This window comes from Lissotriton helveticus, chromosome 5_1, assembly GCF_964261635.1.
Source record: "Lissotriton helveticus chromosome 5_1, aLisHel1.1, whole genome shotgun sequence".
NCBI lineage: Eukaryota > Metazoa > Chordata > Amphibia > Caudata > Salamandridae > Lissotriton > Lissotriton helveticus.
Window position 1 is genome coordinate 1,894,050,180 of NC_136065.1, and position 288,358 is coordinate 1,894,338,537.

General features: G+C 44.8%; 1 long non-coding RNA gene across 1 annotated transcript; it reads right to left on the reverse strand.

Annotated features, from left to right (window-relative positions):
- Positions 1-7,537: 7,537 nt before the first annotated feature.
- On the reverse strand, positions 7,538-208,190 carry LOC144753866 (uncharacterized). Its single transcript, XR_013594574.1, has 3 exons — positions 207,993-208,190; positions 9,866-10,153; positions 7,538-8,437 (listed from the first exon to the last, which is right to left on the reverse strand). It is a non-coding gene; the product is annotated as an uncharacterized LOC144753866 (long non-coding RNA).
- Between the last annotated feature and the right edge of the window lie 80,168 nt (positions 208,191-288,358).

The window sequence follows — 288,358 nt, forward strand, 5'->3', positions numbered from 1 at the left end:
AAACCGGATTCTCTTTTGGACAGGCAGCCAGTGTAAGGCTTTCATGTGAGCGGTAACCCACACTCTAGGGCCTAACAAGATAATCACTCTGGCTGCCGCATTCTGAGCCATTTGCAGCTGGTTCAATTGATATTCTGGGAGGCCCAGGTACAGAACGATGATGTAGTCCAGCCTTGAGAAAATAAGAGCCTGGACTTCAGTTTTTCTGTGAGTGACTGGTAGTAAGGGGAGAAAGTTTTAAAGCATTTTTAATAGGCTAAAACACGCCCCCACTACTGTTTGGATCTGGCCTTTCATAGATAAATTGTCATCTAGCCTGATACCCGAGTTCTTGACTGTGCTAACTGAGGTAGCAGGGGGAGACATGTCTGAAGGCCACCATTGATGCCAGATGTCGCTGGCAAAGGACCCAAAGAAGATGATCTCCAATTTCACCGGATTGCACTTTAGTTGGTTCCTTCTTAGCCAGGCAAACACTTCTGTCAGACATTTATTGATCTCAGCAACGCTGAAGTCAGTACCCTTGTTGCACGTAAACAGCAGTTGGGTATCATCTGCATATGAAATTATTGTTGCGCCATGTATTTCAGCTAGGTGGGCCAGGGGGGCCATGTACAGGTTAAAAAGTGTTGGGCTCAAAATCGAGCCCTGTGGCACTCCGACCTTCATGGGGGAATGGTAGCATCAAAAGGAGGAGACCAAATTATTTGCTGTCGGTCCTCCAGAAAGGAGGCAAACCACTTAAGTACCATACCACAAAGGTCGCTCTCACAGAGTCTTTGCAGGAGGCTGTCATGGGGCACGGTATCAAAGGCCACGGAAAGGTCCAGTAGTATCAACACAGCTTTTCCACCTTTATCTAGTGTCTCTTTTATTACCTCAGAGACCTCCAACAGAGCAGTCTCTGTGCTGAAGGTTGCTCTAAACGCATACTGGCTATAATGGAGGACTTAATTAGCTTTCATAAATTCTGTTGTCACTAAGTTCACATATTTCTCCAGAACCTTTGAGAAAAAAGGGAGTAATGAAATTGGCCTATAATTTGAAGCCACCAAGGGGTCGGCCAGGCTTCTGCCCCTTTTCCAGCGAGACATTGAGGATACAATTAGCCGCAGGCTTTCATTATCTCCAAGGATTTCTCCAGGGGAATTGGAGGAAACTGTGTTAGAGATGGCCCAGTCACAGGAGGGGCAGGGGAGGAAGGCCCTGTGTTCATCTCCTTAACCAGGGAGGGAGTCTCAAAAGAGTCTTGGAAAGTCTTGATTTTATCGTAGAAAAAAGAGGCGAGGTGGCTAGTCCATTCCACAGTGGGAGTGAAAGGGCTGTCCATAGCACTCAAAGATGAGAACTCTCTTACTGTGTTAAAGATTTCCTTGCTTTTGTTCCCTGCAGAATCAATCTTAGTGCAGAAAAAAAACATTTCTTCAGGGATTTATTGTAATATTGCCCTGCCAGGTCAGCGCCATCAGTAATGGCCCCAAATTGAGAGCCCACCGCGCTGCCCAGTATCCCGGTGTCCGCTAGCTACACAATTCCTGCGGTTTCCGGAGGACTCAGCTACATACGATAGGGGGGGGCGGGGGAAAGTGCAGGGGGGCTCAAGAAACCGGCAGAGGCCCACCGCAGCTATCGAGTCTAGCACTGAGGGAAACAAGCGGTGTCTGGGCCTAGCTCGCCACTTCCCCTCTCCCTCACTCACCCGTCCCCCGGTGCAGGCAGCTTCCCTCAGGCCGGTCGCTACTTCAAGTGGGGCTCATTCCGCTTCCGCAGCAGTCGTGACTCCTCGGGGAGGCGGTGGGACCCGCGGAGCTCCACCGCTCCGGCCTAAGGCTCACCCATAGACCCTGTCTCCCCGGGGTCTCCGATGCAGGCCGGGCCTCCACTCCGCTCCCCTCGATGATGCAGCTCATGTTTCTGGCCAGATAGACCCTTCGTATAGCGTCCTTCAGCCTCAGAAGGGCCTCGACACATTCCAAAGGGCTTCTGCGGCGATTCCAGCATATGGCGGTGTGTGATTAGCGCTGTTTCGATAATCTTTCTAACCTTCTGCACATCCAGCCACGTTTTAAGTATAGCCCTACTTTTATCTTCTCTCGATGCACTCGTTTTAGTACTTTTCATTTCATTTTCACTTTTTTCTCCGTTTAGTTTTCACTCACCCCATGTTTAGCACCCACCTTCCAGCATGCTGCAATATTTTTCTTTCACACCGTTACAGACTCGACTCACCACATGCGAACCTTTTTAACTTCCTGCACATTTTGCCTTGCTTCTAATACAGTCCCGCGTTTGTTTTTCTCCTTGTCATACTTGTACCTCGGAGGCGTTTCCTCTCCCTGAACCTTTGCACTCTTCTTTTCAGATTGTGAACTGTCCCCTGATGAAGGGCCACAGTCCCGAAATGCATAGGAACACTATTAATGCAATCGGATATTTCTGAATTCAAATCGACTACATGTTTCTTGTATGAAGTTGCTATGATTAAAATATGTGACTTTCCAAATAAATATACCAGAAATTGATTACCGACCATCAACATATTTTCATTTTCTACTCTGGTTACATTTATTAAACTGTTCTTGAAGGAGAACTCTTCTCCATCTGGAGTGCCATTGGAAGTAGTGCAGGAGGCTCCTGCACTCCCCCAGTTCTTTTGTATAAACTTGGAGCCCCCACCGGCCAGGAGGAACTCTTTCCTCGGCACCCAAAGACACGACTACAATCGTATTTCAGTAGATTCTTGTTGAACTTTTACATAAGGTGTGCCGCCATCCCATTCACATTGTTTATTCGATAAGGATTTGGGCATCGGTTGGCAGAGCTTCAACGCCATACGGTCATTGCAGTTGACGGCTAGACCACACCCCCTTTTCTCATAATTTAATTATGTCTGCCCTGGCATTGAAAGGGAGGTAAAACCTGTCTAAAAAATGTATCCATACAGCAAGTACAAAGTGGAGAACCTGTGGAGAAATGCCGGTTATTTCCCTACACATTTTAGGCCTTCCGCCAGTTTATCGCTGCAGGTAACTCTTCATTTTTCTTGTAGTAATCCATGAATTTACCACTTCACCGACATGGTGGATTTTGTCAAAGGAAGTGTTTTCTGTGTATTTTGATGGGGCTTATCACTTTTAATATTTTTAAAATGATGGGTAATATTACAAACAGCAGTTGGCCTCATGAATAAAATATTGTAATCCCATTGATATTATGGAAATTTTCTGCCTAAATTCTTCCTATAAATGCAGTTTCCTAGTCGTTGCAAATAGAATGGTGTCTTGCGGACTGTAAAACTGCAGTAGCAGGTATGTTCTGAAGGCACAAACTTCCTCCTCGACGAGCACTCGCCAATCAGTAAGTTGTTAGGAATCTAAAACAGCAACAGTGATATGGAAATCACCCCATAGTGCTTTGTACTGCATCAAAGCCCTATACACAATTTCTATGCTCTGTAAATAACAGTCATGACTACTCTTCTCTGTGACCTGTTCTATCCCTTGCAAGGTTAGGCCTTTTGTTTTATCTTAATAAATTCAGCAACTTACAAAATGCACTCATAGACAGAGTGGGGCTGGGATAATTGTAGCAGTCCCAGTGTAAACCTTGCTTTTTCCGCAGCATTTGTAATATCAGACCCACAAAGCACAATGGTTTTGATTCATCTGTTGTACAGACCTTTTGTGACTTCAGACCACATGCTCAAACTCTAGTAAGACTAAGTCAACCTTACTTCCTTCCAAGAAGTCTGCCATTTATATGAAATATGTTTCGGTTATGGCTTCTGATTTGGTGAGGACTACTGCAGAAACTTGCTACCAGTGGATGTTCCTTTAGATTCAGGCTAGACAATAGAGGTGTGTAGTAGAGGTGTGCGAAATCGCTTAATTTTCAGATAAGTATGTGTACTTTCAGGAAAACTATGCAGAATTATGCTTAGTTACGAGAAATGCGATGCTGTCATTTAGTGCTATATTTTAGAGCTAAATGTGTCCTCGCATCAATTTTTTACGCAAAAGAAAATAGTTGTATGATGTTACAACGAATTCCGTTGCAATGCATGCCTTTACCACCCATGCGTTACAACGCAAATTCCTTCCCCACGCATATCCTTTACCACAAAAATTCCTTTAACACGCACACTTTTACAACAATTTTCATTGTGAAACTATGCATGTTAATGGCATTGTTATGTTAAAGGATATCTCCTATCACTAATTATTAACCCTTATATTTTTCCCCCGCGAAACCACCCCTCATTCCTCCTTACCTCTCCACGTCCTCTCCACTCCAAGCCCTTCCGAGGTGACGTTTCACGTCGTTAAGAGGAAACGGAAGTGTCTTTCCGTTTCCTCTAACGATTGCCTCCACATTTTTTCTCTTCAGTTTCTTCATCTTACGGAATCAGGTGAGTTTCTTTTTTTGGGGGGGGAGACCCCCCAAACCCCCTTTATTAAACCCATGTTGTTTTTTTGGGGGGGGGAGACTCCCCAAAGCCCCCACTAAACCCCCCTAACCCCCCCTTTTCTTGTAACCTTTTTCACACATGCCTTTACTACGTATCTGGTAGTAAAGGTATGCGTGGTTAAGGCTTTTCATTGTAACCACGCATGCGTTGTAATGCATGCGTGGTTATGGTTACTCGTGGAAACGGCCGCGTTGTAGTGGCCGTTTCCCAAGAAAATAGCACGAAAAACACGTTGTCATGAACAATATCCACTAATGTTATGACTGTTCACTTTCCTACACAGAAAAAACAAAGGAAATGATTGTCGGAGCGTTGACAATACAAGCACTCACCCCCAGTCAACTGATCTGGGTTTAATCCATCACCATTCTTTAGCCCACTCTGCCACCCCAGTTCAGACATGGCCATATGCAAATCAGTCTGACCCTGTGCCTCATGGGAACAGTCCAACCCGATCTGCCAAGCCATGCCTTCCCTGGACCGGAAACAAGCTACCGAGGACCGTTTTCTGGCATTTCAGCCTTCTTCAGCCCGGCTTTCCTACACAGCCAGGCTGTAATTTTGTTACAAAGTCTGTCGTAATTATGTGACGTGGGGTAATGGTGCATTTCAGGAATTTGAATTTCATCCAGGCCTAGTCAGTAGCACCTCCCTCTTGCTGCATTAGTGGCAGCTGGTCAAGACATAATATCCCAACTTTTTGCTTTAATGCACTACTGCTCCCCAACTTAACGGACTCTCAAAGGTTCTGACTGCGTTCCTCCAAGCAACAATTTCTTAATTCCTGATGTATTTTAGACAGCTATGAGCAGCTGCGGCCCATGCAGGTGAGACCGGTGGGGCTGGGTGGGGGAGGATTTTGACAGACGACGAGAGAAAATGAGTTATTAATTTAATTTTCCCTTGTGGTCATCTGTCGAATCCCCCCCCAACCCGGCCTCACCACTCTTACCAGCCCATGCCGCTGCTGTCTATGAGCATGAATGCCGAAGGCCTTAATAGAAGCAAGGAACATGGGCTTCCTTAGTCCATTTTCGAACAGTAAAATGCAGCCATAGTTGCTATCCAGGGGCATCAGACGGGTGTTAGTTACCCTTACGCCAACAAGAAAAAATGCATTTGTGGCAGAAACACCCATAATTGACATGCAGTGGGCCCATTGCAATTCTGGGCCCGGTGCCACTGCACCTGCTGAACTATAAATACTTGTTAAAGAAAACTTTCTTTGGTTTGCCTTTCAGCACCTTTTAACATCACGGGCCGACGAAAAGCATCTGCTTATTGTGCATGTCTAAGCACAGCAATGAAAACTGCAAACTGAGCTAAAAAGGAGGATTTGATGAATATGTTTTCATATTATCCGTTCATGCAGAATATGAAACATCAAAGGAGCAGAGACATGAGGTTAACTGGTGATACCAAGAAGCAAATTGAAATGAGGGGGGCCAGTGCATTATTTCTGTTTCTTGAGCAGCACTTAAACCCCCTAAAATGGCTTAAAGGCGCTACCATTGACCAGAAAGGGAAGTAATGGATATTTGAAGGATGAAAGGTCTTTGAAAAATACCACATAACTTTTTTTTAATGAAAGAAGACAATAATAAAAAAATGGGTGCAAACTGCAACAAAGGGAAAACCAGCAAATCAGTTACATATATGTACCTTTCATACATTACACTTTGCGTTTTTACCATTTTTACCATTTTCAAAATCACACACCAGCCTCGCTTAAAGCATGCTTGAGGTTTTAAAATGTTTCTGTGACTCTTACTTTGGGAGAGAATATAGCGTAACGCACAGAGCTGCCGGATTTGATGTTGGGGAACCAGTAATTTCAACCCTCTGATATACCGCCATTAAGAAAAGGTTGCTGACCAGAACTTTACATTTTTGATTTGTGTTTTTGGATCATTATAGATGTAATTTAGCTTGGGTAGACATTGCTGAACCATGACCAATTTTTCTGGACGACATTTTAAAAACTGGCGGATGTGTGGCAGTGATGATGCAATATTTCAGGAAGCATGAGACCAATATACTTCATTTCAGTGTCAAAACATAGGTTTTGGGGGTCAAGTAGTCTTAAAGAGACAGAAAATAATCTCCTCAGAACAAGCCTTCTGCCAAAATGGCGCTATAAGAGAGGAAGAAGAAAAGACATATATAGAAATGAAACAAATAATAATGGTTTTTAATCCTTTTGTGTATACAGCAAACACTGTTATGCTCTGAATATGATATGGAAAAAAATTATGTTTAGCACTCCTGTTTTAAACACATTTTCATAGTTCACTGTATTTATTTGTTTCGGAAATCATTCAAGATACATTTGCAGAATGTTTAACATTTAAGAAGAGCATATCGGCAGGGACATATTTTTGTAGCACAGGGTTTGCAAGTACATGTATGTGTAAGTTGTGTGGGTAGAGGCTTTAGAAATTTCATAAGTTTTAGCCCCCCATCAATATCTTCCCAATCAAATTCACACGGATCATTCTCTACATATGCATGATCCAAAACATTTACCCATCTTCTGATCAAGTAGAACGCTCTTTTAATGTGTCCATGCACAGAATATGACGTCAGTGGAAGATAACTTAGCTGGACTGATCATTTTCTACACACACACAAGGTATGTGTCTACTTCTTTAAAGTCATATTCTTCTTTGGTCTCAATAAATCCATTTAGAAACTTTCCAGGATCAGCAGTTAAAGCTCCAAGCTATGACCAATTTTGATCGTAGTGTCATTACTCAAAAGAATATGTGCCTTAATAAGAACACTGGGCATCTCTGGGTCAAGTTTCTTGTACAGAATAGGAAGTGGGATTAAGGGTCTTATTTACGAGCCCTGGCGCCACTGGTATGTCACTTATTCCCATATAAATAGTGAGGCACCAGCGACGCAAAGGGCTTGTAAATACCCCCCTAAGTGTCTTTTCTCGCCTGTTCCATAAGGTATCCATAACTCTGACAATTCTTGACTTATGCACATTGGAACAAGTAGCATAATAATAACATCTGTGTCATTTGACAGTACAACTACTTTATTTATTTATTGGAACCATTTCGAGCAACCCACTCTACATGTGGCACAACACAAAGGTCAGCTTCCTCCAATTAGCTGTTAAGTACTCAAACAATGTGGCACACAATTATAACCCTGTACCTATTTTGAATTTCACACAGATAAAACAGAGAGACAGAAAAATAGACACTTCACTTTGTCATGAACTGACATATCCCGGTCAAGATCTTTTTTTAAACCAATCCTAGTAGCACATTTCCTTAGCTTATCTTTAACGAATTGGTTATTGTCCCAAAGATTGTGTCAAAAAGTGGCGTCACAATCTTTGGGACAATAACCAATTTGTTGAAGATAAGCTACAGGGTTATAATTGTGTGCGTATAAATTTCACATTTGACTAAATGAGTTTAGCTTACTATGGGGTTATGCAACATTTATTTTTATGTACTTTTTGCTTAAAGAAAATGTTTTAGATGGATATATATAGGTTTTTATGAATTGTATTATGAACTGTGCACTGTATGGCAATATATGTTTTTAACTGGCAACATTATAATACTATCCTGTTTTTAAAATAAAAATATTTTTGTGATATTCTAGTTCTAGACATTGGATTGATTATGTTTTGAATTAGGCAAGTTTTCACTGTATGGGTTCATATTGTGTGACATTCAATATTGCAGTCAATTCTCATGATTTAAATTAACTGTCCACCAAGGGATAATCTCATATCTACTTATGACTTGTTGTTACATTGATAAAATATTTGATCCTCTCTTTTCTGTCCAGCTGCTTTTCTTTCAGACTAGTTTGGCATATGACACATTTGTTCTTTGTTGAAGGAGTCCTCAGATTTTGTAATTAGCAACACTCCATCGGGAGGTAAAACCCTCTGCCACTACCTGCTTCACTCATGTTTACGAATTTGAAACAAAGGAACACCTGAAACAAAAACAATATTAAAATAAATTACCAATATGATGCCTAAACACATCATTAAAGAGATGCCTTTTTGAAAAGTGGTGAAATAGTTGCTCTGAGGAGTAGTTTTCTGCCTCTATAAGACTACTTGATTCCCAGAACCTATGTTTTAACACCAAAATTAAGTATAAAGGCCTTGTGGTTCCTGAAATTGTACATCATCACTGTAACACAACCTCCATTTTTAAAAATGGCATCCAGAAAAATCGGGGCGGATAAGCAATGTCTACCCAAGCTAAATTACTTCTTTAATGTTACAAAATTCACAAATCAAAAATGAAAATCTCTGGACAACAGTTTTTTGATGTAGGTATAAGAAGGGGCCAGGACTAGCAGGCACATGCATCAAGTGGTTTTGGAGTCGCAAACGGTGCGAATCGGAAAAATCGGCCGTTTGCGATTCCAAAATCCCTTTTTGGGATGCATGAAATAATTTTAGAAAACTCGCTATTTTTAGCAATTCTTAAAAATGCGAATGCATTTAGGAATCGCATTTGTGCGATTCCTTAAATGCAATGCATGAATTTTTAAAAAAATGCGAATTAGGAAATAGGAAGTGCAAATTAACACGAGGTTGACCCTCGTGTTAATTTGCGAAATTGTGCAAAAAAGCTCAAAAATGCATTTTTGAAAGTGACATGTTACACACACACATGTGCTTTGGACATGTGTGTGTGAAACTTGCACTAAAAAAACATTTCAAGGGTGCAGGGGGGGGGTCCAAAGCACCCTTTCAATGCATCAACAAATTGTCATTCGCAAAATCAAATTCGCAAAAAGCTAATGCCTTTCCATTGATTCCTATGGGCCTCTATGCCCATAGGAATCAATGTAATGCCATTCCTTAATTGCGATTCGCAATTAAGGAATCGCAAGTACCGAAAATTAAGAAATCCTAAAAACCTTTAAGATTTCTTGATGCATAGGATTTTGCAATTCCTAAATTGCGATTCCTTAATTTTTGCAATTTAGGAATTGCAAAATCCTACAATGATGCATGTGGCCGTAAATGTTTGAGTCTCTGCCTTGGCTCAACATCCTGTGATTCTGGGCAAATTACTTAACCCCTTCGTTGCTGCCGTCGGCCAACGGTCGTCGCAAGCACTACCTTGGTAGTGCTGTGCACGTCCGTTGTCAGACGCGGCCCCGCCCACACAATAGGACCCCCACACTGCGGCGAAATTATCGCCGCGGTAAAGGGGTTAATATCCCCGTGCTTTAAAAAATGAATGTGTAATGTAACTGGTGCTCATGTAAAGCTCTCTAATATCTTCAGGAGTTTCTACTATATATTGAAAATCATTGCATGCTTTAATTCCAAGTGATTGATTCATTTATATTTAATAGTAGGTCACTTAACTCCCCCATCCCTCCCCCTCAATCACTCACAATGGCTATGGCCCGACTTGTTCTTCTTTTCGAGACTGATTAGAAAAGCTTGCAAGTTTTGTGGTGACATCGCCGTTTCCATTCAGTGACACGAAAACCCTCTGGAGCGAGCCTGGTCGGCCCCCATTGCTGAATGCTTGTCCTTGAAAGCCCCCGAGCGGTCGAGCTGAGGACAAAATCCACTTCTCTATGTGACGCTGAAAGTAGGCCGGTCTCCCCATCACCAGTCGCTTGAAAGTAATCAGCGCTTCCAAGATTCTGCTTCAGCTGCCAGGAAAATGTGAATACCTGCGTTAGAAGCACAGGACAAGGAGCTCAGGCGGCGGTCCGCTAGTAAAAAGTATTTTAGATTCAAAACATGACTGAACAACAAACATGCTGCGATTAAAGAGAGCAGAATGTCCTCAAGGACTGCGATTGCGAAAATACTCTTTAGTGAAATATACTCTGGGTTTATCCTGTCTGCAGCTGTTACAATCCCAAATAAAGTCACTCTTTATTGAGGTTTATTGCAATTTATTATTTGTTGGTGTTTTAATCTGAAACATCCGTGATCAGTTGATATATTGAATCACACTATCTTTATGGTTCCTTATTGAAATTATATGAAAGTATGTAAGTAGCCTCTCATTATCAATATTATACCCCAGGGTCTTTTATTTTTGTTTTATGCAATCTTTACGTTAAATCTGTAAAGGTTGTTGCCTTAGTTCATATTTATATAATTCGACTTTGAATGTTTGAAGGCTTCCTGGTGCAGAAACTGCCTTTGATGACTCTACTGCTGGGCTCTCTGTACTTGGTATATAGGTAAAAAAGCATCTTCCCGTTGTTGGACATTTTAATGCTTGTATCAATGACCTATACCTGATTTCCTCTCAAAAGTGAATTTCAATAGTCAGACGGTGGAATTTGTTCCACCCCCTGCTCAAGATATTTATTTCTTTTGTTTTTATATTACATTAACAGCTGCATCTCCTTCCACCAACCACCCAGACACCACCGCTCTGCAGGACTCCTACTCGCACACATGCCACACATACACAGAACCAATTCAGGAACACGGGCGCTCTCTTACGTTATGTTATGTTAATATGAATTTATAAAGCGCATTATCACCAAGGGGTCTCTAAGCGCTATCAACGGACGTCCAATACTAGTCGAGAACAAAGTGACCTGCTCATAGTGATCCCCATGCCTCTAAAAAGTGATCCCCATGCCTCTAAAAACAGTACCGTTTTCAAACTCTTCCTGAATTGAAGGAGATTTGTTTCTTTACGTAGTTTGACAGGGAGACGGTTCCATGCTTGAGGGCCTATGGTCGAGAAGGCTCTACCACCCAGGGACGAGCGATTAAACCGGGGGCAGGCCAGGTAGCTGGCATCAGCCGACAGGAGAGCCCTACTCAGGATGTAGTTGGTCAGTCGGTCCTTAATGTAGCTGGGGGCTAAGCCATGAACAGCCTTATGCACAATACAGAGACTTTTGAATTTCATTCTCTGTATGATCGAGTGGAGAAGTGTGGCTCACTGGTTAGAGGAGGCAGACCTGGAAGCAGAGGTCAGCCCGGGACCAGGGTTCAATTCCCGGCTCAGCGGGGTCTTGAGTCCTAAATTGTCCATGGACTCGACAATTCTCGCTCCGGTGCCTACTCGATTCACGGGTTCACACTCTGCGACTCTGGGCAATAGCTTGCTTAATCTCCACAACGGCCCCTCGCGGCGGGATGCCTGGCTTTCACCTTGCGGATACCCTGCCGGGGTTATCTCACAGGGGAATACCAGGACGGGTTCCCTAAGCAAGCGCTTAGAAACCGCTTGGTGATTTGCGCTATATAAATTCCTGTACATTTACATTTACATTTACATTTATGATCGGGAGCCAATGTAGGTCCTGCAGTAAGGGCGTAACATGTGCATGTCTAGGTTTTTTAAAGATTAATCTCGCCGCGTCGTTCATTACCACCTGGAGCCTGGCCAGAAGATCCTTTGGTAGGCCATGATACAAGAAGTTACCATAATCGAGACGTGACAGAATCAGGGCTGAAACTGCCAGTCTAAGGGTGGCAAAGGACAACAGTGGAGCCAGTTTCCGAAGCTGACGCATTAGGCCCACAGTGGTTCCGACCACCGCCGACACTTGCTGTGACATGGATAGCAAGGCATCGATCTTGATACCAAGGCTTTTTACGGCCACGGCAGATTCGGGAAAGGGCCCCAGTTCTGAAGGCCAGAATGTAGTGTGTTTATATAGGGACCTGTATCGATACTCCTATTTCTGACCCTTGTCCGGTTATAATTCACTAATATCCATACAACGGCACAGAAACCCGTTTTCAGATTAAGTCATAGCGCATGCTATCACATTAAGCAAGCACTATTCCTCCAGCCCCCTAGAAAGCACACCGAGTTCTCAAAACAAACCAAACCACCAGCAGACCTGGGAAATCCCCCGCAGCTATTGTTTTGATTTCGTTCGAGAACTCCTGTAAAGAATGTAAGAACGACCAGTTCTTATGAGATCCTTACTGACGTTTTATGTCCATCCTTACGTCAAACTCTGCACCTTTCAGGCATAAATATACCGACGCTGCCCTAAGCAAAGACACGGTGGTGATGAGCTTGGAGCAGCGCTACTTGCCGGAGAGCCCAGCTGATGCAAGAGCCCACGGACGCTGCCCCTCCCTTTTGACGCGCTGAGGAAGACGCTGTCTTTTCTCCTGCCGAGAAATCCAGCCTCCGGCGTTTCCAGCTTGCCCTCGCGGGTAACTGGGATACCGAGTCCTGAGACAGAGATACCAGCCCTCCTGCCTTCTAAATCCCAGGTATTGAACTGACTAACCCCTTACAGAGAATTCTTGAGTCAGATTCTTGGCAAAACAAACTTAACTTAAACTGCTACTTACTTACTCCTTCCCACGTATTAGGCTTAGGTCAGGTACACCGGGGTAGGCATAGTTAGAAGCACCAGTTGAGTACGATTAGTCAATGTATATATGTATGTATATCTTTTATTCGTTTTAAAGTATCATATGGCTAAGAAACCATATCAATGCTTTTACAGTATTATTTTATAATCCTGCTTTTATTATATGCATTCTACTTAACCTTAAGTATTGCAATTGTAGCGATTCATTTCTCTTGTATGAGAAAAGAGACTGATCAATAAATAACACCTTTTATTGAACACGCCTGTCTCTTCTTTTCTCTACAATCTGGTGAAACTAAGTATGCACGTATTGACTGAGTAAAATAGCTGTCTTTTGTTTTCACACGACTCTAGAGATATACTCTTGATCAGGGAGAGCAAAGTTGTCATGTTCTATGGTTGTCAGAAACTAAATCCCTTCTTGTCTATCCAGGGAGGTTAAACTCCTCCTCGGCTATTCAAGAAAGTTTCTAGTGAACTCTGAGCTAGCTGGCACACAAAACTTAAGTCTAATATCGTCAGTAGAAGACCTAGTTAACCTCTGTCCTACGTCTATACTATTGAAGATATTATTCCAATGCGCAGAGCCTATTGGGATAATAGGAACTACACTACATGGCGCCCAACGGTTTGAATAGGCGATAAATCTAACGCAAGGCATTAGAGTAACTCAGTCGTGCTTTTTCACACAGACCCTTTCTCCCATAAATACTCCAAAGACGTCTGGAGTGGGTCAAAGGTTACATCCGCCAAACTTAGTAGGAGGAGACTCCTATGTATGGTTTTTTGGTTTATTCAACGTTGAAGGATACAGTGTTCCACAATATTGTGCACCTAATCTTTGTTTCCTTGAAAACCTGATCTGCAACAAAAACAAAAAAACCTTCCTGTCAGTAAAATCTCAGACAGCGAAGGAGAAAGGGAGGCGGCTAGAATAGCAGCTCAACTCCTAAAGGATGACAATAGTCTCCTGCAGACTGACCCGGATGCAATACTCATCCCGGTCAGCATAAGAAAAACTATAACTTTAAAACTTATAGAAAATGGACTGACATCGAGAGGTGGTACGGTCATATTCGTAATTGAGGCACACGAATATCGGCAGACAGAGGTATTCTATTCATGGATAAACTTTCCAGCAGCAAACGCTGTAACAAAGGAATTCCACTATTTCAAGATAGAGGAACCTCCAGATGAGTACACTCCTTTCGAGGAGGTGGAAATACCACTAAAATACCAAGAGCACCTGCTCTGGTTTAAAGGTGCCCTAAAACATAATGATCACATCACCAGGCTCGGTCCACTAGGTAGACCAGGAGCAACGTGGCCGGTTCTAGCCGGATACACACCACATCCAGACATTGAAAAAATTTCAATACCAGAACTTTTAGCACAGCTAAAACAACTGATTAAAATACACAGACAATTAGTCCAATATGTAATGCGGACTTCAACAGTCCAAACAGCTATTAAAATTCCACAGCTGACCCCTCATCAGGGGAACACAAATAAAATCACACCACAGAACATACAGTCCTGTCTAGGTAAAATACCCATTAAAAGGGAACAAATTCCATTCTGGTTAGCACAAAAAATCACTCAAATAGAGGCAGTATTTCCGGATACTACCCCTGTTGAGAAACACAGAATTCTGACTATCTGTCTCCCAATGGGGATCGCACCACATGTGGAGGACTGTGACACTTGGGGCACAGTCTTTGCTTCCATTTACACAAAAACACATGGTGTTCCGTCCATGGCGGTAATACCATATGTGCTAAAACAGATTCAAAATGAATACGGTCCAGAACCTGCCTTAACTCTGGGTATGAAATTACTGAAAGACTTCAAGCAGGTCTCGGCAATATTACTAGCAAACATAAAGGGGGAAGCAGCATCTGTGGCGATCCGCCAAAGGTTGAAAGAAACAGATATAGCAGACCAACCATTTGAACTTGCCAGAATCATAGAAAAATCCTATGAAGAACTAGGAAGAGATAGTTTGGGTGGGAAACCAGTGAAACCCCAACTAACTGAAAATCCTGAAAAGGTATTTATTAAAAATAATCTAAACACTCCAAAAAAGAGCTGGGATGGAAATAAACAATCCACTCCCAAAGAAAAAAGATTCCAGTCCAGAGGAAGGTCTCCTCGGCGGAGAGAAATATCTCCGGACCAAGGACACAAGTCTCCCCAGAGGGAGCCCTCTGAGAAAAAATACAACCTTAGAAATAGGGATAATTTAAAGAAACCTGATAGATATCAAGATATTGATACACGTCCCTCTCGATCTTTTCAGACTTCCTCGCAGAAATCGGAAAGAAGAGGACGGTCAGAACACAGGGAAGAGCACGCCAAGTCCAAAGACAGGGAACCTGCTCATCAAAGTAAAAAGTTACAATTTCCAAAGAAGAAGGTAGCCAGTATTAAAGTAATCAAACATGCCGATGATACTGAGGACACAGCTGAAAAACAGAGAGTGGGCTCAGACAATGCTAGACAGCGCAGCAGAAGTGAGCATAGCTCGCAAGATCCTGATGAATCATCTGGAGACAGTGGACACGAATGAATACATTCAAGTGGAAACTGCAGATACCAGAGTTAGCAAACCTCATAAAATATATGAAATAACATTACGTATAGAGGGAGATAAGACTAGGAAAATAAGGGGTCTATTTTGGGATAATCGCTCCAAAGGCTATGACATCCTTCTAGCTGAAAAAGACTGGCCACCGGAGTTTGTCGGGGAGTGCCCTCATGGCGAAGAAATGATTATGCCTGCCTTCTCAAATCATATTCCAATTCATAAAAAACATACACTTGCAAGAAAATGGGCAGTAGCCCAAGCTCCTGCATTGTATAAAAACCATGTGGGATGGGATGAAGACTCTCCTCCTCACAAAATCCAGTTAAAATCTCAACCAACTGCACAGAGGCAGTACCCAATTAAGCAAGAAGCTAAGAAACAGGTCAGGGAGATCTTAGATCAACTTGAATACCAGGGGGTGATTGAAACTTGCACCTCACAAATGAACAATCCTTTGTTTCCTGTCTCCAAACCAGATGATTCATATCGTCTAGTTTTGGACTACAGACACCTAAACTCATGTTGCAAAACTTTTGCAGTACAAAACTCAAACAGTGCAGCACTAATGAATAGCATAGTGCGCAAAAAATACAAAACAACATTAGACATCTCTAATGGATTCTTTTGTCAAAATATAGCACCAGAAAGCAGATATTTGACCGCTTTCTCAATAAACGGCTCGCAGAAAAATTTCTGTCGTTTGCCACAGGGGTTCAAGAACAGCCCAGGATTATTCTCAGCGAGAGTAACAGAGTTACTACAAATATATGATGATGAGGCATTATCTTATGTCGATGACATCTATCTAACAGATGATGACTTGGATACTCACTTGAAGAGAGTGAACACCATAATACTTGGGTTCGCAGCAGAGGGTTACAAATTCAACTTCAAAAAGTCAAGAATTGCCCATCTAACTGTCCTGTTTTTAGGATATGAACTATCAAGTGAAGGCAAAAGCCTGGCTGATAATTTCCTAGAGAAATGTGCTGTAATCCAAGCACCAAGAACGCTGAAAAACTTACAATCAATTCTAGGTTTCCTGAATTTCTGAAGAACTTACATTCTTAATTATGCAGAGAGGGTTAAACCTCTCTACGACCTAATAAAACCAGATTTTAAAAGAATCAATTGGACTCAAAAACACACAGAAATTTTGAGATCTTTACAAACAGACATGTTAGTTAAAACAAAACTACAAACACGCGATAACACACGCAACCTTGTGATCCGAGTCATCCCAGGAAGATGCGGATTCACATACCTAACCTCTAATGAGGGAGAAACGGTACCAATAGCATACAAATCACATTTGTACACAGAAGCTGAAAAAACACTCAGTATAAAGGAAAACATTGTTCATGCGGTTCAAACAGCTGTAGCAAGAGAAAAAGACCAAGCTGACGGCAGACGTATTACAGTCAGAACAGCAGAATCAGCTTTTGAGGCATTAACAAGCCCATGTAATTTACCTACTATGGCACTAAATCCTAAATGGATGCAATGGGAAAATTCTCTTGCTACAGACAAAGTAAAATACTATTTTGATCCGGAAATGAAAAAATTAAAAAATCTAGAATATGAAAGAGAATATCCTCTGCCAATCGACATTCTGTCCATACGACAGTACGCCTGTGTTATATATACAGACGGACATGCTCAACCCGCTGTATGGGAAAGCAAGCATATACCGCCACATGCGAAATTGTAAAGAACGTGTGGCGCGGAGGTAAACTGAGACCTCTGTTTACAAAAACACACTCAGTGGAAAATAATTCAGAACAACGAACTGAAATAATAGCGTTAAAAATGGCGCTAGATAATGTCGATCGCGAATTCCCAACACTAATAGTGTGCGATTCGTATTACTGCGTCAAATCATACAATAACGATTTACAGAAATGGATTCAAAACGGTTACAAAGATGACACAGGTGCAACAATAAAGAAAAAATCACTTTGGGAACAAGTAGTTCTTTTACAGAAAGAACTACCAAAGACTCATGTGATACGCTCACTGAGTCATCAGCGTGATGGCGTTCACGCTGCAGGGAATTCATTGGCTGAGACAGCCACAGCGGAAACAACTAAATCGGCTTCTGTAGCTACAAAAAAGCATTCAGAAAAATACATTGACGGGGAAACAATGCTGGCGGTGAAAACGTCATCAAAGGCGACTGCTCAGCATTACCCATCAACTATCCACTCAATTATACATACATAATCGATGCAAACTCCGTTCCTTTTGCTCTAATCCCTGGAGTGGGGGATAGGGTAATTCCAAACACGAACAGGAGAGTCTTGTTAATAGCAGACGCACATATGGGTGAGGGTCTTAGACACCTTAAGCTTAAGGATTCTCTGGAAGAATTACAATCAGTATACTGGTGGCCAGGAATGAGCCTGCAACATCACATATTTGTAAAAAACTGCCCAGACTGCAACAGAAATCGCAGTGGCGACCGAGACGGTATATTACCATGGCGTTTCGCTCCAGATTGGATTAAACAATAATAAAAAAAAACAGTATAAATAATGCGTCAAATTAACATGTAGAGACTATTTTCACTTATAAATGTAGACCCCAGCACTCGGCTGACGTCTGAACTGTTATAAAAAGATTTGCGAGTCTATAATGGCATATACGCTAGGAGCATGCTACGTTCTGACCAATGTCTTGCCTTTAGCTCTCGAGCTTATAGGGGGGGCATGGCCAGCATGAGCATTACATTGCGGGACTCTTCTCACTTCCTTCCTGAGGGAAACGGGATGGTGTAAAGAAAAAACCAAGGCATAGAGCAATCTATAACAGCAAAGGTATTAGGTTCGGGAGCTGGGTGGGTCAAACATTTAATAAGTGTCCAACGTAGTCTTAATAATCTGCCAAGAAATTCTCTGAGAGGTCTCAGTCCGTACGAACTATTGTTTGGGACTAGAATGTTAATCCAGGACCTCGATAGTCAAACTTCAGTGGTGAAAGAAAAATGCTTTGATATCAAAGATCGTTTGGCTATTTTACAGGACTTAAATGAAACGAGAAAAGACCTGAGCAACATAAAGTTGAAACAGCAGCCAACAACCACTGAAGAGAAACCACCTGTCCCAGCAAGGCCTGTCTGGATTCCAAAAATCGGGGATCTGGTCAGAGAGAAGATCGCGGTAAAGAAGGAATTTGGGCCTTCTTACAGAAAAGCAGTACCTGTCTTGTCTGTCAACGGGACAAGATCAGTAGTATTACCGCCCCTTGCTGGTAAAAAGGAGAACCGAGTTGTATCCATCGACCTGGTTAAACCACAATCATGTGGCCGATAACAAGTAGTAGGCCAAGTGGACTCCCAAGAAGTAGTAGAACACCAAAGTTTGCTACAATTACAGAGGTTCAAACTGAGAGGCTAATCACATTTGATAAACCTACAGTGAATCAACAAGGACTATGCAACAAAGCAATGGAACTTAAACCTCTTGAAACCCAAATCAAAATTTTACATCAAGAAACACCAATCTACAATGATGTAACAACTGACTATGCTAATGAAACAAAGCAAATTCCTAAAGCAAAAAGGAATCCAGAAGCAATTGAAACAATTGACAGAACAGCATCTGGCTACTTCATCAACTTTGATGATTTTTCTGAGGATCCAAGCGAACCTGGGGAACAGCCAACAACAAAAACTTTTAAAGACAAAGCACAGGAACTATTTCATCAACTACAAGAAACCTATCTGATTTCTCCATGGATTGAATTCTGGGTGGCACAAGGTGTATTTGTCCTCATACTTTGGCTCATCATGGTACTATGCTTGGGACAGTTCATTGAGGGAAAATATGTTACAATGGACACAGCAAGTCAGAAAATCACCTTGGTCCTGAAACCACACAAGTCTTCACACATCGAGAAAAGAGAACTTTCTTCAGTAAACTTCACAGCCAATCCTATACCCGGTGGGGTAGCATGGGACAAAACTGATTACGAAATCTATGGCCCGGTTGAGCTCCTGAAGTATCCTCATCAATTCAAGATTTCATTAAGTGACTTTGTAAAACCAAGCACATTCGCTGATGATTGGGACTTTGAAAGTATTAATGATATGATGTCTGATCTAGTGATGTCAGCTAAATTTACAGAACATGATTATTTGCAAGGTTCATCTAATTATGACCAGATGTATTGTTACAACCACTATGGTAACCATTTTCTGCATAAATCTGCTCAACCTAGAAATGTTTTTAATTATAACCAATGGGAACATTGTGCAACTCCACCAAAAGGCAGTTCAAAAACATTTTATGAAAAATTCTCATACTTCTCAGGGTTTAACACAAGTAATGCAGAAACATTTTATTTCAAATTGTCAAATAAGAAAGGAATGAAAACCATGCTTACGAATCTATTCTGAGAAATGTTTTGAAAAAATGAAAACATTCGGTTTTGATTTCTGGAACAATAATATTGAAACGAAAACAATCTGGGGCACAAAAGATTGGCAAGTGCAAGGGATAGAATCATTATTTAGAGCCTGCATGATCCCAGAACAAATTATATTTTTGAATGATACAATTCAACAGACAACCTGTCTTGGCCTAGCCAAAATTAAAGACTTAAACAAACCGTCTATTCCTAAACCAACACCTGACAGTAATAGCACCACAGATGTTGAAATAGACGTATCCCATATTTTAAACCAAAACAGAACACATCCTGATTGGAAAAAATGGTTGATCTGGCCCACAGACACAAATAACTGTCAAGATAGATTCCTGAACAAAACACAGGGGTTCACATTGACCAGGCCAGACCCTAGATACTCCCAGAGACAGCATCCAGGGATAGTAACTACTTACAGTGTAGGGAAACTCTGCCTCGAATGGCTACAAACATCCACACTGGTTGAAATTAAGCAACACTTGACTTTACTTAAAGAAGGTGCTGACTTGCGTGATTTCATTATGGGACCACGCAAACAGCGTCAAAAACGTTTCATAGCGGCCTCTATATATGCAGCTTACAACGAAGCTTGGAAAGAAACTCAAATTGAGACAGCAGAGAAAATACGGGAAATTGACCGTGTTAATTTGGAAAAATCACTTTCTGTTGTAGACAATGGGTTAATGACTCTGTCTTCCATAATATATTCACTGGACAGTATTGTATCATCTGCAATCGATATAATAGAGCAAGACTTACTGATGTTGCAACAAGGTTAGTCCCAATTAAGTTCTATTGTACAGCTTGGCTGGATGTTACAAAATCTGCGTTCAGGCTACGTGCCTTGGCGTTTATTCAACACAACGTCATTATTCAGTATCTTTAATCTTACTGATACACAAATCAGCTTGGCACAAAAGGGTGCTGATTATACAATTCTGAGCATTGAAAAACTTGAGAGATTGCCATTGACAATGTCAGAACGACCTGTCATTGAATGGATAATACATGGGATAATAACTATTCCAATAACAACTTTCCGGTTTCGATACTGCCAAAAATATATACAGGCAGGCCAGTATGAAAGGTTGGGTAAAGGATACATTAAGTCAACATGGAACTTACCTTATACACACACATGTTACAGTAATAATGGACAGAGTGTATTTCTTAGTGGTAATAATTGTGAAAAATCGCTAAGTGGTATACTTCTGTGTCAGGGTATAAGTTTGCATGGGGCCTGGGAAGGGACTTCAAATAACCTTTCATGTCACCAGCTCGGCACACCTGCAACACAAATAGAACCATTCTTTAAAAGACTTTCTAACGGGAGTTACATTCTAATTGTAGATCACAGATGTTGTGGCTTGCTGCCAGGAAAACCTTATCTAGTAAGTGTGAGCTCCATGGTCACTTGCTGTGAAAGTGTATTGTTTCCGAATGACACTCCAGACAGGGAGGGAAAAATTTGGCCCAGTTTGAAAATCTCTTCTATTCGAATTGATACTTTAAGCAGAATGAAGACTGTGCTCCTACAGACGCCAACCCATTTGACGTCATCAAAAGAAACGTATGATCTCCAAGTTGCAAGGACAACGGGTGAGATACATGCATTGTTATCAACAAATTGCCCCCTACACTTCACAGAAATGCTAAACGAAATCTTAAATATTTCTGATACAAGTGGTATCGCAAGTGTATTTAAGACAGTTTTTTCGGGACTGTTAACACCATTCAAAGCAGTCCTGGGTATTTTTCCTAATTTCGTCCATTCCATCTTTGGCGGACTTCCACTCCTGTTGGGACTCGTAGCAGGCAGTTTTCTTTTGCTATTCCTGCTTCGTTATGGCAAGCCATGTCACAGACAAGACTCCAGCAACAATGGAAGAAACGATCCTAGCTATACGCTACCAGGACCGCATAACTAAAGTCCTTGGACTAGCCCGGCTAAGAGATCTGAATATGACCTGGTTTCTTTCGTTCAGACCCATGTGGCAGAATTGTGTTATGCCTGTATTGAGGTGCATGCTATGCGGCGAAGAATGCGTGTTGGACACCTGTCTTACACTACAATCAGAAGTACCATTGGATGCAGATACTTTGTTGGGTCCAGTAAAGGCTCATGCATTGTGCTGTCCCCAGCGGCTACCCATCCTGATGACGGCATTCGTGGAGACTTCACCACTACGATTGAAGGGTAGTGAAGTACAAGATGAGAGCAGCATCAACCAGGTACGACCTTCTGTGCGCAATGCTGATCGAAACATCACTGAAAGCGAACATGCGCATGACTGCATGGTAGCGACATTTTCCAACCTAGTCGAACTTTCACCAGAAGCGGTAGACTGTTTTTTCGAGAGTCTGTCTGAAATGATGTTTTCACCAGAACAGAGAGAGTGACTTTAAGCAAACGTGCACACAGTGTTCCCTGAACTCTGAATTTGGCCTTCAGTTTTATAAAACAAAGCTACTGAGAACTTTTTCCCTTCTTCCTCTGATAACGAAAACTTTTTTACCAAATCCAAAATATTTACCTTTTTGCACTTATCTTCTGCTTAAAGTAAAACTATTCTTAGAGAACAGAGCTTCTATTTTTAGGACCTCTAGAGAAATTACCTCAACCTCTAGCTTCTTTACAAATGATTGTATTTATATGTGATGAAGTGGCCTCGCACTTTTTTTTCTGTATTAAGAGCCATTTCATGTGTAATTTTCGTGAATGATTCATGCTGATTTAAAATATGCATCCTTTCTTGAATGATTACACTGCTTGAATGCATACAGTACCTATACTCATTTTCGTGTATTTCGCATATGCCATTTTTAAATGCAAAAAAATGTATTTTGGGGTGGTTCGGTATACACATGCACTATTAGTTATGTTTACTATTGCTTAGGTTAGTAAATATGTACATAAATGCGTGGAGTGGGTGTAGTGTGTTTATATAGGGACCTGTATCGATACTCCTATTTCTGACCCTTGTCCGGTTATAATTCACTAATATCCATACAACGGCACAGAAACCCGTTTTCAGATTAAGTCATAGCGCATGCTATCACATTAAGCAAGCACTATTCCTCCAGCCCCCTAGAAAGCACACCGAGTTCTCAAAACAAACCAAACCACCAGCAGACCTGGGAAATCCCCCGCAGCTATTGTTTTGATTTCGTTCGAGAACTCCTGTAAAGAATGTAAGAACGACCAGTACTTATGACATCCTTACTGACGTTTTATGTCCATCCTTACGTCAAACTCGGCACCTTTCAGGTATAAATATACCGACGCTGCCCTAAGCAAAGACACGGTGGTGATGAGCTTGGAGCAGCGCTACTTGCCGGAGAGCCCAGCTGATGCGAGAGCCCACGGACGCTGCCCCTCCCTTTTGACGCGCTGAGGAAGACGCTGTCTTTTCTCCTGCCGAGAAATCCAGCCTCCAGCGTTTCCAGCTTGCCCTCGCGGGTAACTGGGATACCGAGTCCTGAGACAGAGATACCAGCCCTCCTGCCTTCTAAATCCCAGGTACTGAACTGACTAACCCCTTACAGAGAATTCTTGAGTCAGATTCTTGGCAAAACAAACTTAACTTAAACTGCTACTTACTTACTCCTTCCCACGTATTAGGCTTAGGTCAGGTACACCGGGGTAGGCATAGTTAGAAGCACCAGTTGAGTACGATTAGTCAATGTATATATGTATGTATATCTTTTATTCATTTTAAAGTATCATATGGCTAAGAAACCATATCAATGATTTTACAGTATTATTTTATAATCCTGCTTTTATTATATGCATTCTACTTAACCTTAAGTATTGCAATTGTAGCGATTCATTTCTCTTGTATGAGAAAAGAGACTGATCAATAAATAACACCTTTTATTGAACACGCCCGTCTCTTCTTTTCTCTACAATCTCCTGAAAATAAGTATGCACGTATTGACTGAGTAAAATAGCTGTCTTTTGTTTTCACACGACTCTAGAGATATACTCTTGATCAGGGAGAGCAAAGTTGTCATGTTCTATGGTTGTCAGAAACTAAATCCCTTCTTGTCTATCCAGGGAGGTTAAACTCCTCCTCGGCTATTCGAAAAAGTTTCTAGCGAACTCTGAGCTAGCTGGCACACAAAACTTAAGTCTAATATCGTCAGTAGAAGACCTAGTTAACCTCTGTCCTACGTCTATACTATTGAAGATATTATTCCAATGCGCAGAGCCTATTGGGATAATAGGAACTACACTACAAGAACAGATCATTCCAGGGGTTTGAGACTGTGGTGACCGCTAAAACTTCCATTTTATCAGGGTTTATTTTTAGCGAATTGGCCGACATCCAGTTGATGGTGAACTTGAGAATATCTTGCATTCTCAGGTGAGCCCTAGGTGTATGGTCAATCTGGATTCAAATTTGAGTGTCGTCGGCATAGTTATAAACCCTGCAATCCAACTGGTTCAGTGCTGCAATCAATGGCTGTAGATAGGCATTGAAAAGCAGAAGAGATAAAGCTGAACCCTGAGGCACTCCGCATACCAGAATGGCTGGATGGGACACCAAATCTGCTAGTTGGACTCGCTGGGAGCGGTCCCCAAGGAATGAGGTAAGCCAGGCCAGAGCCGTGCCCTGGATCCCTAGATCCCTGATCCGCGATAGTAATTGCCAATGATCAACAGTATCAAACGCCGCGGATAGGTCCAGTAGTACCAGAGCACACAGCACTTTTTTTGTCAGCCTTAAGTCTCAAATCGTCCAGTACGGAGAGCATGACCAATTCCGTACTGTGATGGGCTCTGAACCCAGCCGGATTAGACTCAAGAAGCAGGTTAGATTCCAGGTGACGAGTGAGAGAGTGTAGTACATGTTGTTCAAGGATTTTAGCCAAAAAAGGCAACAGGGAGATTGGCCTGAAATTCTTAAAAGTTTTAGGATCGGCACCTGGTTTCGTTAAGAGTGGAATCACCCGTGCTTCCTTAAAATCAGAAGGAACAAGCCCTGTTACCAAGGATCAATTACATTGATCCTAAAGCATTGAACAGCCTCCCGCTCCACATCAGAGCCTCCTCCGCTCCTCTTAAATACCTCAAGAAGCTGGACACCTGGTTTTTCAATGAACCAACCTACCATAGGCAGAACTAGGCATGCACACCTGCTGAGCGCAACAATACCCTTACAGGTGTTGATGCACTTTACAAATACACAAAACATAAATTCACAGATGCCAAACTGTATAAAGTAAGTTTTAACAAAGTAACAATTACCTAAGATCATTCTTCAGACGTGATCAAATTAGCTGGTATCTTGAATATCCACTTGAATTGATGTGCACATTGAGACGTCAACCACATATTCCCCATTAATCTGATCTGACCACAGACCATATATCTTCATATTTCATATCCATTCCTAATCAGATTTGTCTGGCCGGTCTATGCTATTGATGTCCGAGTCTAGTAGGAACCTCTTTGGCAAACCTGAACTCATATGCGATCCTTCAAGAATCTTATACCTCTATTACAGAGATTTTAGATTGTGGATTGTCAATTTTACTTTTGAGGCCTCCATTTTAGAAGCTAATATGTGGGTAATGACACAGTTCACCATTCCAAAACAAATAACTCATCAGGCAGGTGCTAATGGTGTTGTAACAACTGCTCTGAAATGAGGCGGCTTATAAACTGAAACTTATTAAATACCACTAGGACATCTCAATATTAAGCCAACCACATTCCCCTGACTCTTTACACCTCTGGGGAATTATTGAGTGTTTTAAGAAACCAGTAGGTCAGTAGCTATTGTCCACCCAATGCCATCTTCAACTGAGGTATGGGCCAAAGCAGCAGCACCCTCCAATCAATCAGATTGCATTCTTCACTGTTCACATTAAAAAAAATATTTGCTGATGTTCTGTGTGTTTTAGCTGTTGAGGGTAATGGACAAACTCTTTTGTAAGACAAAGTTCACATGTTAACTCTGTTTTTTGTCTTTGCTGCACAGGTCTCAGGAGCTCTGATTTCTTTGAAATGTTCCAGGGGAATTTCTTCATGGGGGCGTTGGGAGGGAGTGGGTTTGTAAAAAGTTCAATCGGGTCGGGGACAATCGATATTTGCCCGGCGGTATTGCCTCTGTGACCCCCTAGTTATTTAAATCAATGAAGAGGCAGGCGCTGGAGACTGGAAAGCAGGAAACAAGGTTTTTTTATTCTCTCCGGAGGAGAACACAACGAAACGGACAGAAGGTATCGTTCTGAGGTGCTCTAACTGTATTTCTGAGGCCTGGCCTCTTATACCCACATTTATGACTTTATTGTAGATTACACATACATGTTTAAAGCTTTGATGTACGGAAAAGACATTCTCGGAACTCCCCTTTGGGCCCGTTCCCACACACATTTACAGTTGAAGTCCCCACCCTAGTCACAACGGGTGATGAGCATCGCGCAGCTGGATAATCCGCCGATTCACGGAATGTGGGGAGGTTGATCGGATCTCATGGGGTGGGGGCTTTGATCAACCCGGGGATTCTTTGATGGGGGAAGCTTTCTATTGTACGGGGAGGGGCAAGGATGGTATCGGCAGAGCTGGGTGTCGGCTTGGGAACGGGGAGGACAAAACGGGCACACGGGGAAAAGGGGGTTTGCATCTAAGGGCCGAGGATCATGAAAGGAAAGCAGGGAGGTGTCGCGCTGGGAACAGGATGAGGGCCTGGGGCAGAGCAGCGCCGAAGAGGGGTTTATGACTCAAGGCAGGTGCAAGCAGGGGGTGGTCAGCGTGCAGGCTTAGTGAAGGCAAAGGGCTATGTCAGGGGCCAGCGGCATGCAAAAGGGTTTGTTCTGATCGGGGCATCTTAAAATGGCGGGCGCGCACGACAAAAGTGTGGCATCAGGGGAAGAGGCAAGATGGCGCAGATAATGTTCACCAAAACGCACTAATTTTCCACAGTCCTCCCTTTAACATATTCAAGACATCTTGCTGGTTCATTTTCTATTCAGTTCTACTGTGGTGAGCATGAGAAAGAAAACGGTAGGAACCCTAGATGAAAAAGAGTTGTAAACAATACATTTTGAGGTTTCTAGTTTTTAGGAGGTGCACCTATTTGATAAACTTTGATAAATTTGTTCAGCAGGAAAGTCATAGGAATGAAATACAAAAACGGCGAGCAGCAAGTACATATCATAACGTGAACTGGCAGGTTAATACATATTTCAGATTCGGATTGGAGCAGGATCAATACAATGGCGGCTGGGAGAGAAATGAGGCGTAGCAAAACGGTGGTTGAGGATGTCAAATGTTCGAAGTTTTATGAGTTCTCATTGTTCTTTGTGGTCTTTCGTTGGCGCTGTTGAGCACCGGCGGTGGAGCTACAAGTCCAGCTCTGTTCTAAGTTCTGCGTTGCAGGGCACGACCCTTTCCTCGCGTTTCTGGTCGGAAAGGTCCTTTTCGCCCTGTGTCCTTTGAGGTGATTGTCAGAAAGTTCCGATGGAAGAAGAGCGTTCAAAACAGTCCATAGGGTAGGTCAGAGGAAAAAGGGGGATGGAGCAAGGCCAAATTGGGAACAAACTAGGGGAACGAGTGACTTCAAATAGGCGGGCGTGTGACGGAATTCAGAGAGCGGGGACTTGTCGACAGGCACTGGACGTCGAGCAGGGGCATCAGGTCGACCCTTTCTTTTCATGCTGTCGAAAACAGTGCCTCGTCCTGCAGCTCTTTTCAGTCGTGGTCTCGCCTTGGCTAATGTCGCAGGTGTTCCTTAGTCTGCAGTCGGGCCTCGTGCTCCCACATCCGGTCCTTCTCTCCTCCAACAGCAGTACCCTTAAACAAGTTTGAAAAGGCAGTCTTTAGAAAATTTGCAGATGAAGATAATCAAAAGTCTATTTCTCTCCCAGCTCCAGGCAAAGAATGAAAATGTCCGTTATATTTAATGTTCACAACTGGCATATGAATGACCGGTGACGGACCTGTTGGATTTATTATGACTTTCCTTCATAATTATTTATTACAGGCATGACAGTCCATCTGATGGTAACCCACCTTCGGGAGACAAATCTGGCAAAGATATGCCGTTCTCTAGAGTTTCACATTTACAAAAGGGTACAGTGAGTCGTCAACATGGTACTACACAGGTATTTTGCTGAGAGAAGAACATGGCTAAACATTTCCTTTCTATCGGTGCATCCTGCTTTTCAACTACTGCGGGGTTCATTTTGATGATTTCTTTACCTTGGTCTAGTCTGTTAACCTTGTAAAACATCATTCTGGGTCCTACGTAACCTTTTACAGCCCGGTTACTTAACTAGGAAGGACAGGGGTTTTATGGGAAACAACCAGGGACATAGACAGGGGAGGTAACGGGGGTGGTCACTTTTCCGGTTTGGGTATTGCGACAATTCGGGGAGGGGAGGGTCGCGTATTCGGAGGTCCTTGCTTTATACTATAGGAGCCGTTTGACATGTAGTTCCCTTATTTCGGGTCAGATTAGGGAACCTCTGTCGTCTTACCTGTCCTTTCCCTTACGGCCCAACCTGGGTTCATTGACTTCTAGCGGAAAAGGAGAGGTAATGACGCGGCTTCAGGGTGATTGTATTAGAGACAAGTTTTTGTGCAAATACTGACGGTATTTGAAGCCAATTAGGTGGTGTGCTAGGGGTGGCAATCTGCCAATTTCGGGGCTAACCACTCGGAAGAGTGGTAGTGAAAAAAATAGAGAGAGAGAGAGAGAGAGAGAGAGAGAGAGAGTGTGAGAGAGAGAGAGAGAGAGAGAGAGAGAGAGAGAGAGAGAGAGTGCAACGGCAGGCTAAATAGTACACGTGCAACAGAGAGGGTGGCAGTGTATTCAAGAAAGGCTATTTAGTGCATTACACAGTAAAGGGCATTCACGAGTCTGCGTTAGAATCTTGTAATCATGCAGTTTGAGCATTAGACAGGGTAGAGGGGACGTGCCTCGAGAAAAAGGAAAGGAAAAGGAGGTACCATGTTGTCGCACTTTCTCGCATTCTCGGTCCTTCGACCAGTTGGGCCAACGCCTCAGTCACACACACACACATTCCCTCATAGTTTCACATCATACGTGACATGGGTTCATTCGTCCGGTCTGGTTTAAGGGTGATCACTTTTTATCAGGTTGTGCTAATTTTTCGGGTTTGTTCGATACGTGAGTAGTTTGCCGGCGTGCTTAGACACCACCCTGCGGCGCTAGTCCGTTTCGTGTATTTAGACATGGCAAGGTCTCAGATCTTCGCCACACCTCAGCTGTAATCTCTGATGTAACCTGCAGAAGGAGGAAAAAAGGGGGGGGGGGTGGGGGAGACAGCATTCGCGCGCATTCAAATACATGGATTCATAAGTCCTTTACTTACCTCTTACTCGTCTTTCCTCCTTGGGGCAGGGTCCCCGGGGATATGGTTTCCGGAGTCGAGGGGGGGGTAGTGTGTTCATGTAGGGCGTGTGCGGGGAAACATAAAAAGGAAACCAGAGGTGCCTAGTGCGAGGTATCTAGTCAAAGGATATATCTCACTATCGGGATCCTTAAACCTCTTTCAACGCCGTGGCGTTCTAAAGTTCTTCGGTTCTTGGGTCCCTGCTACTTTGGAACGTTGTACTTTATAATATTTACATTATTTCATTTCACCCTCCTTTTACATTCCCTCATTTACACCATTCGTTTTACCCATCCTTGGAAGTCAAGGTCTTCCTTTACGCGAGAGTTCATGAGTCAGTCGCGTACTTTGAAGGCGGAGTGTCGTGTTGTCGATCCGATCCGTCCTCCAGGGCTGGGCAACCATCTTCTTTTAACCTTAAAGAGAGAGCAGAGTAGGGTGCACAGAAAAAGAACTTTCCCACCCATCCCATATTGTTTTAAAATAAAGCATGCAATACCCGTCCATAGTTTCAAAGACTTTATTTTGCAAAATCATTTCAGCATATGGATTATGAGGGTGCGGTCGTATTTGGTCGGTCGTGGCAATGGCTAAAGTGCGTACAGTGGGGGGTGTCGTTTGCAACAATAAAAACATCGGAAAGTTTTACTCATTCATTTGTAAGAGACTAAAACGTCTATTAATTGGCTGGGGGTTCGGGGGCATATATTTTCATAATTTAGAAGCATAATCATAACAGTTGTAATCAGATTTCCTATATGCATACCGTACGTGTGCGTCGTAAATGGGGTTTACACCAGTTATAAAAATATAATACATTGTACATTCGTAATCAACATTTGTAACGGGGATCTTTTCACACTATTCGTCGAGTGAGTTCTCTTCGTCTTTTCTAGCCAAGTGTACAAAGGATCATATAAAATCTCAGAACATCAAGTTTATATTAGTGCGAAGGAACACCACGAGGTGTTCGTAAGTTCCGATTGATACCAGCGCCATTTTGGGCGGGGCCGGCACAGTCCGGAAGCAGCATCAGGGGAAAATGTTTCCATTACTGGCAGTTTGGACCAGAGTCCTTTTCGGCAGTTCTAGAATTCACGCTAACAGAAGGTGTGGCAATGTCATGTTTGTTTCGTTGGCGATCGAGGCAGCCGTCCCTTACCGGAAACCTGCAAAGGCCGAAGGTTCCGCCGGGGACCTTTGTATGATCTTCAAGGCTGCGGAGATGCTGTCGGAGATGGGGGCTCGTGCTCCATGGGACAAATGTTCGAGTTATACGGCTGGCCAAAGTTACTCTAGTGGCCGGGGCCCGCCTTCCAGCGGATCCAGACGCCATTTTGAGGCCCTACAGGGGTCACTCTCGTCGAGTTTGCAAGAATGGAAGAGACCCTTCGGAGTGAAAGGAAGAGGTCTCTGTTTTGTGAGAGCGGGACGTTCTGCTGGGGTGCAGCTGTGATGCCCCCACCTGGGGGGGGCGAGGGAGACTCGTTCACATCGTCTCCTTCTCCCGGTGCACTCCATGCCGCTCCTTTTCATCGCCCCGCATGAAGGCCTCTCCACATCCGGTGTTCCCCAAGCGCCACCATTGTACGTTCGGTGCTGCGCAAATACTGGGGTGCCACCATTGTACGTTCGGTGCTGCGCAAGTACTGGGGTGCCACCATGGTGTGTTCGGTGCTGTGGAAGTATGGGCACCATCGCCTGACTGGGGATGTTCGGCGTCGGGCTGGGGGCTGGGAAACCTCCTACCGGTGGAGGTGGGAGAGGCTCGTCCGCGTCGCCTCTCCCTCCCAGCCCAACTTGGACAAATTGTTGTGGAGGTACGTGCAGGACATCCCGCCGTCCAGGACTGCTGCGGCTGTGACGGAAGAGAAAAGGAAGAGGTGCCTCGTTCTCCTCTGGACATGTGGCGGGACTACCTTAGTCTTTCCAGGCCCGTTGCGGCCGGCCAAGGAGACATGTGGCGGGACTACCTGCAAATGCCCAGGCTGCGGGCTCCTGCCTCTCCTCCGGCTCCCCCATACGTTAAGATTTCCTGACCAAGAGTTGGCGGCGGGGCTCGCCTTATATGGGTTGCCGTTGGTTGGGCGTAGCCGTAACCCTGCCCTACTTTGGAAGGTTCCAGAATGGGGGGGGGGCGAATGTTCTGTTTGACTTTCATTTTCTACAGTTTATCGTTATTATTCCTTGTTTGTTGTGTTAAATTAAAAGTTCAAGTTTATTAATGGTCTACGGATTTTGTTTTACCATTTCTTTCTTTCCAGGTTGCTTTTATGCTAAGTTTCTGCTAACAGAGGTCGAGTAACACGGAAACACGTGTAGAGGGATGACGCAGATTTGTACATTACATACACACAAACTCAGACGGGGGACAGTACAAGTACGACATACAAAGACCCAAGACAAATATAAAAACAGTTATTGGTCATAATTATCTCTTTCCGTCTGTGAATTTTAAACGAGGCTGGGTTCCCGTCTTGACATTGCCCGACCTAGGAGAACTTGAGCATGCCGCTGAGATTTTCCTGGCGAAATCTGTGCCATCGGGCATAATCAAACGTGGTGGTTCTGTCTGGTCTGTCTATGTAAGTCGGGTTCTTCTCTGTCTCGCGCCTTTTCTCGTACTGTCGGTCTGTCGTTCTTGTCGGCCCTTTGCCTTTACTCACGCTCAGTAGAGTCGGGCATTGGGCTTTCCAGTGTCCGACATACCTACAAAAAGCGCATTGGTCTGACCCTAAGTCTGGTCGTCCTTTGCATAGTGTCGGGGGATAAGTTGTGGGTAGCGGTGTCCTGGGGTTGTCCTGTCGGTATATTTCCCTACTTGGTTTATCCTCGTCTTTTCTCTGTCGTTTCGTAGCCTCTCTGCGCCACATACCGAGACTGTCGAGCATAATTGGCGTCGTCTTATTATTTCGAAGGGCTATTTCTAATGTTTCTATTTTATCAAGGTCAAAGGATCCTGCCAGTGGCCACTGTTTGTCTTGGCTATCTTCGGTATACCTGTGCCATAATTTATTATAAGCTATGGTGACTAACCCATAGTTTATGAACATGTCCTTATTAGGGGTGCCTTCTAGTGGAGCTATATGGTCCACCTCTAACACCCGGTCCGGGCTAAACAGGCTATTTATCAGTGGGGAGAAGACAGACATGACGGCTCGTAACGAGGGACTAAAAAGTCAGCACTGCCTATCTTATCACTAGGTGCAAAGACTAGACAGAATATTTCTATTCTACGTTGTTTGCAGGTAGTGAATACCTCATGGATCAAAAAAAAATATAAAACCAAACGACCAATAAATAACAATGGGGAGAATGAGTAGGTCCGCAAAGATCTGCGTTACCTACCCTTTTCACTATCTGCAAAAAGGGTGGTCTCTTCCCTGCTTGCAGACAGGGAATCTCCAGGAAACAATAGTTTTGTGAACAACAGTTCAGTTTCAAGCAATTATTGAGTGGGGGAGAAAAAGAACAAGCACGGCTGCTACCCTACCTATCCTCCACTGCTTGCAAAGGGAGAGAGAGCCTGTTGTTTCTCCGTTTGCAGACAGTGAATCTCCAAATAAAAATAAACAGAGCAATACTAGTATTTTGAACAATCAAGCAATCAAAACAAATTTTTTTTTCAACTTGTCGTGGCAACACGACCTTACCCGGACCATGTGGACAGTTTCTTGTCTTCCGAATCCAGCGCCCGATCGTCCTCTTTTTCTCGTATTTCTCACGGCACTCCTGATGGTTCCCAGTCAGGACCGTAGATCACTCGAGAGAGGTCTGTTCGGAACTAGTGAAGTTCGGATGATCGGCTGCCAGACGAGGGTCTATTGGGCAAGAGCTCTCCCGATCGTTGCAGTCGTTCACTCTGTCGTCGGGACCTCTCCCACTGGATCCACGAGTCGCTGATGGGCCCCACGCTTGGGACGCCAATTGTAAAAAGTTCAATCGGGTCGGGGACAATCGATATTTGCCCGGCGGTATTGCCTCTGTGACCCCCTAGTTATTTAAATCAATGAAGAGGCAGGCGCTGGAGACTGGAAAGCAGGAAACAAGGTTTTTTTATTCTCTCCGGAGGAGAACACAACGAAACGGACAGAAGGTATCGTTCTGAGGTGCTCTAACTGTATTTCTGAGGCCTGGCCTCTTATACCCACATTTATGACTTTATTGTAGATTACACATACATGTTTAAAGCTTTGATGTACGGAAAAGACATTCTCGGAACTCCCCTTTGGGCCCGTTCCCACACACATTTACAGTTGAAGTCCCCACCCTAGTCACAACGGGTGATGAGCATCGCGCAGCTGGATAATCCGCCGATTCACGGAATGTGGGGAGGTTGATCGGATCTCATGGGGTGGGGGCTTTGATCAACCCGGGGATTCTTTGATGGGGGAAGCTTTCTATTGTACGGGGAGGGGCAAGGATGGTATCGGCAGAGCTGGGTGTCGGCTTGGGAACGGGGAGGACAAAACGGGCACACGGGGAAAAGGGGGTTTGCATCTAAGGGCCGGAGATCATGAAAGGAAAGCAGGGAGGTGTCGCGCTGGGAACAGGATGAGGGCCTGGGGCAGAGCAGCGCCGAAGAGGGGTTTATGACTCAAGGCAGGTGCAAGCAGGGGGTGGTCAGCGTGCAGGCTTAGTGAAGGCAAAGGGCTATGTCAGGGGCCAGCGGCATGCAAAAGGGTTTGTTCTGATCGGGGCATCTTAAAATGGCGGGCGCGCACGACAAAAGTGTGGCATCAGGGGAAGAGGCAAGATGGCGCAGATAATGTTCACCAAAACGCACTAATTTTCCACAGGTTGTGGTGTGACACTCTCATCAATTTATTTCTGGTATTGGTAGTCAGGTTCAAGGACTCCCGGTCTAGTGTTATGTTTGCATTGGCAACAGCTGTCCTTGTGGCACAAAATAGATGTTCCGCCAAACCTGTCACTAACTTGTTTCAACCAACCCTCCTTCTTCCTGCCACTTGTCGCGGGGAGGAGTAAACAGAGGGCAGTGAGACTAGGAAGCTCTTAAATGATCCAATTTCGAAGGGATTTTCACACGTAAACATATTTTCCTCACCATTTCTGCCCTCAAGGCAATGACCTTCACTCAATTCTTTTTTGACCAGGTGCTTGGGGGCCGATAGACAATATTAACATACCTTTCGTGAGATGGTGGCGGGACAGCGTGGTATCACCATTCGGCAGATGATCTGGCTTTCGGAAAGAAGTGGAGTGAAAGAGTAGGTCAAAAGCAGACAACACCCCCCTGTATATTGCTGCTTTGTAAGATGAAAGAGGGCATGTATTTAGACTCGGAGACCTCCGTGTATGTATGTTCATGTTCCACAGCGCTCCCTTTTTAGTAAACTATCCTTTACTTTCTGGCCTATATCTGGAGTGTGTGTGTGGAATGGTGGGAGTACAGACCTCACTTCCTTTTTTGTTCATAAAAGCTCATTGAGCCAAATGTTGGAAGGTAAATCTTAGTAATGTTGACGAGCAAAGTGGGGCAACGGATAGCCTTTTTACTGCACATATGCTCCCAGTGGCATTAAAATGTTCTTTGTACAGTGACCAGCAGCTCTATTGCAAATAACTAATATAAAATACAAATACCTATGAAGGCACACACCCAGCAAGTGCATTACAATATATGTCTTACTGGTTACGCACAGACCACTACAACAGAAACTCAACCTCTTGAGTTATCTCACCAGGATTGGAGCTTGTAAACAGCATGTGATTAAGTTTCTGGACCTCATGCTCAAATTGCCAGTCCATTGCCCGCTTTTCCTAAGTTTATTTTTTACAACACACAGAGTCCTCCGTGCTTTGCTAGTTTTGAAGTGCTTCAATAATGTTGTTTACTTTTCACAATATCAGTTGCCCCTGCTCCTCTGAATCCAGCCCATGCCCAACAATGCTCAACACTAAATCTTTTTTTTAGTCGTGTACACCATAGTCATGTCTGAGAAATCTCAGACCCAGCTACTAACCTACTAAGCTAAATAACCCTGAGATCAGCCACGTTTGTAGCTGTTGTCGTGACATCGCCATTCATATTCGTAAGAGTAAAAAAACTTCTGAAATAGCCATATTCGAGCCCTATTGTTGAATGTTGCTCCAGACAGGTCTCCGTCCATTAGTGACAGGCGAGGTTCAGCTGAGGACACCAGACACTTCACTTTGTGATGCAAAAGGCCTGTCTCGCCATCGCGAGCCTCTTGAAAGTCATCAGTGCTTCCAAGATACCGCTTGCAGTGGTGAGTTACCATGAAAACGACAGTGCATAGCTTGCAAAAACAAGGCACTGAGCCTGGCCAGGACCTACTAATGAGATGTCTTTTATACTCAAGAGTTCAATTAAGGGTGATGACTAGCTTCCAACCAGTGGAAGGGGAGTTCTTCGTGTACCCTGTTTGTTGAACACTCTTTATTGCAGGACTTTCTAGATGTATGTGTTCTGCACCTGCCAGAATCCTACATATTGTGGCTTTAAATTCTGCAAAGTTTTAATTAGTGCAGATTTTAGATTACATAATTTCTATCAAAATATTAAGATTTTTACTCTGAAATAAGTGTATTTCTTTCTTTAATGCTATTGTAGTTTCCTTACGGTTGTGACTTGGTGAAACTAGAGGGACGGACGATGGTCGCGCTTTCGGTATCTGAGACCATCCACCAGGCTCATTGCTTTCATCCTGTAAAGTGTCTAAGTTCTCTTTAAGTCTTTAAAATCCCTATTGGTTTTTGATGCAAGTGCAGCCCGGCTTGATCCGAGGGACCTGTCCAATCTCTTCCTACAGCAAGAGGGAAGCAGGTAATGCTCCCCTTGGCAGGCCACAAACTTCCAAACTCTCCTATCCCAAGCACCACCCGCCCCCTCTCTGCCCTCCGGTTTATCCACCTGGTCAACGAAGATAGTAAATGGAGTGCATTAATAATACGCGTAATACGTAGGGAAACAGGTATATCATGTAGAATTTCCCATTCTGTGGAGATGAACTCGTAATAGGTGTTTTAGGTGTTGAAAAGCCAGCCTCTTCACCCCCAAAACCACCTAATTTGTAATAGGTGCCTGAGAGTCATCATCTTATCTAGTGTTGGTGTCCTGCAGATAGTGCACCAAGCAAGGAAGCATGTAACTCGCGGCATGATAAATTAGATGGCCCACAGTCACAATAGTAAATGACTATATCAAGCCAATCAGCTTTTGCTTGCTCCAAAAATTCCTGGTAAATGGTCAGATTTTTTTTCCTCCAGAATTTAGTGTTAGTAGTTATTTCCTACCCAGTGAAAAATTCTGAGCTGTGACAAGCTGGCCATTATTTTTGCTTAAAAGGTAAAATGTGTTTGACTTTAAATTCCAATTTAAAATAATGTATCACACCCTCTACTGCTCCTCTCTCTGTATATAACTCCTTTATATGTAAGCCCCCACTATCTCAATGTCTATTTCTGTCTCCCATCATACAACACAAATGCTAAACCTCCAGTATTGATTCTTACATGACGCAACCCTAGATGGAGAGCAGCAACGGGTTATAAGTTATTTTTTGAATTACACAATTACATTTTACGTTTTTTTAAATGTATTCCATATATTTTAACTTTAAGGATTAAAAACTTTAGGGCTTTCATTATGAGATCCCTAGTAATTAGAGGGAAAGATACCTTGGTCGACGTTAACAATGCTGCCCCCCCAGTAACCAGGGCAGTGGAGCTGGAACACATTTCAGAGTTGTGGTGCTACCCTCTGGCATCAGTTCACTAAAATCATAGGGCTTTTGTAAATTACCTTTGTTCATGGGCACCTGTGTGAATGAAGCAAATGAGGCAAACTCCTGCCCTCGAGAGTTGAGGGCGGCTCCCCAAGACATTCTTGAACCAGGAGATCCGATGGTGCATTCAAAAGCATATATAAGTAAAGTGTGCCTGGGCCTTTAATGGTGGACACATTCTCCACTAAATGGCGCATGCCAAAGACGACCAATGGACAGTCAGGTCTTAACTGCTCTCCTCACGTCATGATTATCTTTTTTTTAAATTCGATCTGATAGGAACTTTGGAAATTTTATAGAAAATTAGGATTTTTCAAAAGTTCACCGATAATGCACTGTGGGGCATATTATCAAGCCTCAGCGATAATTATCACTGAGCACGCTTAGCGCGCTTTTAATTATCGCTGGCTATCACTGGAATATATCGCCAAGCTAGCACTGTATTATCAATGCTTAGCGCTATGGCGATAAATATTCCAGCGATAGCGGAGTTTTCCATGGAACATCGCTGGTTTTCCAGCGATGTTCGATGGAAAACGGCGATTACTTGATGGTAAGGCCCTGTGGCCTTAGCCACACAATCCACCTCCCACGTTAGGTATGACTTAGTCAGGAATTTAGCAGACTTTAAATTCCTGCATTAATGCATAGCTTATGCGATTTCAAATATCGCTACCCCTGGTTGATCATATCGCGAAGCTGCCTTCGCAATATTTTCCCTGGTTGTTTTCACAGCCACGCCTAATTTGCATCTCATTAGCGATGCAAATTTAGGTGTGCTGGAAACGGGCCCTAAGTCAGCAGAACACGCGCTAGCGTGTCCCTGTTGATAAAGTGATAAAGTTATAGCCGCATTTCACCTGAAAACGGACGCTAAAGCAGCGATAAGTTTATCGCCAGCCCTTGATAATATGCCCCTGTATACGCTAAAGGTTATTCCCTTCAGATATATGGCGTGATCAGTTGAAATCCTGGATTCGCTTCAGAATGTGTTTCACCACCAGGCGGTCCACTTGAAACAGCCGAAGCAATGGCCAACACAAAGAGAATGTTAGATAGAAAATAAGAACAGAAAAAAACTTTATATGGTTAAAAAAAACACAGAGGAAATCCATCAGTATAAATATTGCCCTGTGACATATTGTGCATCCAGTGCACGCAATGAACCAAACTAGTGCTTCACCACAGAATGAGAGAATAATCCTTGGAATATGGGACCCCACCATTTCCACAGATTACTGGGCCACTGGATTCTGTGCAGTGCAACAAAGTCTTCATCTGGGCTATGCTGTGAAATGAAGACTGTTGTACAACTGTACATGGAACCCAGCCAGTCCCTCATACATGAAAACATTTGTTGTAGCACCGAAGGATAGAATATTATGGGAAGGTTGTGACTTTTTGTTTCATTTATATAGATTAAAATAAAGTGCCAGTGTCTATATGGTAAAAAGCGGCACGGTGCATCAGGTAGGGAAAACCACCACATCCCCAAATGCATGGTCAACCGACCACTTAGGCTACAAAAACAGATCCTTTGCACACTTTTAACATTTAAGCATGAAATAGCATCACTTGCAAAGCCTGATTGAGAAGGCAAGATGGCCGCGGGTGGGTTGTGGTGAGCAGTCGCACCAAAACCTCTCTCCCACCTGGACGCTACTACATGGAATAGCTGGGCACTACGAGGATAGTGCCAGACCCTCCGGATAGCCGCTGACCTTGTCCATATGAGAGGCGGATTCAGTACTCAGAAGTGCATGGTACTCAATCCTGACTATGGTTTGGTTCCTGGCCAGCCGACTACTAGCCAGCTCAGAAGTGATGTGCTGACTGAATTTGGCAGGCTTACACGGAATCTGAGAGCTCTCGCAGGTAGCCTGCTGCGGCAAATCAAGTACATTTCAGTATTTGATCTTAAGGATCTCAGCGACTCGTGGCGCGCAAAAATGTCACTAAGATCCGTGAAAATGAAGCCTAAAGAAGGTGTGGAGACCGGTAAACCAACCCTTGCTGAACCGGTGACACCCATTGCACCGAAGGTACAAATGCCGGCGAAGAACCCGGGTGCTATCAAGAAAACGACAGCGCCTCCTATAAGAAAGAAACTGGACCCAAAGGGAAAACCACTGGGCGGAGAGGAGTGCGCTACAGTGAAAGGGCGCACCAAAGTTGTGGAAAAGCCTGCGATCCTTAGGAAAGACAAAGGAACCCCCCTTAGGCAGCCCACCTTACCGGAATCATTTACCCGCCCGGTCAGCGCGGAGACGGCGGCCTTGGCAGCAGGGGCCCCTGGTGTGGCAGAACCGGGCCCTGGAGCTAGTCAGAGGTGCGTCCTCGAGGACGCAGCGGCAGTAGCAGCGACGGGAGCTGGAGACGTGGCAGACGCTGTGTCAGACGCCGAGCCGGTTGTTGCTAAGCAACCGCTTTCTGTGAGCCTCGAGCAGGTCGCTGTCAGGAACTCAGAGGAGAAGGCTCATGAGAATGCGGGACAGAGGGTTGTGAGTGCTGCCGAGCAGAGAGGGGTGGAGGAAACTCTGCATAGGACGATTACTCTGGATAAGGAAAGCGGTAAGGGGGAGCCAAGGGGGCAAGCAAATGCAGATATGCTGCAGGCAATCATGCAGGTGGAAGCAGAACTTTTGACTAATTCCCCTAATCCTACATGGGGAAGCTCGGTAAGCCTAGTATCGGGAAATGTAGAAGCTGGACACCCCAGGGAGAAAGAAGATGTAGGCTCACTGGAGGGGGAGCATTTCTACTCAGTAAATGAGGATTCCGATGGGATACAACAAGAGGGGGAGACAACAGATGAAGAGGTGGAAGAAGAGGCAGAGAAGGAGGAGGATGAAGACGAAGAAGGTTCATTGTCAGCATCTACCTCCTCAGGAACTGACAGAGGCAAAGACACTACACAAAGAAGGAAACAGACAAGGCGCTGCAGGTATGAAAAATCACCCACAAAAGGTGCTGAGAGGAAATTGGTTTGGGACTATTCGGCAACATCACAGACTTATCAGGAAGAGTATGAAACCGGTGCAAGACAAGATGATGCACGAGGAATGGTATTCAACATGTTGAAACAAATACAATCTGAAGCGAGATCTACAAGTCGCAAAACAAGACAAGACTTTAAGAAGATTCAAACAACGCTCCGGAAAACAAACAAGCTATACGAAGGCCTCTCGGGGAGAGTTGCTGAGGTGGAGGAAAGAACAGGCAAGATAGAGGATGATTTTCGGAGCTTTAGTGAATTTAAAACACAACAGGAAAGGAGGGCAGACGATTTTCTTTGGAAGATGGAAGATTTTGAAAATCGTCAGAGACGTAATAATGTTCGCATTTTGGGGGTCGAAGAAGGGCTCGAAGGGCAGGACCCTCGGGGGTTCATTGTCAAATTACTGAAGGGTGCTTTTCCTGAGTCCCAGTGGCAGTGGGAGGCAGAGATCCAGAGGGCGCATAGATTCCCCTTTGTCCAGCGTAAGACATACGGAGCCGAAGGAGGCTCTAAAGCGCCACTCCCTAGAGCAATATTAGTGTACGTTGGCAATTTTCTGCTCCGAGAAGAAATCATTCAGAAAATCAGACCTGACAGCAAAAGAACTGTGGAGGGGGTTACCTTCTTTTCGAGACCAGACTTTTGTCATGTGACAGTTGAAAGGAGATGGCGGCTTAGAAGTATGATCCCGCAGTTTCAGGCTCTAGGTTCAGAGGCGTACTTGTTATTCCCAGCTAGGCTGAAAGTGATTACCAAAGGTAGAGTCAGGATGCTGATGTCGGAAGTGAAAGCACAGGAGTTTATACAAGAACTGGGAAGGGAGAAGAAATAAGAAATAAGCGATTGATCTCTGCTAAACGGGCTGAAGGCTTTTCAAAGTAAATCTATGGTCCCCTGAGGAGAAATGTATCTGGTAGAATGGGGGGGGGCACTGGAGATGGTGGGAGAGGGGTGCGACTAACACAACCAGGAAGCGTCCACACATAGGTCATTGCTGACCTATTTGCCTGTAGGGAGGGGGATGGGGAGGGAAGGGGTGGGGAGGGGGAAGGGAGGGAAAAAATCAGTGGAAGGGTATAGTTTGGTTAGGCTTTGTAGCACACATTGATTGCATATATACTTTGGTGTTTATTTTGTTGAGTAGAGAAGGGAACGAAGAATTGTTTTTTTTTTGCTTTAATATACAATGTCATGTAAGCTAGTTTCTATAAATGTATGTGGGTTAAACGATCCAAGGAAAAGGGCGAATGTAGCAGCTTACATCAGAACTCTACAAGTAGACTTAGTATGCTTACAGGAAACGCATATAGAGGAAAAGCATATATTTTTAATGAACCAACTGGGCTTTGATGTATTGGCAGCTAGTAGGCAAGGAACTAGGACAAGAGGGGTTGCAATCCTGGGGAGAAGAAGAGATGTGGTAATTAAAAGAAAAAAAGAAGATCAATGGGGGAGATGGGCCATTGCGGAGTTATGTTTTAAAGGATTCAGGTTAACATTAGTAACAGTATATGGATCTACTGAGGATGATCCGGAGATTTGGCAATTTATAGATACAGAATTAGCACAGTGGCCTGAACCAGTGATATGCTGTGGCGACTTTAATTTAAATGACCCCACAAGCTCTTTCATGAATACAGGAGCGGTGTACAGTGGTAGAAAGAGAAAGGTAAATAGGGCTATTGCTAACATGGTCAACAATAATCTTCTGGTAGATCCCTGGGCAACGCAACATCCACTGTTAGATAGTAGTACTTTTTTTCTGCACCACATCATGTGTTGGTAAGATTAGATTACTTTCTAGTTTCAAGGTCTTTGGTTTCGGAGACACAAATTGAAAAACTACCAAGGATTATCTCCGATCATAGTCCATTAGTACTGACAGTGAAGGTTCCGCAGCCACAGAATAAGAGGTCAATATGGACCTTCGAGAGGAGTCTTCTCCAAGATGTCGAATATAGCAAACACATGGAAGGATGGATTAGGTTGTTTTGGGAGATTAACCATGGTACGGCCTCTATTGGGCAAACTTGGGATTGTTTTAAAGCTGGGTTTAGAGGGGAAACATTGTGCTATGTATTGACAAGACGCAAGAAGGAAAGGGTAAAGACTAAAACCATCCGGCAAAAGTTGAATATAGAGGAAGGAAAATTAGCTGCTGCAGTAGAATCCAAATCCAGTTTGGAACATATACTATTAAACTTGGTAGAATTGAAGGCAGAAGCTGTAGAGAGCTTTTCTAGAAAGCTTGCTGAAAAATATTTAGCTAAAAAAGAAGAAGCCTATGAGTGTAGCGAGAAAGTGGGACATATCCTTGCGGTCAAAGTTAGACAGCAGAGGGCAGCTGCAGAAATAAAAGAGATACTGGATCCACTGGGTGTCACGGTTACAGACCCGGATAAGATAAGAGATGTTTTTAGAATATTCTATGAAAAATTGTATGCACGGGAAGACACAGGGGGAATAGTGGAGATTAGCAACTATCTTAAGGATATAGTCCCAGCATCTATCTCAAGGGAGGAAGGAGAAATGTTAGAATCTAACCTAGGCTTGGAGGAATTTATTGAGGCATTAAGTAGTTTACCATCAGGAAAGGCATCAGGGCCTGACCAAATTCCGGCCGAGTTTTATAAAATATTTCGCGATTGTTTGTTGATTTATATGTTTGAAGTTATGTTATATGTACAACAAGGGGGGCAGCCACCGGATTCATGGGGGGGGGCCGATATAATTGTCATAGCTAAAAAAGGGAAGCCCTTAACTCTCCCGGGATCATACAGGCCAATTACACTGATGAATTCAGATGTTAAGGTATATTCAAAGATGCTGGCAAGGAGATTAGCAGGTTGTATTGAACATTTGGTAAGCCCAACACAACATGGCTTTATACCCGGGAAGGGTACTACACAGCATATTAGGACAGTGATTACTATGCTGGATGCTGCGGAGGTCACAGGCGACCCTATCTCAGCACTCTTTTTAGATGCCGAGAAGGCTTTTTATTATTATAGAGGCTTTTGTAGCGCGCTCTATTACTAAAAAGTATAGTATCCTGGCGCGAGAGAAAAGGGAGACAGATCATATTACATGCGGAGTTAGAGAGACATCCATTAGGCAGTGATGGTAAAAAGGTGGGTTTTAAGGCCTTTCCTGAACGCCATGATGGATGGGGATGTTCTCAAAAGAAGCGGAAGAGTATTCCAAGCTCTCGCTGCTCTGACGGAGATGGATTGGCCGCCGAGCCTGCTATATTTAAACTTTGGCACAGTCATTTGGTGGAGGTTGCTTGATCTAAGAGGGCGATTGGGAACATAAAGGGAAAATCTTTTTCTCAGATAAGCTGGACCCGTTTGATGAAGTGCTCGGTATGCTAGCACGAGGATCTTAAATAAGATCCTTTGAGCAACTGGGAGCCAGTGAAGATCTCTGAGGGGTTGACGGACACTAGATCTTCTGGGTATGTTGAACAGCAGCCTAACCGCGGCATTTTGAATTACCTGGAGGCGGTGGATCAAATAGGCTGGGAGTCCGCAGTAGAGGGCATTCGCATAATCCAATCTGGATAGTATGAGAGCGCGAATGACCGTCTCCTTGGCCTCTCTCGGGAGCAGAGGGAGAAATCTGCGCAGGGTTTTGAGGGTGGAAAAGCAGATTCCAGTGAGTTTTTTCAGGTGGTCCTCAAATCTGAGATTGTTATTAAACCAGACTCCTAAATTTTTTGCAGGTCCACCAATGGATTTGGGACATGGGAGATCGGTGGGCCAAAGGGAGTCACTAAAGTTATCTGGGAAGGAGCCATACAGCAAGATTTCCGATTTACTCTCGTTGCATTTGAGCTGGGCACACGCCAGCCAGCAGAAAACCGATGATAAACAGAATTGGACCCTCGACGTGTCCGAGTTGTTTTTGGGCCAGGTAAACAGAAGCTGAGTATCATCGGCATAAGCCATAATTTTGGCTCCTAGCTGTTCCGCAAGATAAATGAGGGGAGTCATATATATATTAAAAAGCAGGGGGCTTAGAGTAGACCCCTGTGGGACACCAGTAGAGAGTTTTTTGGGAGAGGAGGAGAAAGGAGGCATCCACACTTGCTGGGACCTGTTATCCAAGAAAGATGATAGCCAGCCAAGAGCGGAGCCCGTTATGCCTATGGCTGCTAGTCTGGTGAGTAAGAGGGAGTGAGGGACCGTATCGAAGGCGGCAGAGAGGTCCAATAAAATCAGAGCCGCTCTGCCACCTCCGTCCAGGCATTCCCGAATGGCCTCAGAAACCTCGACTAGAGCCGTCTCTGTGCTGAAAGCAGCTCTGAAGCCTGATTGCACAGGGTGAAGAGCTTGAGAGCTTTCCACAAATTTGTTTAGCTGTGTGAATGCAACTTTTTCACATATCTTTGCCAGGGCCGGCAGTAATGATATGGGCCGGAAATTGGCAGGGGCCTTCGGGTCTAGGCCATTTTTTTTAAGAAGTGGAAGCAGTTTGGCCTGCTTCCAGCATGCCGGAACAGTGGCGGTGGAGAGAGAGAGGTTGACAATATGTGTCACCTCTTGGCCGACAGTATTAGCCAGGCCCGCAAGGACTCTGGCCGGGCAGGGGTCAGCGGGGGATCCTGATTGTAGAGTAGCGAGAATTTTAACAACCTCTGTTGTATCCACTGGAGTGAAGAGAGTAAACTGGTCCGTAGAGATGGGCATAATGGGGGAAGGAATAGTCATTGAAGCTGGAAAGTTGTTACATACAGTAAGCAAGTCATCTTGGATTTTTGCAATTTTGTCCACAAAAAACACAGAGAGTTCTTCACACCATTTTTCCGAAGAGGCTAGAAGAGGTTGAGTGGCACAAGGGGAAACAAAGCTTTTAACAATGGCAAAGATTTCCCTGCTACTGTTGTTGGCCTTGGTTATGCGTCCGTTGTAATATAAACTTTTTGCTGATTTAATTGCTGCATAGTACCTCTTTTGAGCCGTTCTTAGTTCTTTCTTGGCCTCAGGGAGATAGGCTTGTCTCCAACGTCTTTCAAGTTTTTTACAACCTGATTTAAGATCGCGGAGAGTATTGGAGAACCACGGCTTAGAAGGGGTGGAGCGCACTCTACAGACACGACCTATTTTAGTTGAAGAAGCAACGCCGCCTTCAATCCATGAGTTGAATGAGCTAACGGCTGACTCAATTTCGGAGGGAAGTGTGGGGTGAGAGGTGTCAAGCTGATCGCAGAGCATAGCTATGTTAATTTTCTGTGTGTGAGCAGCAGAGTGATTGGACTCAGCGGGGCGGGACAGGGGCCAGGTGAACCTTATCAGCATATGGTCAGACCAATTTACTATCTCAGGGTCAGACATATTTATGTCGAAGTTGGTACATAATAGGTCAAGAACGTGACCCCCAGAATGGGTGGGAGCTTTAATCCACTGTTTTAGCTGGGCCATCGCCAGAGCATCGTTTAGCCGAACTGTGTCGGGTAGATCTAGCTGATCCACGTGAATATTAAAATCTCCCAGAAGGAGATATGTGGGGTATTTCAGGGCACGTGGGACTATCATGTCCTCTAGTGCCTCTAGATATTTTCCTGCGTGGCCAGGTGGCCGGTACACCAGAGATCCACCTAAGGTGAAATGTGCCCCCAGAGTGAGAGAGAAGTGGAGCACCTCTGCATCAACTGAGGGGCCCATAGGATCCAGAGACAGAGTCCACTTATCTCTAAAAATGGCTGCTATACCACCTCCTCTGCCTAAGGGGCGATCTTGTCTAATGATTTTAAAGCCAGGTGGAATAGCCAATTCAATCACTGGATTGCATGACTCATTAAGCCACGTTTCTGTGACAAAAAGGAGATCAAACTCATTGTCACTTAGCAATTCAGATATGTCATTGAAATGTTTGACCAGTGATCTAGCATTGATCAAACCAGCCCGAAGACATGTCGAATCGGTGGGAAGCTGGATATGAGCAGTTAAGGTAGGTTGAAAGCGAAATTTGCATGCCTGGCAAATACGCTGAGATAAATCAGCCAGGTCCCAACAATGCAAGCAGGGGCAAGAGTTAGCACTACATGTTAATAGATACTCACGAGTGTAGGTGACACGCGACCGATCAGCGACTGGGGGAGCAGCAACAGGGGGGCTGGCGCTGGCCACGTCCGGGACACGGACGGGCGCAGACGGGCTTGCCTTAGGCGCGCCTTCAGCGCGCAAACGGTGCTCCCGCTGCGCTTGCGTGGGACACACATTTATGGAGAAAGAGAGTGGGCGTGGCCTATCGTGTGGGCGTGGCCCCGCGTTTCCCAGCGATGGCGTCCGTGTGCCGATTCCCTTCCCAACAGCGCTAAAATCCGCTGAATGTGGGTGTCTGCTTGGCAGGGGAAATAGTTGGAGTGGCTGGGGGTAAGTGCACAAGTTTAAAACATACAAGTTATTCACAGTTTTCAATTTTAAAAAAAGCGAGCGTGAGGACACCTCCGGCTTTCCGCCTCAGAGGTCAATCAATTCTATGGCCGGCGCTTTTACTCAGCGTTTACATAGAATGGGCGGTGGGCGTGGCCTATCGTGTGGGCGTGGCCTCGCGTTTCCCAGCGATGGCGTCCGTGTGCCGATTCCCTTCCCAACAGCGCTAAAATCCGCTGAATGTGGGTGTCTGCTTGGCAGGGGAAATAGTTGGAGTGGCTGGGGGTAAGTGCACAAGTTTAAAACATACAAGTTATTCACAGTTTTCAATTTAAAAAAAAAAAGCGAGCGTGAGGACACCTCCGGCTTTCCGCCTCAGAGGTCAATCAATTCTCTTTTGATAGGGTCGCCTAGGGATATCTGTGGGAAGTTATGAAGTGGTGTGGTATCGGGCCAGGATATATACTTGCCATAAAAGGCCAATATAGAGACCCGGTTGCAAAAATCAGGGTGAATGGAGGGCATTCGGATTTAGTGCATATTCAAAGAGGGACTCGGCAGGGATGTCCGTCTTCTCCACTGCTTTTCGCCCTATACATAGAGCCACTACTTCGCAAATTAGAGGCAAACCCTGTAATTCGGCCTATGTCATTAAATGGGTGCACTATGAAAACTCTCGCCTACGCCGATGACGTGGCTATACTGACTCCGAATCCGGATACAGCCATAGGGGGAGTGGAAGTAGAGGCGCATGGCTTTGGGCGGGTCTCAGGATATAGCCTGAGCAAAACCAAAACTCAGATTATCATGAATAGGTTTGCAAGTAGTCACGATAGCAGAGTGGTAAACAGTGCAATATATTTAGGGATTGATATTTCTGCAAAATTGGATGAATTAGTCGAGCGTAATATGGAGCCACTGATAGTAAAGGTAAAAAGCGACTTGGAGAGGATAAATAACTTGCACCTTTCTTTGGTCGGATGCACGAATGTGTTGAAAATGATGGTCCTACCTAAATTTTTGTACCTATTTAGGTCAATACCCCTAACCTTTGAGAATAAATGGTTTAATACGTTGGAAAGTATAGCTAATAGATTTATCTGGGCCCAAGGAAAAACCCGTAGAGCTTATAAATTCATTACTTTGACAAGGGATAGAGGGGGTTGGGGTGCACCTGATTTTAGACTGTATTACTTGGCTGCTGCTCTCCAATATATGCAGGGACTAATAGGAGGAGGCGGGGGGCTATCAAAGACTAATAATATGTCAATTGAAGCTTATACACTAGTATTAGGGCAAAATACAGAAAATTGTTTTCTGTACTTTACGGATTTGGGCTTTCTTAGAAGACAGGCATATAAGACTCTTAGGGCGGCACTAAAAATCTGGAGCTCCTTTCTTAAAAAGACGGGTATGGGTAGGTTCAATAGGTACACCAAAATCTTTAAAAATAAATCATTCCCTGAAGAAATCTTTGCTGATTCCGTAATGGCGGGCTGGGAAGTCAAAGGGATACATCAAATTGGGGACTTAATGAACTCAGAGACGATTGTACAATTTGAGGATCTGGTAAATGTATATAAAATAAATAGAAGGGACTTTTTTAAGTACCTTCAGATCAGGAGTTTTTTAAGAAATAAACAAGGAGGGCCGTTGGGTTTTCAACCTAATGAATTGATGGAAGGGATAACTACGGGGCAGGAATATTCCATTAGGTCGATATATGCTGCGTTGGCAAAAAATAAAACGGATGACTTGAATAAGCATAGGGATAAATGGGGGGAGAGAATAGAGGCTACTCCCGAATCCTTTAATGAATCACTGGAACTAGGTCGGACAATGCTCTGCTCTGCCCCCTTGCAATCCCAACATTACAAAACGCTATTCTCGCTGTACCACACTCCAGCTAGGATTGCAAAATGGGGGGGTACCGAGGGTATCACCTGCCCCAGATGTAATTCCTCTGAGGCAGATATTTTCCATATGTTTGCTACATGTCCCCAGTTATATACTGTAGTTAAGGATATTGAGCATTTCTTAGGCAACTCATTAAGGATAAAGATAACTCTTACAGTAAGCTTAATTATGCTGGGAGTCGATGCGGGAAATGCCCAACTGGATACCAACGATGCAATGTTTCTCTTTATGGTTGCTGCTGTCTTTAGATTAATGTTAGCCAGAGTATGGCTGGATAAGAATCCCCCATCCATGCAAGTATGGTTATCAAATCTTATTGCTATACATAATCTAGAAAAGCACGTATATGCAAGAAAAGGTAGGGTGGGGAGAGCGCGAGGTATTAAAATCTGGGGACCCTTGGAGAAGTGGAGAACAGGGATAGGCTGATAGGCTGATAGGTTGTGCTGATGATCTACTAGTTTGTTTTCATAAATGCGGCAATGTGTTATTTTGGTACCTTGATGTATTGGTTGTTTTTCTCTTGAGCTTATTTTGATTTAATTTAAGTTTCCCTTTTACTATTGTGAGATGAACAAATGTAAGAAGAAAATGTTGTATTCTTTTAAGATGTGTGCTTCGGTTTTGAAGTTCAAAATAAAAATATTTAAAAAAAATAAATAAATAAGCATGAAATAGCATCTATAAATCACAATACGGCTAGAATATTATGGGAGGGTGGTGACTTTTTGTTTCATTTATATAGATTAAAATAAAGTGCCAGTGTCTATATGGTAAAAAGCGGCACGGTGCATCAGGTAGGGAAAACCACCACATCCCCAAATGCATGGTCAACAGACCACTTAGGCTACAAAAACAGATCCTCTGCACACTTTTAACATTTAAGCATGAAATGGCATCTATAAATCACAATCCGGCATGTCTTGTATTTATCGTGGTCATTTATTCTGGTTCGTCTGTAAGCGAAGTAGTTTCTGTACTTCACTCAGTTTGTTTCTTAGCCAACACGTGTTTTGTCGCTGTTACATGGGATTACCCTGCGACTTCTTCAGGGCTAATGTCCGTGTCCTGAGTTCTTTTATTTTCACTGATACTTCCAACCTGAAAAGGGTGTCTGTAAGTGGAGTACCAATGATGGAGAAGTCGTTTCCATGGTTAAACTGTTTTCTTTTTCTTTATGTCTTTATTTTCAGTAAGCGCGTAAGGTTGCAAAATGACAACCAGATGCCGAGTCCTGCAAAGTTGTGGAGGTTGGATATCACAGCTCCGGCGTGACACCGTTCGTGTTCGTTCTGGTTAGCAAAGTGAACAAATATGCTTTTTTCCAAATACTCCCCAATATTTACAACAGACCCAACTAACATTTTATTGAGTAGCACAGTTTCTCAATGTGATTGATTGTGTTGATTGCACAGATATTGCCATATGACCCCCCTCTGCAAATAAATGTATTTATAGAAACAGGAAAAACACACATTCACTCAATGTACAGGTAGTGTGGGATGTCTCATGCATCATAACTAACCTTATAGCTAGATTCTCAGGCAGCACACATGACTCCTTAATGTTCCACCACAGTGGAATAAATAACCGTCTGTCTCAGGGTGATTGGGCGATGGCTTTCTATTTGGTAAGAGGATGGCAAACTCAATTCATACAGTGTCCAATAGTATGTTTCTAAACTGACTTAATAGTTTTTCCCTTTGAGACAGTGCATATGCCTTGCGCTCTTGGGCACTGAAACAATACTTGCATCCAAGAACGAGAAGTGGAAGGCAATAAAACAGGGCACATAAGACAACGCGCTCAATAATTGAACATACGTTTGGAATACTCAAGTCTCGTTTCTGATGTCTCCACAAAACTGGTGAAGCTGACCAAAAACCTGTTGTAAAATAATTGCCACATGTGCCATCCTCCACAACATGGTCATGAGGAAGAGTCTTCACAGCATCAACATAGAGCCAGATACAGACTCAGATGATGAACTACCACCACTACACATTCAGCAGGACAGGACACATGCAGCAGAAGGTCGAGCTTGATGCACAGAGATCCCAGACAACTATTTTTCAGGTAAGAATGATGACCATTTCTAACAAATAGACAACACATATGAAGTTAATGTTTTTGCATGACTGAAAGATAACCTTTTATTCAGGTTGTAACAATGTACTTCTTTATCATCAACTTTATCCTTATAGGATTCTTTTTTTAAAACAAAGCAACTCAGTATGTGAATGCAAACATAAAGTAGTCACATAAATCAGTGTCTACAAAAGCAACTTTTTACAGCCACTGGTGTTGGTCGCCTTCTCAGAAGGACTTGGCTGTGAAGGTGGGGATATATCGGTGTGTCAACATGTTCGCCTTGTACAGCATCCATTGTAGCACCAAGGCTAGAGCCGTATTCACTTTCATTTGGTGGCAAAATGTTAGGGACAGACAGGTTATAGACACATAACATATAGATGTTTTTCAGAGCTGTGGTTACTTGGACCAGCCTACGTGCAACATATTGGCAGCAGTGCCCCTTGTCATTTTTAGATATTGATTGTTCTCCTGAAAAGAGAGGTGTGGCTACTGCCAATCGATTGATAGTTTTAATGAATGCATCATAGGGTGCTATGTGCTGCATGTGCCTGCGTCTTTGCATACTTTACTCCTTCTTAATGGCAGCAATCTAACTGCCTTGTCCTTTCTGAAATTGCAGCATTGACTGTAACATGCTTTGCAGATGCATAATAACAGTTTTTATATTTTTTGTTTACAGGCGCCGTACTGTGAGGATGGATTTCTCTCGCCAAACAATTGAGAACTGTCTGCCATGTCATCCAGGACATTATCATTGTGGACTGTTTGTGGACTCTATGTTGTCTGTGTGCACAGACGAAGTTGTGTTCCTGCCTTGTGTTAGCTCCTCATCACCTTCCTGGAAGTTTGGTAGTGGTGACACATTTGACCACCTACTAGTTGGAGTAGGAGTAATGGGCGTATGTGTAGCAATTGTGCTGTATTCCATTTCCACGTGTGTCAATTGTTTCATCAAAATCAATGATTTCAGACACGTCTTGGGAATGATCTGTGGAAATGTATGTTTATAGTTATTGTAACTGAATGGTTAATAAGTTTGTGTAATATATTGTTGAAAATGTGATTTATGTGTTTGTGACGAGGAGAGCATACATAGATATGTGTAGTTTTATTATCAACACATAGTACACCATATAACTAAGTTGTACGACAACTCCCATAATGCAGTGCCAAAGTACAGCAAACATCTCAATGGAGTTTTGTTAGTTAAGATGTTGTGCTTGAGGACTTACAAACACTATTTTACAATAAGAAATTAAAAGGAAAATGACTTAACATGGCTGCAGTCTGCAGGATTGGAGGTTTAAATGTCTGACACTCCAACTAAACTTTCAGGTTCAAATGTCCCCTCAATCAGTGACTCCATTAGAGTGGGAGGAGGATGTTTGGAGGGTCCACCACCTGTGCCACAAGCTTCAGCCATCCTGCTGTCCATCTTCTCTTTGGTGCGGGATTGTAGGTCTTACCAGTGTTTCCTGTATGGTTCTCTGCTTGACACCATGAGAGTAGACTTTCTCCAGGATGGTGTTCCATATTGTTATTTTCTGGGCCTCTGGAACAGAAAATGATGCTTTCCCTCACGTTCCCCTGTTATCAACTCCACCTCCTTCTCAGAATATTTGACATTGTGCTCATTTATGCTGCCTTGTACCCTCATTGTGTGTATTTTCTGCCCGCTTTCCCACCACATACTGCCCCTGAGGCCCCCCCCTGACCCAGAGGCTCCCGCCTCCCTGCCTCCGCTCCCATCCCCCTCCCCTTCTTATGGAGACCGCTGCTCAGTCGAGCAGCGGACATGCGCGGAGACGTGCCTAAGGCAAGCCCGTCTGCGCCCGTCCACACCTGGACCGCGTCCAGCCCCAGATGCCCTGGCCCCTGCAAGCACCACGGCGCCAAATGACGCTACAACGCCAACAACCTCCACGCGCTCAATGCCGGCCAATCCTCCACCTGCTTCCAGGCCACCCCGAAACTCACCCATGGACCCTTCACCTGCCGCAACTGCAGCTACACCAGCCAGCGAACACCTGCACGACCTGCTCTTCCTACCAAATCAGGCCACACCCACCTCAGTTGCATACTCCTCAACACTCGCTCAGTCCACAAGCACGCCGTCGAACTTTGGGACCTCCTTGATTCATCCTCCCCGGACGTCGCCTTTCTGACAGAGACCTGCATGAACGCCGCATCAGCGCCCGACATAGCCATAGCCATCCCGGACGGCTACAAGATCACTCGCAGGGACCGCACCAACAAACCAGGAGGGGGAATCGCCATCGTCCACAGGAACACCATCAACATTTCAACCAAGACCTGAGACTCCCTCAGCATGGCCGAACACCTACACTTCCAGATCCACGCCAATCACAACACCACCCTCAGAGAAACCCTTGTTTACAGACCCCAGGGACCCGACCACAGTTCAGCGACTCCATCGCCGACCTCATCAGACTACATCCTCCAGGGGATGTATGTCAGTACAACGCGATCTTTTAGATCACGGTACTTGACATCGCAGGTTTTACAACGCAAGTCGTTACAACGACTTGCGTTGGAGGGCGCGGATTTAGGAATTTTTTAATTTTATATTCCAACACCAGTCCCCGTAACAGTAGGGAAGGTGTTGGACTATAAAATTAAAACATTCCTTATCCCACAGCGCCATCCAGCGCAAGTCGTAGTAACGACTTGCGTTGTAATAGCTGCGGGGAAACGGTCGTGCAGTGTAAACACCGCGTTGTAAACGACGTTTCCCCCTCCAGAACGCCAACGACAGCAACTCCACAACCCTGATCGATAACCTCACCAACCTCGGACTCAAACAGCTCGTCTCAACACCCACCCACTCCGCAGGACACACACTCCACCCCATCTTCTTCGCCAGCAACCACGTCACCTCCAGCCACACAACCAAACTCTACTGGACTGACCACCACTGCATCCATTTCTCCTTAGAGAAACACACCGCGCACAACCAACCGCAATGACTCCCACACCGCAGTTGGAATAAAGTCACCAAAGACCAGCTCCTCACCACCCTCGCTTGAGACCCTCTGTCCGAACCCCCGGACACCAACGAAGCAGCCCACAACTTCAGACAGTGGATCGACGACTGCGCCAACACCCTCGCCACATTAAGAAACCCTCAAACAGGCACACTGACACAAGAGCCATTTGGTTCAACGCCGACAACTCAAAAAGCAGTGGCGTCAAGGCCAGACACCAGACAACCATCCAGCCCTCGTGAACGTCAGACGCAAGCACCACCAACTCATCTGAACCGCCAAAAGAACCTCCTTCAAGGAAGGCATCGACAACAACGCACACAACAGCAAAGAGCTCTTCAACATCGTGAAAGAACTCGCCTCCCACAGCTTTAGCTCCAACGACATCCCGCCATCACAAGAACGCTGCAACTCCCTGGCCACCCTCTTCCACTGCAAGATCGCAGACATCCACGGCAGGTGCGACACCCAGACACGGACCACAGACACCGACACCACTGACTCACCGCCTACCATACACACCAACCTCCTGCTCTCCTGGAACAACATCAACGATGAAGACACCAACAAAATCATGAACTCCATCCACTCCGGCTCACCTTCCGACCCCTGCCCCCACCACATCTTCAACAAAGCAAGCTCCATCATCGCTCCCCAACTCCAAAAGATCATCACCAGCTCATTCGAGACCGCCACCTTTCCGGAGAGCTGGAAACACACCGAGATCAATGCCCTACTTAAATAGCCCAAGGCGAACCCAAAGGACCTCAAGAACTTTCAGCCCATCTCCCTGCTCCCATTCCCAGCGAAAGTCATTGAGAAGACCACCAACAGACAACTGACCCACTCCCTAGAGGAGAACAACATCCTGGACTCCTCCCAACCCAGATTCTGCAACAATCACAGCACCGAAACTGCCCTCATCGCTGCCACCGACGACATCAGGACCCTACTGGACAATGGCGAAACCGCGGCCCTATCCCTCCTGGACAACTCGGCCACCTTCGACACCATCTACCATCACACCCTGCGCACACGCCTCCACGACGCAGGAATCCATGACAAAACCCTGAACTGGATCTCCTCCTTCCTCACCGGCAGAACCCAGAGAGTCCGACTCCCGCCATTCTGATCCAAGCCACCACAATCACCTGCAGCGTACCCCAAGGATCATCCCTCAGCCGGACCCTTTTCAACATCTACATGGCACCTCTGGCCAACATCGTGCGTGCACACCACATCAGCATCATCTTGTACACCGAGGACACCTAGCTGATCCTCTCCCTCACCAAGGACTCGGCCATCGCCAAATCCAACCTCCAAGAGGAAATGAAGGCCGTCGCAAACTGGATGAAGTCCAGCCATCTGAAACTGAATTCCGACAAGACGGAGGTTCTCATCCTTGGCCCCACCCCCTCCGCATGGGTCGAGTTCTGGTGGCAGGCCACGTTGGGAGCCGGCCCGACACCCACCAACCATGCACGCAACCTGGGGTTCATCCTGGACTCAACGCTCTCCATGACCCAACAAGTCAACGGCGTCTCCTCCTCCTGCTTCAACACCCTCCTCATGCTCTGCAAGATCATCAGATGGATCCTCACCGAAACCAAAAGAACAGTCACCCAAGCCCTTGTCAGCAGCAGGCTGGACTACGGCAACGCCCTCTAAGCTGGAAACTCCAGAAAAGACTCCAACTCCAGAAACTCCAGAAATGACTCCAACGCATACAAAACACCTCTGCATGCCTCATCCTCAAAATCCCTCATCACAGCCACATCACCACCCACCTAAGAGACCTGCACTGGCTCCCGGTATTTTTATTTTTAATTTTTTTATTATTTACTTGAATTTTATATAGCGCAGGCTAGACCCAGAGGTATCAGAGTGCTTTACATGAGGACAAATGAGTTACAAGTTACAAATAACATCAGTTTTAGGGTTACAAAATACAATTACATATTAAAAACAATGTTACATGGTAGGAGGGGGGGGACAGAGGAGAGACGAGGAAAACAATGTCCAATGTCCGGCTGGGTAGGTGACGGCCGAAAGGGTGAACCAAAGCCGATCTCCTCAATAGCTGTCTAGGCAGCTCCACCGGGTATCAGTCATATTGCTCGGTCTCTGCGGTCAGGTTCATAATCACAGTTACTTAGAAGGTCTGGAGTTTAAACCCGGGAGGATGGAGAGAAGTGAACTGCAGACGGATCAAAATTCCTGGTTATCCCCCAGGGACGACCAGGGCTGGCTTGTTCAGCAACCTCCCCTCCCCACCGGTGTACCTGGAGAGTTATTGTGTGATTGTGAGAGGAGTAGCAGTGCACTGCAGCAAGTGTGACCCCAAATCATTTGCATCAGCCACACTGTGGCCAATTTCCACGCAGTGCATCTGCCATTTTATAGACCGGCATCGTGGACTCAGACCTCCCACGGCGCTATTTGTCCATCACCCAGCATTGTGCAGTGCTTCCACCGAAGTAACCCCCAGTGTCCAGGCAGCTCCGGCACATAATGAAGGGTGATTAGAGTTTACTGGCCATGGTGCTGTTCTTAACAATATCTCATCACGGTCCAATGATGTCACGCTATCATTATGGGTGAGGGGATCTCGTGGAGGAAGGATCGTGCAGGGGCTCTCTAAGGCATCGCCCGATACTGCCCGCGGCAGTTTTGCGGCCCCCTGTTTGGAACCGACAATCTGCTGGTGGTGTCTGCACAATTTTCGCGCCCCCGGCTGCCTATTCCTGCTCCCGTCAGTGCTTCCCAGTGCCGTCCCGGCTCACGAGTCACCAGCAATGCGAGCGGGGGGGTGACGGCTTGAAATACAAGTTCAGGCATGTGTGTTCCATTTGTGGGGGGGACCCCCAGCAACAGACTGCAAGAAAGGAAGGGGATCCAGCCACACCCACCACAAGACGGAAAAGAGAAAAAGTAGCCCAACTAGACACAAGGCCTGGGAGTTGGTGAGGGATGTGGAGTTGGCTAGGTCCCCCATACATATTCACAGGTTCAGACAGCAAGACAATGAGTATGACACAAGGAGGATGCAAGGATACTGAGCGAATGTTTCAAAAAAGGTTTTAGAATCCCATTTAAAGACGCTATTGCACCCAAAGAAGCTAAGAACCTTCGCTCAGCACTCGAGCACCCGAAGGTAGTAAGAAAGAAAATCAAGAAAAAGAGGGAGCTGGGGAGAATGTTAGGCCCCTTAGAGAGTGGTGGAGCACCGGGCCTGGTCATATTGATGCTTGGCATAGTGTCCAAGAAACAGCTTAGGCAATTCAGGCTAATTCACACCTCTAGTTCCCGGGGGGGGCTCAGTGAATGATGGGATCAACCCAGAGGACTGCGCAATGGGGTACGCTTCCATAGAGCATGTGTAGGAAGCTGGCTCTGTATATACTATACCAAAGTAAGTATAGTGTGCACAGAGTCCAGTGGAACCCCAAAGGTAGTCAGAGGTCAAAGTAGATAATACCTTACTCTTTATCTGAAGTAGTGTGGGCGAGCAGTAAGGCTTTATCAGAGGGAAGTGTTAAGCATTTATTGTACACACTCAGGCAAGAAATGAGGTAACTCACTCAAAGACTGAACCCAGACCAATTTGTTTGTATAAAAATATTATCTAGTTGTATTTTATTTTCTAGTACCAAGCCAGGCCTGGTACTGGTAAGTATAATAATACTTTGCAAGAACAATGCAGTTTAAATACAGTTTGAATGCAGTTGAATGCTATTGGATTGGTTAATGTTAAGGCATTTGTTTATAAAACAGTTTGAATAACTTTTCAGTTACTTTTCAGATTACTTTTTGAGTTACTTTCTCTACTCAGTGTGATATACCTAGCCATCACACTGGGACATTTCCTAGAGGAAAGGTAAGTAAATCAGTTTTTGTACTTTTGCAGTTTCTTAAGGTTTCATACAAACCAACTCCACACACAACAATTTTCACAAGAAAGCAGTCAATGCAGTCCTATGGGAGAAAACAATGTGATTGACTTAACGGTAAGCACTTAGGTTTGGGAGTGGGTTTCGGAGGTTAGAACCAGGATCTCCCCGGGGTCAAGGATGCACTCTCAAAGCACCTGAGCGGCACTAGGGCGGCCAGGTGCAGAGTGCTGAGGCCCAATGTTATCCAATGGGGGATAGGGTGCCTCCGGTTGGTGGATGCTCATGAGCAAGCCAAAGGTTGGGGGATCCAATTTAGCACCTACAGCGGCGCTGGGGCAGTCGGGTGAAGGGTGCTGTTTTGGCGTTGGGTGCCCTGTTGTTTTCAAAGGGGATACTCCGGTTGCAACATACACTGCAGGCTCGGGGAGGAAGATCTTCTGGAGGCGACCACCAGTTGGAGAGGTAGGCTGGGATGTCTTGGGATGCCAGGACACCATTGGTTGGGCCACCCAAGGCCGTGGGACGTTGGGTACAGGGGAGTCTTTTAGCATCTGGTTTTTCTTACCGGCTCTGGTCGGGGAGATCTTCCAGAAAGGGGCTGCAAGCGTCAGTTGGAGACTTGAGGTAGGTCAGGGATCACCCGATCCAGGTCAGGATCACCGAGGAGACCTTCTCGGGGTGTTGGGCCACTCGAACTCGGGCTGCGGGCGTCGGGTGCAGACTCCCAGATTTGGCCAGAGTCTGTGGGTGAGCAAATATGGTGCTCACGGGAGACAAAGTCTGGTTTGGAAAGGCAGGGCAGGTCCTCCGGGTTCTTGGGGCTGCTGGCTGCAGGACACATCGGGATTTCACTGTAGTCAGTCGAGGTTGGGACAGGCCGGGAGGGCTGGGGCAAAATCATTTGGTGTCCTCCTCTTCTTCCTAAGCATAGCTCTTCGGTCTTTTATCTTCTTATTTCTTCTTATCTGAGGAGGAAAGGTTCAGGGTTGCCCCATAATACACATTTTAAGGACATTATAGGTAGATACAGGTTGGGACCAATGGGTCCATTTGTTGGGGTGGGTACACCCCCTATTATACCACCCTCCAGTGGGAGGGGGTATAAGCCTCACTCTGGTTGGCTGAGTCCCCCAATCTTCAAGATGGCGGGGACTAAGAGTTGTGCTTCACCTAGCCTCCCTCACCTGAGGAGTGGGGTTGGCAAAGGTGGGCGCACCTCTCCTCAAAAGTTGGTTTTCCTGTCGGTTCTCCTGCCCAAAGTGGGGGTCAGAACCGGTGGAAACCGGTTTCTGGGAGCAGTAAATGCCTGGGGTAGCTCACAAAGGCGGCATTGCTTTGAAGCTTCCCCTTCACGGACCCTGCCAATCCTGGGGGAGAAGGCTTGGCACCTCGTCCCAGGATGTGCTTTGTTTCATGACCCCGAGAGCAGCAGGCTCTTGACCCACGGGTCCAGAAACATGTCTGGTGGTGGAAGCTGGTGAGCAGCCACTCAGCCAGGACACTAGAGTTATGTCATTTTTCAGAGGACATCTCTAGGATGCCCTCTGAGTGCATTTTTCATTAAATCCCACACTGGCATCAGTTTGATACCAAGCTTCCCAGTTTTCAGGAAAGCCATTATGGTGCTGTGGAGTTCGTAATGACAAACTCCCAGATCATATACTATTTATGGCATTACTGCCTTTACAGTGTCTAAGAACTGACTTAGACACTGTAGGGGTACAGGGCTCATGCAGCTGTACCCTCACCACTGATATGTGCACCCAGCTAGAGGGGTGGCTTACCTATGCCATGGCAGTAGATTGTAGGCCTGGCACACAGGGGTGTCGGCCATGTCGACTCTTCACTTTGTTCCGCACCAAAGCATGCCGCCTGCAATGGCAGTGTGAGTGTGTAAAGGTACAGGGCCTCAAAGGGTGGCACAATAAGTGCTGCAGCCCTTGGAGGCCTTCCCTGATCACAGTGCCCTTGGTACATAGGATCATTTTACAAGCGGCTTACATGTGGCCAAAGAGTTGCCTATTGGGTTTTGCAGCAGTACAGTTTGGGGAAAGAACATAGGCCCTGGTTGGCAGGAACCCAGGGCACACAAAAGTGGGGGGCAACCATGCAAAAAGGGTCACTTTCCTACAGGACATGATAGAAATTGTACACACAACAGGATGGGTGGCCCTGATGACAAAAGCGCACATTGAGTCGGCATTCACATTGCTCCCGGTAACCCAGAAATCTACCATCTCCTGGGATTCAAGTTTGAGGGGAACATGTATTTTGACAAAGTGTTACCCATGGGGTGGTCAATATCATGTGCCTATTTTGAGCGTTTCAGCATCTTCCTTTAATGACCCCACATAAGTGACACCCAACAAGAGGCTGGGCAGGAAGGAGCTCCTGACTCGCATTCGGAGAGATTTAATAGAGGTATCAAAATTGTCTGGTCAGAGATTATACCAATGCAGAAATGGAGGGGCACTTGTTCGACAGGGCTTCAGGATAAGTCACGAAAGAAATTGAATGTGGCAGTGAAAAAGTTCTGCATTGCAAATGGGTGGGAGAGCATCATACATAGCCTCATCAATCACCAGAAGCCAGAATACTTCCACAGAGAAGGGGGACACCTGTCCCCAGTGGGGTCAGAGGTTTTCTGGGCCAATCTATGGGCAGCCATGAAACTAGAAGGCTGCAAATGAAGGGACAGGAATTTTGAGGGAGCCGCCCTCAGGCAATGAATCGCAGATGGTGTGGCAGAGATGAGCACAAGGATGATAGGTAAGCCACACCTGACATGGCAGGTGGCAGGACACGCTACTTACCTTAGAATGCCTTACGAGAAGGTAAGACAGTCAGAGGAGGGGGTACATGATGCAAGGCACTCGCAGCCTAGGTCTGCCAAAGGGCAGGATGCAATGAATTATCAAAGGTAGCGAGTTAAGCCTACAAAGTTTAAAAGGAGTGCTCCCCCACACAAAAGAATAAACAACAGCTCGGACTCAATTTCTCACAAACCATTGGATTGATTTATGGATAGTTGATGTATGATTGCCAAGTAGTGACAGGTGATGATGCATAAAGTGAATTATGATTTTACAGATTTTTCTTGCATCATAAATATGTCAGAAGTGATTTATGATACACCTAATAAAGTACACGGAAGGGGCACATGCTGTACATCAAAGTTGAATAAACTGTGGCTAATACTTCCAACCTTCCAAGAGAATTACGAGTATCATTAATAGGGAGTGGGCCGAGTGCTGCGATTTCTGCTCTGGCCCCTCCATCTACCTGCGGGTGCAGGGCTTCTCCCCATCATTTGAATTGCCTATGAGCCAGTGTCATCCCTCTTATGCCTTCTCTTCAATGTCTACATACTAGCTTAGCTGCACAGGTGATGTTAGGTGACCTTCCACATGTCCACTGACAACATACAAATTTATTTTCAATTGTAGAATGGGGCTGTGACTCCCACCAAGATCACTTCACGACTGGGCCACATGTTCCTTGGATGAGGTAGCTCGTTCTCTGCATGAATGGAGAGGTTTTTTCAAAGCCGACCAATTGCTCTCTAGGTAATTTTGTTGGTAAGTGCTAAGAGTGTAATTATGCATTTTCCTTTGTCCATCACACCAACCACAAAGTCACATTGAAGTGATCCCTCATTCTGGCATGACTTGATTATTGTAACATCATCTATTATGACAGGTGACATGGAGCAAGTCTTTGCAAAGTTGATAAGTTTTCAGAACCAGAGTAGCAGATTTTGCCTTAAGCTTGATAAGCTGCACCTGATCAAATCCATCCTGACATCAACCCATTGGATCCACACCACGATGAATTTTAAGGTCCTATGTCCTGCCTTTAAAAACTTTTAGGATACTGGGGCAGACAGAGGCAGTTATATGTACAAAAAGTGGCACCACACGACTTTGTCCCAACTAGAGCCTTCACTCTAGGTTTGCCCATCTGATGAATCAATGATCATTCTAGAGGAATGTTTTGGGCAGTTAAAGACCCAGTCTCTGAAATCCTCTTGGGTGAATTTAAACTCGATTTTTAAATATGATTTTTTGCATGTTGCCATTCAATTACCAGAAACATTCATTGATAAGTATACTTTACCACATGTTACATGTAAATACAGAATTATAATTATTATGAGACTTTGCAGCTCAATAAACATGTTGACATGGAGTATCAGACAATTCCTACACTTAGAAAAAAACATTAATCACCACTTAACAAAACAATGAAACAGTTGTGTGTCTATATCAATAATTTCATCACAGAGAGTGCGTGCATACATTTTAATAAGCCTCCCCTCCTCTGGTGCGAGCTAGAGGATAGCCATCTACATTTGGGAATGAAATAAAATGTACTTTATTTTTCTGCAAATTACCTTGTGTCACAAAATGTACAGGTTCTAAGACTGACAGAAAAAGCTAAACTGTAACTGTGTTTAAATACATTTGTTTAATAATGGGTGCACCTAATTGCCTTTGTGCCTTGTTCAGAAAGTGTTTATACACAGGTATATATCACCCATTGTTTTTTAAGTTTGAACAAGCTTTGTTGAATTGTTATGGCAATAATGGTAGATACTAAGGGGCTTATGACGTACCGGTGGCCCAAGGTGCGTGTATATAAGCCCCTAAATATATATATCTATTTAAACAAAAGTTAACAAAACCAATGTAATATTGGGTATGTACTTGGAGATAAAAAGGAAAATAAAACAATAGAATTATAGAACAAGTATATAAATCTAAGTTGTAGTAGCTTACATCTGTAGCAAGTTAAAGTTTGTATTTTGTGGGTTATGGGGAGAGGAGAAGAAGAGAAGAAAAAGAAATAAGAGGACGAGAATAGAGTAACATTCGGTTGTTTCCAAAGTTAAATATCACCCAGATGAACCTGTAACTTTTAATGCGAAACATGCAGAATTCTAATACATGTGTCTAGACAGGGTGCAGCGAGAAAGCAGGAATCAGTGCCTAATTTGAGCAAGTGGTTGCCAGTGGGGCCACGGTAAATATTTTTGGAGACTGTCACTTATTTCCTGCATCAGATGTTTACTAAGTGCAAGAGAGGGAAAAACACACAGATCAGAAAGACGGAGGAAGGGAAAGACAGCAAAACTATCACAAGCCTGCAAGAGCGAGAAAGAGGTGTAAAGAGTGTCTGGTAGTGGACTAAAGACTACCAGCCTTGGTGTTCGGTGTGCCAACATTTGATTGCACCGGTCACCGGCTTCTGAGCAGATCTTCAAACACCAGCACTCCTTAACAAATTAACCACTGGCAGGAATGCAAACAATGGAGAGACACACATGCATATGCTTCTCAGATAATGATACCTTTAAAGTTGTATCATGATTACTATTTCCTCAGTTTCACTTAATTGCTCCTTACCTAAATGTCATTATAAAGAAGACAGCATACAAAACGATGCCGGACCAGCATACTTCAACGAACGGCTCACCTTCTTTACCCAGAACCGCCAACTGCGATCCGCTAACCTTGCCCTCGCCACCGTCCCACGCATCTGCCGCACAAACACCAGCGGCAGATCATTATCCCACCTCGCCACCAAGACATGGAACACCCTCCCCATCCACCTGCGTCACACCCATGACCTGCTGACCTTCAGGAGACTCCTCAAGACCTGGTTGTTCGATCAATAGCTGTGACATCCCCCACCCCCGGGTCTTGAGACCTTCGCGGATGAGTAGCACGCTATACAAATGGTTGATTGATTGATTGTGCTTTCAACTGACAGGATATTTCTTCTCTTCTTCCTTGGACATGGTGCACTTCGGAAATTGAATTTCCACTGCCAGTAGAGAGCACACCTACCTTCCAGCACCTTCTGAGGCTTCTGGGTTGTGGCCACATCCTGTTTTTCTAACCTTCCTGGTTTTTACATCATCATTTTGCATCCAGTATGCAACTTTTCCAAATTACGATTTCTTATTTGGAAATCGCAACTGTGCGATTTCCAAATAGGAATTTTCTTATTTGTGGATGCAAATTTGTAGAAATCGCTATTAGTGGAATATGCTCTTACGTACACCTCATTTTGCGATTTCTAAATACCGATTTCTATGGATTTGCTATTTGGAAATCACAAACAGTAACTTTCATACATATGGTCCAATGTTTTGGGACCAAAATGCGGTCATAAAATATTGATATTTTACCACCAACTCAAAGTTGGTGGTAATGCAGTCGCAAATTGAAATAGGACCCCATGGGGCCCCTTCCCCTTTGTGAATGTGTGAAAAACATTCCACTGCCTGTTCTTAAAAAATTAAAACAAAATGTTTTAGTTTTTTTATTGTTGATACGCATCTTGTTTTTCTTTAATGAATATGGGTTGAATGTCAATTAAAAAAAAGCCTTTATTCAAAGGCAATAACAGACATGGTGGTCTGCTGACCTCAGCAGGCTATAATCCCTGTAATTGCAGATATTCCTAATGGGACGCAAAGTGCAACCTACCTCATTAATATTCATGCAGTAGGTCGATTTGCGATCCACTAACAATCACAAGTATGAAATAAAAAGTTTCATACATAAAGAATAGCGATTTCTAAATAGTGAGTTGAAAAAAGGGCCATATGTACGATCTGCCCATTTTGCGATTCGCAAATTGCGCCACTTTGCGACTCGTAAAATGCAATTTACAACAGTGTCTCAGACACTGTTAGCGATTCCTAATGTGGTCGCAAATTGCCTGCCTCATTAATATTCATGTGGCAGGTGCTATTTGCGACCCCATTAGGAATGGCCAGCACTCACAGGGATGGTGACCTGCTGGGGTCAGCAGACCACCATGTCGTGTATGATTCTTAAATTGAGCAGTTTTTTTTAAGGAAAATGGGATGCATTTAAAAAAAGAAAAATTAAACATTTCTGTTTCTTTTTTTAGGAGCAGGCAGTGGTCCCTCGGACCACTGTATGCTCTTAAAAAATATCTTTGCACACACTCACAAATGGGAAGGGTCCCCCTGGAGATCCCTTCCCGTTCACAAGTGGTTTACCACCTACTTGAAGTAGGTGGTAAACTGCAAGTGTTTTGCAGCCGCAAAACAATGTTACATTGCATTGTGACTCTCTATTAGGGATGGCCCTTCCTAATAGCGAGAGTCACAAACCCTATTTTGCGAGTCGCCGACTCGCAAGATAGCGTTTGTACATGCCTGGACCCTTTTTGGGGGTCGCAAAAGGGCCGAAGTCCTGTTTGCTACCGCAAAAAAAGGGTTGTATATCTGGACCAAAATCCCTATTCCTACTCTTTGTACATCTGGCCCACAATAAGTTCAGCATGTGTTTTTGATATTCGCCAGTTTTTGTTCTAATAACACTCCAGCTGTGAGAAGCACTTTACATCATTTCTAGTTCCATTAGTGAGTGATAATATAGTTTAAAATATTTTTGAAATTCAGAAAATAAGCTTTTCAGCTGTGTCGGTTAGTAGTCCTTTGACAGCCTTCCCACTTCATGTTTTCCATGTCCACAGCATGTGTGACAAAAGTTTCTAAACCACCATTATTAAATCATCACACAATAATTCTTCTGTTTTTTATTTTCTTGCTTGCTGTTCGGTTAGGCATATCTTAATAAGGGTATTTGAATGAATACAATGTACTCATCTTGAAGGCAGTTAGTTGCAGAGGTAGATTTGAATGACAATGAAATTATAAGTAGTAAGTAAAAAAACTATGAGCCCGATTCACAGAACTAACTTAAGACAAAATCCTAAACTTACTAACATTTTGGTATTCACAGAAGGCACTTACTCATTTTGTTATTCACAGAAGGCACTTACTCATTTCGGTATTCACAGAAGTTAGGAGTCCTAATGTTAGGATCCTAACTTTACTACTCCTAAATTGAGAAAAATCCTAACTTTAAGACTTTCGGTATTCACAGAAGGCATTTAGGAGTCCTCAAGTTAGGACTCCTAACTTCTGTGAATACCGAAATGAGTAACCCCCAGATGCATCAAGCATCCATTTTGCGATTCCTTATTAGCGAAAAATAAGGAATCGCTAATAAGGAATAGCAAAATGGTATGCAAGAAGAAATCACTTTAAAAATAGTGATTTCTTAAAATTACTTAATTTGCGATTCGCAAATTGCGAGTCGCAATTAAGGAATACATCCACATTCATTCCTATGGGCCTAGAGGCCCATAGGAATGAATGGGAAGAATTTTCAATTTGCGGTTCGCAATTAGCAAATCGCAAAATGAGATTGCGATTTCAAGGGTGCAGGGGTGTCCAAAGGACACCCTGTTGCATCCCTGAAATTGATCTGTGCACATATGTTGCGCACACACATGCCCTTAGGGCATGTGTGTGCACAACATGAAACTTTGAAAAATGCACTTCAGTGCATTTTTCAAAGTTTTTGCAAATTACCATGAAGTTGTACTTCATGGCAATTTGCGAGCCCTATTAGCAAAATCGCTATTTTTTAAACTTTAATGCATTGGATTTAAGGAATCTCGATTTGAGATTCCTTAAATGCAAGTAATCGCAATTTAGCGAATTCTCAATTTATGATTTTTGCATTTGGGATGATGCACCCAAATGCAAAAATACCGGTCGCAAACTTTGCGACCTGTTTTTTGCTTGATGCATCTGGGCCTAAGTGCCTTCCGTGAATACCAAAATGGTAGTAAGTTTAGGATTTTATCTTAAGTTAGTTCTGTGAATCGGGCCCAGAAAGTTAATGACTGGCTTAATTATGCCTAACTTCGCTATTAAACATGCACCGCAAACGGCAAGAAAAGGATAGCTTAAAGGTGTCTTTGCTGCCCATTTCTACGACAAACTCCCTGTGTTTTATTACCTGTTGCACTCCTATGGTCAGCCCGAATGAACTTCAGGGGCCTGAATTTACTGGGACCAGCAGGACACGCAGTTCCCAATTCTGGGGCATTTCTGCATACACAAGGAGACAAATGTGCACAAAACATGCACAGGTGCATGGTCACACTCAGGAAAATGTAGAAGTTGGGGGGGCAGACTGGGAATGAGCCCCTTAGTGATCTGCCCAGGTGCCACGGCTGGTACTCGAGCACAGGTCCACAGGTTCAACGTCAGCTACTGGCAACTAGACCACACCTCTTGGGTGAATGACCTTGTCTGCCAGCCACTTAACAAGTCATCCTTCACCGTCCGGCTCCAATTTATTTAGAGCGGCATCAAACCACCGTCCCATATGTTTCTAGTATTACTGATACAGGTGAAAGAGCTGTCAGTGTTGCTTCTCCAGATGTATGTTACTGTTTAATGCAATTCACGCCACAGAAAATCTCTTTGCCTGGCTTGGTCAAGGCCTGGCAGTTTCCTGAACAGATATCTGATGCGAACATTACTCCATCCTATCTGTTTCAAGTAGACGGCTCTCAAAACTAGCACAGCAAAGACACACCGAAGGAATATGTCGCTCTTAACAAGGACATACAATGATATTAGCAATTGTGTACACAAATGTGGAACAAAAGTTGTCACTACGAGCAGGTTAACTTAATTAGCCTAATGCAAGCATTCGTGACCAATAGATACATTTACCAGATTGTGAATAAATCTAGGAAAAAAACACGTAGAAGCTGATACGTGGAAATGTTTTATCCCTGCTCCTCTTTTGAAATTTAAACTCTTTTAACAAGATCAATAGTGTTAACATTAAAATGTAAGGCCAGACTTTTTCTTTATATCTAGATCCCATTTTCAAATACTCTATGAATGAAGTGAAGCTCTAAAGAACTATTTTAAATCATGAAACGTAATTCAAAGCAGTGCTTAATTTGAGCAGGTGCTTTCACTTTATCAGCTCCGGCACTTCTTTCACAGGGCCGGGGCTACAATTTCTGACCCTGCAGGTGGTGGTCTCAATATTAATTGCTCAAATTCAAAATAAAAAGAATTACATACATTGTATGGTGACTGGCTTGTAAATGTTCATAGACAGGCCAGCATAGGCCTGTCCAGGCAGGCATGAATGTGTATCACCACGTTAGTGATGATGTCATCATGCCGATCCCTCCAAGAAGTCATCGACAAACTATGTCTTGCATTCTGTTCCCTGAGTCTGCTGCACCCTGCCACTGCCTGAGCCTAAGCCTCCCATTGGATAATTGTAGCTGGGAGCTGGCTCATGATGGAGTTGAGGCAAGGAAGCTGCAAGAGCACAGTTGGAACTTGAGAGTGAGGGCTCTTGAGGAAGAATAAACGAAAGCAAGGGTGGTCTTTCCACCTGCTGTGTAGCCAGAGTAGCATATCCTGCAGCCCTGCATTGCAGGTATCTTCAACGTGCTCGATGAGGCAGTGGCCCAACACAACTTTTGTGTGCCATGGCGTCACCTGTAGAATCTGTGCACTGCACCTCAGCATGGTAATTGCTGAGCGTGCATGAGTCCAATAGGCACCACAGCCATACTTACCGGCATTGGCAGCATTACGGCTGGGGACAATGCCTGTGCTGTAGCAGGCAGGGTCACAGCAAGCTAAGCAGTGGATGCCGATGTCATCGCCATCCCTGGACCTACTCATTACAGGCAGTGACATCATTTGCTGTGCTCGAGCAGCTACCTTTCCTGTAAAAAACACAGTTATACTGCACTGATTAATATATGCAAAAAAGCATTTTCATTTGGTGTACATTTTGTTTTGGCACTCGGTGTAGGTAAGAAAGTAAAACACATGTCATCTTCTTCTTTAGGAAAGACAACAGGGAAACACAGAGTTCAAAATAGCAGGGACATGTACAGGCTGAGGACATGGGTCACAGGCAGCAGCAGTGTTATAGATGAGAGAGAGAGCAGGAGTAAAGAGGAGAAAGAAACAACAGGAGAGGAAAGAGATAAGACGGAGCTAAGTAGAAGAAAAGGAGAGCAAATCAGATACAAAGAGAAAGCAGCCATGATGTGAAGAAGAGAGCACTAAGAAGAGAGAAGATAGAATGAAAGGATGTAGAGGACAGGGCAGAGGAAAAATGATAAAATGGAGACGCAGCTAATCACTGCTAGAAGAGTGATAGTAAAGAGCCAAAATCGAGGAGAGATAGAGCAGAGCATGGATAAAAGTGAAGAGGAAAAAGGGCAGGGCTAGAATGAATAGAGGGCAAATCAGAAATACAGGGAATAAGGTAACACACCAGGTGTGACAAAGATGATAGAAAACAATTACAGAGGTGAGAGGATAGACTCTGAGAGCAAAGACTTAGGGGACAGACAACAGATCAATGCTAGAAGATAGAGACTGAGGCAGTGAGAGTGTTGAATGGGGGGCTCACCGGAGGAAGAAGTGAGCTGTGGCCTCCTTGGCAAAATGTTCTGCACCTGCACTTCTATTTTTTTTACAAATTAAGCACTGATTCAAAGACTCCACTAAACTTCCAAATGCCTTTCACGTCACTTCCGCATCTCAGAGACGACACTCGGGATGCAAGCTAACTCTTCCATACAGGCATGGTTTACGTGCAGAATTTAAATTATGCAGATGTAAGACCCAACCTTGTGGTACGTAAGAAGAGCAGGCAATGGCAGCAAATATTCTTCCCACAGAACCTTTTTAACTAACAAACATGAAAGAGATTTTCAGAATTCATACAGAAATGCAGTTACATGAACAGGCACGCTGGTAGGATGGTGCAGTGGCTTCCTCATTCCCAAAAATAGGAAAGCAGGCAGTTGTAACACAAAGGGAGGGGAGGGAGTGCCTATTTCAACCGAGACAGAGTGTACCTACTAATGACACTATATTAATATGTACCTCACATAATTTTAATTTGTATATTGTTCATGCATGTTCCACTAATTTCAGATGTGTGCAGTATCGGCTCACATTACGTATTTGCAAACCCTTCTTCAGGGCCACGTGGGGGCATGAGTTTATGCGTGTGTGTACAAGTATATGCAAATGTGTGCTGTTGTGTGAATGTGCACGTTTCTGCAGATATTCTTGGCCAGTACTGAACGATATTTCTGATTATATGAAAAAATGCTGCCTTTACTCTGTACAAACAGGCAAGAAATGCAAGCACTGCTTGCTACCAATGCCACCCATCACCCTAACACCTCCAATAAGCATTGAAAAGACCAAACTTCCAAACTATCCACTGCATGCTGTCCTCTTACTAACCAATGTGCACCTTGCCAGATAATCCCCAAACCATGCTCTCCATGTTTAGAAAGTCTGGTGCATATTTTTGTTAAATGCACAAGAGGATGTACAAAATCTGGGTATCATTTGAGAGCTAAATCAAGATATCTGGTGTTCTACCTGAATATTACGTTTGATTTCCATGTTTGTGCTTGAGATGTTATACAGAAAATACTCTTATGTAGATATGAATTACTGAACAGCAAACGATCAAATAAAGAGCAGAACAATTATTGTGTGGTGATTTAATAATGGTGGTTTAGAAAACGTTTGTGACGCATGCTGGAGACATCGAAAAACATATTTCATGTACTACTCCCACAGCCATATGCCATGTCACAGAAAGGAGAACTTTGAAACACATTAGGGGAAGGGCTACTGTCCTACAAGCTCCCCACTCACAGGACCTTCACCTTGTGGGATGAACTTCAGGATCATTTGGGTAAGGGAAACCCCCTTCATGTGCTCGACGTTTATACCATTAGAATATTTGCTATTTTAGTAGTTGTATCCTATTGCAATCAAACAATTAATAGTGTAGTATTGTTGTATTGATCCTTCTCAGCTCTTGAGCTACTGGCTCCCTACGAGATCTAAAATGAATTTTCTGATTCTTCTACATTGATCCCAGCCTTCTCCCTAAGACTCATGTGTCATCTCTGTATGATCTTTAATATGCCTAATTTGTATTTATTTAATATGATCTGAACTATCCTAGTCAAGGCCTGTATAACCTTTTGAAGATGACATTTTTTTTTTAGGTATAGATTTCTATAAACACATTGGCGTAAGAGGCTCCGACCAATTTTATTGGTCTTCAAGCCAAAACTGAAAGAGGCCAACAGATGAATGACCTCAAAACCCCAGCAGAGATCTTCAAACAAAGCACCGCTCTAGAATGCCTATTGTTGATTGTGACAGATGCAGAACTGGAAGAAAGACTGTGTTTTCTCTCCACGGGAGGGCCCCTTTGAAAGGTATGTAAGAGGGAGCAAGAATAGCTCCATATAGGAAGAGGTTTCACAAATGGTATCCAAGGCCGAATACACTTGACGTTCTAGGTGGAAAGCTAAACATAGACAGAAAGTCTGTGTCATGTAGTGTTTATTGGGAAGACATATAGGGGCTGATTTGAAGTTCGGCAGTGAAGTTACTCAGTTGCAATGATGCACCATCTCTGCTAAACTGTCGATCTACCTGCCTCATTTAGAGGCAGGCAAAACTGAAAGTATGTCGGCAATGAAGACTACTTAATAAAAAAGACTCCTCCAATGGCCCAACAGAGAATGGGGCGATCGGAGGTTGGCCATTGACTGACTGACCTATGTAGAGTGAGTATTTAGATGGCTTTTTCTTTTCTTTGAGAAAAAAAAATATTGACTGCCCCCAACTATGGAAGAAAACTCCCGAACTGTGGTAAACATTAGTTTTATTTTTTTCCAAAGTCTAACTCCTGCTTTGTAAAAGTTTGACAGTCATCCTGTTTGACCGAGCCATTCGTCAAACGTTTACAACATTAGCAGGAAGCACCAGGAATGGATATAATTATGTACAAACTAAGGATTCTACTGGTGCAAGCATGACTTCCCATCCCCTGACTGGTGGGCCAGTAGAACAATCTCAATATGAAATTTGTCAGATTTCTAGTATTGTTTTCAAACATGTTAATTGCCACCAGCCTCCTGCAGAAGGTATCGGTTCTTGAACCCACCATCTTTGTTCCTCTGAGTTTCCTTAGCATTGGGCTACCGGACATTTATGGATTTCCTATGGGTTCAGGGAGCCCCAGACAAAATATTGGGTGTAATGCATTTTGGAAATTTGGGAAAGCAGCTGCATGCAAAATCCAGGTTTAGAGAACCTTTCATTTGGCCACAGATATCACTCCTGAGCTACATGGAAGCATACACTATATGTTTTTTAATATATACACACAGTGAGGGTTCTATTGCCTGGAGCCATACCTCCCTCAACCTTATTGGCTGAGAGGTGTTGCTGACCATGATGTATATGTCAGATTTTTAGTTTCTTTCCCAAAACATGGTGTTTCCCTTCAGTCTCCCTTCCACAGGAACATACATCTGCCAAGGCTTGACTACTCAACCTGTTCCTCGGTCTCCTGAGCATGGGAGTGCCAGACATGAATGCATTTTCTATGGGTGCAGGGTAACCACAGGCGAACTGGTTGCAGTGCATTTTGAAAATGTAGAAAGCAGCTGCAAGCGAAATGATGGTGAAAAGATGGCACAGGGTATCTGTGTTTTGGTCACAGTTATCACCCCTACACGGTATGGAATATGCCACAACCACGTGTTTTTAATGTCACTGCAGCATAACATTTCTAGCTCTTGGTGCCAGACTGCCTTACCCTAATTGGCTGGCTGCAACATAGCACTGAACAAGACATTTGGCAGATTTTCAATGTTTTTTCACAGAACATGGTAGTTTTCTTAGTCTTTGTCACACAGAAACATATCATCCCAAAGCTTGACCCAAACTTGTATTCCACTATGTCTTCTGGGTGCGGCATCAAAAGACATAGGTGGCTTTCTATGGGTTTGAGCAGAGATCCACACACCTGAAACAGAGGAATGTTTCGGCTGAGGGGGGATGTCTGTAGCATTTGGTGGCACAGTTGGCACCCACAGGAGCTATCAAACTCAGACATTTCTGCAAACTAGAGACTCAGGGGAATCCACAGGGATGTGGCTTGCATGAATCCCAACTCATTTTATTAACCATCCTCCGAAGCAAATGTCAAAGTATGGGCAAAGGTTCTACGATCTAATCTTCTCACACTTCTTCAAATCAAACCAGTATCTACATGTGTGAAGTAGGCCTATTGCACCTCTCAGGAATAGGCCAAAATTGTGACCATTTGAAAATTACATTGATACAAAATTGACTTCACTTGCTCACATATTTGTCCTGTTTCTGGCACTTACCATAGGCCTGCCTGCATCTGTGAGGTACTGTTTTTATTGGTAGCGCATATTTCCACCACATGGGGGAGTGTGTGTGTGTCTGTGTGTTAGTGCGTGTGTGTGCATGTGCGTGTGTGTGTTGGATATTTTATTCTCATCTGGCCCCTTCCTGGAGGGAAGAAATGTGTGTCTATGCTCCAGAAAGAAGTCAGACCTTTTTTATTGTTGCAAGTTTTCTTAGGCTAAAGAAAGCCGCATAACTCTTTCCTTTACTAATACTTCTTCTAGAAAGAGAAGCATCAGTTGCTGGCTTAAATTGAATCAGATAGTGGGGATTCAAAAGGGGAGGGACAAAGAGCAATGATAATCCTTCCCTTTCGAGTCCCCAACTCCTGGTTCTTTTCTTCTTTTAGCAGGGTGGGAGAGTTGATAGCAAAGAGGGTTGCAGAAGCTTGGCAGCTCCTCCCACTCCTCCACTTCCCGCCAATCAGAAGAATAAAGTGACTTGAACTGATGGGCATGACTAGAAAGGAGCAAACAGAAGTAATGGCTGGGGGAATTCACCCCAGACCCATTGATATTTGTGTGATATTGCTAATGATGGTAAAAGATAGCCTGTATGTTCCTTGGAAATTGATCTCTCTGTGAGGTGAAAAGTTCTCACAAGAAGGCAAGGAGCAGATTTATCTTACACAGGGCTTTTCACAAAGGTAACTTACACTTGTGAATACATTTATATATGTAATGTACTCTTACATGTTTGAGAAAAATTACTCACTTTTGGCTATTCACAAAACCTGAATGTAAATTAACGTAAAAGTGAAGACTTACATGTCTCCACACCCTTCAGCTTAGGGGGTGAAGCTAGAATAATCTCAATGTACAACTGTATAGTTACTACATGCAACTTAGAACCGTATTTTATGTCTAGCAGAACCCTCAGACTTACAGGGAGACTCCGAAATCAGAGCAGAAACTCCACATGGTACTGAATACACCGGGAGGAATCTTCACTCACAAGGCGGAGACCCTTGGATGGTAGTGAACTGCAGAACTGTGCATAGCAGTGAACAAGAAAATGATACGCGCCAGAAAGTAATCAGACATACCTTACACACATTCCCTTACAACCACATAAATATTATCCACATCATAGGATCTGTTTCTTTCCCGTTCAACTTTTGAACCGTGCAGTCAGTACTGCATCTTTTCTACCCCAGAATACTACATGTGTTAAAGAGGAAAAAATCTCTGAGGTGAGAGAGCCCTTGTAGGTAAATTTGTAGGTAACTACTACAAGCAACGACATTGGCTGCCTCCCTGCTCCCTCAGTGTAACCGAGAAGGCAGTCTTACGGCAGGAGGTCGCAAACTCAGTCAATATATAGGGGAAGAAGGTCTCGACAGTGAGGAACAGTAAGAAAAAATGGCGAGATGAGAGGAGGCGGGTGAAAGTTCTCTCGGATTCAGCCATCTCAAGGTCTTCCTGGAGGATCACCTGGTATATGAGCCGCCACTTCAGCACAACAATAAATATGGTACCAGGTAAGATCTTCACCACCCACATGCTCTCCATAGCTGGCAGTTTTCCCAGGTCCCAGTGTGTCTATGTAAACCAGTCCAGATTTTTTTTTTTTTTTTTTGGGGTTCAACTCTGCTTTATTGTGTATTTGGAGATATGTCACACAGCTTGTCGTGCCCACAACCCGGAGGCCGGCAGCAATAAAAAAACGGAAGCGTACACAGCCTTGTTGCCGGCATCCCGGAGGCCCGGCGGCATTGCGTAGAAGGAGGAAGTGGGGGTGCTTCTCCGATGTGGCACAGTAAAAGAGGATGAACAGCAGCAGAACAGTGTTTTCTAATGGAGACAAAAAGAACGTCCTTCCTTCTCCGTTTTTTGGGGTGTAATAAAACAACGTAACAACATTACCCAACAGTGCAATGACCATGAGGCAAGTCATGCATCTTGGTCAGTTAAGGATCAGTGTATAGGTGTGGCATGCTATGTGAGTGGAGGTGCGTTTAGGAGTGTGTGCAGGGCACAATCAATCCAGCGAGAGGGTCTCTAGTAGCCAGAGGTTAGGTCGGGCGTGGGGCCCCAGAGAGTCAACCAGCAGTGGGTGTCACGACATATTGCCAGCAGGGCATGAAGGAGTCTGCGTGAGAGTATGGGGGAGTGGTGGTAAGACAAGGGAGCAAGGCCACGGTGCAGGCGGAGCATGGAGTCAGGAGGCGGGGAAGGCTGACAAGTGTGCAGTGGCCGAGTCCAGGGGGGGGGGCCCTACTTGGATAATGCAAGGAGGGGGGGCACGCGCATAGAAGCAGGGTTCCCAGCCAGGGTCAAGAATGGAGTAGTGCGCTAATCTATTGTGGGTTGATCGCCTGCTACGGTCGCATCGTCTGAGCGTGTGAGGAGATATCGCAGCAATGGGTCCCAAATGTCGCCGGGGCGACTCGAGGTGGGCAGCAGTTCAGCAAATGTCGTATGCTGATCTTGGCAGTATGTTAGGTCGCCCAGCCAATCCTTAAATTTGGGCGCCCTGCCCCGTCCCCACTGGCACGCCACGCGCCTCTTGGCCAGCAGGAGCGCAGTGTCAACAAATTTCCGGCAGGATCTAGGAAAACGGACAGTGTCCCCGAGTAGGGCCACCAATGGGTCGGAAGGCATTGGTTCTTCAACCATCTCCGCAAGAGCATCCAGCACTTGGCGCCAGAAGTCCGCCACCTGAGGGCACGTCCACGCCAAATGGAGAAAGTCGGCACCAGGGACATGGCAACGTTCACAGCGGTCATCATCCGCCAGGCCAAAGCGCCGTTTCCTCACCGGCGTGTAGTATACACGCTGCAGGTATTTATAATGAATGATCTTTAATCTGCTGCTGGCAGAAATGCGAGAGGTGAGCGCGCAGCAGCGACCCCACTGCTCATCTGATATGTCGAGACCGAGTTCAGCAGACCAGCGCAACCGCGCATTGGACTCTGACACCGGGACAGCTCCCCTGATCTGGCGATAAAGGCCGGAAACCAGGTGGGCCCCCTCTTGTGAGCTTAATAAAAAGTGCAGCGGAGGTGTGGTGTCGGGCTCGCTGGGAAAGTCTGGTAGGATGTCTCTCATCCCCGCCCGTAGTCGCACATAGTAGAAGAGGTCGAGGGGAGTGTGGTCGTGTGCAGCAAAGAACAGGTCTGCCGACTTGAAGGTGCCATTGGAGAAGAGGTCCCCCCAGCAAGAGACTCGCAGCTTTGCACAGAGGTTGCGAAAGCCCACTTCCCCCAAAAGGGTAAGATCAGGGTGATGCGTGAGCGGTAGCTTGGGCGAGTAGAGAAAGTCACATACCAAGCTCTTGGTGATGCGGCGCCATGCGTCTAATGTGCAGGAGACCGACGTATTCGGTGTAGTAATGGCAGATTCAGGACAGTGAAGCAAACCATTAAGCGGGAGGGGATGTACGATCCAGTCCTCCACTGCTACATGCGGCATAAAGGGAGTAGGGGCCATCCAGTGGTAAGCGAAATGCGCTTGCGCACACTGATAGTAGGCCTCGAAATCAGGGACATCGAAACCACCCTTCTCATAGGGGAGGGTAATGGTAGACCACTTAAGTCGGGGATTCTTGCCTCCCCAAAAGAGCCGTCGCGACTCCGACCGCAAGGTTCGGAAAAAATGAGCGCCAGGGAAGTACGGTACATTGACAAAGAGATAAAGGAAGCGGGGGAGTATCACCATTTTTATGAGCGACGCTCTCCCGGCCATGGATAGCGGCAGGGTGATCCAGCGGTCCACTGAAGCAATCAGTTTGGTTATCGCTACACCGTAGTTGGATCGCAGCGTCTCGTCTCTGTCTCTTGAAACGCAGATCCCAAGATAGCGGATATCAGACCGACACCACTCTAGTGGGTAATCGAGGGGGAAGTCAGTCACCGCATCAGTCAGGGGGAGCAGTTGCGACTTGGACCAGTTGATATGGACTCCGGATATCCCTCCATACAGAACAAACTCCCGAAGCAACGGATTGAGATATGTTTCAGGATGCTTGACATATAGCGTTATGTCATCCGCATAGAGTGACACATCAATCTGGCGCTGCAGGCATTGCACCGCGCCTCCGCGATGCAACTGACGCAGCCTACAGGCGAGAGGTTCAACCGCGATGGCGAACAATAGGGGAGAGAGAGGGCACCCTTGTCTCGTACCCCTGGTAAGTGCGACGGGCTGTGACAGATGACCGTTGATCAGTACTCTTGCCATAGGGCGAGTATACAGCAGGCGGACCCAGGATATAAATAATGTAGGAAATCCCATACGAGCTAGCACAGAGAACAGGTATGGCCATTCGACAGAATCGAACGCCTTGGTTGCGTCCAGAAATATGGCCGCCACGGGTGTGTCGGGGTGTACCGTGCGGAGCAGGGAAAAAAGCGTGCGGAGGTTATGGGAGGTAGACCTGCCCGCCACAAATCCCGATTGGTCGGGCAGCACGAGTCTGGTCATTAACAGCGACAGCCGGGTGGCCAAGACCTTAGCAAGTACTTTGACGTCGCAATTTAGAAGGGAGAGCGGACGATAAGAGTTACAGGAGTTGGGGTCCATATTGGGTTTAAGAAGGGAGGTAATCACTACCTCGCGCATTGAACAAGGGAGTACTCCATCATCTAAGGATTCAGAGAAGACCTCGCTGAGTACTGGGGCCATGATGTCGATGTAAGCCTTGTAGAATTCGGCTGGTATGCCATCAAGCCCAGGGGCTTTGCCATTCTTGAGGGACATAATGGCCTCGCGTATTTCGTCTTGCTCGAACGGAGCCGCAAGGAACTCTCTATCGCCGTCGCTAAGCCAACACAGCGCAACGTCACTGAGGTAGTCAGCATAGGAGACGTCGGGCCCTACAGTGGAGGTGTAGAGTGAGCGATAGTGCGCCACGAAGGTAGCAAGGATCGCATCCGAGTCCCTAATAGCAGTGCCAGAGGTGTCGGTGAGTTCTAATATGGTGTTACGAGCTCGGGGTGGTTGTGTAATCGCAGCTAGCGCCTTTCCGGGCCTGTCCCCCTCGCAATATTTACGGGCCTGCCAGTGTTTGCCCCTAAACTTTGCCTCCCGCGCAGCCTCCTCCTCATATCGTGACAGTGTCTCCCTAAAATCGGCCTGTAGGTCGGGGCTGGGGTCGGAAACCATTCGCAGTTCTAGATCGCGCAGCTCCTTCTCCAGTGTGTTAAGTGATGTGAGGATGGAGCGTAGTACGCCATGGCCTTTGGAAATGCAGTGCCCCCTGATCGTGACCTTGAATGCCTCCCATATGTGCTCAACTGAGTCTACCGATCCCTTGTTCCTAGTGAAGAAATCTTCGATCTCCTCACCTAGTTCAGTACGAAACAGGTTATCAAGGAGGATATCAGGGCGAAGTCTCCATTGCGGTCGAGGACTGTCCCAACCAGTCCAGATTTTTCTTTGAATTATTGGACTTGTAATCCAGGTTTTATATTTGATTATATAAGACTACAACTCTCAGAATTTACAAGAACAAACTGTCTCTGGCCTACCTAGTCACACATGGTCCTGGAAACCTAGCAGCTATTATTCTCACTGGCTCTATAAAAACAAACTTACAAGCATTCTTCTGTATCTGTCCTTCACTCGAACCTGCATTGTTAGTTGCACATCACATGTATACCCCGTACAAATGCTATGTTACATAAGGCCTAATATATGCTGTGTAAATGTTTATTTTGCTACTTATCATACAGCTAAATTGATTGCTTCATCTTGAGAAAAAATCAGTAGCAGGGCAACGTATAGGGCAGGTCTTACAACACAAGCCGCCTTTACATTTGTAATTTGTATTTGTAATTACATTTATAAGGCGCACAGCTACCCACATGGGGTCTCCCGGCGCCAAATAGATGACATCAAGTTTCTTGTCATACAGGTATGACTCCTCTGCAAACAAGTTTACACACTAAAACACTTTGGAGGATTGTTCTCACTTTTCTTTTTATCCAAAACAGAAATGACAATATGTTTGCCATGTCTTTTAATAACAGACTACAGAGGATTGTTGTCACTTGTTTTTTCATACCAAAACATAAATGTCTATATGTGTTTACCATGTCTTTTAATACCAGCCTACAGAGATTGTTTTCACTTGTATTTTTATGCAAAACAAAACTGTCAATATGTGTCTTGCCATGACTTTTAATTGTACTCAAATCTCACCTTCTCATTTATGCTGGTACGCTAATATATAGTTATGCTTTTATGTTTCATTTTAAGGGCCTATGTTGTTGTCTATTCACCACCTGCCACAACATCAACTTCCGCATCTAGCAGTGCTACAACACTGGGACTTGCACCACACAGCAGACAAAATGGTACAGACTGGTAAGCTCGATCTCTGCTCTTTTTACAAGGGAGCTAATACATGTATGTATTGCTGACAGGGTAAATGTCTGTCGTTTCCTCACATATCCCTATTGGTACCATGCTCAATATGTCAGCCTACTTACATATTTTTAATAACATTCAAATTGGCCCTATCATTTGGCAATGTAAAGGTAGAACTATGATACGTTATCATTATTTTGGGAGAATCTTTTAAATTAAAAATCACAGCAGTTTTGTAGAGCATTTTTTGATTTGCAGACAGGTTATGCCATAGGTTGGTGAGAGAACTGATTAAAATGTATTAGAGTAAATGTGGGGCTTAATGGGGCAAGCATATGGTCGTAGACTATTGCATAAATTCACCAATGGGTTGAGAATAGCTTTGTTGGTAGATTATTGTCACGCCCTTAGAGTACAGCTACCTTTACATGGCATGCATAGGTAGGATTAGGCTATTTGGAAGATGCTGTCGCTGTTGCCCCTTTGATGTCATGGATAAGTATTTGATGCAAACCTAGAGGCGGGCTTTGTGAGGCTGATTCTAAAGGACTGCCTTGCATTAGACAATACTGAGCAGATTCCCTAGCTTGTATATGTGAAAAAAGTATTCGCAAAGTTGGGCACCCCTGAGTTATTTTCTAATCCACGGAGTATTGTGGCCAGTTCCAGAGAGCATGGTAAACTTTTGGATTACAACCATCGTTGGGAGGTGCGCTCGGAGAAGGCCCAATCTAGGGAGACTGTGGTTAAAAATTCTGATGTGTCTACTACCTTCATGATGGAATCCTATATGGTTTAATTTTTCAATTCCAAATATAGGTTTTACCTTACCCGCTTTCGACTCAGCACACTACACGTTTTTGTAGCTTTCCCATCACCGAGAGTAGGATTTTCAAACCTTCCCAAATGCCCTTGTGATGACTTGTCAATTCAATGTGAGGTACTGGGTTTTTAAGAACCGGCACAGAACCGGCAACCCAGCGGTGTCAGGGTACACCCAGATACCTCGGGTTCGTCCTGATTCAGACCACAGAAACTCAGAGTCTTCTAGGTGAAGTCAAGGATCGATTTTATTGGCTGCAACCAAAGTAACAAGTGTCCTAGAAGTACAACACACGGGAAGTATATTCTCAGGAGACTGCTCGAATTTACAAAGTCAGGCTTCTCTTTTTATACAGAATATTCAGCTTCAGGCAAACATTCTTCGAATTTACAGTATATCATTTACAGTTCTTTGTTACAAAGGAAAAGCAGAGTCATGATGACATGTACATATTTCACTTCGTGCTGCCCACAACAAATCACCCGGCAAGGCCCAACATTTCATCAGATATCGGTGGACCCCCAATAAAACAGGCACCTCCCCACCATAAAGTAAGTGAAGCAAAAAGAGTAGAGACAGATGTGAGCGAGATACGGCAGGTGTGCGCGCTGAAATGGTTTTATGGCTTGTTGAGCCTTGATGCTATCTTGTTCGGCCACTGGGAGGGGAACTGACCTAACGAGTTCGGCCTGGGGCAATGGTTCCAACTTGCACAGGTCATAGGAAAGTCGATTAAGGAGTATGTGTCCTTGTGGAATTGAATTCAGCTGGATTAAGGCATATGTAAAGGGCAACACATAAAATAGCTGCCGTATATATAAAATGGAAGCCAAGGGTTCAGAACGCAAATGACGATTTCGAGGTGAAATCGTCACTCGAATATGCTGAAAATATTTGTACATGGTGTGCTCGTCATTCTCGGTCTTTTGATACCAAATTCGTCATGTTTCGACGAAGTTTTAATTCTCGAGTCCAGAATGATTACACGAGTCCAGAATTTTCAGAACCACAAACCCTCCTATTGCCCTTACATAGGCAATTAATCTGTCCTCATGCTAATCTGAGTCCAGATATATATTCCTAAAGTCATTGAGATGTTGCTGTAACATCATTCTAGTACTTAGTTCGTCTCTTGATACAGGTTTCCTTACACATGATGGGACACAGAGGCCACATATTGCAGGAGCACACTGCACGCATAGACAGAACAGGAAAAGAATGGCTAAGACCATTCCAATGACCATCAGAATTTTCCATCCCCAGGCGGATATCAGTTCCCAGAACCACCCCATTAACGACCAATCTCCTTTATCCACATGAATAGATTCGGAAATCTTATGTAGTTTGGAGATGGCCTGGTACACCGTTGGAGCGTTATCTGGGATGAAAACACAGCAACTCGATTGGATCAATCTGCATACCCCACCTCGGTCTGCAAGTATGACATCTAACGCGACCCGGTTCTGAAGGGTCATGAGTCGATCCGACTGGAGCTCAGCAGTCAAGTTACTAAGGGCACCGGCAGTTTCAATCACGGTGGACTCAACTACCCTTGTCAATTGCCTTATGTTCCTGCTGTTGGCCATGGATCCCCAGAATGGCAGAAAACCCTTTGCAAAGTCCCCAAATTCTTGACCTGCAGTGTCTTCTGTACTCAATACACCTCTAACTATCCTTGTCCTGTGGTAATCTGCCGCTGCTGTGTAGGTGGGGGGCAACAGAAATGAAACAAAACATGAGCCCGAAAAGTCAGGGGGCAACCATGTATAGGCTCTATCATGGCAGATTAAATAAGTACCCTTAGCTGCTAAGAACGCGGGGGAAGTCTGGGCTGCAAAAACATATGTTTTAGTGCAGATACTCTTCCCTAACTGAGCCCTGGGATTCGTGCCATTACCTTGCAGACACAGATGACCCTGATGGGGTACAATCCAAATCGGGGACGATCTCTTAGCTTGCTGTTTCTCACTCAGAGTAGCTCCATATCCAGTCATGTTCCATCCTATGTATACTAGTGTCTCATCTCTCAGGATAGTCTCATAAGAAATACCTTCTTTAATCATGTCTACTATACCCTTGACTAGAGCACTTTTTCTAGGATTGTCTGTTACAGAACGTAGGGGGTAGATTTCGTGGGCATATATGAACATTGTCCTAAATGCCCATACAGAACCATTGTGACTAAATGGCAGGACCAGATAAGGGATACCTTTATCCGTTGTGTGAGGCATAAGACCGCACACCCAACAGTTAGTTGTGTTCATTACAAGTTGGTGTTGGTGCAAGAGCTGAACAAAGGAGTTATTAATGAACTCCAATCTCCTATTGGATTCATGGTCAGGAAGAGGGTGGAAAGAATGAGAGGAAACAGTAGGAGGAGGTATGGGTGATGCAGTGGGTGCAAATGTTACACGAAAAGAGAATAAAACATAACTTATTAAAAATAAACTTTTCTTTGTCATCACGTTACATAATTTGCGTTTAAAGTTCATTGGTTTGGCAGATCTCTCCATCTCGGAAAACTCCATCCTTTCTAAAGTGCTGCCCGCGGTGGGAGGTTGACTCTGCTAAGGGATGCTTCTGTCAGTCTAGAGCAACTCCCTTGGACCAACCAGAACTACCGACCTAACGTCGTTAGCTGCACCCCAAAGACTTTAAGCAACCGCGGCCCTAGCAGCGGAACCCGGATGGCGGTTCGAAAAACAAAAATAAGCACGTTTTCTTCAGATGGGAGAGCTGCACTTTAAAAAAAAATGGTGTTTGGAAGGGAAAAGAATTTTATTAGTCCATGGATCTTGGTCTCGAATTGCAAAAGAAATCGCTTTTATTAGTTCGTTTTTCTTGGTCTCAAATTATACCGTTGTCTTCCAGGTACTGTTTGATCCTGGAACAAGAGTTCAGGCTCTGTAGAGTTCAATCGCTTGGATGGTGGCACGGCTTCGTGCGAAATGTTCTCATTTTCTCGTTCAGAGTCAGTTCTTTTTACCCGTGCATCACTGAAAGGTATGACATGTGGCACGGTATCAGGTTCTGGGTCAGCGACACCCTTCTGGACCCACTGGTCATAAGGCAGAGGAAAAGGGATTTTCTTACAATGGATCCCGTGGACCCAGTTGGCCTTCCCCTCCACCCGAACGGCTGATCTTGTGGAAAGAAGGACGAGGTGTGGTCCGGTCCACCTGGGCTGGTCGTTTTTAGTTCTCTGAAAATTCTTGACCAAGACCCAGGATCCAGGGTCTATCTGATGTCCCGGAGTCTCAGAGACCGGAGGCAGGGTGTCGTGAACCTGTTGATGCAAAACACGCAATTTAGCCGTCAATTCATACAGATAATCAAGCAAAACAGGGTGTTCAAGCTCACTGAATTTTGTGGGTCTAGGCACTCCCCATATGTTGGCTGGCCGGCCAAAGACGATCTCATACGGGCTAAGTTTCACTCGTGAATGCACAGTCATTCTGGTGGACAGGAGTGCTAAGGGTAGAGCGTCAGGCCATTTAAGACCTGTGCTCGCTTGGATTTTGGACAGTTTAAGTTTTAAAGTGCCATTGTAGCATTCTACTAATCCAGCTGATTGGGGGTGATTTGCAGCGTGGAACTTCTGCCGAATACCTAGCCCCTCGCACACTCTCTTCATCACACGACCCACAAATTCACTTCCATTATCAGACCAGACCATTCTAGGCATTCCAAACCTGGGGAAGTACTCTTTCACAAGGGCTTTTGCTGTGGACAAGGCAGTGTTGTCTTTTAGGGGATAGGCTTCTACCCATCTTGAGAAGGCACAAACAACAACGAGTACGTATTTTAAATTGTTGCACCTCTCCATGTGAATGAAATCTAGCTGCAAAACCTCGAACGGATACGTAGGAGGTGCAAAATGACCAGCTGGAGTTGGGGTTCCCCTACCAGGATTGTGTTTCAGACACACCATGCAGTTCTTGACAACATTCTCTGCACACTTGGGAATCCCTGGATTCTGCCATACTGGAGCCAACAACTCGCAAATCCCTTTTACGCTGATATGAGCCATTCCATGAGCCATTGTAACCACTGCAAGCACATATGCATCGGGTAACAACCATCTCTGATGCTCTGATAATTCAATCCAACAACCATTTGCATCCATTCTACCCGTACTTTCTCTCCACGTGCTCAACTCTTTCTCGGTGGCCTCAGCTTGGATGGACTTCACACTCTCTATCGTGTCTTCACACATTCCAACATCACCAGTCCATCTTGCAGGGCCTGCAACATACATTCGGCTCATTACATTCTTTGCCGTTTCTTTCGCGATCTCATCAGCAAATGCATTTCCAAGACCAACATCATCAGTCACCTTCTTGTGAGCACTACATTTCACAATCGCCATTTGCAGAGGCAAGGTCAGTGATTCAAGAAGCTCATTCACCAACTGACCATGCTGAATCTTAGCTCCATGCAAAGTCAGGAACCCACGTTCTCTCCACAATCGTCCAAAACTGTGAGCCACTCCAAATGCATACTGACTATCAGTGTAGATGGTCACTTTCATTCCTTTCGACAACACACATGCTCTTGTGAGTGCAATTAATTCTGCTGCTTGAGCTGAATTATGTGGCACACGTGCAGCCTCAACAATTGTATGCAAAGTCGTGACAGCATATGCTGCAGTCGTGCCACCATTCGGGAGATTGAAGCATGAACCATCCACCCACAATGTACCATCACATTCAGCAAGAGGAGTATCGGATAGATCTACTCTCCCTTTCGTCTCTTCCTCTGTTCTAAGAAAACAGTCGTGCTGTTCTGAAACACCTGATTCCTCTGTAATTGGCAACAATGTGGCTAGGTTTAAAGTACTGCACCTTTTTATGTGCACATGACTCGCTAACAATGTTAATTCGTAACTGGACAATCGAGCACTAGTTAAGTGCTGTGTCTTGGTTCTATTTAACAACGTGTCTACTGCATGTGGGACCATCACGACTAGTGTATTATTCATTACTAGACCAGCAGACTGTCGAATAGAAACAGCTGCTGCTGCTGTGGCTCTTAAACAACTTGGCAATGCTCTAGCTACCAGATCCAAAGTCGACGAAAAATAGGCACATGGACGCTGCCTACCTCCAAACAACTGAGTCAACACTGACAATGCACAGCCCTCTTTCTCGTGGACATACAATGTGAAAGGCTTACTGTAGTTGGGGGTACCTAACACAGGAGCCGAACATAATGCTGTGCGCAATTTGAGAAAACTTTTCTGACACTCTTCAGACCAAAGAATGGGATTGGGTGTATTTTTACACGTTAATGCCACCAAGGGTTTGACCAATAACGAAAAATTTGGAATCCACTGTCTACAGTACGATGTAATGCCCAGGAAAGCACGCACTTCTCTCTGTGTTCTTGGCACACTCAATTTCGCTATTGCCTGAATTCTTTCTGGGGTCAGTTTCCTTCCCTCCTTCGATAAGAGGTGACCTAAGTAGGTCACCTCTTGTCGGCAATATTGCAGTTTGGAAAGTGACACCTTGTGATGTAAATCACACAGATGACGCAATAATGACAGCGTGGCCTTTTTACAAATTACCTCAGTGTCTGCAGCAATGAGCAAATCATCCACATACTGTACCAGAGTAGCACCTTTAGGTAAAACAATCGTATCAAGCTGTGTTTTTAGAGCTTGACTGTATATTGATGGACTTTCACAGTAGCCCTGAGGAGCACGTTTAAAGCGGAAGCTGCGACCTCCTAAACTGAAGGAAAAAATATCCCTGCTCTCCTCAGCAAACGGGATGCTGAAGAAAGCATTCTTCAGGTCAATCATCGAAAACCAAGAGGCAGAAGCTGGAATCATAGTCAATAATGTGGTAATGTCGGGGACAACTGGGAATTGTGGCACAACTATTTTATTCACCTCTCTAAGATCAATCACGAATCTGTACACAGGTGGCTGAGAGGGATCAGTTTGTTTTAAAACAGGCAGAACAGGACTATTGCAAACGTTGCCTTGTGTTTCTTCAATGACATCCTTTTCAATCAATTCGTAAACGATCGCTAGCAAAGCTTTTTCACCTTCACTAGATATTTTGTATTGGGGAATTCGTGGCATTTTAACATTGGCTTTCAATGTTACAACATATGGTGGTATTTCTAAAAGACCCACATCATTTGGACCAGCGGCCCAAAGAATATCTGGAAGAAACGACAATTCTGCTGGAAGTTTATCCCTCGACAAATACATTGGAGAAACCACTTTCTTGCCTAAAGTAAGCTGTACTCCTGAAGGAGAACAGTACAAAGACGCATACAATCTTTTTAACAAATCCAATCCTAGCAAGTTTTCGCCACAACCTGTTGTCAGAATGAGGGGTGCTTCGAATTCGCAAGGACCAACAGAAAGAGACAAAGGGTCAGAAATCGGATTTCTAATAGGGGCGCCAGAAAAACCTATAGAAACGTTCATTTCGCCAGACAAAGGTGCGCCAGGGAGTTTGGAGTGCATAATAGAACTCTTTGTAGCACCAGTATCCAACAGAAAAGGCTCTGACACACCTGATGTAATCACCTCAACGTAAGGTCCACTCTGATCTACTGGAACTGAAACAACTCCCTCTCTTTGTCTTTGGCTGTCCTAGCAATCATTACCCTCCAAATACTCATCTTCTGTATAGTAATCATCAACATAGTATTGAGCTGTCCTGTCAGATGCGTTGTTCTGCTGATCGAACCTATTCATAGAATTTTGGGGTGGAAGAGGACGTGCGTTCTGGGGGACGTTTCCACGTCCTCAACCTCTATGCGCTTGCTGAACACCACGACCTCTTGCACTAGAAGCACCATTTGCACGTTGTAACAAAATAGGACAACTATACTTGAAATGACCCTCTTCCTTGCAATACGAACACTGGTTGGGGCCTACAGGGACACGTGGCTGAGTGTACTCGACTCTTTGCAAGTTCCTCTGATACTGTTGAGGCTGCTGGAAATTATTCTGATAGTTATTCTGACCATTATTGTTTTGACCACCACGTGGCAGATATGCTTGCTGTAGCAAAACCTTCGTTTTCAACTCCTTGGTTTTCTTTACTGCTCTATCTTTCTCGTCCTTGTCTCTATTCTCGTAATATTGTGCAGTAGCCAATATCTGGGCTGAAGATGAGACTGCCCAAGAACTTTCTGAATCCTTTAACTTTTTACACAATTCTGGAAGCAGATTGTGCACGAATTTATCGACAAACAATCTCTGACCACATTCTGTGGTCATATCTTGACCGCTGTGGTCGACAAATGTTTCTTCAAACCTGGTGAAGAAATCTGAGACAGTTTCTTCTTTCTTCTGCTTGCATGCAGACAGCTTATCCCAATTTACACGTATTGCAGGCATTATCGTTTTCATGTAATCAACTATTTTACCAGGGAGTTCTGCTATCAAAGGCTCAGGCTTAGCACCACCAACTTGTCGGGCATCTGCAGCAGCAATATTAGCCCATGAGTCACCTAACTCCTGATCATGATCTGTATGACGAATTTTACCCCATAAAGGCTGTGGAACAACATTCCCAAATAGCATATCGATATCGGCTAAATTCATTATACATGATCCAGCAGTCTGTGACAACTCTTTGTAATACCCTGCAGGATTTTTACGCGGATCAGGTAATGTCTTTTTAAGGGCTAAAACTTCAGCTCGCTTCCATGGGACATGTACCCATACACGCTGAAAGTGTGGCAGAATAGGTGGGTTAACAGTTGTGTCGCCCTCTCTCCATTGTGGGGGAACTTCTCTCATCGGGTATTGTCGCGCCTTTTTCCTACTAGATGCACCAGGCTCATATTGTGACCCAGAACTGCTCCCCTTACTCCGATATGATAACAATATTTCCACCTCTTTCTCCACATCGGGACCTACAATCATGCCCTCTCCAAACTTGAACCGTACACAACACAACTCTTGCGGGTTGCATTCCAGATCATTGTCTTCCAAATCCTCACAAAGGAAAACACACATCTGTTCAAAAACATATCTCTGCGTCGGTGCTTCCCATTGATGGAAGACTTCCATGACAGACTCTACATCATACTTTACAGTGTCCATAACCCATTTCCGTGCTAAACGATTCAGTGAGTCTCTCTCTTGATAGTCAGGCAGTCGACTTTGCAACTGTCTGCGTCCCATGTTAGGGGTCGTAGTAGGCGACCCGAAAAGAGGTGAGAAAAGGTTAGTGACAGTGCTGGCCATTTTCTGCCGAATGGAAGGTGAAACTGAAGGAAGAACGGGTGGAACAACGGGGTGAGATAAGGCAGGGGGAGAGACGATAGCAGAGGAGGCATCAGGAGAAACAGAAGGAGCACTAGGCAAAATGGTAGAGGGAGCATTAGGAGAAGTAGAAAGTACAGTAGGCAAAATCGTAGAAAGCACAGGTGAAGCAGATGTGATCGGTGGGCCTGGAGGAGGCTGCACCATAGAGACAGGAGTCAGCTGAAGAACAGCTGGTGGGTGCTGCGGAGGAATAGGAGGCACAGGTTGCACAACTAAAGGTTGCGGGGGTGCAGTGGCATTTTGCGCATAGGGGGGTGGTGAACTTAATAAATGCGACATTAATGGATCTTTTTCACGCTCTTTTGCTGCCTCTTGCTGAAGAGACGGCAAAACTGGATAGCATTTATCCATTGCCATTTTACGTTGCCTGTGCAACTGCTCACTCATCTGCTCTTCTTCATTGTCTTTAAACTGCATAGCAGCTTGCATTACTGAAAGTCCCCCTTCTCTCTTATTTTTCTTAGCTAATTTGATTTCCTTCTGTTTGGCCTCCTTACGCCATAGGCGGAAAGAGTCAAACATCGCCGGCCGGGCTTTCTTTTTAGAGAGTTTAATTTCAAGATTGTCTAAGATTTCGGTATCAAAGCTACCATATTGGGGCCATTTTAAAACACCATCTTTTCTGGTGTATTTGATCCACATTTCATTGTATGTGATGGGGCTTACCCCATGTTTCACGTATAACTCGTAAGTTGGAGTTCCAACCGGAGGAACCGGACATGAGTCCTCCAATCGGGAGTCCCTATTATTACAACCTAGACAAAACAAATTTCCAAGTCTAAGACTAGGCATCTTCGCTCTCTAGTCTAGCTCCAAACTTCAAAGGATTATCGATTACGATATTTCTCGTGAATACACGAGTCCTTCGGCTTTGGCGCTTGCAAGCTCCAAATCAAAGCCAACTAAGGACTGGGAGACGCTCCACTTATACTTAACTGAGATATCGATGACGTCACCAGAAGACTCGTCTTCGTGTTTCGCTCTACCAAACTTCAAGGGTCCAAATCAGGGCGATAGCCAGGGCAGCAGACCTCTGTAGCCGTTGGGAAGCGGGGAACCTCGCAGCAAAGACCTTCGGACCACGTCGACATGCAGGGGTCGATGAGGTGGTTGGCCGTCCTCCGGAATTTTCACACGAAGCTCCTCACGAACCTCTGGATGGGCTGGTACCACTGGAATCGCCCCAAACGTTGTGCGCCAGCTGAGGTACTGGGTTTTTAAGAACCGGCACAGAACCGGCAACCCAGCGGTGTCAGGGTACACCCAGAGACCTCGGGTTCTTCCTGATTCAGACCACAGAAACTCAGAGTCTTCTAGGTGAAGTCAAGGATCGATTTTATTGGCTGCAACAAAAGTAACAAGTGTCCTAGAAGTACAACACACGGGAAGTATATTCTCAGGAGACTGCTCGAATTTACAAAGTCAGGCTTCTCTTTTTATACAGAATATTCAGCTTAAGGCAAACATTCTTCGAATTTACAGTATATCATTTACAGTTGTTTGTTACAAAGGAAAAGCAGAGTCATGATGACATGTACATATTTCACTTCGTGCTGCCCACAACAAATCACCCGGCAAGGCCCAACATTTCATCAGATATCGGTGGACCCCCAATAAAACAGGCACCTCCCCACCATAAAGTAAGTGGAGCAAAAAGAGTAGAGACAGATGTGAGCGAGATACGGGAGGTGTGCGCGCTGAAATGGTTTTATGGCTTGTTGAGCCTTGATGCTATCTTGTTCGGCCACTGGGAGGGGAACTGACCTAACGAGTTCGGCCTGGGGCAATGGTTCCAACTTGCACAGGTCATAGGAAAGTCGATTAAGGAGTATGTGTCCTTGTGGAATTGAATTCAGCTGGATTAAGGCCTATGCAAAGGGCAACACATAAAATGGCTGCCGTATATATAAAATGGAAGCCAAGGGTTCAGAACGCAAATGACGATTTCGAGGTGAAATCGTGACTCGCATATGCTGAAAATATTTGTACATGGTGTGCTCGTCATTCTCGGTCTTTTGATACCAAATTCGTCATGTTTCGACGAAGTTTTAATTCTCGAGTCCAGAATGATTACACGAGTCCAGAATTTTCAGAACCACAAATGCACTACTCACTTTATGCTTCTGCACTATATATTCCTCGCCACGGTCCTCCTTTTAGACTCAAATCTTAAATGCAGCTAATAAAAGATATTGCTCTTTTGGTATGATCTTTTTACAGCAGTTAGGGACCCCTAAAGTTTGTCATGCAGTGAAAATTACAAGAAACTTGATGTCACCTGTTTCAGTTACCCTCAACCCTATTTTTATATAATTGATATGGAGAAATTGAGGGCAGTTACATTTTACATAATTTTGATTATATGAATTTTGTAATTTGTTAATATGTATCATTTTATTTTAATTTTAGACAATGATAATCATTTTTGATTTAAATTTGTTTTGTCATCTGTGTGCCAATTAATATAATAATGTTATGGCGCAATAAGGGAGCAGCTTTATTAGTAGGATTGTAGTGCATTTGATTGAACATATACAGTTAGGTGCAATCTGTTATAATTACATGATTTTTATGTGTATTCTGTTATTTTAAACTTTTATGGATTTGATAGCCGAATAAAGGATTATCTACTGGCTCATATGTTAGGCCTTGTAAATATTTGAACACTAATTTTTGTGTTTCTCAACACTAGTATCATGTATCTAGCATTTGAGTTATAATGTCTTACTTCCCCATGTCTCTTTCTATCTCTCTCTCTCGCTCTCTGTCTCTCTCTCTATATATATAAATATATTTACACACACACACACACATACATATATATATACATATATATATATATATATATATATATATATATATATATATATATATATATATATATATATATATATATACATATTTTACAAATTCTTCAAACCTCCACATACAGCGATAGCAGCAGCGGCGAGAGAAGAGACAGACCCCACGTAGTCCAGGCAAGATGTTATTTATTCCAAGTGCCTTCCAAAATGCAACGTTTCGAGTACTGACGTACTCTTGTTCACACACCACATTTCAAACAATGGAAAGTTCTTTTATCTGCATAGTGTAGGCCCACCCTATAGGGCCACACCTTCCACCCGTGGGTCACATGGTTGTGCCTGATGTTAGATAACAAAGATTTAAAGGCATAGTGCCTCTATTCACAGTGTCTGTATACATTTGTTGCATCAAAAACAAACACAGATTTATACTTCATGCTTGAATGCATATTGTTGGCAATCCTGATTGATTATTAGTTGTAAGTAAAAAACATTAAATGGGTGGCAAAATAACTGCATGAATGCACTGCTATTGTTATACCTAACATATATATTTATAATATGCATGAATGCATAGCACACCTCATAATACCAGAACTACAAATCTGGATCATTCACCAAACGCAAAGCATGAGACAAGTATTTCAAAGATGCAGATCATAACCGTGTAATACTAAATTGCTACATAACTAGGCACAACATAATGTGAAGAAAAAAAAAAAATTCTTCTCTTTTTCTCTATATATGTGTATATATATCGCCAAAAAAACAGCAACTTAGTGTAAAAAAACACATTCTCAAGTTTAGTCCTATGTCATTGTTTTAAAAAAGTTTTATACGATTATAAATTTTATATATCAAAAAAAATAATTAGGAACTATTTACAAGACAATTATGTTTGTGAAAAAAAGTGCTGTAACAAATTTACAGTGACAAGAAAAACCACCAAAAGAAACCATTTTCCAAATACAGTTAAAAGACTACACTGCTCAGAAACCTGGACAGCTAGCTCTAGATTAAGAGACGGGACTACAAATTTGCCTAAAACAGGTGCTTGCTTTCAAGAATTATGTGTATATACATATTACAAATATTACGATTTGCTCTGTTGGAAAATCTTATATTGGAATTTGAGTTGTATAATGAACATGGTCTATACAGAATATATACAATGGATCTAATGCTCTTACAGAAAATTGTGCATGTCCTCTGTCGCATTCAACCCATTGGGTTGATTGCTGTCAAGTTTAATGATATACTGCGTTTCTAAACGGCGTAATAGTTTTTCACGGTCACCGCCACGTCTTAAAGGAGCAACAGCATCAATAACAAAATATTTGAGGCATGACAGATCCCTGTTGTGCCTGCTGTTGAAATGGCGTGCCACCGGATATGCCCCATCGTGATTAACTATAGCACGAAGGTGCTGCAGTATTCTAACATGCACCTGTGCGCCTGTGCTGCCTACATAACGTAGACCGCAGGTGCAAGTTAGGACGTAAACCGCAATCTCCGTAAGGCAGTTGTAATTACCGTGAATCGGAAATTCAATTTCAGGAAAAGGAGTGCGGTAATGAGTGGTATTCTGTCCAAACTTGCACGCTCGACATGAGGAGCATTTGTGAAAGCCTTTGCCTCCAAACCATTTAGTAATAGTGGGCAATTCAGGGCTGGACTGTACTAGCTTACTACGCATGCTATATGCACGCCTGAATGTGACCACTGGTTTGTCTGGGGTCCTATCTCGTAAAACTCCATCCGTTTTTAAAACTGCCCAGTGTTTGTTGATTATAGAATTTATCTTACGATGCTGTCTACTATACGTGGTTATTAGTCTAGTAGCGTTAGATGTGCCATCGCTGTCAGGGGGTTTGGGTACCAATAAAGAGTCCCTAGATCTTTCTTTGCTCTTTTGCAATGCGGTGGCTAAACAGGTTTTACTATAGCCCCTTGCCTCTAATCTCTCAAGCATTGCCGTTGCCCCCTCCTCAAACTTTTCCTGAGTGTTACATATTCGCTTAAGGCGCAGTAATTCGCCCAGCGGGATGCTCATGATAACATGCTTGGGATGACCACTGCTGGCATGTAAAATACTATTGCCAGCAGTGGTCTTTCTGTGTAGGGAAGTAATAATCTTGTTGCCCATGATGTTAATAGAAACATCGAGAAAATCAGCCGAAATGTCGCTGATGTTAGAGGTGAAAAACAAATTAAATTGGTTCACATTAAGAGCATTCACAAATTTTTTATATATATGTCTTGTGATCAAGGTCGATGAGGCCGAAACAAGTAATGGCGCTTTGCTGGAGCGAATAAACACCAGCACTGAATCTTGGGTCTGTGTCCGTCTTTTCTCCCGACAAAGGAGTTAGTGAGCGGATTGGGCGAGCCAGACATACTGAACTTTCCTTGGCATCCAGTATCCTACTATAGGAAGAACATATGCTTGTATTTTAAAAGTGAGTGCGGCCCTTCTTAAACTACATGTTCCATCATGCTTAATGTTTCAGCGCAGCCCACTGCGGGCGAACAACCAATGAAAAGGAAGAAAGTTTTAAATAAAAGGAGAGCAATTCATACTCACTTGTAAAGCTGCCTTTGATAAAGAGACGAAGTGTCTTGAAACGCGTCAGGCTAATTAATTGACTTTGAATGAAAAGGAGAGTTGTCATTGAAGAACCGGATGGTGGGCTTGCTGTCCTGTGCGTCCTGTGAAAGCTTCAGGGCATTTGATGAATAGATATATATATATATATTCACTGAAAAAACCATGGGTTATAGACCATATATATTTAGGAATTAGCATTTACAAAACCTTATTTTACTCACACAAAACCATTGAAATTCCATATATAGTTAGTTGCACTAACTATATATCGCGCACCTGCAATCCACTGCTGATCATGTCACATATTACATCATTCATGACATGGTCAGTGACATCACTGATGACATCACTGATGACATCTCAAATGACATCACTGATGACATCACTGATGACAACATCCAGTGACTGTATGTTTCTGTAAAGTTAAAATATGTCTTACATATTGAAGAATGAGTGGATGTATAAGTGTCTGGATGAAGGATTTAGTAGGTGCATGACTGACTGTATGAGTGAGTGATTAAATGTGTCTCACTGAGTGCATGGGTTAGTGACTAAACTGTCTTAATTTGCGCATCATTATGTCTGTTGTTCTGTAAACTGCTGCATGTGTTGATCAGTAGCTATATGAGTAACTATATGGGTTATTGATTGGTTGCCCAAGTATTTGTATGGGAGACTGAGTGTGTGTGTGGGTGGCTGGGAGGTGTATGACTCTATGCATAGATGTGTGAGCAGTTGATTCACTAGATGTATGGGTTCAAAAGTGCATGTGGAAACAGCTGTATGGGCAGTTGACTGTGTGCATGAGTGTATTGGTGAGTGAATGGATATCTCAGTGCTACATGTCAAAGTAAGTACATATGTAAAACACAGTACATGTGAGAGTTGACATATATAAATAACTGTGCATAAGAGCCAGTGAATGTGTGAGTGGCTGTATGGATCATTGTGAACTTGTATCAGGGATTGTATAAGAGAGTAAATATGTGTTAGTATATGTTTGAATAAGTAAGGTGTGTATAACTGTATAGTTGATTAAAAGGAGGTGTGATTGATTATTTGCATGACTGACTAGGTGTGTGAGTAACTCCATGGATGAGTGACAGTCTGTGAGTGTCTGTTTACACTGAGTGTATCTAAGGTTATATTAGAGTCTGAAGAGGTTCATCGTATTATCACATGAATGATGTCATCAGTGATGTGATCAGTAATGTCAAATGAGATGTCATCAGTGATGTCATCAGTGATGTCATTTGAGATGTCATCAGTGATGTCATCAGTGACGTCATTTGAGATGTCATCAGTGATGTCATCAGTGATGTCATTTGAGATGTCATCAGTGGTGTCATCAGTGATGTCACTGACCATGTCATGAATGATGTAATATGTGACATGATCAGCAGTGGATTGCGGGTGCGCGATATATAGTTAGTGCAACTAACTATATATGGAATTTCAATGGTTTTGTGTGAGTAAAATAAGGTTTTGTAAATGCTAATTCCTAACTATATATGGTCTATAACCCATGGTTTTTTCAGTGAATTTTCAAGGTTTTGTAAATGCTAATTCCTAACTATATATGGTCTATAACCTATGTTTTTTTCAGTGAATTTCAATGGTTTTTTAAAAGCTAATATCTATAGCTGTAAAATGTATTCTTCTTTAAATCAAAAAATATATTTTATATGTTTATTAATAATTTTTTTTTTATTATTATGTTTTGGTTCGCTCCCGGTTCGCGAACCGGGTAGCTTCCCGTTAGCTCAATTTGGTGCCGCGACTCGGTACGCGAACCGGTAAACGTTCCGTTTGCGCAACTGCCGCGTTAGAAATCAACATCGTGACGCGTCGCGGAAGCGCGACGTATCGCGTTGTCGCGTAATGCGTCTTGTGACCCGCCGCGCTAGCGCACCCGGAAGTGCTCCGTTACGCGAACCGAGGCGCGAAGCGCAGCTCCCCGGAAGCGATCCGGGGCGCGTTGCGTAAGCGCGACGTATCGCGTTGCCGCGTAATGCGTCTTATGACGCGCCGCGTTAGCGCACACGGAAGTGCTCCGGAGCGCGAACCGGAAGCGATCCGGGGCGCGGCCCGCAGCGTGTAACATAAGCGTAACAGGTCATGTGACTTGTCAATAAAACTTTTCATTGGTTCATTTCACTTTTGGTTTCCTAATGATGTAAGGCTAGGTCATGTGACCTAAAAATAACACTTTTCATTGGTTTAGAACTATTTTTTTTTCCAAAATGATGAAAGTCCCCACCTTTTTTCTCACTCTGACTTTCAACTTTGTGAAAGGAAGACCTATTTTGCTGAGTAGAAAATGGCTTCAGTAGTAGCTGCAGCTGGTGCACCCCCACCACCACCACCACCACCAAGGAAGAGAGGACCACCTCCACAGTTCCTTCCCAACACAGAGGAGGAAGAGGACCAAGAAGAGGAAGAGGAAGTACAGCCAAGCCAGTTTTTACGTGAGGAGCCCCGGATATCTCACCACAAAAATAGTTTTATTTGGCAGTTTTTTTCTTTTCCTGAAGGACAAAAAAAAGTGAATGCTCGCTATGTGACATGCCTCATATGCAAAGAAGATTTATCTAGAGGCACAGATAAGAAGTATAGTTACGGCAACTATACTATGCATCGTCATATGCAGAGGTGGCATCCACTAAATTACAGCAGGGCAGAGATGCGTGACCTCCAAGACAACCCCCCAACTCCTGTGGCCAGGACATCGGCACAGGTAACTCTGTCGGGGCCAGAGGCACGGGAAACAGTGCCAAACATTCAAGAAAATTTTGTGCACATGAAAATAGTGTGTATCTATTGTGGTAGCCTACTCTCATGTGCCAATATGAGTATTAATTTGATAAACAGAGCATATGAAAACCACAAGTGCTCAAAACGCCCCAAAAAATAAAAAAATTTGCTCCTGTTGAGCCCTTTCTGATTTCTGTTTTTCGTTGTTTCCCCCCAAAAAAACCAAAAAAAACATAAAATTGTTCAAAAAACACAAAAAAAACAAAAAATGTTCAGAAAAATAAAAAAAATATATAAAACAACAAAAACATAAAAAAAAGTTCTTTTCAGAACTACCTCCCCTTTATAAAAAAAATTGCTAGAATGTTTAGCACTCTGGCAACCTCTATTTCTTTTGGTTCGCTTCCCGGTTCGCTCCCCGGTACGCGAACCGGGAGCGAACCAAAACATTTTTTTAAAAAAAAAGAAGAGTAAGTATAAGGGAAGTAAACAGAGAGTAATGTTAAAAGAAAGACAGCTATAGGGACTAAACCAGAGATACTGTTTATTAGATCTATTTACCGAAGAAAAGATGGAAGAGGGTATAATTGTGAAAAACAAAATAGATAAGGAAGTGAAAGAAAAAAAGGAGAGTAGAAGAATAACAAAGAAGAGTTTCTTAGAGAATATGAGTGAATGTTCAAAATAAGATTAAAACATGTGGAATAACAGAGAGAAAAAACAGAAAGCAGAAAAGAAGAAGTAACAGAAAAGGAATAATTGAAACAGCAAAGAAATGTAAATAACATAGGGGCATATTATCAACATAGGCAATAAAAGTTTTGCAGCTTTTATCGGCAGAAATGTGTCGCTAAAGCCGCTTTTGCGGCAGAAAACTGCCGCTAAAACCGCTTTTGCAGCAGTTTTCTGCCGATAAAAACAGCAATAATTTTATTGGCTGTGTTCATAATATGCCCCTTAGTGTGCTTCAACTACACAGAGAAAGCATAATGAACAAGTAGTGAAAGAGTGATCAGTCAGAGACAGTGAGAGTAATAGAGACGGAGTGAGTGAACAAGAGTGAGAAACTATGAGAAGAGAGGGACTGAGAAAAGGAGTGGAAGGAGTAGAGTAAGTAAGTAAGTAATAGATAAAGGAATGAGGGAAGTAGCAAAGGCAGGAAAGTGAGGGTTAAAGAAATGAAGCAGTGGAACTAATAGTAGTTAAATGTGATAGAAATGTAATGAAAAGAGTACAAAACATTTACCTTATAATTGTCGTTAACTTAGTCACTTGTTATTTTTATACTTTCAATCTGTGAAAGAGAGAACAAACATTTGAAAAATATTAAAACATGTATTTAAAAATTAGAAAAGACAAGGGAAAAGATTGAAGGACAAACAGTTTTTTAACAACTTTGACACTTACAGAAGCCTCTGCTTCTCCAGGCCCCCTACACAGTCCTAAAGATATACATTTTAAACTAACAGTATCTTGATGCAGATGAAGTGAGGCCTATCTTGGAACATGGTGCATCTTTTGCACTGCTGTTGTCTCACAAAAGTGACGCAATGGCAGCGCAAAAGAGGTGCACAATCATCATAAAACTGTTCCTAACATTTTAAATGATTGTTTCAGGATGGCAATAAGGTGTGTCCTATCCAGACGTTGGTTTCAGGTGAGGCCTACTCAGGGTTGCAGATGAAATTTAGGCTTGTTGAAGAGTACAGAGGAGATAATACATGTGCAGGCCTACCAATAAAGTTCAGACCTCCTCTGTTTCCCTGGACAGGCCTAAACTTCATCTGCACAATGTGATTCGTAATGTTAGGAAACACAGGTAATGTATTTGAAAAACGTGCAATTTCTTTTGCTCATTTCACAATCACATCACTTGTGTTTCCTTTGGTTAGGTATCTCATTGTGCAGATGTAGTCCAGCATATGAAAGAGTACGCACTGCATGCAACAACTTTGACACTTACTGAAGCCTCAGCTTCTCCATGCCCCCTACACAGTCCTAATTATATACATTTTAAACTGACGGTATCTTGCTGGAAATGAACTGAGGCCTATCTTGCAACATGGTGCATCTTTTACACAAAAGTGACGGAACAGCGGCGCAAAAGAGGCACACAGCCTTCATAAAACTGCCCTTAACATTTTAAATTATTGTTTCTAGATGCTGATAAGGTGTAACCTATCCACAGATTTGTTTCAGGTAAGTCCTACTCAGGGTTGCAGATGAAATTTAGGCTTGTTGAAGAGTATAGAGGAGATAATACATGTGCAGGCCTACCAACGAAGTGACTCATGTGCACTGCACTCTTGAACAAATGTCAGACCTCCTCTGTCTCCTGGAACAGGCCTAAACCTCATCTACACAATGTGATGTGTAATGTTAGGAAACACAGGTAATGTAATTGAAAAACTTGCAATTTTTTTTGCTCATTCCACAATCACATCACCTGTTTCCTTTGCTTAGGTATCTCATTGTGGAAATGTAGTCTATCATATGAAAGACTACGTAGAATGTGAGCACTGTATGCAACAACTTTGACACTTACAGAAGCCTCAGCTTCTCCATACCTCCTACACAGTTCTAAATGTACATCATAAATACAAAAAGTACAGAATTAATTATACATGTTAAATGGTTTATTTTTGCTGTTCTCAGAATGTATCAAATTTCACTAAAAACAGTGACTTGAAGGTATTCATCATATAACAGCGGGGAAAAAAAAACACAATCAAAATGATTGTGTTTAAAAAACCCATATAACATAACCAATCAGAAATCAGAACTCCTCAAAAGTAACTTACTTTCCATGACGTCGAAGGATGTCCTATGAACAGCTTACACTCTGTTGTGCTGTTTTTATTTTCAGCCCGCCACTTTCTGAAAGAAAACCTCCATCGTTTTGAAAAATATGTTACATACAATAAATGACTTCTCCTCTCTACCACACGTTTCCACAAGGCCAAATCATGTAAGAGCCATTTATAACTCTTGGAATTCTTGTAAGCAAATCCCGTCATTTTGTATTTCCGCAACTTTCAGAAAGAAAACGTTCAAGATCACTTTCACAATCCTGGACTAGTAATATCTTACCCTTCTTGCTCACTCATGTTCTACATTTCCTATGACACTGTTACTGCTTACTATGAAGCAGACTTACACTACCTCTATGACTAATACAATTATTTAATTCTCTACATCACTTTTAATCACAAAGCAATATAAAACAGTAGATAAAATTATATCAACCCCTAGAATCATTATAGGCCAGTTACCTACCCTAAATTCTGTCTTCTGAAAACAGAAAGTAAGAATATTTGTAAGTTAAAAGGCAACATTTTTCATAGTCAAATGTGAATCATTTCCGAAACACCAGCTTTTTTTACATTTTAAGCTGTGTAATAAGCGGATGTTGTCAAAGGACCATCATGTCATATAATAGATGCAGTTACAAATGTTCTTCCTAAAATCAACGACTGTGTAGCCACAACATTTGTAATTAAAGTTGAAGAGTTACTTTCATCAGGTTTATATAGTTGGAATTTTAAAATGACATTATAACCAAAAGTTTGGTCAAATAATCTAGACAGCATTGCAGACTTACATTACCTCTACTCCATGTTTTTATTGGCTTCTTGAGTTAGCTTATAAAAAGAAACAGTTTTTCTGAACTCATTCAAAGTGCAGTTAATTTTCCATGACGTCAAGTGTTATGGTAAGAACACCGTTTGCTTTGGGAAATACTCTGTTGTCCTTTAACTAATCCGTGCCCACCACTTTCTGTAAGAAAACCTTCTTTTTTTCCAGGAACTATTTAAAACTCAAAAATAACTTTTGACTCTGTACTACACTTATCCTCAAGGCCAAATTGTGTAGGAGCCATTAGAACCTCTTGAAATTCCTCAGAGCAAATCCTGAGATTCCTTCCCTAAAATTTTGGTTTTAAAAACACCAGGTAAGAATTTTTAAGGTCAAAAGGCAATTTTTTTTTAAAAGTTAAAACAGAATCATTGCAGAATGACCAGCCATTTCTAGACTTTAAATAAGCTGTGTAATGTCCTGATGTTATTGAAGGACCGTCATGATATATAATTGCTGCAGTTACAAAAGTCCTTCCTGATATTGACAACTGCGAAGCCACAACATTTTTAATTAAAGTTGTCAATTTTGTTCCATCAGGCCTACATCGTTGGAACATTAAAATGACATACTGGCCATATGTTCGTATAAATAATGTTGACATCATTTCAGATTTACATTGGCTACACTCCATGTTGTGATCAGCTGCTTTTACTAGCTTATTAAAGGACACTGATTTACTGTCTGGCAAAGTTAAATATATAAATCTTTCTGAGTCTACACTAGTAGTACTTGATACCCTACAGTTCTCGCAGTCATGCTGCCATTGATAAGAAAGCCCAAACAGGTGATCTACATCTACACCTTCAGCATGCAATACATCAAGCATATACATTAAAAACTCCTGACAATCTTGCTGAATATTTTGAGAGAATTGTGTTTGACCTGAACATCTGTCTAACAGATTTCGAATTTCAGACACACTTTCTATTTTTGTTCTATCAGTGCTATATTTCTCTAACACAGAATTCAACAAACTGCAAAATCTCTGATCCGAATTGACCACAATCTCTTCTTTTACATTTTCTAGAGAAAACAAAACATTAACCACTACATTAGCATAGCAGTTGACACCAGAACTGTTTTCAAATTGAAAACCAACAACATCTTCAACAGAATCCTTTTTCTTTCTGCTTATAATTTCAGGTTCATCGACTTTTCGTCTTTTTGCTACAACCTCCCTAGTATTGGTCACATTTCTTCGTTTCCGGCCTACCACACGTTTCTCAAACAAAGGATATTGAGGCAAATGTGGCGCATACTCTCTTCTTAACCTATTGTATTCCTTAACACAATCTAGATCCGCACAAATGTTTGTGACATCACACTCAATCAAGTACAATCCCGATAAAGTTCTAACTCGTGACAATGCCACATATGCCATACCCTCCTTGAACACAGAACTGCCAATATTCACCAATGCACTGTCTACACTTAAACCTTGCGATTTATGGATTGTCACCGCATATGCCAAGCAAACAGGAAACTGCTTACGGCGAACATATAAGTCTTTTACAAGCAAAAATCTAGCAGAACAACGACCAATTAGCTGTACTTCCTCAATGCCATCAAATTTAATTTTTAAAAATTCAATTCCATCTCTATTTCTGTATTTCACAAAATCAACAACATTACCCATTGATCCATTTACCAGACCTCTTTCAACATGTAAATTCCTTCTTAAAATTATACGGCAATTTAAGCACACATTCAGAGTCTTTTCAAAACCTGCAGTTTTAGATATAGTCTTCTCTAATGAATCCAATTTTGTTTTCAAATTCTCAGACAAAATAATTGTTGATCCCATATGCTCTACTCTGTCAATAGCTTCCAGTTTCACAATCTCTTGGTTTTCTAAATACAACATTTTGTTGTTGAAGATGGCACATTCTGCAAGAGTTGGCATCAAACATATTCCAGATTTCTTCTCAGTAATTTTCTGAAAAATATTCTCAGGCACAACGTCTTGTTCTGGATATAAATTTGACAGTAATCGTGCATGTAAAGCTTCTTTCCCATGCTCGGTCACTTTTCCAATTCTAACATCTTGTAGAATATCATTGTAATCTTCATCCTTCGCCTGACGCATATTTTCATGCAGTTCAGCATAATTGAAGTTTAACCATATATTGACGTTGCCAATGCTCCCTAGGCACTTCCTGGTATTTTCATGCGTGAGCATTTTGAACACAGGTTGTCCTTTCACTGGTGTCAGCTGCAGAAGATCTCCGAAAACAATGATGTGTTTGCCACCAAATAACACATCATACTCTGTTTTAAGAACTTCTTGCATTCTCAAATGCACAAAGGCAAGCATGACATTGGAAACCATGCTTACTTCGTCAATGATAAGAAGTTTCATTTTCCTCAAGACTCTTGAAACTTCACAACAAGCATCTCCAGATAACTTGTGGTATTGTAATTTGTTATCATGCTCCACTGGCAGCATCAGTAGACGATGCAAAGTAATACCTTTAATGTTATGTGCTGCCAGTCCAGTTGGAGCGGTGACAACACAAGACAGCGATGACTCAGTCCTTTTCTGCAAATAACATGAAATTGCTTTAATGAGGAAACTTTTTCCAGTTCCCGCTTCTCCACTCACGTACAGTCGGACAGGCTTCAACGACGTACATGAGCACTCTTTCTTCTCATGACTTAATCCATGATCAATTTGGTTGGTAACCTCGTCATATATTTTCCTTTGCTCAACGTTGAGTTGTCTTTCCAAGTCTTCTAAGTTAACCGCATCCTCCTGAGCATGTGCCATGGCTCTTTCCACTTCATTCATGGCAGTGGCAGCTTCATTTTCGATAACAGGTCCTCCTAGTGGATCCTGACTCAATGAAACAGAACTCTGACTGTCCTGAGAACTGTCTCTGGCAATCTCGGCTGCAATCGTTGCTTCCTGCTCGATTTCCGCATTCAACATTTCTAGATATTTGGGAAAAACAGGACATTCTATGGTCTCCTTGGCGGCAGTGAAAGAGTCTTCGTAACAGAGGAAATCTCCAAGCAGTTCCTCTTCTGCACGCCAAGGCTTAAAAAGTTGCAAAAGTGCTAAATAGAAAAACTCCTTTTTTTCAGGAGATTCGCCACTCAATTTTCGATGGTTTACCAAGTGGCATTTTCTTTGCTTGACCAGACATCCCTCACTTCCAATTACAGCATACACTCCTTTATCAATATCTTCTTTGATGTTCCTCTTGAATATGTAATTTTGTAGCACCTCATACAGACAAACATTCTCGAGGTGACTGCTTCGATTTGGATAATATGTATCCAACATGTTGGTCTTCAAAATATCGGTACTGTTCGGCTCCTTTTCTGCCAAATACTCAATTTCCCGCACAGGTTTCAGAACTCGATTACGCATTGCAGCAAAACCAAGACTCGCCCAAACGATACTCCTGGATTTGGCATAGAGACTTGCTGAAGACAACCGGTCAGAACATTCGTAAGCTCCGATTTCTCGATGTGACAACATCTTCAGACTGAAACTGTACAACTTCTTGCTGAGGCTCTTTTCATGGGAATTGTCCTCCCACATATCCTTCAATTCTGTCTTTTCTTTTTTGGTGATGTAAGATGTCACATACCGAGCCACAGCCATACAGTTATCAGCCACAAACTGTATATCCATGTTAGCATTCCACAAGGACAAAATCACTGGGTTGTAGTCGTTGATGTACTTGGACTCTTCGTTCCTTTTCAAATTGTATGTGTTTTTAGGTGATTTCTTCATCACATTATGTCGCAGCGAAGACATCAAACTGTTTACTCTTCCTTTAGAAATCACCGGTCGTGGAAAGCCGAAACGACATTTGGTGTAGAACTTGTCCTTGTTTCTGAATTTACGACGACAGTACTTTCCACAACGATGGCTTTGGAAACGTAGAACTTGTTCTCTTAGGCTTTTCTTCTCCTTTGCGTTTGGAACAGCACACGTAGAATACTGTTGTATGAAACTCATCACTAAGTCTTCTGGATCTGTTCCAAATTTAGGTGCATCCTTGATCCACAGCAGCATATGTATATGAGGAGCACCTCTTGCTTGGTACTCCTTTCTCCAGAAGAAATCCAACACCTCTCCAAGAGGTGGATTCTTCTTATTCATGATGAAAGACATCATAGCTTCAAATCTATGATTGAAGTACCTGCATACATTCACTGGATCCAAAGAGCACAGTTCTCCGGGTGTCTTGAATTCGATATTTTCAATGTTTCCATTTGCCTCTCGTAGAAATTCAAGTAAGTCTTCCCAGCCATACTCGGCACAGTTCAGAGTGAGGAACCATGTGGGAGTTCCTAAGTTCCTCAGCATACATTTTAAATCACCATGACGACGGTACCAGTACTCATTAGTACCACGCTGACACGCCATGAGATTAATCAGGTGACAATCCAAAATACTGTCTTGCACATTGACTTTATCCATAAAGTCACTTGCAGAGATGTTTTGCATCTGTATACCACTTTTCAAGATGTGGTTCACTGCATATGACAGTCCAGACAGTTTCAGTTTCAGTTTGTTTATTTATTTCGAAGGTTAAAAACCATCATGAAAATACATCACAATAAAAACATACATACATGATCACAAACTTTCTCAACAACATGTCATTATTTTTTATTAAAAAAGGAGGGAAAAAGGGGCATCACATTTAAAAAAGAAGCGTTTTTGCAAGTAATAGGACCAAAGTGCAGATGGCATACAGAAACCCAGAATCACATAATAAAAGCCTCCCTTGCCAACCAATTCAACATCCCCTAGTGTTTCTCAATTTAAAGGCGATTTTAAGAAAGCTTATAATGGCACATAGGGTTCGCATTTCAGTGGCTCTTTGCAGATACAGTAATGCAGATTTGGCATGGATAATTTTTGAGTCTTTTAAAATCCCTACTAAAAATCTTTGACGAGGTGTTTTAAAAAAAGGACACAATAATACAAAATGAAGGGTGTCTTGCGGAGACCTATTGTCGCAGCCGCAGGCACCCTTCTGCTCAATTGTTGGAGTAAAACCTGATGGATGAGCTAAATTGTGGTGCAACAAATTGAGCCTAAAACGAGTCATTAAAAACCTCTCATGCTGACTATGCAATAAAAAGAGGTAAGGTTCCATGCCAACTTGATTCGAAACTAGCGAGTGAGCAACTACCGAGGATTTAATAGAGTCAAGCTCCCTCCTCCTGCCACTAAATTTGTCCAGCAATTGCCCTTGTACCGAGCGGGTGGTGTATATGTCCACCAGGGATGGATCCAAAAATAGTCTCTGTTCATCTATTTCCCCCAGGGTGTCTTTTATGTATTTCAACCAGGGAATTTGGAGGCACTTTTCTTTCGTCAAACAATCCTGGATAATCTGTCTGGATAGTTCCGCATTGGGATTTAGCCAAATTTTGATCCAGGCCAGTATGGGTCTCAATCTAATCAAGTCCGCTATATATGTTATTCCCAGCTCATTGTGTGTTACTGCAGCTGAGGTGCTCTGGGGAAGTTTTAACAGTTTTTTTAAAAATTTCTCTTCCTCGCATTGAATTAGTTTAGCATCTCTGAAGCCCCAGACTTCAGATCCGTAGATAGTCTTTGAGATGCTGACTGATCTGTACAAAGTTAACACCTGCTCTGGGGACCACCTTCCCATTCGACGTGCAAAGTTTAATATGGCTCTATTGGCTGAGACTAGTCTCCTCGCCCTCTCCTCTACCAGCGGGGCGAACTTTAGCGTCTCGTCGAATAAAAGACCCAAATATGGGAATGTTTTGACACTATCCAAGACATGATCCCCCAGTTTGAATGCGAATTTCTTCTTAGGTTTCTTCCCCACTATCATGATGAAGGATTTTGTCATGTTTACAGATAAGTCCAATTTCCTCATGAAGTCTGCGAAACCCTTGATTAGGAGCTGCAGGCCGACCGCCGTCCGGGCTAGGAGGACGGCGTCATCGGCGTACAAAAGTACTGGCAGGTGACGTAAGCCCACCTTTGGGCAATCAGTTCCCAATGCTATAAGGTCGCTCTCCAGACCGTTTATGTAGAGGGAAAACAAAAAAGGTGCCAGGATACACCCCTGCCTGACCCCGCCTGAGCACAGGAAGGGATCGGTACTCACCCCCCCCCGCACTGTAGCGGACCTTGGCAGTGGTGTTCCAGTGAAGTTCCCTCAGGATGTTGATAAGATCCGGGTCAATTCCCAGGTTGGACATGATCGACCATAATTTGGCTCTGTTAACATTGTCAAACGCCGCTGCTAAGTCCATGAACCCCATATACATGGTGCCTTCAGACGCCTTAGTATACTTAGCAGTCAGCAGGTACAGGTTGAGGCACTGGTCGGTGGTGGATCTATACTGGGTGTCCACCAAGATGTTATGGGTGTCCGTCCAGTCCAGTAGGCGATTGAGAAGTGCCCTCCCCAGTACCTTGGCAGAGACGTCGATAAGCGAGATTGGTCTGTAGCACTGCGGGCTGTCCCTACAGCCTTTCTTGTAAATCGGGACAATCACCGCAGTGGACCATGATCTCGGCAGGCCCGTTTTGATGGCTGCATTCAGAACTCTCATTACCATTGGGGCCCAAAGGTCCGTATTGCTAAGATATAGATCCGGGGGGGTTCCATCTGGACCCGGGGCTTTATTTCGTGTTAACCCTAGGATTGCCTTCCGAACTTCATCCAGGGATAATTCGAATTTTTCCGCCCTTGGCCCCCTCCATATTCCGTCACCAGTGTCTACATCCTGCTGGTTATAAAGGGATTTAAAGTGGGCAATCCATTGTTCCGGCAGAATGTTTGAGCTGATGACTGGGGAGCTTGAATCGTGGAAACATGGTTTATTTATAATTTTCCAGAACTGGATATAGTCCTTGTTTTCGCCGGCCTCCCTTAAGTCTGCCCAGATTTCCTTATGAAGGGTGCTTTTTCTAATCTTAACCTGGGTTTTATAGTTCAGTCTACAGCGAGTGATTTCATTTTTATCCCTTGGTGTCCTTTTCAAGCTCTGTTTTAAGTCTCTTAACGCTTTAGAGCAGTTGGCATCAAACCATCTAGGCGTGGATTGCAGGTTTACGGGCTTCTTGGTTGTCAGGAGTTTCTCTATGATTTTGGTTAAGGACTCAAACGCCTCAACTACTCCTCTGCCCTCTGTTGAAACCTCTAGACAGGTCTCTATTTGCTCTTTCCCCTCACTAACTAGTTTAGCGTAGAAATCTTGGGGGTTGATCACTGACCACCTTAGGCGTCTCCCTCGATCTGTCGGTTGGATTTCTGCTTGTTGGATCACCCCTGGAGCTTTAATAAAATCATTCCCTTTGATTTCTGTTATAATAGGGTTGTGATCGCTAAAGGGACTCCACTCTGTCCTGGTATTAATGATCCTTTCCCTAGCCCAGGTGGATATCATAACATAATCTATTATAGAACCCCCGCTTTTACCCTTGAATGTTGGTATTGGTGATTCCCCTGCTTTATGAGCGGCTAGATCCATGACCTTAGTGAGGGCAAAGTTGTCTAATAGCTTCATCAATAATCTGCCCTCTTTAGTGTGTGAGAAGTGGGGGCCCTTTTCTAGAGGGCAAGCTGACCAATCGGAAGTTAAGGGGAGTAATTTGGGGCATAGATGGCAATTAAAATCCCCCATCAACAGGACAGTTGGTTCAATCCCCGTCGTCCTTTGATCTAATTCCTCGATTAGACAGCTCTCCAACTGCTCTAAGATTGGGTAATTTCCCTCCACCGGTCCGGAATTATAGAAATTCACAAACAGTAGACACTCCCCCTGAAGAGTAAGTCTAACTGCTTGTAAGTTATCTGAGGGACAATCAGTATATGACCAGGAACCTTTCAGGTCTAAATCTGCATATAAAACTAAACCTCCCTTTGCTCTTCCCGAGTTTGTACCCTGTGCGGGGTTAAAAAAACATTTGTAGCCCTCCAATTGACATGGGCCCGAATCTCTTGCCCATGTTTCCTGGAGCGCTATCACATGAAAACCTTTAATAAATTCTAGCCATTCCTTGTTTTTTAATTTGGCTTCCAACCCTGCAACATTCCAAGATAGAATGGTCAGGCCCTCCCGCTTTCCTGTGCCTCTTGCCTTATGGGTTTCAGCTGCTCTTACCTCCCCATCTAATGGTGAATCCAATGTAGTTGTTTTTTCCTTTTCCCTCTCGGGCCGGGGTGAGTCTAGTCCCCTGGTTGATATACTCTCCTTGCTCTCCCCTATAATCCCTACTTGTGGGCCAAGATAACTACTAATGGCCAGGCTTCCTATAAAGTTCTTTTTGGTGGGTGGAGTGAATTTGAGTCAATCTATATCCTCTAAAGATTGAAATGGGTCATATCTATTTCTCCATTGAGGGTAATCACGATGGAGATGGGGCTGTTCGGGGTGGGTTGCTAGTCTAGGTCTGTATGGGCGCTGTGATCTAACCAGCGTCCATCCTCCCTCATCCTCCACACGATTGTTATTTCTTGTCTTTGGGTAGAAATATCCCAGTGAGAGAGCACAAATCGTGCTTGTTTGGTTCCTATTGGAGTTCTTCAAGATGTACTCTACCAGGCTAGTGTCCGTGAAGTTTGCGACTATACAGTCTCCTCTAATATCTTTCTTTCTCCCCCCAACCCAGTTTACCCTTCTTACACTTAGAATCTCTCCTCTTTCCCCACTATTTAAGGGTCTGTGGATATTCAACCATTTGGAAATTTTTGAGAGCAATTGTTGGTGTGTTTCTCTTTCATTAGGCCTATTTTCAGGAACCCCTGCAAAGATTATTACAAAGGGATTCGCCTCGGGAGGTAGATCTAAATGTGGTGCCTGAGTGTTGATGTTATCAAAGGGATCAGAGTCTTTATAACAGTGGTTGTAATGCCCTTCTCTCTGCGGGCGCTCATCGTGTCTCCGTTGCATTAGTGGATGTATGGGAGGTTTCTCCCTCTGCGTGTTATTCGCACCTTGATTTTGTCTCCCTCTAGAATTATCATTTGTTCCCCCTTTGGGGTTTGGGACAGAGTTGGGGGCCTCATGGATCTGGACTATAGCCTGTTGGACATGGCTAACACAGTTGTTATTTTGGGCCCTCTTTGTGTTTGCCTTGTCATTTGTGATTTCCTCCATCAATTGTGGACGGTCAGCGGAAGTTTTTACAAGTGCCTGTTCTAATGCTTTAGATTGTTTGGAGAACTCACAGATTATTTTGTCTACCTTGCTTATGATGGGTTTTAATTGTGCCGCAATGAAGGATTCTAACTGTTTTTTAATATCTATTACTACTTGCTCAATCCACCCTGGGGGAATAGTGTCTACTAGGGGATTATTTTCTAGTGAATTATATTCTTGAAGGCTTATTGGGGAATTGGTTCTTGGGGGTGCTTTCCTCTGCCTCTGCTGCCCCTTGTTCCTCCCCACTCGCTTCCTTGCTTTCCGAGGGGCTGTGTCAATAAGTTCCGGGGATTCAAGCCCTGAGGTTTGGGCACAAGGGACATCCACTGTGTCATAATTTGGTTGTGACATACTGCCCTGGGCATTTAGGCTATCAATCAGAGAAGCGTCTCTGGGAGGAGTTTGGCTAATGGCATTCAGATTAGGCGAGGAGGATAGGCTCCGTTCCATTCGTTCAATTTCACCTGTAACTTTTTTTAGCATTAGGTCAATTGCTGTAGGTTTATTCCCCTTTGCATGGGCTGCCTCCTTTGTTTCCCCCCGGGTTGGCTTAGGGGTAGTTCTCTTAGAAGGCTTAATCCCGGTCGAGCGTGTGTTGGGGTGAGTGGATATCGTTCCCCTGTGGTCTCCTTCCTTTGCGCCACAACAATGTGTGGCGTTGGATTATACCAATCCTTCTGCGTGCTACCGTGGGGGTTTAGCGAGTGATCTTTCAAGGGCTCCTCTGCCCTAAGAAAATCCCCTATGGCCAGAGTACAGTACCTGTGTGTAGTATCATAGACGTACAGACCAAGGGGGGTGGCCCGTCCCGTCCCTCGTCGTCCCCGGACGGCCACAGACGGCCGGCCCTCTGCCCGGGCTCCGCCCGGTGCCGCCCGCGCGCGTCCGCGATGCGGTGGCGGCTGTCTGTTTTTATGCGCCTCCGTTCGCGCCAAGCAGGAAGTGGGCGGCGATCTCCCAGGGCAGGCTGGGAGCTGTAGTCTCGACCCCGCTCCGCGGCCGAGCGATGTCAGCAGCTCGCCGTCGGGGAAGACCACAGCGTCAGGAGCCCAGCTGTGCCCAAATGCCCAATGAGATCGGTGCTGCCAAAGGATCAGGTAAGCTGCGAGCCCCCTCGCAGCGCCTCACCACAGGACTGTTGTTTAGCGTTCCCGCTCCTCTGCGGGGGCTGTCCGCCTTTATGCGCCTCCGTTCGCGCCAAGCAGGAAGTGGGCGGCGATCTCCCAGGGCAGGCTGGGAGCTGTAGTCTCGACCCCGCTCCGCGGCCGAGCGATGTCAGCAGCTCGCCGTCGGGGGAGACCACAGCGTCAGGAGCCCAGCTGTGCCCAAATGCCCAATGAGATCGGTGCTGCCAAAGGATCAGGTAAGCTGCGAGCCCCCTCGCAGCGCCTCACCACAGGACTGTTGTTTAGCGTTCCCGCTCCTCTGCGGGGGCTGTCCGCCTTTATGCGCCTCCGTTCGCGCCAAGCAGGAAGTGGGCGGCGATCTCCCAGGGCAGGCTGGGAGCTGTAGTCTCGACCCCGCTCCGCGGCCAAGCGATGTCAGCAGCTCGCCGTCGGGGGAGACCACAGCGTCAGGAGCCCAGCTGTGCCCAAATGCCCAATGAGATCGGTGCTGCCAAAGGATCAGGTAAGCTGCGAGCCCCCTCGCAGCGCCTCACCACAGGACTGTTGTTTAGCGTTCCCGCTCCTCTGCGGGGGCTGTCCGCCTTTATGCGCCTCCGTTCGCGCCAAGCAGGAAGTGGGCGGCGATCTCCCAGGGCAGGCTGGGAGCTGTAGTCTCGACCCCGCTCCGCGGCCGAGCGATGTCAGCAGCTCGCCGTCGGGGGAGACCACAGCGTCAGGAGCCCAGCTGTGCCCAAATGCCCAATGAGATCGGTGCTGCCAAAGGATCAGGTAAGCTGCGAGCCCCCTCGCAGCGCCTCACCACAGGACTGTTGTTTAGCGTTCCCGCTCCTCTGCGGGGGCTGTCCGCCTTTATGCGCCTCCGTTCGCGCCAAGCAGGAAGTGGGCGGCGATCTCCCAGGGCAGGCTGGGAGCTGTAGTCTCGACCCCGCTCCGCGGCCGAGCGATGTCAGCAGCTCGCCGTCGGGGGAGACCACAGCGTCAGGAGCCCAGCTGTGCCCAAATGCCCAATGAGATCGGTGCTGCCAAAGGATCAGGTAAGCTGCGAGCCCCCTCGCAGCGCCTCACCACAGGACTGTTGTTTAGCGTTCCCGCTCCTCTGCGGGGGCTGTCCGCCTTTATGCGCCTCCGTTCGCGCCAAGCAGGAAGTGGGCGGCGATCTCCCAGGGCAGGCTGGGAGCTGTATTCTCGACCCCGCTCCGCGGCCGAGCGATGTCAGCAGCTCGCCGTCGGGGGAGACCACAGCGTCAGGAGCCCAGCTGTGCCCAAATGCCCAATGAGATCGGTGCTGCCAAAGGATCAGGTAAGCTGCGAGCCCCCTCGCAGCGCCTCACCACAGGACTGTTGTTTAGCGTTCCCGCTCCTCTGCGGGGGCTGTCCGCCTTTATGCGCCTCCGTTCGCGCCAAGCAGGAAGTGGGCGGCGATCTCCCAGGGCAGGCTGGGAGCTGTAGTCTCGACCCCGCTCCGCGGCCGAGCGATGTCAGCAGCTCGCCGTCGGGGGAGACCACAGCGTCAGGAGCCCAGCTGTGCCCAAATGCCCAATGAGATCGGTGCTGCCAAAGGATCAGGTAAGCTGCGAGCCCCCTCGCAGCGCCTCACCACAGGACTGTTGTTTAGCGTTCCCGCTCCTCTGCGGGGGCTGTCCGCCTTTATGCGCCTCCGTTCGCGCCAAGCAGGAAGTGGGCGGCGATCTCCCAGGGCAGGCTGGGAGCTGTAGTCTCGACCCCGCTCCGCGGCCGAGCGATGTCAGCAGCTCGCCGTCGGGGGAGACCACAGCGTCAGGAGCCCAGCTGTGCCCAAATGCCCAATGAGATCGGTGCTGCCAAAGGATCAGGTAAGCTGCGAGCCCCCTCGCAGCGCCTCACCACAGGACTGTTGTTTAGCGTTCCCGCTCCTCTGCGGGGGCTGTCCGCCTTTATGCGCCTCCGTTCGCGCCAAGCAGGAAGTGGGCGGCGATCTCCCAGGGCAGGCTGGGAGCTGTAGTCTCGACCCCGCTCCGCGGCCGAGCGATGTCAGCAGCTCGCCGTCGGGGGAGACCACAGCGTCAGGAGCCCAGCTGTGCCCAAATGCCCAATGAGATCGGGGCTGCCAAAGGATCAGGTAAGCTGCGAGCCCCCTCGCAGCGCCTCACCACAGGACTGTTGTTTAGCGTTCCCGCTCCTCTGCGGGGGCTGTCCGCCTTTATGCGCCTCCGTTCGCGCCAAGCAGGAAGTGGGCTGCGATCTCCCAGGGCAGGCTGGGAGCTGTAGTCTCGACCCCGCTCCGCGGCCGAGCGATGTCAGCAGCTCGCCGTCGGGGGAGACCACAGCGTCAGGAGCCCAGCTGTGCCCAAATGCCCAATGAGATCGGTGCTGCCAAAGGATCAGGTAAGCTGCGAGCCCCCTCGCAGCGCCTCACCACAGGACTGTTGTTTAGCGTTCCCGCTCCTCTGCGGGGGCTGTCCGCCTTTATGCGCCTCCGTTCGCGCCAAGCAGGAAGTGGGCGGCGATCTCCCAGGGCAGGCTGGGAGCTGTAGTCTCGACCCCGCTCCGCGGCCGAGCGATGTCAGCAGCTCGCCGTCGGGGGAGACCACAGCGTCAGGAGCCCAGCTGTGCCCAAATGCCCAATGAGATCGGTGCTGCCAAAGGATCAGGTAAGCTGCGAGCCCCCTCGCAGCGCCTCACCACAGGACTGTTGTTTAGCGTTCCCGCTCCTCTGCGGGGGCTGTCCGCCTTTATGCGCCTCCGTTCGCGCCAAGCAGGAAGTGGGCGGCGATCTCCCAGGGCAGGCTGGGAGCTGTAGTCTCGACCCCGCTCCGCGGCCGAGCGATGTCAGCAGCTCGCCGTCGGGGGAGACCACAGCGTCAGGAGCCCAGCTGTGCCCAAATGCCCAATGAGATCGGTGCTGCCAAAGGATCAGGTAAGCTGCGAGCCCCCTCGCAGCGCCTCACCACAGGACTGTTGTTTAGCGTTCCCGCTCCTCTGCGGGGGCTGTCCGCCTTTATGCGCCTCCGTTCGCGCCAAGCAGGAAGTGGGCGGCGATCTCCCAGGGCAGGCTGGGAGCTGTAGTCTCGACCCCGCTCCGCGGCCGAGCGATGTCAGCAGCTCGCCGTCGGGGGAGACCACAGCGTCAGGAGCCCAGCTGTGCCCAAATGCCCAATGAGATCGGTGCTGCCAAAGGATCAGGTAAGCTGCGAGCCCCCTCGCAGCGCCTCACCACAGGACTGTTGTTTAGCGTTCCCGCTCCTCTGCGGGGGCTGTCCGCCTTTATGCGCCTCCGTTCGCGCCAAGCAGGAAGTGGGCGGCGATCTCCCAGGGCAGGCTGGGAGCTGTAGTCTCGACCCCGCTCCGCGGCCGAGCGATGTCAGCAGCTCGCCGTCGGGGGAGACCACAGCGTCAGGAGCCCAGCTGTGCCCAAATGCCCAATGAGATCGGTGCTGCCAAAGGATCAGGTAAGCTGCGAGCCCCCTCGCAGCGCCTCACCACAGGACTGTTGTTTAGCGTTCCCGCTCCTCTGCGGGGGCTGTCCGCCTTTATGCGCCTCCGTTCGCGCCAAGCAGGAAGTGGGCGGCGATCTCCCAGGGCAGGCTGGGAGCTGTAGTCTCGACCCCGCTCCGCGGCCGAGCGATGTCAGCAGCTCGCCGTCGGGGGAGACCACAGCGTCAGGAGCCCAGCTGTGCCCAAATGCCCAATGAGATCGGTGCTGCCAAAGGATCAGGTAAGCTGCGAGCCCCCTCGCAGCGCCTCACCACAGGCATGTTGTTTAGCGTTCCCGCTCCTCTGCGGGGGCTGTCCGCCTTTATGCGCCTCCGTTCGCGCCAAGCAGGAAGTGGGCGGCGATCTCCCAGGGCAGGCTGGGAGCTGTAGTCTCGACCCCGCTCCGCGGCCGAGCGATGTCAGCAGCTCGCCGTCGGGGGAGACCACAGCGTCAGGAGCCCAGCTGTGCCCAAATGCCCAATGAGATCGGTGCTGCCAAAGGATCAGGTAAGCTGCGAGCCCCCTCGCAGCGCCTCACCACAGGACTGTTGTTTAGCGTTCAAACAGGAGATGAAACAAATAGGGAATGCATTGTCGAAACCTAGCATCTTCTGCATACAGTCGTAAAGTCCGGTATTCAGAAGCAGGAATTTGATGAGGTCCCTCATCATATCTTCCTCCTTGACCTGTTGGAAATAGCTGTGGGAAACACCGAGCTTCCAAACTTTCCTCCCAAACACTAATGGGACTCCCTTTGGCTTGTTTCATTTGAAACAACTCAATAGCATTCCCCATGACTTCCTTGGAATGCAAAGGATGAACACTATAATGTTCATATATTTCTTCACTTTTAGAGGGTTCTACTTTCTCAATTTGACCAGCACACAAATCGCTATCCTCTTCTTCACTTACTTCCTCTTCTGCAACATATACATTCTTATAGTACTTATTGTTTTTTTTCAAATACAATGTTGCCTTTTTGACTTTCCTAACATCCACTAAATCTTGCCATATTTTCTTATTCTTTGTCGGAACCCCATTAACTAAGATAACCAGAGGTTCCTCTTCCACTTTTTCTACTCCAATTGTATTAATGTTTTTCTTCAAATCTAGAGGCAAATAAACAACTCTTCCCTTTAATCCTTTCTGTAAATCTGATGGAGGCAATTTCCCTGTCTTTGGCTCCATTCTTACAATAGCCTGAAAGGGATGGATACTTTGAATCAAAATAGATTCATAAGTATTTAAATCCTTCAATTCAGAAGGAATCTCAACCAATTCCAGATTATTATGAACCGCTCTAGCAGGCATCTGGTTTTGATTTAATTTGTTAAAACAATAAGTACACACACGTTGATCCAATCCCAAATCAAAACAATTTTCTACCATCAAGTATATTGCGAAATCCTTCCATTCACTATTATTTTCCCTTTCACTTTTTGCATATAAATCCACTAACTTAGTCTGATTCTTATAATAAGTGCGTCGACAACACACACAAGTGAAATTAGGCCTCTCACTTGATTTCACCTGAAACGTGGCAATTTCCTTCTGAAAATTATCTGTACTGGAAACCTGTACACTATCTTCCACATTACCCTCTTCTTCTGGGTCAATTTCTTTTTTTTTATTTTTTTTTTTAAAACCTTTATTGTACAGAAAGCGCTCACAGATACGGGCCTACAACCCATCGGGCCGGCCACCACAATAAAAGAAACATAGCAGGCAATACAGAAGCTCCCACAGGACATCACAGCAATCCATATGAGAAGCAAAGGCAAGAAGCCACCGAGCAACCATCACGTACAGGATGAGAGAAGGTTGATTTTATAATAGAAGAAAGGGTGTCTCAGAATAAGGGCAATCCGTAAAGTCCAGAGGGCCGTGGTGGGCCGCGAACAAGCAGCAGTATCGAACACAGGAAAATTCAAAAAGAACAGGTACATATTGGCAAAGTCAGAACGTGAGTCCCACAGTAATAAGCAATTGCAACCGCTGCCCAGCGCCCTCCCACCACTACGAAAACACACAATAATACACAAAACTAAAAATAGGCTTGCAAAACAAAGAGCCCTCTGTCACAACAACCCAGGGGAGGAAAGAAAAAGGGGGAGAGGGGAAAAAAAGGGGGGGGGAAAGACATAGGAAAAAAGGGGGGAGAAGTAAGAACGCAGCATCACTGCACGCGCCCCACGGCTAACGAAGCACTCAAGAATAGATCAGCACATGGAACCAGTGGTAACAGGAGGAATGAATGCGTAGTAAACCGTGACAGCAGGAATACCAGAAGGCCCATGCTAGCAAAAACACCCCAGGGGGCCACATGCCGACACCGCGTCTCGAAAAAAGGGGATACAAAAGAGCCATAGAACCAAAAAAAGGAATGAGGGGAAAACACAATACAACAGACCCCCCCCCACCCCGCACATCCCACCCTGCACCCCTGCAGAAGGCTATGGCCTACCCCCCGGCAGCGTGCCTGTCGCCCTAATCAGAACCCGAAATATAGAAGAGATAAAAGTAAGCAAGAACCACAAAGACAAAAAAAGAGGGAAAACAGGGAAGTGGCAACGGGAGAGGAGCCATATAATCAAAACCCCATCAGCTCCCACCCTCCCGTCCGAAAATACTCAGAACCCACGGGAAGATAATAAGCACAAGGATAAGCTCCAGGAACATGAAGGAGAATCGAACATAGTCATACAGTTACAAACGGATCATCCGATCATACCGCAAGATAACAGTCCACCGAGGCAAGTTCATCTCAACCCTGTCCTTGTTTATCCCAAGCTGTAGTCGTCCAACGCACAAGGAACCAGATCATGTGGAACAGGAGGTGAATAACAGGGAGTCCGATCGGCAATCCACACAAGTCATATCGATTGTGACCCGGATGAACCGGAAAGGACGGCAACCACCTCAGGCAATGCAGGCACAGTTCCGACGACAATATGAGGGAAGCCGATCCGGCAGAGCAATGACAGGATCTTCGTTCGGCCATTCGAGGCAAAAAGGGAAAGGAAGAACCAACAAGGCCGGTCCGGACGGGACCCGGCCGGCGGACCCCCTGTACAGGGGTGAGCACGGGATGAAGGAGGGCAGCGGACATCCGCACACCCACACTAACGGCAGCCGCCGGGCCCACGACCTCCAGGAAAGTTCCAGCAGCACACAACAGAAATGAAGCCGCACACACCGGGGGGGGCTCGGCAGGCCCGGCAAAATGATCCTCCTCCAGGTCAATGATAGGCGCGGCCATGGGAGCACTCCAGGAGCGCAAGGCGGCGAGGATGTCGCCAAGTGTAGGCTCACCTTTACGGTATTCAGCAAACGTGCCATGCGGCGGATCAGCGTCGCCAGTCTCGGCCAGTCCGAGAGACATGGGGTCGGCCGCCATCTTAGAAGCCCGGCGGGGCCGCGGCAAACTCCGACCCCCATCCGGACACCAGCGGGGCAAACAGGATACAGCCGACCACCAGCAGAGGCACCACCAGAGCAGGAAGGGGGGCCACCAGAAGAAGGCGGGTCGCCGGCTCCCCACACGCTACCGGCTCCGTTCTCCGAGTCCGGGCGGAGGGACTCAAAATGGCCGGACCGGAGAACAAAGGGGAGACGGGCCACATACACGGTCAACCCCGTCCATGGAAGGCAGCGCCCCAACACCAGGCCGCAGGACCGCCGGATCAGGGCCGGATAGCCGTAATCAGTCTAATTGCACATCGGCCTCTCCGACCGAACCCACACCGCCACCAAGGGCCGGCCACAGCGCTCCGCCCCGCCCGGGCGCCGCCAAGGAGTGTCAGGCCCGCTCGCTCCGGAGGCCCCGAAGCAGACAAGGGTGCAGCCCAGGATCCGCGGCACCCAGGAACAAACGGATCAAACGGTAAGTGCCTGTGAAATGTCGTAGTTCCATAGTCTATCAAATAATACTTCCCGGGGCAGGATAAAACACAGGATAGACGTTCCAGACAGGAAAGCGAACGGAGCCGAGCTAAAACGCGGCCATCTCGGACGCGAGCTTGGCTCCTCCCCTTCTGGGTCAATTTCAACATTCTCCTCTTTACTTCCAAAGTAAAAAAACTCAATTTCTTCACAAATATTCTTCACATCTATTTCAGAACCATGCAAAAGAGCAGTGCATAATTGTTTAAGCATAACTGCTGGACTCTTAGCATAATACAACATTCTAACTAATTTCCTCACTTTATTATGATGCACTGCTAGCATCCTGAAATGATGAAAAACACTCTGGCATACTCTCCTGGAAAGACAAGCCAGTGAATGACCATGCAAACCTGTCACTTCTCTCACTCTGCAAGGATCTAATTCTTGCAACAACTTCATTTTCTGCTTCAAACTTTTCTTATTAAATGTCCGTACAAAATCACAAAGCAAATTGATGGAATCCTGTCGCACACTGCAAATACTACTACACTTCCAGGTGTACACAGGTCCCTTAGGACGTCTTCCTAAAACCTCATTACCTAACACCTCTTCTGCCTCTGTTGTCACAAGTTTTTCTTTTTCAACCGGACAACCATCTTTCACCTCATAAGCTCGACCACTGATGTCAACTGCATGCACCAAATCATTATCCTGGAAATAACTCTCCTCATTAAAAAATGCCTCACAACTTGAACTATGCATCCATTCTCCTTAAAAAACTTCACAAAAATTACTACGATTAACTGTTCTCTTCCATCTACTATTTCTTTTGAAATAATAAATTGCCTTGTTTAGCTTCCTAATTCTATTGATTATCAAAATAAATAACTTTCGCTTAATTTCAAATGCCTGATCAATAACTTTCTCAATTTTTTTTTCTCTTATAAAAAACCACTTTCTGCTGACCTTTCTTAATATTTTTTAACAAATTGCCAATTATCCTGTTGCGGAACATTCGTCTACGAATGTCCCTAAACTGATTTTTCCTTCTACTACCATGCACAGAGTTATCTCCTGCTCTAGCAGTAACATTTTTGATTGGCCTTCCCTTTCCGTTTAAATTGCTTCTCTTTTTCTGGACTAAAACATTTTCTGTAGTACTACTTTTTTTTCTACAAATATTTCTTATGAATGATTTCTTTATCTTACCCGGACCTTTCTTGGTGACTTGACAATTTTTTATTGTAGAGGTCTGCTGCAATATTTTTTGGAGCTGCTGTCTTTGCTGTTTGGTAGCCTTTCGCCTTCTGTCCTTCGAAGGCATTCTTTAATTTTGAAATGATCTGCAGTTGAATCTGTGGTAAAATATAATGAAAAATGTTATTAACCACTATTAGCAAACAGTAAATCAATAACAGTCATCAAAAACTTAACACACTACTTGTTATTTTTACATAGAATAATTTTTTGTGCATTGGCAAATTTAGAAATCACAAATAGTAGCAAAGAAATGGAATGCTTCTACATTTTACCTGTTCTGTTTTATATGTGAATCTGATCTAATTTTATGAGCATATTTTACTATTTCATTAAAGACACTACACATAACCTGTTTTTGAAGTTGTGTTTAATTTTAAATGAAACAGTTGACATTTTTACTTTTCACTTCAAGTACATTTTAAAAATAAATGTTTATAGTTCCATAGGCTCGAGCAGGTCAGCTTCCCACCCTATGTCATACAATTCTGACAAATCGGCATCCTCATCATGTTCTTCATCATCCTCAGGATTTAAATCATCCAAGGGATCTACTTCCACTGATGTTTCAATCACAATTTCAATGATAATATCGAGATCAACAGATTGCTCATTATCACTCATGCTCGATGTTGTCGTTATCTTTAAAGAAAGAGAACAACAATGAGATGTTGCAGAGTAAGAGACAAATCTCAGAGATTATAATAGTGAAATTGTTTAACAAGAGTAACATTTTGCAGCTATTATTTAGCCATGTCCAGCGATGCTGAGGAGGTGAGGCCTACGTCCAAGTTTTCAGTGAACAGGACTCATCTCTTCTTAACCTTGGATAAGCCTCACCGACTCTGTGTCCCCTGCTCATACTTAAATGTAAAGGGGCAGATTTATGTTAACTGGCGCATCCCCACGGATGCACCAGTTAATGTGCACCGCTGCTCTGCCACCCATGGTGTGCCGCATTTACAATGTGGAGCACCATTGAGCAAAAACAGCACAGATGCGTCACGCATCTGTGCTGCAAAAGCAGCACATTGCAGGAATCACGTTGTAAGCGCGACATGTCTACTGCAATGCACAGGAGGAAGCCTCACATTGCATGGTGCATCACTCCTTATGCCTGTTTCAAACAGGCGTAAGGATTTGATTCAGCAATGCTATAAAGCTGACTCAGTGAAATCTTCTAAATTTCACTGTGTTAGTTTTACAGGGCTTTCATGCAAATAAATGCATACCCTGCAACAAAACACCTATATGAAATCTGACGCAGGTTTCATGTGGCACAGGACTTTACAGCATGACACATCTGCCTAGATGCATCAAGTTGTAAATATGTCACAACATAGCAAATCTTTTGCACCGCCGTTGCATCACAAAAGTGACGCACAGCAGCGGAAAAGAGGCACACACCTATCATAAATCTGTCCCTAACATTTTAAATGATTGATTCAGGATGACGATAAGTTGTGGCCTATCCAGAGGTTTGTTTGAGGTGAGGCCTACTCAGGGTTGCAGATGAAATTTAGGTTTGTTGAAGAATACAGAGGAGATAATACATGTCCAGGCCTACCAATGAAGTGAGTCATGTCCACTTCACTCTTGAACAAAGGCCAGACCTCTTCTGTGTCTGTGGACAGGCCTAAAGCTCATCTGCAGAATGTCATTCGTAAAGTTAGAAAACACACGTGATGTAATTGAAAAATGTGGAGTTTCTTTTCCTCATTTCACAATCACATCACCTGTGTTTCCTTTGGTTAGGTATCTCATAGTGCACATGGAGTCTAGCATATGAAAGAGTACACAGAAGTTCAGCAGTGTATACAACAATTTTGACATTTACAGAAGATTCAGCTTCTTATCTTGTTGGAGATGAAGTGAGGCCTGTCTTGCAACATGGTGCATCTTTTGCATCACTGCTGCATCGGTTTCATGTGGCACGGGACTTTACAGCATGACACATCTGCCTAGATGCATTAAGTTGTAAATATGTCACCACATAGCAAATCTTTTGCACCACCGCTGCGTCACAAAAGTGACGCACAGTGACGCAAAAGAGGCATACACCTATCATAAATCTGTCCCTAACATTTTAAATGATTAATTCAGGATGACGATAAGGTGTGGCCTATCCAGAGGTTTGTTTAAGGTGAGCCCTACTCAGGGTTGCAGATGAAATTTACGCTTGTTGAAGAGTACAGAGGAGATAATACATGTGAAGGCCTACCAATGAAGTAAGTCATGTCCACTTCACTCTTGAACAAAGGCCAGACCTCTTCTGTGTCCGTGGACAGGCCTAAAGCTCATCTGCACAATGTCATTCGTAAAGTTAGAAAACACAGGTGATGTAATTGAAAAATGTGGAGTTTCTTTTCCTCATTTCACAATTACATTACCTGTGTTTCCTTTGGTTAGGTATCTCATAGTGCACATGGAGTCTAGCATATGAAAGAGTACACAGAAGTTCAGCAGTGTATACAACAATGTTGACATTTACAGAAGATTCAGCTTCTTATCTTGTTGGAGATGAAGTGAGGCCTGTCTTGCAACATGGTGCATCTTTTGCATCACTGCTGCATCGGTTTCATGTGGCACGGGACTTTACAGCATGACACATCTGCCTAGATGCATCAAGTTGTAAATATGTCACCACATAGCAAATCTTTTGCACCGCCGCTGCGTCACAAAAGTGACGCACAGTGACGCAAAAGAGGCATACACCTATCATAAATCTGTCCCTAACATTTTAAATGATTGATTCAGGATGACGATAAGGTGTGGCCTATCCAGAGGTTTGTTTAAGGTGAGCCCTACTCAGGGTTGCAGATGAAATTTACGCTTGTTGAAGAGTACAAAGGAGATAATACATGTGAAGGCCTACCAATGAAGTAAGTGATGTCCACTTCACTCTTGAACAAAGGCCAGACCTCTTCTGTGTCCGTGGACAGGCCCAAAGCTCATCTGCACAATGTCATTCGTAAACTTAGGAAACACAGGTGATGTAATTGAAAAATGTGGAGTTTCTTTTCCTCATTTCACAATCACATCACCTGTGTTTCCTTTGCTTAGGTATCTCATAGTGCAGATGGAGTCTAGCATATCAAGGAGTACACAGATGTTCAGCAGTGTATACAACAATTTTGACATTTACAGAAGATTCAGCTTCTTATCTTGTTGGAGATGAAGTGAGGCCTGTCTTGCAACATGGTGCATCTTTTGCATCACTGCTGCATCGGTTTCATGTGGCACGGAACTTTACAGCATGACACATCTGCCTAGATGCATCAAGTTGTAAATATGTCGCCACATAGCAAATCCTTTGCACCGCCGCTGCGTCACAAAAGTGACGCACAGTGACGCAAAAGAGGCATACATCTATCATAAATCTGTCCCTAACATTTTAAATGATTGATTCAGGATGACGATAAGGTGTGGCCTATCCAGAGGTTTGTTTAAGGTGAGGCCTACTCAGGGTTGCAGATGAAATTTACGCTTGTTGAAGAGTACATAGGAGATAATACATGTGAAGGCCTACCAATGAAGTAAGTAATGTCCACTTCACTCTTGAACAAAGGCCAGACCTCTTCTGTGTCCGTGGACAGGCCTAAACCTCATCTGCACAATGTCATTCGTAAACTTAGGAAACACAGGTGATGTAATTGAAAAATGTGGAGATTCTTTTCCTCATTTCACAATCACATCACCTGTGTTTCCTTTGCTTAGGTATCTCATAGTGCAGATGGAGTCTAGCATATGAAAGACTACGCAGAAGGTGAGAACTGTATGGAACATGGCTATATAAGTCAAATAATCAAAATCTAAATTTGCCAAGCACACATGGGGGTGTATTTACAAGGACCTTCCACCACGGGGAAATGTCTTTAATTAAAATGGGAAAAATAACATCAAAGGGACTCAAATGCCTTTTAAATATACCCCAAGCAACCTATGAAACTCTAGCACTACATATCAAGAAACCTAATTGATTTCAAAAATCGTTTTTAAACACATCATCTAAATCAATTATATACCTACATTCAAGGGGAAATGACTTAAAATGGCCTAAGACACATGAAAGCGTTTTTTTAAGGCCCTTGCACCATTTTTGGGTCGTTTTTAACATGGCTATGTTAGTCAAAGTATTAAAATCTAAATTTGCCAAGCACAGATGGGGGCATATTTACAAGGAACTTGCACCACGGGGAAAGGTCTTAAATTAAAATGGGAAAAATAACATCAGAGAGACTCAAATGCCTTATAAATATGCCCCAAGCAACCTATGAAACTCTAGCACTACATATCCAGAAACCTAATTGATGTCAAAAAACGTTTTAAAACACATCATCTAAATCAATTATATACCTACATTCATCGGGAAGTGACTTAAAATGCCCTAAGACACATGAAAGCGTTTTTTTTAAGCCCTTGCTCCATTTTTGGATCACTTTTAACATGGCTATGTAAGTCAAATAATCAAGATCTAAATTTGCCAAGCACAGATGGGGGCGTATTTACAAGGACCTTGCACCACAGGGAAAGGTCTTAAATTAAAATGGGAAAAATAACATCAGAGAGACTCAAAGGCCTTATAAATATGCCCCAAGCAACCTATGAAGCTCTAGCAGTACATATCAAGAAACCTAATTGTTTTCAAAAATCGTTTTTAAACACATCATCTAAATCAATTATATACCTACATTCAAGGGAAAATTACTTAAAATGGCCTAAGACACATGAAATCGTTTTTTTTAAGGCCCTTGCAACATTTTTGGGTCACTTTTAACATGGCTATGTTAGTCAAAGAATTAAAATCTAAATTTGCCAAGCACAGATGGGGGCATATTTACAAGGACCTTGCACCACGGGGAAAGGTCTTAAATTAAAATGGGAAAAATTACATCAAAGGAACTCAAAAGCCTTGAAAATATGCCCCATGCAACCTATGAAACTCTAGCAGTACATATCAAGAAACCTAATTGATTTCAAAAACGTTTTTAAACACATCTTGTAAAGCAATTATATTCATACATTCATGGGGAAGTGAGTTAAAATACCCTAAGACACATGAAAGCATTTTTGTAAGACCCTTGCACTTTTTTGCGTCACTTTTAACATGGCTATATAACACAAAGAAACAACATCTATTTGTAAAACACTTGACACAAAGCAACATTTTAAATACACAACTTTCTTCATAATTTTCTCCCTAAACCATACTATTCTCTATCTAAATTAAATGAATCTTTTCTCACCTTAGCAAATACTTTATGAGTTTCAAAACAGTCTCAGAAACACACCATATTGTCTTTAGCAGAGCAAAAGGTATGCACTCCAGAGTCTGCAGCTATAAAAAGCACAGAAAAGCTGTAATTCATCACACATATCTCTCATGTCACCCAATCAAAACTCTTCCCTCACTTTTTTCAAATCAACACCCTTCCCCCCTCTGGCCTTTCTGCCTTTTTTGCATAGCAACCACCTCCTGAAAGACCTCTCATGTTTGCAAGTTCACACAACAATGTTTCAATTGAACTCTGAACTCTCAGTACACCTGCATATCCAGTGCAATCTTTCATAAAATGATTTTTTTTGACCATTCAAATTACATCTTTCAAAGAACTCATCCATGCACCCTAACTTTCTGTTTTCAGCAATCAAAATCCACCAATCACTGCTACTGCTTCATTGACACAGAAACTCCACAGTTTTTTCATTTTAAACTCTTATTTTTTCAACTCCCATTTCATTGCCACACTTCATCTGACTGCAGCAGAACCTCCTCTCACCATGTTTTCTGTCTGGATTGTTGGACATAGTTATATCCACTGGGCTCAAAGGTTTGCTGATAACAGAAATTTACCTAACCTCAATTTACAAAATGTGGAAATCAAGTGGATTGCCCACAGAGGATTAAAATGTCACCAATTGATACCATTGGTGAAAACCTTTTTGCATTTGCCAAAACCTGACCTGTTAATTGTGCACTGTGGAGGAAATGACTTGGGCACTTTGACTGGGGTAGGTCTGTAAATGCTTTTAAAGGACACCTTTGAGCAATTGATGGCACTTTTTCCTCAAACTGCCTTGGTATATTCAAATATATGCCAAAGACAGAAATGGAGGTGGTCAAACCAATTTTGTCCACAAATTGAGAAATCGAGGAAGCATGTAAATAAGTCTGTTTCAGCTTACATGAGAGACCATGGAATGGGCTCCATCTACAACAATAACTTGCGTTACTACATGCAAGATATCTACAGAGGAGATGGAGTTCACTTCTCAGATGAGGGGAACAGAATTTTCATCCTCAATTTAAGACTGTGCATTGGTACCTACTTGTAGGTACCTACATCAGCCACAGGACCCAAAAGCTCTTTTCAGAGCTACCCTACATCTGATCACTCACAATTATTATTTTACTCTAACTTTTTTCACTAATTTTCACCAAAGTACGCTCCCCGTGCGAAATTTTTTTTAAAATGTTTTTTCGCACATATGGGCCTCCTCAGCCACCCTCAGAAAACCTAGGGGGTCAAGATACGTCTACCGTGCCCCCTTCTACCCATTCTGAACATTATTTGCCCTCCATCTTGTATCTTAATTCGACCAAAACACAAAATGGTGGACTCCCGTAACGCTGCCGGTTCGCGTTCCCGGGGCGCTCACCGGGAAGCGCTCCATTAAAAAAGGTGGGAAAGTAATTTACAGAAGAAACCCTGGAGACAATGTCACCAAATATAGATTAACTCATACTACATACCAATCCCTACCATTTTCACAAATTTGGTTGGAATTCCATTTAGCCATTTAGCCTGTAGACCTCTCTAAATACCCTGAGGTAAATTACTTCACAAAACACATATGAAGTGTTGGAATTTACAACCAATTAAAATGTTACTTTCATTTTCTACTTTTTTTACCTGACATTTGATTGGTTATGTACCTGAATATATATTAAAAAAAAAGAGAGAGAAACACAGCCATTTTGACTACTACTTCCTGAACTACATTGCAAGATCATTTTCACTCACAACTTAAACTTGTTTTTAAAAGGTAAGATATTATTTTATAAATTTGAAAACATTTTCAGATAGTTATATACTATCCCTCTGTAAGAGTTAGACATTGAGAAAGGCTTGTTTATTATAATTATGGATTGATTTAGGTTTCTGTGGTATAATTATGAATTTACATAGGCTTTTTCACAGGCACTTTTTAATAGTACTACTTCATGCCTCAAAAGTACCTGTCTGAACTTAAACCCAACAGTGCCCTATCTCTACTGATATATTTATTTTGTATTCAAATTTCAGCACAAAAATGCAAGGAGAACAGAACTTTTCCTTTGAAATTGTCCTAGACATGAACAATGAGGAAATAATTGAACCCATTGACTTGGAATTCATGGATGAATCACGAGACCATGAACTTCTACAATGTGTAGAATCTGTGGATTGTTTACTTCATTATGATGACGGTCAAATGTGGGAAGTTATGTTCACTCAACAAGAGGACATATCGGACAGTCAAATGTTAGACGTTCTATTAAATTTTGAAAAACAATCCGAAAAATAAAATTATATTTAATATTAAAAAATTGTTTGAGTCTTTAATCATTTTTATATGTAATTCATAAACTAGTACCAAATTGATTATAATGTAAAGTCAGACTTATAGTATACTGTGCACAATTCCAAAAATACATTTATATTTAATAATCATTAATACTGCTACTTAAATAAAAAAATAAAAAAAAAAAAAAAAGAACAATCAATAAACATACAATATTTCAAAATATCATAGTCTATCATTCTTTTTTCCTTATAGTACGCTCCCCGGACCGCTTCCGGGTGCGCGTACCGGGCGCTCCCCACGCAAAAAAAAACACATTTTTTTTTTTTTTTTTGCCCCGCGGGGCCCTTTTAAAGCCTCCACATCAAACGTAGGGGGTCAGGGAGGATCTACTATGCCGCCTTATGATCATTTCCCCCTTTGTTTTGGCCTCCTCTTGTCTCTCGATCATACCGAGAGACAAGATGGCGGCCGCTCCGGACTGTTTAGAATGTTGACAGACACCGGAGAGCCAATCAGCTTCGCTTCGCGAAGTTCCGTTACGCGTCAGGTACGCGAACCGGGGCGCTGCCCGGAGCGCGCTTACAGATATATATATTTTTTTGAACGTTAATTTTTCAAAATCCACTGGTGCACATATATTGAGACATAGCAAAGGCACATCGGGCTACCAGTCCCTACAATTTTGCCAAGTTTCGTGCAAATCCATTCAGCCGTTCGGGCTAAAAGTGAGGCCAACCGCCCTATGGAAATTAACATGGGAAAAACGTGTTTTGGGACCCCCCTTTTTTCTCGGCCCCCCCTTGACGACCCCCCCCCACAATTTCAGTGGCTGCTCAGAAACAAAATGTTCCATTTTCCTGAAAATTTCAGCCAATTCCGTCCACAAACGCCAAAGTTATTAGACATAGAATTTTCAAAAATCCCATAGAGAAAAAATCCTAACTATATATACCTACTGGCGACCGCCAGTAGGTAATATATATATATATACATATATATATGTATATTTATTTATATATCAAAGCTCCCGTATTTACACCACAGTCTGTTGCACTCGTGGACAGGTGCATCTTCCCATGGGGGTGTGTAAGTGCTATGAATAGACGCTTGTATTTTTAGTGCCTAATGCGCACAAAACAATGTACTGACAGGGGTGAGTTCCACAGTAAATAGACTTGTTTCGTCAGTCGCCTTCGTCAGTATAAGGCGCGCTGGAAGTGGTCACCATTTTAACATCTTTCTGAAATGACAGAAAATTAGCTCATTCAAGCAGATTAGCCAGTGACAATTTAACATGGTAAATATTAACGCGATGCTGGTACATTTTGTACCATCAAATACATATAATATTCACAATATAATCAATGTTTCGATCACAATTAATTGTATATACAATTAATCATAGTGGAGATAAAAGCTGCTACACCAATTCTGCCCTGGATACACTTGCCAATATCATACACATAGTAGGGAGATTTCTGTTTACTAACAGTAACGCCATATTAGCGTAATCTTACTGTTGCCTCAATCAGGTGTTAATGTGACACTGAATTAATTAATGAGCCATCATAGCGCCCAGGATGGGCTAGTTGGCCACTCTTCTCACATATGTCTAATTATCTCCCCAACTCATATCCCCAGCATACAGATCATCGTCAGTTGCCACCTAAAATATTTAAACTATAGAGCCCCTTCTGTCTCCTGCTACAAGTGTGTCCGGTCAACAGTATAATTCATATAGTTATGAAAGAAAAGAAAAGGAAGAGAAAAAGAAGAAAAAGGAGAAAGAGAATGTCATGCCCCGAGATTCTCAACGTACTGCCCCTTTAAGAACTACAACTATAAATCTTCACTGAGCCCTGGGAGCGACGCTTTACGTTCTTGCGTCTAGCTCCGTTGCTCTCAGTTCCGTCCTGTTCCTTGTTCCTGACTTCCTGTTCTATTCAGTCCGTCTGTTTACAGAGAGGAGTCCTCTGTCACGGCTTCCACTCAGAAGCTCTACGGGTGCCTTTTCGCGCCTTCTTCTTCTGCTCCGCCCGACGGCCGGGATTGGTTCTCCGCCGTCCGGCTGGGCACTGTTTTCCTTGCACCCGCTCCTGTTCTCTGCTCCGCCTGACGGCCGGGATTGCTCTCCGCCGTCCGATCGGGCACTGTTTTACCTGCACCCGCTCCTGTCCTCTGCTCCGCCCGTCGGCCGGGATTGGTTCTCCGCCGTCCGGCCGGGCACGCTTTTCCCTGCACCTGCTCCTGTCCTCTGCTGCGCCCGACGGCCGGGATTGTTTCTCCGCCGTCCGGCCGGGTGGTGTGTGTCTACCCTTCCTTTTTTAGGTATTTAGGTTTAATATTATTTGTGTTTTTTGCAAACCTCATTTGGCTGGGCTTGTACTCCGCCTTTACGTTAAGCCCATTATTTTGTCCTTTCCCCCTTGACTTGGCTGTCTTACGGCTGACCCCTTCACCATCCATTTCCGGTGCCAGCATCCATCCGTGTTTGGGGATACTTGCGTGGACACTAATCGGGGTGCAGGATTCCAGACACTTCACATCGAAGAATTACGGTAACAGCGCGGTGCGCTGCCTACTTGATTATCTAACAGTGTTTGATAGGTATAGTTTTCTAATTCATGTGTTTCATATTATAGATGTTAATACACAGTATTGGAGTTGGCATTGGAATACCGTCAAGTGTATTTTGATTACTACATCCATCGGACAGTCTTGTACATCAATCCAAGTAAGAACATTGTGTTTAGGTGCTTGCATCACATGTGTTTAGTTGTAGGAGAGTGGTCACTAATTTTGTTCTATCAATCCAATTATAGTTCAAGAAGATTTCCCACACCTCCTATACATCTGTTCTGAGGCTTAGACAAAACATTGATGGTATGTACTATTGATACAGAGAAACGTAGAGACACATGAGTATAAAACGCTGTTGTTTCATAACGTGTATATTTATTTCAGCTCTACGTCCACCAGAAATTCCGTACAGTGTGTTACACAACCAAGCAGAAGATTACAGTCAAGCTTTCTTTGTACCTTCCCAACCTTTCCTTGTTTTGTCTCCCTGTTTTCCCCTGGCGAGCCTCTCGATACTCTAGTGTTTGATAGAGTCGGAAGGCCGCAGGGGAAGGCTGTGGAATTATCTTCGGATTCCTGACGCTCCTGCAGAACCTGCCTGGAAATAATTACAGAACGTAAAGCCCACGTGGTTTGTTCTGCCCGAGCGTCATGGATCTGGAAGCTGTTTCATTCTCTGATGTAGCTAGTATGTTAGGGAACTTGCAGGTTGAGACCCAGGCATTAATATCTAGGGTAGACACGTTACAACGGCAACATGCTGCTGGGGCGACGGGGGGGAGGAACATCCGTAGTTCAGGTCACCACACCTCCTTCCCTACCTCTAGCACCCCCTGAAAGATATGCAGGAGACGCAGCAAGATGTGCCGCTTTTCTTAGCCAGTGTCAGCTTCATTTTTCCTGTAAAGCTAATTGTTTCCCATCTGAGCAGGCAAAGGTGGCCTTTGTGATATCCTATCTCAGTGGGGCGGCTGCTGATTGGGCCATACCGTTAGTTGACCGAGATGATCCGCTCTTACATAGCTACACCGCATTCAGGAGGGAGTTTCGAAAATTATTTGATAGACATGTCTATACCCATTCGTCTGATACGGAATTACTGAGTCTGAAGCAGGGTAATCAAGATCTTGTAGCCTATATTACCTCCTTTCGTAGGCTGGTAGTAGAATCCAACTGGCCAGAAGAGAAGCGTAGTACCATGTTTTACAGAGGCTTAAGAGAAGACTTAAAGGATGCTCTCTCGCAGATTGTAGATTTACCGACTTCCTGTACTGATCTCATTGATTTGGTGGTTAAGATAGATCATTGCATTCAGGAAAGAAAGAAAGAGAGGGGTAAACATGAAGCAAGATATCTGCCTCTTAGGGAAAAGAAGAGTGTAACAGAAAAAACCAGTGATGAGAGTGAGCCTATGCAGATAGGCATCATAAGGGGACCCCTTACGCCAGAAGAAAGACAAAGAAGACGAACACTTAGACTTTGCTTGTATTGTGGGAAGGCGGGTCACTTTTTGAAGGATTGTCCTGTTAAACCTGCACAACCTAAGTATTCGGGAAACTAGGAAGCCTGGAGTCCTGTGAGACAAGGATTCCGGGTAGGTCTGGATTAACAGTCTCTTCCTCAGATTATGAGCGCACCCCCACTAATCATCTCTATGTGTCAGCGTTACTGTCTCACGGAGTGCATGGGATACATGTGTTAGTAATGGTGGATTCCGGTGCATCAGGGAACTACATGGATGAGGAGTGGGCCAAAGAAAATATGATTCCTTACTCTAAAAAAGAGATAGCCAGTCATGTTACCACCATAGATGGCAGCTCACTTGTTTCAGGTCCCGTAACTTATCATACCACACTCCTCCACATTATTTACAACAAGGGGTAGGAATGGACAGAGTCTCTGAATTAAGCAGAGTACTCTCACCCAGTCAAGAGATCAGGGCTAGACCCAACACCGTTTTTTAGCTCATTGCACCATCCCAGTTTCAGAACCTGGCTGTATGCAAATTAGTCTGTCCCTGGCCCAGTGCATCATGGGAACAGGGCAGACCAGACTACAAAAGCCAATTCTTACACTGGGAAGGAAACAAGCTTCCGGGGACCGGTTTCTGCCATTTCAGGCGTCTTCGGCCCGGCTTGCTTGAATCCTGATGGTCACATGACTTTAGAACCAGAACATCATGAAGAAATACGGTTTGATCTCATCTGTTCTCCACAATTCCCGGTGCTCCTTGGTATTCCATGGTTAAGATCCCAAAATCCTGATATAAATTGGGAAACTTCTACGATCACTTTTCCCCAGGTACCAGGGGCTCAAGCGGTAGGAGCCTCCATTGATAAGGTACCCTCTGATATTCCAATTAAAGAGAGTGATTCAGAACTACCATCCTGCTATCAAGACTTGAAGGCAGTGTTTGATGTCAAAGAAGCCGAAATTCTCCCTCCTCATAGGGTGTATGACTGCCGTATTGACCTAGAGACAGGGGCAAGAATACCTTGTAGCAGAGTATACGCTCTCACAGAAAAGGAGAATGCGTATTTACGAGAATATTTGGACACCATGCTGGAAAAGGGCTTCATTAGACCTTACCCGTTCCCCAGCCTCGTCATCTCTCTTTTTCATCCCTAAGAGGGAAGGGGGTCTTCGTTGTTGTATCGACTACAGGAAACTGAACGACGCCACGATCAAGAATAGATATCCACTGCCACTGATCGCCTCTCTCCTTGACCGAATCCGCAATGCCCAATTCTTCACCAAGCTAGACCTACGTGGCGCATACCATCTTGTGAGGGTCAAGGAGGGGGACGATTGGAAGACCGCTTTCTGTACCAAATTCAGTCTTTTTGAATATCTCGTGATGCCCTTTGGGCTCTGCAATGCTCCTGCAGCATTTCAATTTTTTATTAATGAAGTGTTGAAAGACATGCTGGACTTATATGTCATTGCCTACATAGATGATCTTTTGATTTTCTCGTCTTCAATGGGGGAACATGTACAACATGTACGCAATGTATTAGAACGGTTACTGAATAATCGCCTGTATTGCAAGTTAGAGAAATGCACCTTCCACACACAAGAAGTTCCCTTTTTGGGGTATGTTATCTCTCCTTGGGGTCTTCGTATGGATTCCACTAAGGTGGAAGCGGTATTGGCATGGCCAGCTCCTCGTACTGTGAGAGATATCCAAAGCTTTTTGGGACTGGCTAATTTCTACAGACGGTTCATCCGAGACTTTTCTACCCTTGTGGCGCCCATCACAGCCTTGTTGAGGAAAGAAGTTCCTTTTGTATGGTCCTCGGAGGCGGAGAACTCTTTCCATCTCCTGAAGAAGGCCTTCACCAGTGCCCCTGTCCTGCGACATCCTGATCCAGCCTTTCCCTTTGTAGTGGAGGTGGATGCTTCGCAAGTGGCAGTGGGAGGAGTATTGTCCCAAATTGACACGAAATCTGGCGAGTGTCATCCGGTAGCCTACTATTCCCATAAGTTCACCCCTGCTGAATACAACTACGCTGTGGGAGACAAGGAACTTCTAGCCATCAAAAAGGCTTTTGAAGAATGGAGACAATATTTACTGGGGGCCAGGTATCCAGCTATGGTGTATACAGACCACCGCAACCTGCAATACATTAAGACCGCCAAGGCTCTTTCTATGAGACAATTGCGATGGTCACAATTCTTCAGCGAGTATGATTTCACTGTCCAATATAAGCCAGGTCGAAGAAATGGCAAGGCAGATGCTCTATCACGGTTAGGGTTTGATTCTCCTACAGATAGGGTAGAACAAACCTACATCATCCCCAGAACCAGTATAATAGGGGGGATGTCGACTGAAAACGATTATCTAGCTCAAGTGCGGAATAGTCAGGCCGCAGTAGATGTGACATCCTTGGTGGGTTCCTGGGAAGTGACCTTAAGGGGAGGTTTGGCTTGTGTCCAGGGGGGAGTGGTTCTACCCTCCAAAGAATTACAGGAACAGGCCATGCAATGGTATCACTCACATCCTATAGCAGGCCATCCCGGAATTAAGAAGACCACCAAGGTTCTGAGAGACCGGTTTTGGTGGCCTGAAATGCTCAAAGATATAGAATCCTATGTTAGGACTTGTCATGTTTGCGCTCAGACTAAGGTATCACATCTTAATCCTGTGGGTCTACTCATGCCGCTAGCTTCCCCTCCTGACCCTTGGCATACCGTGTCTCTCGATTTCATAGTAGAGTTACCTCTCACTAAGATGAAGAACAACACCTTGTTAGTAGTGGTAGATTTGTTCACGAAGATGGCCCATTTCGTGCCATTACAGGGGTTACCCACAGCAGGAGAATTAGCGTCTGTATGCATGCAACAGATAGTCCGACTCCATGGGTTCCCTTCCGTCCTGGTTTCTGACAGGGGTGCCCAATTTGTATCACGTTTCTGGCAGTGTTTATGTTCTTTGTTCCAGATTGAGGTCCGATTGTCCTCAAGCCATCACCCTCAGACAGACGGACAAACAGAAAGGGTTAACCAGTGTTTTGAACAATACATACGTAATCAAGTATTGCACTCACTAAAGGATTGGGATGAGTTTGTATGGCTAGCTGAAATCTCTTACAATAACAGTCCACACTCGTCTACCAACACCACCCCATTCTTTTGTTCTCATGGGTATCACCCCAAGTTGTTGCCTTCAGGTTCCCCTACTGAGTGTTCCACTCCCGCGGCCTCTGATAGAATAGAGAGATTACAAAAGATACATAAAGATGCATTGGACTGTCTTGAGATGGCAAAGGTGAGGTACACGGAAGGGGCAAACTTACACAGGAGGTTAGAACCCATTTACACACCAGGAGATGAAGTTTGGCTCTCCACAAAATACATAGCTCTGGGGGATCCACGCAAGTTTAACCCCAAATACATTGGCCCGTATAAGGTGGCGAAAATGATTAATCCTGTGGCCATGAAACTGGAACTTCCCCCTTCATTCAAGATTCACCCTGTGTTCCATGTTTCGCTATTGAAGCCGGTGGAAACGGGGACTAGATTGCCTCAAAAGCCTGCTCCTGTGATTCTCCAAGACTCAGAGGAGTATGAAGTGGAGGCAATACTGGATTCCCGTAAAGTAGGAAAGAACCTTCAATATTTGATCCATTGGAAGGGTTATGGAATAGAAGAGCGGACATGGGAACCTATGTCAAATATTCATGCCCCTCGTCTGCTACGTTTATTCCATCAGAAGCATCCTGACAAACCCAAACCAGGGGAGGGGAATTGTGGGGGGAGTGTACTGTCATGCCCCAAGATTCTCAACGTACTGCCCCTTTAAGAACTACAACTATAAATCTTAACTGAGCCCTGGGAGCGACGCTTTACGTTCTTGCGTCTAGCTCCGTTGCTCTCAGTTCCGTCCTGTTCCTTGTTCCTGACTTCCTGTTCTATTCAGTCCGTCTGTTTACAGAGAGGAGTCCTCTGTCCTTCGCGGTTTCCGCGTTGTTCACGGCTTCCACTCAAAAGCTCTACGGGTGCCTTTTCGCGCCTTCTTCTTCTGCTCCGCCCGACGACCGGGATTGGTTCTCCGCCGTCCAGCCGGGCACTGTTTTCCCTGCACCCGCTCCTGTTCTCCGCTCCGCCTGACGGCCGGGATTGTTCTCCGCCGTCCGGCCGGGCACTGTTTTCCCTGCACCCGCTCCTGTCCTCTGCTCCGCCCGTCGGCCGGGATTGGTTCTCCCCGTCCGGCCGGGCACGGTTTTCCCTGCACCTGCTCCTGTCCTCTGCTCCGCCCGACGGCCGGGATTGTTTCTCCGCCGTCCGGCCGGGCTTTACATTCCTGCCCTCTCCACCTACAGTCCGCTGCTCTGCCCGACGGGCGGGATTGTTCTCCGCCGTCCGGCCAGGTGGTGTGTGTCTACCCTTCCTTTTTTAGGTATTTAGGTTTATTATTATTTGTGTTTTTTGCAAACCTCATTTGGCTGGGCTTGTACTCCGCCTTTACGTTAAGCCCATTATTTTGTCCTTTCCCCCTTGACTTGGCTGTCTTACGGCTGGCCCCTTCACCATCCATTTCCGGTGCCAGCATCCATCCGTGTTTGGGGATACTTGCGTGGACACTAATCGGGGTGCAGGATTCCAGACACTTCACATCGAAGAATTACGGTAACAGCGCTGTGCGCTGCCTACTTGATTATCTAACAGTGTTTGATAGGTATAGTTTTCTAATTCATGTGTTTCATATTATAGATGTTAATACACAGTATTGGAGTTGGCATTGGAATACTGTCAAGTGTATTTTGATTACTACATCCATCGGACAGTCTTGTACATCAATCCAAGTAAGAACATTGTCTTTAGGTGCTTACATCACATGTGTTTAGTTGTAGGAGAGTGGTCACTAATTTTGTTCTATCAATCCAATTATAGTTCAAGAAGATTTCCCACACCTCCTATACATCTGTTCTGAGGCTTAGACAAAACATTGATGGTATGTACTATTGATACAGAGAAACGTAGAGACACATGAGTATAAGACGCTGTTGTTTCATAACGTGTATATTTATTTCAGCTCTACGTCCACCAGAAATTCCGTACAGTGTGTTACACAACCAAGCAGAAGATTACAGTCAAGCTTTCTTTGTACCTTCCCAACCTTTCCTTGTTTTGTCTCCCTGTTTTCCCCTGGCGAGCCTCTCGATACTCTAGTGTTTGATAGAGTTGGAAGGCCGCAGGGGAAGGCTGTGGAATTATCTTCGGATTCCTGACGCTCCTGCGGAACCTGCCTGGAAATCATTACAGAGAAGTGGGATGTACATTTAATCGGTGAGCAACAATCAATAGAAATAAGAAATAGATAAATCGGCATTGAAACAATTGTTGGACGCATTCCAAGGAGAGGAATTTCACCTGATAATTAGCCGGCCAAAATCATACACATCATGAGATAAATGCCATCAAACTAACAGCCTTCTCCTAAATGAACTGACAGCTCTTCATTGCTGTTCATCCCTTGTGGAGCCTTGGTCTGTATGTCAATTATATAACGCGATTCTAACCTTCTGAGCCTCAAAATTCTGTCCCCTCCTATGGGATTAATCGCTACATGATCCAGACAAAAATATGTCAGATGATCCCTGTTACTATCATGATGTGTGCTGAAATGTCTTGCAACCGGGTATGTTGCATCTCTCTTGGCAATAGCCCTCATATGTTCCAATCTGTGGACCCGCATAATATTCCGTAGCTGGTCCGAGTTATCTGAAAAAGTGGTGATTAAGCTAAATTTGCCTGTTTCTTTGATGACTTTTGGTTTGTCTTTAAGTAATTCACCCCTAGATATCAAATTGAACTTCCTGGGAGCTTGTTTCAACGTCTGTCTATCGTAGCCTTGATAGCCAAATTTGTGCTTGCAGAAGTGGTAAATAAGGATTTGCTGCTATTAAGATGCAAAAACAAAAAGTTTACTTACAAGAAAAAAAGAAAGAACAAATTCGCAATTAGGTATTCGCAATTTACAATTCTGATGCATGTAGCTCATAATGATTAAATATTTGTTATGATGGTGTATAATCTCCTGTATGTCTTTCTAATATATCTGGATTTGTGGTCACAATGACTTATATAGACTGACAATATCAATTAAGCCTACGTTGTATCTCTATAGCTGCTGTATCTGAACATACTTTGAAATATCATCTATAAGGTCCCAGAGCCAGAATCAGACCTCACAGGAGAACTCCAAAACAGTCATTTATGTGCTTGTTTCTGGTGAATTTATACACAATAGTATATGTTGTCTTCAGTAAAAATCATAAAAGCACATCACAAAAACACAGTTGTTTTCAAAACTTTAAAATCCGTAAAAATACTTAAAACATACATTTTACTTTATTCTACTGCCAGCAGCCATCGAATAGTCCCTAAAGTTCCTATGTGCTAATATTTAAACGGGGACCATATTATGAACAACCCTAACAATTTTGATATACGCCTTGTTTCACCCAGAATGTGTCTAGTATGTCGTATATCTGCTAATAGATTGATCTCAGCTCTAAGTGATATAAATTGTTTGATATGTGAGAATTGTCATAGATGGTATTGATAGACAGTTACAAGGACACCCTCGTTAATATCACTTTGGATCCATAAAGTGCATGTGCATTTGAATAAGATAGCAACAATTGTCAGTATAAGTCCTCCATACATAAAATTTTACTTATAAGCATAAAAAGAAGAACAGTTTTACAATCCATCCAACCAAGAAGTCAAATTCATGCCCCTGAGATTAGTGAACTATTTTTGCAACTTTGCTACCAAGCACAGAACAAATCTCTGGACTAGGCAAACACTAACCAGTGTGTATTATCACTCTTTAGGATTCTGATAGCATCCTTCAGGTGCCTCATGGATAGGATGTGACTCTTCCCTCTCCATGTCTAAGCAGGTCAACGCCGTCTCCTCCTCCTGCTACAACACCATCCGCACACTCCACAGGATCTACAAGTGGATCCCGACTGAAACAAGAGTAAAGGTGACACAGGCCCTCATCAGCAGCAGACTGGACTACGACAACGCACTCTACGCAGGAATCCCAGCCAAACACCTACGATGACTAAAACGCATTCGAAACGCCTCCGCCCGACTGATCGTCAACGTCCCTCGCCGCAGTCACATCACCCCCCACCTGAGAGACCTACACTGGCTCCCCGTCGACAAGAGGATCACCTTCAAGCCCCTCACCCACGCACATAAAGCACTCCACAACACCGGACCAGCCTACCTGAACAGTAGACTCAGCTTCTACACCCCCCACCCGCCAGCTCCGCTCAGTCAGCCTCGCCCACGCCGCTGTCCCCATCATCCAACGAACGACCTCCGGCAGCAGATCCTTCTACCTCGCCGCCAAGACCTGGAACACATTCCCTACCCACCTACGGCAGACCCAAGACCTACTCGCCTTCAGAAGACTCCTCAAGACCTGGCTCTTCAAGCAGTAGCGGCACCCCCCTCCCCTCAGCCCCTTGAGACCCTCACGGGTAAGTAGCACGCTTTACAAGTACTCTGATTGATTGATTGATTGACAGATCAGGATTAGCCATGCTTTCAAATATCAGTATATTTGGGGTAAAAAAAAAACTAAAAATGATCCAAAGATTCAGAGTTTAACAAGCAAAAAGGACAATTTTGGAAGGTATTACATCCCACCCATCTTCTACGAAAGTCTTTCAGTGATCAGATGCAATATATGAATTTTAAGTGCAAACATCTAGTTCTATATGAGTTAGGAAACCCTCTCAAATCATTTTATCCTTGAAATCCAGAATTCTGCCAGTTAACTCACGACAGTAGTGCGGCAAATGTAGCCCAGGTATCTATTCTTTACACTGATTAGAGGTTTTTTCAGGATCAATTTAGGATTAGTCCATAATTCAAACATCCCTAGACTAAAAAACCACTTCCTAACATGTTTGAACCAAGGTATATTTCCTTTGGGAATAAGTGCAATAATCTCAGCAAGTGATTATTGTAAGGAGAGTGGTGAATAGTAGGTCCACTAGAACAAGAGCTAGTCAAATGGGAGTCATGGGTACATTACAAGGAAGTGCAAGAACATATCTCATGAGAGTGTTCTCTGCTCTTTCAATACCCCCCAAGTTATTCAAACCCCAGAGTCGGGCACCATGCAGAGCTGCTGCAATACCTTTTGCCTGATAGATTTAGATTACAGGTAGTTCAACCTACAATATAAAATATTTAGCTTTTTGAATATAGCACAGTTTACATGCTGTAGTGGCACCTGGCTCTTGGCAATTTGTGGGGTCCGTGATAGTGTGTTAGTAAACCTGACCCCCAGAAAATCAAATTGTTTTACTTGCTCCAGATATATGTTGCCCAGTATGATCTTGCCTCAAAAAAACCTATGAGGGTTAAAAGTCCATTATGTCATTTTGGCCACGTTTACTTCTCTCCCATATTCCTCACGCGGGAGTTAAAATCGATTGAGTAGGTTCTGTAGGGTTTCAATGAGGGAACTTGAGACTAATAAGGTATCATCAGGAATTAACGTTGATGATACCTTCTGTTCAACAATCGTGGGAGGATCTCCACTGCAATCAGCCAAGGAATCTACAATCCTGTTAATGTATAGGGTGAACAGGGTTGGTGTTGATACACAGCCTTGATGCACTCACCTGTCTACCCTAATATATTCGCTCAGTTCACCTTTTCGACTCCATCTTATTTGGGCTCAGTTATTTATGTGGAGCGTTACAATATGCAATAGGTTCTGGGGAACCCCTATTTGCTCCAGGGCTGACCACAATTTCCCTCTATGGATGGGATCAAAGGCTGCGCTTAGATATATGTTCTCGTCTTATAGTCACATATTTCTGTAAAATTATAAGAAAGCAAAAAATGTGGTCAACAGAACTTGTATTTTCTCTGAATCCAGCTTGCAATGGTAATAGTATATTTTCCTCACATATACAGACTTGAAACCTTTCTGTCTGTGAAATGTCGATAAGGCTTATTGGCCTATAGTTTGATGGAGCCCCCTTGTCACCTTTTTATCAAGACCCAGTGTTTTGTCCTTTTTTAACGTGGAAGGGGCCATCCTTGTTTCAGACAAGCTAAAATAAAAACAGATCAACAGTGCTCCATTCTCTAGATTTCCCAGAGCAATCTCTATGGTTTCCCTCTAACTAGGAATGAGACTGGCTCTTGTAGAGTGTGCTAAAGTGCTTTACAAATGAATGTGGTTGGATATGATAGGTTTCTTCCATTATTCCGTTCTTGGTTCTTTGGCTATCATGTGCCAGAACTGCTTACTGTCCTTTGATCTTGCTGCACTCAAAAGATCTCTCCAAAGGGTCTCTTCCCAGTTTCTTTTAGCCACATTTTGCGCTGCTCTTGGTTTTCTTCTATTTGCAGCCACTAGATTCCTATGACCATTCTTTAAAGCAGCCATTAACTCAGCCGTACATACCTTACAGTGTTTGTCATACCATTCAGCTTTGGTACTGTTAATCAGCTCGCCCCTTTTACCCTTGTGGAAGATTTTTTTAATTTCCCTACATTGGCTATTGAATATCTTGATTATATTGTGTGCTTCTACTTCATGCTGTTTGAAGTTATATAGCGATTTGACTAAACAGTATACATTTGTGTTAAAGTGGTTACATTGGTCTACATAGTAATAACTTTACTCTTTTTGTGCAGAACAATGTTTATTAAAGTACTGTGTTGAGAATGTGAGAGAAAACTGGATGTCATGTACTGCAACTGTTGAAATCTTCTTCTAGGTTTTGGGACTTTGAGATTGACGATGATGCTGGAGCGTCTACCATTGGAGGATAGCTGCCAATCTTAGGAGAGAATCCAATCCTCATCCAAGTTACATTATCTGTGTCCAGCACTGCTCACCAAGGTGAAGAGGAATAGGAGGATGAACAGAAACTGTTCGAGGAGGAGAAACCGGAAGATCTGGAGGAAGAAGAGGGCATTTTTGCCCCCACACATAAAACCTTAAAGAAGGCCATTTTACTGTCAGACATCAGTGTTGGTCCTAAATCCTTCTTGGGGATCGCCAGTCCAATGCATTAGCCAAACTTCTAGCCAAGCAGCCTTGAATGCTATGTCCGCCTATGCAGGACACACATCCACACAGCACTCACATCACAGGCCTTTTTGATATAAAACTGAAGATGCACCCTCCTGCGAGGAATGTAAAGGAGACTGTACAATCATATCAGGGAGAGCACACCCAGGTGAGGATCAGGTATCCGCATTAATGAATCCCCTCCCCACAACCTCCCCTCTCTGTGATGGTTGTTCTGCTAACCATGTGAGATGCCCACACATGCAAGGGAGGGATGTGGGTGGTTTGCAGGGACTGGTTTCAGGCCACTGGGAAGATACAAACAATAATTTTCCCAGTTTCAAACATTAAACAGTATTTTAGCTGTGGAGTCTCCCTATTGTTTTTACTTCTACCTTTAAAATAAATATGTTTAATTATTTTACATTAATACTTAACATATTAACATCAAAATATCTTACCAATTATTTTTCCAAGCATAAAAACATTATTTTTACTTTACTGTTCAAGAATAACACAGACATTTTTAAAACTCTGGACTAATTTAACTTTCTCCTTTCACCCTTCCCTTCTTCTTCACACCTGCCCCTACCTTATAAGGGGACAATTGGATAAGGGGGTCAACCTAGCACGAAAAAACCTGTAAAGTAGTGCCACACAGCTCAGCGAGCCTTGGCTGAAAACCTGTAACGAGTTTTCCATGACAATTGTATGTTTTATGTTTTATGTGTAGGATTATGTGTATGTAAAAACAATAAAATAGAATATATAATAGACAAGCAATGGAATATGGCAAACTTTGATTTATAATATTGTTTGAATAATATTTTAAATGTTGTCTTCTGGATTGGTTCGGTGAAGTGTCGGGCTTGCGCTTCAATCGTACTAAGTCCCTTATCCGGCTTTGACATGGTGCCTCTGGTGGACTTCCCGGAGCTTGGACTAAAATGGGAGCGGACTAGTTTCCGATACCTTGGAATACATGTGACCTCGACTGAGGAACAGTCCCTCGCCCGTAACGTGGATAGGGTGCTTACGTCCCTCCGGCAATCCATACTATTTTGGAACACCTTACCACTGTCCCTAATGGGCCGGTTGGCCATCGCCAAAATGGTGATGCTGCCACGGACGCTGTATGTCCTTCAAAACTCCTTGTGTCCCCTTCCTCCCAGGGTTTTCCGGACCCTCAATACGTTGCTCACGTTCCTGCTCTGGGCGGGGCGACGTAGCAGAGTAGCCCTAAATACCGTTGTCCGCTCCTTCGAGGAGTGAGGGTTGGAGGCCCCGCACTTCGATCTCTACTATTATGCGGCGCAGCTCCTTCCGGCAGCCAGGTGGTTTGTAGATACAGACGTGTGGGAGACACAACTGTTAGCGGGAAGGGCCACGGTACCGGAGCTCCGGGTGGCGTTGATGCGTGGGTCCGGAGCCAAGGCTGAACTCCCTTATGTGGTGAGGCACACAGCTGCAATTTGGCAACGCTTTATTGAAAGGATTCTGCGCTCGGCCCCATTCCATAGAGAACTGCCGATTTGGATTTTGGCACCTATGATGGAAATAGAGCAGCATATGTCATTTCGCGTATGGAGGGAGGGGGATATGAGGTTCTCGCTGATCTGTACCCATCATACGAGCAGGCGGAGGAGTCATTCGGCCTTGGGGGCGGTCAATACCTACACTATCAAGGATTGCGCTCAATAGTGCACTCAGTCTGGCCACGGTGCCCGGAAATACCTCAGATGACCCACACTTTGCATATCTTGCTGACCTGAGGCAAAGGACGTAGGTTGATAACCTTCCTTTCGCGGCTATGAAACGCGATTCGGCCCCCCCCCCGGTGCCACCAGCATGGGCGGCCTGGGAGGCAGACTTAGGGGCACCCCTAGACCAGGGGCAGCGCAAGCGCATAGGGCTTTTGACACGGCGGGTGTCCTGTAATGCATGCTTTAAGCTAATTCACTTCAACTTTATGCACCGCACCTACCTCACCCCAAAATCGGTGAGTCGTTATTCGGAAGATAGGAGGGACAATTGCCCCAGATGTGGTGCGGGAGGCGCGGGGTTCCTACACCTGGCCTGGGAATGTCCGTTGGTGGCGAATTTCTGGACAAGGGTGGTCGGTCGTATAGCGGCTACTACGGGTCTTCAAATTTAACTATCTCCCTTACACTGCCTGTTGGGATTAGTACCCAAACCTAGGAAAAGGAAGCTTCCATTTAAACTGTTGCAACTAATGTTGGTGCTGGCTAGGTGTAGGGTAGCCATCACATGGACGGGACAGAGGGCCACCGGGGTGGAAATTTGGCTCAAAGACGTGAGGGAATGGACCCTCGCAGAGGAAACACACATGCAAGCCTCTCGTAAAGATGAGAAACTACAGGAGGATTTGTTAGCATGGCGTATCATGTGTATGGCGGGGCTGACTACTGACGATCAGTCATCGCACAGCGACTCAGAGGGGACCAGTGTCTAACTCTTTTCAGCACAAGGATCAGACTCTGAAGGGGAGGGAGGGGGGGAGCCCTGAGGGGACGCCTGCACAAGGTGCGATATGGTGGCCTGGCCGATCTACCTTCACACTATCCACAATACATTGACATATGCTATAGTACCACATGAATGTTCGTAACTTTACCAGATGTTGTCCTAACCTGTAATGTGCCATAATGAGTCTATCGATCTGTGACCAAATGTTTTTAACGATGCCTGGAGGGGGTGGGGGCGGGTTTCTTGTTTGTAACTGCAAAATTGAAAAATGAAGTTTAAAAAAAAAAAAAAATGTTGTCTTCAAGTCTTACATTTGAAAGTATGTTATAAATACAGTTTTCACCTTTTCTTGTTGTATGTTTTATGTACAGGCTTCCTGTTTGTCAAAAAATGTGTCTTTGGTTTCAGTGTCTAAATGTACACCTATCTCTATACCCGCCAATATGGTATCCTTCTTACTTTTGGTAAGTGCTCTAATTTGGTCCCATAATATTTCTCACTATATTTCATCTACTTAGCCCTACACTTGCATGTACATTTCCAATATCCCTGAGGGGCTAATCCCAGGTTGGTTGTTTCTTTCGTCTTTCACCACCTCCTGCCTGCATTGTCTTCTCTTCTTGTATCTTCCAGTATTATGTTTGAGTCTTCCTGACTTTCTACCATCTTTTCTTTCAAGTTTTCCTTACTTCCCTCTATTTTTCGCTTTTTAACTTTCCTTCTGCTTCTAAAATTTCATTATTGTTTTAACCAAAGCCCTACTTTGTTTTCCTTTTGATCATTCATTTGTTCATAATTTTCCTATATTCCCTATTTATATATCACATTGCATTTGTTATTTATTTATCATTAGTTTTATATATATAACGTGAGAAACCTGTGTGTCATCTCCTAGTATGTTAAGAGCTTATGCAACCCTATTATGAAGCAAAGAGGTATCACAAATCTTTGTAGGTCAACATGTCAGCTTGCTTTATTGCAACAAACTCATGTTTTGGACAAGGACATTAACTACTAAACAAAAATTGGGTAAGTCACGTTTTTAGTTCTGTTGCTAAGAATAATAAAATGGGATAATTATTCTCTTCCACTAATCCTTAGCTCTTGATCAGAAGCTGAAGTAAAAGATAAGGATATTAGATGGCTTCTTTTGAATCTCAAGATAAATAATACACCATTATCTATATTTAATGTTTATTTTCCTACAAGGGCTGGTATTCAGTTTTTGGACAATGTTTCGATTCAGTTAATGTCATCGGTAGCTCCAAATCCTATTATCGGTGGAGACTTCAAACAACTCATGGATCCTTTTTAAGATGTTCTTTGGATTAAATATGTTTTATTGAAGTGTATAGAAATTAAGGAGGCCAATGTAGAAGAAAACATAAATCAAAACATATAAAGCAAAGCAAGAACACTGAGATTCAAGACTATGGTCTGAGGTCTATCTGGAACATTAGAGAAGTTCTTGGTTTGCAGACATCATTAAGTAAAGCAGAGCAGATATATAGCAGTGAATCACATGTAGTATAAGGTAATTGCTACAGTAAAGAATTTAAAATAAAGAGTTGACTTGGGGCAGACCATAGTGCCATACTGTAAAAAAAGAGAAAAGTAAAGAACACTAGATAGAACAATTTAGTCTTTAAATGCTGGTATATATTGCAATTGGATGATTGCATGATTAACTAAACTAAGTGAATTATTTTGGGTAAAATCATCCAATGAGTACCAAAGATTTTGTTAAATCTGTGGGGTTTCCTGGGAGTCAGCCTGAGATCTGTGTGCTCAAAGAGACTCTGTGAGAATACTTGTGATAAATAGTAAAAGATCTGATTTTCGGTAAGGGTAAGTGCTAGAGTTGTAACGGCTGGGAAACTAAGTCAAGTTTTGTTTTTAAAATCAGTGTGAGTGGGGACTGATGAGCAACAAAAGAACATGATCTCTGTATCCCTCCTTGAAATGTTACAGTTCCAACATTTGTCTGGCTGTGTTAAATGAGGTTTATGAAGTTTTTCAGGATTTCAGTAAACCAAATGTATGATGAAAAATTTTGATTGAGTTAACAATGGGACAATTTTATTGTACTAGGCTTTCCTGTGCAAGAGTGAGGATCAGCTTACTTCTTTCCCCGTGAAAATAAATTGGTTATTCCACTTAGTCGGAATAGGTGGCAGTGATTTTGACATAGAAGTGTTGATGGACTCAGGATGGCTGCGGAGAACCCCGCCTCCGCGTTGCCACAGGTGTCCGCTGCTGCTCTCCCCGAAATGGAGCTCACACAGTACCGCACCAGAGCGTCAGCGACCCAGAACGGAGGTCTCGCATTTCAACGGAGGTCTTCTGCATTTTTGGCGTGTTCGGCAGCGGCGGCTGGCATCTTAAATTGCTTACAACTGGCTTATTACGGAAAAAACCTGCAGTGAGACAGTGGATGCGGTTAAAGACCACGACCACAGGTGTTCGATTTCCACTGATTGGAGGCTGACGGGCGGACACTAGTGTGAGGCGAAGTGGCGCAGAATTGAGCCTTCCACGGCCCCATCAGTGATTAATGACTAGTGAAATCTCGGCACCTGAAAGTAACTACGGTGACGTCCAGTAAGGATAAAGCCTACCTGCAAAGGTGAGACTGCCACGCAATATTTGTTTCAGCTGAATCAGCTGCCAGAATAGGTTATGGGGTTGTTTGTATCGTCAGACTCTGGGTTTGCTTCTTCCTTCCCTCCTTCTCGATCTGATGGTCTTAGAGTCGGCAGCTCTCCCCCCTCAAGACCTAGGTTCATTGGGTGGAAAGCAAGACTTTTGTTCGTTAATTGGGGCATTAAATACCTCGTGGACTAGACCCAAGATCCAAGGGAAAATGGGAAAACATTTGAAGCAGGCGAACGCTATCACAAAAGTTGACTCTGTGGCAGGGCTCCAAGCCAAAACTCGCCCAGCCCAGCCAAAAGGGGTGTCATCGGCGGCCAGAGCTGAACATACTCCAAATCGACCTGGCTTAAATTAAACTTTCGAGAGCTCTGAAGAAGAGCCATCTGAGTTTCACTAGGAGGGGGGACTGCACGCTGCACAGAAGCTAACTGGTGGAAAGGTGGATGCAGAAGCTAACTGGTGGAAAGGTGGACGACTCAACCAGTGTAGAGAAGGAACAGGCAGCCGAGTGTACAGCAGAGGCAAACAAAGATGAGATGAAAACTCCAAGGATTTTCAGTTATTCTCCAAAATAAAAGCATCTCAGCCGGCTATGGACAAATCTACGGCAAAACTGCAGCAACCTATGGAGGGGGGGCCATAGGGTTCGCCCCTTGCAGACTTTATTTTAATTACCACTGGCTCAGGTGCCTGGGCAGGCTCCTCCCATGGTCACCCTGGTTTCACAAAAATCTGGTCAACCTCTGCACGGTCAGACTATACCATCCACACCACAGACTCAGGCTTTGGCGCCGGTTCAGTCACCTCCTGAAGACATCAAAGTGCAGCAGCCAGAGGCTCAGATTCAGCCCCAGACACAGCCCCAGACGCTTAGTAATGCCGGTTCGAAATTCTCAAGCCAGCTAGCCAGGAACCAGAAGAAAGATGGGACATCACAAGACGAGTCCGAATCATCAACAGAAAGAGCTAACATTCAACAGATCGACATAAAGACCATGCTGAATCTTATCTTGGAGGAGATGAGAGAAATGAAGAAATCCCAAGAGAATGAAATAGCCTCCCTCCACCTGCGTCTTGGGAAAATCGAGGAGGCGGTGGCTTGTTTTCCAGCTAGAATTCAAGAAGCCAAATCAAGGAACTGCCCTATTGGAGGATCAAATGAACACTATGCTCCTGAGAGTAAATGAAGCAGCAAAAGATAAAATCATTCTAGAAAATAAACTCGAGTAACTTGAAATTCATTCTTGACGTTCGAACCTATGTATAGTTGGGATACCTGAGGGTAGTGAGGAATCTCAAACTCTTCAATGGGTTGAGTTGTTTATTAAGCAGAAGGTCTTGCTCGAATTTGCTGGAGACCGTATCATCACAAGGGTACATCGAGATTCCTCACAACCTCTGCCCAATTCAAAGATCCCATGTACTATCTTGATTAACTTGGCTGACTATCGCATTAAAGAGAAGATTTTGGCTAAGCCAATACAGCAGAGACAATATTCCATCAATGAGGTCTCAAAATGTTGGATATTTGCTGATATGTCTGTGGTAGCCGCACGCAGGCGCAAAGAGTTTGTGAAACTATTACATCTTTTTAAAGCTCAAGGGGCGCAGGCTTCTATAGCCCAGCAATCCAGTCCTCGTGATAGGGAAATTCCATATGTTCTCCAATATAGAGGAAGTCCGGTATTTGCTGAAAGAGATCTCTTCCTCAAAATGAAAATGTACATAGTTTGATGCTAAGAGTCTCCAGGACTGGGGGGGGTCACCCAGAGTGTAGCACCAGGGCACCCCATAGCGAAGTCGGGGGGTGAGATGTGGCCAGCGGGGATTTACACATTTCTCGGGAGGGGTTGTATGGGGGAGAGGGTGGTAGTGGGGGTGAATGGCAGTAAAAAGAGCCGTAGCAAAGGGGACAAGGAAGAGGAAAACATGGTTTTGAATTCTAATGATTATTGTCGCAATTTTAATCATAGAAATGGTTAGTAAATGTTGTATTATGTTGGTAAATGTAAATGGTATGCTAAACAAACAAAAATATGGAGGGCTCATAAGATGGCTGGCCTCCTTTACGCCTCAAGTTCTTTTTCTCCAAGAAACTAACCTTAAAACAAATTCACCTAGGCTCTTTTTCCCTAGAGTCTTCTCAAATGCCTTTTTTGCGTCAGCCAGGCTGGCTATGGCTTACTTCTGTAAGAGTGTGGCATGGGAGTTTGTCCAAGTCCGGAGAGATTCTCAGGGAAGATGGTTATGGGTCATGGCTAAATTAAATGGGATTGTATTACATTTTGTTAACTATTATGGCCCAATTATGGATGACCCCTCAGCTTTGATGAAGGTTCATGATCTGCTCAGGGGAGCTCCAGGACAGATCATTTTTGGAGGGGATTTTAACTACATCTAAGACCTGAGAAAAGACACTTCAACAAAAATAAGAAGCAACTGAAGCAAAAGACTAAAAAAGTCTTAGATGCCATAATACATGATTATCAGCTGATTGATCAATGGCATAAAGCCAATAAGGTAGCATGCGATTATACATGCTACTCCCTTCAATTTCAGACAACATCTCGTATTGATTTTTTCTTAACATCTCGGTCCCTGAATTACGTAGATGCAGAAATTGTGGCTAATTCCTTTTCAGACCACTCCTTTATTAAGCTAGATCTAGAAATTGAATAGGGGAGGGGGACGAGATCCACGTGGCAGATGGTTTGTCTCCTTCTCCTAGATCACCAATGGGTAGAAGGCTTAAGAGAGTGGGTACATGAATATTTCAGGATCAATGAGGGGTCGGCGGAACAATTCTCAGTTTGGGGGGCTTCAAGGTGGCTGAGCGTGGGCAAATGATCCCCTTTTCGTCTGTTCAGTCCAAAACATGACGTATTAAAATAGCTGAACTCCAGGAGGCAGTCGATAGTGCCTTGAATCAGAGAAATGCCCCTCTACGGGTAGACTGGATAGCAGTGAATCAGCTTGAAAAGGCTAAAAAGGCATTAAGGGAATTCAACAGCTACCGGATTTTTCTACAACAAATATACAAAGAAAGCCAAATGGTTGGCAAATTTTTAGCCGAATCAACTAAGACCAGATAGGAAGCGGCATTAATCACAGAGGTCGTAGATCCCAAGACCAGATTCGCGTGGCGGATAGGGATGGGATTGCTCGAGTTTTTATGGAGCATTATCAACAGCTTTACGTGTAAAAATATGCGGTCAGGCAAGACTCAATACAGAGTTACTTTGAGGGCATAAATCTCCCAAATTTGTCCAACTCCCTCGTGGAACAGATTCAACTTGACATATCAGGTGCTGAAATTTTGGCAGCTTTTAATTCAATCGCGAGAGCGAAAGCCTGTGGAAACGATGGGCTGCCTATAGAATTTTATAAGGTATTCACTAAGGAATTGATCCCCTACTTGACAAAGCTTTTGATTTATATAAAGACTGGTGGCGCTGTCCCCTCAATCTTTAAAGAAGCCATTATCGTTAGCTTTGTGAAAAAGGGTAAGGATCCTAAGGACGTCAACTCCTATAGACCAATCAGCCTTTTTAATGCTGACTACAAAGTTTTAATGATAATTTGGGCTCAGCATTTCACTCCCCTAGCACAGGAAGTGATCCACAGAGACCAGTCTGGGTTCGTCGCCGGGAGGTTGATGTCTTCGAATACAGGGTTTTTAATACAGGCTCTCGACTTTTATAATAATAATATATTCTGGCGATCATTATGATGGTAGACGCCAAAAAGACGTTTGACCTGGTCAGTTGGGTTGCCCTTTGTTATGGTCTGGGTATTTTTGGTGTCCTCCTCCAGGTCACAAAAATGCTCTGGAATATCTATTGGGGGCTCAGGCTCAGGTGGTGATAAATACAAACCGAGCAGGGATAGTAAATATAAACCGTGGGACTAGACAAGGGTGTCCACTTTCTGACTTATTATTTACTTTCTTTATCGAACCTCTGGCTATTAAAATCCACAACAATGTAGCAATTAGCGGCCTTAACAGAATGTAGTCAATTTGAATTGATTGGGGGCTATAAAATAAATCAAAACAAAACAAAGATTCTAACTCTAAATACTGATAGCGATTTTCTTCCCGCAAATTTCAAACATCAAGCCCTTAAGTCTGACCAAATATGTTATTTGGGGATAAATGTCTCTCATCAATATGGGCAGCTTTATAAATTGAACTATGAAGTCATGCGGGATAAAATGAAAAAATTGCTGGATGACTGGTCGCTTTTACCACTAACTTTGATAGGCCGTGTAGCCCTCATCCAAATGTCCATACTCCCTCTACTTGTCTTTCTTTTTGCAAATATACTCAAAAAAATGAATACTAGTTATTGCAAAGAGCTAGAAACTATGTTTAGAGAGTTAGTCTGGAGTAAGAAGAACACCAGGGTTACACTCTCTGCACTACAACTGGATATCAATCAGGGTGGGTTAGCATTACCGCAAATTCGTACGTATTATGAAGCAGCTATTTTAAATTTAACAGCTCGTTTGATGTTATCAAATGGTTTATTAAACAACTTTGCTATGGATAAAATGGTGCAGGAGTCTGGTTTGCAGATTCGATATTTTTAAAAACATCTAAACTCCCCAAGCGGACTATATATAAAACTCTGCAGGAATATTCCCTTAGATTACAGTCTTTTTTTAAGCAAGATGTTTCTTATGGGTTTTATTATCTAGAATTAGGTGAATGTAAAGGTTTGGGTCTTCAAATCCAATCCAGTCACCTTAGAAATTGGAAGGAATGTGGTCTAGAAGAGCTGGGGCACTTTTCAAAGAAGAACAGAGTTATTACCTTGCAAGAGGTTCAGAGTAGATGCGGTGACCTGATTAAGCCTGTTTTTTTAAAAATATTTACAGATCATATATTTTCTAAACAGATATAATATTTCATCTAGTGGAGCTCCTACTAAGCTGGTGACCACTCTGGAGAAAAAGTAAGAGGGGTGGGTAATTGGTACCTTCTTTAGTGTAACCAAAGTGAATCTCCACTGGTCGAGAAATTCTTCGATAGAGTAACTTGGGAAACTCAATGTACCTTTTCAAGTCAGAAGAGGCAAGTCATACCTCAGTTAGGGAGAAAGGCTTTAAGAGCTGTCAATTTTAAAAGAATAGCCTTTTTGTCTTGGTGGATGGCATACTATACACCTAGAGCACTCAACAAAAAATATCCAGAAGTAGAGAATAGATGCTTCCACTGTCAGGCAAAGGGGCTTGGCTACATATATTCTTTACTTGTCCAAGGCTAGGGCTATTTTGGGTCAAGATTTTTTCAGCCATAATCCGGGCGATCCAGAAGAGGTTAGAGCCAGAGCCTGATGTCGCCCTCTTCGGCATTACCAGATCTAGGGTAAACTTGACAAAAATGGAGGAGACTTTTCTAGCTATTTCCTCCCTCGTTGCCCGCTACCTAATTCTTCAGAGTTGGAGGTCGAAGGAAACACCTTCATATTTAAGGTGGTTAAATAATATGAAATGAACCAGGAGTTTCGTAGAAGCATATGCAAGGCGGGTGGGCGCTACAAAAAAGTTCACTGCGGTTTGGAAATACTTAGTGAATCTTGAAACTACTAAGAAATAGAAGTCTTATCAATATTCTAAGCAGGATTACCTAATCTTAAGGCTAGGGTTAATAACCTAACAAAAAAAGAAACAAAAACAAAACACCCAAAAAAATCACACGTGCTGGAATTTAGTAAATCTCGCGGAGCTGTTTCGCTTGGTAAAGGATTGTTTGCTCTGGGTTTTTTCATGTACTTTATCGCTTTAGCACATTAGAATTGCATCTCTGTAAAAAGATGGGATATTAATTTAAGCACTCTTAAAAAACTGGTGTGCTGCCAGATTATTGTTGCAATATGTCTCTTTGCGCTTTTACTCTACTGGTTTTATGCATGATTTATATGTTCTGATCGAATGGTGTTTTTAAACTCCCTGTTATTTATTACCATTGTTATGTCCCTTATGCTCTGCTCAATAGAAACATTTTATTTAAAGTGTTGATGGACTTGTAAATCTTAAAAGCAGTGTGGCCTTTTGAATGCCACAATTTGAGGACGTCAATTAGGTCAGCACCAGTTAGAGGACCAAACTTGGAAACTTTAGATTTAAAACATAGAATTCTATGTTCCCAAGAACATATTTTCCTTGGCGTTGGTGTAAAAAAATATAATTTTGAGTGGTCATATAAATCCCTGTTGAAGTGTATTCATTTGGATGCCCATTTTGGCCTCAAGAGTGGTAAATTTTCAGTAAATAATTTTTGGGGGACCCAAAGTGACAACAGTTTTGATTTGAAAATTGACCCTGTCATTCTTTTATCGAAAAGCTGGGCTCAAATTGTATCTAAAATAATTTGTATGATATGGACAGGGCGTTGACTCCCTGAGCTGGGTATATGTGTTCACCTTGTTGCAAAGACTCAACCTTGGACCACGCTTCCTTTTCTATCTAATGTTCCTATACACAGATTTGACTGCTTCGGTGCGGGTGGCCGGTGCAACCTCATCCACTTTCTCTATCAGGCGGGGCACGCGGCAGGGATGCCCCTTGTCGCCTTATTTATTTTCTCTGGCTATGGAGCCATTGGCTGCATGGGTGCGCATTGATGCACAGGTGCAGGGATTTGAATGGGCGGCGGGACTATCAGATAGAATCGCATTATATGCGGACAACATATTTTTCTTTCTCACAGCTGTGGATAAAACGGGGCCGAGGCTACTGTGTATCATGCAGATTTTTGGGGAGACAACTGGATTATATATGTATCCTCGTAAATCCACGTTTTGGATTCTCGGAGATCAGACGACCGTGGGTGCATGGATCTCCTCTGTCCAGCTGGTGGTGGGGGGGTCTGAGATACCTAGGCGTATTCTTGTTGGATGTGCCGACGGTCTCCTGGGAGCGCAACCTGGTTCCGGTGTGGGAACATATACGTGGCAATATCAAGTCCTGGTCCCAAATGCCCCTGTCAATATATGGCAGGTCGGCCATATTTAAGATGGTGACGCTCCCCCGGCTCCTCTATCAGTTACAGAACCACCCTTATCAGATCCCGTCCCGATGGTTTCGACAAGTGAATGCAGCGCTTCGGCAGTTTCTAGGGGAGGGGGGGAAGGGTGCGGGTAGCTTTGCACTCAGTGGTGGTACGACAACAGGGATGACCCAGCATACGTGGTGGAGCGGCAATTTATGGTACACCACTAGCTGCATACCCTTCTTTATTCAGTGCCATTGCGGGGCTCACTTCCGTTGGTAACACGGGTGGTGTTCCAGATCTGGAGACAAGTGCTGCGACGGAAGGGGTGGTGGAACATGCTGACCAAGAAGACTCCCATCTGGAATAATGAGTGCCTACTACAACTGGCAGCCCTACAAGGATTCCGGGGGTGGGATAATATCGGCATCTCAGTCCTGGGTGATGTGATGAGGGGGCTGATGCTCAAATCATTTCAGGACCTTCAGAAAGAAATCTTCATGCAGCAGTCCCAGTTCTATCGCTATCTTCAATTTAGGCACGCCCTATCTCCCAGCTTGGATGGCGTGGAGTCACTGCCGAACTTCAGCCCACTGGAGTCAAACGTTTTTAAGGGGGAACGTCAAAGACCATAAAATCTCCCAGAACTATCAGTCCCTGGTTACTCATTGCTCTCCCACGCTTCAGAAATTCCGGGGGGACTGGGAGGGAGATGTGGGTCCACTGGAGGAGGAAGACTGGTCCGAGGCCCTCGCTGCTCCACGGGGGGCAGCCATAGCCATACGACTCTGCCTCATTCAGTATAAATACTTACACAGGGTTTATTTTACACGCGCTCGCCTGTGGAAGGCGGGGTTGATAGCCTCTCCTATGTGTCTCTGATGCAGTCGAGAAGAGGGCACATTAATCCACACAGTCTGGCATTGTCTGTCCCTAGACCGTTTCTGGAGGAGAGTATTTTCCTTTCTCTTGGAGGTCCTGTGGTGGGAACTCCCCCGCACACCGCAGTTGGCCCTGCTTCATGTTATGGAAGGAATAGGAGGCAATATTTACAAGCGGCATCTGATGCAATTGGGCTTCACTCTAGAGAAAAGGGATATTGCCAGGGCATGGAAGGCGCTGAGGGCTCCTTTGGTGGCCACGTGGAAGAATGGCATGGGCTTTTGTATGGGCTGGAACAACCCATTTTTGTTGCTAGGGGGTGCCTGCACAAACACTACAAGATCTGGAAATGATGGGCAGATTGTCGCGGTCTGCTGTTAGATCCACCACCAGCAACAGAGGCTCACTCGTTGAGTTCACTTATGTGCACATGTTTGGAGTGCGGAGGTGCTGTGTGGGGGGGGGTGAGGGGGTAGATCCCCCTGCTATATACATAGGCTTTGCTCAGGAATATGAGGACTCAGTGCAATCGGGGGGAAGGGCCGGGGGGGGGAGGGAGTTGGGGCTAATTGTTATGTTGTTCTTCCTGCTCTATTACATTTACGTGAAAACTGTCAAAGCCATGATTCTTGTTTGGTCTGATTGTGCAGTTGTCTCTGGGTATATGTGCAACTTGACAAATTAAATTTGTTTAAAAAAAATATATTATAATAATGTGTATGGAATGTGGTACCTCCACTTGGGACATTGTTAAAAGGCAGGAAATATGAAAGGGGAGGCAAATGTTCTTTCAATGTGTAGTTAGCATTATTGAGAATGAAGCCGTTCATAAGCCAATGTAAAACTGAGTAGCAAGGAAGGCAGTTTGGTAGCAGATTCAATTTAGAATAGAACAACGATCCTGTCAGTAGTGAAAAAAAAGGAGTTCGATAGTCACGTATGGATCTAGATATGCTAGCTATGAAGTTAATCAAAGGTGTGATCATCCATCTTTAAAGATTCCATCCTCTCCCACCACAAGATATATTTTGGGTTCCATTGAGTCAAAAGGTCTTTAATTTCTCAATCTTTTTCAGTTTGCTGTACTTTACTGAATCCTTCAAGCTATTGCAAAACCACACATCTAATCATTTAATGCATTTAGGTTTCTGCTTTAGTCCAAAATGACCAAGATGTATGAGTAGAAAGTTTGGATTAAGTGGAAGAACTTCTGTCTTGTCCTTGTAGTCTATACCCAGCAACATCAGGAAATTGACAAATGACCTCGTTAATCACCAAAGTAGCTCCATCCACCTCTTTAGAAAAGATTACGATGTTGTCTGCGCGAGTCGCTGGCTTAAAGGGGGCAATGTTAGAGTGTAAACCCTTGATATCTTTTGAGGTATTTAGAATTTGTATTAATCGATCAATTGCCAGCAGACAAAATTGGAAGATGATGCATACTCCCTCCCGACCGACCTACGCCTGACCCAGAACCACCTCTCCTTCAGGAAGAAGCTCAAGACCTGGCTGTTCGAGCACCTAGCGCCTTGAGACCCTACGGGTGAGTAGTGCGCTCTATAAATGTATTGATTGATTGATTGATACTTTGGTGCCAGTTAAGGGGCATTTATTTTGTATTCATATCCTCAGATTGGCATAGAGAGCATTAGTCATTTCTATGAAGACTTCACTAAGAATGTGTTTCATCAGTACCATGTTTAGTAAAATGGCAAGGCACCTTTTCAAAGGCCTTTTCTGCATCCAAGGTCACCGCAGCTATTAGGGAAGAAGAAAAACAAGCCATTTCAATGTTATGGCACAATGTTTGAGTATTGTGGCTAACCAATCTGCTCTTAATAAAGCCTGTTTGGGAGCTAAGAATCAGCCTGGGGTTTAGTGGTTCCAAATGTTTAGCTAAAACGTTAGCATACAGCTTTGCTTCCATGTACAGCAATGAAATGAGTCTGTAGTCTATTGGCTCTAGGTGATATTTCCTCTCCTTTGGTATAGCTACAATGGTAGCATCTGCTGCAAAGCCTTAAACTTTACCTTGGGATGCAAATTGGTTAAGGATGTCTGAAAGAGGACTGATGATGGAGTGAGAAAGTTTTTTATAAAAATTAATCGGGAAATCACCTGGATCAGTTGCCTTTCCTTAAGGCGTGTTCCTAATCACTTTCAGAATTTCACCTTTCTCTAGTGCTTTATTCCAGTTTTCACTATCTTTTGGTGAACGAATATCAAGCAGTCAGGCATGGAACAAAACCTTTGGTTGTTTTATATAAAGATGCATAAAATGTCTTTTATTTGTGAGAGCCATCCATATCTTTGATAAGTTACCAAGTTGGGATATTTTTTAAATGTACAATAAGTTCCAAGGCTTTTTCCCAGGCCTATTTAGATGGGGAACAGCGTTTACAACGCAACTTTTACCACGCAGTACCTTTACCACGCAACTTTTACAATGCAAGTCGTTACAACGACTTGCGCTGGGGGGCGCTGTAGGATAGGAAATAGTTTAATTTACTATCCAAAACCTTCCCTACTATTCACGGGGACTGGAGTTGGAATAGTAAATTAAACTATTCACTATCCAGCGCCCCCAACACAAGTCGTTGTAACGACTTGCGTTGTAAAACCTGCGTGGTAAAGGCATGCGTTGTAAAAGCATGCGTAGTAACGACATACATCCATTTAGATAGAGAAACGTTTTTGCTTTTTTGGCGGGTACACAAAAGGGCGCTTGTCTGCTTAACATGGTATTATATTTTAATTTTCTGATCTCCTGTAAGAGGTTTGATGTTTTAGAATGTCTGTGCTCAAGTGCTTTTGATTTAATTGTTGTGGCTAGCCGTCCTAGTGATTATTTTTATCAAAATGTAATATTTTGCTTGGCCACCCACCAAATGATTTAACCTCTGATATAACATTTAAAAGGTAGACTGAATTCTAAGATAAAATATATACTTAATGAAATGCAAAGAGTTTTTGAAAATCAATACTTTCTTGACGGCCTGTTTATGCTTGGAGAGCATATAATCCAACTCCAATGGGATTTACCTTCTATTCTTCTTCACACCAATCTCGATCGCGGATGAACTACATTGTCTTAACTGACAATATCCCAAGATTTTTGGTACAAGCTGCAATTGGTTTGATCCTCTTTTCTGACCTTCCTTATAGTACATATGGATGTATTCCTGGATAGCCGATGCTCCATTGCTTGGGTACTAACATACATTTTCTCAGGGGCCAAAATGTACACTTTTGAGTGTGCCCGAGGGACGCATAGATGCAATAGCATCACCAAGGAGTCAGACAGGGTGGCGGATTTTCAAGACAGAAAGCAAAAAGACACCTTTCAAAAGATTACTAAAAAATGCTTATTTTAAAGAGTTTTTTCACATTTTGCAGCAGTTTATGTTATACTGTGTGTAGACTTTAAATTTTCTTGAATTGTGTGGGCTATGTTATACTGTGTGGAATACACTTTTAAGCTAATTACATACATATTAACAGTGCTTACTGTCACAGGAAGGGACCGCCGAGCATTATATTTGCACATCACTTTTCTTCAGTGCACAAACAATGATGCATCTCAGTGACCCTGTAGTTATACACATAGACGCGTGAATTCTGTAGCGATGGCATTAACTAACTCAGCTTTCCTACCAAGACCATGCATTTCCACAGATAGGTTTCAATTGCACTCATTATTTCATTTAAGTTGTTTGCATTATACTTTATATTCAGGTAGCTAGTTGAAAGACCAACAAAATAATTACAGAATATTGTGTACTTTTTAACTACCTCTCTACCAGCCTTCGAAGCAGCAGACAACATCACTGCCAAACACAAGGCAGCGAACCATACAGCCAAAGAGAACATGTGGGCAGCTCTAGACGAATACCTAAAACGATAGCGCCCCTCTCCTCTCTCTTTTTCTCTCTCTTCTTTCTCTGTCTCGTGCTCTGGCCACCACCGGGCACTAATGTATACCATGTATATGCGAAACTTACCTTATTCATTTCAATAAAAAAAATTTGAAATAAAAAAAAAAAGAAACACTCACTTACCCAGCAATAGTAATCATGGCTACATTTCCCATAATCTATTTTTTCAGCACTACACAGTTCTCTTATCTAAGCTTTCACCAACAAACAGCACTGCCTTGTTGAAAGTACATGCTATGATGACTGTAAAAAGCCCATAACCGGAAGTGCACAAAATAACTTGTTTTTTTAACATAATATTTTGATACTAGGCTTTGTTTCTACTGTCATTTATGATTGTTCTATGGGTAAGGCAGCCCTGCTCATAAAACACGCTGAACTGACTATAGAATCAAAGCCCAGAATGACATAACAATGTTGAAGGGCTACCAGAAAAAGCCAACAACGGGGCTCTCAAGCAGTTTATGTTCTCGGTTTACCAGGGGTCCCAGAAGATCGGCGGGCAGCAAGGGAAAGACTGCTGGGCTGCTGCTGTCCCCCGGGCTGTACTTTGAGTACCACTGCTCTAATAGATGATGGTTTCTTAGTACTCTGTTGTGTGACATATTGTTTATTGAAAAATTTGAACAGTTTTTGATGGGTTTTATATTAATCTATGCATTCATCCTGATGTGTTTTGAATACATTCAAAACGACAGCCCGAGGTAATTGTTGACTAGGTTGCTGGGAGAGTGTCAGGTGGGTGACTGGGGTGAAGGCATAGCTGCATTTGCAACCTAAACCAAAAGAAAGATTACTTTTATTAATTTCTGATTTCCTATCAGGAAATCGCAATTTTGCAATTTCATAAACTAGAAATTTCCTATTTGCATTTGCGCATGTGTAGAAATCGCTATTAGAGGATACACTGTTCCACACATATCATTTTGCGATTCCCTAATATTGATTTCTACAGATTCACTATTTGGGAATTGCAATGGCACACTTTGGTGCACATGGGCCTATATTTTCTAGCTTCAAATGTGGAAAAAAAAGTTTGTTCAAGATACGCTTCACATCTTGATCAGCTAGCACTGTGCAAACATTTCTCTTTTTTATAATAGCTTATCTTTAACTCCTACCTCTCTCTATAAAATGAACATTTCTACAGATAACAAATGAAAATAATGATGTATTGCATATGTGCTTTTAATGTCCAAAGGTTAATATTTTTGGGTTACAAGTTCTGAAAAAGTTTATTGATCTATGGAATCTTATTACTGTTGTTTGTAGTGCAGATTTGTCAAGGTGGTTCTTCCAATGTTTAGCATGCTTGGGAAGTTTGTAGATATGCGTATTGCTATTGCTCTACAAATTATTTGATCTAACTGGAAGGATATAACTGTTATGACCTTTACCATGTGGTGAAACATGTTGTGTCATAATCTTTGGCTAGATAGAGCAAATGCAACATCTGTGCCACAAATGATTAAGAGAGATTTGCTGTGGTTGCCACTTTCCGCTTTTTTATCTAGACACACTCACAGTAGATGAAGTCTTTGATCCTCCAATGATGGCATGTTTTTACTTATTTATATACTTGTTGCTAATAATTTACTTGTGTATTAATGATTGTCAATTTACAAAACTGAGTTCTATTCTCTAACGAAATTCATTTTTCTTTTCTTGCAAGGCTTTTCTGATCTTTCCCCCCCTTACTTCTTTTTATCTCTTTATTTTCTTCCTTCTTATTTGTATCTATTCAAAAACCTGTACCAATGCAACTCATATTATTTAACAATTCTTAGGATATTTTGTTTAACTTGTATTCCCCAGTACTGTTCAATGTAAAAAAGGTAATTTTAAACATACAAAAGGAATAAAGGCAGGACCCCAGAAGGCCATTGTGAGTGAAACCTAGTGGCCAGATGATAGAATCCTAACATATAATTGATACTCTGGGTAGGGGAGTAGCTATCAGTGGTTTAGTTTGCTGTGCACTAGCTGCAGGTATTTTAGTGGCCTCACACACAGATAGGTTTTTAAACACAAAGGCTAGTTGTGTTTTAACTCTCCTGATGGGGGATGCAGTAGGGCTGAATAGAGGTTACGTGAAAATTGGAGAAAAGACGCAAAGAGAAAATGGATGAAATAGAGGGTGAAGTAGGAATATAGAAAGGAGAGGAAAAGTGACAGAATGGGTAAGGGGATAAAAAGAGAGAGAAAGGAAATAAGGAAAAGCATGAAGGAAAAAGTAAGAGAAAGGAGCCAGAAATAAAAATGCTACTGAGAGATGATGAGGAAGGAAATTAAGATGGCAAGAGACAGATATGGGGAACAGAGAGAAAGAGAGAGGGGAAGGAAAGATTGGAAGGGAGGAAGGAGATAAAAGGAGGTAAGACGAGCGAGAGAAAGGAGAGAAGAAAAGAAAAGAAAGAATGAGGAAGTTTGAGATTCATAAGCCCAACAACAGCTATTATTGGTGTAGCAGGTGCAGTGACACCAAGGTGTAGGCAGGTGAGGGGCACACAGTACCCCAATTAAGCTTGTAATGTAATAGTGCCCTTAGTGGGGGTGAAGATGCAGGGCCTATTTCTTTGCCTGCATTTGGGCCATTGACACCCGAGCTAGGCCATAGACTAAGGGAGGCATGGATGGGCTTCATTCATATCATTCACCACTGATTGTACCAATCTAAGGCTCCAGAAGAGCATACAAAAACATACTGAGGGTACACGCTCTTCCGAATCAACCACATCAACCCTGTTCTGAATGCCTTAAAGGGACAGTTCAGTTAGATATGAAGGTAGGTTAAAACCCTGTTGAATATTTCTGTTAATCTGTTTGCTCTTTGTATGACACTTGCTTTATGTTTATTTGTTGGCTTTGGTTCATTTTACTCATGTATTTTCCCACCGTCCAGTTGAGTCTCTCACCTGGGCCTGTTTCCTTGCATGCTCCTGGGCCCTTGGCTGCTGCCGCTTCTTCTCTCTTTAACTTTACAACGGCAATCACCTGCCTGAGGGTTTGCAGCTGCCTTTTATTGTGATAATGCAGCTAGTCCACTTCAGGCTGAAAACGCCTCGTTCTCAGTGTTCCCAGGGAGTTGCCCTGAAAGGGAGGTGTTTGAAAGCTGAAAAACTCAGCTTTCAAATGGCACCTCCCTTTCCTGGCAGAACGTCGGACGAACACAATAGGATGTGATTACCTGACTCCCCCTAAACACTAGGGACTTCTGTCAGGGGAGCAGCCCTGTAGGAAAGTGACTGTGCTCCCCCCACCACTCCTAACAACATCAGTGTTTCTGGCCCGATGAGGGGGTGGGCAGAAAACCCACTATACCCAGGATACACTCTGGGGGGGGGGCAAAAGGGGTTGGGGTGGCCCACCATGAGCTAGGCCTTGCTTCCTCCCCAAAACTGAGCACCACAGTCTATCTGACCCCTCTGGTGGGGGCAGATGGGAGGATTTTCCCCCAATCTGCCCACTAGACACTAGGGCTAGTAAAAATAAAATAAAACAAAGGGATGGGGCTGATGCCCGCCATTCACAAGTTCATGTCCCCACACAAAAAGGGCACTGTAGTCTTTCTGCCACCCCCTCTAAGAGCAGATTGAGGGGGGTTGCCTCCAATCTGCCTCTTTGGGAGGCAGGAGTGGGGGCAGAAAGCCAACTCAACACCACGGATTATTAGAAAAAAACAAAGGGGTGATGGTAACCCATGGCCCATGCCCCCAGTCAAAAAAGAGGCCCCAGTCTTTCATCTCCCCTCAGGTGTAGAAAGCCCACTAAGCACTAGGAATACCTAAAAAAAATTAAGGTGGTGGGAGCGGTCCACCATGCAAAAAGGACATAGCAGTCTTTCGCACCCCCCCAAAACCTGAACCTATGAGGGCAGAAAGCCCAAACAACACCAGAGATTTCTCAATGGTGCCAAAACAAGCAGAAAAATATAGGGGAGGCCTACTCTGGCTATGAGCCATACTTCACCTAAGAAGTGGCAATAGAGTTGTTCTGCCCCCTGAGGGCAAATACGAGCTTTGTTTCAATTAGGCCAGTTGCCCTAAATCTGCCCTGGGGGTAGAAAGCCCATAAAACACCAGAACGTGTTTGGTGTCGGTGTCCCAATCTGGCATTGTGCCATATCCAACCCCAAAATGGGCAAACCAGTCTTTCTGTTCCACAAGGGGCAGAGAGGATGTTTTCCCCCGGGGTTTGTGGAGAAAGCCCACTAGACACCAACAATTTCAAAATGAAACAAAAAACATAAAAGGATAGGGTTGGCATACCTTGGCATCAAGCCGTACCCCCAACCCAGAAGGGGCAAGAGTCTTCTTGCCACCAGGGGACAGATAGGAAGTTTGACCAGATTGGGGGGGCTGCCCCTAATCTGCCCCTCAGAGGGTAGAATGTCTGCTAGACACCAGTAATTTTACATTTTGGCATAGCAAAGGGATGTGGGCGTTCCAACCTGGCATTGGGCCATGCCAATAACCTAAGAAGGGCAAACCAGGATTTCCTTCTGAGGGGCAGAATGCCCAGTAGACACCATAGATTTCGACATAGCGCAAAAACAAACTAAAAGATGGGAGTGAGCTACCTTGATGTCGAGCCACAGCCTAGAAGGGAAAATAGGGTCTTAATCCCCCTGGGAGCAGATAGGAGGTTTATCCTAGTTGTGGGGTGTCCTTAACCTGCCTCTAGGAGATAAGAAAGACCACTAATTACTAGGGATTATACATTTAGGCGAAGCAAATCGTTGGGGGCCACCCTGGCATCGGGCTATGCCTCAGCTCTAAAAAGTGCAAACCATGATTTAGGCCCTCCCAAGGGCAGAAAGCAGATTTGACCCCAATTTGGTTCCCCATAGAGACTAAAGCAACCTAATCCTAATAGCAAATAAGAGAAAATGTAATTTTTTCTGGGTGCTGTTTATACATATGGGTCAGCAGACTGAGGCTAAATCCCAATATCGTCCTACTGGCCTTCCTAAATGGCTGTGGAAACCTACCAAACCCAGACATATCTGAAAAGTAGTCACTGAGAGCAGTCTTAGGTGTATGCCTCAGTCAGCCTTAGCGGGGACACAGATTCATGAGTCACGTAGTACTCTTGTTCTGATTACAACAGTATTCCTTCTATTGTTCCAAATAACAAAAATGAATGCAGAGTCAATCCTCTTCTTCTGGAGTCTTCCTTGGTCAGCCACGCCAGGGGAGCTAAGTGCCAGTACCCCTTGGGGAAGAGGAAAGAGAAAACGAATGGTAAGCGCCCAATAATGTTACACAGGGCTTTTTAGGGGAGGTGGACAAAGTGAGGGGGGAATTTCACCAAAACAAAAAGAAAAGCTTCTTTTTGGCCAGTCACCAAATGTGCACAAGAATATCCCCCCAAAAAACGGTTTCTAGCAGCCTATCTGCCCCAGTTACATCACCGGATTCTTATATGCAAAAGGCTCAATAGACTATGGAACGTACAACACACACACAAAAAAGAAAGCAATTGGGAGAGAGCGTCTCTTAGCTTGTCTCTCTTCGACTGACAAGTAAGTTACTATTCCCATCCTCATTACACCTCTCTTCCCACCTCCCTCTCAGGTCATGGACCTGCACATTCACCTTGGTTAGCCACGCTCCTTCAGGAGCGCGGCGGGACAGTTCGTGGGGACGTTGGCCTCCTGGCGTTTCCACGACGTCGGGAACAGGCTAGCGGTCTTCCTCCCTGCTAACGATTCTGCTCAGCTCCCACTCCGGTCTTCGATCCCATAAAGTTCTCTTCAGTTTCGGCGCTTCCTCTCCAAAGATCCCGCCTTCCACGATCTCTTCCGGAGTTTTCACGGCTGGGAACAACGGGGATTGACTGGAAGAACCCAGGTTGTTGTCCTCATCAGGATGTTCCGGCCAAGCCTTCAAACGCAGGCTGTTCAGGGCGTCTGTATCAAGAGTAACAAGGCTGGATGTGACGGGTAAGTGGAGGGCCATGGGGTGACATCAATAGCGCCCTCCTCCCCCTCACAGCCTCACATAGATCCCAGAACTTTTTTTTTATTGATAATGCCCTGCAAAACTTTAACTTTGCCTAAAGTCACAACATTTCCTTACATTACTGTGCCATACATTTCTGGAATCCAGTGATAAGGAAAAATTCTACTACCCAGCATACCTCAAATTGTCCAGATGAAAACACGACCCCACTTTTGTGGCTTAGCCTAGCTCCCAGAACACAAAGTTCCCAAAAGGCAATGTGGAGATATTGGCAATGCAGGTAGGTAGGTCATTGGTAGTGGGGTCATCTGCCAACAAGAGAAACCTACTAAACCCAGACATTTCTGAAAACTAGACACTCAATTGAGTTTAAGGTGGTGTGCCTCAATTGGATCTCACAATGTTTCTTTACCCACAATGCCCTGGAAACTCACACTTTGCCTCAAATCATACATTTTCCTTGCATTTAGGTGACTTAAATTTCCAGAATCCCCAGTGATTCACAAACTCCCTTCCATCATGTGTTGCCCCACTTTTCTCGATAAATAAACTACCCCACTTGTGTGGTTGGGCCTAGCACCTGCAAAGGGTAAGGCCCCAAAACACAATGTGGATACATCAACATTTTCTGCCTTAAACATATTACCTGGTTTGTAAATCATGGTAGCTGCGGTGATTTTTCAAGAGTTATAAGTTGCATATATTTGATCATCTCTCTCTGTGGTCTGTAGAGAGGCCAAACGTCGGAGGTGTATGTAATCTGAACACCTTCAAGTCCCACTGACAGGCACTGCGAAAAACTTGTACAGCATTCTGCTTCAACTCACAGCTCACAACCATGGCCCTTCATAGTCGCACACCTACAGTTTCTACTCAATTAGACATCTGGATGAGACTCAGCTTACAGTATGCACTGTACACAATTCATATATTGAATATAAAGCTACAAATACACAACATTCGCAAAAAAACGAATCTTCTCGGGTAATGAGCAATTAAATAATACATGAAGCATCCATGCACCTCATTGTGTTTTGTTTAAATGGGCTGGTAATGGAGTGACAAGAGCCGAACGGCATTGTACGAACCGCAGTAGTTCCTGTGGCGAATCACAGCATAATGAGCGAAAATGCACAGTGCAGTATTATAAAGAAGAGAAGTTGCTGGTAGCTACTGAACAACGTCTTGTGATCCTCTGTTAAAAATTCCACACATGCACTGTTATGCTTGTGCATTAGAAAAGAAGTAAAGTAGCTCAGACGATTAAAACATCCACTGCCGAGATCTGTAGCTTTTAGATCACAGACTGGAAGACTGATAGTATTAAAAACCCTTTTAAAATGCAGCACACCCTAAACAATCAAGAAAAGTAAGTGGAATAGATACAATATAATTGAGGATATTTTGAATGATGTTGTTGTAAGAATATGTGGAGTGTGTATTTCAAAAACACATGCATTCATTATCATATGTACTGTGCAGTGATTTTAAAACCATACTCACAAAACATGTTTTATCACTGCTACATTTATAAAGGCAAACTGTGTTTGTTAAAGAAACAAATGGAAAATCATGTTTTTGGTAGAGGGGAAGACTGCATAAATCAAGAAGAGTTAGGCAAAGGGTTCACTTCTGCTCTGGCAGTGGTGCTGCATAACTTGTAAACATGATAACGCTATCTGTGCAAGGTCCTGAGCAAATCATCGTTCGTGCCAAAAAATACAATCCTCCTTCAAGGCTAGCAGTTTACATGTACTTCGGATTTACGCGTATTTTTAGAAAGACCAGGGCATAGAGTGGTAATAGCAAGTAGCATAGCAAGGATACCATAGTCCCTGGTGCAAAGAACAAAATTGCTCCTTTGACTATAGTTCAGAATAGTAAAATACAGAAACTTAGATGGTGCCACTGCACCTGTTGCACCAATGGAAGCTGCACCCCTGGTAATAGCATCCGATCATACACAGTACATAAAAACAGCAAGTTGGTGCCTCCAAAAGAAAATGCTATGTGCAGATGCATAGCTACTATTGGTGTAACAGATAGAGTGACACCAGGGCCAAAGGCCTCAGAGGTCCCCTGAACACTGATTACTGCTGTCGTTCACAAGTCCAAACATGACCAAGGTGTCCCCTTTCTTTTTTGCATTTGTGGCTCATGCCACACTGGCTATGTCACTGATGGTGGATGGATGAAGTAAATTCCTTGGGCATTCTCAGATAATGTTGTGACAAAATTAACAATAATGCTAACACTCTTGTAACGAATCTGGTGCTCTTGTAAAGTGCTCTGATACCTGATCTCTCGGGTCTAGTTCGCGCTATATAAAACTCTAAAAACCAAACAAAAACCAAAAAGACCTTTCAATATATGCTGGGACAAACGAGTTTTCATAAGGGAAGGAGACAGAACACCTGTCTCTCCAGTGCTTGCTAAGCAGTGCGCAATTATGCATACACCGTTCAAAACAGTTGAGGGGAAATAAATACCCATTTAGTGGCTGATTTCTACAAAATGAAACCAGACCACCTGGGATTAAGCCCAGCTTCCCCACGTAATTAAATGTTCTGAACTATTTAATTTCAGCAATCCTCCATTTTATTCCCATTAAAGTACTTTGAAATAGGTGAGATCACAAGAAGAGGCAGACACATGTATTGAGTTTGATTTAAAAGACTGAAATGCTTATTATGTTTAAGAATGTGGACCACGTACCTGACAACTTACCTGCCTCTTACTTCACAAACGGTATTGTCGCCAGGGCGACGGTGGGGCAGGAATGGTTCTAAGTTCATGTTTAAAAACTCACTTTTAATAATTGCCTCTCAGTATAGTAATCTAATGCGACATAATAATGTCAAAGCTCCCGCATGTTTAAGAAGGGGAACATCCTTTTCAACGCGGATGTTACCCCGCAGTGCTTTTACGACGCGTCCTTTAACGCAAGTCGTAACCACGACTTGCGCCCTCTGGGCGCTAAAGGATAAAGAATAGTATATTTACTATTCCAACACCTTCCCTACTATCCACGGGGACTGGTGTTAGAATAGTAAATTATACTATTCACGATCCGCTCCCAACAACGCAAGTCGTTGTAACGACTTGCGTTGTTAAAGACGCGTTGTAAAGGCACCCGTTGAAACGGTACGCATTGTACCGTCATACATCCGTTTAAGAAAGGTGTTTTTTTTTATTTTGAAAAGACTTTATCATATGTTTGATGCATGATTTAGATGGCACACATTTCAGGCCTCAGCTGGTACAAGGGCTGAAATTGCCCCGCCAGCCAGGCCTGTGCACTGATGCACCAAGAGAGAGCAGGCTGATCTTCATCTTTTTTATAGTCACACCCAGTAGTGGAGTGGCTGGGCCAAGAACAGCAGACGCCCTCCCTGCAGGAGCATTAGCGTCCGCTCATAAACACAAACAATACCCAGAGCAAAGACTTTAAACAAAACATTATCACTAGGCTTTAGGCCGCAAGATCTAAAACCTATCCTCCATCAAACAAATGAGTGCTTGTGTGTTGAGACCATACTGAGATAATGAAGCCAAAACATTAACAGCAAGCCGCGCCCATAGGCACCAAACAATGCCAATTAGCGCACGGCCGTAAAAAATACATTCATCAGAGACACCGCTGCTGCCTGCATTCTCTCATAGCAACAGCATCCTATCTCCAAAACCACTGCAGCAAGTGGCATGTGCAGGAGACACGTGCTACGTGACTTATGACCCTCTGCAACTTAGGGTGACCAACCGTCTGTAAATTTCACATACTGCCCGTAATGTGGGCCTTTTGTCCGTTGTCCATAAGGGTTTCTTCCACGGACACCTTTTGTCCATAATTTCAGACATTGGCATGAGCTGCCCCCTGCAAGCAGCCTGTTATTCTCACTGCAGGGGGCAGCTCACGCTCCTGCTGTGATCTGTGCCCTGCAGCAGCCCCTCCCCCGACCTGGCACAGACTACTATCGGGGCCCATTATCATTCTGAATGTTGGCCTAATTATCACATACAGAACGATAATGGGCCTCTCTGCCCAGTGACAGCATTTCGGATTGGGTGGTTTTTTTCCAGTGGGGGTTACGGGGGATGTAAGATCTGAGAAGCCTTCACTGTGATCTTTTTCTTCACTTTTATTTTTTGAATATGCAAACGCAGGTGTGTTTCACTCGCATAAACAACTGATGCAGTGAGTGCAAGGTTCACTCAACCTAAAAGAAACTTATTTTGACTTGTGCTTGAGATGGTTGTCTATTTACTTATGCACTATTGTGTGACATCCTCTGATGTGTATGCAAAACGTACCTTTTGTCCCGAATTTTTGTCCTGAATTCTGACCTTCTGTCCTGAATTTTTACCCTTTGTCCTGAATTTTTGCACTCACTGTCCTGAATTTGCACCCATGCCATTTGGTCACCCTACTGCAACCCCACAAACTGCTACTCTCCTCTTCCATAGTGGTCTGCTCCTTCACACAAGATCCCCACCGTTACTCCAGTGGCGTAACGAAACCTCAGGTGCCCCCCCTGCAAGGGAAGGTGAGGGGGGGCCCTGACTTAATTACCTTGCTGCTTCTTAGTGTTTTATTTGTTAGCAGCTGACTAGTCCAAGAGGGCCCCCTTTGTGGTGAATGGTGTGGCCCCCTGCACCGCATGGGTTGCAGGGGCCACCATTATGCCCCTGTGTTGCTACCTGTGCTTCTCCAACATGCAAGTGACCGGTTTTTCATGCCACTCACGTTTTAAAAGCAGCAGATGCAAATGGTTTCTCACCTGTGTGATGGGTGTGCAGTTCACAGTAGAGTTTGCACACTCAGGGAAGTACGCGCACCCTAGATGGGACACAGCCCTAAGCATTGCGTGTGTTTGTAGAACCTAGAAACCCCGCATATCACCACGACCAGAAGGATCTGTACGACACAATGGTATACTGCTTGTGTGTAAATTGCCCATTGCGCCAAGAAATTACAAATTAACACGTTGCACACAAATGGCTGTTTATTCCTGCACTTTTTCATTATTTTTTAATTCTACAGTTAGTTTCTTTGGGAAAACCAAAAGCGAGCTACATGAATGACCCCTTTCTGAATTCAGAATATTTTTCAGAAATGTACAGCTTTCTGGGATCACACCTGGGTTTCACACATATTTAAGCCACAAAGTGCAAGCAGGCTGAAACCACAAAAATTAAGAAAAATTTACTACCTTTTTGAACAATGCAAAAACTGTGGTAAAAAATGTTTTTGATAAAAGTCTGCTTTTTCTCACAGCTGTGAAGATGGTGATCCTAGCACAACAAACGCATTATTACTGTTTGGATGACATTTTTACAAAACAAACCTATGCTTTCTAGCACAGGACTTTTTTCCCACAAAAACTAAATGTTGCTATATTTTGGCTATTTTCTCAGTTCCCACAATGGTGATCTAGCAATCCTGGTACCTTTAAAATCCTCAAGATTTGGGGAAAACGGACGCAAAAAAGGGCTTAGCATCTGGGAAGGGCTATTCCCTATCACTCAAGAGGTTAAAAGTTTCAGTCTGAATGGAGGATGCCTTGCAACAACGCCATTTTTCTTTTCTTGTATTCTTGCTGAATATGTGATGTAACAACGCGATCAAAATGACTTAGGAGTAGTAAGATTTACTATTCCAACAGCAGTTTACGTACAGTAGGGAGGGGAACAGCCATTACAACATGGTTTTTGCCACACGTTGCTATTACATTCCATGCGTTACAACGCATGCGATGTTACAACGCGTGGTAAAAACTACGCATACCATTACATCGCATGCGCTTTTACAACGCATGGGATGTAAAGGCTACCCACGTTGTTGTGAGGAAACTGAGGCTGTTTCCTCACAACAACGTGCACCTCTGACGACGCAGGAAGCAGGAACCGGGAGCAGAGCCGGCGATGCTGGAGAGGAACCGCGATGAAAGAGGTAGGGCTGATTGTGCTTGGGGTGGGGGTAGTGGTTTAGGGTAGGGTAGTGTAGTGTAGTAGTGTTATAGGGTCTAGGGTAGTGTAGGGGTGGGAGTAGTATGAGTAGTGTGAGTATTGTTGTAGTGTAGTAGTGTTTTAGGGTTTAGGGTAGTGTAGGGGTGGGAGTAGTGTGGGTAGTGTTGTAGTGTAGTAGTGTTTTAGGGTTTAGGGTAGTGTAGGGGTGGGAGTAGTATGGGTAGTGTTGTAGTGCAGTAGTGTTTTAGGGTTTAGGGTAGTGTTAGGGCAGGAGTAGTGTGGGTACTGTTGTAGAGTAGTAGTGTTTTAGGATTTAGGGTAGTGTAGGGGTGGGAGTAGTGTGGGTAGTGTTGTAGTGTTTTAGGGTTAGGGGTAGTGTATGGGTGAGAGTAGTGTGGGTACTGTTGTAGTGTAGTAGTGTTTTAGGGTTTAGGGTAGTGTAGGGGTGGGAGTAGTGTGGGTAATGTTGTAGTGTACTAGTGTTTTAGGGTTATTGGTATTGTAGGGGTGGGAGTAGTGTGGGTAGTGTTGTAGTGTTTTAGGGTTTAGGGTAGTGTAGGGGTGGGGTGGGAATAGTGGGGGTAGTGTTGTAGTGTAGTAGTGGTTTAGGGTAGTGTAGGGGTGGGAGTAGTGTGCGTAGTGCTGTAGTGTAGTAGTGTTTTAGGGTTTAGGGTAGTGTAGGGGTGGGAGTAGTGTGGGTAGTGTTGTAGTGTCGTGTTTTAGGGTTAGGGGTAGTGTATGGGTGAGAGTAGTGTGGGTAGTGTTGTAGTGCAGTAGGGTTTTAGGGTTAGGGATAGTGTAGGGGTGGGAGTAGTGTGGGTAGTGTTGTAGTGTAGTAGGGTTTAGGGTAGTATAGGGGTCAGAGTAGTGTGGGTAATGTTGTAGTGTTTTAGAGTTTAGGGTAGTGTAGGGGGTGGGAGTAGTGTGGGTAGTTTGGTAGTGTAGTAGTGTTTTAGGGTTAGGGGTAGTGTAGGGGTGGGAGTAGTGTGTTGTGTAGGTGTAGGGGTAGGGTTGTCCCTTACCTTGCAAACTTTAACCACGAGTATAGCTTTACCACGTATGCCTTTGCGTTGTAATGGCATGCCTGGTAAAGGCATACTCGTGGTAAAAGTATGCTATGTAATGGCATGTCATTGTCATTGACATCGCGTAGTAATACCCGCGTTGTAATGGCACGCGTGGTATTAGTATGCGATGTAATGACATACATCCCAGTAGGGAAGGTGTTGGAATAGTAAAACTTACTATTCCTTAGGTTATAGCGCCATCTAGCGCAAGTCGATATAACACTTGCATTGTAACGGCTGTGTTGCAACTGCATTGCGGTGTAATCACCGCGATGTAAAGGATGTTTCCCATTCTTGCCTCCCCCCCCCCCATTGCTGATCCTGACTTTTCTTTCTGGGTCTTCTTTGTCTGGGTTCCTGTCTCCTGGTTTTCTTCAAACCTCTGAAAACTTTATCAGTCAGAAGGTTGTTATGCCACTGGCTTATATCTCCTGCGAAAGTGGCAGCTTCTCAAGGGCACTTGCCTATCACATATACAAGTGTGTGTTCACATTGTAGCTTCTGGAAACAGATACCCATACATTGGACAGCGGTAGACCTGGGCCAGATTACGGGTGAGCGTCCAGACATGAACAGGCTGTCACACCAAAAATATTTGTAACTGTTTCCAGCATGGATCCTGGTGCAGACCTGGCTTCTGTCGCTCAGCAACAAATCTTGGAACTCAACCAGTTACGGACCACGAATGCTGCCCTTCACCAAGCAATGCTTTCCAGCTCTTGTGACCTTCCTGCTATCGGTCCTTCAACATTTAAGTATTCTTGAGATCCTTAGAGATTAAAGGAATTTTTGAATGGCCTAGTAGTTTATTTTGCCTTTTGACCGTGATACTTCTGCTTCAACAGATCCAAAGTGTGGTAAATGATTGGTTCTTAAGAGGGGTGGCGAAAGGGTCCCTATTTGAAAGACCATCAGACCTCTGGAAACAGATATAGCTCTCTAACTCCCTGGTGCTATGTTTTATCAAATACTAGAGGGCAAGTTGTTTTGAGATCTATTCAATGTGTTTCAAAATTGAATTTCCTAGAGCATGGAATTAGACTAATGAAAACAGTTTAATGAGTTTATTATTTGATTGAATCTTCCTCTTCCATAAGCAAATGGCCAACACGTGTTTCAGAACTTTTACATTTATGTAACTCGCTTCATCAGGGCCGTAAACTTAATTACTTATAAAAATACTGATCTGCAGAAAATCCCAGTCACTTATTCGAACTAGTATTTCATCCTGGTTTTGTAACTGCAATTTTCTGTTGGTTCGCTGACATAAAGGATCGAAAAGAAAAATATGAGTAACAAATGCCATCAACAACCAGCATGATACATATCTGCCTCTCATGTGATTCTATTCCGTTCTAAAGTAGGATCCCATGAGAGGCAGACAGTTATCATGACAGTTGTTGAATATGGTTTGCAGGTGCCTTTCAAAGTGGCTCTGCAGCTAGTCCATTTAAAGTTTCCATCCTCTTTTTTTCCCTTTTCTATTATGTCTGTTCCTCCATTTGTTTCTTCCTGACTTTCCCAATGCATTATGTCTTCTTTCATGTGGTGTTTGACGTAATTTCCTTTTCCTGTTGTTTTACTATTTAAGGCCTCAGTTTAGTTGGAGGGTGTTTCGCAACAAAGCTAAGTTCCTTCACTTGTTTCCTTGCTTCTCCACTTGCTGATCCTGACTCTTTGGTCTTGGGACTTCTACACCAGGATTCCAGACTCCTGGTTTACTTCAATCCTCTAAAGGCTTCATTTGCAAGGAGTTTTTTACGCCTTTTGCTTTTTAGGTTTTGCTTGGCAATGCGTACGAAGTACGCATGCGCTAGCAAAATCCTTATGTTTCTCTGTGGGGTCGGGTATCCGCCCCCTCCTCGCCCCCTCCTCCCATTGGCTAGCTCCATAAATGGAGGCTAGCCATTGGGAGCCGGATCTGTCCGTCAAGGCCGGACCAGATTCGGGGGCGTTCCCGCGATTTTTTCCCTCTCCACCCACTACGGATCGTCATCGCGGCGGAGGGTGTGTGTTATTTTTTTTTTTTTAAGTCGGCTTGTTTTCGTCTTTTTCAAGTGTCTGTTGTTGGAGTTGGCTGCGAGATTCCAGTTCCCACAAGGCGATCAGGTAAGGAGCATTTTGTTTATAAAAGTGCGTGTGCGCCGTGATCCTCCCGCCCCCCCCTGTCCGTGTCTTTCCCGTCCCCCCTGCCGCTTCCGTGTCTTTCCCGCCCCCCCCCCCCCCGCTTCCGTGTCTTTCCTTGCTCTTATGACCGGTCACATGGCTTGGCTTCACATTTGACTGCCTTAAACCCTATTTGCCAAACCACTAAAGTAGGCAGAGTAAAGACACGTTTCCGGAACGCCTGCAGAAATACTTAATCCCTGGTAGCTGGTCCGCCCACAATGATGGGCCCGAGCAGAGGAGCAGAATGAGGTGACCGACAATTAAAAGTGATTAATACCCAACTGCATTATGCAACAACACAACAAACACCCGCTACCCGCCCTCAACAAAGACAGGCATGCAAGCAACCTGTGGCTATCTGCAGCATAGGCTTGCTTCGCACTCACGGAGTCTTGTGTGCAGGCAAATAGGAGTTAAATTCAGCAATCCCAGCATTTTGAGTGGCAGGGACAAGCTCTGCATTCCAGACAGGATGCCATTAAGCAATACAGGCCGCAAGAGCAGGCTTAAGCTGCTCAGAATGCACGAATCAAGTTGGAAAATGTTGCAAGGCGCCTGCCTAATTCCCACCTTTTCAAACATTTTATTTTTGGTGTTTACGCAGATTGGAGAATTGTTTTGTATAAGATTCACTGGTCGCCAGCTTTACTTTGTGATGCATCCCTGACAGACGACGAACCCCCAACCCTCTCCCCCCCCATACACGCATCCTCGTCGTTATCGCAGGAATGCTGAAACTCAAACATAGCCTTACAAAGAAAACCTTGACGCTGTCGCAAAAAAAATAAAAAAACACATCCCGAGATGATGCTGGCAAGCAGCACCGCCTGGCCTGAACTGACTGCGAGAGGCCCGTCCGGCACGGCCTGGAGAAAAAATATACCAAGACAGCATCAGCGGCCGATAAGGTGAAAGACGATGGGTAACAAGTCACATACACAGTTTCAGCACAGAAAACGCTTGTGCGTGGGGCTTTCCACAAGGCTTACCACTGGCATCCTCTCCAGGGAAAGATGACCAATGCAATCAATGCCTGCCCTGCTGCACGTGAAGAGATGGGAGCCCGATGCAGCCGGCACACCGACCCTTCAGCCGCAGGAAGTGCATCTGGCAGCAGCTTGCACACAGGTCTGACGGCCAAACGGAGGGGGGCCGTGCAAACCTCCTATTTGTGTGTTTTATTGCGAAGAAGGGTCACTACTGGCGTGGCATCGCTGCAATAGGTGGGGTAGGTGTGCAAACAATTTCACTTTAAAAAAGGTAGCACCAGAGCAGGTTCCACCTACCGTAAGACTTTGGGAGTTAAGTGTCACTGCTGTGCTCTGAAAGTGCAGATGGGTAATGTAGCAGCCACAAGTCAAGGAGGCAGACGACCAATAGGTACAAGTAGAAAAGTCTACACTCAACTAGCAGGCACGTGGCAAGGTACGCAGGACGGTGGTATCCAGCTGCCCCATCAACTGCAATAACCGGGATAAATTGAGCTCTGCTACTAGTTTTGATGACCCAGGTTAGTAAAGTGCTCAGTAATTGTAATAATGGGCCGTTAAGAAAGCAACAAAAAAATGCCCCTCAGGTCTTTCAATTGTTGGTAAGATTGTCCCAGAATAAGGCGCTGTGAAATTTGCTGTTACTGCACCTATTATCTCCTCAAATAGTTACAGTAATATGTGCTTTGTGGGGCTCGCAGTGTGGGGGGGCTCTGTGTGGGTGTGTGGGGGGGCTCGCAGTGTGGGGGGCTCTGTGTGGGTGTGTGGGGGGGCCTCTGTGTGGGTGTGTGGGGGTCCTCTGTGTGGATGTGTGTGGGGGGGCTCTGTGTTGGGGGGGCTCTGTGTGGGTGGGGCTCTGTGTGGGTGTGTGGGGGGGCTCTGTGTCGTTGTGTGTGTGGGGGGCTCTGTGTGGGTGTGTGGGGGGGGCTCTGTGTGCGTGTGGGGGGGCTCTCTATGGGTGTGTGTGTGGCATTTGCGAGAGATTAAGCTATTGCCATTGAAAATGACAATGCCATTTATTTATCTGTTTTCAAAACAAACACATAAATAAAAAAGTTGTCATTTACAATGCCAATAGCTCTAACTTTTGCAAAGGCAAAACCGTTGCATTGTAAATGCTTGTTTCTCCTGAGAACAGGGCAATTTCTGCTTGGTGCCACATACCCCAGTGTGTGGTAACATCGTGGCTTCCAGAAACAGTCACTCGTACATCAAACAGTGGAAGACCCAGGCTGGATTCAGATAAAAACTAGCCCTGAACACGCAGTTCATTTAGAAATGTTTTGAGTTACTTATTTTGCCTTTTCTTTGTTAGCTAGACACGCCCTCTGACCTTAAAAATGCAATTGCAAACAGTTATAGAGGCAAAGCATTGCATTTTTAATCCTCACAGCTCTATCTAGACCTTAGGAGATCAGCCTAAAAAAGAGCTTACAGGAGTACTACACAGAGAGACTTTGACTCTGTCCACCTGTTGGTGGACAGGAGCACATGTTTTGAATGGTCAGAAGTTGTATGTTTCCACAGCTGTAATCATTTCATTATCAATTTGCGTGAGCCAGAGCTCTTTATCAAGTCAAGCTATTGTGTTACAAAAGAGCTTGATCTTTAAGTCAAACATATCCCACAGCAATGCTATATGCCTGCTAGATAATTAAATAATGATAGCTTACTTCTCTGCCTGCAGTGCAGATGAGAGGAGGGCACTCCGGAGGAATGTGTTGCTGTATTGCGGTCCCAGCCACCTCCCCTTCCCTTTTCATCACCAACTTCAGAGATACCTTAATATGGGACTCCTTGGGACAATTGTGTTTTTCTTTTGATTTCTACGTTTTAGGCTTTATGGGCTTGACAGAATTTTTTTTAATGTCCTCAGCTTCCAAAAGCTTCATTATTAATTTTAATGTATTAATTGTTTTTAAAGAGAATTTGTAATATTACATTTAGTTTACTGAAACTGTAATATCTGTATATATTAAAATAAAGTAATTTACTATATATACTAAACCCTTCGTTAAATATGAAAATCGTTTACAGATCTTTAATGATATGTTTCCTTAAGCATTACAAATTCCTTGTTACCCCTTAATGCTATTCTTTCCTGAACCCTAAAAACTCAGTTATACCCCTTAATGCTACCCATCCATGAACATATAAACCCCTTAGAACACTTTAGTTTTACCCTTCCATGTGCCATACAGACTCCTTCCTACGTATTAAAGTTACCGTTACATGAACCCTGAAAATCCTTACTGCTACCCTTCCCTGAACCCAAAAAATGTCATACAACAACGTATTGCTTCCCTTCCAGGGACCCCCTGTGGTTCCTTGATGGCACCATTCCCTGAATCCCAAAAACTCAATTTAACCTTAATTCTACCCACCCCAGAACCCTAAAAACTCTTACTATCCCGTTTAGTTATCCGTCCCTGAACTCTAAAAATCCCATACTCCTCTTTAACACTATCCTTTTCTGAACTTGAAAACCTTACTACCCCTTAATGCTCCACATCCCTGAACCCTAAAAGCCCCAAGCTATTCCTCGACACTACCCTTCCCTTAATCCTAAAAAGTCTGTATTACCCCTTAAAGCTACCCTTCCATGAACCAAAAAAGGCCTCTACGACACCTTACCGCTGCCTTTCCCTGAATACTACAAACTCCTTGAGGCTACCAATCCCTAAACCCTATTGATATTCCTTAATGCTATGCATCCCTGAACCCTGAAAACACTACTTACCCCTCAATACAACCTTTACTTCAACTTTAAAAACTCCTTACTACCATATATTGCTAACTTAAATTTTAAAAACATTTGCTAACAATTCATGCTTTTTCTGCCTGAAATCTGAAACCCTTACTACCCCTTAATGATAGCTTTTTGAGAACCCTAAGGTTCCTTATTACCCAATAAAGCTGCTTTTCTGTGTTACTTAAAACACTACCCCTAATGATTCCCATCCCTGAACCCTAAAGAACCCTTATCACTCCTTATAGATACCCATCCCTGAACCCTATAAAACATGTTCCCAGGCCTACCACTGCAGCCTGTAGTGTATTTTGAAACTGCCATTTAGACCTGGAAAAATAAATCTTTTTCTAGGCCTAAACCTTCCTTTTTCAATACTCATAGTTAAAACCACAGGAAAATGCAATAGTGCGGCCCCAGCATTAGCCACATCATCCATTGTCTGCTGCATAATCTGCAGATTTCTTTCTAGCTCAAATGGTTCAAAAGTTACTAAAAATGCAGTGGCAGAGAAAGGCTATGTGAATTTTCACTTAAAATTTTAAATTCAATAACTCCGGTTCTACTTATTGGATTTTTGTAGTTCTGATCTCATTTTATTCGTTAAACATTACTCTGCTCTCTAAATCAGTTGAGAGCTTTTCTTGTGTTCTCTTGTTGCTTTATTACGGTTTATGTGCTGCACAAAATACTTTTTGCATTCCCACTAAGTTAAGCCTGTATGCTTTGTACCAGGCTACCAGAGGGTTAAGCACAGGTTAATTTTGTGACTGTTAGTGGATTGTGGTTGTTGCCTGAGTGGGGCTTCCAATCCCTCCTCAAATAACCCAAGTACCCTTTCCTGAACCCAAAAAATCTATTTCTACCCCTTAATGTTACTCTTTGCTTAACCCTATCACACAATTACTGCCACCCTTCCCGAGCCCTACAAACTGCCAAACTGTGACAGTGTCTGAGATGACCACAACAACAGTCAATTATTAATTCAGTATACACCCAAGCCATTCTTATAGCATTGAGGGCCTGGAATAGTCCGAATTGTCACACTTGTAAGAGTGTGATAGTTAATAGTTGTATTGTTACTATCATTGGCAGTGTAGGCAGGGGCAATATGTGGTGCAAGCTTCAGAGGCCTCCTGACAAGAGCCATGGCACTTGTTTTTTTTACAAACTGAGCACTGACTCAGGGCGGTGTTTGATGAAAACAGGAGGACCGTAAGGTTGTAACACTGGTAAGAATTGGGAATCGAATTACTGATTCCCACCCCCCAGCTAATTACTTATTTCTAAGGAGACCCTCAGGGGACCTACTTGTAACCCCTGTTATTTCTATCACCACCTTCCTGCCCACAGGATACAATGCCCCCAGTATTAGGAGCTCTGTGAAGGAGTTACTGGGTCATATCAGGGACATTGTAATAAGACCCTTAGTGGAATCCTGCATCTCGGAAAAGGTTGAGTCTTAAAATAGAGGAATGTTTTTATGGCATCAGTGGAAGCACTTTCAGCACAACATTCTGCTGTTTATGTACAGTGGAGCTGTGCTGCATTGCCATTTGGAAGAAATAAGCTCCGCCCACGAAAAGTGTCATTTACAGAATGTTGGATGTTTTTAGTTGTTATTCCACACTTTTATATTAGTGGTATGTAGGAGAGTAGGGTCTGCAATCCTATGATCACCCAGATTTTTGCTTTTTGCTGCACTGGTTTACGACTTTCCCTGGCTGTGGGCCTGCTAATCAGACCCACAGCCTAGCTGTTCTCTCTATCCAAATTGTACTCAGGTACTGAATTGGCACTGGGCCCTCTCCAAGTCCCTGTACCCAGGGCTGAGGTACCCAGAAGTCTCCCAGGGGCTGAAGCATGTATTATGCCACCCCTGGGCTGACTAACTAAACTGACACAACTGGCTGCACGACAGCTGGGGCAAGGTGGTGTACTCACCCTTTGCTTTAGATATAGTATACCTATATCTAACCCTAAAATGGACACACAGATCTCCTATCAGTCACTCCTATGGCAGGCCTTAACAATCCTGAAGGCAGAGTGCTTGGAATCGTGTGAGATGGTGCTCTGGCATGAGCTGAGCCTGTCTGCGGCTTTCGGGATCCATCCCTTAGCCGTTTCCATGATATCGCATACCATATACTCTTAAGTGCATTATAATCCTCGCGGTTATATGCCAACTCTGGTATCACTTTATCAAAACATGTCGAGTAAGGTGTCATACGAATTGGAATACTAACCCCTCGCCAATTCTGGTGACGGGGTTAGCATTCCACCCTTCTAGAGGGACACGACATGTATGTAACCCCTAACCCCGGTTAAAGTCAGACAGAGCCTTAGCATCCACAAAATGGATGCTGCCACCGAGACACAAGTCTGCCCTCCTGCTGCTGGGAGTCCTCCCAGAGCAGGAGATAAGGACAAAGGGTTTCCTGCCAGGGGCGGTGCCAGCACCGTCCCAGACAGGATTTTGTGTATTGTAGGTAGGCAGGGCTTCAGAGGAAGGTGACTGCACGTGGCACCCCGGTGCTCACTGTGCATAGGCTGGCTTGAACCAGTTCCAGGGACACTCCAGACCCTGTGCTGGGGAAAAGCCCGCCAAGGAAGTGGGTGTAACCACCCCCCTCCTAGTCCCACCCCTAGGGCAGGACTTAGTCGCGTGCCAGCCCCCTTTTCCCAGATAAAGGTAGGAGCAGGCCCCCTTCCAAATTAGATCATCTTTGGAATCAAGACACGACTTTCTACGAAAGGACTTCAAGATTTCCTTCTTCAAGATTCTCCCTTGTGGCTAAGGAGTAGTCACCCTGCATCCGCAGGCACCATCAAGAACACTGCGGTCTGCTGCAAGTCCTTCCTCCGGAATCCGACTGCCCAGCTCGACGAGAACCGGCTTCCCTGGCACCTCTGACCTCTACCCACCTCTACAGCCCAGCTGAGAACCGTGGGTGCGACGAGACCTCGAGGGACCGGCCATCTGAAAGACTGCACGACTTCTGCACAGCAAGCCCGCCGAGTAATTTCCTGGTGAGTGCTTTTGGGGTCCGAGAAGCCCCGACCCTGAGCAGCTCCAGCACCGAAGATCAGCCCCCCAGCATCTCCACGATCGGCGTGGGGCCCTTCTGCTTTTTGCTGCTCACCGCGTTGTTTGGCTACTAGCCCGCTGGCTTGTGGCCTTCTGAACGACGCCCGACGACATCACTGCTGCTGGTCTGGTTGCTCCAGACTGGCCCTTGCTCCCTTCCAGAAGAGGAGCACCCCGGACCCTCCTGGTCCACTCAAGACGCCATTTTGAGTCCACCGCGTGGGCTTGAATTAGCCAAGGCTTGTTGCCCAATCCTGGGTAACTTCGACGCCGACAGCTTCATCCATCGTGGGACAGCTCGCCTCTCCATCCTGGTCGCCGACAACGCCTCCTGGTCCGTGAGATCTGCAGAGCCAGCGTCGCCCACTCACCTAGTCGAGGTGACTACCATCCGGTGCCCACTGACTACTGGCTAGTAGTCACGAACTTGGTCCCCTCTGCTTTCAGGTGTCATCCATCTTCCAGATCCAGGCTTGGATCAACTTGAACTATCTTCACTGGTCGCCTGCCAGCATCTTTTCTTCCAGGCTCCTGGTCCGGCAACGAGGATTCCCGACGTCTTTTGAGACCTATGCAGCTGCAGCCCCTGGGCTAGGTAACTTCGGCATTTCGGTGCCCCAGCATAGCCTCACTATCCAAGGGTCAGGATCCACTGTCGTTTTCTCCCTACCAGGTCGGGTTCGCCCGTGAACACTAACTTTAGCGTTACTAGCTTCCATAGACTTTGTCCCGCATCCCGCGTGAGAGTGCACACTCTGCACCCGAGTCCCCTAGGCCTCCTAGAAGTAATCTAACGATTCCATAGTCAAGTCCTAGCGATTCCAAAGCCTATTAGTACTGTACTTACCTGCTAGTAATTTCGCATTCCACTTTTAGAGTATATGGTTTTTCGTGCCCCTTGGGCATTTGTGTATACCGTGCTAACTTAAGTATTTTCGTAAGAGTTTTGTTGTGTGCCTAGCACCCTGTCCTCATAAAGAGTACAGGGTTGTTGTGATTCTAATAAATACATTGTTTATTTTCATAACACGTGTGTGGTGTCCTTTCACTGGGTGTTCAAGGGGTAATGTGATGGTAAAACAGCTGGCTTAACACGCCCTCTAGAGTCTTAGCCTTAGACTGCTCGTATCCATGCTACTAGGATAGCTGGTCTATAAGGTTGACTTACAACCAATCATCAATAAGGGTTGTTTGGACTGATATATAGTGATCACTAGAATAGTGAACACTGCACATCAGGCCAACTTCTCACATGGTACCACAACCAGTTGTTATGACAGTGCCACACATTTAGAGATACATTTGAAGGCAATGGTTCTGTCTCTTTTTCTGCAATTATTGGTGTAAAATCAGCACCAGCTTTTCTTGCTTGCCCTATGGTGCTACTAGGTATATCTTGCAGTACTTTTCTCGCAATACAAGAATAGCATTAGAAACATGAAAAAACTAATTTCTCTGGGTTCTTGACAACTCCCCTCATATTCTAAATGACCCCCAAAGTAGAAAAACACCAAATATTAGTGTGTGGATATTTGTTCGTAATAATGGCCTATCTATGTACGGTCAACTTCTCTTTTTAGGTCCGGCTCGACAGCGCAATGGTCTGGATTACATTTGTAGCAATTCTTTAAGATATTCATAGAGTGGGCTTAAACTTGGCTCTGGCCAGAGGAGTATTAATTACTCCCTCACCTCATGCTATCTGTTGGTGATGCATCATTTCACCTTCCAGGAAGTTCTTCCATTAGAAAGCACGAGGAAATGTTTTAAATCTAAAAAACAAACTCAACCATACTTTTTATCCAATATGCATTCTACGCAGAAATCAATATTTTTTGCTACTTTTTCCAAGCATTGATGTGATAAACAACATTTGTGCATACAATATATGCAAACAGAATTTGTGAATGCCTGTGCTTACAACTGTTGGTACATTAAAGCCAGACCTATTGGTTTTGTCAATGTTTAAGACAAACATTCCACTCCAGTCTCTGTGGTAGCAGGGCCAGTGTAGAACCCTTTGTCAGCAAGCAAAGACGCAGTTGGGGCCAGTGCCAACAAAAAGAAGTTAATAGGAGGTTGGCGTCGCAGCTGTATGCATTTGTGTACACTGACTACATACCTGGCTACGCCCATGCCCAGAAGTCCTGATGTGGCCCTGTGTAATAATCTGTACCTCTGTTTTCTTTGTACTGTTTTATGTTCTCTTATTTTTAACATACTGTGCTCTGGTAGACAGCCGTGGGCGTGGTTCATGTTTCACCAAACTTCTCTAATAAATAAACTGTGCACTGCTAACCGCACCAGGGCACTGTTTACAAGCAGAAGGAGATCTGGTCTTCTTGGTCAATGTTCAGCTGTCGAATCACAAGATGTGAATTCTATGGTAGTAATCCCAGGCATAGGGGTAACTCAGATTTGAGGGTGTGAGGTTTTTGCTCCTGTGTGGGTTTGTATTGTGTTGTATATTTTTTTCTTATCTTCGATTTGAAAATAGCTTGGTACATTGGTGGCATCTGAGTATAATTTAGGGAACTGCCCTCAAAAGGGTAGTTTCCTGCTTCAAAAGTCACTCCAGGTTTGTTGGAATTCTTCCTTTTAAATCTTATACCCGGGTGCATCCGTTTCATTACAAAAACTACCTTAGATCCTGTTACATTAATTTGAAATAACATTTTTCATTAACAGTTATGACACCCAATTGGTCCTTAACGTAAAGTACCATCTAGCTGAAGACAGTTTCAGGAATACCTCCACCATGTAGCTGCTATGTGGTGGGTGCCTCCCAAACAACTTAAGCTAAATCCCTTCAAGTCAGACTATCTTGTCTCTTCCATATGTTGGAAGCTGTGCTTTAGTTATTGCCAGAGGAAACTAGAGTTGTACGCTATCTAGCAACTGGCATTGATGCTGATTGTACCATGGGCCTGCTATCATCACTTCAAGATACTCCATGGGTCTTGCATTTATTGCCTTTTCCACACCCCACCAGTGTTGTCTTAATGCATATGCATGCTGGGCAGTTGCCCGGGGGCACCACAAACCTAGGGGCCCCGTGCAGACCAGAATGTAACACAAATTTTCTGATCAGAATTTTTGTTCCTGTGAGTGGTTGTGTAGGCAGTGCCCAGTGCACTGTTTTGCCCGGGGGCCTATAATGCTGTTAAGGTGGCCATGCACCCTACTAGTATGGCCAATGTTTTTATCCCGTCCCTCATCAACTATATGAAACATCTAAGTTCGTTCGAGAACAAGCTGTGAATCAGCTTCAACAGATTGAAAGTGCCGTGACCAGGGAGCTGCACAGAGTCCAGAAATATTATCACAAATATGTAAAACAAATATCTAACTATTGATTAATTTTTAAGAAGGAAGGAGCAAGACAAAGCAGTCAAGCTTCGCTTTGCTCCTCTTCCGATCCACCCTCAAAGTACTAACTAATACTGGTTAGGGCATGTCCTAGCCCAGAATTCCCAGAGGCCTTCTTGAAGTGATTTTTGGAACTATTGACCGGCAGGAGGCCATCTTAAAGTGATGCCTAGAACTATTGACTGGCAGGAGGCCATCTTAAAGTGATGTTTAGGACTATTGACTGGCAGGAGACCATCTTAAAGCGATGTTTGGAACTATTGACCGGTACAAGGCCATCCTTAAGTGATGTTTAGAAATATTGAGGTAGGAAATTGTGAAATAGCCATTTTGTCTCCTATTAAACTCTCTTCCTCACACTAGGGGCCTGATTCACAAAACCAGTTCGAAATCTGTACCAAAAGGTTTCAGAGCTCACTCAGGTGCACTTTTTTTTAAATTCGAAGACCTTCCAGGTAATGCCTGAAAACCTACCACAGTTGCTGGTTTTAAGGCATGATGCTGGATTTTTTTGACATCCGTTTCTCTATGAAAATCAAAATTGGCGACGCAAATGCATTTGCAAAAATATTTTTCCCCATGAAGAAACAGTTACTGTCCCCTCTTCACTGTAAAAATGAATTTCCCCCAGTCATTGACAGAAGTACATTTCCAATTGCCAGACTTTTCCATTGTTGGAAGGGTTCATAAACATTTGCAAATACCCACAAATATGTCACGTTTGGAGCGTTCACAAATTCGCAGGTCATTCCTGCTCTGTAAAACCTACCGGCTGCCCGCCAATTTTCCTACACAAGTGTGCTGATAACACACCTATATGCTAAATTGTCAGAGTCTGCCGACATACCTTCAGCTTCAATTTCTCAAACTCCTCTCATCGTGTTCCCCCCCCCTTCCTTTTGTTCCCTTGCTACTAACCCTTATCTACTGTTTTTGTGTGTATTTTTAGGTCTGGAGTTATGCAAGACCTTTGATGTTTTTAAAGATATATGTATAATATACTTATTATCAGGGGCTTTCAGCGATCTGCCTTCATCCATTGATCTGTTGGGTGTCATTCACATTTTGCTTCTGCCCTCTACAGCATACAGCATGGGCAGGCGATCATCCCACTTCAGCCGCTGGATAACTTCCCAATGAGGGACTGCATTTTGCTCTTTCACAAGGAGCACATCTGCACACAATGTAGTTCTCTTCTGTGCCAGTGTTTATTTTTAGTTTATTACTTTGGCGTCACCTATGATGAGATAGCAGAATCTTTCTACCAGCTGTCTGTGTTAAGCAGAGGGCACATTCCAGCTTTATCTGCTTTTGTCTCCATATTCTTTTTGGAATGGACTTTTTAATATTTACTTTATTGCTACTATTTCAAAACGTATCCTAATGCTGTCCATTTGAAACTGTTCTTCATGAAGTTGTCATTTATATTTTTTGGTATGCACTTAAAGAAGTGCATTTCTAAATGCAGCTGAGTATGCCATGCTTGTATCTATTTTAATTGAGTACTGCAGTTCTATTTGAAAACCAATTAAGTCTGTATATCAATTTTGTATGGCCTTCTAGATTGCTTTCTGTGCTCTTGAATGTCACTATATTTGTAAACCAATTGCTTTTGTAAGTTGTGCTTATATAAACTTTTAACTTTATTATTACTAATTGTAGCTCTGCGGTTTATTCCGATTTCCTGTACCATCTGTCTATCTATCTATTTATCTATATATCTATCTTTCTAACAATCTGTCTATGCAACGCTAAAACCCTACCTGTCTGTCTGCCTATCTATCTAACTGTCTGTCTGCCTAGCGGTAGGTCTGTCTCTTTGTCTGTATAGCTTCCTGTCTGTCTTTCTGTTTGTCTGTCTAGCTACATGTTTGTCTGTCTATCTACCTGTTTATCTATAAACCTGCCTCTCTATAAACCAGTCCATCTATCTGCCTATCGACCTATCTATAAACCTGCCTATTTGTCTATATACCGGTCTATCTAAAATCCTGCTTATCTACCTGCCTATCTACCTGTCTAGTTTCTTGCCTATCTATAAACCTGCCTATATACTTGCCTAAATACCTGTCCACCAACCTGTCTAACTACCTGCCTATCTATCTACTTGGCTGTCGGTTTACATCTATCCGTCTGTCTGTCTGTCTGTCTATCCACCTGTCTAGCTGTCTGTCTTCTGACTTTCTATCTATGACTGACTATCTGCCTATCTACATGCCTGTCTGTCTATCTATTTTTGAAGCATGTCTATCTATCTATCTAGACAACTATATCTATGAATCCTTGTCTATGAATGGAAATCTATTTATCTATCTGTCCATCTATCTATCTCTCTATCTATCTATTTATCTATCTTCTTATCTACCTAGCTATCAGCCTTTCTGACTGGCTACCTATCTATACAACTGTCTCTATCTGTCTTTGCAAGCCTTCCCTTTTTCCTATCTATCAGGCAACAGGAGGTCAATTGTCTTTTTTTCTAGGTCTTGTGTTCTCCAAGACCTTTTGATTTTACTAAAGTTATTTGTGTAACATGGTTAGTTATAGGGCTTTTCAGCCAGAACTAAAAATTAAATCCACAAGATCTTAACAGCTGCCATCCTATAGCCAGGCTCCCACTACCAGCCAAGTTAGCTGCGAAAGCTATGAATATTCAATTGTCATCATACATTGAAACTAACAATCATCTTGATAAGACCCACTTGGGATTTAGGAGTGGCCACAGTACAAAAACTGCACTTATTGTGGCCACAGAGGAAATCAGATCATCCTTAGAGAGGGGCGCCAGAGCAGCCCTTATCTTACTTGACCTGCCTGCCTTGACCTGCCTGCAGCCTTGGACACTGTCAATCACACTTGTCTGGATGACTGTTTGCAGATCTTCGGGGTTAATCGCACAGCCCTTGCACGTCTTCACTCCTTTCTCACCTATAGGATTCAGTCGGTAACCCACAAGGGATTCACCTAAGAGCCTTTTGTTCTGTATGTGGGTTTCCTCAGGGCTTATCATTATTATTATTATTATTATTGACATTTGTTAAGCGCACGGCTACCCCCAACGGGGGTGTCCCGGCGCTAAGATTGCAGATTTGAGGGAAAGTTAGCAGCCAGAGAATAGGAAGGTCTTTAGTTTGCCCCTAAATTGAGATCCGATGTCGATGAGACGGAGGCTCATAGGGAGAGCGTTCCACAATTTTGAAGCAATCACAGTAAGCCCGACCCTCTTCAATGTCTATGTGACCCTGATGGAGCGAGGGTGAAAACAAAAAATGTTGTATACCCCTCATAAAGTCACCTTCCCATAACCGTAATATGTATTAATTGTGTGGTTTTAAAATTAACCAACGTAGAATAGAAAGCACATACACAAATACATGTGGGATACTAATTTGCTTGTGTTGCAAACCCTAATACATTAATTGTGTGAAATTGTTTTACTAATATAGTGCGCACATGCTATAATCTAATAAAAGGCTATGCATGTATGCTTCTTAAAGGTATATTTGTGGCAGAAATGACGGAGAATGGTAAGAAAACAATGCATATGTGTGGATTTAAAGCAAGGTAATAATTAACAGGGTCAACTTAGAATGGGGGGAGGTAAACCGAAGGGCTTTACTTCGAAATCTAACGTTTAATTGTGTTTGTTTCTAGAATAGTTCCAGTTGTGGCCCATGTGTCCCAGTAAAACATGGACGGTTTGCGAGACTCCAAGAGAATGTCTTTCTACGCATGCGCGACTGTGCTTGAGAGGTGTGCAAGCAGTCTGTGGCTGTGCAGCTGGTGTCAAGGTCAGCGTTGCCTGAAGAGCAGAATGGTACCAAGTTAAGATGTCCGTGTTGTGAGCCTGGGAAAGTTTAGGGAAGTGACAAGTTGAAGGACACGGGTGATACCAAACAATCAGAACTTTATTGTGCTTAGAACTATGACTAGGCGGAAATATGGACAATGAGGAGATGAGGTTATTCTCATCCACCCCTTGAATGGACCAATGAGAATTGAGTGCGGACCCTAAAAGTTACAAATTTTAGCTAGATAGTTAGGGAAAAAGGGTATAAAAGAGGTCGTTTGGAAGAGAGGGAAAAGCTTGCTTTTGAATTACTTTTCGCACTACGACATGCTGTCAGACTGATCGATTTTCCTTGGTGCAAAGACTTTGAAATTTTTCTTCACTTTAACTTTTGATGGGTCGCAGTCCTGATGGGTGGTGAACATCGAGAAAGAATAGAGAGGTTGTTTTTCGGAACTTTGCTGTTCTAATCCTGATTTCCATTGCCGAGAAGATTGGTAATATGTATTTGACTTATTTTCGGAACTTTTCTGCTAATAAATGTAAACTGTTTGAATTAATTTTCTCTTTCTTTAGATGATAAATAAATGTTTAAATTGAATTAGAACCAAAAGTTTAATAAAGTACGGTCATGCTAGGAGATCCAAAAATTTAAAATTAAAATTAAATAAATGGAGAATTAAGCTGGTCTTGTTGTCCATTAGTTAACTTTTACTAGCTGATCCATTGACTAAAAAAGTGGGATGTCTTAAATGTTTTCTCTAGATTTAAAACCATGGTAAGATCTAATAAAATGCATATGTATATAATATATAGAGTTTAGAATATATAGATGAAGTAGGACACTCCGCTATTCCAGCAGCTCATCCTCTGGTTTTAACTGATCTTGGGAGGTCTTGGACAGGCAATGTATAGATTTACTAGGGTAATATATATATAGTTTTGATGTACAGAAATTATCTCTAACATTATATGTTAAGTCTGAGCCACACACACACACACAGAGCCACACACACAGAGCCACACACACACAGAGCCACACACACACACACAGAGTCACACACACACAGTCACACACACACACAGAGCCACACACACACAAAGCCACACACACACACAGAGAGCCACACACTCACAGAGCCAAACACACAGAGCCACACACACACACAAAGCCACACACACACACAGAGCCACACACACACACAGAGAGCCACACACACACACACACAGAGCCACATACATACAGAGCCACACACAGAGAGCCACACACTCACAGAGCCACACACACACACACACACAGCCACACAGAGCCACACACACAGAACCACACACACACACAGAGCCACAGAGACACACACACACACACACACAGAGCCACACACACACGGCACCACACACGGCGCCACACACACACACAGAGTCACACACACACACAGAGCCACACACACACACACACACACACAGAGCCACACACACAGAGCCACACACACACACAGTCACACACACGCAGAGCCACACACACGCACACAGAGCCACACACGCAGAGCCACACACACACAGGGCCACACACACACACAGAGCCACACACACACAGAGCCACACATACACAGAGCCACACGCACACAGCGCCACACATACACACAGAGCCACACACACAGAGCCACACACACACAGAGCCACACACACACACAGAGCCACACACACACAGAGCCACACACACACACACACAGAGCCACACACACACAGAGCCACACACACACACACACAGAGCCACACACCCACGCAGAGCCACACACACACACACACAGAGCCACACACACACAGAGCCACACACACAGAGCCACACGCACACACACACAGCACCACACACACAGAGCCACACACACACACACAGAGCCACACACAGAGAGCCACACACACACAGAGCCACACACACACACACACAGAGCCACACACACACACGCACAGCCACACACACACAGAGCCACACACACACACACATAGAGCCACACACACACACACAGAGCCACACACACACACAGAGCCATACACACACACACAGAGCCACACACACACAGAGCCACACACACACACAGAGCCACACACACACACAGAGCCACACACACACACACACACAGAGCCACACACACACAGAGCCACACACACACACATACAGAGAGCCACACACACACACACAGAGCCACACACACACACAGAGCCACACTGTACAATGACAAAGCCAATAGCTCTTATGTCAGTGAGGCCTACTGGCTTTGCCAATAGTTTTTTTCTGCTCGGAGAAAAGTTGTGCCCGCGCAGCCAGAGCCAGTCGACCCCCATCAACGTGCTGGCTCCCCGGCGACACACCCACAGCCACCCGCCGCCCAGACAGATGGGCCTGCTGGCCCGCCGGACACGCACCGTCTCTTCTTCCTCTGCCACGCCATCCGCCAGCACTCCCTGCGCAAGGGTTTGCAGGGGTTTCCTAACTAAAGAGGGAGACGCGAAAACATGTTTCTAACACAGCCTGCAGCTATCAATATACTGCTCCGTCCTTGCCACTTTTCCACGGTAGCCCTTGGGTGACGCTCAAACGGGGAAGGGAGATCCGTGTCAGAGAAAACAACCGGCTGGAGACCAGGCAGGGTCTCTGGAGTTACCGCAGCCAGGAGGAGTAGACTAGGCATGACTGGGGCCTTTATACCACTCTCCATGCCTGTGCAGCATGCTTGCTTTCTTTCTCTTGCTCTCTCTCTCCTGCCAGGCTCACTCGCTGCCCGCCTCAGTCCTAGGAGCCCTCCCTCGCGGCCAGCACTTTAACAGCGGTACAGGAGAGGTGACCCAGCGCTTACACGGGTGAGACTACGTCACAACACCCCATCTTCTCCTGTCTCACGCTTCTGCCACCCCTTCTCTGTCGTGTTCTCCTCCATGCCTTCTCCCCTACACGAAGATCCCACATTATCCCTGGCATCTCTTTACGGTTCCCCCTCACATTTTCCCTGTACTCTGTCATTTTCTTTCCAATGTCCTCTCTTTCTGCCCCATACCACGTCCCCTGTCCCTGCGCCCCCTCCTTCACGTACCCATCGCCCCAGTTTTCGCTCCTGGTGTGCCCCTTTATCACCCTGCCCTGTCTCCTGGATAAAGCACGTGGCAGCGCCAGATGTTGACCTCTCATCCATAGGGCTGCAGTGCTGAGAGCCGCCGTAAGTCTCTCCCACTCGCAACTCTTCCCCCCACCCCCAAAGTGGTGATCGTGGATCGATAAAGGAAATGCTCACAAACCTTCAAAGTCGGAGATGATGCCCTCCAAGTGCGCATTGATGGCTGGATCAGACATCGTTCTCACCTTCTCTCAGTCCCAAGACAGAAAAAAAAGTTTTAAAAACAGTCTCAGAGAAGCAAGAATGCCCACACTTTGATTGCGTCCGCAAATGTTTTCTCTTTTTTTCTCCTTGTGCGCTTGTACGTTTCCGGCTGGCTTTCTGTGCAGGGACTCGGTGTTTTGTCCTCCGCTGGACACGCTGTGGGTTCCTCCCCCACTCTAGCTGTTTCCCCTATCTATCTGGCAGAGCGGGTAGAGCTGGCCAGGTGTTCGGGGCCCAAGTCGTCAACGAGCCCCCCCCCCCCACTTCCTGGCCTGGTGGTGTGTTGCGGGGAACAGAGGGCCAGGTCTGTGTGTGCCCATGGGGCCACGGCTCCTGGGCATGTTTCGTGGGGGGAGGGGTGGTCGAGGAGCAGGAGTGGCATCAGGCAACGTGCGGGTGGACTTGTGTCCGGTTGGCAATGTTGTAGGCGGCGGCCCAGTCGAGTACCTCGGGAAGTGCGGGTGGTATCGACGGGGTCAACATAAATTTTGTCCCATGCCGACCCCGGGTTGCCTCGGGTGTGGCCTGTTCATCCGTGGCCACGGTGCAGTGGTAACCTTTAGTTATGTATTTACTCGTCGACTTGATCACTAGTGCAGTTTTCCACTTCATTACAGAGACTGCCGGGAGGCGTACATGAGCCGTAGCGCATAACTTCAAGTCAAGCCGCTAAGACCCGGCGAAGCAGGTGTTGCAGGTCCCGACTGAGGGGTAGAAGTTGCGGGCCATGGGTTGCGGCCGCCGGAAGTGTCTGGGCTTGTGGCCCAGGGGTGCTTTGCCCACAGGAACTCATGGGCCCTCCTCGTCACAGCAGGAACCATAGTGCCCCGCCCCAGCAATCAGCGCAGATAGACACTGGGTGGCAGGCGCGGGGGAAGGTGCAACGAGTGCACGCTGTTTTCCTGATCTCGCAGGAGACCGGACAGATGAGCTGAACTATTCTGAATGATGGACCAGTTTCAAGAACCGTCGCCGGCTCGCTAATCGTTTAGCAGTGGCAGTTCATTTAAGCTAAGTCGTGGCCTTATGCTAGGACCCGGGGCCAGGTTCTAGTTTAAGTTATTGTAGACTCAAACACCCCTTTCCTTGGGCTTGGGTCCTGTAGGTCACACGTTGTCAGTGATTGTAGTTCCTACTTTCTCAACTGAATTGTTTTGTTTTAAAATCATATTCGGGGTTTGGCTCCCAAAAATGGGTGGATAATTTCAGTCTGCAGCACATGCAGTTGTTTCCCAAGATATTGAGCAGTGTAGTTCTTTTGGCGATGTCGGAGCGTGTATGCAGATTGGCTGGCAGTGCATTGTTTAGTAGTTTGGGCGCCCTCCTACGTCCATCAGGACCAGTAAATATGGCCCATGCAAGTAAATAGCCATTCTTCATGGTTGCAGAAGGGGTTGGTGTCGTACTTTGTCCTTAGGGGAGGCTCGGGATGTTTATCATCACAGTTACCTACTCGGTTTTGAACGCTGTTCATTATAATAACTGTTTCGATTTTCCAAATAAAATGAGCACATGAACACATAAATAATTGAACATGAGAATCTTAGGCAGTGGCAGTCGGTGCAGTAATGATGTTAGGGAAATCTCCGCAGTAGGGGTTGCCATCCACAACGGGGCGATGCGGTACATGTGACCCATCCTGTAGGTAACAGGAATGTAGCGCGTTCTAAGTTTGTATACCTTGTCAAGCGCTCGCCAGTCCTGTCCCTTTCAGACTGACTTGCTGCTGGCATAAAAGGTTCCTTATCGTCTTTATGGGGCCATCTGGACCCATAAAGAAGATGAGAAAGCTTTTACCACAAACGTAAGGCCAGGAACCCAGTCTGAAAAGGATAGGGCTTAGAGAGAAAGAAGAAAGTCACTAGGACCTCTTCTCCAATGGCTGGCCACCGTTTAGGAGGCCAGCCAATGGCTCTGAGTGCTGCATATGCTGTATGTACAGTGGCAGATGTCCTGGAAGCATCTTGTCTGAAAGGAATTCGTTCTGCTCAAGTAGCGGAGCTGATTGCTTTGATTCGAGCATGTGAACTGGGAAAAGAGATCAAAGTAACCATAGTGACTGACAGTCAGTATGGCTTTGGGGTTGTCCATGACTATGGTCAACTGTGGTCCCAAAGAGGTTATTTAACTTCTGCAGGATCCCCATCAGAAATGCTGAGTTTGTGAAAATATTGATTGATGCAATTCAGTTACCTGAGAAAATTGCTCTTGTGAAATGTGCAGCTCACAAGCAAGGAGATGATTATGTCACCAGAGGCAACCGCTTTGTTGACTCTATTGCTAAATACTGTGCTAAATATGTTGCATCTATAAATTTGAGACAGAAAAGAGGAACATGTTTCAAGTCCTTTAATGCTAACAACAGTGGTTGAGAATTTGTCAGGAGGTAAGACAAAAGCAAGAAGAAGCAAGTGAGGAAGAATAAGACATATGGTTAAAAGCAGGATGTAGACAAAGAGAGGAGGATGACATTTGGGTTTACAAAGATGAAAGACCAGTAATGCCTGATCATGATCTCTAACATGGCCCGAATGTACCATGGTCAAGCTCATGTTGGGAGGGAAGACTGTTAGGCAAACCTGGTATAATCCCAAATTCAGGATGATTGCTGAGAGCCTTTGTCAGCGATGTCTTGTATGTCAGCAGATAAACCCAAGAAGAAAAACAGTTGTGAGTTTGGGAACCATAGGACGGGATGGAGGTCCATTTACAAGAATGCAGTTGGATTTCATTGAATTACCACCCTGCAATAGGCTTCGATATGTGCTTGTGATCATTTGCCTGTTTTCCCGATGGGTGGAGGCATTCTCTACCAGACGAAATGATGGAGTGACTGTTGCAAAACTATTGCTAAGATCATTCCACGTTTTGGTTTCCCAATAACGATTGAGAGTGACCGAGGAACTCATTTCCAGAATGAGTTAATACAGATGATTTGTGAGGCATTGGACATTCGTCAGAAATTACATTGTGCTTATAGACCAGAGGCTTCTGGGGTAGTTGATCAGGCAAATGGAACAATAAAGGGCAGAATTGCAAAAATGTGTCTGGCCACTGGACTGAAATGGCCCGATGCTTTGCTACTTGTTCTGATGACCCTAAGGAGTATACCTGATAGAAAGACAGGATTAAGTCCTCATGAGATTGTGATGGGAAGTGTGATGAGACAAGCATTTGTGCCAGTTGACTATTAATGGTGATATCATACTAGATTACTGCAAGAACCTGTCTGACGTGGTAACTTCTGTGTTCCATCAGGTGGGAACCGAGGCAAACTCAAAAGAGAAACATCCAGCTCATGATCTAGTCCCTGGAGATTGGGTTTGGATAAAAGTACACAGGAGAAGAAACTGTCTAGTTCCTTGTTGGCAGAAACCAAGGCAAGTCATTTTGGTTGGCACCACTGCCAAGTGTGCTGGAGTAAAGAGATGGGTACACGTCAGCCATACAATCCGTGTACCTGAGCTTGAGAATCCACAAGAAGAAGCAGAAAGCACAACTGACTCAGATTCTGAAGCTGAACCAGACAGAAATCCAGATATCGAAGCTCGACCTGTACGTCGACATCTAGAAATATCGGGTACAAGCTCTGCATCTGAAGGAGAAAGTGAAGTCGTGAAGTACCAGATTCCGAAGAACGACCTGAAAGTCAAGATCTGGCAAGGTCTGATACCAGTGTGAAAACTGATCAAAATAAAGATAAACCTGGTAGTCAGATAAGTAGTCAGATAAGTGCTAAAGGACAGTTTGAAAGCTCTGAAAGCAGGAACGTAAATCTTGAAACTGGTGAAAAGGAAACAACTCACGATAAGGATGAGCTTCCAAGTACCAGCTATTGGAGAGGTTCCTAACAGAGTGAAAGAACTGACAAAAGAAAAACAGATTCAATGAATGAAACAGACATTATAAAGTTCACCATAAAGGAAACTGATGAGAAATCTGAAACGGAGTCTGATGACAGTGAAGATGAAACTCAATTAAGAAGGAGCTCAAGAAAGAGAGCTTGGAGAGTGGAATGTGGTACCTGAAAACAAAAGACCACGTAAAGGAGATAATTGGCCTAAGGGAAATGATCGACTGAAATTCAAACTGGTTAACAAAGCTAAAGTTTAAGAAGATCAAGTAAATGAAATAACCAGTCAGAAGGTTTTGTTGGGAGAAAAGATAGAGATTTTGCAAAGGCCAAAAAGAGTAGGAGACCAAATCAAAAATACTAGTCACCTGAATGGTCATATGTTGCACTGCCTCTGATAGAGGAAGTCAATAGCAGTCAAGAGAATTTGGATCATCAAAGTGAAAAAAGAAGGTGAGTGAACCTAAACTTAAAAGAGACAAAAGAGTACCTAAATTGGGAAACCAAAGATAGATATAAAAAGGTGATAGGAACACGATTGTTGATTTTTGAGTAGAAGGACACTTTTAAGCGCAAAAGGATTTGAAAAAGACACTATAAGGTCAGAAAAGATTGCAATAAACGCGGTGTAAAAAAATGGCTACTAATGATGTACAACGATCGAAATGTACTATTTTTAGAAAATGGTGAAGAATGTGGTTAATATGCACAGGGGTATTAATGTTGGTATGGTTGATATTAGCTATTGTAATTCCTTTCAGGCCTGATTTTGAAAAAGCAAAGGCAAATGAGAGTATGAAAGAAAAGGCCTATGAGTCAAAGGGTGAATTGAAACACGTTTAAAAACCAGAAATGCATCAAAATAATTCCATTAGTGACTATTCTAGAAATACATTTTCAAAGTTAGTGTCTGAATATGTGAGAATAATGGATGCCAGTGATTGATATGTTTGTGTGAAATTACCTGCATTTGAATCAGAGGGTGTGACATATCACCTCCTTCCATTAACATATGGTGTTACATGTAGTGTGTTAGCTAGTTTGTTTTACAAAACCAGTAAATTAGAGTACTATTATTCAAACTCGGATGATGTTTTTGCAAAATTGAAAGTGGTAGCTGGACTGAATGAAATCAAACCTGTGAACGTTTTTGGAGAATATTTTTGGGAAACACAAGAACTAACCTATGATTATGCGTTCAAACATAATTTGACTTGTAAAATGGGAAATGAGGAGAAAGCATTTTTGGACATGGTAGAGGAAAGGAGAATCCAATATAAAAGAAAAGAAAATGCAAAGAAATCTAAATCTACAATGTGGACATTTGAGGATGACAATATTGAGGGACATAATGTGAATTTGACCATAAGTATAGATACTCCACTATTAGGGAAGCTATGTATTTGAAGAGACAACACTGTGTATGATAACTATTTTGTGGGAGCGAGTCAATGTGAAGATACAAATATTATAAAAGGGGGTTGGGTATTTAAAGGAGGCAATGATCCAGTTTTTCCTGGTATCTATTTTAATGTAGGAACAAAGCTTATTATAGATTGCCTGATCATTGGTATGGGTCTTGCTATATAGGCTTGGTCTTTCCTAAAATTGTCCATGTAGGTAGAGGAACTAACGGAATTCATGAGATAGGTAAACCTTTAAGTCGTAGAAGAAGAGAGAGTGTGATAGAAATAATAGGTGATGTTTTTGGAGCATTGATACCAGCAGTGGGTATATCTTTTAATGTAAACAGAATTTGGAAAATGTCAACAATAGTAGATCGTTTATCAACAGACACTGCAGGGGAATTTGTATTGGTAAATACAGAAATGGTTGCTATGAGAGCTATGGTGATGAAAAATAGACTTGCCCTTGATATAATTTTGGCAAAAGAGGGAGGAGTTTGTGGAACTTTAAAGGTACAGCACTGTTGTACCTATATTCATGACAAAAGTCAAAACATTGAAAGGTATATTACAAACATTACAGAATTGCATAAAGAAATTATAACACTGGAGGTTGATGGTGTTCTTGAGAAACTTGGTAAGAGTTTTTCAGCTGGTAAGAAATGGTTTTATGAAATAGATAGATCAATAATAGGGAAAATATTAATTGCAGTAACAATAATGATAGTTATATTCTTAGTCTTAAAATTAGGTTGTAAACTTAGAAAAAGAACAAACCTTAAAAAGTCTGTAAAAAAGAAAATTGAAGAAATCAAAGACAGAGAACGTGAAATGGGGGACATTGAAATGGAAGAGTTTAAAGAGAAACTGTATCAAGATAGAAAGAAAATGGAAGATACTAAAGTGTAAACCATACTAATTGAAAAGAACTTGAAACGTGTTGAAAATTTTATGAAAAATGTTGGGTGTTATTTGGTGATAAATCACCCAAGGAGGAAGTTGATGGAGCGAGGGTGAAAACAACATTTTTTGTATACCCCTCAGGAAGTCACCTTCGCATAACCGTAATATGTATTAATTGTGTGGTTTTAAAATTAACCAACGTAGAATAGAAAGCACATACACAAATAACCGTGGGATACTAATTTGCTTGTGTTGCAAACCGTAATACATTAATTGTGTGAAATTGTCTTACTAATATAGTGCGCAAATGCTATAATCTAATGAAAGGCTATGCATGTATGCTTCTTAAAGGTATAATTGTGGCAGAAATGACGGAGAATGGTAAGAAAACAATGCATATGTGGGGATTTAAAGCTAGGTAATAACTATCAGGGTCAACTTAGAATGGGGGGAGGTAAACCGAAGGGCTTTACTTCGAAATCTAACGTTTAATTGTGTTTGTTTCTATAATAGTTCCCGTTGTGGCCCATGCGGCCTAGTAAAACATGGAGGGTTTGCGAGACTACAAGAGAATGTCTTTCTACGCATGCGCGACTGTGCTTGAGAGATGTGCAAGCAGTCTGTGTCTGTGCGGCTGGTGTTAAGGTCAGCGTGGCCTGAAGAGCAGAATGGTGGCAAGTTAAGATGTTCATGTTGTGAGCCTTGGAAAGTTGAAAGAATGTAATCACAAACAATCAGAACTTTATTGTGCTTAGAACTATGACTAGGCAGAAAAATGGACAATGAGGAGATGAGGTTATCCTCATCCACCCTTTGAATGGACCAATGAGAATTGAGTGCGGACCCTAAAAGTTTCAAATTTTAGCTAGATAGTTAGGGGAAAAGGGTATAAAAGAGGTCGTTTGGAGGAGAGAAAAAAGCTTGCTTTTGAATTACTTTTGGCACCACGACATGCTGTCGGACTGATCTATTTTCCTTGGTGCAAAGACTTTGACATTTTTCTTGACTTTAACTTTTGTGGGGTCGGAGTCCTGATGGGTGGTGAACATCGAGAAAGAATAGAGAGGCTGTTTTTGGGAACTTTGCTGCTCTAATCCTGATTTCCATTGCCGAGAAGATTGGTAATATGTCTTTTACTTATTTTTCTGAACTATTCTGCTAATAAATGTAAACTGTTTGAATTAATTTTCTCTTTCTTTAGATGATAAATAAATGTTTAAATTAAATTAGAACCAAAACTTTAATAAAGGAAGGGCATGCTAGGAGATCCAAAAATTTAAAATAAAAATTTAATAAAATGAGAATTAAGCTGGTCTTGTTTGTCCCTTAGTTAACTTTTACTAGCTGATCCATTGACTAAAAAAGTAGGGTGTCTTAAATGTTTTCTCGAGAATTAAAACCATGGTAAGATCTAATAAAATGCATATGTATATAATGTATAGAATTTAGATTAAATAGATGAAGTAGGACACTCCGCTATTCCAGCAGCTCATCCTCTGGTTTTAACTGATCTTGGGAGCAGGGTGATTTGTGTGAATGAGTGACGCGCGGTGTTATGGGCCCCACCAACGAGTAAAGCGTGATAGCTCCTAAGAGATATAATGATGGTTTAGAGGTTTGTTTTAGAACAGCGCTGGATCAACCCCCTTGGCCAATTTGATAAAATCTTTTGGGTTCTCCCTGTTGACCTATGCAGATGATACCCAGAGCCTTGTGTCACTCAAATTCAAATTCAAATTTCAAAAGCTTTATTCGACAGGTTGTCATAAAAGCAACACACAATACATCACAATACAATACACTTTTAATAATACATGACTATACACATATTAAAAAGTTATTAAATTCACTGATTGCTTTCGTTTTGTAGTACAAATTTTTCTGAAAACCATTTATGGCCGATTAAAAATTACCACATAAATAAAACCAATTTTAAGAACAACAGGTAATTTGCTAGCTATCATCATGTGGCTGAAAAGTGCGAGTGCGTATAATCCAAGCCCACTTTAAGAATTTCGCTTCACTCTCCGATGACACCCATAAGACATTTCAAAACTGCATGGCGGCTGTCAGCAACTGGATGAGTGAATATTGTCTCAATTTAAACTCAACCAATACGGGAATCATGCTTATTGGAAACAATGTTTCCTTCTGGTTCTCCTCTTGGTGGCCACAAGATTTAGGGAGTCTACCCAAGCCTGTAAAAAAGTAAACAATCTAGGGGTGCTCATAGATGACAAGCTTACCTACAAAGAGCAAGTTAATGCTGTCATCTCTTATTCATTCTTTATCTTGAGAATAATATAAACAAGCATTTGCAATGCAATAGGTCTCGCATTAGGAAAGTTTGAGCTATTGGTCTTGTAAATGACAATTTTTTTGTTTATGTGTTGTTTTTGAAAATAGCTAAATTAATGGCTTTGTCATTTACAATGCCAATAGTTATACCTTTCGCAAATGTGACACCTATAGCATTTGTAATACAACATGTTTTGTATTTACGTGACTTAGATGTATTGATATTCCTAATAACAATGGCTTTTAATTTTTTTAAATAAGGAATACTTAAATAAAAGTGATTGTAATTTATAATGGCAATAGCTTAAACTTTTGTAAATAACTTTTGTGAAGATTATGTTCAGTATATTTTATTGTGACGAAAATCCAAGAACAGAAGTGAAATATTAACATCTTTTTGTGACATTTGTAATAAAGCTTAAAACATAGAGAGAGCATATTTGAACCAGTGATGCTGTGGTGGTGCTGAGTGATGCTGTGGTTGCGAAGAGTGATGCTGTGGTTGTATGAGTGATGCTGTTGTTGTGCTGAGTGATGCTGTGGTTGCGCTGAGTGGTGCTGTGGTGGTGCTGAGTGGTGCTGAGTGGTGCTGAGTGGTGCTGAGTGGTGCTGTGGTGGTGATGAGTGATGCGGTGGAGGTGCTGAGTGGTGCTGTGGTGGTGCTGTGGTGGTGCTGAGTGATGCTGTGGTGATGCGATGGATAGTGAGGGCGATAGATAGATAGAGGGAGGGCAAAAGATAGATAGAGGGAGGGCGAGAGATAGAGGCAGGGTGAGAGATAGAAGCAGCGCAAGAGGGCGAGGGATGGAGTGTGGGCGAGGGATGGAGTGTGGGCGAGGGATGGAGTGTGGGCGAGGGATGGAGTGTGGGGCGGGGGAGGGATGGAGTGTGGGGCGGGGGAATGGATGGAGTGCGGGGATAGATGGATGGAGTGGGGGGATGGATGGATGGATGGAGTGGGGGATGGATGGATGGATGGATGGATGGATGGATGGAGTGGGGGGATGGATGGATGGATGGATGGAGTGGGGGATGGATGGATGGAGTGGGGGATGGATGGATGGAGTGGGGGGGATGGATGGATGGAGTGGGGGGATGGATGGATGGAGTGGGATAGATGTATGGATGGAGTGGGGGATGGATGGATGGATGGATGGAGTGGGGGGATGGATGGATGGAGTGGGGGGGATGGATGGATGGAGTGGGGGATGGATGGATGGAGTGGGGGATAGATGGATGGATGGATAAAGTGGGGGGATGGATGGATGGAGTGGGGGGGATGGATGTAGTGGGATGGATGGATGGATGGATGGAGTGGTATGGTTGGATGGATGGATGGAGTGGGGGGATGGATGGATGGAGTGGGGGGATGGATGGAGTGGGATGGATGGAGATGGATGGATTAAGATGGATGGATGGAGTGGGATGGATAGATGGATGGAGTGGGGGGATGGAGTGGGAAGGATGGATGGATGGAGTGGGATGGATGGATGGATGGAGTGGGATGGATGGATGGATGGATGGATGGATGGATGGATGGATGGATGGATGGAGTGGGTGGATGGATGGAGTGGGGGGAATGGATGGATGGATGGAGTGGGATGGATGGATGGAGTGGGGGGATGGATGGATGGAGTGGGGGGATGGATGGATGGAGGGGATGGATGGATGGATGGAGGGGATGGACGGATGGATGGATGGAGTGGGGGGATGGATGGTTGGATGGAGTGGGATGGATGGATGGATGGAGTGGGATGGATGGATGGATGGATGGATGGAGTGGGGGGATGGATGGATGGATGGATGGAGTGGGGGGATGTATGGATGGAGTGGGATGGATGGATGGAGTGGGGGGATGGATGGATGGAGTGGGATGAATAGATGGATGGAGTGGGGGGTGGATGGATGGATGGAGTGGGGGGATGGATGGATGGATGGATGGAGTGGGGGGATGGATGGATGGAGTGGGGGGATGGATGGATGGATGGAGTGGGGTGGATGTATGGAGTGGGGGGATGGATGGATGGAGTGGGGGATGGATGGATGGAGTGGGGGGATGGATGGATGGATGGAGTGGGGGGGATGGATGGATGGAGTGGGGGATGGATGGATGGATGGATGGAGTGGGGGGATGGATGGATGGAGTGGGGGATGGAGTGGGGGGATGGATGGAAGGATGGAGTGGGGGGGATGGATGGATGGATGGAGTGGGGGATGGATGGATGGATGGATGGAGTGGGGGGATGGATGGATGGAGTGTGGGGGGATGGATGGATGGATGGATGGATGGAGTGGGGGAGCCGAAGGCAAGAAAAAAAGTACAATCAGGGAAGCAGAAGGCAAGAAAACGAGGTCAATCAGGGGAGCAGAGGGCAAGACAAGAAAAAAAAACGAGTACAATCAGGGAAGCAGAAAGCAAGAAAACGAGGGCAATCAGGGGAGCAGAAGGCAAGACAAGTCAGCTGACGACAAACAACACAACAAGTGAAGAAGCACAATCGTAACACAAAGTGAAATGCCTCTTAATTCGGTCGTAATCTGGACGCTTTGTGGTTGTGGTGGGGGAGGGGGAGGGGCAGTTGTGAGAGGTGCCATTACGAAAGGCAGAAACAAAAAGCAAAGCAGATGGCAGCGCGAACGAAAGTTAATTGCTGTAAGATGGGGAGCAGGAAGTGAGGCCGGGTGCGCGCTGGCTTTCAAGTCGATGCCGGATGCCATGTAACTTAGAAAGTCCTAAAAAGAATGCCCAATGTATGTGTTGTTGATGGACCAGATTTTTAGGTATGTTGTTATAGCTTATTGCATGCAAGTAGGAGCATCACTCAAAGTATTGTTGTGTGTGTGTGTTTGTGTGTGTGTGGTATGTCAGTCTGCTGTGTGTGTGTTTACACGGTGTGTGGTCTGTGTTTCCATGTGCCTATGTGTGTGTGTGTGAGAGGGAGCCAGATTATGTGCATGTGTGTTGATGTGTCTGTGTGAGTGTGTGTCCTTGTGTGTGTGGTGTGTGACTGCATGTGTTGTGTAGTGTTTGTTGGGTATGTCTGTGTGTGCATGTGACTGTGTATGTCTACGTGTGTGCAGGGTGTGTGTTTTGGTGTGTGTGTGAGAGAGAGAGAAGATATGTTTGTACCTGGTGTGTGTGTGTTGATGTGTTTGGTTGAGTGTGTGTGCTTGGGTGTATTGTGTGTTGGTGTGTGTATGTGTTTGTGACTGACTGCAGGGTATGTGTTGTGTAGTGTGTGTTGTGTATGTCTGTGTGGGGTGTGTATGTGCATGTTTGTGTGTATGTGTTTATGCATAAATGTCACATCATGCACACAACTTTCACCAAGTCGCTTGTAGGTGGTTCATTCTGGTGTCATGGATATTAACCTAGCTAGGTATGCAGAATAACATGAGGACGTGATTGCCTTTAGAATCACAAATGCGGGGGAGTTAGGATGAGATCTTGAACTTAAAGTGTGATAACGGCAACATGATATGAACTTTTAAGATTTAAAAAAAGGAACTTGCTCTGATGAAGGGGGAGAGTGTACAGAGTATTAAGGGTTCGAGTACGGGTATGGTGAAGAGAGAGATAAACAACGTGACTATTCAGAATAGGTGATTGTTGGGATGGAATTGTAGGTGTACGTGGGTTAACATTGGGAATAGATGTGATTGGCGCAATACGTATGAGGAACAGAGAGGGTGACAGGGTGAAATGAAGTACCATAAGGAAATGTTCCTGATGAGATGTAATACCAATGTGATTATGTTGTAAATATATATTTACTTGTGATGAGGAGTGCTAAGAATTAATTGTAATCATGTTGTTATTGATTGTAGTGACCCCCGAAGAAGGGCACGAAGTGGCCCGAAATGCATTGGGTTTTTACTGAAAATAAATGGCTTGTGACGGACTTTTCTGCACTATTCGTATTCTTTCGAAGAGGCCCGGATCGGCACAGTTTGAATATCAGAAAACTGAAAATTGGCAGCATACGGCTTGGTGGATTGTGGATTAAACATAGTATGGATTATTGAAGAAAAAGTATAGTTAAAAGTGGATTACTAATAAGAATGGATAAATGTTAGAAAGAAACATGCACGTAAATGAAGAGGCATGATGCTGTGCGACTGGCTTCGGGCTATGGAGTCCCATTTCAAAATGAATTCTTGACTTTTGGCAGTGGGGCATGCCTATAACCAATCCTGCACGCAAATGAACTAAGGAAAGATAAAAATGGTGAATATAAAAATGAGGTTGAAGGAAAGGGTTTGCATCCCTTCATTTAGTATATTTTCATAACTAGAGCCCTACTCAGGGAATGCACCCGCAGAATAATTTGATAGTTTAAAGAGTATACTTCGGATCCCCAAGGCTTGACGTAAAACATCGAAGTTCGTCGCAAACAGTATGGGAACAGCACGACAACAACAAGCACATGGACTCACTAAAGACTAAAATATATATTTTTTTAAAAATAAGTACAAAAGAATCACAGAATTACATTATACGCAGAGGGAATGTACTCTGGGAAAGGTCGTTTTCTGGGAGAATAGGTCACGAAAAGGCGGGAAGCCCTGAGTGTGTTTGAGCCAATCGGGAGGGAGAGGAGAGGGGCGGAGGAAGTTAAAAGAGCGGGTGGGAATAGGCAACAGGTTACCGTTGGAGAAACGAGACGATGATGGGAGGCTTTTAACACAAGCAAGCTAGGTGCGCAGAATAAAATGAGGACGTGATTGCCTTTAGAATCACAAATGCGGGGGAGTTAGGATGAGATCTTGAATTTAAAGTGTGATAACGGCAACATGATATGAACTTTTAAGATTTAAAAAAAAGGGAACTTGCTCTGATGAAGGGGGAGATTGTACAGAGTATTAAGGGTTCGAGTACGGGTATGGTGAAGAGAGAGATAAACAACGTGACTATTCAGAATAGGTGATTGTTGGGATGGAATTGTAGGTGTACGTGGGTTAACATTGGGAATAGATGTGATTGGCGCAATACGTATGAGGAACACAGAGGGTGACAGGGTGAAATGAAGTACCATAAGGAAATGTTCCTGATGAGATGTAATACCAATATGATTATGTTGTAAATATAGATTTACTTGTGATGAGGAGTGCTAAGAATTAATTGTAATCATGTTGTTATTGATTGTAGTGACCCCCGAAGAAGGGCACGAAGTGGCCCGAAATGCATTGGGTTTTTACTGAAAATAAATGGCTTGTGACGGACTTTTCTGCACTATTCGTATTCTTTCGAAGAGGCCCGGATCGACACAGTTTGAATATCAGAAAACTGAAAATTGGCAGCATACGGCTTGGTGGATTGTGGATTAAACATAGTATGGATTATTGAAGAAAAAGTATAGTTAAAAGTGGATTACTAATAAGAATGGATAAATGTTAGAAAAAAACATGCACGCAAATGAAGCGGCATGATGCTGTGCGACTGGCTTCGGGGCTATGGAGTCCCATTTCAAAATGAATTCTTGACTTTTGGCAGTGGGGCATGCCTATAACCAATCCTGCACGCAAATGAACTAAGGAAAGATAAAAATGGTGAATATAAAAATGAGGTTGAAGGAAAGGGAGTGCATCCCTTCATTTAGTATATTTTCATAACTAGAGCCCTACTCAGGGAATGCACCAGCAGAATAATTTGATAGTTTAAAGAGTATACTTCGGATCCCCAAGGCTTGACGTAAAACATCGAAGTTCGTCGCAAACAGTATGGGAACAGCACGACAACAACAAGCACATGGACTCACTAAAGACTAAAATATGGTTTTTTTTAAAAATAAGTACAAAAGAATCACGGAATTACATTATACGCAGAGGGAAGGTACTCGGGGAAAGGTCGTTTTCTGGGAGAATAGGTCACGAAAAGGCGGGAAGCCCTGAGTGTGTTTGAGCCAATCGGGAGGGAGAGGAGAGGGGCGGAGGAAGTTAAAAGAGCGGGTGGGAATAGGCAACAGGTTACCGTTGGAGAAACGAGACGATGATGGGAGGCTTTTAACACAAGCAAGCTAGGTACGCACAATAAAATGAGGACGTGATTGCCTTTAGAATCACAAATGCGGGGGAGTTAGGATGAGATCTTGAATTTAAAGTGTGATAACGGCAACATGATATGAACTTTTAAGATTTAAAAAAAGGGAACTTGCTCTGATGAAGGGGAGATTGTACAGAGTATTAAGGGTTCGAGTACGGGTATGGTGAAGAGAGAGATAAACAACGTGACTATTCAGAATAGGTGATTGTTGGGATGGAATTGTAGGTGTACGTGGGTTAACATTGGGAATAGATGTGATTGGCGCAATACGTATGAGGAACACAGAGGGTGACAGGGTGAAATGAAGTACCATAAGGAAATGTTCCTGATGAGATGTAATACCAATGTGATTATGTTGTAAATATATATTTACTTGTGATGAGGAGTGCTAAGAATTAATTGTAATCATGTTGTTATTGATTGTAGTGACCCCCGAAGAAGGGCACGAAGTGGCCCGAAATGCATTGGGTTTTTACTGAAAATAAATGGCTTGTGACGGACTTTTCTGCACTATTCGTATTCTTCCGAAGAGGCCCGGATCGACACAGTTTGAATATCAGAAAACTGAAAATTGGCAGCATACGGCTTGGTGGATTGTGGATTAAACATAGTATGGATTATTGAAGAAAAAGTATAGTTAAAAGTGGATTACTAATAAGAATGGATAAATGTTAGAAAAAAACATGCACGCAAATGAAGCGGCATGATGCTGTGCGACTGGCTTCGGGGCTATGGAGTCCCATTTCAAAATGAATTCTTGACTTTTGGCAGTGGGGCATGCCTATAACCAATCCTGCACGCAAATGAACTAAGGAAAGATAAAAATGGTGAATATAAAAATGAGGTTGAAGGAAAGGGTGTGCATCCCTTCATTTAGTATATGGATCTTAACCTGTCACTTCATACTGTGTGCACCACTCTTGCTTCAGAAGCTACCCGTACACATACATTGAAATGAGAAGCTACCCGTACACATACATTGAAATGCACAATACAAATATCGGGGCTTTGCATACATTTTTGGAGCAGTAGTCAACAAATGCCGAACACTGATATGAGAGTGGCGAGGAAGGAGTAAAGCTTCAGTGTGGGTGAGAGTTGATCTGAGTGCGTGGGGTAGGTGTATCGCCATTATCATGGAGGGTGGTGTAGGTAGGTGATGCAGGACTTGAGGACATGTGTACGGGATGCCCAGTGGACCATGTGGTAGTGACGTAGTTCGTAATTTCAAGAACGAATGAAAATATATAACTGGTGTAGGTCCCAGGGTAGCTTTAGTATAGTTTTGAAAATCAATACAAGCGACAGGCTTCAATGAGTGACAGTTATATTGGACTAACGTTTATTTTAGTGGCTGGCTTCTAGGATCGATTGCGTCAATCACTCGGGTTGAAACAGCCTGCGGAAGGGACCAACAACACCCTTTTGGCTGGCATGGGACGAGACAGGCTGGGCAGTGCTTATGAAAGGAGCAGTTTTACAGCTCTTCGAAGCGCCCCGCCCCCTCGCTATCAGCAGCCTGAGTTAGGAAATACCCGCAGACGGAAATGCCTTAGTGAGACTTAAAATTATTCTTCAGACCAATAAATGTTAGCGGCGGATGTTGGTTGCACCAATTCTTAATGTGCCTGTGTTATGCAAGGGTTATTGCAGGATCCGTAGTCTGGCCCTAACAAGCTAATGCCATTAGGATAAGGGGGCTGGCCCAAGAGGCTGGACGTGAAGCAATCTGCATCCCGACCTCCCCCGGGCCGCCCCCGGGCCGTGGCAGACTCCGCGGAGCCAGCATTAATGACATTTCTCAGTCCTGTGCCTCATTCGTGACACTGGTATCAGCCAATCAGAGACGTCTTATTCAGCACTGAAGGCATTATCCAACCCTTTGCAGCGTGACTGTGGTATACCCCAATCCGAGATGTCTCATTGAGCAAAATGAATATATGCCCCCTTGGGCGTGCAATGGCAAAACAAACCGCGTTTAACAATTAAAGAGCACCGACGATGATTGAATGTGTCCCTGTAGAACACCCAGGGGAAATCGTTCAATTATAAAATATTTACAAAGAAGAATGCGCAGCTAATAAAATGCTTTCATGCAGTGTCTCTGACTTACTTCCTACTATGCATACAGTGCACAGAGAATTACAAATAATATGCGGAAATAAGCACGTCTTCAGTGCACAGGGAAATGGTCAAATTCAGGAGATGAGATGTAACAGCGCAAGTTTCGTTTTCTTAGAGATCCAGAGCGCGCCTGAGACCCGGGCCACTGTCGAATCTGTGCCTTTGACGCACTTTGTCCGTTTCGAAGTCCAGTTAGCCAGTTGCAAATGGTTACCCAACGAACTATGCTGCACTCGCCTGATCACTTCTATAAGTGATCCCTTTGGTTCACGGCCGTGAGGGATGTTAATTAGGGGGGAGGAGAAGTAAGTAAGGCCGAGCCCGCTGGGGGAAACAACAGATGGCTTTGGTGTGGACGCGCTTCGCGCGCTGGATGGAAAGCGCGTGCAGCAGGGGGTGAAGCGGATCCCTTTGAAGTGACGGTTAGAGTTGCATCAGGAAAGCTAAACCAGCAGGCGGATGCGCGTTCACGATCACATGCACTTGTGGAAATCCGCCGGCTGGTTTAGCTTTCCTGATGCAACCCTATAATTCTCGCAATTCATTCCTTGCGGAATGGAATGGCGAGACCTAAAAATCACCTATCTTATCCTCTTTGACTTCTTAAAGACTGTGGCCTTAGTTCTGGCAAGATTCGACTACTGCAATGAACTCTTCCCAAATCTTCAAAAGAGGTCACTGAATAGATTCCAGACAACGTAGAACACTGCAGCACGGTTGCTCCTTAACATTCCCAGATTCAAATCGGCATCCGAGGCCATAAGCAAGATAAACTGGCTGACAATTGAGCTGCTTATTGCCTTTAATGCCCTTTGTATAGCAGTCAAAGCCCTACAGCCCTGACTCCTTGAAGAACAACCTTAAATGGTATTCTCCAGGTAGATCCTACGCTCTGGCCACTCCAGAAATTTGGTTGCTCCTCCCCACAAGTGTATGTCCTGGGGAGGCAGGTACTTCATCAGATGCACTGATCAGATGGATCAGCTTTCCCCAAAATCTGAAATCAGACACCACTCTCTTAGCTTTTAGAAAGTCTTTTAAAACTTGGCTTTTTACTAAGTCAATCTTTCTCATTGTTTACAGACAGCATGAAGACGCCTCCGGGTATAAGTGCGCTCTACCAATTCTCTCCATATTAATATCAATATCATTAACAGAGCCTTAGCTATTGCTCTAGTAAGACAACCGCCTTCAGTAGCCAAATGGCAACTCGCGACAACGCTACTGCCTGGCTTGACATACAGGGATGCAACAAACAAATGATACAAGAGCTAACATTTTCCTTCTCCTCTCCCTAAACTCTACAATGACCTTCCATGCCATCTACGCCTACTCTATGCATGCCTCTGTATGAAGCATGTGGAGCGAAGTGTTCCTGCAGCATGTACCTCCATCTCCCAACGTAGGTCTGAGTCACCATCGCTGCGTCTGGACCACACATCTCTGCATCCCCATCCTATGTCCATCACTCCACTGGTCCTTGGGCTATATCCAACCTTATAAATGCCCCGTATTTAACAGTATTTCAATAAACCATGTTCAGAGTTCATACAGCATGAACCTAGCCGAAGGGCACTGTGGATAAGTCAAAGCTTCATTAAAACCTCCAGTTTACATAAAGTTTACATTTATGTTACTAACATCTGCTCTCTGACAAGTTTATTCGTGCGCTTACCTGACCGATTGACAGTGCAAGCAGTTTCTTCTATACAGAAGCCTTCTCGTCACCCACAAGCCAAACATGACAGTTTCCTTGTTCTGACGATCCAATCTATCCTCGCCACAATGTCCTGCTCACCATGCCCAGGCGTCCTGATGTCAAAGAGGCCACATTTATGTAAACAGAGCACGGTTCCTGCATACAGTGCTGCCTGTGTGTATGGGCGTGGGTGTTTTGGGATGTGGTGAACGCGTTCTTGCTTTAGTTTGGATGCTTAAGCAATCCAAGTTGCTGACAGATTTCAATCTTTGCAGGCTTCACAGCTATAAACCTGGGTGTGACTGAGTCTTGAACTACTGGAACAGGGCTGGCTGGCTCAACCAGTCAGCACCTGGGTGTTTTACAATGCATCGTATGAATCTTAAGAGTGCTTCCTGGCTTCTTTTTTGTTTGTTTTTGTGGGTGTTTTACATAGCGCGAACATGACCCGAAGGTATTAGAGCGCTTTACATGAGCACCAGTTTCGTTTGAGACGACAAATTCATTTATTTTCTAAGCACTGGGAGATTAAGTGGTTTGCCCAGCATCATAGGATGTTTGACCCTCCTGCCAGACTGGAACCTGGTTCCCAACTTCAAAGTCGGTCGATCTAGCCGTCTAGCCATTAAGTCACAGCCTCTCCCCTTAAGCCACAGGGGGGGCAGGTGGGGTCAGTGCCCCCGGTCTATTTGCTCTGCTCCCCCATCTCCCCTTTGGCCCCAAAAACAAAACTGGTGGATGACACAGGAAAAAAAGAGTCACCGCATGTTCCACATCCAACCCCCGCAAATGCAAACAAAGCCATATTTAAACATTTTACGGAAACACATATATACACACATACACATATATTACTACATACACACACACACACACACATAGACATGTACGCGTACACACTCTTCACCACTCCCCTTTGCAGGTCACCCTGCCAGTTTAATCAGTGGCATATTGTGCGACGTCCCCAAAATCATTTCTACAGACGCCATTCCTAGCGTTACTATGCAACATGAAGCATAGTAGCACTCCACGGTCTGCAGAAACCCATGGTTATACTGCGGCAGAAAATAGACCCAGGGACATGGGCGTCAATTCACCAAAATCCCTGGGGTAGTGGAAATCACATCACATGCCATTTGACATTTACTTCGACTCACTCACACATGCTGACACATACACACACATTCACCCACTCTCTCTCACATAAACACACTCTCACCAGTCAGCCCACATACAAAACACATTTAAAAGCATTCTTAATTACCTTAGCTGCCACATAGTGTCATATTCCAGCTAATTGTACTCCATTTTTATTCCACTAATAGTAAATAATATTATTCACTATTTGTGTAATAAAAAACGGAAAACTAGGGAAGTGGATCCCTAACCAACGTCCATTAGGACAAGCTACCCATGTGTTCCAGGCACTAATTTTGCCACCTCTGAGGTCACGGGTAGCAAAGGCAGTCCCAGTGGTCACAAGGGGAAAGCCAGGGGTCACAGCTGTGACCCCTAAATGACGCCCATGCATCGGGACCAAAATAAAATTGGGCCCCTTAGTGAATCTGATATTTAATAAAAGTGGCCCACATTTGCAAATTGGAGAAGGTTTGAACTTCTAAAGAGATGCTGCATACTTCTTTTGCAAGTTAAGGGAGGCTGCATGGACTTGAGCTTGCTGCAGGCAATGTTTGCGGTAGGCGACGGGGGCTGCCTCCAGAGCTGTGGCGGAGTTACAAGGCGATCTGGAAGCAGTCTGGGTACAGAAGGATACCTCTGCAAGAGCACAATAAGGGTGCCAGAGCCAAATCCCAGGAGCCTCAGGGGAGGGCGGCCCTCCTTTAGTGGCATTTAGGCGCCTCCCCACTCGTTTCTGCGGGACTTCAAGAGGAGTCCCCTTTCAGGGTGCGCTGGACACGTCATGTCGGGTGCGCCGGGGGATGGGGAGGGGTATTTAGGCCTCCCCCCGCCATTGTTGGGCCTCTTTGCTGCCCGACACGCCGTCTCCCACCCTACCATGTACCCGGCATGGGGCAGGCAAGGGAAGTTTGAGGATGTTGTAATGTTTTCTTTGTCGTTGCAGGCGGAGTTACAGGGCGATCTGGAAGCAGTCTGGGTACAGAAGGATACCTCTGCAAGAGCACAATACGGGTGCCAGAGCCAAATCCTATGAGCCTCAGGGGAGGGTCCTGGAACAATGACGTTGGTGCCCCGTTAGTCCTTCGGGCGGTTGTGGGCCTGAACAACCGGGGGCTTGCCTTGCTACGCTCCACCCTGAAAGGGGCGTGAGTAATAAGGGACCAATTTGTCACGTGAGCCAGTAAAGGGGATCACCCCTATAAGGGTAGCGCTGATTGGGTTCCACAGTGGTTGGCTCATCAGGCGGGCAGGGTAGCATAGATTAGTTAGGCTACCTGCCCTTGGATCGCCCGTAAAATAACCCACCATAATTTGCATACTGTTGTATGTAATAAACCTGTAGCCATATTTTCTCCAAACAAAAAAGTTGTGTTGTGTATTTATTTATGCATGCCTTTTCTACTTTGGTGCGGGTGGGGATCATCTTGCGCCGATAATGGAACTATGACACCACATGCCATTTAACATTTAGTTTGACTCACTCACACATGCTGACACATACACACACATTCACCCACTCTCTCTCACATAAACACAATCTCACCGGCCAGCACACATACAAAACACATTTAAAGCATTCTTAATTACCTTAGCTGCCACATAGTGTCATATTCCAGCTAATTGTACTCCATTTTTATTCCACTAATAGTAAATAATATTATTCACTATTTGTGTAATAAAAAACTAGGGAAGTGGAGCCCTAAACAACGTCCCTTAGGACAAGCTACCCATGTGTTTAAGGCACTAATTTTGCCACCTTTGAGGTCACGGATAGCAATGGCAGTCCCAGTGGTCACAAGGGGAAAGCGAGGGGCCACAGCTGCGACCCCTAAATGACGCCCATGCATCAGGACCAAAATAAAAGTGGGCCCCTTAGTGAATCTGATAGTTAATAAAAGTAGCCCACATTTGCAAATTGGAGAAGGTTTGAATTTCTTAAGAGATGCTGCATACTTCTTTTGCAAGGTAAGGGAGGCTGCATGGATTTGAGCTTGCTGCAGGCAATGTTTGCGGTTATAATAAATAGTAAAAAAGCAATGGTAAATGAAATAGGTATTGCCTATTTGATTAATAATTATCTGCTTTTTATTGTAAGTTGTAGCTTGGTAAGCAGTTGTGTACTCTGTTAAAGTATCATGACTTGTTTATTGAGAGAGGCAATATTTTTTGCTACTGAAGCAATGCATTGCTTGAAAATAAAACCCACAACAGATACGGCGAGCGCAAGGTAAGTGGTTTCATTTATTTATTTATTTACTTTCACCTTTGCCGTCGGACTCCACTACCCCCTACCCGCCCCACAGCCTTACCTCTGCGTGCCGTCACTGCTCGTGACTGACAGCTACTGCAGCGCACACTGATACAGGCGCAGTGCGTCCACTTGGCCTATGAATTTTCAAACACCAAACCCTTGATAGAATGAACAGTTAGCACAGCGCCTATGATTGGGCCACCATCCGCTGGTCATTCAGGAAGGAACGTTATTCAATTGTTATTTTCATCCAAAAATGCCTCCACATTGCTAAATGTAACCATTGCCTAAAGACCAAGAAGCGACTAATGGGCCAAGGCCTCCCTACGCTGACCCTGGTCAGATACCATAATCACACAATGTGTGTTTCTCTTGGCAGGCTGTTTAATGGTTTATGACTTTATTGTCATGAATTTATCCTCACCATATGTCTGGACAAGTGCTCTTGCGGATACCGTTTGCAGCAGTAAATTGAACCATAAGGAAGCCGCCGTTTATAATTGAGTAGGTGTGGCGGTGGGGGCTATTTGAGGGAGAGAGGGGAGCTAGGAGAGGGGGTGAACTAACACAACCTGGATGATAACCTTCTGTGGGGTACCAGTACTGTTATACAATTGCCAATTAAATAAGGTTGAATAAAAGATCAAATGTAATGAGTGTTTGCAAAGAACATACATAATTAATGAACCCATTGTTGGTGTCGCGTTCTAAAAGCAGTGAAAGCATGCCATCAATATTTGAACAATGTAACTACAATAAAATACCTGCGTGTGCGTCATACCTATGGCTCTGCATGTCCGCGCATTTAATTTAAATAGGGGAGTGCTTTATCTATCCTGCATGGGTTTAACCCCTTCCATGCTGATGACGAACCCCAGCCGTCACGCTCCACGGTGCTCGTGTGCTGATGACGGCTGGGGTTCGTCACGGCCCCGCCCTGTTCTTTTGTTTACTGCACAGCGGCGGAATCGGCCCAGCATGGAAGGGGTTAAGTACAAATGTAGGGTGTTGAATTTGACTCATACTCTTGTTTTAAAACTTGTGTTAACTGAGGTGCTGCCTGTGTCCCTGGGAGCTGTGTGTTAGACCGCTGCTTTCCTGTGTTTCTGAATGGATGAGTGGCGGCGGCGGCGGCGGTCTACAGGGTGGCGGGAACCAAAGTGCCTGATGGGAGAGGAAAGTGTTGGTAGTAACAGAATTTGTCTAATATACAGAGAAGGGCACAAAGCCCAGCGTTACAAAGAGGGAGTCCTACTTTGCATATTTTTATTCACATGATCTACAACATGCGCTTCATGGCCCAACTCTCGAGAAAAAAGTAGACGTGTAAACACAAGCATCTAATGAAATGCAAACTACGTAGAAATAAAAAAAATGCATGTCTCAGAGTTACAGCTCAAAGTATTGCAAGCAAAGTAAACTAGTTGGTTGAGTACTGTTGGAAAGAAGATGAGCGACGCTTACACCTCCAAGTCGCCTCACTCAATGCCAGCATTCTAAACCCAACATTCCAGGGCAGATGCTTGCACATACCATTACTAATACAACATCGGGGAAACAGGGGAGGAAAGGAAAAGATGGCACCAAGGGGCAGGGGAGAGGTAATAAAAAGGGAAACTCCACCCAGGCTACTCCCACCACCAGTACACAATATATCACATCGCCAATCCCTTCTGACAACCACGCCCCACTATTATTCCGACCAGTACCTACATCCGAGTCAAACGCTACCTCCACCCAGACTACCCCCTACACCAACAAACATCACTTCACTTCACCAAACCCTCCCACTAATCACGTTCCTCTACTACACCAACCATTATTCACATTTGAGACACATGCCACTATCCCCTCCCTGCTTGGATCACCTACAATACTCTCCTCTATCCCCACCACACCAGAATGTATATCCCTCTCAGACTCACACACTACAACAGACTAGTATCCACTACCAAGTTCCCCGCGCCACCTGACCCACACATAAAACACTCACCCCGCACGATTGCGGCAGCATACGCACCCCCAACAGATATTGAATCCCTTCCGTTTATGATCACAGCTCCCCCCTTGCTAACATCTTCCCTTTCAAAACCAACACTCCCGCTACCTCATCCTTGTTACACACTGATACTCCTCGCACGTACAGCCCCCATTCCAGCCCACCCCCCTAGTTCAGGTGATGGAACATAATAGGACACTCTATTACCACATAGAAGACACGCCGCCATCTGATCACACATTGGATCCAAGTACTCTTCCCACACCCCCAACTCAGCCATCCACATCCATAACACAGCCTCCAACCCTACTCATACCTGCACCAGACCCCAGACTTGACCAGACCACAACGCAGCCATCCACATCCACAACACAGCCTCCAACCCTACTCATACCCTTACCAGACCCCAGACTTGATGAGATCATGATCTCATTACGTCAAATCAAAAAAGAACTTAAAGCATTTAATGAGGTGATATTGAGACAACCGTGGTTCACCAGAGCTACAAGACAGTCTAAATGTAGCAGGCACCTACACCACCTAATAGTCACTTGGAAACGTGTGCTACCCAGCTGGAAATCAGTTCCCTTTCGTAATAAATCAATCCGCCCAATCCGTAGCACCAATCTGCTTTCGGAGAGCGATTTACTTTCTCTATTACAGTCATATGAACCCTCTCTCACAAACCCTCTCACTCCCAGTATAACGACAATCCCAACTATCCCCCCAACCCTCACAGGACCACTAAACACAACACTAGAGGCGTCATTGACAACAACCTAAGAAGAGCCCCCTCATTCAGGAACCTACTTCATCCCTCATCACGCCCCGTCTTAAATGCATACTCCTAAACTGTAGATCTTCCTCAAGACACGCAGCGGACATAGCTGACCTCATTCTCACACAAGAACAGGACCTGATAATGTTAACCAAAACTTGGCTAAAGGAATCCTCCACACCAATCATTGACATACTAGTACCCCCAAACTACGACATCAGACTGGACAGAATTGATAAGACAGGGGGAGGTATTGCCTGCATACACTGTAGCAATATCTCAGTAAACAGATCCATATCCCCTGTATTCCCTTCTTGCGAATACATAGGCCTCAACATCACCAGTAATGGCAAACCAGTATGCTCTTTACACACCCTCCATCATCCACCAGGTGGCAACCTCACCTTCACCGAACACTTCATGGATATGGTCTCATCTAACACTGGTCATCAAAATACCCAAATATTCCTTGGAGGCTTCAATCTCCACTGGAACGACCACAATGATGCAGTGGTCAATAGTCTCAAATACTACCTCGATGACCTAGACCACACCCAAATTTTTAACAGCCCTACACACTATAAAGGTTCATTCCTAGATATAATAATCTCTAAAAAAGATTCCATTCAGTTAGAGTCGATCCAACCCTGCGGCTGGTCAGACCATCATATTATCACCTTCTTTATCAAGGAAACAGTGAAACTTAACTCGGTTCAATACACAAGACCAAAAGTATGGAAAAGAAACCTGAAAAAAATCAACCCTAACATATTACCATCTTCCAGCTACAACCTAATTCTGCCCCCTGCAGGGATCTCCGAAGTCCATGACATCACCAATCACTACCTCAAATCCATCAACTTGATACTAAATGAGGTAGCCCCCTTCAACTAAAGAGAGTCTCCATAAAAGATTCTAAGCCCTGGTACAATGGAATACTCAACGAGGATAGACCATTTCTCAGAACTTCTGAACGCACATGGAGATCAGTTCCATCCGCCAGTCACCTCAAGATTCTAAGGAAGAAGAGACATGCATATTACAGAAAGATCAAGCGCACAAAAGCAGACTTCTTCAGCTACCGACTAGACCAAGCAAAAAATCGTCCTAAAAAACTTTTTGAATTAATCAAAACTCAATCTAAGGATGCACCTCAAAGTCCGCAAGACATAGCATGCCCACAACCCAATCGTGAAGAATTTGCTGCCTTCTTTGCTCAGAAGACTGACAGCATCAAGAAGGACCTCCTCAATGATCTAATCTCACACTCATTTGAAAACCTCCCCATTACTTCCAATTGCACCACACAAAATCCCATCAAAGTTTGACGTAAAAAATTACGCAGCTTGGTCATCCTTTGCTATTTACAGTGAAGAAGCTATATGCAAAATGCTTAGTGCCCTGAATCCTGCCAATCACTTCACCAATCCTCTCTCCGCAAACGCTGTTAAAGACTTAACTCCACTGCTTCTACCTCTCTGGACCAAGATCATAAACAGCTCACTACAACAAGGTTGCATCCCTGACACCCTCAAAGCCGGACAGGTATCAACCATTCTAAAGAAACCCACGCCTGACCCTATGGACCTAAACAACTATCGCCCTATTTCCATTATTCCTACCTTGGCCAAACTATTGGAAAATCTGTACACCTCCAGCTGATAAGGCATATTGATCACTTTGACCTTCTTAACAAATACCAATCAGGTTTCTGAGCAGGTCACAGCACTGAATCAGCCATGACATATACAATTGACGACGCTCTACAAATCCTTGATCAGAATGGAGCCTGCCTACTCATCCTGCTAGGCCTCTCCTTAGCCTTTGATACGGTCAAACATGAGAACCTGATAGATCTTCTGAAACACAGAATGGGATTATCAGGGTCAGTGCTAAACTGGTTTACCTCATTCCTCTAAAACCGGACACAACAATTCAAGGTCAACAACTCCCTGTCCAAACCCGTCCCACTAACCTTGGGAGTCCCGCAAGGGTCCTCACTATCCCCAACACTGTTCAATCTTTTCATGGAACCACTCACCAAAATTCTACATGCGTCTAACGTGCAATATCACATGTACGCTGACGACACACAACTATACCTAGAAGATATCAAATTGTTTAACATAACGCTTGGGAATACCCAGACATGGCTGGCTAAAAACCATCTCAAATTGATTGCCCTAAAAACCGAATTCCTCCTAAATGCTCCACCCGCCCATGTCCCCTTAATGGAAGACTGGATCAAACATGTTATGGCACTCAACGGTCAACCAACCATCGTGGATTCAGTTAAATCACTGGGAATAACTCTTTACAGTAACCTTAATATGCAAAAACACATCAGCAATGCAACAAAAGGAGCAAACTTCCAGATAAGTACACTGACGAAGCTGAAACCTTTCCTGCCAGACAACGACTTCAAGCAGGCAGTACAAGCCCTAGTTATCCCTAGAGTGGAGTATGGAAGTGTCCCTCTTTGTGGCCTGCCCTAAGCTAGAACGGCACCTCTAAGAGCTTCAATCAATGCTGCAGCGAGACTCATCACTGGTTCTAAAAGAAGTTCCCACATCCACCCGGACCTAAAATCCTTGAATTGGCTTCCTCTGGAAGCCAGAATTCATTTGAAAATAGCATGTATGACGCATAAAGCCATGCATCACAAGGCACCCAGCTATCTGGCACAGAAACCGACGATCTCTGGTGGGATCAGATCCTCAAGAAGTACGGAAAACCTATTACTGAAACCGCAAAGATTCAACAAGAAGAAAACATAGAACTAAACCTTCTCAGAGATGGCGCCCAGAATCTGGAATGCCTTAACCCCAGAAATCAGACTTAGCTCCCCTACTGCATTCTTCAAAAAGGAAGTAAAATCGATTCTCATGGCCAAATTCACCTGAGCATGGTCTAAAGAAATTTTGAGGACAAACGTACCCTCGCTACTAATCCTTATTATGAGAAAGGACCATCCAGGATTGCTAGACATTATATCTACCCTTTACCTAACTCACCAGGATAGTTTTTTGATGTACCTTACTATTGTGCTTTTATGAGATGTTTTATATACGAGCTTTGACTTGCATGTAACTGATGTATAAATAACTTTACTTACTGTAAAGCGCTCTGATATCCGCAAGGGTCTTGTTCGCGCTCTATAAAACTCCCAAATAAATAAATAAAGGTTATACATTTTTCATGTAAAGAGGATAGTTACAACACATGTCCCCCCTATATAACAGAACAGGAAATTGCATGTAGAACCATTCGTAATATATTACCACCACATGGTCTCATAAAGAAATAACAGATGGTTGACAATACTCCCAGAATACACAAGGGATAGAATAAAGGAAGTGAACTCAACAGTAACTCAATCTGCGGTGAATCCTTGAACAATGCAGGTTTTCCCCTGTCTCTTTTGGGTTTAGGGTTCACGTCACTTATAACAGTGTCTCTGAACCCTGACGGTTCCTTTTGCCCAGAAGTGACTGAAATGAGGCACCTAGATAGTCTGTCCATGCTCCACATTTTACCATCGTCTCGCACCACAACCTTCTTCCTTACTTGGGAAATTCTTTTGGGCTCAGTGTAACAACTATTCTTAAGACTAGGGGATTTAGGGAGTTGTACTATTACCCTGTCCTCAATCCTACACTCCCTTCTGATTGCTCTCTGTTTCATATTGTAGTGCCTGCTATAGTCTTCTTAGTGTTTTTCTATTTGTTTCTCCACTTTGTCTCATTGGACCCATACAGGTTGCCCTCCCAACCAATTAGGCCTTAGGTTGGTACTCGGTACTCTTCCTTTAAATAATGTGACAGGAGAGATTCCTGTGACCAGATTGGGAGTAGTGTGATAAGACCACAACGAGTCTTGCAACAAATTGTCCAAAGATGTTCCTTATATTGTAGCTAATTGTAAGTGTTCTTTGATCATCCTATTGGTTCACTCAACTAACCCGTTAGCTCTTGGACAGTACAGTCTGTGGTTAAATGTGTTATACATAAGCTCTTTAGGAAATCTCTCATCTCCAGGGGGCGTAGCTAACAGCAGAGTTGAATGGCGGCTCTCTAGCGAGGCTCCTCGGCCCTCGCCATATATCCGATAATTATCCTGTAACAAATTGTGTGCCAACCCCGGACTACGGGGGTGTGGGGGGTGGGGGGTAGAGGTGCCTGCGCTTCGGAGACCCAGACTAAGGTACAGCAGAGTCCTAGGGTGCCTAAATGGCAGAGTGGTAGTCGCGACCAAGGCAGACTGGGAACACTGTAGCCTGAAGGATTGAGGACTTCCAGACAATCCTAATAGTCGGCTGGAGCTGCGGAGTGTGGATCGACTCCTGTGGTGTAAGCCATGGACGATAGAGAGGCGGTGAGTGCGGGGCGTGTGTGCAGCACCTGAATACCCAGCCCGCTGGAAATAAAATCGAAGCCCCGGCGGGAGCGGAGCGTAGGGCCTCGGTGGCGCCCGCCCCCCTGCTTTCCACAGATCGGTCACACTAGACGGCAGCCCGTCTCAGGAATACATGCAGGCTACATCAGGTGGCAGCCTGAGGGCCCCTAGGGAGGAGCATTCACCTCACCAAGTGACGTCAGGCCTGTGCAAGCACTACAGGTACTGCACAGGCTGCTGCATTAAAAGTTGTGGAAGAGGTGGACGTCGTGGGACGGACCGGGCGCCCCTGGAGAAGAGCGGGCTCCACTGAAGTCCAGTTGCAGGAGTTGTGGCCCCGGTGAGCACTGAGACCCGGATTCAGGCCAGAAGGGGCCATGGGGCCCTAGCCAATATTGCCACAATAAGGAACCCCACAAGCCACTGGGGACAGTCGATGACGGGTGGAGACTACGGTGGTGCTCCTCTACTAATCCCGGACAAACACAAGGGGCTGATCCCTGGGAAACCCAACAGGCCGCCGAGGGGATTGTCTTCTCCCCAGGGCAGACAGTGAGGACTACCGGGGCCGGTCTTGGATAGTGGACTATATGCCCAGTCCAAAAAGGCAAGTGGAAGAGGACCTACTCGTCAGTTCAAAATAAACGTGCAAAATTTGCCTGGAACAAGGCAGGAGAGGAGCGGGACAAAGAGCAGATGGAAACGCCGGATGGAAAACATGGCTCTTCTCCCCAAGCAGACCTCACGCTCTATCACATAATGGAAGCGATCTCGGGGGTGCGCACTTCCCTAGAAGCCCGCATTGACCCAAGCAGACTTTCGAAAAATGGATGATAAAGTTAAAAACCTGGGGGACACAACGGCCGTGCTGCAGGTGGACACATCCCAGCTCCAACAACAAGTCAGCGAACTGCAAAAACAGCAAGCCACGATGGCAAAACAGCAGGACGACTATGAAGGACGGGCACAGGGGAATAACATTCCTATCTTGGGGGTACCGGAACACACGGAGGGGCCTGCGGCCGACCTCTACGTTGAAGATCTAATCACAAAACCCCTACAACCCAAAAGACTTTCCGGTTACTTCTCCATTGAAAGAGCCCATCGGGTCCCTGGAGGTTGCCCTAGGCCAGGGACCTGCACGTCCGCTAATTGCCCGGGACTTCAATTACAGAGATCGAGACACAATCCTGCAGACGGCCAGAGCTAATCCTCCACTTAAGATGGATAACAGTGTGGTCACCTTCTTCCCGGATTACACAGCCAAGGTTCAGGCGCAAAGACGTAGTTTTATGGCTGTGAAAAAAGAACTCAGAGATCGTGAAGTGAAATACGCAATGCTGTTTCCTGTGAAACAACGTGTGGAATTGGAGGGGAAGACGTGGTTTCCTCTACACCGGAGGAGGCCTGGGACTGGATGGAAGGGTGGCGCAGAGTTGGGGGTCAACGCAGGTGTCGGATCGGAGGACCCCGCCCACCCAGCTCTATTTATTTATTTATTTATTTATTTATTTCAAAGGTTTTATATAGCGCTACTGGACCCGAGAGTATCAGAGCGCTTTACAAGGCATGAGAAAACAAAACAATGAAATAGATTAAAAATTTAAGGGAGAACGAGTTACAAAATGATACTGATTGTCGTCATGTCTAAAAGGGGCAGGGAGAATAGAGATAGAGATTGGGATGGGAAAGGATAATGAAAGTTAGGATGGAGAGGGGAGTGAGGAGAGGGGGAGTAAGAGTACGAGGGTATAGAGAGGGGGAGTTAGGATGGGTGAATAGTAGAGGAGAGGGGAGTGAGCAGGTAGGGAGTCAATTTACATAAGATATCCTAATACTTTGATCATGTAAAGTGTCAGAAACATTAGATACCCCAATATTTGTTAAGAAGAAGTATTTTTAGTTCTTTCTTGAAGAGAGGGTAGGAGGGGTTGCAACGGATATCTTTTGGGATAGAGTTCCAGATAGTAGGAGCGTTGCCGGAGAATGCACGGGATTGTGTTTTTTTACATTTTAGTCTAGGAGGGATGAGGACAAGGGAGTTTGTGCTCCTCAGGGATCTAGAGCAGCCTGCTTTGTGTAGTTTTGTTGCAAGGTAAGAAGGGGTGTTTTGGTGGAGAGTTTTGTGAGTGAAGCAGGCAATCTTGTAGGTTGATCTACCTTCTATTGGGAGCCACTTGAGATTTTTGAGGACGGGGGAGATGTGATCAAATTTTCTACAATCAGAGATGAGTCTAGCAGCAAGGTTGAGGACAGATTTAATTGGAGCAAGATGGATTTTAGGGGTGCCCGCCCGAGCAGGAAGAAGGCCCATTTGCTGCTGAAAAGGGAGAGACAACACGCAGTGGAGCAGACTGAGCCCTAGTCCGTGATGGACCAGAACTGTTTCCAGATAAGTGATCAAAGTGGGCATAGAAATTGGGCGGCGTATCTGAACTCTTTACCTAGCAAAGGGACAGGGAAGTGACAATAGCTCAGGCCTCGGACATTACACTGAATAACACGATCAATCCGACAAAGGCGAGGGAGTGAGAGCTGTCAGTCATCACCCATGAGAACTTTGGGGGGAAAGAGGCAGTCTGCCTAGTTTGGGATTGGGTAGTTCTAAATCCACTGTCAGGGGGGCAGGAAGGGAAGTTTGAGGTGGGGTGTCTGGGGAGTTTTGATTGTTTTTGTTTACAAGTCACAGGTTGATTAAGAGCATATTTCACGTTCACTTTGGACAGTCATATTAACGGGGAGGTGGCAGTAATCTGGGTAGCGGCGGAAGTGCGCATCAGTTTGGGCAAGGATATGCGGGAGAAAATCAGCTTTCAAATAGCAGCTATCATGCCCCGAAGGACCAGGGAATACTTAGGTCCATGGATACTGACATTTGATGGCAGGGGTTAACATGGACACGTCACTCTCAGTGATAACGTGAAATGTGAATGGGGTACAAAATCAAGAGGGTTATAGTGCAGCAATACTTAAAAAGACAGGCCCCCGATCTGGTGAAACTCCAGGAGACACATATGGTGGGTAATAAATGCAAAGCCCTTACACGATGGGGATATAAGCTGTTGGTGCATGCCAACTTCACCTCAGGATCCCGGGGCACCGGTATCCTGGTCAAAAAGAATGTGGCACTCACATTGAAACGCTCATGGGCAGATCCGCGGGGCAGGTTTGCAGTGGCAGAGATGCAATGGGAAGGAAGGGTACTAAATGTGGTCTCAGTGTACCTCCCCCGGCAATGGGTAAATAAGCACTTGTGAACCTGGGGAGGATACTGGCGGACCTTCCCATAGGCATGCTGATAATGGGGGAAACTTCAAAATGACTATGGACGATAGTAGGGATAGACTTCCACCCCTGTAGATGTCCCGACCACACACACTTATGACAGAGTTCACCACGGCCCTGGGTCTCGTAGACATTTGGCGTACACTGCAGTCGGACGGAGTCCAGTATACCTATTACTCTAATGCCCACAAAAGCTCCTCCCGCATTGACTATTTCCTAACACATTCAGGGTCCATTGGACAATTTCGTAACCCCGAGCACTCCCGAGGGGCATCTCAGAACACTCCCCAGTGAAATTGGAACTCAAACTTTTTGAGTGGCAACCACGAACCACACTAAATCTTAGCCCCTGGTTGCTGACGAACCCCAATATCAAAAAGGAACTACTTGAACAAACCAATAATTACTTTAAAGAAAATGTAGGATCGGTGGACTCAGCGCAGACAATATGGGAGGCCTTCACAGTGGTGGTGAAGGGTCAAGCCCTGGCTCTTAAGGTAGGGTATATCAAAAAAAGACAACAACATCTGGTCCAGGTAGAGGGCGAACTTCAACAATTAGAAGAAGACTATAACACTGCGCCATCGGAGGACGCTAGACACCGCTTGATGCTCAAACAGGAGGAATATAAGATCCTGGTTGGGGAAAGGATACAGGCTAAACTTCTCCATACAGCACATAGACTGTACGAACTAGGAGACAGGGCGGGGAAACTATTAGCGTGGTTGGAGAAGAGGGAACAAGGTGAGAGGTGGGTACCTCAGTTGACTCTTAGAGATGGGTCGCACATTACACACCCAAAGGAAATTGCCAATGCATTCGTGGACCACCATCCACACCCCATCCACTCCATACACAATGGAGGACTCCTGCCAACTCCTTGAGGATAGTGACATCCCGATACTGTCTGACAGCGATTGAAATGCACTAGACGACGACTTGACAGACCGTGAAAGTCAACAAGCCATGAGCAAAATTCAGTCAGGTAAGGCGATGGGGCCCAACCGGATCCCCATAGAATTTCTAAAATTAGCAGCCACCCAGGTGACACCCCATTTGCGGGCCATGTTCGAAGAGAGCTATGAGAAGGGTCTCCTATCAGAGGACCAGCGACTAGCCTCTATTGTGGTGATCAGAAAGCCGGGTAAGCCTGCTGACACCGGCAGCTCCTACCGTCCAATCTCCCTAATTAATGCGGAACGAAGATCCTAGCAAAAGTCCTCGCCCTACACCTGGTAATGTTCATATCCTCGCTGGTTCACCCAGATCAATCTGGCTTCATACCTGGGAGGAATACGGCACTTAACTTCAGACGCCTCCACAATGTTCTAGCGCGCCGGGAGTTTATCGAAGAAGACGCAGTGGTCCTCTTCCTGGACGCCTCGATGGCATTCGACTCCATCGAATAGCCGTATTCATTCGAAGTATTGAGGCGTATGGGCTTTGGTTCCAAATTCATGGGCTGGGTGAGATTATTATACACAGGCATTTGGGCACAGGTTCGTATAAATTATTATCCATCCCGATCTTTCCCACTGAAAAGGGGCACTCGACAGGGCTGCCCTCTCTCCCCCCTAATCTTCTCTCTGATGCTGGAGCCGCTGGCCTCGTGGTTCAGACAAGACGTCATGGTGAGAGGGCTGAAATGTGCAGAGGGACATGATGACAGGATATCGCTATATACAGACGATGTTTTGCTCTACCTTGCCTCCCCCTACACATCCCTTCACGGGGTTTTAAATATTTTCACAAAGTTTGGGAAATACTCAGACTATGCCATAAATTGGAGTAAATCAATACTGTTTATTCTGAAAGGTCAGGCTCCCCGACTTCTCACGGGCTGCACGGTGGAGATTACAATGGAAGGCTTCCGCTATCTGGGGGTCTTTGTAACTCCAGACCCCCAACTCTTCTATGATCGCAATCTCGCTGCCCCCCTAGTACGGCTGCGTGCCGATGTTAAACATTGGGTTTCACTGCCCTTGTCCCTGGGTGGTGGGAAGAGGAAGAGGAAGAGGTGTGGCGCCGTGGCCAGGGCGACTGACGCTGGAATCTGGGGATCACGGTTCGATCCCCGGCACCGGTGGCAGATTAGCCCAGCACCATGTGACTCTGGGCAATAGCTTGCTTAATCTTCCCGACGGCCCCCAGCGCCTAGAGACCCTTACAGGTGATTGTGCGCTTTACAAATGTGGATTATTATTATTATTATGGGTGGGCGGGCGGCCCTTTTCAAGACGCTGGCCCTTGCTCGATTCCTGTATATCATCCAAAACTGTCCCCACAGGCTCCCAGACACATATTTCTCAGAGGTGGAGAGAGAAATCAGAACGCTGCTCTGGGATGGTGGAGCCCCTCGAATAGCTATGAAAAACCTGACCAAAGGGTGGTATGATGGGGGCATCACCCTCCCAGACATTCGCTTTTACTATTGGGCATCGCAGCGTGTGGTGGTGAACCATTGGCTCTACAGATCCCCAGTGGACCCGGCGTACATGCTGGACAGATACCAAATGGGTAGGGCTGGATACCTGGAGGCACTGTACTCTAGGGCCCTGAAAAGTCGATATGTCGGTTCCACAGCTTACACAGGGGCGATATGGCACCAGGCAAATGCCCATTTAGTCTGGGCAAAGACCCTCACCAAAGCTACGCCTTTATGGTGTACCCAGAGACTGGGACTTCTTGGCCGCCACCCCGGGTTCGACAAATGGGACATTATCGGAATCTCCACGATAGGGGACTTGGGGTGCACTTCTAAAATGTGGAGACTTACAGAAGACATATGACTTGGCCCAAGGGGAGGTGTTCAGATACCTACAAATTAGGCATGCCCTTACTGCAGCCCTCCCAGACATGACAGATATTGCAGAATCATCCCCCCTGGAAGACAGGCTTCTTGATGGACCATTGCTCACCAAGGCCACATCACTCACATATAAGAAGCTATGTAACAATCTACCAGATACATTCCACAAACTTCGGGAGCGATGGCAACTAGACTTAGGGCCTATTGATTACGAAGACTGGCAGGCGGCACTGATGTCTCCTCGTGAGGCAGCCATAACACTCCGTTATAGACTCATTCAACTAAAAATCTTACATAGATCTTACCTGACTGGGATAACCCTGGTGAGGATAGGCTCTGGGACGAATACACTCTGCTTTCGAGGTTGCCATCAAGAAGCAACTTTTTACCACACAATATGGGAATACCCGGAGGTTAGACCTCTATGGAAGGGGGCCAAGTAGCACATCCTGGAGGCCCTGGGGAAGGAGCTCACCCTTAATCCGCGGCTGGGTCTCCTGAATATATGGGGACAGACGGATCTTACCGACATTGAACAACAATTCACAACACTAGGCTACACATTGGTAAAGAGGGAGATAACGAGGAAATGGGGGGTGGCGGACAGACCTTCACTCCGGACGTGGGTTAGAGACTATGACAAATGCATGATAGCAGAAAAAGAGGTGTTCAAAGCAAAAAGGTGCCCTGAGAAATGGGATAAAAAGTGGGGCAAGTGGAATGCTTATCAAGGTGATCTATGTGTGTCCCCATCAACAGAAATGGAAATGCAACGCACAGAAAGGCGACGTGTTAATGTACCCTGATTGTACTGATTGCCCTACCCTGATGGCTGTTATGTACTATGAAAGATGCCAAATATTTTTCAATCTTGTACGTGATTTATTACTGCTTAAACCAATAAAAATATCAAAAATAAAGAAAGAAAGAAATCTCTCATCTCCTCCGATATAAATTGCACTCCAATGTCTGAAATTAAAGTGTTACGAATGCCTTCAGTACAAAATGTGTCCCTGAGGAAATCAATCATCACCTTAGTGGTAATGGAGAGAACCACCCTGGTTACTATCCAGGGGGAATAGTAATCAATTAATACATTCATATATCTCCCATGTCATGTAGGGTATTTGAGGGGCCCTATTATATCAACAGCTAACTTATCCAACGGTTTGCTTGGTACTGTGACCAGCAACATAGGGGGTTTCCTTAAATATTTTGTCTTGTCACACATTTGCACATGTTAAGCAGTCTTTCCCTGTATTTTCTAAAAGAGTGTCCATTCCTGGGAACCAGGAATGTGCTCTGGCTTTGCTTTTAATACGTCTTCTACCTGGATGTCCTTCATGTGAAAGTTCCAATATCATGTCTCCTTTTTTGATTAGTTTCCCTTCAATGTTGAGTTCTTGTCTGACCTCCCGAAAACCTTGTACATTTTCAGGTAATTTGTGCTGTTTGGTAGGCCAAGCTTTTATGATTTTGTCTCTCACTTTGGTTAAGGTTTTATCTTCCTCTTTACCTGTCTCCCATTCTTTCTTACTGATCCCTGCTAATACAACTTCCAAAACTGGATTATGTTGACACTCATCAATGGCTTCACAACTCCCTACAGGCATCCTTGAAAGGCAATCTACTGCAAGATTCTTTACTCCTGAGATGTATTCCATTTTATAGTTGCAACTTTCCAGCCTGAGCACCCTTTTAGAAATGTGTGGAGTTGTATTTTCAATACCCCTGGTGGAAAAATGTGGGTAAAAGGTTTGTGATCGGTGAGGAGGGTAAAAGGTACTCCCAGAGGAAGTATTTAAAATGCAGGGTAGCCCAATAGTAGGCCAAAGCCTCTCTCTCAATAATAGAATAGTTAATCTCTGCCCCTTTGATTACTTGCGATGCAAACGCAAATACTTGCTCTGAATTATTTACAACTTACCTTCCTACTTGCATCAGTGGTTTAAACGATTTTACACCTGACATCAAACTTGCTCAGAGTAGGAGCTGCAATAATAGCTTCCTTAGTGTTGTCAAGTGTTCTCTGTACTTGTTCAGTTCACACAAAATGTACACCTTTTTTAAGTAGTTCCCGTAAAAGCACTCCTTTTTCTGAAAAGGTTTCTATAAACTTGGACATGTATTCAACTCGTCCTAAAAATGACCTGAGTTCATGTTTATTGGGGATGATGGAGCTTCCCTGACTGCCTCAATCAAGTCCAACATAGGTTGTATTCCTTCTTTTGAAATCATGTGGCAAACACAGTCAACAGAGCATACACTAATTTGACACTTATCTGGCTTAAGAGTTAAGCCTGCCTCCTTGAGTATGGTCAACACAGACCTAAGAATATTGTTATGCACTTCTTCTGTATCACCACAGATTAAAACATCATCTTGGAAAACAAGAACATTTTTAAGACCCCTTAAAATTTGTTAGATTATGCATTGGAAAACCACTGCTGCAGAAGCTAGGCAAAACGGCATCCTATAATGCCTGTAAGCCCCGAAGGGAGTTATGAAGGACATGTAAGACCTAGAGTCCGGGTGGAGCTCTACTTGATGATGTGCCTGTAACAAATCAATTTAACTGGCTTTACCCATGGTAATCAACATTTAATTAATTCTCGTGAGGGGAAAGCGATCCACCCAATCACAAGAGCTACTGTCTCGGAGGTCCACACATAATCTAATTCCTTTCCTCCCAGCCTTCTGGGTGACTACAATGGGAGCTAACCATTCGGAGTTCTCAATCTGTTCCATTATACCTTGTTTCTCTAATTTCTTAAAATCCTCTCTCAAAGGTTCTTCCATAAGGTGAGGAGAGGAATCACTCCAAATTTGTGTACAACAGGACATTCATTGTTTTTTTTATTTAATTTTGTGTTGCTACTTTTTTAAACATCCTAAATTATCATTGAATGCCTCTGGGAATTCCATATAAATGTTAACACCTTTGCTCAACCTTTCACATAAAAGTACTTGTTCAGGATTGTTTGGATGTAACCTCATCCCCAACTCCTGTTGATGTCTCCAACCCAGTAAATTCGAACCTTGTGCTGTTACGTAAATCTTCCCAATGGTTAAACTTTCATTAAACTATAATCTCATTTTGGCCATAACTAATAAGGGAATAGAATGTTTGTTTTATCCACTGGGTTGTATAACTGTGTCTTTTAGGATACAGCCTTTCTTGGCAAACTTTTCCTCATATACATTTTTCCCAATGAATGTGTATGGGGATCTGTAACTACTTCCCCATCTAACACAATATTACAAGAGGCATATGCACTGTGTGTCGCGTTCTCTTGCTGTCAATTTGGAACACATATGTCTCCTCTACGTCTTCATCCCTTCCTATTGCATGTACTGGTTTACCTTCTGTATTTTAACATACTTTTGCATAGTGGCCCCTCTATTTACATTTTCTACATACGCAAAGTTGGGCCGGGCAAGTAGGATTATTTGTTAAATGATTAGTACTCCTACACCTGTAGCATCTTGATTTCCCTGTATCTAAGTTGAGTTTAAATTTGTTATTTACACTGGTAGGTTTTTTTATTACCTAAACAAATCAATCTTTTCCACCATGCCCTTGAATCTCCTGCACTTCCTCATTGGGGCTTGGTTGTTTCATAACTTTTATACACTCAGCAGTGTGTGTATACTTTTTGCAAATTCAATTGCTTCCTGTAGATTAGGGTTACATGCAAGTAATTTCACGTACGTTGTTATGTTGCTTGTGCATCTTACCATTTGGTCATGTATTAAAGAATCAAATAACCTCCAAATTCAAATCTGTTAGAAAGACCTCTTAATACAGCTACATCACTTAAAACCTTTTCATTTTTTTTCATATACTCTACAAAGGAAATGTGTTGTTCCAAAACAACGTTAATCTTTTGAACACAGTGTTCCTCTAGTTCCTTAACTGTTTCTTGATACATATCAAGCTGTTCTATGTCAGTGCTATCTTCGCCGTCACTAATGCAGTTACCTAGAGTTTCAAAAATGTTCCTTCCTTGTGTTCCTAAATTAAGGAGCAGAATATGTTGTTTCCTGTAGAGTGTGAATGTTTCCCCGCCAATTGCTACTAAATATGATTCAAACAACTTTATCCACTCTTTCCATGGCAGTAAGGGATCCCCTACTTCATTTAAAAAGGGAAGAGGTTGGGACATACTTGCTACAGCCCTGATTTGTATAAAAATGTTAAGAGATTGTAAGAACAAGGATGAGCAGAGACCAAAAATAGTAAAAAAACTAAATGGGGGTGCTATGTAAAATACTTTTGTGCTAAGAAAATTCTTCACTAAATGACTAAAATCTGCCAATGTACATGCATCTGCTTTAAAATTAATTCAACCCTCTAAAGAGTATTATGCTCCATATTTAACTAGGCTATCTGTACTTCTACTGCCAATATGGCTGCTAAAAAGCATTGGGAGAACTAATTAATTGAAAATTAAATATGGAAATTGTGCAATTAATTATAGGTGCGGGTTGTGAGGTTTATAGCGGTAAAGGGTGTTAAGTAATTTATATTTAATTAATTATTAACTAGTTGGTAATTATTATTGATTCATTAATTGAAAATTACATATTAAAATTGTGTAATTGATTTTCAGTGAGGGTTGTGAGATTTATAGGGATAAAGGGTGGGAAGTAATTTATTTTTAATAATTAATAATTAGTTGTTAATTAGTATTGATTCATTGAAAATTAAATATGGAAATTGTTTAATGAATTTTGGGTGTGGGTTGAGGGGTTTATAGGGGTAAAAGTTGCGAAGTCATTTATTTTTAATAATAATTAGTTGTTAATTAATATTAATTATTTGATTGGAAATTAAATATGGAAATTGTGTAATTATTTTTAGGTGTGGGTTGTGGGTTTTATAAGGGTAAATGGTGAAGGTTTAATTCATTTTTATGTGTTTTAATTTGGTTCTTTTCTCCATTAATAATATTTATTTAATTAATTATGTTAATTATGGAAGTACATTTTACTTTTAATTTAGATTGCGGTTGTGAATTGTGTGGTGTTAGAGGGTAGGACGTGTATAAAATGCATGTATTTAATAATGTTTTTGTTTATAAATAATTTCTATCTAAAAATATGTGTTTGGAAAATATTTGTATTGAATATAATATGTGTATGTATTTCTGTCATTTATTTAACATTATAAAAAAATTAATTTATTTATAATATTTGCATTTACATTTTTAACATATATATATTTTTTAATGTATTTTGTTTTTCAGATACTTTTTGTTGTTGATATTTTGTTTGTTTTTAATTTTGAATTTCAGGATGCAAAGCATTTATTCTGAAAGACAAAGCAGCGCACATTTCCAAATCCTTAAGCATTTCGGCTGACGCTTGTTTTGTACTCAAAGTCACGCCACGAGCTCTTTAAAAATACAGGTCCCATAATGCATTGTTCGGTTACTGGTTGAGTATCCCATGGAATCTTAATAGATCCTCATTTTTCTTTTTTGATATTTTGAGTTTTTCTTTTGTTCCTGCATTATTGTAGTGGAATTTTAGTTCACGCAGTCATGTGCTCTCAATACCTTGCGTAGTGCTCTTTTCCTATGTTGGTCTCCGAAAAATGCTTGTATTCCTGAACGGTCAAAATGGAAGTCCTCCCCATCGACTCCCTTCCTTCAAACAGTCACCTCTTTTCGCTGCAGTGGCATTTCCTCAGTAGGCGGGTGATTGCGAGTGGGTCATGCTCCCGATTCGAACCCAAAACCAAAGTCTCCAAGCACAAGGAGCCCCCGAACCTACAGGGCAGCCTCTTAATCAATGGGCATGGAGCAGCCCATCATTACTCAACACGACAAACAGCACAGAGAGGCCCATTTCAGGTTGCAAAGCATTTATTCTGAAAGACAAAGCAGCGCGCATTTCCAAATCCTTACGCATTTCGGCTGACGCCTTGATCACAGGTGGAAATCATTAAAATGCAAAGTGCATTGTGCAGGCTTGTATATATATATATATATATATATATATATATATATATATATATATATATATATATATACACTTATTTATTTGTTACACTTTTATATATTTTTAAAATTATAAAATAAATTTAATAAGTGGGGGGTAGTCATGCATAGATTACTTTAACAGGTAAGTAAACATATAAATAAATAAAACGAATTTTGTTGCACGCACTGCATCACATTTGGTGATGCAGTGCAGGCAACAAAATGTGTTTTATTAATTTATAGGTTTACTTACCTGTTAAAGTCCGTCATCCATACATTACTACCCCCTACCCTGCCCCTCCCCCTCCCCACGTCACCACCCGGCCGGTACTCCCACCACCGGCCGTGGCTGAAGGAAACGTTAGCTACCAGGGATGGGATCGGAGAAGACAGTGCACAATCACAGCACATGTATGGAGTATGAGAGGGGCACCAGTGTAAGAAGAATGTAAAGCAGAGGGACAATAGAAGAAAGAATCTTTTATAGATACTCATATTATGTTACTTTGGGGGACTGATCCACGGTATGTAAAACTACAAAAAAAAAGAAATATATACAGCGAGAGAGGTAGAGAAAAGAGAGAGTCAGTGAATAAGAATGAGAGAGGAAGGTGGGAGGAATCCGGTGGACAATAGAGGGAAGTATAGAGAAATAGAGAGAGAAACGTGCAGAGAATGGAGAGAGTCAAACAGTGAGGTACAGAGAGTGAGTGAGGGAGGGTAACTAAAGAACAAAAAATATATTTCCTGACCAGATCCCAGATATAGATTACTAATAACTTCATGAAGTTATAAATCATTAAAATAGAAATTCTGCTTGCCACCAAGGAATCAGATATTTAGAATAAGGTAGAGTGGCCCAAGATCATGCGTCCTGTGCTAAATCTGTCATTAGAAAGGGAGGTTTCCCAAGTTTCAAGTTTCTGCTTACTCTATCTGAAAACACCTAAAATGCGGCTTCCCTGGCCTGAACCCAGGTGGTTAAACATCCATGTGGCAACCTTGTGATGCACAGCTGCACAATCTCGGAACACAATCAATTGTATTTTCATTTGTGAAGGTTAAACTGCAGGGATTTAGCCATTTCGAAGCAGTAAACTGTTTAGGGGAGCGGGAGCCTGGAGGAAACTTCAGGCCCAGGACATGGGCTACATCAGCTCTAAGACTGGAAAATGGCAGGCAGAGGGGCCCAGAAGCCATGGAAGTTGATTAACCAACATGCCAGTGGTAGCCAAAGTAAAATCATGCCACCTCTGATCGCCAGTGTCATCGCAGGGTAACTCCTTTTCTCATCCTTAGTCCGTCAACATATTCGTGTTTGCTCCTGAAGCGCGAGGATATAGGCAGACAGTGTAAAAAAATACAGAAAAGTAACCAGGTTTCTTCGAATCCTGTTTACATTCTGTACCTTCGCCTGCCTTCCTGAGCCTTGATGCTTGGGGTAACAATTGCAGTGCATTGGTAGCAGGTGCTTCCCCTTGCTACCTCTCGCTCACCCGCCCATCTGCTCCTTCAACTAATGCAGTTGGGGACCCCTAGTGCACTGTTTTCATTCTAAGCCGGGCTCAGCAAGCACTCTCATGCAGGCTCATTCACAGCCCCTATCATGCGTGACCTGCGTCTCCCGAATGGATCAACACTCCAGTTCCTCCTGTTGGGGGAGGAGTGGGGCCTTTAACTTAACCCCTGCCGGTATAGCCCTTCATTTTTATATGATATATGTGTGTACGGCCGGCGTCTGCTACTAGGCTAGGCAGAGACAGTGGAGCAGCATCATCACCGTTATGCCCCCCAAAAAAATGCAGCATTGGTTGGGCATGGCTCAGTCAGTGCATGGCTACCAGTACTTTATGGTTATTACGGTTACGTGGTAGGCTGGGGGCCGCGGCACTGCCTTAACTAACTACTGATGCATACAGCCTGAAACAGCTAACTATTAGGGGAGCGGGAGCCTGGAGGAAACTTCAGGCGCCGGGCAGGGCCTTTAACTTAACCCCGGCCGGCCCGGGGCCTTCATCGTGATACATAAATATGTTTGACTGTGTATGGCCACCGCTACTAGGCCAGGCAGAGGCAGTAGCACAGCCATGGGGCGCAGTAGAGTATTATCATCAAACCACGGGCGTAACATCAACACGCTAAAAAAACTAATAAAAAAGTAGCGTTGGTTTGGTAATGGACATGCCTACCGGACCTGTTATTACTTACTGTTACATGGTGAGCGGGGGCACTGCCTTATAGTGGGGATATCGCGGGCCATTCCCTTTCACCCTTTGATCACCCCTCCTCCAGAGAGACACTTACAAGTGAATAGTGTCAACTCCTTAGCTTTATTATTTGACCAAAACAACATTTTTATTGTTGTTAAAACTTCCAACCTTGACCATTTTATTTAATTCACACATAAATGATGCGCTACATACATATGCGCCACAGGTTACCATGTATCTACAATTCAGCATCTCTGGAGGCGTGTTGTACCAGCAGGACACAACACCACCCCCTTTTCCAAGCACCGGCTACTAGGGTAGGGCCAGAGAGTCCAGAACCACCAGCAGGACGGCCCCCTCTCCCGCCAACCCAGAGCCACCATGACTGCCTCCCTGCTGCAGAGTCATCCATTTTTCGCCCAAAAGGAGTCCCCCGGCCTTTTCTCTTATCCGGGACCCCGCCACAGGGCAAGAAGCCCCACTGATGCTCTTGCCCTCTCCCCTTCCAATAACTGCTTCCTCGCTAAGGCCCTGCTACTCTTCCCAGGTGTACAGCAATGGCCCCCAGAATGGTTTGCACAAACACTTCCAACCCTGCCCTGGACAGATGCATCCCCTCTGCCCGGTACTCATCCGAATTCAATGTCTGCAGCAGGCTATGTCTGGTAATACCTATCTGCGACCCCCTCAACAATTTCTCTACCTCCCTATTCATCTTTTTTACCGATGTGTTCACTGCGGCTGGTGGAATGTCACCACCGCAGACTCTCCGAGTGAGCACCTCCGACCAAATTATAGTTCTGTCTGGTAATACCCTCCTGATCCATGTAAGTAGAGAGGATAAGGCCTCCTTCACTCCCCTTCTGCCCCCCGGGATCATGCTTTCCGCCCCCGAGTGAATCACCAGCACATCCGGCATAGGCAAATCTTTGTTGACGGCACTCCGCAAATGGGCCGAGACATCCTCCGTCCTTTGCCCCTCAATCCCTTTCCAATTATGAACGACTCCCATGGCCCTTTGCGTCTTGTCCCCCCCAGACTCTCCGAACCATTGCCCTGCTCTGAGTATGACCGAATCTCCACACCAGCATACTTGCGTCCTCTGACTTGCCACCACTGCATGTAAGACCAAAAAGAAAATAGAGAGAGAAAGAGGTGCATAAATAGCAATCTGACGCAAATACCAACCCTACCTACACCAGCTGCGGCCGTACATAGCGCTCAAAACTCAATGAACTCCACCTGCCCACCTTCTTAATTGCGCTCGATGAGAGCCCCAATTTCGCTGCTGTAGTGGCCGCCCCAATACGGAACGAATGTGATGTGAACCGAGCTGTTTCCTCACCCAACAGTTCTAGCGCTCGCTTACATAATCGTGTGAACTGAAATCTCGTCAAAGGTGTACCATCTGCGTGTACCAGAAGCCTATTGTCACCACACCCCGGTCTGATCTGAAGGAACTTCTCCATCAACATGACCGGGCAGTAACAAGTCCCTTGAACCGCTCTTCATTGAACCCAGACACCTTTCCCTAGCGGGTCTGTTTTGGACCACCTCACTCTTACCTGCAGTAATCCAGCGGCCACTACTACATCCCCCACAGTCACTCCCCCATGTCTATCCACCTTGGAGCTTGGCACTAGCTCTGATATCCGGAATGCCCCGAAAAATGCTAAAGAATAAGCTAATCTCAGCAATTGCACCTCATAAGACGACCAACACACCTGTGTTAACACCCCCAAGATATTTACCAACCTATTGGAGTCTATCGTTCTCCTGCTATCTTTTTGCCTCGGAGCCAGTCGTTCCCAACCTTTCATGGCCCTTCTAACTCTGAGGTCTTTAGTAGGATCTGCTACCCCTTTTATTCCTGCAAAGAAGGCTATTGCGGACAATTGCCTGCGAACCAAAGTCAAAGACCTTCCATCCTCTCTCTGGCTACCTATGAACCTCAGAACCCCGCAAGGGAGAGGGGTTGGCCTAACGGCTAGGGCGCTCGACCTCGGACCTGGGGATCTGGGTTCGAGTCTCGGTAACGACGCCCAAAAAAAACAAACTCCTGTGATTCTGGGCAAATCACTTAATCTCCCCGTGCCTAAAATGAATGTGTGTCCTCATGTAACGTAACTGGTGCTATGTAAAGCGCTCTGATACCTGATTCAGTTTGGGTCTAGTTCGCGCTATATAAAATTCTGCAAAAAAAAACAAAAAACTGCGGTGTAAATTCCCCTGCAATCCCTTCGCTCTGCAGCACTGCTGTGTATACCTGCCATGCCTTTTCATACCTACTCTTAGTCTTGGGTGCCACAGAAGCCGCTATGAGGTTGGAAGCAATGGGGCACCAAGCTTCCACAGGCTGTCCGGGAAGGACGTCATCTGACCGTCTGCTTGTAGCCATCGCGCTCTGAATTCTGTCAACTTAAAACGAGACAGGGAGTCAGCTACTGTGTTTACCACACCTGGCACATGCTTGGCAGTAAAATGCACATTACGCCTGAGGCACTCCCGCACCAGAACTTTCAGCAGACGGAGTACCCACGGACATTTTGCCCTTTGGTTGTTCACCGCCAGGACCACCGACATACTATCTGACCAAAACACAATTTGTTTGTTTTCCAACAATGCGCCCCATATCTGAAGTGCCACCATTATGGGAAATAACTCCAGGAAAGTGATATTGCGGACCAACCCCCTCCTGAACCAATCCGTCGGCCAATGCTGCATACACCACCTTGCTCCTAGCACTGCTCCGAAACCGACACTGCCCGCTGCATCAGTGTAAAGCTCTAACTCTCTATTGGCCAGTGCCGGTCGTTGCCATATCACCGATCCATTGAACTGCTCCAAGAAATCACTCCATGTGACCAAATCATCCTTCACCTCCACTGATAGCCTGGTGTGGTGGTGTTTCGCCCTCAAACCTGACATTGCCCTGGCTATATTCTTTGAAAAGACCCTGCCCATAGGTATCACCCGTAGTGCAAAATTAAGCTGCCCCACCAACACTTGCAATTGATGCAGTGTGACCTTGCGTGCCCTTAAGCACTCCTTCAGAGACATCTGAAAAGCTTTAATTTTGTCCTGTGGTAGTCTGCACATGCCTTCCACCGTGTCTATCTCAATACCCAAGAAAGTTAATTGGGTTGTTGGGCCCTCTGTCTTTTCCACCACCAGCGGCACACCCAATGCCTCCGCCATCCGCTGGAAACCCACCAATGCTTCTTGACAATCTGCCGAGCCTGGTGGCTCCATAAATAGAAAATCATCCAAGTAATGCACGACCTCTTGAGTGCCCACCACTTCCCGCACTGTCCATTCCAAAAAATGACTAAATGTTTTGAATATTGCACTTGCAATGGAACAACCTATAGGCATACATAGGTCCACAAAGAAATTGCCCTCAAAAAGTGAAGCCTAGCAACCTAGTGTCATCCGGGTGCACTGGCAACAGGCGAAAAGCTGACTCAATATCTGCCTTAGCCATCAGCGCCCCACCACCTAGCTTCTGCAGTTTTTTAATCGCCGAGTCAAAAGTGGTGTAGTGCACCGTACACAAATCTGGATCCAACCCTTCCTTGACTGACATGCCTGGCGGACTCGACAAGTTGTGTATGAGACCGTATTTTCCCACTTCCTTCTTTGGTACCAGACCCAATGGTGAACAGACCAGGTCCTGCCTTGGCAATTGTTGGAATGGCCCCGCCACCCTCCCCAATGCTATCTCTTTTTCAATTTTTTCCCAAGTCACCTCTGGGTTTTCTAGTACTGATAGCTGATTGCGCGGGGGAACTGCAGTTGATCCTGCGGTAGACGGGATGTGAAAACCAGATTTAAAACCTTCATACAAAAATTGAGCTTCCGCACCACCTCTCGTATCTGGCGAGCAGGTGGGCTAATACATGCAGGCGTATAGGGGTAGGTAAGTTTGTAGGATTATTGGGTAGGGCGGACTTTTGGTTGCGCAACAGCAGAGGGGCGGTGCTCCTTGGGCTTACCTCCTTTCTTGACACACTTAATCTCTGGGTGCCCGAGCACCCCACAGAAGGAACAAATGTGCTTGAACTTACATGCTGTTCCTCTATTACATTAATTTTTGTTGAATTGCCAACACGCTTGCTTCTTGTCCCCTGCTCCCCTGTCTTCCCGAAAGGACTGCGTGGGTTTGCTAACTGGCACCGCCGAATAAAACTCCCCATGCCAAATATTAATCTCCGGCTGGTCCCACGCTACTTCCGGCCTCACTGCTTTCATTTGCCTGAATTTTGTGTGATATTGCAACCAGGCCGTCCCCTGAAATTCTGAGGCTGCCCCATGAATCAATGACATGTAGCTTATCAACTGAGCCGCCAATGTAGGGAACCGCTCAACCATAATTGCTGCATAAGTAGCAAACCCAGTCACCCAGTTCTTTAACGACCATTCCACCCAAACCTTCTTCAGTTCCCCGTCCTTACCCGTTCTGGTTTTTCCCGGGACCACCCCCGCATTAATCAAATAAAAAATATTCACGTACTCCCCCTTAAAGATTTTCTCCCTTGTATCTGCTGGCATGTGCCAAGTTATACTTGCTGACGGTGACACTGCCAATGATGCGGAACCGTACAACACAGGGCCGTGCAAAAGAGGGGCGTGAGCCGACGCCACTGTTGCTGGGGGGCCGATGGTGTCACTGTAACTAGCCCTGCCCCCGCAGCCCCTGCGGTACTCACCGGGCCCTGAGCCGTGGTAGCCACCACCATAGGTGATTGCAGCACTCCCCCTGACTGGACCCACACCTGAGCCACCCCACCACTTTGTGTCGCCACAACCGGAGCCTTTATGGTTTCCACCGGGACCCGCACTGCCGCACCTGACGCAGCCCCCCCTCCCCCTGCACAGCCGTATTTGCCTGACTACCAGTCCCACCTGCTGGCACCGTGGGTGTTACCGCACTCTGCGTTGGCCCCCCCCTAAGAGACGACCTGCCTTCAGTTGGGCCTGTTTGCGCGCCAACACTAGCCACCTGCATATTGTCTGTGACCACTAGGGGCTGGCCCACTGCCATCGCCTCACCTGGTAGGTTCGCCCGCGATTCTGGGACCCGCTTGGTCTTCTCCTGATGCGTGTCCTTAAAGCGAATAGGCGTCCGCTGTATGCGTTTTGGCAAGGGAGGCTTGTTCCTGCATCCTGAGACAGCGTCTTCAGCGCCCAATCAATACCTCCTTTCTTTGCGACCTCTCATAATGCCGCCAACGAACTAAAGTCCTCTGCTGGCGCTGGGGCCTCCTTGCCCCCCCCCTGTCCGTTTGGGCGGCATCCTGTCTACTAAGAAAAAGAAGGCAAATTACTGACTGACCCATACCTTTATGCCCCTTTGACAGGTCTTGCACCGGCGCGCATCCTTTTCTATACACCGGCCCCGCACCTTTGGCTCGGGCACTAGAGATACTTACTGCCCCAGTGCCCCAGTGTCTCATATTGTCTCATGCGACACTACCCCACACCATGCCACCTGCATGCACCCGCCATTGATAACTTCACCATGCCACATGCATGCACCTGCCCTTGAAAACGTTTTTTTGGGTTTTTTTGGTGCCTCTCCACGGGATGCTCAGCATACCTACAGGCTGAGTACCCTGGGGTATCCCGCCCCCACCCACCCCCACGCCACTGACTAAACATGCTGTACCCCTCCATCCAACTTCAGCGTGTTAGCATCTAAATTATTTTCATGCCCCCGGAAACAGGTTAGCATGCCTGCCCGTGCCATGCCACTTGGTCATGTACCTGAATATATCCACGTGGTCGGCGAGCCCCTTTTTCATCCATTATGCCCTCACTAAGGCCCCCATCGCCGCAACTTTCTTAAATAACCTTATCCATTCACGCCCCCTCGCCAGTGCTCCTCACTTCTTTTGAGCATTTACCCCTCATCTGCTCCCATTATCACCCGATCATCAAAACCGCCCCTACCCCCTGCTGGAACACGCGGTAACACGCCCCCCTGCTATATCCGCCGGTGCCCGTGCTGCTAGCATCCTCGCGTGTTCCCGAGAATTCATAACTGCCCCAGCCTTTCCATGCGATGCAGCGCGTCCAGACCACCTCTATTCTCTTAAGTGCCTCTGTAGGCACAGCAGCCTAAATCACGCTACCTCTCTGCGCACGTACAGCGCTTCCCCGAGCGTTCATCCTCTCTCACTGCCGTATGCCCCAACCACGCCTCCTTTGTGTTCGGCATTAACGCTCCCCACCACAAAGGCAACGCCCTCCTGCCTCCCGGAGCCCTCTCCTTGCTGTGCGGCCACATGTGTAATGATCTTTTGGCCCCCCCGCGGCCCTCATCATCCCTTCCCCCAACGGTCCTCCTCTCCCCTCACGAATGACTGCCGGTGCCCACCACGAAGGCAACGCACCCCCTATCATAGTGCCCTCTTTTAAAATTGCTCTGCCAAAGCCAGCATGTCCCGCGGGCTGTTCCTCTCACTTCCCGCTATTAACTCCTAGTAAACTGCTCGTACTCTTGCCCTCCCCGCAACGCTACGCCGCCTCTCACCTTGCGAATCGCCAGCACTGCCGGGCCTATCCAACTGTTGCTCCGGCTGAGCCTTTCAGGCAACCCCCAGAGGCGGGAGATAAGGAGGGATACTCCCTCGGAAGCCGCATTTTTATCACTTTCGAGGGAGGGATCACAAATGCCCTCCCTGGCGTCTCACATTACTTGCGGTGGAGAAGTGTGGCTCAATGGTTAGAGCGGCAGACCCTGATGCAGAGGTCTAGCCAGGGACCAGGGTTCAATTCCCCGCCTCGGCGGGTCTTGGCCTAAAAAATTCCACAGACCTGATAATTCTCGCCTCGGTGCCTATTCCAATCATGGAGTCTCACTCTGCAACTCTGGGCAATAGCTTGCTTAATCTCCACAATGGTCCCCACAACGCTAAGGATGCCTGGCCTCCACCTTGGGGGTGCCCAGGAGTGGACACCTCACAGGGAAAGCCAGGATGGGTTCCACAGCGGTATTCGTACAAGCTCCTTGAGACCCTTGCGGGTGAGTAGTGCGCTATACAAGTATCAATTCTTTTTTTTACTCTCCCCATGAATAGACCTGGGGAAACTAAACCTCTCCTCCGGGCCCGGAATTCCCACTAAAGGCCCCCTCCCCTAGGTGCGGGGGGTGCCTCTCAATTCACTGAAATAGGCCTGGAGTGGTGCTGCTACTGCTCTCAACGTAGTCAAGCTCACTTGAATGCTGCTGATGACTCATGGGGGCGTGGCAATCTGGAACAAAATCTGCCCACAACGCCTGGCTGCCGCCCAGACCCTACACCTGCCGGACCAAATCCAGCCCAAATTGCCCAATCAGTGTCCCGCCCAGCAGCAACACTGAACAAAGGGCACCAAAAACAGTTACATAGCTGCCAAGGTTTCAGATTGCTTATGTGTGACATTTTCATGGTTTAGTGTACTTATGAGTGACGTTCAAGACCAAATGTGTGACTCTTAGAGTGACACTTTTGCACGAGCAAAATCAAGCAATGGAAATAGACACATATCAGAAATGACACCCATTTGAGCAACAAGAAACTCTAAATAGATCTTAAAGCTGTTGCAAAGCAGCTAAAATGGATTGACCATTTTATTTAATTCACACATAAATGATGCGCTACATACATATGCGCCACAGGTTACCATGTATCTACAATTCAGCATCTCTGGAGGCGTGTTGTACCAGCAGGACACAACACCACCCCCTTTTCCAAGCACCGGCTACTAGGGTAGGGCCAGAGAGTCCAGAACCACCAGCAGGACGGCCCCCTCTCCCGCCAACCCAGAGCCACCATGACTGCCTCCCTGCTGCAGAGTCATCCATTTTTCGCCCAAAAAGAGTCCCCCGGCCTTTTCTCTTATCCGGGACCCCGCCACAGGGCAAGAAGCCCCACTGATGCTCTTGCCCTCTCCCCTTCCAATAACTGCTTCCTCGCTAAGGCCCTGCTACTCTTCCCAGGTGTACAGCAATGGCCCCCAGAATGGTTTGCACAAACACTTCCAACCCTGCCCTGGACAGATGCATCCCCTCTGCCCGGTACTCATCCGAATTCAATGTCTGCAGCAGGCTATGTCTGGTAATACCTATCTGCGACCCCCTCAACAATTTCTCTACCTCCCTATTCATCTTTTTTACCGATGTGTTCACTGCGGCTGGTGGAATGTCACCACCGCAGACTCTCCGAGTGAGCACCTCCGACCAAATTATAGTTCTGTCTGGTAATACCCTCCTGATCCATGTAAGTAGAGAGGATAAGGCCTCCTTCACTCCCCTTCTGCCCCCCGGGATCATGCTTTCCGCCCCCGAGTGAATCACCAGCACATCCGGCATAGGCAAATCTTTGTTGACGGCACTCCGCAAATGGGCCGAGACATCCTCCGTCCTTTGCCCCTCAATCCCTTTCCAATTATGAACGACTCCCATGGCCCTTTGCGTCTTGTCCCCCCCAGACTCTCCGAACCATTGCCCTGCTCTGAGTATGACCGAATCTCCACACCAGCATACTTGCGTCCTCTGACTTGCCACCACTGCATGTAAGACCAAAAAGAAAATAGAGAGAGAAAGAGGTGCATAAATAGCAATCTGACGCAAATACCAACCCTACCTACACCAGCTGCGGCCGTACATAGCGCTCAAAACTCAATGAACTCCACCTGCCCACCTTCTTAATTGCGCTCGATGAGAGCCCCAATTTCGCTGCTGTAGTGGCCGCCCCAATACGGAACGAATGTGATGTGAACCGAGCTGTTTCCTCACCCAACAGTTCTAGCGCTCGCTTACATAATCGTGTGAACTGAAATCTCGTCAAAGGTGTACCATCTGCGTGTACCATAAGCCTATTGTCACCACACCCCGGTCTGATCTGAAGGAACTTCTCCATCAACATGACCGGGCAGTAACAAGTCCCTTGAACCGCTCTTCATTGAACCCAGACACCTTTCCCTAGCGGGTCTGTTTTGGACCACCTCACTCTTACCTGCAGTAATCCAGCGGCCACTACTACATCCCCCACAGTCACTCCCCCATGTCTATCCACCTTGGAGCTTGGCACTAGCTCTGATATCCGGAATGCCCCGAAAAATGCTAAAGAATAAGCTAATCTCAGCAATTGCACCTCATAAGACGACCAACACACCTGTGTTAACACCCCCAAGATATTTACCAACCTATTGGAGTCTATCGTTCTCCTGCTATCTTTTTGCCTCGGAGCCAGTCGTTCCCAACCTTTCATGGCCCTTCTAACTCTGAGGTCTTTAGTAGGATCTGCTACCCCTTTTATTCCTGCAAAGAAGGCTATTGCGGACAATTGCCTGCGAACCAAAGTCAAAGACCTTCCATCCTCTCTCTGGCTACCTATGAACCTCAGAACCCCGCAAGGGAGAGGGGTTGGCCTAACGGCTAGGGCGCTCGACCTCGGACCTGGGGATCTGGGTTCGAGTCTCGGTAACGACGCCCAAAAAAAACAAACTCCTGTGATTCTGGGCAAATCACTTAATCTCCCCGTGCCTAAAATGAATGTGTGTCCTCATGTAACGTAACTGGTGCTATGTAAAGCGCTCTGATACATGATTCAGTTTGGGTCTAGTTCGCGCTATATAAAATTCTGCAAAAAAAAAAAAAAACTGCGGTGTAAATTCCCCTGCAATCCCTTCGCTCTGCAGCACTGCTGTGTATACCTGCCATGCCTTTTCATACCTACTCTTAGTCTTGGGTGCCACAGAAGCCGCTATGAGGTTGGAAGCAATGGGGCACCAAGCTTCCACAGGCTGTCCGGGAAGGACGTCATCTGACCGTCTGCTTGTAGCCATCGCGCTCTGAATTCTGTCAACTTAAAACGAGACAGGGAGTCAGCTACTGTGTTTACCACACCTGGCACATGCTTGGCAGTAAAATGCACATTACGCCTGAGGCACTCCCGCACCAGAACTTTCAGCAGACGGAGTACCCACGGACATTTTGCCCTTTGGTTGTTCACCGCCAGGACCACCGACATACTATCTGACCAAAACACAATTTGTTTGTTTTCCAACAATGCGCCCCATATCTGAAGTGCCACCATTATGGGAAATAACTCCAGGAAAGTGATATTGCGGACCAACCCCCTCCTGAACCAATCCGTCGGCCAATGCTGCATACACCACCTTGCTCCTAGCACTGCTCCGAAACCGACACTGCCCGCTGCATCAGTGTAAAGCTCTAACTCTCTATTGGCCAGTGCCGGTCGTTGCCATATCACCGATCCATTGAACTGCTCCAAGAAATCACTCCATGTGACCAAATCATCCTTCACCTCCACTGATAGCCTGGTGTGGTGGTGTTTCGCCCTCAAACCTGACATTGCCCTGGCTATATTCTTTGAAAAGACCCTGCCCATAGGTATCACCCGTAGTGCAAAATTAAGCTGCCCCACCAACACTTGCAACTGATGCAGTGTGACCTTGCGTGCCCTTAAGCACTCCTTCAGAGACATCTGAAAAGCTTTAATTTTGTCCTGTGGTAGTCTGCACATGCCTTCCACCGTGTCTATCTCAATACCCAAGAAAGTTAATTGGGTTGTTGGGCCCTCTGTCTTTTCCACCACCAGCGGCACACCCAATGCCTCCGCCATCCGCTGGAAACCCACCAATGCTTCTTGACAATCTGCCGAGCCTGGTGGCTCCATAAATAGAAAATCATCCAAGTAATGCACGACCTCTTGAGTGCCCACCACTTCCCGCACTGTCCATTCCAAAAAATGACTAAATGTTTTGAATATTGCACTTGCAATGGAACAACCTATAGGCATACATAGGTCCACAAAGAAATTGCCCTCAAAAAGTGAAGCCTAGCAACCTAGTGTCATCCGGGTGCACTGGCAACAGGCGAAAAGCTGACTCAATATCTGCCTTAGCCATCAGCGCCCCACCACCTAGCTTCTGCAGTTTTTTAATCGCCGAGTCAAAAGTGGTGTAGTGCACCGTACACAAATCTGGATCCAACCCTTCCTTGACTGACATGCCTGGCGGACTCGACAAGTTGTGTATGAGACCGTATTTTCCCACTTCCTTCTTTGGTACCAGACCCAATGGTGAACAGACCAGGTCCTGCCTTGGCAATTGTTGGAATGGCCCCGCCACCCTCCCCAATGCTATCTCTTTTTCAATTTTTTCCCAAGTCACCTCTGGGTTTTCTAGTACTGATAGCTGATTGCGCGGGGGAACTGCAGTTGATCCTGCGGTAGACGGGATGTGAAAACCAGATTTAAAACCTTCATACAAAAATTGAGCTTCCGCACCACCTCTCGTATCTGGCGAGCAGGTGGGCTAATACATGCAGGCGTATAGGGGTAGGTAAGTTTGTAGGATTATTGGGTAGGGCGGACTTTTGGTTGCGCAACAGCAGAGGGGCGGTGCTCCTTGGGCTTACCTCCTTTCTTGACACACTTAATCTCTGGGTGCCCGAGCACCCCACAGAAGGAACAAATGTGCTTGAACTTACATGCTGTTCCTCTATTACATTAATTTTTGTTGAATTGCCAACACGCTTGCTTCTTGTCCCCTGCTCCCCTGTCTTCCCGAAAGGACTGCGTGGGTTTGCTAACTGGCACCGCCGAATAAAACTCCCCATGCCAAATATTAATCTCCGGCTGGTCCCACGCTACTTCCGGCCTCACTGCTTTCATTTGCCTGAATTTTGTGTGATATTGCAACCAGGCCGTCCCCTGAAATTCTGAGGCTGCCCCATGAATCAATGACATGTAGCTTATCAACTGAGCCGCCAATGTAGGGAACCGCTCAACCATAATTGCTGCATAAGTAGCAAACCCAGTCACCCAGTTCTTTAACGACCATTCCACCCAAACCTTCTTCAGTTCCCCGTCCTTACCCGTTCTGGTTTTTCCCGGGACCACCCCCGCATTAATCAAATAAAAAATATTCACGTACTCCCCCTTAAAGATTTTCTCCCTTGTATCTGCTGGCATGTGCCAAGTTATACTTGCTGACGGTGACACTGCCAATGATGCGGAACCGTACAACACAGGGCTGTGCAAAAGAGGGGCGTGAGCCGACGCCACTGTTGCTGGGGGGCCGATGGTGTCACTGTAACTAGCCCTGCCCCCGCAGCCCCTGCGGTACTCACCGGGCCCTGAGCCGTGGTAGCCACCACCATAGGTGATTGCAGCACTCCCCCTGACTGGACCCACACCTGAGCCACCCCACCACTTTGTGTCGCCACAACCGGAGCCTTTATGGTTTCCACCGGGACCCGCACTGCCGCACCTGACGCAGCCCCCCCTCCCCCTGCACAGCCGTATTTGCCTGACTACCAGTCCCACCTGCTGGCACCGTGGGTGTTACCGCACTCTGCGTTGGCCCCCCCCTAAGAGACGACCTGCCTTCAGTTGGGCCTGTTTGCGCGCCAACACTAGCCACCTGCATATTGTCTGTGACCACTAGGGGCTGGCCCACTGCCATCGCCTCACCTGGTAGGTTCGCCCGCGATTCTGGGACCCGCTTGGTCTTCTCCTGATGCGTGTCCTTAAAGCGAATAGGCGTCCGCTGTATGCGTTTTGGCAAGGGAGGCTTGTTCCTGCATCCTGAGACAGCGTCTTCAGCGCCCAATCAATACCTCCTTTCTTTGCGACCTCTCATAATGCCGCCAACGAACTAAAGTCCTCTGCTGGCGCTGGGGCCTCCTTGCCCCCCCCCTGTCCGTTTGGGCGGCATCCTGTCTACTAAGAAAAAGAAGGCAAATTACTGACTGACCCATACCTTTATGCCCCTTTGACAGGTCTTGCACCGGCGCGCATCCTTTTCTATACACCGGCCCCGCACCTTTGGCTCGGGCACTAGAGATACTTACTGCCCCAGTGCCCCAGTGTCTCATATTGTCTCATGCGACACTACCCCACACCATGCCACCTGCATGCACCCGCCATTGATAACTTCACCATGCCACATGCATGCACCTGCCCTTGAAAACGTTTTTTTGGGTTTTTTTGGTGCCTCTCCACGGGATGCTCAGCATACCTACAGGCTGAGTACCCTGGGGTATCCCGCCCCCACCCACCCCCACGCCACTGACTAAACATGCTGTACCCCTCCATCCAACTTCAGCGTGTTAGCATCTAAATTATTTTCATGCCCCCGGAAACAGGTTAGCATGCCTGCCCGTGCCATGCCACTTGGTCATGTACCTGAATATATCCACGTGGTCGGCGAGCCCCTTTTTCATCCATTATGCCCTCACTAAGGCCCCCATCGCCGCAACTTTCTTAAATAACCTTATCCATTCACGCCCCCTCGCCAGTGCTCCTCACTTCTTTTGAGCATTTACCCCTCATCTGCTCCCATTATCACCCGATCATCAAAACCGCCCCTACCCCCTGCTGGAACACGCGGTAACACGCCCCCCTGCTATATCCGCCGGTGCCCGTGCTGCTAGCATCCTCGCGTGTTCCCGAGAATTCATAACTGCCCCAGCCTTTCCATGCGATGCAGCGCGTCCAGACCACCTCTATTCTCTTAAGTGCCTCTGTAGGCACAGCAGCCTAAATCACGCTACCTCTCTGCGCACGTACAGCGCTTCCCCGAGCGTTCATCCTCTCTCACTGCCGTATGCCCCAACCACGCCTCCTTTGTGTTCGGCATTAACGCTCCCCACCACAAAGGCAACGCCCTCCTGCCTCCCGGAGCCCTCTCCTTGCTGTGCGGCCACATGTGTAATGATCTTTTGGCCCCCCCGCGGCCCTCATCATCCCTTCCCCCAACGGTCCTCCTCTCCCCTCACGAATGACTGCCGGTGCCCACCACGAAGGCAACGCACCCCCTATCATAGTGCCCTCTTTTAAAATTGCTCTGCCAAAGCCAGCATGTCCCGCGGGCTGTTCCTCTCACTTCCCGCTATTAACTCCTAGTAAACTGCTCGTACTCTTGCCCTCCCCGCAACGCTACGCCGCCTCTCACCTTGCGAATCGCCAGCACTGCCGGGCCTATCCAACTGTTGCTCCGGCTGAGCCTTTCAGGCAACCCCCAGAGGCGGGAGATAAGGAGGGATACTCCCTCGGAAGCCGCATTTTTATCACTTTCGAGGGAGGGATCACAAATGCCCTCCCTGGCGTCTCACATTACTTGCGGTGGAGAAGTGTGGCTCAATGGTTAGAGCGGCAGACCCTGATGCAGAGGTCTAGCCAGGGACCAGGGTTCAATTCCCCGCCTCGGCGGGTCTTGGCCTAAAAAATTCCACAGACCTGATAATTCTCGCCTCGGTGCCTATTCCAATCATGGAGTCTCACTCTGCAACTCTGGGCAATAGCTTGCTTAATCTCCACAATGGTCCCCACAACGCTAAGGATGCCTGGCCTCCACCTTGGGGGTGCCCAGGAGTGGACACCTCACAGGGAAAGCCAGGATGGGTTCCACAGCGGTATTCGTACAAGCTCCTTGAGACCCTTGCGGGTGAGTAGTGCGCTATACAAGTATCAATTCTTTTTTTTACTCTCCCCATGAATAGACCTGGGGAAACTAAACCTCTCCTCCGGGCCCGGAATTCCCACTAAAGGCCCCCTCCCCTAGGTGCGGGGGGTGCCTCTCAATTCACTGAAATAGGCCTGGAGTGGTGCTGCTACTGCTCTCAACGTAGTCAAGCTCACTTGAATGCTGCTGATGACTCATGGGGGCGTGGCAATCTGGAACAAAATCTGCCCACAACGCCTGGCTGCCGCCCAGACCCTACACCTGCCGGACCAAATCCAGCCCAAATTGCCCAATCAGTGTCCCGCCCAGCAGCAACACTGAACAAAGGGCACCAAAAACAGTTACATAGCTGCCAAGGTTTCAGATTGCTTATGTGTGACATTTTCATGGTTTAGTGTACTTATGAGTGACGTTCAAGACCAAATGTGTGACTCTTAGAGTGACACTTTTGCACGAGCAAAATCAAGCAATGGAAATAGATACATATCAGAAATGACACCCATTTGAGCAACAAGAAACTCTAAATAGATCTTAAAGCTGTTGCAAAGCAGCTAAAATGGAAGGGCACTAACCTAGGGCCAGATGTAGGTAACCAAATACCGACCTGTATTTGGCCTTTGAGATGTAGGGGACCCAAAAACATCCGAATCGGTAAATTTACCGAATCGGTAAAGTTTCCGAATTGGTAAATTTACCGAATCTGTAAATTTACCGATTCGGAAATCAAGAAATGGTAAAAATGACCATTGAGATGTAGGTAACCTCCTAAATACCGAATTTGCATGAAATTCGGTATTTAAGAGTCGGTATTTACCATGGATTGAAATCAGGTGGTAACCAGGTGCAGGCTATAAAAAAGGCCCCAAAATGCAACAGTTTCACCAGAATGGCGGCATTTTATGTGATTGCGAGGCGGCTACGGCTACAGGCAGAAGGAGAGAGGGTCTGGAGGAGGGAGGAGCAGGTGTATAGGCAGAGGATCACCCTATTCCAGCTAACTGAGCCAGATATCCTACAAAGGTACAGGCTAGACCCCCAAACTATCCTGGACCTTATCAGGGACCTCCACCAACTGTTGGACCATCAACCCCAAGGTCGCACACGATCCCACCCCATGTGCAGGTGCTGTGCAGCCTACACCTGCTTGCATCTGGGAGTTACCAGAGTGTGGTTGCTGCGATAGGTTGGGTGTCCCAGAGCTGTCTGTCCCGTTTCTTTAAGAAATTCCTAGACGCCATGTTGCAGAGAATGCATTACTACATCAGCTTCCCTGCAACGCATGCAGAACTGCTCAGGACAAAGACAGACTTTTATCAGATGGCACATTTCCCCAACATCATTGGCTGCATTGATGGTACCCACATACCAATATGTCCACCTGCTGCCATAGAGTACATTTATAGGAACAGGAAGTCCAACCACACCATAAATGTACAGGTGATCTGTGATTCCAAGTACATGATCACTGACATAGTAGCCAAATTTCCCGGGAGGACCCACAACTCTTACATCTTCCAAAACAGTGGGATCTACGCACGTCTGACAGCGGGGGAATTCGGCGAAGGATACTTGCTAGGTAACACACTGTGTGAAACTCCCTTGATACGTATTGCAGATGGATGTGTTTGTGTGCATGTGAGTAATGTTTTTTCTTGTTATAAATAGGGGACAGTGCATATGCCCTCCGGTCCTTCATCCTCACACCCTACCTCAACCCTTCAACACCCAGCCAGAGGAGATACAACAGGGCACACAAATCGACCAGAAACATTGTGGAGCTCACCTTTGGTCTGTGGAAGAGCAGGTTTCGCTGCCTACATAAAAGTGGAGGGGCCTGCCAGTACACACCAGTCACCTGCTGCAAAATGATTGCAGCCTGTGCAATGTTGCACAACCTTGCGGTTAAGAAGGGCACCGAAGTTGAGATCTCTGATTATGAGGACCATGATGACGAGCAACCAGTGCCTGAACCACACACAGCTGGAGTTGCCACACCAACTGATGGCAGACATAGACGGGAAGAGATCACACGCACCTTTTTTTAAGTAAGGAAAGAGACACAGACAGGTGTAGTATAGACCCAACGTAGTTTAATTGTGTCACTACGTAGGTTACTAACGCACAAATGTGCAACACAAATTATTAACATTCAATGATGTGAGTCCTGGGTCACTGCCCCATTAACTAAAAGAATCATTTGCGTCCACGCTTACCAGTGGCAGTTGTTTGGTGCTCACTGTGCTCACTTTGCGTTTGGTCTGTAGCCTCAGCATGGCGCCTGCTGTTCCTCCTTGTCTCTACGACAAGGGAGCTTGCCATGCTGCTCCTACTTGTGCTCTCTTCACTCTCTGGCACATCTAGAGCAGCAGTTTGTGCTGTTTGTGCATTTAACAGCACCTCAAGAGCACTGGTCATCCTGGCCATGCCCCTAGTGACCTCATTACTGTTTTGGGTTAATCCCTCCTGCATGTTTATGCTTCTCCTGCATAACAGGGATGTGGCTGTGGCCAGGCGGTTGATGGCTTTATTTTGTTGATGCGCACGCTGCCTTTCCTTGCGCCTTGATGCAAATTCATGTCTAGTTTGGGGCACAGAAGCTGCACCGATTGTGACATTTCACGCATCCCTGCAGCCATTTCTTTGTTGACATCTACTAGTTCCCTGATGCCCTTTCCTATGTCTCCAATGTTGTTGTTCAGGTTGCTCATTTGGCGTTGACAAGACATGATGGCTTTTCCCTGCATCCTCTGGATTTTTACCATGCTCCCCTCCAGGGATGTATGACATTACAACGCATGCATTTACATCGCATGCCTTTACAATGTAAGTATTACAACGCAGTCCATTACAACGCATAGTGCTTTGGGGTGCTGGATAGTGAATAGTTTAATTTACTATTCCAACTCCAGTCCCCGTGGACACTAGGGAAGGTTATTGGATAGTAAATTAACCTATTCCCTTTCCTAGAGCGCCCCCCAGAGCAATGCGTTGTAATAGTTTGCGTTATAATGGTTGCGTTGTAAAGGCTCTGCGATGTAAAAGTTGCGTTGTAAGTGTTGTTCACCCCCCTCCAGGCCACGGAACACACTTGAACCCTCCACACGTCTAGCTGCACTGCTTTCTTGGACTCTGCGGCATCTTGCGCCAGTATGGCCCACCTCTGCACTGGACTGCAGTATGGCAGAACTACCATCCACAGGCAAGGTGTGTGTGTCTTCCCCCTCCATGTCACCTGCTGCTGACTCCATTACCAATAATGGGGCAACAACAAGCCTCCTGCTTGGTTGTGATGCAGGTGTTTTTTCATGCAGTGATGCTGGCGTTTCTGGGGATGGCAGCAACAGAGGGGATTGTGATTGTTCTGGGGACGCCTGCAACTCTGGGGCATTTTCTGTGTCTTGTGAAGGAGGATGGCTACTGGGTGCACCTGTGTCCTGTGATACATTCCGTGCACTTGGACTTGGCTCCTGACTCTCATCCCTCTCTGGTGCCGTGCCTTCAGTCTCCTGGGAACGCCTGCGAGATGTGTCACCTGTGGACATATGAGCATAGGCGCTACTGTCTCACACTCATTACAATTAAATCTTTTTCACTTTCGCTTTATTCTGTCTGCAATCACTTCCCTAACTTGCTGGTTGCTGTGCTGAATGACATGATCTTACATTTCCTGACTACATTTCCCATGATGCATTGCTCCTGTATAGTGCTAGCAGTACTGGACTGGGGTTCACTTAGACACAAAGGGTACAGGTAAGGATGATGGTGTGGGGGGGAATGCTGTCCATGCATCTTACCTTTTCTGCTTGGAGCTCTGGCTGAGCTGTCTACTTCTCCCAGTCCGCAGACGCTGTCTGGTTCTATGGTTGAGGCCACCATCTCCTCCAGGTCAGTAAGGGGGAGTGCTGGGTTCTTCCCTCCACCAGTTTTGGTTGCCTGCTTGTGGTGTTCAGCCTTTATTTTTGTTCAGCTCCTGAGGTCATAGAACCTCTTTTTCTGGTGCTCTGTGTCTCTGGTAGTCACTCCAACTGCATTTACTTTGTCAAGTATGTCCAGCCAGAGTTTCCCTTTGGCAGATTCTGCCACAGTGAGGGACTGCCTGCCAAACAGTTTTTGGCGCACCTTCACCACCTCCTCAACAAGGACCTGCAGCTCCATGCTGTTGAATTTCAATTTCCTCCTCCTCTCAGGCTGCTCTTTGTCTTTGCTGCTTGGCATTTTTCAGATTTAAAAGTGCACAAAACTCTTTCTGCTGCTCAGGGACTCTCTGCTCCAACTGCCTCTCCAGAAGCTTCAAATTAGTTGCAGCTGCCTGTGTAGCCACTTCCTGGTAGGGAGGGAGAGGGTGGTAGCACCTGATTGGCTGCCTACTTAAGTTTCACTTTTGTTTGCTTTCCATACCGAATGTCCGATTCCAAATTTTACCGATTCGGTATTATTTACCGATTTTTTATCTACATACCATTTACCGATTCTAAAATACCGATTCGGTAAAATTCGGTATTTTAGAATCGGTAAATTTGGATTACCTACATCTGGCCCCTAGTCCCTTGTGATAAAAGTAGTAACCCATGAAATTATCCATATTAGCTGGTGGTACACTTTCTTTGCAGCAGGCAGATTAACCCTCTGTGCTGCTTTATGAGGAGTCAAACTGCCAGTGGACAAAACTCTGATTTCTTTCCAACAGGCACATTTATCATCAGTTATCTTTGGCATTTTTATTGTTGCCAAGAAAAGTGATAGACACATAAGTAACTCTGCAGCAGGTGCTTTTAAACCCATATGTTGTAAGAACAGCACATCACCCCAGCTCAGCGACAGGTGGGGCTGAACACCAAGCAATAAAAGGATTTCTGTGACACAAGCAGTAACCCATTGAGCTATCCACATTATATGCATAGTAGACGTTCTTTGCGCACAAACATTAATCCTCTGAGCGAACAGACTAATTTGCATATAGCCAGGTTCTGAGCTGGGATGGTGCAGTGAGCTAAAAAACGGTGATGGATTAAAACCATGATCTATTGACTTGGTAAGAGTATTCTGCATCATTCAGAAACTCTGTCCATCACCACCCCCCTTTTCCAAAATCGGTTTTATCCACACTATGTGTGGGAGGGTATACTCAGACGTGAGTCCCTTGCTCATTGCACCATCAGGATTCAAGCAAGCCGGGCCGAAGAAGGCTGTGATGCCAGAAACCGGTCCCCGGAAGCTTGTTTCCTTCCCAGTATAAGAATTGGCTTGGTAGTTTGGTTTGCCCTGTTCCCATCATGCACTGGGACAGGAACAGACTAATTTGCATATAGCCAGGTTCTGAGCTGGGATGGTGCAGTGAGCTAAAAAACGGTGATGGATTAAAACCATGATCTATTGACTTGGTAAGAGTATTCTGCATCATTCAGAAACTCTGTCCATCACCACCCCCCTTTTCCAAAATCGGTTTTATCCACACTATGTGTGGGAGGGTATACTCAGACGTGAGTCCCTTGCTCATTGCACCATCAGGATTCAAGCAAGCCGGGCCGAAGAAGGCTGTGATGCCAGAAACCGGTCCCCGGAAGCTTGTTTCCTTCCCAGTATAAGAATTGGCTTGGTAGTTTGGTTTGCCCTGTTCCCATCATGCACTGGGACAGGAACAGACTAATTTGCATATAGCCAGGTTCTGAGTTGGGATGGTGCAGTGAGCTATAAAACGGTGATGGATTAAAACCATGATCTATTGACTTGGTAAGAGTATTCTGCATCATTCAGAAACTCTGTCCATCACTACCCCCCTTTTCCAAAACTGCTAAAACGAGAACATGAATCATGAATTTCCTTTCACTTACCAACTCACTCAGCAAAGGCAATGCTTGGAAAAATACTTACTGCATCGGACTGGTGCTATCGCTGCAGCAGTCTGGACTCGCACATGCTCACAGCCGAGAGCTGCTCAGGCCAATTGCTGATGAAGATAGGAGCGTTCAGTTGCGTATTCTCATGTCTGCAGTACTGTAGAAGTTATCCTGAGTGCTCGTGTCTTTGCACACTGAAGTTCAGAGCAGGCCCGTGCCTTTTAAAGATAAAGGAAGCTCTCACCCACCACTGTACACAAACAAGTGACCTTCCACACACACAAACAGGGCAGCACGTGTCGAGAAGGTCATAAATTAAGTTGTCCACTGGCATTCCGGCATGGGGGACTTGGCAGTTGCAGTTCTTTCCTGAGGGCACGCAGTATTTACATAAAAACATCCTGCTGAACCATATCTTTATATCAAGCCGGAAGGCAGACGGCTATGGTGGTGCTGCACGCCACTACGAATGACCCGGATATATGTCCAAAAAAAACAGGACTGTCAGTGCAAATGCGGGACCTCTGGTCTCCACAGGGCATGTCGCGGTAAGCTGACTATAGGTTTAATTGGCAAAAGGGATGGCAGAAGCGTGTGAATGCTTATATGAGGCATGTGTGTTTAATAGAGAGGGTTTAAACTTAAGACACATCGCAGTGAACAATAATGCTCACTTTTTGGCAAAAGGGGATTATTGCTGATGGCTCATGAATGATGTACGTCCATTAAAACCTTATCTTTATTGAAATGTAGGTGGTAATTAACTTAGCATGAATAACGGCGAAAATTTGAGTAAAACAGATTAAAGAAGCTTGTCACTGAACCTTATGTGGAATAACAATGAAGATGGTTATGAATATGAATTTGTTTGTTTTTTAGATGCCCTTGATGAAGGGAACAATCCCAAAATGCATTGGGTTTTTTAAATAAAGGAAACGTGACATGTGGCAACCACCTTTCCTGTGTTTTTGTGAACATTTCAGCATGGCAGTTGAATGAATAAAATGGATTGAAGCAAAGTGAAAAAATTGACAAAATTAAATTGAGCAGAAAATGGAATAAGAGAAGAAAAAAATACAGCTTTTAATTGATTGGATCAAGAACTTGGTCCCTTTGTGTTCAGTTAAATTGCAGCGCACTTGGGCTGAGCGCTTTAACAGGCATGCACAACTGTATAGTTCTGAACAACGTTAAACTTTGATGAAACTTCGGGTTGAAACAACGAGTACGTTGGAGTGCATCTTACTACCCTTTCATGTTTTAGAGAATGTAATGACAGAATTTGGCTCAATCGATTTGTGGAGGCATCAACACCCAACGGTTGTATTTCGGAACAATGCATGCCTTTACCACGCATGCTGTTATTCCGCAGTCTTTACAACTAATGTGTCCTTGCCACGCATTCCTTTATCATACATAATGTTACAACGACATGCCTTAGGGAAAGCGCTGGACTTTGGAGCGGTATAATTTACTATTTCAACTCCAGTTCGCACAAGAGTAGGGAAGGCGTTAGATTAAAATCCCAAAGCCGCTTTCCCTAAAGCATGTCATGGCTCAGCAATATTTGTAAAGGCTGTTTCCCACACCCAACTGATAAAGCATATACATACTACTTCCAAGTTCATAACACACACAGTAGAATAGTCTATGTGCAGGGGAGAAACTAGGATGTAGAGATATTTGGAGACTCAACGTACTTAAACAGATTCCTCTCTGACCACTCTTCCCTGACCGTTACTTCAATATAACCACATGTTAGGCTTAAAATGACACTCTGGAAACTCAGAACTGAGGTGCTGAGTGACCAATCCTTTCTTTCGCACAACTCACCAAACCTTAATTTTGCACATTGGTGATTGGTTTTCAAACTAATCATGAGACAAGTGACTGTAGACCAACAGAACGTGACACTTACAAGGTAGCTCTTACAGGGAATGCATTTCCCAGGCTGCTGGATCTAGAACACATACTGTCTACAACACAGACACTGTGATCGTGCTGGAGAAGAAAGTAGCCATAGACGCTGATAAGACCCAGCCATGACTTGCTCTAACCTAGATAAATACAGCAATACTCAGTACAGACAATGGCTGTTCAGGGAGGGGGACCAATCTGGCCAGATGTTAGCCTGGTTACTAAAATGTGAAATACCTCACACACACGTACTGAGTCTGTGCTACGAAAGAGGGCAGAATGTAGTAGCTAGGAAACAAACACCAAATGTAGGGACTCCTTGACAATTGGCTATTCCCAAGTCAATAATATACAGGAAACAGAGAGCCTGGATTATTTAAGCGGTGTTGGACTTCTGCATTTGACGGGCAACTAGCGAGCCAGTCTGAATGCCCCTCTTTCTCTCCAGGAGCTTAAGGAAACTTTAGATGGGAGGCGGAAACATAAAACACATGGAACAGACAGTATACCCGCTGACTTCTATCACGCAATACCAACATTGCTCGTAGACAAATTGCTGGAACTATCCGAGGAAGCATGTATTGTGGGCCATTTTCCTTCCACCTTACAGAGAGAAATCACCCTGATCCCTAAAGAGAGGAGAGATCATTCCCTAGTATCAGCATACTGACCATTGTCAGTGCTGATTGCAGATATGAAATTGCGGAGCAAAGCTTTAGCAAACAGACTCCTCCACAGGTACATTTATTGATGAAGATAAAACAGGCTTTATACTAGGGAGGAGCACAATCATGGACGTCATTTAGGGGTCTCCAAGGCTCACTGCTGCAACCCCTGGCTTGCTCTGTGTAACCCAGCACTGCCTTTGTGACCCCTGGTCTAAGAGGTGGCAAGTTCAGTGCCAGGAACACAGGGGCAGCTGGGTCTCCACTCTCTTTATTTTATGACAATTTGTATTACACTAATAGTGAATTAAATAGAATATATTAGTCTGTAATAGTTTAATAAAAATTGAGTACAATAAGTCAAGAATATGCCCTTCCATGGCCGCTGAGGTCAATAAAAAATGCTTTTAAATGTATGTTGTGTGTGTGCTTGTGAGTGAGAATGTGTTTATGTGTAAGAGAGTGTATATGTGTGAATTTGTGTGTATGTGTTCCTCAGGGCTTGGCACATAGCCCAAATCTTTTTAATACATGTCACCCCTGGCTGATATTGTAGAGTCCTTGCTAACTTCCTTAAAGTAAACTCAGGCAAGACCGAAGTGCTTTTCTTTGCAACTAAACTTATACCTGTTTGTAGCCTGTGGCAAAGACAGTCAACAGAGCAAACACTAATTTGACACTTATCACGCTTAAGATTTAAGCCTGCCTCTTTGAGTACGGTCAACACAGACCTAAGAATATTGTAATGCATTTCTTCTGTATCACCACAGATTAAAACATCATCTTGGAAAACAAGAACATTTTAAAGAATCCTTAAAATTTGTTGCATTATGCATTGGAAAACCACTGCTGAAGAAGCTGGCAAAACGGCATCCTACAATAACTGTAAGCCCCGAAGGGAGTTATGAAGGGCATGTAAGACCTAGAGTCCGGGTGAAGCTCTACTTGATGATGAGCCTGTAACAAATCAATTTAACTGGCTTTACCCATGGTACTCAACATTTAATTAATTCTCTGGAGGGGAAAGCGACCCACCCAATCACAAGAGCAAAGGTCTCAGAGGTCCACACATAATCTAATTCCTTTACTCCCTGCCTTCTGGGTGACTACAATGGGAGCTAACCATTCGGAGTTCTCAATCCGATTAATTATACCTTGTTTCTCTAATTTCTTAAATTCCTCTCTCAAAGGTTCTTCCATAAGGTGAGGTGAAGAATCACTCTAAACTTGTGTACAACAGGACATACATTGTTTTTTTATTTAATTTTGTGTTGCTACTTTTTTAAACATCCTGGCCAGAAACCAAGGGGTCAAATTTGATGCAGAACTTACCTTTGAACACCAAAAAAACCCAACGTTTAGCTCTTGTTTCCTGACTCTCAGATCCTTGAGACAGATGATTTATTTTATTCCTGTGGATCAACAGAGGATGGTAGTACATGCCATGATCACGTCTAAACTGGACTACTCTTGGTCTTCCTTCTTATCTTTTACATCGGCTACAGATCATTCAGAACGCAGCATCCCGTCTGATCTTGAAACTTCCTCCTTGGTGTCCTATTTTGGATCACCCATGCCAGCTTTACTGGCTCCCAATTACCAAAAATATATACAGTTCAAGGCCCTTACCCTTGCTTTGATGATTCAAAATCTCTTTCCACGTCCAACCCCTTCGCTCCAACAATCTTAAGCTATCCAAACCCCGCAGATTGCTAAATCCAGAAGAGGAGGCCACTCCTTTGCATATCTGACTGCCAAACTCTGGAATGCCCTATCCTTAGCTTTAAAAAGCTGCACATCTGAAACATTTTTCAAGAAGAAGAGCAAAACATTCCTCTTCGACTCAGTTTAGGCTCCTTCGGTCCAATCTATGAACCTGGTTGTCACAGTGAAAGCTAGTGTCCAGCTTTGCGCTTTATAAATGTATGGTATTGTTTGTATTGGTGTCTGAGTGAAAGTGGAGGTGTGTATGAGTGTAGGTGGAGGGCATGTGATGTCACTTCCTTCACCCCAGGCATTTTGGTAAATTGAAATCCTTGAGCCCAATACATAACATTAGACGGTTGACACGTATTATGCACTTACCGGAGACTTTCAGTAAGGATTATACCTTGCGAGCTTGGATACACAACACACATTTGATACTGTGGGATGGGGTTACGTCACATGTTCAGTCACGGGGTTTTAGACCATTTTTACAGGGTGGGTCAAACTGTTGTATACTGGACCCAACGCTAGGGCGCACACGAGGCATGATTTCAGACTCCTGGGTCTTGGAGAGGGAGACACAGGGTTTTTCTTTGTCATCTTTGTTATTTGTGCTTGCAGTGGAGCCCTTGGCTTGTAGGATGATGGCTCTCATGAGCACTGCACACTGCCAGAAGCCTTCCTGAGTGGTCATGAAGATTTCCCCTCAAGATGCACCCTAGAAGCTGAGGTCTGGTACATGGTGGTGGCCTCTTCACTGAAAAGACCCCTGCTTGTCGCTTGCCAGATGGAGAGAGGGAGGTTGTTTTAAGTTGGGTGAATTATTTCTAAATAAAAGGGTCCTGTACTTTGAGCAGGGGCAGGGAGAATGTGGGGTGAGCATGGAACAGTTCCTCCAGTATGCAAGGTTGGCTCATATTATCAGCGAAATCTGGAAGCAGGGGCTGAAACAAATGTTATGATGCAAATCCTATACTTGGCTGGGAGCAGGTAATTCATCACACATCTCTGTGCTGCTTTGGTGCAGGATGGGAGGTGAGGGTGTGGGGGCGTGCCCTACAGATCAGGCCTGTGGGAAGGGTCTGAGGATTACAGAGAGCCTGAGCCACTGACAATCCGAGTAGAGAAAGGCATGCAAGCAGGTTAAGCTCATTTCCCAAAACACATTTGAAACTAAATACAATTCCATCTTTTACATAAAACCTATCATATCCCCAGTCTGCCTGCTGTAAGTGCAGTTTGCAGGGTGCACCCTTTCTGCACATAGCATGAAGCTGTGCCCGGGTCCTAATGAGAACCCAAAGCAGCCCTGGCAATTTTGACAGATCAGCCCCCTTGCTGCTTTTGTTACTGGGGACCAATATTAAAGCACTACTGCAAAACTGGCTACCAGTAAAAAAAAAAAAACAGTCCCCACCACTGCAAATTTGGCCCCCACCCTCCGGGAAAGCGCCCGATGCCCACTATGGCCAGTCTGGTCCTGGCTGCCCCCATATTGTTGGGTTCTGGGTCTAAGTGACCAAGGGGGCTACTGGTGCGCTGTTCGAAAGATCAATAAAGCTGTGCAATTTCCTACTAGGACGGGTTATAAACTAAAAGTATGCATTTTATCTTTAGGATCTTTCTCGGCAAAACGGTGCATAGCAGTTCATTGCGCAAGCCACGCCATCTCAACTGCTGGGGAAAGGGTTTGCTGGAGTGGGTTTTTTTGGCGGATGAATAGCACATGAAGGCATCACAGGAAGACAACAAAGTTATGGAAGATCTTGCTGGATTGGCAGAAATGTTAGCTAAATTGATTAATCTCGCGAACAATAAATAGACCACTTAAAGGACACGTGGGTGCAGGGAAAACGCTGTATTTGGGCATATTGCTAATGTGAACCTCATGTTTGTCTTCACACGAATTAGATGGTGGGAAAGCTGATTCGGGAAAATGTGTTGGTGTGATCAGTGGCAAGACATTCTGTAAGTGTAAACAGTGTGCTGTGAATGATACAATAACTGTGCAGTTTGATGTTACTGGCGAAAAAATAATACAAAAATAATACAAATAAATCAAATGTAAACAAATAAAGGAGCATGGCTACTGCTAGTACCACTAATTCCCAATCTTACCCGTATAGCATCCTCTTACTCCTTAGACACCATCTCACCCTGCCACGTGTTGCCATATGGATTACTGTGTCTTCTCGGAGCACCCCCATTTTGTGGGTGTACAAGCACACAGCATCCTGCTGTCCTTAAGGCTAGGCTGTAGCTGTGGAACTGCCATTGTTTTAGCCCTTATTACATTTATAATTTGAGCACCTATATGTCACATAGCTTCACGCTGCCAGGGGCTAAGCCTCATAACAGGATGACTGCACCTCGGCAGCCATCATATAATAGACAACATGAAAACAATTTCCACATAGGCTTAGACCAAAAACTCTATCTGTCCATCCACACACCCTACATTATGTAGCTTGCTCTCTGTGTGGGTTAGTACTTCAGCATCCCACATAGGGGTAGTAAGATTTATATACAAATTCCACTATACAATAGAATATTGGGTGGGGCTGAGGCAGTTCCCAGGGGCGGCTCCTCTGGTATTGCGGAGGAGCGTCGTCCCACTGCTGCTACCCAGCAGAGGCAACGGTGAAAAAGAAAATGATAATAAAATAGTGTTCAGCTGTTTCTAAACCAACTATAGGTAGCGACCCAAATGAAGCCACAGATGAATATTTTATTTTAACTGGATTAATGAGGCAGCACTCCGTGTGGCCCCTATTAAGATGGTGAAAAACCATAGAAGTCATTCAACTGCTCCTTGGTATTATCAATCGCAGTTGAGGCCAGCATGGCTTGCGGGTCGGTGGGCGGACGTGAGGAGTCACAGGGGAGTCACGCGGGGTCACTATTACAGGAGGGAGCACAATTTAAAAAAGAATAAAAATCAATTACCTTGCCGCCACCAGGTCCCACGTCTCTGCTCCTGCTCTTCTGCCACTGACTTCAGGAACAGGAAGCAGGCAGCCAGGCTCTCTCCTCTAAGCCAATCACAACGCTGCAGTGCAGCGTTGTTATTGGTCTGAGTGCCATGACACAGCACTAAGTCAGGGGCTGAAGGGGTGGGCATCATGTTCTCTATGCAGGCTGTAATACAGCCTGCACGGAGAACAGGGAAAGAGTGCATGACTGGTTTGTGCAGCCCGAGAGGGCCGACCAAACAGTCATTGCGCACTTATGAGTGGGCAAACCACTCCTCCCCTGTCCTGCCCCATTATTAGAGCAGCCCCGCCTAACCGCAAAGGAAACATAAAATGATAAGAACTGAAAGTTATTATCATTTTATGTTTTTGCTTCTAGCACTGCTTGAAAGCAGTGGGGCGACGCTCCTCCGCCAGAGCCACTGCTCAAATGTGAAATGAATTTAAAAACAGCTGCCGAAAACAAGAGCAAACATCTGGATGAGTAATTACTCTCTAGAGGAGGGGGCAAAATATAGATTGATTATCCAAGAATATGAATCCTTGATTAAGGTGGAGAAGACTAAGATTTTCTTCGATAGGATTAAAATGGCCAACAATTCCCCAAGAGAATTATTTCAAACTGTGCAGTTGCTTTCGTGTGTCCCATCTGCTGGTCCAAAAACTCAGAGCCAACAGCTATGCTATGGCTTGGCTGATTTTTTGGGAAAAAAGGTAGAAGATGTTTATGAGGAGTTAAGTGTTAGGCAGTAGAATGATTGCCCACAGAGTGATGATACTCCCCTGGAGGAAAACACTTTGGGTTTCTGCAATTTTCCACTCCTGACAACTGAGCGAGTAGTGGAATTGATTTTGATCACTAAATCAGGCGCCCCAGTAGACCCATGTCCTCCAAAAGTCTTTAATGAGATTGCAGGCTGTATTGCTGCACCTCTCGCTACACTGTTAAATAATATCATTAGGCGGGAATTGACCCAAAGAAATGGATAGAGGCATCGATCATCCCATTATCTAAAAAAAACACCTTAAATCCTAATGAAGAGATGAATTACTGCCCAATCTCTCGGCTCACCATTCTAGCAAAAATCTTATTGAGAGTTATGAACATCCCGATTTCCGATTTTTTGGAGCATAATGAGATCCTGGATGAAGCCTAGTTTGGGTTTAAAAAGGCCCATAACATGAAATTGGCTTTGGTGCTAGCTACCAAGGAGGTCCAAGGCATATGGAATGGGTGGGAGGGCTGCTGTGGTACTTTTACACCTATCCACAGCCTTTGGATTCGGTTCCAAAACACCGAATGGCAGAAGTTGGTATTGGAGGTTTAGATCTCGATCTCTTCCGTTCCTTCCTTGATGGTAGGGAGCAATCAGTTGCCCTGGAAGAATTTATTTTCAAATCTTTTACATTGCTGTGTATGTTTCAATTTGTACATAGCCCCATAAGTTAAATTGATAAGAACATTCAGTTTCTCAACTATATCCTTTAATGAGGATGCCCAAATAGTGGTATCGATCACCAACGGCATTGAAGAAGTGGCTGATCGATTTAATAATTGCATGAAAGGCATAGTGAATTGGATGAGAAGCCACTGTCTTAAGTTATATTCCAATAAGACAAAGGTGATAATCTTTGGAAATTACATCCACTTTTGGGACGACACTTGGTGGCCCCAGAGTTCGGGCACTTTGCCCATTCCTGTTCAGAAAGTAAGAAATCTGGGAATCATGTTTGATTCCAAACTCACTTTCTTGGATCAGTCTAATCAGCTCATGTCCTCTTGCTTCTGTGTGTTATAAACATTAAAGAAGATTCTGCCCTTTATACCCGTTGATCTCAGGAAGACAATTGTGATTACTCCAGGTTTATCGAGATTGGAATACTGCAATGCCTCTTATTTGGGTATGCAGCAAGGTTTGTTAAAAAGCTACAGAGGAATCAAAATGCAGCAGCTCGTCTGCTCAGTAATGTTAGGGAATGTAAGTCTGTTTCAAAAGTTCTTTGAGGTACTACATTGGCTTCCTGTTAAGAAAAGGGCAGCAGTCAAAGCACTTTGTTCAGATCACAAAGCTCTTCACCTGTCAAGACCCAAATATTTTAAGAGAAAGTTTTTTTAGTACATGCATAAGAAGGATCTGCGAACTGCAATCTCAAAAGAAGTAGTGGTGCCAAGGATTCACAGAGCCTCGTGGGGTGGAAGAGGTTGTGTGTATCACACTTACAAACTCTGGAATTCTATTCCAGAAAATCTGAGTGACCAATCCAACACAGAGACTTTTCAGAAACAGCTGAAAACCTGGCTTTTTATTAATCCAATTTAAATTGTTTTATAAAATCCGGAGCAGAGTATCTATTAGCAGAAGAGTAGTGTCAAGACACCCTCTGGCAAACGTCATGCTTTATAAATGTTTTAATTCAATCTGACATCATCCGCTCCTTAGGCTTTACTATGCGGTTTTACCGGGAAGATACTCAGATTAGAATTTCCTTATTACATAATATTAGCCCCATATCTGAAAAACTCAACTTCTGCCTTGAGCAGGTAACTAGCTGGATGGTAATCAGAAACAACCCATCACTGTGAGATCTACTCTTGTTTCCCCCATTCCTAAGCTCGAAGTGAAAAGTCTGGGTGTCACTTTGGACAAACAGCTTACCATGATCTCCCGGTCAAAGTTTCGGCTACATGTTTTGGTCTCCTCAGAGCTCTGAAGAAAACCCTTAAATGGCTTCCTGTGGAAGCAAGTAGAACAGCGGTCCAAGGTCTTATTCTATCTTGCCTAGACTACAGCAACTCTCATTATTTAGGCAGCCCACTACAGTTGTCAAGCAATTGCAAGTCATTCAGAATGCCGCGGCCCGTACAATGTTAAGCATACCTAAATTTCTGTTGGCTCGCTCGGTTCTTGTCACACTCCATTGGTTACCGATAAGTTAAAGAACACAGTTTAAGGCACTCTGTATTGCATATTCTGCAAAATATAAGTCTGGTCTGCAGATACTCCATCACCTCATCAATCCCCACAGTGCCAACAGAGAATTGAGGTCAAATAATTTGTCTCCCAGATGTCCCCATAATCAAAAGAGCCTGAGGCGGTGGTCGGTCGTTTGAATATCTTGCTCCCAAACTTTGGAACTCCCTACTGATCAGCCTGAGGACACATATTAACGTCTTAGACTTCAGAAAGCAACTCAAACCTCATCTGTTTACCTAATCAGCCTCCATATTTATGATTTGTCAGCGCTGGAAAGCCCTAATCTGGGTAGCCATTGCACTTTACAAATTCGATAAATAATTATTTTCTTAAATGTAATTGCCAGCCTTGTGCAGACATTAAGAAGAAAAGAAAAGTGGGCCTTGCCCCGGTACAAGAGCCAATGTAAGGCCACATTGTCAAGGCTCGTCCAGACAAGAGCTATCACAAAAATTCAAGACATAGCACCACACATCTCAAAACACCAGAGGACTAAGAGAAAAGCTAGAATTCAAGTGCAACCTATATAGCATCTTTGGAGATTTATTAAAAAATATGCTATTTATTACCAATGATTAGTGTGGGAAAGGGTCATGACTGTAGAACACCGCTACCCCCGAAACACCACATTCTTTGTTGTAAGCCCCTCCTCTTACACAGCCCTTTGTTACATCATAACTAGGTTTCTGCTAACCAAATCATGCGCATACATCCATAATAGGTATTAACGCTTACTACTGTTGGAGGCCATTACTACTAAACCTGGACAAGGCACAAAACCCTTTCTATTCTTGAACCAAAGGCCTGGGTATTTGATACTCAGATGTAGTAGGATGGTAAAATAACACACTAAACATTAAATGTATTTGTCTGTTTAGTAGTGATTTGAAGCCAACTAAGGCAATGTAGGAAGCTGGCTCTTTATATATAACAATGAAATACATCATGTAAAGAGTCCAGAGGTTCCCTTATAAGTGGACAGGGGCTTGCTATGGCAATCCCAAGGTGCTCATCTACGGGTTAGTGTGGTTGAGTAGCCTTAGGTTTATCACAGAAGAGTGCAAGACATTCAAAAATACCCACAATGGTCAAGCTACGTGTAGAAATGAAGCACATAGCAAGTTTGAAGATGTAGCTGATGAGTATAAAGTTGGTCTAAGCAAAACTAGTGAAACTATAGAAAGGATGATTTTAGTGAAGCAGAAATGAAGAAAACAGGATTAGTGACTCTGCAGACTCCTATTAAAGACTTATTGAAGAGACTAAGGATGAAGCGACAAAGAGATACAGAGAAAAGTGATAGAAAAAGAAAGAAAGAAATGATAATCATTAGTGATTCAGAATTAGAGACAGTGTCAGAATTTCCTTTGAGGGAAGTGCATGGAGTTAATTATGTGCACATGCCTTGGAGAGGGGGTGATCGTTATGCCATTACAACTAATTTTTCAAACCTGAGAGAGGAATCTGACAAGAGGTATTATTCATAGACTGGTGACAATTTCAAAAATGCTTTGGATTGATATGGGCAAATTATTTTAGTTCCAAGTGATTTATAGACAGAGTGTAAGGTTACTGTTTCTTGCCCGACAGATGATCCAGTTAGAGTTGGACCTAATAATGCTCCATCAGAAGTGGTTCCTGACAAATATATAGTCGTGATACAGCATTTGAAAAAGAAAGGGAGGCAAATAAATTGGGCAAAAATAATGAGAACTATACAAGAGACTGAGTCACTTCATGCTTAGTAGTAGAAGTATAGCAGGTTTACAGCAAGTACAGAGCCTGTGAAAGAAGGTGTTAGTGGATTCATATCGGGTTTTTTTTTGGCCTTGCATCCAAAGCTTAGCTCTCATATTCAGCAGAGTGTGATGGGCTGGCAGATCAAGAGTACTGATGAATATTGAAATATGCAAAATATTTAAGGAGCAGTTGATGGTTGCGCAGGTGAAACATATTCAGAAAAAGAACAGAAATCAATGATGGGTTCTGATTCAGGTTTTATGCAGTCTGACAATTCTGGACTGATGCAAAGCATGCAATGTGTCAGAATGAGAAATGAGATGGCGCAGACGCGGGGTCATGGTAGAGAAAATATAAACAATTTTCGATTGAACACAATTATTTATTTGCCGAAGAAGAGCACTACTTTTCATTCCTGCAGTAAAAGTTTGGCACTAGTAACGCAAGTATAAGCAAAATCCACATCGAATCCAGAATGATTTTGTTTCACAGATGCAGACACAGTTGGTCAACCCTTCCTGTGAAGAATAAACAAAATCAGAAATAGTTGCATGCGAATGTGCCTGTAGCTCCAGTGGTGCAGCAAAATATAAGAAAGAAACTGCTTTACAGTTCAGGGTATCAACAGACTCCAGTAATGATCTTACTGAGTAAGTCCCCTGACCCTGGTTGAGGACACACTCTCTCCCCGGCAGCTCCGCGCACATCTCTTCCCCGTCGAGCCTCCTCTCCTCCTCCTGTGAAGGGTTCGAGTCCCCTGCGTGCCTGTCACCTCTGCCTGAGTGTATTCATTGTATTAATTATTGTGGCTAGTCATTACTGTTGTGCCGATTTTGCATTGTTGTGTTTTATTCCTTCTTCTCTATTCAAGGTTGTTGGGCGATTCTCGCCATCTCCCTTCTTCTTTTTGCCCGCCGCTACTGCACCTGCGGCCCCGCCCCCCTCTACTGCCGATCCCGCCTCCCAGCTGATCATCCCTCTCCCCCTTCTTAATGGCGGCTGCTGCGCGGTCGCGCCTAAGGCAAGTCCGTCTGTGTCTGTCTGCGTCCCGACCGCAGCCAGCGCAAGGAACCCTGGATCTCCTAGGCCCCACCGTTACGATTCCACCGCGCTTCACGCACTCAATCCCGGAAGGCACACCGACTGCAAAAGATCCTCACCGAACACCACCCACGGACAGTTCTCGTGCAGAACCTGCCGAAGATCCTTCACCATCGACAAAGCCCCCACGATCTTCAAAGGCTCGCCGGATGCACGCACCACCGAAGCCTTGACATGCATCCTTTGCAACGTGCGCTCCTTGACATGCCATGGAGATCTAGGACCTAATCGACACTCTCTTGCCTGACATCATCTTCTTCACGGAAACCTGGACCAGCGCCACCTCCGGCCCTTACATCGCCACTGCCATCTCCGACGGCTAGAAGATCCACAAAAAGGACTGCCCCTACCGCCCAGGAGGAGGACTCACCATCGCACACAAGACCACCCTCAAACTCTCCACCTCCAGCAAGAGTGACCCCCACTCCAACACAGAACACCTCCACTTCCTCCAGAAAGAGGAAGGTGTGTGTCGAGAGGCAAGATGGCCGTGTCCACAGCTGTGTGAGTGGCTTGTGAATCGTGCTCCCGGCAAAGAAACTCGCTGCATGCCTTCCGATCAGTGGTTTACCTCTCTTTTCGGGGAATTGAATGTTTGAGCGGGTAGACATTATGGAGGTACTTTTGGAGGTGCTTTTGTGACTCCTAGTGAAGAAAATAAATAAAATCGGCTTAAGCACAAAGCCGTCTGAAAACAACCCGTGGTGTTTGGCATTTGGCTCACCTGCGATAGCGGCAGCAGCTGAATCTGCAGCGGTTCCTCGCACAGTGACGGATTGCGGGAAGTATCTGTGCCGGGGAGGATTTGAAAGCAGCGGGTCCTCGCACAGCTCTGTAGCGGGTAGATACTATGGAGGTACTTCTGGAGGTGCTTTCTTTTGACTTTCAGCAAAGAAAGGAAAATAAAACCGGCTTAAGCACCTAGCCGTCAGAAAATAACCCATGGCGTTTGGCTCACGGCAGCAGCTGGTTCTGCAGCGGGTCCTCGCACAGTGACAGATTGCGGGAAGTATCTGTGCCTCGTAGACACTAAGGAGGTACTTTTGGAGGTGCTTTTTTTTTTTACTTTCAGCGAAGAAAGGAAATAAAACCGGTTTAAACCAGGCCCGGTTCCAGGAATTTTTATTTGGGTGGGCCAAGGGTGCATTCGGGTGGGCCACTACGGGTTCGATTTTTCGCCTATATGTCTAGGCAGGCCTGCTTCAGGACCCTCCTTTATCTCTTCTTAGTCTTACAAGGCCCAGTAAAACGCACTCTTTCCCAAATCTCTTTCTATATGTGATCACTCTCAAAAAGTGTTTTTTCCATGTAATGTCCCCTTGATGGAAAGAGCAGGTTTCTGAGGTGGGAGTACCAGGCAAGTGACACTTCTCTGGCTCCCTCTGTGCAAGCCGTCAGGGAGAATCCCTCTTCATTACTACCTCCACCTGACCATGGACTCTACAGCAAACTCCCTTACATGCTTGATTATCCACTACTCCTCTCCAGTGCACCTTATCTCACAGATGACCTTGGGCCCCAGCCCCATATCAGGCATCACCGGGCTCCACTTTAATTTTTCCCGGTAAAAACATTAGTAAAGTCACCTTCAAACTTAAAACATTGAATAAAAGTAGTAAATATATTTAGCACACACTTTAAAGTATGTTCCACAGTAGCCCTTATGACCCAACTGCTAATTAAATAAACAAAGATAGAAATGCCAGCTTCAGCGATGATGCAAAAGTCTTTTTTTGCGCCGAACCAATAACCTCTTTCTCCGTAAATACCTTTACTCCCACCTTCCAACAGTGCCCTTCATCTCCCAATGGCCCCCTCTATAGACCTCCTCCTCGGATTCCCTCACTGCCAACCTCCACCAGTGCCCCTGATCTCTCCCTAACTCCCCCCTCCACCCCATGACCTCTTCCTTGGATTACCTCACTACCACCCTCCACCAGTGCCCCTCATCGCTCCATAGTCCCTCCCACTACCTCCTCCTCAGATTCCCTCACTGCCACCCTCTAACAGTGCCCCTCATCTCTCTGTAGCCCCTTCCACTACCTCCTCCTCAGATTCCCTTACTACCACCCTCCACCAGTGCCCCTCATCTTTCCCTAACTCCCCCCTCCACCCCATGACCTCTTCCTCGGATTCCTTCACTACCACCCTCCAACAGTGCCCCTCATCTCTCCGTAACCCCTCCCACTACCACCTCCTCGGATTCCCTCACTGCCACTGTCCAACAGTGCCCCTTATCTTTACGTAGCCCCTCTCTCATATGCATTTCTTTTGTTGTATAGCGCTACTCACATCAGTGTAGTGTGTGTCAGTACTTTACACAACGCACAGATTATACAGAGATAATGAATCATACAAGTATGTCAATCAGTTTACAGGGAATGTCATATAAGCCAATGAGGATTACAAGGTGTATGAATCACATGTCATTCATACTGGTGGGCAGGATATTTTACGAGGGTTTGGTCTGGGGAAACACAACCTTAGGATTTAAAGAGTATTCCATGGGGGTCAGCTTTACTGATAAACATTTATATCTGCCCAAACATACTATTCATGTTTGTATGCAGCTCTTTGATGACATTTCATTGGTTACTGTCCCATGTTAGGATTGTAACTTCTGGACTGCAAGTAACACAAGGATCTCTGTGACAAAGGCAGTAATGCACTGAGCTATCCAGGGCTTTAAGTGGGCCGGATCTCACTGGGTCTGAGCACCAGCAGTTTTTTTAATGGGGTCTCGAAACGGGTCTCTATCGGGCTCTGTTTTGTGCTCTGGTCACAGGTAGTCTGTTTTTTTCCGAACAGTTGTGACAGCTGTCTGCTGTCACTGTAGTCTGGAAAAAAAGTGCCAGGGCACAAGCCCGATAGAGACCCGTTTCGAGACAGCAGTCACATCGGTGTACCCTGTTCACACTACTCACAAGTGGAAAGTTACGGCAGGTGAGCGTTGTAGTGGGAAGGGAAATCCTTTAAAGAGAGTCATTTTCTCTCTGGATTTCCTTTCTCTTATTGAAACTCAGGAGCAGCAACATTGTTGTGATGTCACCGGTGCTTTAAGTGGAAGCTTTTGCAATTTTATATACAAGCCATAGTTGCTGTTATTTATCTTATACCACCAACAACCGTTGACAAAGCCAATAGTCCTGACTTGTAGGTATGATGTTACTTGTTGTATCATATACCTGAATGCAATAACAGAAACAGCAAAATACAAGTAGGCCGCACACTGCTAAACACAGATTTTTAACATATTGTTTTTAAGCCATGTCCTCAATTACATTGGCACGCCCCTTTGAGAGACCCCTAGTTTTTTCATTCCACTTAAAGCCCTGGAGCTATCCACATAAAATACAGTTCATCAGCATTTAACTACCAACAGACAGCATTTTGTATTATTATTGTTGTCCTGCATTGGCCATGATAATGTTAAAAACGGTTTAAATGAAGCACACATGAAGTATGTGTCCTGCTGGACCTGTGCAGATTTTAAACAGAAAAAAAAATAGTTGTAACACATTCTCTTACCTACTCCATTAGTCAAACTGTGTGTCACAGCCTTATGTTATAAGCCACTGCAGGGGTCAGGAAAGGTGAATAGAAATAAACACACTTCTTTACTCCTGCGCTGCATAGAAAAAGAAATATCACCGCAGCAGGACAGTAGGCAAAGGTTACCAAAGGTTACCTTTTGTCAAAGAAAGGATTTGTCACCTTTCACTGTGCAGAGATGAAGGGGTGAAAAAAATAAACAAAGCCTCGTTAACATGTACATGGTCTTGTAAAGACCTGTGAAGTACTCTGGTACGGCTGCGATAATCTCTGAAACTGTCTCTGTGTGTGTGCGCCCCTCGGCACCGGCTGACACACACGATGGGGGAGGGTTGAAACACTTTGATCCCAAAGGCGTTGCGCGCCTGCATTCATGCCCTCACTGCGAGGGCCAAGGATCCTGTTTGGGTGGGCCAGGCACAAGTTTGGGTGGGCCTGGCCCACCCGGCCCACCCGCTAGAACCGGGCCTGGTTTAAACACAAAGCCATTAGAAGTTAACCCGTGGCACTTGGCGTTTGGTTCACCTATGGTCGCGGCAGCGGCTGATTCGGCAGCAGGTCCACGCACAGTGACGGATTGCGGGAAGTACTAAAAGAAGATTTGAAAGTTCAAAAAGCTACAGGGCAGCTAGCAGCAAGCGCTATGGCACCGAAAGGGAGCACTAAGGGTGTTAAGACATGAGGGGGAGCCGCTACAATGGTGGAATCAGCGTCCAGCAATCTGCCGGTAACATCTGCTTCTACCACCTGTGCGGAGAGAGAGGGGCAGCATGCCGGTATTAGGACAAAGGATGCAGGTGGTGTATGGCGGGGCGACAGAACAGGAGGTGTGGGGGCTGCTCCCCCTTTGTCACAGACAAGTGAGGTGCAGAGAGAAGGTGTGTCGCCGAAAACTTTGGTTGTACCGGACATCTTTCAAAAAACGGCTGGGAAAGGAAAGCATGATGATAATAGACTAGCTGGCCAGGGAAAATCACCCAGCGGTAGTAAAACACCGATACCAATATCTAAGTCTGCTAATACACAGCCCATTCCTGCCTCTACACTGCCTACTAGTGAAATGATGTTGCTAGAAGCAGGGGGGATTAGTAGTCCATCTATAAATCTTGGAAAGGAGATGGCCAAGGCGTTGGGACATGAAGACTACCAGTCTGAGGGAGGGAGCAGGCATGAGGAGATTGCTAATGATATGGAATCTGGAGACTCAGGGGGGAAGTTTTATTCAATGTCGGATCATTCGAACTCCTTCGAGAATGAAAGTGCGATAGGGGACTGGGCAGATGATAATAGCTCCCTGCGAGATGAGGAATCAAGTTTTGAGGTGACAACGAGTCAGGGGACAGTTCGGAAAACTAAGGAGGTTGGAAGTCCTCCTAGGAGCAAAAACTCTGCTTGTGCTGGACTCCCAATGTGGGACAGCTCACACTCTCCCCAGGTAGATGTCTCTGTGGTGACGGGCAATCCCATAAAAGATGGAGAAAGTGAAATAACTCGCAGCACAATATATCAAGTAATTATGGCACACCGAGAGGAAACTAAAGCTGAGGGCTTGCGGACCCAGGGCGCGGTTCGCAAACTTCAGAACACTGTGAAACGAGTTGCAAAAACATGTACTGAGATGTCATCTAGGATTGGTGAAGCAGAGGAAAGGATATCTTCCATGGAAGACCAAATAGCACAGCAGAAGACGACAATAGGTTCCTTGCACAGTTTGAGAGATGATACTGACTGGAAGTTAACTGATTTAGAAAATCGCTCTAGAAGGAACAATTTACAGGTTTTGGGTGTTCCTGAGGGGCGGGAAGGGAAGGTTGTAAGGCAACTTATTATAGATTTATTTACTGAAGCGTTCCCTGATCTTAAGCAGTGGAATTGGGAGACTGAGATTCTTAGGGCACACAGATTCCCTTTTACTCAAAGAGCAAGGGCAGGGGGGCCTAAGGAAAAACCTAGGGCAATACTTCTTTGCTTTAATAATTACTTGCTTCGAGAAGCTTTATATGATCTGGCTAGGCCAGATGGGAAAAAGACCGGCAAAGGGTGTGACTTTTTTGTCTGCCCAGATTTTTGTCAGACCACTGTTTAAAAGAGATGGAGGCTACGTCAATTGATACTGGCTTTTCAATCCAAAGGGAGGCAGGCCTTCCTGTTGAACCCTGCAAAGTTAAAAGTAATATACAAGGAGAAGATTCAGTTTTTTGTGTCTGAAATTTTGGCAGAGGAAAGTTATTAAGCTTGTAAAAAGGATTGTCAATAGTTTGGTTAAAGGATCTAAAAAGCTGATTTTGCGGTGGTGTGGGAGGGGCACAGGTGAGCCAGGGTGCGGTTTTCAATCCACTATCCATCATTGAGGACTTAGTCCTTATGCCTTGTTTGGGTGGGAGTGGGTTGGTGGGAGGGCAGGGGCAGGGGTAGAGGGTGGGGAGCAGGGGTGGTAGGTGGGGGGGTGCCACGTAGGGATGGTGATGGGTGTTGGTATGTAGTACACAAGAGAAATTATGGTACTTATGCGTTCAAAGCAAGATATATTGTGCTTGGGAATAATCTGGAGGGAGGGAATGACAGACAAGACTGCCTGACAGAATTTGTCGATCCTGTGAGATAAAACAAAAAAAAATCATTATGAGGCTATTTTTTGTTTGTTCGTGGAATATATGTGGCCTTAACGATAAAAGGAAAAGGGGAGCGATGGCTCAAATGCTGAGGATGCAGCGATATGATTTGTTATGTGTACAAGAAACACATGTAGCAATGAATAATCGAAAATTCCTAAATGATTTAGGGATGGAAATTGTAGGGTGTACCAAACAAAGTTACAATATCAGAGGGGTTGCAATTTTTATGAGACATGGATTGGGGATAAGGAGACAGGTAAAAGAGGACACTTTGGGGCGTTGGGTGATTGCAAAACTGGTTGTTAATAATCTACCAATGACAATTTGTTCAATCTACGGATCTAACTCTGATGATCTGGGGGTGCTTTATTATTTAAGTGTTGAATTAGCGGCTTGGCCATCCCCTTTAATTTTTTGTAGGGATTTCAATCTTCATTTAGAATGAGGTACAGATATTAATAGTGATAGTCCATACATGGAAAAAAAGTTAAAGTCTTTAAAGCTATTAAAGGCATAGTTAAAGAGTATGGATTACTTGATGCATGGTTCACCTTGAGGGGTAGTATAGCTGGCAGTACCTTTTACTCCGCCCCTCATAAGAAACACATTCGCTTAGATTATTTTTTCATTCCTTCTGATATGGTGGTAAATGCACAGATAGAGATTATGCCAAGGATAATCTCAGATCATAATCCGTTGGTACTTGAATTAGATATTAGGGCAAGGGTTCCGACAAGAGTATGGATTTTTGAACGCAGTCTTTTGTTGGATCCAGAATATTGTAAATACATGTGTGAATGGATTTTAGATTTTTTTTAAATTAATCGGGGAAGAGCATCAAACCCTATTGTATGGGATGCCTTTTTACGGATGTAGGGCGTGGGTAGACAATGAGTTTTTCCATAGCTAAACAGCATCAAGAACGGATGGAGGTTAAAGAGGGGATGAAGCAACTCAAGCTTTCAGAAACTCAATTTATGGGACAATTAATACATCAGCAAAATACAGATGAAACTCTAAAGGATATCGCTATTCTGAAAATCAAGATTTATCAATATTTTGCAGCAAAAGTTGCAGCAAAATTGGCCATATATAGGACTCAGGTCTATGAAGCGGGGGAAGATGCTGGAAGAATTTTGGCTAAGAGACTATAGTAAAGGGAGGTCTCGAACCGCATATGTAGGATAAAGGACCAACAGGATAGGATTCAGGACTCTCCAGTCGGAGTATTGAAAGTATTCCGTAGGTTTCTATATTGATCTTTATAGTGAGGACGCAATAACAAATGCAGGAGGGAACATGAGAGAATTCAAGGGCGACATGGAAACCAATAAGGTTTCACAGGAACAAAATGCTGTATTGGTGGCAGATGTAACTTGGGAGGAGGTGGAGACGGTGATATTATTGCTTGCCATGGGCAAAGCAGTAGGCCGGATGGAATTCCGTTGGAATTTTATAGGACTTTTCGTGGGGTACTTAAATCTGAGCTTATGATGTTGGTTTTAAATGCCCAGCATGGGGTAGCACCAGAGTCATGGCCGAAAACTATGATTGTTGTTTTTCTAAAAAAGGGCAAGCCTGAGTTCTCTCCGGCCTCCTACAGACCGATTTCGTTGATCAATGCGGATAATAAAATATTTTCAAAAATTCTTGCCTCACGCTTAGGGGCAGTCATTACTCCTCTTGTGTCTAATGTTCAGCATGGGTTCATTCCCGGCAGGGATACTGCAGATCATGTAAGATGGATTATTGCTCTTCTGGATTGGGCTCAGGCAACAGACTCGGAGCTGGGGGTGATCCTGTTGGACGCCGAAAAGGCATTCGACAGGGTCTCCTGGCAGTATATGTGGGAGGTCTTGCAATGGAAGGGTTTCTGCTCGAGGTATATACAGGCAGTCAAGACTTTATATATAAGACCGGTGGCTACCATATGGATATCAGGGCTAGAATCCAAGGTATTTAATATTGACAGGGGCACACGTCAGGGGTGCCCATGCTCTCCTCTTTTATTTGCCTTATATATTGATTTATTTTTTAATAAACTAAATTACCACACTGCTATCAAACCAGTTAGTTTTAGGGGTTTATATTATAGAGCACTTGCCTATGCTATAATTGTAGTATCTGGTGACAGTGTAACAGCTTTATCGGCAATAAAAACATTGGCAACCCAGTTTGGTAACTTTTCAGGGTATAAGCTCAATATCAAGAAAACTCAGATACTACATTCAGGAAGGACCCACCGGCGGGTGTGGCAGTTATATCTGAGGCAACTTATTTGGGAATAGTAATTACCCCTGAGGTGGATAAGATCCCCGTTCTGAATAACCTACCAGTTGTTGAGAAAGTGAATACTACTTTGGAAAGCTTGGACCATCTTCATCTTTCTCTTCATGGGTGAAATAACATTTTAAAAATGCTGGTTCTCCCTAAAATTTTGTATATATTCAGAACAATTCCTTTAGAGATCCCAAGTATATATTTTAAAAAAATAGAGATGATGTGCTCTAGAGTTTTATGGGGGACTGTAGAACCAGAAGGGCTTATAAGAGGATGATTCTTCCAAGATTTCGGGGGGGATGGGGTATCCCACACTTCTTAATGTATTATTGGGCTGCAAGGATGCAGTATATGGGGCCATTGGTTGTTGGGAATAATGTTCTGATCTCCTTAAGCCATAGGCCATCAATTTAAGAATTCGGTTTGGGAGGTGAAGCCAGTGGGTGTTTAGTAACGATCATAGAACCAAGTTATTATAAAAAAACGAGATTCAAGATTTTGAAGGCAACGTATAGAACTTGGATACAAATTAAACGATTATATTCTATTTCAAAGTTTAATTTCTATACTCCCTTTAAGGCTCCGGGGATAGTACCAATAATTTTTTGTGACAGCGTGGCATTTAAATGGGGGCTTAAATGCATAAATTTTTTAGGGGACTTGTTTGAGCAAGGAGAACTGTTGTCATTTTTAGATCTCAGTATAAAGTTTGAGTTAGACAAACAAGACTTCTTCAAATATTTGCAAATTAGGAGTTTCATGGTTAAAAAATTTGGTTAAAAAATTTGGTGCAGATATGAGCAAATTATTTGTGAAGAATGTTTTTATTGAGAAAATGAGGAGGAAGACGAGGATAGGGCAATATTATCAACAACTGGTTGAAGTCCTCCCAGATGATTTAGATGAGTGCCAAAGGAAATGGGAAAGCAAAGTTGGGGTGGAGGACCTCAATGTATCCAAGTCGCTGAAACTTGCTAATAGTGTCCTGATGACAGGAAGATTACAGAGCCAGCAATATATGGGCTTGTACAATTTATATTACTCTCCTGGGAAAATTTCTCAGTGGGGAGGTACAGTCGGGGTGAATTGTAACCGAGGTGGATTGTTTGCGGCTGACTCAATCCATATATTTTTTTCATGTCCAAAATTGGGGGGATTTTTTTCAGGAATTGGAGGGCTTTTTAATTATATTTCAAACCTGTATAAAGATTACAGGGGATATGGTGATCATAGGGGTAGGCTCGGACTCTGTGGCTAATGCAAGGAATGAAGCGGTAACTGCACTTCTGTTTATTATGATGGCAGTGGTTCGGGCGTGTATTACCAGTGAGTGGATTAGTTCTGACCCTCCCACCTTTTTGAACTGGAGAACTAGATTGTTGGCCATGTAGAATCTCGAATCGGCCATTTACCGAACAAAGGGGAGAAGGAAGAGAAGCTAGGAGCAAAAATTTGGCACCCTATTCTTGATTGGATTTCGTAATTTTTGGGGGGGTGAGCCGGAGTGACTAAAACAATAGCAATGTAAGAAATGTAATGGTATCATTTAGGTTAGGGAGGGAGGGCTTAATAGAGAAACAATATGTTGTTATATATGCTTATACATTGTTATTGCTTAATATATTTTGTTTCTTCTTTTTGTTTTCTTTTTTGATGGCTGTCACTCCCTCTGGATTCGAAATGTACTATAATAATGTAAAGTAAACTGTGTATTTCCTAATGTGCCGGGGAGAAAATGGGGTTGAAAACTCAATAAAAAAATGTATTTAAAAAAAAGAACACACCCACTTCCAGATCCATACCAGCCGCAAGACCATGCTACACGGCACCTTCGTCTACAGACCCCCAGGGCATTGTGGCCAGTCCACAACTACCATCGCCGAGCTCATAGCACCCCACGTCATCACCTCCATGGACTACATTCTACTCAGGGACCTGAACTTCCACCTCAACAACTGCAGCAACCGTGACTCCACCACGCTCCTTGACAACCTCGCCAACCTTGGAATGAAGCAGCTCGTCAGCACGCCCACTCACAGAGCTGGACACACCCTCAACCCCATCTTCGCAGGAGGGGCAAACATCCACTTCAGCCACACCACCCAGCCCCTCTGGATGGACCACCACGTTCACTTCACCTTCAACACCACCACCGCTCCCAATCCCGCCCCATGCCTGCCACGAATTAACTTGAGCAAGGTCACAGAGGATCACGTCAACACCACCCTCCTCCAAGACCCCCCCCCTAGCGCCAGGAACGACGCCAACTCCGCAGCCAAAGAATTTCATCACTAGATCTCCTGCTGCGGCGACAAGCTCACACCCCTCTGCCAACCCACCAAACAACGCCCTCTGAAGGCAGCCTGGTTCACCACAGAACTACAAGAAGCCAGGCGCTCCTGCAGACGCCTAGAGAAAACAAGAAAATCACGGAAGCACGGAAAAACCACAGAAGCGCCCTTAAGGAATACTACCAGCGCAAAAGAGACACCAAACGAACCTTCATCAGGGACAAAGTTCAAACCAACGTGACCAACGCCAAAGAACTGTTCAACGTCATACAGCAAATCGTCGAACCTCCCAGTGAAGCCACGGATGTCACACCTTCCCAGGAACTCTGCAACAAGCTCAGCTCCTACTTCCATCTTAAGATCAAGGACCTCTACGACAACTTCAGTGAACAGATGCCATACACTACCTCCCTCCCCACCGCCGCAGATAAGCCAACCGTAATGACCTGGTATCCCGCCATCGTCGAACACATCACCGCAACTATGAAGAAAACCTACTCAGGGGCCCGACAGACCCCTGCCCACCGCACATCTTCCATAGGGCGCCATCACACCTGAACTAGGACAGACCATCAACGCCTCCCTCAGATCCAGCACCTTCCCGGACGACTGGCAGCAGGCAGAGGTTAAACCCCTCCTCAAGAAACCCACGCCCGTCCTAACAGACCTGAAAAACTACTGGCCCATCTCTCTCCTCCCCTTCGTGGCCAAAGTCACAGAGAGACTCGTAAACGCTCAGCTGACCGCATTCATCGAATAGAACTCCATCCTAGAAGCTCCCAGTCTGGATTTCACAGCAACCACAGTACCGAGACCGCCCTCCTCGCCGCCACTGATGACATCTGCATGCTACTCGGCCAAGGACACACTGCGGCCCTCATCCTTCTAGACCTCTCCACAGCCTTCAACACCGTCTCACATTGCACCCTCGCAGCCAGACTTCACGACACGGGTATACAAGGAGCAGACCTCGACTGGATCCAATCCTTTCTCTCTGGCAGAACCCAAAGGATCAGACTCCCTCCCTCCATTTCCGAACCCACAGAGATCAACTGCGGAGTACCCCAAGGATCATCGCTCAGCCCCACGCTCTTCAACATCTACATGGCCCACCTCGCCGCCATCGTTAGACAGCTTGGGCTTAGCGTAGTTTCCTATGCCGATGACACCCAGCTCATCCTCTCACTCACGAAGAATCCTGAAAACACCACTCTGCTTCCAGGAAGAAATGAAGGACATCGCAGCCTGAATGAAAGCAGCTCAACTCAGATAAAACTGAGGTCCTGATCCTCAGACCCTGCACCTCCACCTCGGACAACACCTGGTGGCCCTCTGCCCTCGGGAGTCCACCCACCCCCACAGACCACGCACAAAACCTCTGCATCATCCTCGACTCCTCCCTCTTCATGAACCGCCAGATCAACTCCTTCACTTCCACCACTTTCTACTGCCTGCGCATCCTCCGCAAGACCTTCAAATGGCTCTTCCTCGATTGCAGAAGGACCGTCACCCACACGCTCATAACCAGCAGACTAGACTACGGCAATGCCCTCTACGCCGGAATCAACAGAACTCTTATACAGAAAACTCCAAACCATCCAAAACACCGCAGCCAGACTCGTCCTTGGGACACCGCGGCATGAACACATGACCCAACACCTACGAGACCTTCACTGGCCCCCGTCGAGAGGAGGGTTACCTTCAAACTCCTCACCCACGCCTACAAATCCCTCCACAACATCGGACCCAAATACCTCAACGAGAGATTCTCCCTCCGCATACCCAAGAGGAACCTCCGCTCCGCCGACCTCACCCTGGCAGAGGTCTCCCGCATCCGCAGAAACAGAGCAGGCAGGAGAGCCTTCTCCTACATCACAGCCAAGACCTGGAATTGGCTCCCTGTGAACATCAGACGCTCCTCGACCCTGCACACGTTCAGGAAGGACCTCAAGACCTGGCTCTTTGGCTGATTCGGAGCTGCACCCCCCACTCCCAGACCCTCTAGAGACCCTCAAGGGTGAGTAGCGCGCTTTATAAACCCCTGATTGATTGATTGATTCATCAGACACAAATTCACAATGATGATGCCTGAGAGGGAAGGAGGATTGCATGCTTGGGCAGTCGTGGACCAGGGTGGTCCTTATGTAGATGTGAGATGAATGGCTACCCTGTATCATTTGTAACTGGCACTGTTGCTACCCCCACTACAGTTCATTCTGTTGAGGTTCCAAACCTACCCCTCTCGGAAAGAGAACTTCATTTTGTAGGCATTAGTAAGAAAAACATTTTAATTGGATCACTGCAGATGTTACAATTAAAATATGATCAATGAAAAGCAATAAGATCTCTGACCCTCGGTCTCAGGGCTACACTCTCCCCAGCAGCTCCCCTCCACCTGCGCTGCCGCTGACCTTTTCAGGCGCCTCCTGGGAGGTGTTCAAGGCCGGTGTCTGAAAGATTCCCTTGTGTAAATTCCTGGTACTGTTTTGTCATAGTGCATAGTTTTTGATATCTGTTTATTTCTTGTGTATAGTTTTAATATCTGTTCATTTCTTGTTTTTTGTGCCCGCTCCGCTTTCCCCGCGTTCCTTTCCTGCCGCTGCTGCCCCTGCGGTCCCGCCCCTCTGTCCTCGCCCATTTCCAGGCTCCCAGCTGCTCGTTCCTCCCCCCTCCCCTACTAAATAGCAGCCGTTGCCAAAGGCACACCAAAGACAAGCCCATCCCGACCGCGGTCAGTGCCAGGAACCCTGGATCTCCGGCCATTCACCGCTATGACGCAACAACCCTCCTCGCACTCCACCCCGGAATAAACAACAACTGCCAAAAAGCCATGCCTAACACGACCCACGGCCCATTCTCTTGCCGCCACTAACACCAGACCTTTGTCAGGGCTGAGCAAGGCACCCCTATTTTTAACCCTCAAACACTTTCAGTTGTTTACAAAATCCATCAGTCCCGACATTTTAAACCCACCTGGTCCATGTCCAAGCGATGGTCATCGCTCTTGCAGAGAACTCTACTGGGGCGGTGGCGGCGATTTTCCAAGATGGCCGTCAGTTTTCCTGCGAGGTTGCCGGTCTAGTGTTTCTGACTCCCGGCGCTCGCAGCTCTGTTCGAGGTCTCGTTACCTCAGAACTGCGCACTTCAACTGACGTTCGACTTGAAGAGGTCGCCTTTCTCTTTGCGGCGCTTCATTATAACGAATTTGGGTTTCATGAGTATATTATTCTCAGAAGAATTCCGAATTATTTCAGTAAGATGTGAGTTTGTTTAATTATCTTTAATTTCCATTATGAGGCAATTCTTGTGACATTTTGAAGAGAGAATAAGAATTGAATTCTCCTCCGATATTTTGGTCATATTCACGCAGCATTTGAAGAACAAGACTGTGATTCCAGTTTAAGATTTAGTTGTTTAGTTTTTGCGCAGCATTTGGTTAAGTAGCCTAAAGACTAAACTTTCCAGAGAGGTGAAGCTACCTGAACTAAGCTATCTCTGGAACCAGTAATTTAGAGACATTGGGAGAAGACATCCATTGAACCTACTGCGAGGCATTTCACATGAGACTTTTCAACAAGTAGGTGTGTGTTATATTTATATATATAGATATATATATATATATCTATATATATATATATAGATATATATATATAGATATATATATATATATCCTCCACCAAAGCGATCCTCAGACTCTGCGCGCTCAACTGTGGGTGCTCAGCTGCGGGGCCGGATCCTGGCCCAATTACTTTTTTCCACCAAGAAAGCGGCACTCAGGGTTTATCAGTTTAAACAGTCTTATTTTATTTCTCCAGCTCGGACCAACGCGTTTCAGCCATCACAGGCTTTGTTCACGGTAAGTGAGCTTTTTTCTATGTCCACTATTTATCCCACCTGGCAATAATGGTGCATTATGGGACTAGTAGTTTGTTGTAATTATTTCATAATGATTACATGCAATGCGTGTCCACAACATTTACATAAAGGTGCATTTTTTGATATTCGCGTTATTTTCTGCGCACAAAGTTATTTACATCTCATATTCATGTCATATGCAGAGTATATTTGCTTTTGTAAACATTTTAAATTGTATAGTACCCATTTGCTAGACAGCTTCGCTGTATTTCTGATCGCGCTATTTTACGCGCCATGAGCCAGTTATCCCTTATATTTACATTATATACAGAGTGCGTTAATGTCTTTGGTCTAGTACCCAATTCAATTTGCTTGAGTAATTCTATTTGTTGCTCTTTCTTATCTGGGTGTAGTACCAAGTCCTATTATCTCTGCATCATTTTCACATATTACAGTTTATTACATATTAATCTAGATGTACGTAAAGTTCCTCATCAAAGTTCATCCCACGGGGCATCTTTGTTTTAAGTCTGATAATGAGTTTAGATTCGATCTGTCGCAATTTGCGTAGTCTATTGCCACCTCTTTCGTCCAAATTGACCATGTATATCCCAAAATAGGACATTGCTCTCCAATCATCTTTTTGGCATGATAACATATGTTTGGCTGTTGCATATGCCATGTCTTTATTCTTTACAGCCCAGATGTGTTCTAATATCCGATTTTTTAGAGCACAGGTTGTGCTTCCAATGTAGCATGACCCACATTTACATTGTATCACATACACTACATGTGAGGAAGAGCAGGTAATTTTTCCTTCAATAGGTGTTTTCTTCCCATCTGGTTCATCATATGTGTTTTTGTTCAGGCCAATTTTACATGCTTTGCATGTATTGCATTTTCGAAATCCATTTCGTTGTTCAGTCAACCAATTGTTTTCATTTTTTGACTTCTTGGATTTGAAATGACTATTCACAAGATGATCTTTCAGTGATGATGGTTTTTTAGGTCTCGCCTGTCGATGCGCATGCGCATCGAGCAAGGCGAGAGTATTGGGACTTATCCGCTCTTTATCCACACTGCAAGGAATCGTGGCGATTCCTTGCAGTGCACGAGAAATTTAAGCTCAATGCGCATGCGCATTGAGCTTAAATGCGCGTGCACATGCCCCCAGCCGCCTGCCTTGCCTACTCTCTCTCACAGCCTCCCCCAGCTCCGGCCCCTCACTACTTGATTGCACGGCCGCTAGGCCGTGCCTCCCCTACTCTCCTCCCCCCTCCTCCTCTCCTCCCCTGCCTGCCTGCCGCTAGGCCGTGCCTCCCCTACTCTCCTCCCCCCTCCTCCTCCTACTCTCCTCCCCTGCCTGCCTGCCGTGTCGCATTTCTCCTCCCCCCTCCCCTCTCCTCCGTCCGTCCGTCTTGTTATTTCATGACAACAGGAAGGGGGTCACTCACCCTTCCACATTGCACCAAAGTTCCTGGGGTTCGTCCCGAGGGATTCGTCTATCGCTCTTTCACTGTTATGTAGGTTAGCGGTGTAAGAAAACTCCATGAGTGAGTGTTTACGTCAGATTTAGTTAAAATATTCTTTCAGACAGCGTCCCGTGCCAGGGTCGAAACAGGCATTTATTTAAGCGCCAGTATGCAGGCAAGTGTTTTGCAGTGGTCTCCCTCATGTACTGCTCTTCCCCCTCCGTCATGCTCTGTGTTGCTCTCCCGCATGTACTTCTCGTCCCCCTCCACCATGCTCGGTGTTGCTCTCCCGCATGTACTTCTCTTCCCCCTCTGCCATGCGACATGTTGCTCACCCATGTGCTTCTCCCTCACCGGCCTCAGTGATGCGCTGCTTGACCTGGGCTTTGCCTGCTCCCGTTCCTCACCTGCCTCAGTAATGCGCTGCCTGACATGTGCTTCACCCTTATCTGCCTCAGTAATGCGCTGCTGGAACTCCTGTGCCTCACCTCCTCCAGGTTGCTTTCTTGCCAGTAGTATTCCTTGCCTGCTTCATGTTTCGCTCGTCTGTTTGCTTTATTCCACCCCTCACTGCTCGGTCACCCGTTTGCTTTACAACACCCCCCAGCCCTGCTATGTTGCTTCTGTCCCAGTGGTCTCTCCTGCCAAACCAGTGTTACATTCCCTCACCCACTTAAAAAAATTCACACTTCAACCAATTCAATTCCAATCAGCTCCGCCCCCTCCCCTTCCCGCCGTGTCGCATTTCTCCTCCCCCCTCCCCTCTCTTCCCTCCGTCTTCAGTAGAAATCGTGGCTGTAGAATCAAATAAGCTTTATTGCAAAAAGACTTCCCGTGTCCAAACAATGTTACAATCACTTGAGATATTGAGGCGGGGATTTGCAAATTGATGCTAACAGCCGAAGAGTCAGTCTTGAAGGATCTGACTGGTACAGGTATTCAGTCTGCACGGCACCCCACCCCCGCATTGTCCAAAGTTGCCAAGTTTTCAGTCTTAAGTGTGACATTTGCACGTTTTCAGTGTGCTCCTGTGTGATATTTCATTGCCTTATAGTCTGTGTCACTTTCTAATGGCGAGTAAAGCGGTTATGTCCGTGTAGAGAAACGTTGCACAGTTATGGTATAGAAATAGTCTTGAAACAATTGCAAACTCTTTAAACGCTTATGCTGTAACACAAATTACTTTCCTTTACGGACATGATCGCCATGAAACAATAGTGGTGTTATTTATAATAATATAGATGTATTTTATTGGTATATCTCCAGTTTGTTTAAACTGTGTGTTATTTTCATAAGCTACATCAGTTCTATTCAGTGATGAAAAATTATCATTCTCAGTATTCATCTGGACATGAAATGCAGCTGTGCAAACTTAAAATAACTCTGTGGGGGTGTGTTCTTGGAGGGGAAGGGGCTCATGCTAAGTATTGCCTGAGAGGCACTTATGCACACATCAAGCCTCTTTATATTCACCCCCAAAATCTTGCTAAACCCTACGATCGTCAGGTTTTTAGGTCTCGCCTCAACCCCTCACCCTCAACCCCTCACTCACCCTCACTCTCACTCATCCTCACTCACCCTCAACCCCTCACCCTCACTCACCCTCACCTCCTCACCCTCACTCACTCACCCTCAACCCCTCACTCACCCTCACTCTCACTCACCCTCACTCAGCCTCAACTACTCCCCCTCACCCTCACTCACCCTCACTCACCCTCACCCTCACTCACCCTCAACACCTCACTCACCCTCACCCACCCTCACCCTCACTCACCTTCAACACCTCACCCTCAACCTCAACCCCTCACTCACCCTCACTCACCCTCACTCACCCTCACTCACCCTCACTCACCCTCACTCTCACTCACCCTCACTCAGCCTCAACTACTCCCCCTCACCCTCACTCACCCTCAACACCTCACCCTAACTCACCCTCACCCTCACTCACCCTCAACACCTCACTCGCCCTCACCCTCACTCACCCTCAACACCTCACCCTCAACGCCTCACCCTCACTCACCCTCACCCACCCTCACTCACCCTCACTCTCACTCACCCTCACTCTCACTCACCCTCACTCACCCTCACTCACCCTCACCCTCACTCACCCTCACCCTCACTCACCTTCACCCTCACTCACCCTCAACCCCTCACCCTCACTCACCCCACTCACCCTCAACCCCTCACCCTCAACCCCTCACCCTCCCTCACCCTCATTCACCCTCAACCCCTCACCCTCACTCACCCTCAACCCCTCACCCTCACTCACCCTCAACCCCTCACCCACACTCACCCACACTCACCCCCACTCACCCTCACTCACACTCACACTCACCCACCCTCACTCACCCTCACTCACCCTCACCCTCACTCACCCTCACCCTCACTCACCCTCCCTCACCCTCACTCACCCTCACTCACCCTCACCCTCACTCACCCTCAACCCCTCACCCTCACTCACCCTCAACCCCTCACCCACCCTCAACCCCTCACCCTCACTCACCCTCAACCCCTCACCCTCAACCCCTCACTCACCCTCACTCACCCTCACCCTCAACCCCTCAGCCTCACCCTCACTCACCCTCAACCCCTCACCCTCACTCACCCTCAACCTCATGCTAAAGATTTACAAAAAAAACCATTAACAATTCTAAAAGCACTAACTCTAATGCTGCGAGACCTATTGCATTTCTAATGCTTGTTATAGCTTATCATTGGGCCATCACCAATTATTTTTCTCAAATCAGGATCCCCCGAGATTAGATGCCAGTATTTTTTAATTTTACTTTTGATGATGCCACTTTCCTTACTGAAGGTTGTCACAAATCTTGGTGGTCCATCTATTTTATCCTTCATTGTTCTCTTTGTTAGTATCACAGATCTTGTTCTCAGTTCAGCTTTTTTCTTACTTTTTTCCAATATTCTTTCACTGTATCCTCTTGATCTCAGTCTTTCCGTAGTTTCCCAGATTTTATTTTCTGCATCTTGTTCTTTTGAGCAGTTTCTTTTCATGCGAATAAATTCGCCATATGGGATGCTCGCTAGTAGGGGCTGTGGGTGGAAACTCGTCCCATGGAGAATACTGTTAGTGGCTGTTTGTTTCCTGAATAGCGTTGTTTGTAGTTGTCCATTATCAATATATACTTTTATATCCAGGAAATCAATTTCTTGTTTACTGGTGGTATGGGTAAATTGTAGTCCAATATCATTGTCACATAATTTTGTGAAGTATGTGTTAAAGTCCCTTTCTGTACCATTCCAGATTAAAAACAGATCGTCGATGTAACGAACCCACAGTATTATTTTGTCTAGATCAGATTGATTTATGGGATCCCATGCTATTAGCTTCTCCCACCAACCCATGGTGATATTGGCGTAGTTGGGTGAGAATGAAATTCCCATGGCTGTCCCACATTCTTGCTTGTATAGTTGGTTATCAAAGAGGAATACATTGTTGGTTAAACACAATTCGATCATACTCATTAGCATTTCAGTGTGTTTACGTTCTCCAATGTTTCGCTGTCTTAGAAAGTATTTACATGCATCCAGGCCTATTTCATGTTTAATGGACGTGTACAGTGAAACTGCATTGATTGTCACCAGTAGGTAGTTCTCACTCCATGCAATGTCATTCAGTATTCGTAAGAAGTCTCCTGTGTCTTTGATATAGGAGCTCATGCTCTTTGCAATGGGTGCCAAAAATAGATCTACGTACTGGGAGATGTTCTCATATAGGCTTTGACATGATGACACAATTGGCCTGCCAGGTGGATCTACAAGTGTCTTATGAATTTTCGGCAGAAAATATATTGTGGGGGTTACTGGGTGATCGTTCATTAAGATTTTCTTTTCTTCTTCATCCAGTAAACCTTCTCTTTGCCAATTGTCTAACAATCCATTTAGTTGCAGCGTCATTTTATTTATTGGATTTGTTTGCAGCTTGGAATAATTTCCCTGGTTGTCCAGTTGTCGTTTGGCTTCTCGTACATAGTTTTGGGTACTCATTAAAACGATATTTCCCCCTTTGTCAGCAGGCTTTATCGTAAGATTGATATCAGCATTTAGTGTTTTGATAGCATGTCTTTCTTTTTTGGTGAGGTTTTCTCTTTTGTTTCCTTTTTTCTTTTGATTGGAGAGCTTCTCCATTTCCTCCACTATGGCTTCCGAAAACATGTCTATTCTATTGCCCGGTGACAGGGTGGGACAAAATCTAGATTTTTTCTTTAAGCCACTTTTGACTCTCCGGTCTGTTCTTATCTCAAGGTCTTCCAACAGCTGAGTTCCCGAGGTTTCTTGTGAATCTTGACTGTAAAGTAATCCGAATATATTCTGGAGATCTGGTGATTGGAGAGCAATGTCCTATTTTGGGATATACATGGTCAATTTGGACGAAAGAGGTGGCAATAGACTACGCAAATTGCGACAGATCGAATCTAAACTCATTATCAGACTTAAAACAAAGATGCCCCGTGGGATGAACTTTGATGAGGAACTTTACGTACATCTAGATTAATATGTAATAAACTGTAATATGTGAAAATGATGCAGAGATAATAGGACTTGGTACTACACCCAGATAAGAAAGAGCAACAAATAGAATTACTCAAGCAAATTGAATTGGGTACTAGACCAAAGACATTAACGCACTCTGTATATAATGTAAATATAAGGGATAACTGGCTCATGGCACGTAAAATAGCGCGATCAGAAATACAGCGAAGCTGTCTAGCAAATGGGTACTATACAATTTAAAATGTTTACAAAAGCAAATATACTCTGCATATGACATGAATATGAGATGTAAATAACTTTGTGCGCAGAAAATAACGCGAATATCAAAAAATGCACCTATATGTAAATGTTGTGGACACGCATTGCATGTAATCATTATGAAATAATTGCAACAAACTACTAGTCCCATAATGCACCATTATTGCCAGGTGGGATAAATAGTGGACATAGAAAAAAGCTCACTTACCGTGAACAAAGCCTGTGATGGCTGAAACGCGTTGGTCCGCGCTGGAGAAATAAAATAAGACTGTTTAAACTGATAAACCCTGAGTGCCGCTTTCTTGGTGGAAAAAAAAAAATATATATATATATATATATATATATATATATATATACTTACCAACTGTAAGAAGCTATCCATCTCGCCTCTCCTTGGACATCTGCAGTGGGTTCCACGATGTTCTAAAGAGAAAGAAATATATAGAAATTACTACAAGGTTCTAGTAAGAGCTGCGTCATTACATCTGCTCCTGCGGAAGATAGAGTTCTGGATACAGGTACATGACAGATTGAAGTGCCACCCAGAACGCTTCTGCCCGAGCAAGATGGCAGAGGGCATAGATTTTAAAACCTTAGCCACTGTGTTAGATGGAATTCAGACACAATTAAATGATGCAATGACCGAAAACAAAGCTCTTAAAGAGGACATTAGGAGATCAAATCAGGAAACTCAGTTTTTGTGAAGAAGGTTAGAAGAGTTATCGGCAGCAAATATAGGGGGAACCAAGGAAAATAAGTCCTCGACTTTTGCCCCAGCTCCTTCAGCTGCAGAGTTGACCACTCAGGTAATCCATGCTGTGTCCCTTACTATTCCGTTAGCTGTTCCCGAAAGATTCAGTGGGGACCCCATAAGGCTCAAACATTTCTGACGCAGTGTTCTTTACATTACCTGTGTAAGCCAGTACTTTTCAAAGAAGATTAGTCCAAGGTGGCTTTCATGTTGTCTTACCTGAGCGGAGATGCGGCGGCCTGGTCAATGCCTTTAGTCTCTAACAATGACGCCATATTATATGATTTTGAAGAGTTTAAGAAAGAGTTCCTGAGAATTTTCGATTGAAGGTCTGTCGCACAATGTACTGATAACGAATTGTTGGATGTAAGACAAGGTAATCGTGATCTGGTTGCCTATTTGGAGCAATTTAACAAGCTCATTTTGGAGACCAATTGGCCTGAAGCAAAAAGAGCATCAATATTTTACTGAGGGCTAAAAGACGAATTAAAGGATGGTTGGGCGCAG